The sequence below is a fragment of the Amblyraja radiata genome, chromosome 6 (genome assembly GCF_010909765.2).
Source record: "Amblyraja radiata isolate CabotCenter1 chromosome 6, sAmbRad1.1.pri, whole genome shotgun sequence".
Lineage (NCBI taxonomy): Eukaryota > Metazoa > Chordata > Chondrichthyes > Rajiformes > Rajidae > Amblyraja > Amblyraja radiata.
This window is the reverse complement of record NC_045961.1, coordinates 47,493,040-47,732,045: the sequence shown is the minus strand read 5'-3', so window position 1 is coordinate 47,732,045 and position 239,006 is coordinate 47,493,040. Positions and strand designations below refer to the sequence as shown.

The following is a 239,006-nucleotide window of genomic DNA, read 5'->3' as shown; positions in this document are numbered from 1 at the left end:
CCCATTCCTTCTATCTAGAGATGCTGCCTGTTCCACTGAGTTACTCCATCATTTTGTGCCTATCCTTCGGTATAAACCAGCATCTGCAGTTCCTTCCTACACATCTCTGGAGAACATGGATAGGTGATGTTTCGGGTCGAGACACTTCTTCAGACCATGCCAGAATCTGCAGTAGCATTCGTGCGTGATAGAACAATGGGTGTTCTTAGTTCTGCTCTTATTTTTGACATCGTTACTGTTCATTAATCATGGCTTGCGCAGTCAGAATAGCGCGCAGTGCCTGTTCCCAAACTTGCGACATGTGGCCGGGCGAACTGGGAATAAGTCTGGGCAGCCCAAGTTAGGAACATATGTTCTGATTACTTAAAATTGTTACTGTCGATGGATTTAGTTACATCAAATTGCATGTTTTAAAACAGTAATTAAAATAAAACGCTTTCAATTATGTTCTTGACAATCTTTTCTACTGGGAATGTGGTTATGCAAATATAGGAAGATCTTTTCACATATATATTAGTAAAGCAAAAGGCGAATAAATAATTGGCAAAATCTCCATGAAATGCAAAATAAAACTGCAGGTGCTAGAGTTTGCAGATGCCCGCTTGCAGATCCTACTTTTCACATATGCGGCAGGTAGGTTTGGGGATTCGTTTGATGCCAAGCAAAGGTAAAAAGACGAAATATTGAACATAAATCAATTTGCATCCTTCCCTGGCCTGGGAACGAGTCCGAGCGCCGCAGGTGCTGAAGAAGCAGCCGAACAGATAAGCGGTGTCCGGAACACTGGGTGATCGCTGCGCACTGTCACCGGGTCATTGGCACAGCTTCCATTGCTCCAGGCCAGCTCCCTCGGTCACCTCTGGCATCGCTGCACCGTCTCAGTTTACAGGGAGTAGGGGAGGGGGCGGGCAGGGGGAGGGGGGCGCAGGCAGGCAGCGCCAAGTAGCTGACGGCGGCACAGAGATGTGTCAGAGGCAACCACGCCTTGCACTCGCTGGCGGCCATGTTGCGATCCTCCCGCTGAAAATTGCATCGCTTCATCATCAATAGCAGAGAAATTTGAGAAGGACAATTTGTTTGGGAGTTCTTTTCCTCACGTGACCTCTAGAGAGGTCGGTTTTTACGCCCAGGTAAATTCTGCTTCTATTTTTGCCTTACTTCAAGAGCAAAGCCAGTAACGCGTGTAAGGAATTCCCTGCCCCAATGCTTCTCCCTTGTCTCAGGCCTTGAAGGTATTAATGAAGCCGGGTCTTACCGCTACATTCCTCTGCTCAGAGACAACTTCTTCAAATGACCGTGGAAAAAAAAACAACACATAGACCCGAGGCAGCGATGCTGCTGCACCCGCTGAGTTTCTCCAGCTTTTTGTGTACCTTACCAATAATAACATTGCACTGAACTCTGTTCAGTATTTAATTGGTAACATTGCGTCTGCTTTTTTGTTTCAATGTTGAAACATGGCAACAAACTGGTTGAGTAAGACTGAACTGCAACAGTTGAATGAATGGGTATATTTGGAAACTTCAGGACAAAGAGATCAATCACATTGTGGAATATCTACTTGTGTGTTATTTATGTCGTTTTTTGTCGTGCATTAAAATCAGCACGATTATCAATATTGTTTTCAACCCTTTTAAAACTATTTAAACTGTTTAGTGCGTGTAAGTGTAGAACTAATTATTTCACGTTATTCAAATCCTGGCTTGTGACAATATTGCTTCGTACGAAGTGTAATTATAACATTACATTTGACACGGATACTTAACAAAAAATTGCATTCTCCCGCAAGTAAAGAGGTGTTACTGTGTCAGTCTATTGAATGTACTATGCCAGCATCATTTTCTTTGCCCTTTATGTTATCGGAACAGAAAAATAGATTCGTGCAAAAAATATCTATTTAATGGTGAATCTGTTATTTTTATGATGGCGCCTTTATTTAAATACTTGTTCATCTTAGTTTGGTATATTTCCCTGCGCTGATTTCTGAGTGCCCTTCCCTTGCTTAAACCTGTCCGTAAGCGCCAAATAATAAATTAAAACCCAAGTTTGTGTTCACTCCTGTTAAATCAAATTGGACAATCCCTGGGAACGTGGAGATCCCGCCTTCCGGCAGCTCTGATTGGTTTAGTAAAACCGTTACTGTTGCCAGTTGTGCCACCAGCCAATGGGTGGTGGAGGCCGAGGCGAGCAGCCGGCGAGTGGCGGGGTGGCCTTGGAGGCGTAAGTCGCTCATGCCGCCCCTCTACCGTCCTCAATGGCCGCGCCGACCATCAATCTCATTTAACGTGTTGCCGTTTTCGTTTGCCGACTCGGAGAAAAAAAACGACGCAGCCGCCAATCAGTAAGCGAGAGCTGAGCTAGGTAATTATTTAATGCAACGTACTGTACAGATATCTTGTAATTCAGAGTATAATTAAACAAAGCATGTAATTGATACTTTGCATTTAGCTCTTTTCTATTTGATGTACTCAACAGACAGGGGGGGGGGATTACATTGACTCTATCGTGCTTGTCTGCTGGCGAGGAAGGAGACAAAATGCCGAAGCCGGTAGGTAAACCTTTGGTATTTAGTTGAATTACTTTAACATACAGTTAACTAACGCAATTCTGAGATGCTACGTGTTTGTCGGCTTTTGCCATTATTGGTCGTTGGACGGTGATATTTTGTAGATTGACCTGATGGATTGTGTGGAAGGGGTGATTTTTAAAATCCTCCTGTTTATGCAGGTGATTCATATTAGAACATACGAAATATAAAACGGGAGTTTAAGTTCGGTGTTGGACTAAGTTGTTCGGTATTTTCATATGATTATGGCTGATGTTCTATCTCAGCGTCTCTATGCACCAACCCCGTATTCCACCAGTCTATACATGATTACAATCAAGCCAACTGAATTCCAGCAGCTCTCCTCAGCTCGCATGGCAGATGCAGTTTAATGTGGATAAATGTGAGGTTATCCACTTCGGTGGCAAGAACAGGGGCAGATTATTATCTGAATGGGGTCAAGTTAGGAAAAAGGGAAGTATAACGAGATCTGGGTGTCCTTGTACATCAGTCACTGAAAGTAAGCATGTAGGTACAGCAGGCAGTGAAGAAAGCTAATGGCATGTTGGCCTTCATAACAAGATAAGTTGAGTACAGGAGCAAATAGGTCCTTCGGCAGTTTAACAGGGCCCTGGTGAGACCACCTGGAGTATTGTGTGCCGTTTTAGTCACCAAATTTGATAAATTTGCTAGATTCCTAGAGTGCAGCCTAGGTTCATAGAAACATAGAAACATAGAAATTAGGTGCAGGAGTAGGCCATTCGGCCCTTCGAGCCTGCACCGCCATTCAATATGATCATGGCTGATCATCCAACTCAGTATCCCGTACCTGCCTTCTCTGCCTTCACAAGGTTATTTCCTGGCATGGCTGGACTGTCATATGTTGAAAGAATGGAGCGACTGGGCTTGTCTACACTAGAATTTAGGATGAGAAGGGATCTTATTGAAACATATAAGATTATTAAGGGACTGGACATGCTGGAGACAGGATACTGGGGGAGTACGGAACCAAGGGCCACAGTTTAAGAATAAAGGGTAGGCCATTTAGAACGGAGATGAGGAAAAACTTCTTCACCCAGAGAACTGTGAATCTGGAATTTTCTGCCTCTGAAGCCAGTGGAGGCTGATTCTTTGGATGCTTTCAAGAGAGAGTTAGATAGAGTTAAAGATAGTGGAGTTATAACAGGTACTGATTGTGGATGATCAGCCATGATCACAGTGAATGACGGTGCTGGCTCAAAGGGCCAAATGGCCTACTCCTGCATCTGTTGTCTATTGTAGAAATATCATCTTGTCTGCCCTGAGTGGCTGACTACTCATTTTGAGATCATGACCCCCTCTTTCTAGGTACCCCAATTTGGGGAAATATCATTACTGCATCTGTTCAAAAAGAAACTAGACACAAAATGCTGGAGTAAGTCAGTGGGTCAGGCATCATCTCTGGAGAAAAATGGAGAGGTGACGTTTTGGGTCAACTACAGATGCTGGTTTACAAAAAAAACGGCAGTGCTGAAATAACTCAATGGGTCAGGGTGCATCTCTGGAGAAGTTAGATACAAAATGCTTGAGTAACTCAGCGGGACAGGCAGCATCTCTGGGTAGAAGGAATGGGTGATGTTTCGGGTCAAAACCCTTCTTCAGACTGAGAACCAGAGGAGAGGGAGACACAGAAGCATACAGAGATAACATTTAATCAGGGGAACAGTCAGACTGGTCAGAGAACTAGGAAGGGGAGGGAAGAAGGCAGAGGGAAAGCAAGGATTACTTGAAGTTAGAGAAGTCAATATTCATACTGCTGGGGTGTAAGCTGCCTGATTAAATTTTATCTCTGTATGCTTTGTTGTCACCTTTTCCAAGCTAACAATGATCTATTCTACATTTTCCTTGAGCACCATCTCCTTTGATGTCTCTTTTTCACACCTTACCCTTCCTTATCTGTGCGTCTCCCTCTCCCCTGACTCTCAGTCTGAAGGAGGGACTCGACCTGAAATGTCACCCATTCCTTCTATCAAGTGATGTTATGCTGCCTGTCCCGCTGAGTTACTCCAGCATTTTGTGTCTATCTTCTGTGTAAACCAACATCTGCAGTTCCTTCTGAAGCATCTCTGGAGAAAATGGACAGGTGATGTTTTGGGATGGTTCTCAACCTGAAATGACACCTATCCATGTTCTCCAGAGATGCTGTCTGACCCTTTGCATTATGTCAGCACTGTCATTTTATTAACATATAAAATCTATGTTATCTGGTGATGACAAATCAATTTTCATTATTTATAGTTACACTACATAACTTTGCATGGTTTAAAATGCATCTACTAATGCTTGGCTTTCTCTTGGCCTTCTGCTCCATGGCTTGTGGTCTCAACTCCTCTCGGCCATTCAAGTAATTGTGGAACAAATTTGGTAAATTACTCTGAAATGATGTGCCTTTGCTACAGTGTAGTATCCAAAGTTGAACACTCTTTCATTTGTGCTCTAGCATGATGTTTCATGGAGTCATACTCATGGAGTTGTACAGCATGGAAATGGGCCCTTCAGCCCAACTCTGGTCTGCAGTTTATGCTTCACCTCTTGCTTTCCAAACCCTGGGATCAGAGGGATCAAAGTTCAGATAATGCACTGTTGCATCCATAATCGCAGAGTTTTGTGCATCATCTCTATTCTCCACATTGATTACATTACCCACTTCACTCTCCCTCATACCTTGAATAAAATCAAATTGGTCAATGTTATTTTCCATTTTAAAACAAAAACCTGCATTGTTTTTTCTTTCTATTTGTTTTTGGCCATGTAGCTGTTGGTTTAGTTTCTCATAATTTTTGTATTTTTAAAAACTCTTCCCCATTGACTTGTCAGGGTTCGGCAACCTATGGCCTCTGGGCCGAATGCGGCCCGCAACCTGAAATCATCCGGCCCGCAGGTGTATTTTTTTTTCCCCCCATAATCATCCGGCCCGCAGACTTTCGTCGTCTCCGATACCTCCCGAGGCCGCAGCGCCCAGGCGCGGTGACGCAAGCAGGCCTGTGCTGATGGCCGCAATGGCAGAGCAGACGAGCACTGAGCTCTGGCTGTACCGCATCCTGCGCAAAGCCGCTGGCACAGCCGCGCATCTTCTGTGATCCGGGATGGGGGCGGGATCCATGTGTACATGTGATAGATGTGGCCCGCCATCCGCTCACAGACATGCATACTGGTCCCTATGCAGAACAAGGTTACAGACCCCTGACTTAAGTTGAAATTTCTAGGTTTCCCCGTTTTCTTTCTGGGCAAGGATTTAACTATTTCAATGCACAAACTCTGTCCCAAATCAAAATCGTTTTTTATTACCTGTGGAATTTCTATTGCTTATTTCAACTCAAGATGCACCTGTTGCAACCAAATGACTTGCTGACCTTTCTGCTAACCCTATGGTTTTTATGTCTGTTAGGCATTGGATGAGTTTAAAAATTAGTTCTATCAAAGGTTTTCTTAAAATGCTAGTCACAGGAACCCCTGATGCTGGAAACGCGAGTCAGGCAGCATCTGTGGATGACAAGATTCGGTGGCGTTTCGGATCTGAAATGAGGTCCCAACCCGAAATGTTGACTGTCCATGTTCTCCAGGGATGCTGCCTGACCTACTGTGTTACTCCAGTGCTCTATTTTCTTTTCTTTAAAAGCTTAGGGAAGACTTGAATGTGAATCTGATAAGCACTTTGTTTCAGTGTAAACTGAAGGAGCATTATGTCCACTTTATGTGCCATTGATGCAAGGTTATTTTGTATTAAATGCCAAATAGCCAACTTGTACATCACTATTGGTACTATATCTGTATTGTGATCTAATATTTTGTCCTACCTGTGCTGAAGGTTGTGTATGAAGGAACTGCAGATGCTGGTTTAAACCAGAAGGTCTGAAGAAGGGTCTCGACCTGAAACGTTACCTATTCCTTCTCTCCAGAGATACTGCCTGTCCCACTGAGTTACTCCAGCATTTTGTGTCTATCTTTTGTACTAAAGGCTGGACTGACACTTGTCTGAATCCAGTCTTGTATCTTCATTCCATGCTACAGTCTGCTGTGTTTTGAATTAATTAATTGTTGAGTAAGGAAAGACAGAAATTAACTACCACAAGGATTCTTAATTTTTTTAAGAAAACATTTATTTTCTTGAAAATGCAACATGTTTCACAAAGCAGTAATTGATGTAATTTTTGAGTGTTTAGTGTCTTTTGAAATTAAACCAACAAATCTGACCATTTGGAGTAATTGTCATGGAAACTGCAGTGTCTTCAATGGCTGTAGCAAGAGGAAATTGTCAAAACTCGTAACTAGAATTTTATGAGACGATTAAAATAAATAAGTAAAAATAACACCTGCTTTTATTCCACATATAAGGTGTTTTTTGGAGCATGAAGACTTAATTTAATCCAATGAGTGCCGGTCTAGTGAAATATTACTCTGTACTTAAGTCAAAACTTGAAGTAGCTGCAAATTTGAATTTGATAGAAGGGTTAATAGTTGCTTAAGCAAAATATTTTATAAATCCACATAATTATGTTGCAGCTTCCAAATTGGAAGCTTTTTAAAATGCGCTATTGGGTAGACTGATTTTTATAGGACACTTTCTGAAATGACCTTTAGTTTCCTGTCAGCATCTTCTTGATTGTTGTACATGCTTTGTGCACATAATTTATTCCAGCAATCTTCAGCCAAGCAGAGTGTCAGTCAAGACTTTCTTATGTTTGCCTCGGTGATTTCTCGGTGAACTATCCTGATGTTCTTGGCTCTAGGTTTTCAATTGGAGGTGCCGTGGGTATTGGGGTGATTGGTGTATTGTTGAGGTTTGAATAGCTGCAGTTGCAATACTATTAATATCTTTGAACTGCATGTGCATAAATGTGTACTTAAAATGAATATTACAAATAAAATGAATGTATTAGAAACGTTTAAACTTTTTTTTCCCCAGGATTCTGTCATCCTAGAAATATATATTTATACACGAATACGTAGTTTCTAGAAATGAAGTTATCTTGTGACTTTCTCAGAAAGTTGGGGGAAGGGGTGGCTGAAGGGTAGGAAATCAAGGAGAGTTGTGTTCCAGGTTTGGTAGATATTCTATAAATGACACAATTGGGTACAGAAGGAAATTATCATTAGGGTGCAATGAAAATAACATGTTAATATGAATGATGGTCGTTTTCCTGCTAGTGTAACATTCATGGACACTGCTTTGGTTTTGATTGTTTGTGATATATCACTCTGTGAAATTGTTCTTGGTCTAGAGCTTGTGCATTTTCTTTTAAATGAGGCAACCTTCGTCTGTTCGTAATGATGACAAATATTTGGCATTGACAATCTTTCTCAATCTGACTGATCACAACGTCAGGATTTTGGTGCTGAAATCCTGCTGTCACTGTCAGTGACCATTCACTGCCCCTCCCTCTCTGTGCTGTGTTGTTTTTCTTTGTAATCAATGGAATAGGGAATTCGACACATTTTGGGTGCTTGCAAATGGAAAATACCCTTTTGCCATTTTGAATTTTTAATGCTCTACCAATCTCTATTAACCGCTTAGTAAGCACTCTGGCCCAGAGAGAGTAGACAAAAATGCTGGGGAAACTCAGTGGGCAAGGCAGCATCTATGGAGCGAAACTCAGTGGGTGAGGCAGCATCTCTGGCCCTAGAGAAGTAATTTTGGGTTGATTTTTTTAATTCAAAGTCAAACTTGAAGTTTTTGCTACTTCAATCACCTTTAACTTGAGCATGGTTCAATTTTTATTATGCACCTTCTAAAAATGTTTATTGTTGCATGTACCGAGGTACAGTGAAAGCTTTTGTCGCGTGCTAACCAGTCTTTCAAAGTATTTAATGATGGTGGATGTCAAAGCCCCTGGACGGTAGCCGTTTGGGCTTGAGATCTTGCTTTTCTTCGGCACTGGGATGAATGTGGTTGTCTTGAAGCAGGTCAGAACGGAATAGGGAGAGATTAAAGATGTTTGTGAATACTCCCGCTAGCTGGTCCATGCAACTACTAAGGACACGGCCAGGAACTCCTGGGCCAGTTGCTTTCTGTGGGTTCGCCCTCAGGAAGGCTCATCTAACCTCTGCAACTGTGACCCTGAGAAATGGCACACCCGAGTTTGAAGGGATGGGTGTGATCACCCTTTTGGCCTTCTGCTCAAAGAAAGCATAAAAAGCATTCAGGTCATCAGGTAGGGTCGCACAATCATCAATGATGTTGCCTGACATCTCTTTGCAGCCAGTTATCGTATATCAGATCATAGTTATTGGTTAAGCTGCGCTTTATCCTTCCGGGTTTGTTGTCCAAGCTAGTGGACCACTCGGGTCCACCAGTTTGTGTAGGAACTGCAGATGCTGGTTTAAATCGAAGGTAGGCACAAAATGCTAGAGTAACTCGGTGGGACAGGCAGCATCTCTGGAGAGAAAGAATGGGTGACATTTCAGGTCGAGATCCTTCTTCAGACTGAAGTTCTACTAGTTCTTTTGTGATTGGCCATTCTGTTAGAATGCTGGGATCCCATTGGAATGGTGCTTGGCATCAAATGGCAAGTTCTTACCGTAAACTCTTAAATATTTTTGGGTGGTTCTCTTGAATTTGGTGGCAAACCTGTTTCACTACAGGCATTGATTCTGCTATTTGGTGCGTTGTCACGCACGTATGGGAAGGAATTTGATTTGTGCTCTTCTTTAGCTGGAATTTGTATGTACTGTCTTTGCTTTGAGTAAGCATGAACTTGAGCTATAATGTGCGGCCCTGTCCATGTGGTGTTTGGTGTTTCACTAAACACCTTCGCTCAGTCCGCCTTGGCCTACGTGATCTTCTGGTTGCCAAACACCAACTCTCTTTCCCACTCCTCCACTGCCCTTTCTGTCCTGGGCCTCCTCCATCGTTGGAGGGAGGCCAAATGCAAGTTGGAGAACAGCATCTCTTATTTCGCTTGGGCAGCTTGCAACCCAGTGCTATGAATATTGAGTTTTATAACTTCAAGTAACCCTTGCATCCCCTCTCTCCGTCCCTCCCCCCACCCTAGTCGTCGTACTAGTTTCATTGTCATTCTGTTGAGTTTCACTGTCTGTATAACTTGTTATCACCTACCCCCACAGCCAATAGTGGACCATTTAGGCTCCACCTTTCCTTGAACATCATTACTTTTTGTATATATTTTGTTCTATATCACTGTCTATCTTATTTCCCTTTCCCCAGACTCTGTTTGAAGAAGAAACGTCTCGTATTCCTTTTCTCCAGAGATGCTGTCTCACCCGCTGAGTTACTGCAGCTTTTTGTATCTATCTCTGGTGTTTATTACAACTTGAAGTTAAACATACAACTGGTCTGGGTGACCCAATCAAAAAGATCTGATGGAACTTTTAACAAATTTTGAGATTTACTTGAGGTTATTTGCATTACTTTAGTGTGAAGCAAGTTCCCTCTTACAAGAGTAACTTGGCTAAGATGATTATGTTATATTGAGATGTGGTTAAATTAATTAAAATCTGTTTTGGTGCCTTTTTCAGGGAATAAAATTGAATGTTTCTACAAATTAATCTGCTCGATATTATCCGTCTTTTGCATCCATCTGAGAAAGCTAATTTGAGTTTCTTTGGGATGGACACTAAATGTTGTCAGTATCCAGTAAAGAAATAAAGTTTAAGGTCCCAGCTAAAAAGAAGGGTAGCAGCTGCCATATCCCCAGTCATATGTTCATCGCTGGAACTTCTGGAAAACATGGACACTTGTATCAGTCTCTCCTATTTATTAACTGTAGCTCCGGCTTCCACACCATAATTCAACAAAACTCTTCTCTAAACTTATGGACCTAGGACTCTGCACCCCTCTCTGCAACTGGATCTTCTATTACCCGGCCCATATGCCACAATCGGAAGGATGGGCATCAAAACCACCTCAATGATAATTCTGAGCACTGGTGCCATGCACAGATGCATTATCCGCCCCTTACAGTAATCCCTACACACTCGTGACTGTCCTTGACGTGGGAAGTGGTGTATGTTTTCCAGAATCCTGTATTGAAACTACTTGCTAGAGGGTGGCGTTATACTCTAGGAGTGAAATGGGGGGCCTCTTCTGTTGCTGGTTTTGTGTAATTCCCAACTTCTTGCATGCTTCAGTGACTGAATTGATGGTGGCTTGAAACTCTGCCTCTTGATGTTTCCAGGCGCAAATGTGCTTTTGAATGGGGGGGGGGGGAACCTTGTCTTCAGACCTCAGGCACTGCATGTTGAGCAGTTTTCCATTGGTCTTCTAGATTTGGCTCCGCTCCAGCAGGATGCTTGTTGAAGGTGAGTTTAAGGGCTTGCTTGACTGCAAATTGATCCAAATCCCCTGGAAGGGTGAGCAAACCTGCATCAGCATTCCCTCCCAGACCAATGTTGCCTGTCTTTAGACTCTAATTGGACTCTGTTGGCTCTAATGGTAAGGCTACATATCTTCCATTTCGAGCTCTGTAGTGGAAGATACTAGCAGATTTGGTTTATTTTAGCAATAGAGCGTGGAATTAGGCCCTTTGGCCCACCGAGTTCCCGCCGACCAACAATCACCCTTGCACAAGTTCTATGGTATCCCACTTTCGCATCCTACACACTAGGGGCTATTTGCAGAAGCCAATTAACCTACAAACGTGCACGTCTTTGGAATGTGGGAGGAATGTGGTGGATGTTAATATGTGTTTATTGTTGTTTTTTATTGTATTGTATTGTATGTATGACTGCTGCAATTTCGTTCAGACTTCGGTCTGAATGACAATAAAGGCTATCTAATCTAAACCAGAGCACCTGGAAAAAAACCTATATGGTCACAGAGAACATACAATAAAGACAGCACCTGTAGTCAGGATCGAACCCGGGTCTCTGGCGCTGTGAGTCAGCAACTCTATCACTGCGCCACTGTGCTGTCCCATGAACACAGGAAAAGCTTCCAGGGTATTTGCATGGCAGCCATCAAAATTGGCAATGTTTCTACTGATTTCCGTGACCATTTCAAGTGGGGAAGGAGCATCTGACAGGCATTGGCCGGTCCATGTGTTGAGCCTACAGAACAGCCCAGCTATAAAGGTGGAAGGAGCTGGCCACATCAAAGTGCCCCATGAGGCCTTACTCCATCCATGGAAAATATTGCAGATCACTGATTCAATTGCAATATCCCGACTGGAAGTGAATGCTCCCCAGGCTCTCTAATGTCTAACAGTAAGAATGTTAAAATATCTGCATTGTCCCAAAGCACTTTCTAGTTAAATTTTAATGGAATATCATTTATTTTAATAGTGGAAAAACAACATAATAAGGTCCCAAAAGCAATTTTGGTGTTGAAGTTTCTGTTAATATTGAATGAGGATGTATTGTGCTGCGATAACACTCGCCTCAGTCTTTCAAATGGAGCAATGAGAACTTTACATAAGTCTGGAACGTAAGTTTAGGTTTAGCAAAGACTGCACCATAGATAGTGTAGCACTCTTACTGTTCCACACTGGCACCGAGAAATAGATTTTGGAGCTTTTATCTCAAGTGGAACCTGGGCTCCGAACCTCAAACGCGGGTGAGCTGATACCGTAGAACTCTTGGTCAATATAACTTGGCTAATTGTTGGCGATTTAAAGCACGAAGGTTTAGTAGTTTTTTTTTTTTTAGTTTCTTGTCGCATGTACCTAGGTACAGTGAAAATCTTTTTGTTTTGCACTAACCAGTTAGTGGAAAGTCTATACATGATTACAATCAAGCCATCCATAGTGTATAGATACAAGATAAAGGGAATAATATTTAGTGCAAGATAAAGTGCAAAGGTTTGTTTTCTGCATTTATAACGGTGATTGAGTTTGATGTATTTATTTGTAGCTGTAAAGAGTTTTGGGGCATTTGTTGTTAACTGTGCCAATTAAATGCAATTGCCTATCGAGCAGCAGTTGTATATTAATTCTGTAGGGTTTGTTAATGCTGATTGCCCATGTGGTTGGATGTACTTGTGAAATGTTGTTCTTCCTCAACTGGTAATTGCATACTTTAGCCAAACCTGTGCATAAAGGAACTAAGTTCATGAATCTTTCTGTCACCTGAGAATTTCCACTACGGGCCTCCTGATAACGGATTTCTGTTATTGTGGACGGACCTACTGATGGCTGCTTGGCCACCCCTAGCTCATGCTTACAGCCCTGGCTGCCCACGCCACTCGCAGCTCGCACCGCCTTCTTGACTGGACCCACTGTCGGCCCACACATCTTCCTCGCTGCTTCCAGACCACACCTACTAATGCCTGCATTCGAGCCCCCCTCCGGCCGAGACCATTGACTCCACCGATCGTCGCTGCCTTGACTGTGTATAAAGAAGGGTGTCAACCTGAAGGGTCTCAACCTATCCATGTTCTCCAGAGATGCTGTCTTACCTGCTGTTACTCCAGCATTTTTTGACGTTTTGAGTCGCGACCTCCTGACCTGAAGGGTCTCGACCCGAAACTCCATGTTCTCCACAGATGCTGCCTGCCTACTGAGTTTCTCCAGCTGCTCTCCTTTTTGCTATTATTCAACTGCCTGGCATCAACTTATTTACATACTATTGCCTTTTTTCTAGATATTATGCCAGAGTCCATTGCAATCAGTCTGAAGAACTGTATTCGGTCAAGTGTGGGTAAGGAAACCGGAACACCACCTACCATTTCAGAGTTGATTAGTTAGTGATTTCTCTTGCAGAGCAGTACTGAAAATGACAAGGGCATAAGAATGTACTGTGGGTGGGAATCTTCAATGTCCATCACCAGCAGTGACCAGACAGCGATGCACCACCAGAGACTGGCTGAGCCCTGAAGGACAGGTTGCCAATCTAGGTCTGCAGCTGTTGGTGAGTGAAACAATATGTGGGATCAACACCTGGAACGCTCTGTGACCGTGTGGGTTTAATCTCCCCTGGTGTCTAGATCAGTTGTGGAATGTAGCTGGAGTTGATGGGGGAATAGTGTGAAATACAATGGGACTGGGTGGGAGTATGGTCAGCAAGAGACTTTGAGCAGAAGAGCCTGTTCCTATGCTTTGTCCCTGTAATCTGGCTTGGCACATTGTTCACTCATCCAATACTATTTAGCCAGGTGAACAAACTTGGCTCGATGACGTGTCTGGTGAGGCTTGATGTGAGCAGGCTGCAGTATGTGACTACTTGCCAAAGAACAAAGATAGCACACAATACACAGTCAAGTGATCTCATAACCATCTGGTTATGTCCAATTAAGCAGCCAACAAGAGTAGGGGACTCCAAGAATATCCCGGCTTCAATGGTGTGGAGTAACATAAGAGGGCTGAAAAGAAGGATAAAGTATTTGTAGCCACTTTCAGCTAGAACTATCGTCGAATGGTCCTTCAAGTAAGATCTCCACCATCTTGACACCAATCTCCAAGCAACTTGATTCTCTATGTGATATCCAGAAACCTAGAAGCATAGGTGCAGGAGTAGGCCATTCAGCCCTTCGAGCCAGCACCGCCATTCAATATGATCATAGCTGATCATCTAAAATCAGTACCCCGTTCCTGCTGAAAGTACTGTGTTTGAGTTTAGTTTATTATGATGTGTACTGAGATACAGTGAAAAGCTTTTGTGTGCTAACCAGTCAGCGGAAAGATAATACATGATTACAATCGAGCCATCCGCAGTGTACAGACGCATTATAAAGTGAATAACATATAGTGCAAGATATAGTCGGTAAAATCTAATCGAGATAGGCCGAGGGTCTCCACAATGAGGTAGATAGTAGTTCAGGAATGCTCTTGTTGGTAGGATGGTTCAATTGCCTGATAACAGCTGGGAATAAACTGTCTTTGAATCTGGAGGTGTGCATTTTCATACTTGTATACCTTTTGTCTGATGGGAGAGGGGTGAAGAGGGAGCGGCCAGGGTGAGACTCGCACTTGATTATGCTGGTGGCCTTGAGCATGAGGTGTAAATGGAGTCGATGGAAGGGAGGTTGTGGGATGGTCTGGGTTGCATCCGCCATTCTCTGCAATTTCTTGCAGAGTATAGTAAAGGCTCTAGAACCCAGCCACATCGCAGCTACAGTATGTTGACGTACATCAGAACTAGACATGCATCTCTATCCAAGTTGTTCCAGTATAGTTGAAACACTGGTATTTACCTAATGTAGAAACTTGCCCCGTTATGCCCAGTTCACAAAGAAAGGGCAAATGTAATCTGGCTACTGCCCAATTGGCCAACTCTCCATCAGCAAAATTGTGGAAGCCATCATCAATCTTGCTATCAATGATGAACAAAGGAACTGCAGATTCTGCTTTACAAAAATAGAAACAACATGCTGGAGTAATACAATAGTCTGTAGAGATACTGTGGAAACGGGCCCTTTGTTCTGCCGGGTCTGCCACAACCACTAATCACCCCATACACTAGCATTACTACACACTGAGGGACAATTTTGCTACTTGCCAAAGCCAATTAACCTACAAACCTGTATGTCTTTGGAGTGTGGGAGTAAACCGGAGGACACCCACACAATTGCAGGGAGAACGTACAAACTCTATACAGACAGCATCTGTAGTCAGGATTGAACATGGGTCTCTGGCGCAGTAAGGCAGCAAATCTACTGTTGTGCCACTGTGCCACCTTATCAGGCAGCATGAATGGCCCCTACCAGAAATGTCATCAATCCATGTTCTCCAGAGATGCTGCCTGACCTACAGAGTTACTGCAGCACTTTGTCTTTTTTTACTATCAACGATACTCGCTGCATCTGCTGTTTGACCTGCTCACAGCCATTTTGTGAATATCACCGAGTGAATTGAAGGGACTGAAGACTAAATACTGTGATGGTGGGGATCATGGGTGGCAGCAAAGATGGACCATCTGATTGGTACCTATGGCTGAATATGGTTGCATAAGCTTCAGCCTGGTCTTCAGCCCTTCAGTTGTTGAGGGTGAGGGTGTTCCTTCCATTCCTTCCATTAACTATTTGACCGACCACTATGCTTTGTGATATAGCAGGACTGCAGTATTTTCATCTAGACTTTCTATGGGACTACTTAATAAAACTGGGTACATGTGGTATATTTGAATGCGCTTCAAGCATCAATGGGTATGAGAGAGATTAAGGATGTGGTGTTTGAGAGGGCAGATTTTTTTTTTGCTTTGTGGTGTTTGAGGGTGGCACAGTGGTGCAGCAGTAGAGTTGCTGCTTTGCAGCACCAGAGATGTGTGTTCTAGTCTGAATATGGGTGCTGTCTATATGGAGTTTTTATGTTCTCCCTGGTACTGTGGGTTTTCTCTGGGTGCTCCAGTTTCCACCCGCATTCCAAACACATGCTGATTTGTAGGTTAATTGGCTCCTGTAAATTGTTCCTGGTGTGGAGGATGGAATTAGTTTACAGGTAGTGGTTGGTTGGTTGGTGTGGACTTGAGGGGCCAAAGGGCCTGTTTCATAGAATCATAGAATCATAGAAAGTAGGTGCGAGAGTAGACCATCAGGTCCGTCGAGCCCGCACCGCCATTCACTCATGGCTGAACACTAAACAGACACACTTACCCACAAACAGTAGACACAAGACACAGAACACAAGACACTACCCTCCCCTCTATACCGCTATCACCCCTCTCCACCCCAAGAACCGCGTGATCTCCTGGGGGAGGCAAAAAACCGGATAAAAACCCAGGTCCAATTCGGGAAAAAAATCCGGGAAATTCCTCTCCGACCCCAATCCAGGCGATCGACACTTGTCCAGGAGATCACTCAGGTCTACTATACTAACCATACCTAGGTCCATATCCCTGCCCTCTCCCCGTAGCCCCTTATCCCCTTGGCAGCTAAAAAACCATCTATCTTTGACTTAAATAAATTTAACGTTTCTGCTTCCACTGCTCCCTGGGGCAGTGAACTCCACAAACTAACCACCCTCTGGGTGAAGAAGTTCTTCCCCATCTCAGTTTTAAAAGAGCCCCCCCTCACTCTGCAACTATGTCCCCTAGTTCTAGCCTCCCCGATCATTGGGAACATCCTCGGTGCATCCACCCGATCAAGGCCCCTCACGATCTTATACGTTTCAATGAGATCGCCTCTCATTCTTCTAAACTCCAAAGAGTAGAGTCCCAGCTTACTTAACCTTTCCTCATATGTCAATCCCCTCATTGCAGGAATTAATCTTGTAAACCTTCGCTGCACTGCCTCCAGGGCTAGTACATCCTTTCTTAAGTATGGACCCCAGAACTGTACACAGTATTCCAAATGTGGTCTCACTAATACCGTGTACAGCGCATTTAGATAAAGCACTTTCAGATGATTTTTACTACCCTTCCTTCCGTTTTTGCCCCTTTTACATCTAGAGCTTTATCTTCACACATTCTGGATCCTCCTGTCACATTTTGATTTTCCGCTTCCCTAGCCTCCCTTAGCTCACTGTACCCTTACTAAATCACTGTACCTTTAACCAAAAAGCAGAAATGCTAACCTGAGGTTGCACCCAATCAGCTGCTTCCCCTAGTCTGCTCCCACCAATCAGCGGCTTCCCCAGAAACCCTCCCTATGGAGTGTGGAACGTCACGGGATTTGGTAAGCTCTGACCCTCCACCGCTGTCTCCAACGGTCCTGGGTCTCCGCGAGAACAAGCCCCGTGCCCGATTCAAGCCCTCACCTCTCCGACCCTCCACCGCTGTCTCCAACGGTCCTGGGTCTCCGCGAGAACAAGCCCCGTGCCCGACTCAAGCCCCCACCGCTCTGACCCTCCACCGCTGTCTCCAACGGTCCTGGGTCTCCACGAGAACAAGCCCCGTGCCCGATTCAAGCCCTCACCGCTCTGACCCTCCACCGCTGTCTCCAACGGTCCTGGGTCTCCGCGAGAACAAGCCCCGTGCCCGATTCAAGCCCTCACTGCTCTGACCCTCCACCGCTGTCTCCAACGGTCCTGGGTCTCCGCGAGAACAAGCCCCGTGCCCGACTCAAGCCCTCACCGCTCCGACCCTCCACCGCTGTCTCCAACGGTCCTGGGTCTCCGCGAGAACAAGCCCCGTGCCCGACTCAAGCCCTCACCGCTCCGACCCTCCACCGCTGTCTCCAACGGTCCTGGGTCTCCGCGAGAACAAGCCCCGTGCCCGACTCAAGCCCTCACCGCTCCGACCCTCCACCGCTGTCTCCAACGGTCCTGGGTCTCCACGAGAACAAGCCCCGTGCCCGACTCAAGCCCTCACCGCTCCGACCCTCCACCGCTGTCTCCAACGGTCCTGTTTCCATGTTGTATCTCTAAACTAAACTGAAGGAGCTCAGCCATGATCTGATTGAAAGGTGGAATAGAATGTAAAGGTTTATTTTTCTGTTGGTTTCTTTACTCATTGTCCTAATCCTTTGGCTTGATTGTAAAAATTGAGTTATGACCCCACAAAGCCATTAGGTTATAGGTTGTGGTGGTGTGCATTCCTGGGGCTGATTGTTCCACAGTGGACAAGCCCCCAGGAATGTTCCACAGTGCCTGACGGTAATCAAATCTGAGGCCAAGTCCAATTTATTGTCATATGCACAAGAAAGGCGAGGTCGAGGTACAATGCAAATATATCTGTTCTTGGTCTAGTGCCACAGAGCACAAATTAATGTGTCCCGTGTTTGAAGAGACGACTGTCTTCACAGGGACTGGGTACATCCACAAATGCACATCACGTGCAGATAAATTTGAGTAGATTCTCTTTGCTTCATGCACTGCTTGCCATCGATCGACTCTGGCAGGAGAGTCCCTCCTGGTGTCCGGCTATTTCTAAGCACTTTGTATTGGTGTATTAAGCACTTTGCATCTACTTCATTGGTGGCTCTTGGACTATCATTAATCAGACTTTACTGGACTTTATCTTGCACTCCACATTATACACTCCCTTTATCCTGTATCTGTACACTGTAGCCAGCTCGATTTGTAATTGTGTACATAGTCTTTCAGCTGATTGGTTAGCATGCAACGAAGAGCTGTTCACTGTACCTCGGTACATGTGACATTCAACTAAAGTAACTAATGAAAACTTTGACACTGTCGTCAATTGGTTGGGGGGTGGAGAAGGAAGAAGATTAGTTTGCATGATGGAGTGAGCTGTATCCACAATTTTCTGCAACTTCTTGTGGTCTTAGATTTGTTGCCAGACCATGCTGTGACACATCCTGGTGGGATGCTTTCTATGGTGCATCTGTAGAAGTTTGTCCAGGGCAAATTGTTGGTGATATTTACACCTAGGAACTTTAAATTCTTGACACGCTCCACACTGGCAAGTGATTTTGGTCTTCTGAATATTTGATCGCTGCTTATCCAGAATTGGATGGTGGCATATGAAACTGGTGTTATGGAAATAATTGAGATGCCCACCCCACCCATACCATGGTCATTTGTACACAGAAATAATAGTTCTTCAATGCAAACTGAATGAGGTAATTGGATAATGTGCATTTTTTTGTAAAATGAATTGGACCAGAATAGGAGTTAGCTACATGGATGAAATCTCGCTTAATTATTGCTACACATGCTTTTCCCGGTGCTGTATTTTGTGACTTATTGTAACCTCTAGGATCATAAACCTATTGAGTCTGGTTATTTTGAATCGTGGAAATCCTCGTATTTTCTTGCTTTACTCAAGAAAATGTTTCCTTGAACACTTAGAACTACTTAGAGCTGAAAGCACGGGACACCGCTTTCAGGTCAGGCGATGCCCGAGCCTACAGTTCATCCAGGGCTAACCTGAAGAGGGGCATCAAGAAGGCCAAGCACTGCCATAAGCTCAGGATTGAGGAGCACTTCAACAACAACTCCGACCCCCAACGCACGTGTCAAGGCATCCAGGCCATCACGGACTATAGACCCACCAACACCACCCTCACATCCAGCAACGCCTCCTTCCTTGAGGAGCTTAACCACTGCTATGGCCGCTTTGACAATCTAGAGATGGCCATCAAGGCGGTGCTCCCTGCCGATCACCAGCCCCTCGCACTCACCCCCTACGACGTGTACGTGGCACTGAGTAGGACTAATGCACGTAAGGCTGCTGGCCCTGACGGCATCCCCGGGCGCGTCCTCGGGGCCTGTGCTGCGCAGCTGACAGATGTCTGGACTGACATCTTCAACCTGTCACTTGCCCAAGCAGTTGTGCCCATGTGCCTTAAAACCACCTCCATCGTGCCGGTGCCAAAACCCTCCACTTACTCCCACCATCACCAAGTGCTTCGAGAGGCTGGTCCTGGCACACATCAAAGGCTGCCTACCCCCCACATTGGATCCCTATCAGTTTGCCTACTGCAAGAACAGGAGTACGGAGGATGCCATCTCAACGGCACTTCACTCCGCCCTCTCCCACCTCGACAACAGAGACACTTACGTAAGAATGCTGTTCATCGATTACAGCTCAGTATTCAACACCATCATACTCTCTAAACTGATCACCAAACTCGGTGACCTGGGCATCGACCCATCCCTCTGCAACTGGATACTGGACTTTCTAACCAACAGACCCCAGTCTGTTAGGTTAGACAAGCACACCTCTTCAACCCTCACCCTGAACACCGGCGTTCCACAGGGCTGTGTGCTGAGCCCCCTCCTCTACTCCCTCTTCACCTACGACTGCACACCTGTACATGGTACTAACACCATCATCAAGTATGCAGATGATACAACGGTGATTGGCCTCATCAGCAACAACGATGAGTCGGCCTATAGGGAGGAGGTCCAGCTCCTAGCAGCATGGTGCGCTGACAACAACCTGGCCCTTAACTCCAAGAAGACCAAGGAGCTCATTGTAGACTTCAGGTAGTCTAGGTGCGGCACGCACACCCCCATCCACATTAATGGGGGTCAACATCTCCGATGACCTCTCTTGGACCCACAATACCTCAACTCTGGTCAAGAAGGCTCACCAGCGTCTCTTCTTCCTGAGGAGACTGAAGAAGGTCCATCTGTCTCCTCAGATCCTGGTGAACTTCTACCACTGCACCATCGAGAGCATCCTTACCAACTGTATCACAGTTTGGTATGGCAACTGCTCTGTCTCCGACCGGAAAGCACTGCAGAGGGTGGTGAAAATTGCCCAACGCATCACCGGTACCTCACTCCCCTACATTGAGTCTGTCCAAAGCAAGCGTTGTCTGCGAAGGGTGCTCAGCATCGCCAAGGACTGCTTTCACCCCAACCACAGACTGTTTACCCTCCTACCATCCGGGAGGCGCTACAGGTCTCTCCGTTGCCGGACCAGCAGGTCCAGGAACAGCTTCATCCCTGCGGCTGTTACACTACTCAACACTGTACCTCGGTGATTGCCAATCACCCCCTCCCCCCCCCCCCCCCCGGACACTCCTCCCACCAGGAAAAAAAAATACTATGACTGTTTGAACGTAAATAGCTTTATTTATTGCTCATATTTATGTCGCTCTTCTAGGGAGATGCCAACTGCATTTCGTTGTCTCTGTACTGTACACTGCACAATGACAGTAAAGTTGAATCTGAATCTGAATACAGTCTATCCTCGTTATTATGGACCTCTTTATAACAGATTTTGGATGGAGCCACCCCACAGTAATCTGACACCGCCATCTCTAAGAACACGGGCTGCATTTAGACTTTAGAGATACAGCGGAAACTGACACATCAGGTCTGCACTGACCAGCCATCCCACAGTATCTGACACTAACTATCCTACACACTCGGGCTCTGTACAGACAGCACCCACAGTACGGATCGAACCCGGGTCTCTGGGAGGCTATAGAAATTGACAAGCAATTGCTTTGATCGTTACTTGTGCAATGATACTGTTAAACAATGTAACAAACAGCCTTTAGTATTTTTAGCTAGCAGCAATATAAAGACACTTTTAGCTTTTAAAAAGAACTTTGGAAGGAGAAACAGAGTTACCATTTACCCTGAACTCCTGGCAAGCAATTGGCTGAGGGAGCCTCATTTAAAGCAGGACAGGCTTTCCGTGCCCTACCTTAATGGGCCTGTCCCACTTAGGCGAGATTTCAGGCGACTGAAAAACCGGTGTCTGAGTGAAATTCACACGGTGCATAGCCAATGTGATACAGACACTCACCGCGATGAACAGGAAGGTTGGCGCTGTAATTAAGACGGTGAAAGCACAGTGTACGGGAAAGGTCATGTAAGTCCTTTAAAAGGCGGGGGGGGGGGAGGGAGAGAAGGAGTGGAGACAATTTTTAAGAAGCCAGGAATACACGGCTGTGAAGCTCGGCGGACATTAACATTACCGGTCGGTTATCCTTGGATCTGAAAACTACTGCTTATGTTTTTTTTCCCCCAATGAGCCAATGAAATTCACAGGTCAGCACTGGCTACAACCTTCGACCTCCTGGTGACCCACTACCACTGCACCTACGGCACGAGAATTCGCGCTACTCTCCTTGGCGACTTCATCTTGGTTGCCGCTAATTTTTCAACATGTTATGGGCCTGTGTCACTTACGCAACTGCAGGAGACTATGTGGTGACCACATGGTCCATGAAGGCGACTGCCCGGCAACCACCTGCGAACATGTGGCGGCCATGTGGTGACCGCATAGTCTCCTGCAGTCGCCATAACACACCAGACCTCCCATTTTGGTCTCAATCTCAGAATGCGGGAATGAGGCGTAGGTTATTGCTGTTCCCCAGCTGCGTTGGACAAGGTGGTTCCGGGTGGCCTTCTTGGGCTGCTGCACTCCGTGTGGTGAGGGTCCCACTGGGCTCTCAGTGATGGGGCTCCAGGTTTCTGACCTGACGCCCGGGCACTGATGTCAATGGGGGGAAACTTTTATTCTGTTATAGTGGACAATGGGGAATCATGGACACCACCACCCCCAACCATAGTCTGTTATAACAAGGGTTATCTGTAGTTCCCTTAAAACATTGTGTGCTACTGCAATCTGTGGTGTTCCTATCTAATTATAACAGCTGCCCTGGAGTCCCATTAGCAGATTTTATAATCGTCCGTGATGACCTTGGTAACGCCACCTGCAAGGCTTTGGGACTGGTGTTTTTGTAGCGTGTTTATGAATAGCATCAGAAGTAGCACAGTGCAAGTGTACTGCATATCTCAGCAAGTTCACTTGGTTCTTTTCCAGGGACTGCACTGGAAGGGTACTAAGAATCTGTAGTAATATTGTACATTAGGGCTGGTTATGCAGAAATTGGGCATTATTATTAAAATATACCTAGATAAGAGACACTTTTTTTACATTAGTCTGGGCCGTTTGCTAGATGTTCTGCCTGTTTCATCATCTTGACGCAAAGCCGATTTAGTATCTTTCAAAAAAAAATTGTGGAGGGTTCATAAAAAATCTGGCCCAAAGTGCCTGCTGTAATGGCCTGCTTTGGATTTCCATGTGTGTAGAGTCCCAAAATGGTAGTCCCTGGACAGGAAGAGCAGTGACTTGCTGGAGCGAGGGTTTTGGAGGCTCCTTGCATTGTCAGGAGCTGCCATTTAAAAAACAAAAAACAAATTGGTATCGTAGAGAGGGAAACTCAAAGTTTATTTTACTCTACCTTTTTAATTTTGCTGCTTTGAAATTATTTGTTACTACTTGACTTTGGAGATTCAGTGCAGAAACAGGCCTTTTGACCCACAGAGTCCATGCCGACCAGCCCCGTACACTAACACTATCCTGAACAATAGGGACATTTTTCAATTTTACTGATGCCAATTACCCTACAAATCTGTAGTCTTTGGAGTGTGGGAAGAAACTGGAGCACCTGGAGAAAACCCATGCAGTCACGGAGAACATACAAGCTCCATACAGACAGCAATCGCAGCCAGATTCGTGCACGGATCTTTGGAGCTGTGAGGCAGCAACTCTACTGCTGCACCACTGTGCCACCCCTTTTGTGATGACAATGGGAATCATCAAGGTATTGGTTTGTTATTGTGACATGTACTGAGATACAGTGGAAAGCATTGGTTGTGTGCTATCTAGTCAAATTATACTACACAAATTGAAAGTTACCTAAATCTGTGATGTGTAAGTTTGTATTTACCACTGGAGCCGTACAATATCTTGTGTATAGGCACTCGGATGCAGAGAACTGCTTTTTTCTGCCCCCCACATCAGATAATAAGTCTGGGCAGTGAGTCTTATTGCTCTGGAACCAGTCCAATGTGTTTTGTAGAACTTTGTGTTGTTGATGTTTAGTTTGTAAAATTTAAAGTATGGGGACGTAAAACCTATTCTTTAAAAAGTTAATGAGATGCTGACAAAAAAATCAATTATGATTGCAGCTGTCAAAAATACACGAACTGGAAGACTGTCTACCAGTTTAAAACTCTTAATTGAGTAACCCTTTTAAGTACAATTGTATTATACAGTTTGGAGGTATTTTTCTGGTATTTGATCATCTTTCAATTGCTTTGATACTATATTGATCATTTAAACTAAAAGTGCTTGATTAAACAGAAGACCTCGTAGAGAGGGAGCCCATTTATTGTGTCTTTACCTCCACAGGCAGATAGCTCACCCTCACGGTGTAGAGTGACTGAATGTTTTGCCTCAAACTTCCCAATATATTCACAGTTTAGTTGGTCACACTATATAAATCTTGAATATCAGTCAGCCTTGCAACAAAGATAACTGTCCGGGGGTCTGTTACGTAGTGGGGATTGAACCCGGGTCTCTGGTGCAGTAAGGCAGCAACTACAGCTGCGCCACTGTGGCGCCCTAGTCTTTCTGCCCAAGTCATTCCAAATCAGCTAATCAGACTTGGATGCATTGAATTGGTGTTCATGGTCCTGTCATAGTGTACCTTCTGTGGGGTCCCAGTCACTACACTCCTTTGTCTTTCTGCTTTACTTCAATGAAATAAACACTGGGCACATTTTCCCATTTTGACAAATCTTTAGCTGCCAGAAATTAATTGACTAGTTTTGCTTTGTCTTCACATCCCTAAGGTCCATTACTGATATTGAACACCTCCACATAAAGTGCTTTCTTTTTCTTATTCTTCCGCACTTGGCCTGCAATCTACCTAGAATTTCTGCACAAGCATCAATAAAAAATACAGTAGTAGCGACCGGGACTGCAGTAAAACTCGCCTATATTTGGGATTTGGTGCTGGACTGACAGAGTATTAATCCTATTAATATTCCAATTCATATTAAATTCTTTTTTTAAAGATGGTATGCTGTATTTTGGACATTGCGTGCCATGCCCTCCTGGATTGAATTGCGAAATGTAGCAGTAGCCATTTCTTCACCCACCAGATGAACATTGAATTGTGAAAGAAATTCACTTGGAGAAAAATAGATTTGCCATTCTTGAATTTAGTGCATCATTTTCTAAACCTTCAACATCGCCATTTTAAAACTGCTGTGATGTTGTCATGTAATTGGACCATTTGAGCCAAGAATAGCCACTGTCATTTCTATATAGCCCATAGTCTTGGATGTTCCCCTTGGCTCAGTGGCTGAAATGAATACAATATTGAACGTAATGCCGACCAGAACTTAAACTGCACAACCAATTTTTAATTAGAGCTGGGGAGTTGAATTTTACAATTTTGCAGCACAGATAGAAACATAGAAACTAGGTGCAGGAGTAGGCCATTCGGCCCTTCGAGCCTGCACCGCTATTCAATATGATCATGGCTGATCATCCAACTCAGTATCCCGTACCTGCCTTCTCTCCATACCCTCTGATCCCCCTAGCCACAAGGGCCACATCTAACTCCCTCTTAAATATAGCCAATGAACTGGCCTCGACTACCCTCTGTGGCAGAGAATTCCAGAGATTCACCACTCTCTGTGTGAAAAAAGTTCTCATCTCGGTTTTAAAGGATTTCCCCCTTATCCTTAAGCTGTGACGCCTTGTCCTGGACTTCCCCAACATCGGGAGCAATCTTCCTGCATCTAGCCTGTCCAAATACTTAAGAATTTTATAAGTTTCTATAAGATCCCCTCTCAATCTCCTAAATTCTAGAGAGTATAAACCAAGTCTATCCAGTCTTTCTTCATAAGACAGTCCTGACATCCCTGGAATCAGTCTGGTGAACCTTCTCTGCACTCCCTCTATGGCAATAATGTCCTTCCTCAGATTTGGAGACCAAAACTGTACGCAATACTCCAGGTGTGGTCTCACCAAGACCCTGTACAACTGCAGTAGAACCTCCCTGCTCCTATACTCAAATCCTTTTGCTATGAAAGCTAACATACCATTCGCTTTCTTCACTGCCTGCTGCACCTGCATGCCTACTTTCAATGACTGGTGTACCATGACACCCACGTCTCGCTGCATCTCCCCTTTTCCTAGTCGGCCACCATTTAGATAATAGTCTGCTTTCCTGTTTTTGCCACCAAAATGGATAACCTCACATTTATCCACATTATACTGCATCTGCCAAACATTTGCCCACTCACCCAGCCTATCCAAGTCACCTTGCAGTCTCCTAGCATCCTCCTCACAGCTAACACTGCCCCCCAGCTTAGTGTCATCCGCAAACTTGGAGATATTGCCTTCAATTCCCTCATCCAGATCATTAATATATATTGTAAATAGCTGGGGTCCCAGCACTGAGTCCTTGCAGTACCCCACTAGTCACTGCCTGCCATTGTGAAAAGGACCCGTTTACATCCTACTCTTTGCTTCCTGTTTGCCAGCCAGTTCTCTATCCACATCAATACTGAACCCCCAATGCCGTGTGCTTTAAGTTTGTATACTAATCTCTTATGTGGGACCTTGTCGAAAGCCTTCTGGAAGTCCAGATACACCACATCCACTGGTTCTCCCCTATCCACGCTACTAGTTACATCCTCGAAAAATTCTATAAGATTCGTCAGACATGATTTACCTTTTGTAAATCCATGCTGACTTTGTCCAATGATTTCACCACTTTCCAAATGTGCTGCTATCCCATCTTTAATAACTGACTCTAGCAGTTTCCCCACTACCGATGTTAGACTAACTGGTCTGTAATTCCCCGTTTTCTCTCTCCCTCCCTTCTTAAAAAGTGGGGTTACGTTTGCTACCCGCCAATCCTCAGGAACTACTCCAGAATCTAAAGAGTTTTGAAAGATTATTACTAATGCATCCACTATTTCTGGAGCTACTTCCTTAAGTACTCTGGGATGCAGCCTATCTGGCCCTGGGGATTTATCGGCCTTTAATCCATTCAATTTACCCAACACCACTTCCCGGCTAACCTGGATTTCACTCAATTCCTCCAACTCCGTTGACCCGCGGTCCCCTGCTATTTCCGGCAGATTATTTATGTCTTCCTTAGTGAAGACGGAACCAAAGTAGTTATTCAATTGGTCCGCCATATCCTTGTTCCCCATGATCAACTCACCTGTTTCTGACTGCAAGGGACCTACATTGTTTTAACTAATCTCTTTCTTTTCACATATCTATAAAAACTTTTGCAGTCAGTTTTTATGTTCCCTGCCAGTTTTCTTTCATAATCTATTTTTCCTTTCCTAATTAAGCCCTTTGTCCTCCTCTGCTGGTCTCTGAATTTCTCCCAGTCCTCCGGTATGCTGCTTTTTCTGGCTAATTTGTACGCATCATCCTTCGCTTTGATACTATCCCTGATTTCCCTTGTTATCCACGGATGTACTACCTTCCCTTTTGCCAAACTGGGATGAACAATTTTTGTAGTTCATCCATGCAGTCTTTAAATGTCTTCCATTGCATATCCACCGTCAACCCTTTTAGAATTAATTGCCAGTCAACCTTGGCCAATTCACGTCTCATACCCTCAAAGTTACCTTTCTTTAAGTTCAGAACCATTGTTTCTGAATTAACAATGTCACTCTCCATCCTAATGAAGAACTCAACCATATTATGGTCACTCTTGCCCAAGGGGGCACGTACAACAAGACTGCTGACTAACCCTTCCTCATTACTCAATACCCAGTCTAAAATAGCCTGCTCTCTCGTTGGTTCCTCTACATGTTGATTTAGATAACTATCCCGCATACATTCCAAGAAATCCTCTTCCTCAGCACCCCTGCCAATTTGATTCACCCAATCTATATGTAGATTGAAGTCACCCATTATAACGGTTTTGCCTTTGTCGCACGCATTTCTAATTTCCTGTTTGATACCATCTCCAACTTCACTACTACTGTTAGGTGGCCTGTACACAACACCCACCAGCGTTTTCTGCCCCTTAGTGTTTCGCAGCTCTACCCTATACCGATTCCACATCCTCCAAACTAATGTCCTTCCTTTCCATTGCGTTAATCTCCTCTCTAATCAGCAACGCTACCCCACCTCCTTTTCCTTTCTCTCTATCCCTCCTGAATATTGAATATCCCTGGATGTTCAGCTCCCAGCCTTGGTCACCCTGGAGCCATGTCTCCGTGATCCCAACTATATCATAGTCATTAATAGCTATCTGCACATTCAACTCATCCACCTTATTACGAATGCTCCTTGCATTGAGACACAAAGCCTTCAGGCTTGTTTTTACAACACTCTTACCCCTTATACAATTATGTTGAAAAGTGGCCCTTTTTGATTTTTGCCCTGGTTTTGTCTGCCTGCCACTTTTACTTTTCACCTTGCTACCTATTGCTTCTACCCTAATTTTACACCCCTCTGTCTCTACGCTCACACATTTAAGAAACCCTTTCCCTTTAACACCATCCTCCACTATCCCATTCGACACCCCACCCCCCTTATTCAGCTTAAAACCACCCGTGTAGCAGTGGCAAACCTGCCTGCCAGAATGCTGGTCCCACACCTGTTAAGATGCAATCCGTCCCTTTTGTACAGTTCCCCCTTACCCCAAAACAGATCCCAGTGATCTAAGAATCTAAATCCCTGCCCCGTGCACCAGTTCCTCAGCCACACGTTCAGGTCCCATATCTCCCTGTTCCTGCTCTCGCCAGCACGAGGAACTGGAAGCAAACCGGAGATAACAACCCTGGAGGTCCTGCTTTTCAGCATTTTTCCGAGCTCTCTAAAGTCACGCTGCAGAATATTCATCCCCTTCTTTCCGACATCGTTTGTGCCGACATGCACTACCACTTCCGGATGTTCACCTTCGCCCTTGAGGATTTTCTGCACTCTGTCCGTGACATCCTGGATCCTGGCACCAGGAAGGCAGCACACCATCCTCGCATCCCGTCTGTTGCCGCAGAAACCCCTGTCCGTACCTCTCACAATGGAGTCTCCCACTACAATGGCGTTGCCTGCCTTAGGCCTTTTTAGTTTTGGCTCAACAGCCCTATTCGCATCATAAGCCAGTCCGCCGCCTAGTGTAAACACCTCTTCTGTCCCGACAGCTTCTAAGTGGGTGAACCTGTTCACAAGAGGTACAACACCCGGGGAAGTTGGCATTCCATGCTTCCCTCCCGTTCTCACTGTCTCCCACCTTCTCTCTTCCAGTATGACACTGAGTTATGGCTAAAACACAAAGCTGGGTCAGATAGCATCTGGGGAGGGAAATGGACAGGCAACATCAAGGGTTGGAGCCTGCTTTGGACTGATTCGATCAATCTGGCCACTGGCACTGTACCTACCTGCTTCAAGCATGCGGTGGTCCAGCCACTCCTGAAAAAACCTAACCTCGACCCCACCTTGCCAAGCAACTACAGACCCATTTCTAAACTGCCTTTCCTCTCAAAAGTCCTTGAAAAGGTAATTTTAAGTCAACTTATGCCTCACCTTCACCAAAACACTATCCTGGAAACTTTCCAATCGGGTTTCAGGGCTGACCACAGCACAGAGTCTGCCTTGTTGAAGGTACATAATGACCTACTGCTCACCGTTGACTCTGGCGACTGTGCAATCCTGCTCCTTCTCGACCTCAACGCAGCATTTGATACTGTCCACCACACCATCCTAATTGATCGTCTCCGGTACGGGGTTGGTATTGATGGCACTGCCCTGAGCTGGTTCATCTCCTACCTCAAAGGTAGGAGTTTCTCGACTAACATAGGCAACTCTTTCTCCTCCCCAGCTAATCTCTGCTGCGGGGTTCCACAAGGTTCCACCCTTGGCCCATTCCCTTCTCCCTGTATATGCTCCCCTTAGGCCAAGTCATTGAAAGGCTCGGCATTTCCTTCCATTGCTACGCAGTCGATACACAACTCTATCTCCCCCTGAAGCCCAAAAACCAATCAAATCTGCTTAACCTTACCCGCTGCCTCGAGGATATAAAGTGCTGGATGGCCCAGAACATCCTCCAACTAAACGAGAGTAAGTCTGAGGTCATCCTTCTCGGCCCCTCTGACTCAATCAAAATGATAGCAGGCAGCCTTGGAAGCCTTACCCCACTACTCAAACCTCACGTCAAAAACCTCGGTGTGATATTTGACTCGGCACTGAAATTTGACAAACAAGTCAATGCCGTGGTAAAAGCTAGCTTCTTTCAGCTTCGGACTATAGCTAAAATAAAACAATTCCTCCACTTTGATGACCTCGAAAAGATCATCCACACATTTATCTCCTCCCGCCTAGATTACTGCAACTCTCTTTACACTGGCATCAGCCAATCTTCCCTGTCCCGCCTGCAACTGGTCCAAAACGCCGCAGCGAGACTCCTGACGGGCACCCAAAAAAGGGACCACATCACCCCAATCCTGGCCTCTCTCCACTGGCTCCCTGTGCGGTTCCGTATACATTTCAAGACCCTCCTCTATGTCTACAAAGCCCTCAATGGGCTTGCCCCCTCCTACATTAAAAGTCTTCTCACCCACCACTCCACCTCCAGGTCCCTCAGATCGGCCGACTTGGTGCTGCTGAATATCCCGCGGTCTAGGCATAAGCTTAGGGGCGACCGCGCCTTTACGGTTGCAGCTCCTAGACTGTGGAACAGCACCCCCTTCCCATCAGAACTGCCCCCTCCATCGACTCCTTTAAGTCAAGACTAAAAACTTATCTATACTCCCAAGCCTTTCCTGACGTCCACTGAGCAAGGGATATATGTATGTAGTTTGTTTGTTTATACTATTCTTATAACAAATGTAAAGCACTTTGGCCAATGAGAGTTGTTTATTAAATGTGCTATATAAATAAATGTGACTTGACTTGAATCTGAAGAAGGGTCTTGACCTGAAATGTTATCTGATGCTGTCTGACCTGCTGAGTTCCTTCAGTACTTTGCCTTGTTCAAGGTTCCAGCATCGGCAGTTTCTTGTGTCTCCCGTATTGTTGTTACAGCAATAATACAGCAGGGTAACAGCAATTTGTCCACAACAAATTCAAAAATCCCAACTAAAATTTTAGGATACAGAATTGATATGGGAGGGGGGAGGGAGAGAGGAAGGGGAAAGTTTTTCCTAAAAACTCTGGAATCTGTTTTCTGGAATTCAACCCTGCCGGAACAATACAGGTGTTCAAAAGGGAACTGCAGATGCTGGAATATCGAAGGTACACAAAATTGCTGGGGAAACTCAGCGGGTGCAGCAGCATCTATGGAGCGAAGGAAATAGGCGACGTTTCGGGCCGAAACCCTTCTTCAGATACAGGTGCTGCATATACAAGTTTCTCTTGTCTCGTAAGCTATCAAGACCCATCTTGAGACCAAGTCTGGGGAAAGAGGAACAAGAGATATACAGTGGCTTGCAAAAGTTTTCATACCCCTTGAACTTTTCCACATTTTGTCACGTTACAACCACAAACGTAAATGTATTTTATTGGGATTTTATGTGATAGACCAACCAACACAAAGTGGTGCATAATTGTGAAGTGGAAGGAAAATGATACATGGTTTTCAAATTTTTTTACAAATAAAAAACTGAAAAGTGTGGCGTGCAAAAGTATTCAGCCCCCCTGAGTCAATACTTTGTAGAACCACCTTTCGCTGCAATTACAGCTGCAAGTCTTTTGGGGTATGTCTCTACCAGCTTTGCACATCTAGAGACTGACATTTTTGCCCATACTTCTTTGCAAAATAGCTCAAGCTCAGTCAGATTGGATGGAGAGCATCTGTGAACAGCTTTTCAAGTCTTGCCAGAGATTCTCAATTGGATTTAGGTCTGGACTTTGACTGGGCCATTCTAACACATGAATATGCTTTGATCTAAACCATTCCATGTAGTTCTGGCTGTATGTTTAGGGTCGTTGGCCTGCTGGAAGGTGAACCTCCGCCCCAGTCTCAAGTCTTTTGCAGACTCTTAACAGGTTTTCTTCCAAGATTGCCCTGTATTTGGCTCCATCCATCTTCCCATCAACTCTGACCAGCTTCCCTGTCCCTGCTGAAGAAAAGCATCCCCACAGCATGATGCTGCCACCACCATGTTTCACAGTGGGGATGGTGTGTTCAGGGTGATGTGCAGTGTTAGTTTTCCGTCACACATAGCGTTTTGCATTTAGGCCAAAAACTTCAATTTTGGTCTCATCTGACCAGAGCACCTTCCTCCACATGTTTGCTGTGTCCCCCACATGGCTTGTGGCAAACTACAAACGGGACTTCTTATGGCTTTTTTTTCAACAATGGCTTTCTTCTTGCCACTCTTCCATAAAGGCCCGATTTGTGGAGTGCACGACTAATAGTTGTCCTGTGGACAGATTCTCCCACCGAGCTGTGGATCTCTGCAGCTCCTCCAGAGTTACCATGGGCCTCTTGGCTGCTTCTCTGATCAATGCTCTCCTTGCCCGGCCTGTCAGTTTAGGTGGACGGCCATGTCTTGGTAGGTTTGCAGTTGTGCCATACTCTTTCCATTTTTGGATGATGGATTGAACAGTGCTCCGTGAGATGTTCAAAGCTTGGGATATTTTTTTATAACCTAACCCTGCTTTAAACTTGTCCACAACTTTATCCCTGACCTGTCTGGTGTGTTCCTTGGGCTTCATGATGCTGTTTGTTCACTAATGTTCTCTAACAAACCTCTGAGGCCTTCACAGAACAGCTGCATTTATACTGAGATTAGATTACACACAAGTGGACTCTATTTACTAATTAGGTGACTTCTGAAGGCAATTGGTTGCACTGGATTTTATTTAGGGGTATCAGAGTAAAGGGGGCTGAATACTTTTGCACGCCACACTTTTCAGTTTTTTATTTGTAAAAAAATTTGAAAACCATGTATCATTTTCCTTCCACTTCACAATTATGCACCACTTTGTGTTGGTTTATCACATAAAATCCCAATAAAATACATTTACGTTTGTGGTTGTAACGTGACAAAATGTGGAAAAGTTCAAGGGGTATGAAAACTTTTGCAAGCCACTGTAGATGGCACATAGAGCAAATGATTGAAAGATATGCAAAAAGCAATGATGATCAAGGAAAGGTGGGCCCGCAATGGTCCATTGTTGGTTATGGTGATAACGAGTTATACTGAAACATATACAGAAACTCAACAGGACGTCCGTGTAATGAGTATGACGACTAGGGTGGGTGAGGGATGGAGAGAGGGGATTGAAGGGTTACCCTGATATCAACTTCTGATTGGTATCAGCTTTTGGGTTCTTCCTTGTAAGAATGCTATTATTCTGTTGGTAAACTTTGACATTTATGTGCCTGTTAACTGCTAATGGAATCCAATTACTCTCATTGCCTGATGTATACAGAGTACAACCAGTCATTGAGGATATTGTAGCACATATTCCCCTGAGACCAGCTGATTGAAAGACGAGGGATCAAATTGAGGACTTGCCTTGTTTGGCTACTTGTGTGCTTTGTAACATTGTGGATGAACCAGTTTCATTCAATGTTACTGACTATAGTCAGACTCTGAAACGAAAATTGATCCATATTTGTTTCGCGTATAGTTTCTGTGCAAATTGCAAAATGTGTGTACACATGTAAATATTTAGTCATTTGATACTTTCCTCAAAAGCTGTTCCTAGAATTAGTAGTAGAATTTGTACAACTGTGTTTTACCATTTCCCAACAAGTAACCATTGTGAATTTGGCATTCTATTCAGTATTTGCAAGTTTAACCTCATTCATATACTTTAAGTATTATTCACAGTGCAGGGTAAACTCCTTTGTTAAGCGGCCTTTTCACGGGGCGAGTTGACGCAAGATGTCACCAGAGTGAAGAGGTCGTGGTCCAGCACGAGTCTCGCACGATATAACGGGGGGTATATAAAGAGTTCCCACGGTACTCGGCATTTCTGCTATTTGTGCGAGTGCCTTGTCCGTTTCCCGAGCTTTCCCGTTAAATCTTGAATGAACATCGTGAACTACACGTGACACAAATGATGTAACTTTTTTTTTCACACACTATATATATCCTCCCTTGGTTGAATTGGCTCATTTGGAGACATATTTTACTGTGTATGTGGGAGACACAGATGGACTGAGCACAGTACCTCGGTCTTACTGTGTGTGGGAGAGGGGGAGAAAGAGACGTACACTCACAGAGGCAGAGTCTCTCAGCCTGTGTAAGAGGGAGGGAGAGAGAGAGAGAGGCACACACAAGGTGGATGTGAAATCTCACCTGCCTGTTTCAGTGACAGACACCCGCCGTCAGTAAATGAAGACACCCCCATCTGTCTCCCCCTCCTCTCCCTCGACTCACCCACCTTTCTCTCCCAACTCCAGTCCCGTCCCGACCCCCTGGGAAACTGAATAGAGCAACAGTCAACTGCTGCCTGTGCGCTGATATGACAATAAAGGCTACTTTACTTTACTGAGTTAAAGAGTTCCCACGGTAGACTGTAAAACTGGGACCCTGGTTCTGGACTCCCCCAACACCGGAACCCTTCTTCAGACAGCCTAATCGGAATTGAGTCTGAAGATGTGTCTCGTCCCGAAACATCAGCTTTTTTTCTCCAGAGATGCTGCTTGACTCGCTGAGTTACTCCAGCTTTTTGTGTCTGTCTTCGGTTTAAACCAGCATGTGCAGTTCACTCCTTACACGGGTCTCTGTACAACATTGATTGGTAGCGTTCAGGACCCCTGGACCCGAGGACTCCGACCTGTATCTCTCAAAGAAGTACATGTGAAAAATTTCTCACGGACCATAAAAATGCGTAACCTTTCAGTAAAGTCCCTTTTAAAGTCCCTTTTAAAGATTATAGTTATTTTCTTGAATCTCATTAACATAACTCATGAATAAGTTGATGTCCATATGCGGATGCAAATCTTTATTTTTATTTATTTTTTAAATTCAATCCCACATAAGATAATGTTTACTCACCTTCTGTCCCCTCTGTCCAGCTTCCGGGTTCACCGTTCGCAGGAGTTCCCACAGTACCCGCAAGAGTTATTACGGATATCGCACTGGCCACTACGTTCATATAATGTTGCAATACTCAACCACAAGTGTACAAGTCACTCTTGGAGAAATTCAAACTTTCTTGAATTTTCTCCCGAGTGACCAAGTTACACGATGACCTGCCGTTAGCGCTACGGTGGTCCACGGTGGTCCACGAATGCCGCACTGTTATCGCACGAGGTTCCCACGATGTTAAACTCCGGTTAACTCTTGCGTCAAGTCGCCCCGTGAAAAGGCCACTTTATCCTATCTGCCAATTTCTCAGGAATCTTGGAAAAACAGACTGATTTATTATATTCTCTTGTATTCTCTAATACCATACCATTAAAGTTTTTTTTTTTCTTGCCTGCAGCTTAATCTTTTTTCCATTGATGTTGATTTGAAAGTTCAGTAATTCTTCTTATTAAAGTTAGGGTTTTGATTACAATTCCCAAGTTCCTGGCAACTCAAGGGTGGGCGGCGCGACCGACGTCGCAGCGGCCTCTGCAGTCCGTCTGTCTTTTAAAAATTTTTTTTTTGTCCCGTTGAGGGTATAGTTTGTAGTGGGTTTTTAAATGTGTATGTGTGGGTGGGTGGGGGGAACTTTTAAATCTCTTCCCTGTACGGGGACCCGACCTTTTCCCTGTTGGGTCTCCGTTGTCGTTGGGGCCTAGCACCGTGGAGCAGCCTCCAACCGGAACGACCTGGGGGCTCAAGTCAGGGAGCCGGCGGAGCTGCGGGCCCACCATCGTGGAGCTGGCCAGCTTCGGAGCATGGAGAGCTGTAATGGCGCGCTGCTGCGACCCGACTCCGGTGGATGGTGACACCGGGAGTTCGCGGGTCCCCGGTGGGAGACCGCTTTACGGAGCACCACCGAATTGCAGGGTTGAAAGTGACCTGGAGCGGGGCCTTACATCGCCCTGCGCGACTTAAACAGCCGTGGGACTTGCTAGCGCCCGCCGGTGGCTTTGACTTTGACATCAGGAGAAGAATGGAGAGCAGGAGAGAGACAAGATTTTGCCTTCCATCACAGTGAGGAGGAGATTCACTGTGATGGATGTTTGTTTAAATTGTATTGGAGTGTGTCTTGGTTCTTTTCTTTTGGGGGGTGGTTAATGGGAGCATCACACTCACATTAACCACCCCCCAAACACACAGGTGGGGTGAGGGGGATGAGAAGAGGGGAGGGCGGGGAGAGGAGGAAACGGGACAGATTTGGGAGGGAAAGGAGTGCGGAGTAGGGGGTGAGAGAGGGGGATGGGGAGAGAGATGTGGGGGAGGGGGGGATGGGGAGGAGGGAGGGAGGGGGAGAGAGGTGGGGGGAGAGAGGGGAAAGAGTGCGGAGGGAGAGGGAAGGGGGAGAGGTGGAAGAGTGGGGAGGGAGAGGGGTAGGGGGAGTGATGGAAGAGGGACAGAGGGGTAGGAGGAAGGGGCTGGTGGAGAGAGGGAAGGGGGTGGGGTAGAGAGGGAAGGAGGGTGGGGGAGAGAGGGATGGGTGGGAGAGGGGTGAGGAGAGGGAAACAGAAACATAGAAATTAAGTGCAGGAGTAGGCTATTCGGCCCTTCGAGGCTGCACAACCATTCCATGGCTGATCATGCAACTCAGTATCCTGTACCTGCCTTCTCTCCATACCCCCTGATCCCTTTAGCCACAAGGGCCACATCTAACTCCCTCTTAAATATAGCCAATGAACTGGCCTCAACTACCTTGTGTGCCAGTGAATTCCAGAGATTCACCACTCTCTGTGTGAAAAATGTTTTTCTCATCTCGGTCATAAAAGATTTATCCCTTATCCTTAAACTGTGACCCCTTGTTCTGGACTTCCCCAACATCTGGAACAATCTTCCTGCATCTAGCCTGTCCAACCCGTTAAGAATTTTTGTAAGTTTCTATAAGATACCCCCACAATCTTCTAAAATCTAGTGAGTACAAGCCGAGTCTATCCAGTCTTTCTTCATAAGACAGTCCTGACATACCAGGAATCAGTCTGGTGAACCTTCTCTGTACTCCCTCTATGGCAAGAATGTCTTTGAGCATTGGGCATTGTGACATCACACGATGGAACGTTCACCAGGGGCTGGGGCTCCTGCAAAGGCATATGTAAATGGATCCATTCCGATTGGACTTCTGTGAGCATCGGGCATTGTGACATCACACGATGGAACGTTCACCAGAGGCTGGGGCTGGGGCTGCTTCTATGGGTGAGAAGCCAGTTTTTTTTTTATATGGGGGGGGGGGGGGGGGGGGGGGGGAGGAGGATTTGATTAAAAATGTGTACTTAAACACGACGAAATGTAATCAGGAGTGGATACTTAGAAAGAAAAGTAAAATCTCTACCGAAATGGAAAAGATCTCGGCGATTCTGCGTCTGGTTTCGGCGTAGCAAGGAATCAAAGGAAGAAAGGCAGCCGGACGGACGGACGTCGGCAGGCACACAGTTTTATATAATAATAGATAGATAGATAGATATTCGTAGTAACTTAAATTATCCCAACACCTTCACACAATTGCATGCAATTGAGCACTGTAAATATATAGATATTGGGACAGCATTCTAAAAGAGCTGAGGTCTATAATTTTTAAGAAAGAACTGCAGATGCGGGCAAAATCGAAGGTAGACAAAATATAGACAAATCGAAGGTAGACAAAAGGTAGTCGAAGATATATTATAAATTAGGCACTAAAAGCTGGTGTAACTCAGAGGGTCAGGCAGCATCTCTGGAGAAAAGGAATAGGTGATGTTTCGGGTCAGAACCTTTATTCGGACTGAAAGTAGAGGTTGGTGGAGAAATACAGTATACCGGAGGTGAGAAAAGGCCAGAACAATTCAGAACAAATACTTTTTCTCGCCTCCAGTTTATTTTCCCTGCCCAATCTCTACTTTCAGTCAGAAGAAGGATTCGGATCCGAAACATCACCTATTCGTTTTCTTCAGCGATGCTGTCTGACCCGCTGAGTTACTCTAGCCTTTGGTGTGTATTTCCAGTATAAAGCAGCATCTGCAGTTCCTTCTTACACATCTACTATCCATTTTTCTTGCGGTCATTCTTAATGTAATTGTTCAATGACCGCTTATTAACTTCCCTACTTGAAGGCTGTTTTTTTTTTTAAATTGCGGAAATTGTGAATGGGGTTCTCGTTATTTGTCCTTGGGCTAATTGACATTTGGATCTAAACTGCCTGGTAAGGCAATAATCCGTATTGTACTACAAATCTAATTATGGATCATTTCGGAACAATGTCCACAATATAAACTACTTAAAAAACATAAATCTGTCTCAAATTGTACAATTAGTTGTTTAGACAAACATTGATTTATTTTCTTTGCCCCTCCCCCATTATTTCCTATATCTGAACTCTCTTTAGGATTGCATTTTGGTTAGCTTTAAATTATGCAAATGTATCTGAGAAATTGGGTGTCAGCCATGTTTTTTTTTTCTCTCATTGCTTTGGCCTGCATGCTTATTGATTTTAAAATGTGAGCAATAATAACCTGAATGTAATACACTGAAGTGGAAAATCTGTCCTAATGTGTTTTGACAGAAAATATGTTAACAAATCCCATTTGTGTTGTGCTACTTTTTTCCAGCCTGGTTTCATGAGGAACGTACATCCAAAATGTGAATTTTAAAGGATTAATTGAAGTGCAAGTCACAAAATCTAACTGGGGAAGCAGCAATCAAAATTATTTTCCATATGAAGTAAATGTTACCTTGGAGAGGGGAAGAGAGTTGCAGTTGAACCTGGGCATGAGTTCCTCAAGTAGCCGGAGTTTTTGTTTTGTTCATAAGGTCATAAGTGATAGGAGCAGAATTAGGCCTTTCGGCCCATCAGGTCTACTCTATCATTCAATTGTGGCTGATCTATCTCTCCCTCATAACCCCATTCTCCTGCCTTCTCCCCATAACCCCTGACACCCATACTAATCAAGAATCTATCTCTACCGTAAAAATATCCATTGACTTGACCTCCACAGCCTTTGTTTTCATAGAAACATAGAAAATAGGTGCAGGAGTAGGCCATTCGGCCCTTCGAGCCTGCACCGCCATTCGATATGATCATGGCTGATCATCCAACTCGGTATCCCATCCCTGCCTTCTCTCCATACCCCCTGATCCCTTTAGCCACAAGGGCCACATCTAACTCCCTCTTAAATATAGCCAATGAACTGGCCTCAACTACCTTCTCTGGCAGAGAATTCCACAGATTCACCACTCTCTGTGTGAAAAATGATTTTCAGAGAAACAAAGTGTACGAAAGATCTAGTGTTGAAGCTTGTAAACTACAAAGGAGTAATTGAGCATTCCAAGCATTAAGTTCTTGATGAAATGGTATTCCTAATACTTTGAGTTTACAAAGTCACTGAAGAACTGTTAATTTTCCGTTTGTTCCCCATTTCTCTTGCAGCCATTTAATTTTGGTTTGTACTCCATTTAATTTAAGCAATGCAAAGGTTAGTGTCAACATTCAATTATTTTTCAAAAAAGATGAGCATAATTTGGAACACTTAAATTTCCCAAAAAGAATATATAAATAACAGGCTGCAATGGTTAACGTGATCCCCTAAAATGCTACAAGACTATTTTCCATTTTTTGTCATTTTGGGGATATATCCCTAATTCATTTAAAAATAAGCTTTTACATTTATCTTTGGCTTGCAATTCATGAGCCTTAAGGGCCGTCCCACGTACGCGACTTTTTCAGCAACTGCCGGCACCCGTCATGGGTCGTTACAGGTCGCCGAAAATGTTCAACATGTTGAAAATCCAGCGGCGACCAGAACAAGGTACGACTCTTTGGATGACTACTCACGGCCATACAGGCTTCATCCCGCGGCATGTCTGGTCGTGAGCCGTCTCCTCAGTCACCCAAAGAGGCGTAGCGTCTTCCTGGTCACCGCTGAATTTTCAACATGTTGAACATTTACGCCGACCTGCAACAACCTATGACAGGTTCCGGCAGTTGCCGAAAAAGTCGATTAAGTGGGACCGGAGCTTTAGGTTTTTTTTCTCCAAAATCTTTGGGTGAATTTTTAAAAATTATTTATTCCAGAGTAAATGCTGGTTTTATCTGTAAACACGATAGTTTGTGTTTCGAGGGAGGGGGGGGGGGGGGGGGATTGTTCCCAAAGTCTGCAATGTTACTAAAACAGTTGATGTGGAGTAGACTTTGTGCAGTACTATTAGTGGGATCTAGCTGTCACAGGCTGGGTCCACAAATGGGGGGCATCGGGGAAAGTGGGAGGGGGGGGGGTTGGAAAATGGGGGAGAAGGGGATGTGAGGGGAGGGGAGAAGAGTGGAGCGGGGAGGAGGAAAAGGGGGGAAGGGAGGTGTGGGGGGGGGGTGGAGAAGATGGAGGCAGGAAGGGGGAAGAGTTGGAGGGGAGAGAAGAGTTCAGTCTACATTCACTGAATCCATCCCTGTGAAAAGTTAGAGACGGTGATTTGGATCTGGAAGCGGACCAATACAAAATAAAACTGAACGATTCGGACATCTTTTCATTTGCACAATTGATTTTATTGTATTAATTTTAATATATTAATGTTTAAAATCCATGCATTGAAGGAAGAATATATTACAGCCCATCTGTGGACCCCAAACCTAACTGGGCGTCACCCGCAGGACAGCATACATCAGCGTGTGACAGGGCGCACAACATGATGAGACACCCATGATGAGAACATTCCAAAATCCTGGGGCGACAGGGAGACACCGCAAGTCACTACATGCATCACAACCCGACCACGACGCGACAACCTCTTTTCAGGCTGTCGCCGAAAATGTCGCCCATGTGGGACAGGCCATTAAATCCCTCCAAACCTGATCTATCCATGTACCTGTCTCAGTCCCTGTCTTTCTATCCGTGTCTGTCTCTCTCTGTCTCTGTCTCCATCTGTCTATCTCTGCCTATCTCTGTCTCTGCCTCTGCTCTTTCTGTCGCTCTCTGTCTCTGTGACTCTGTCTCTCACTTACCTGTTCTCCCCCACTTTTTCATCAGAAACCCATCCCGAAATTTGGGAATTGAAGTTTCCTATTGCTCCAGTGTAGTGCCAAGTAACAGCCATGTTGCTGAAAGGGTTGTTGTGACACAGATTGGTGTTCCTGAAGTCCAACACCAGAAGAGCTACCCAACATCTGCACTCTCCTTGAACTCGTTCTTACCATACCGGCAAGTTCAGCTGAGGCTGAGCGACGATTCAGCCGGCTGAAGCAACTGAAGACCACTATCAGAAGCTCCCTCCAGGACGACCAGGTGACGGACCAGCTCCTCATCATGCTGCATGCCAGTAACATCAAGGAACTTGATCCCCGGCCAGCCATCAGCTTGTGGCATGCAGGAGGGAAGAGGGCAAGGCCTGACACTGGAGAAGACCCAGCTGCACCATCTGCCTTGGGACCTCACCATGACAGTGACATGTCTGAGGAGGATGCTTTGCTCAACAGCGACTCAGATGACAATTAAAGTCACTTTTACATATATTTGAACAGCTCTCTTTACTTTGCTTTTCCGGAAATGGTTTAAATATCAAGCGGAAAAGTTACACAAGTTCTTACAAATATAATGTTTCTGTTCGTTTAAAGTTGATATCTCCCCACCTCCCAAAAAATAAAATAAATAAATAACCACTTCAGCCATTTTTATTGTCCTTCTGGGCAATCTAACTTGCCAAGTTCGATGATTGATTCAACATAGTCACCTACTTCCATGACTATTCTTCTTAGTGGGCACAGAGTAAAACCCCTGTCTCACGGTGCGAGTCCACCCACGAGTGATCCTGAGTTAAAAACAAATCAAACTCGTGGTAATCACGTAGAATTAACGTAGCGGGAACGTCGGAACTCATGGATGTAACTTAGCGACTCGTAAAGCTGACGGCAGGTACTCGGGAAACGTGTTAAAAGATGTTGAAAGATTTTCACGAGTCAAATATACTCTTGAAGGAAAATTTTGATACTTTTAAACTCGTGATAATACTTGTTGTAGCCCGTGAGTTTACCATGGTGACTCGTGAGTAACTCGTGGGTTTGGCGGGACGCGTGAAAAGTGACCATACTGAGGGAATTCCCACGTATATGAAGCAGAGAGAAACGTGAGTTCTACACAGCTCTGCCCGACTTTTAAGAATGGATTCGGTGGTTTGTACTCACTCCCCTTCCCTGCCCACCCACCAAGCCAGCCAGCCAGCCGGACCCCTCCTCGTTACAGCGGCGGAAGCGACATTTCCAAGAGAATGGGGCAGAGAGCTGGAGCAGGGCTGGGATGGGAGCAGGGCAGATGAGGCGCACCAAAGGAACAAACAAGTTGATGGCTGCAAGGGGCAGGCGGCAGAGGTCTTGTGCCCCAGCGAGGTAGACCGCTCTTCCCCCTGCTAATGCACACACAGAAAGAGAGAGATGAGAGCAGAGAATGATCCCAGTTTAACCCAAGAGCCTTGTCACCCCAGACAGATTAATGACGCCTACACATTTCCCCCACCCCAACCTCCCTCCACCTCAACACGCCTGGGCACCAAAGCAGCTCAGGAGGCAAACCCTGAGCTCCGTCTCCCAACAATCTGATGTGCAACTGATGTGAAAGAACAGCAGCTGCGGCCGGCAGGCACCCGGCATGGACTTCTCACACCCTCACACACAAGAAGTGTGTGCGAATACACAAAAACAAGGAATAAAACCAAAGCCCGGCTTGAAAGGCAACTAAAAATATATTCCGCTTAGAACGAGCAGGCGCGGAGACATCCATCCACATTCAAAGATTTCATCTCCCGTCTCCCCGCAGTGTGTAGACCTGGCAGTAAATTCAATTAAAATATAGCAAACCTCCGCCCGCTGATCTTCTAACTACGTGATGCGTGTTTCAAACAAATCCTAAGTATAACTGCTCTGGCACTGGACGGTGCACATTTTCCCTTTGTAGGTCATATCAATAGATGCGGCCACGTTGAATTCTATCTTTAACTCAAAGCCGCAGGATGGAGCCGTCTTCTTTAACACTGTTGCTTCGCCGCCACCGCCTCCTTGCTGCACAATGGCAGTGAGTGCGGGGCCGAGATTCTGCCTAGTTTGTTCTGAAATTGAATAACTTTCAATACTGAATCAGAATATACTTACTGTATGAGATGCTGTCCAGCTCCTCTATTTGATACTTAAAACAGGCCTTCATTCACGGTGGTGCAGCGGTATAGTTGCTGCCTGACAGCGATTGCAGCGTTGGAGACCTGGGTTCGATCCCGACTACGGGTGCTGTCTGTACTGAGTTTGTAAGTTCTCCCCGTGACCTGCGTGGGTTTTCTCCGAGATCCTCCCACACTCCAAAGACGTACAGGTTTGTAGGTTAATTGGCTTGGTGAATGTAAAAATGTCCATAGTGGGTGTAGGATCGTGTTAATGTGCGGGGATCGCTGGTCGGCGTGGACTTGGTGGTCCGAAGGACCTGGTTCCACTCTGTATCTCTAAACTAAACTAAACTAAACTAACAGGGGAGAACACTGGGCCTTCACTGGTCAGTTTATTATTTTACACTTATATACATTACACAGATCACGGAGTGTGAAATAAAGCTGGCAAGCCGAGGTCATGCAAGAAACGGAGGAAAACGGGAGATGATTTTATTCAGCAACTCAGTTCCGGCAGAGCATCTATCCTGTGTTAAGAAACCTAACTTTCAGGGGATTTAAATCTTGAGTTCAACTTGTACCTGAATTTAATCGATTTACAAGCTTTGAAGTTCTCCCTGCAGTCCGTTTCTTAAACACCTTTACGTTTTGCGCTTTTTTTGACAGCCAAGTACTTTAAATGCCATTTATTGCATTGTAGTAATGATAGGCAACGATTTGATAAAACCTGTTTTTTTTGTTTGCAAACACACAGCGGTTAATTACATGACAAGACATCACCATGTCACTTACGCACAGCATCGGCCTTGGAAAATATACGAGGTACGTTGCCTGTGGCTGGAGTTTGCAAACAAATGAATGGGTTGTCACAATTCATTCATTTATGTGGGGAACGCATCTGAGCAGAATCTGAGAATCGAGCGGCGTCCCAGAGAAGCATGCAGCTACATTAGAGACACAGAGAAGCTGATCATCGGGGTCATGGGAGGCTTTTTATAGTTTAAAAAAACTGCATGACATTTTTATCCATGTGATGATTTTTCCACACGTCGGTAGTCGTTGTTGGCTCAAGAGTAACTCGGGAGTGGAACTTGGTAACTCGGGAGAGAAACTTGGTAACTCGGGAGAGGAACTTGGTAACTCGGGAGAGGAACTTGGTAACTCGGGATCGGAACTTGGTGCATCACAGAAATGAGAAGTAAACGGCAAACCTAGACATACATGTGGGAACTCGTTTAAACTCGTGAACATAAACTTGGAATCTCGTAGACAACCACGAGTGATTTTTTTATTTTACTCGGGATCACTCGTGGGTGGACTCGCACCGTGAGACAGGGCTATAATAGAGTTACGATGTGCATTCAAAAGTATGGTATAGGTCCGTTCAGGTAATAATAATAATAATAATAATAATACAGTAACAAGTGTGTTACAAGAAAAAGAAAATCAAAGTACACTTCCATTCTCTATTTCTTTTAAATTACAAAATCCATTTAAAGTACTTGGCTGTCAAAAAAAGCGCAAAACGTAAAGGTGTTTAAGAAACGGACTGCAGGGAGAACTTCAAAGCTTGTAAAGCAGAAGGGATATATTATGTATCTATTTTTCCCCTCTTGATGTTGTTACTGTGTCTACCTTCAAAGATGTCGAACAGATCGATTCAATTCTTTATCGACTTACCTTGCTGTGACTGGGCACAACAGAGATTGATGATTGAAGTTTCAAGAGGAAAAGACCCATGCTACGGCCATGTCATGATAATTTTCAGTCCTTCACAGAAAACATGCTTGCATATATGTTACCATGGTCCAGGATTTATTGACACAGGTTGATCATACGCTGAATAATCCAACCACATTTTTGTTTGGAAGTGGAAAGAAATAATAGAAATTGCATTAATTGCAATGTGTAAAAAGAGTTGAGATACTGTATTATAATTTTGCTGCATGTCATTGTGGTATATATAATGTCTTGATTGGTGAATGTTTAATTTGTGACTTTATTTGAAGCAGAAATAATATGCGAATGCTTCATTGCGCATAATTCCGACTGGTAACTACGCACTTCATCCGAGCACATTATCGCACGCGTCATGCAACCCGTCTTATATGACCACCTAAACTGTCATTTGGCAACCTATAAAGCTGCCTAGGTTGCCCGGCTGTCAACAGTGAAAAATAGTTGTGAGAGCCCTGGGTGTTAGGCGACAAACCCATCGGTCCCTGAAATTAGCAGTATAGGTAGAGAAGAAGGCATATTTGATGCACTGTATTAGGCCATGGCATAGAACGAGAATATTGATATTATGTTACAGCTTCATAGAATATTGGTTGGCCACATTTGCGTTAATGTAATCACTTCTGATCACCAGATTATAAGAAGGAAATGATTGTGCTGGTGAGGTGTACAGAACATGTTACCATGCTTACAGCGTTTAAGTTGTAAGCAGAGATTGGATAGATTTGAGTTTGATTTCCTTAGAGCAGTGGAGGCTAAGGGATGACCTGATAGAAGCACCGGTAATGAAAATTGAGGGGGGATTCGAATGGATAGCAAGAAGCTTTTTTTTTTTTCCCCATGGGAGTGTGAAAGGTTTAGAGGGAATCTGAGGGTAATTTTCTCCACAGCACTCAGAACACTGAAGCCTATAACAAGCATTTGGCATATGGCTATGGACCAAATGTGGGTAAAAGGGATTAGTACACATAAGTACAATGATTGGCATTGGCATGGTGGCTGAAGGGTCATTTTATGATGTTTTGACTAGGATCTAATTGCAACTTTCAAACTCTTTGCTGGGCTTGATTGGCTGCATACAGGTGTATGTTCCTCCTGGCTAGGTCATCGAAAACCAGCATCAGCATTTCAGAACAAGTTGTTTAGGACTGAGATAATGCCAAAAAAATCCTTGCTAGGATGGTGGTGATAGTGAATCTTTTGAATTCTCTATCTGTGAGGACTATAGAGCCTCGATCATTGAGTTTGTTTTAATACCTAGAAATCCGTTTCAATACCTAGAAATCCATTTCAAACAATCATGTGATAGATCGGCCACTATTTTTGGCAGCATTTCCAAGAACCCTTCACTACAATACAATAATACCTTATTAGCCAAGTGTGTTTTGCAACATACGAGGAATTTAATTTGCCAAGTCAGTCATACAAATAAAAAGCAACAGAACACCCAAAATATAGTTTAACATAAACATCCACCACAGTGACACCTCCACAGTCCTCGCTGTGATGGAAGACGAAAAAAAAAGTTCAATCTCTCTTTGTTCTCCCACGGTCGGGGACCTCAAGCCTTCCGTTGACGGAACGATCTTGACTCCCGTAGCCAGCGGTCGAGCCCTCTGCATCGGGGCGATCAGCTCCCCCGCGCCGGCGATCAGACCGCGGGTCGGGACTGGTCAAACGGCTTGTGGCCTCCGGAGCTCCCGACTCGATATCTCCCGAGACTACGAGCCCTTGATGGTAAAATCCGCAAGCTGCGGTTGGAGCGATTCCAGGCAAGGAATCAGCCCTGATGGTAAGCCCCGGGGTGGGGCTCAAAGTCAGTCCCGAGGAGGCCTCTAGCTCCATGATGTTAGGCCGCGACCGGAGAGGTGTCCTGAAAATCAATCGCATCTTCGGCAAGTTAAGGGACTGAAAAAAAATCCCCCCCCCCCCCCGCACATAACACAAATCAGAGAACAAAACCACTCTTATCAAAATTTAAAAAAAAAAAAACTTGCTTCTCGCATCGCCTTTAAACTTTCCTCTTCTCACATTAAACCTTTGTCCTCTGGTATTTGATGTTTCCATTTTGGAAAAATATACTCTAGCTATCCCATCTATTCCCCTTCTCATTTTCTATATATCTATCCAGTTGTCTGTCAGTCACTGACGCCACTGAAAAAACAATTCAAGTTTGTCCAATCTCTTCCTTGTTGTTAATGCACTCTAAATCCAGGCAACATCCTGGTGAACCTCTTCTGAGTCCTCTAGAACCTCCTTCCTATAAATAATGCTCGAGATGTGGCCTATCCAAAATTTATCGTATACCTTTTATGCAAGAATATAAAATTTGGTTTAAAAATAACTGCAATTGTTGTAGCCAAATATAAATTTTACCATGTATGATTATCTTCCATTATAAATTCATGACTAATATTTTCATGGAAGCTAAATGATGTAAAATATCATGCTGTGATTATTCCTTTATTGTGCAGGTGCTGTAGCACTCAGACATTATCTACAAGATCCTTGAATTGAAATGTAGAGAAATCTGTTGAATTGTGTTTTGCTAGATAACAGAAATTCCAAGCTCTACTTGGAAACAGGGCGTTGCCTATTTCCTTCGCTCCATAGATGCTGCCTCACCTGCTGAGTTTCTCCAGCATTTTTGTCTACATAGGGCAAAATAAAAGCTGGATTGTCTGTGAACCCACTTTTCTTGTGATCTATGACCCACATGATCTGAGGGCTGCATTAAGTCACCAATGGTTTAAAACTGTGTAGCATTAAAATCACAAAAATAGGCAACTTTGGAGTTGACATGTATGTCAATCAGAGGAGAATGGGAATCAAATTCCAGGATGGATGAAGTGGATGCATGAATAAGTAAGCAGAAAAACTTATGCAGAATCTTTAAACTTGAATTGTTCTGTTTTCTTTGTTTGTGTGTACAAGAGTATTTGGTGAAGGCTCCCAGTCTGAGCATTGAACAAACAGGCCCATAGTTGGAAATTTCTCACTTGGTTATTGGCGGTCGCTTTAATGCTGCCTGAACTGTCAATGGAAATACTTGAAGTGATGGATTTCAAAGGATGTTAACTTCAGTACGTATTGTTTTGCAGAGACCTGTAAAGTGTTTTAATAGCCTAGTCATATGGTATATGATGATAGTGGAAAAAATATAGAATATATCTGCATGATGCTCCCATGAATGTCATTGATTTTCAAAATGCACTGCTAGCAATGACATTGGTCAACAAGCTAGCAGGATAGAGATGGTAAAAGCCAAGGAGTACCCTAATGATGTCCACTGGCATTGCATTGTATGATGCATGTACTTGATTCCGATTCACAATTAATAATGTTCTAAATTGTCTCCATTTTGCAAGGTTGTTTTTCTTTTTGTAACCTAACTAGTAATTGGCATGTCATGTGCTGCTAATTATTTTCATGGATGAATGGAATTCCCTGATGCATCAGTTTGACTTCAAAAATATTTTTCTTCTGGGACTTCCACGATTATACTTGATAGAAGCCATATAACAGATGGCAGTTCTTGGTGCTACAACGTGGGACAGAGTTAAAATGCTGATCACCGCCCCAACTGCGAGATTTGTTCGTATTTTTGTGTCTCTGTGTCTCTGTGATTCTGTGACTCTGTGACTGTGTCTCTGTGTCTCCGTGTCTTAATTTTCTGTTTCTTTAAATAGATCAATGTGCGGGTTACCACCATGGATGCAGAGCTAGAGTTTGCCATCCAGCCAAATACAACCGGCAAGCAGCTCTTTGATCAGGTACGCTCACTTATATACAGTTCATTCGTATTTATGTGAAGCTTATTTTTATTTAATGTGATGGAAAATTATGAAGTAGTTTTGCTTCTAAAGCTGAGCAGTTTAGGACTGCAGTTGCTGTTTGCATTTGTAGAGCATAATGGGTGTGGGGGGGGAGGAGGGGCAAGAACACTGAGAGATGCAATTGTGGATAATGGGTTTGTGAATTCAAATGTTGTGAGAGGACAAGACTATGTTGGCCGTTAAAAGGGAGCTTCAGTCCAGGGTTGGGCTGCCCATGATTAAAGTGCTGGGTTTTGTTCAGTCTCTAGTGTGGAGTTTTTAAGACTTGAGATTTCAGACATACAGTGGAAACTGACCCTTCGGCCCACTGAGTCTGTGCAACTCGCGATCACCTCCTACACTAACCTAATACTAACACACTAAGGACAATTTACAATTTTACCAAAGCTAATTAACCTACAAACCTGCACTTCTTTGGAGTGTGGGAGGAAACCACAGCACCCGGAGGAATCCGCTCACAGAGAGAATGCACAAACTACAGACAGCACCCATGGTCAGGATCGAACCTGGGTCTCTGGCGCTGTAAGGCAGCAGCTCTACCGCATTGCCACTGTGTCACCCAGTTCAAAAGGCTGCTGAGGAGGAAATTTAAGAACTTGAATCTAGAATTAAAAGTTAAGATAAAGGATTGGGAAAAGATGAGCTGCATTGTGAAGCTATCGTGACAAATGCCCTGACGTAACTTTTCACCCCCTATTAGTGAAGAGAGCCAGTGCAGGATGGACTGGTTTGGCATATGGCATGGTAGGTCGTTATGTCTGCAGAATCTTGGTCAAGGAAAAAAATGTGTGAAGGAAGAGGATGTTTAACATAGCCGCCATATGGTTTATGTGGAAGAAATTAATTTAGAGGGAAATTAAAGGAAAATGAAACACGGAGACTTTGCAGGTTTGCTTCAAGAGTCTTTATTGCATGATATCATGAAGAGATGGCGGCTGTTAACTGCTCACCAGTTCTCTGACTTCACAGCAGAATTAGCCGACAGTTATACTGTACAGTGAACAACTTTTGATTTTTGTTAGATACAACTACACGAAAATATACTATCTACTACATGGGTACTAATTATTTCATTAGTCATAACATACATTTTGTTTATGTCAATCTTATTCAACAGCAGATGGTTAATATGTCCTACACAATACAAGGGTATCTTGACATTATTCTATCTCACCTTTTAGGCGGACTGTGCCACCATCCCCCCCCTCCGAGCCAATCATAAGCCCCCATTTACTGCAACGTATCTACGCCACTAGCGGTAGGGGTTGCGGGTGGTCTACTGTAACACACTCCTGAGTAACACAAGCTTCCTTATCTCCGTCTACTAATTTCATGTTTACATTTACCATCCACCCTTCAACACATTCCTAGACAAGTAATACGTCTAATCTTACTTTGCTGATTCCCACAAACCTCTTCCACACCTGGTCAACGAGAGATACAAATTGTCACATCCAAACACCTTTTTGTTACCTTGTTCAATTCCAATCAAAATTAAGTAAGAAAGGATATTAATATTTTCTTCCACAGTTTAAATAGGGCTGTGTGGTGAGGCAATTGCAGTTCAGTAAAAGCAGGAAAATGAACATTGACCATTTACCAATTGAAGGTGAAATTTCATTGGAAGTGAGGAAAGAAAAACAATGGTGAATGATGGCCGATGCGGACATTTGTACCTTGTATATTGCTTTGTCTCTTTCCTGTGTTTTAGACAATAGACAATAGGTGCAGGAGTAGGCCATTTGGCCCATCGAGCCAGCACCGCCATTCAATGTGATCATGGCTGATCATCCCCAATCAGTACCCCGTTCCTGCCTTCTCCCCATATCCCCTGATTCCGCTTTTGAATGGTAGGGTTTACAATTGTCCAGCTGAGTGTTAACAATCCGTATGTGTACATGCTCCTTAGCAGCATGCATGGAGTAAATTAAGAAAATGATTAATTGCAGAGAATTGTGGACGCAGCCCAGAACATCACATAAACCAACCTCCCTTCCATTAACTTCATTTACACCTCTCGCTGGCTCGGCAAGCCCACCAACATAATCAGGGATGAGTCGCACTCCGGCCATTCTCCTCCCCTCTCCAAAACAGGCACTAAACGTTTTTCACATTGTTCTCTTTATCATGTATCTGTACACTGTGGATGGCTCAATTGTAATCATGTATTGTCTTTCCGCTGACTGGTTAGCACGTAACAAAAGCTTTTCACTGTACCTCTGTACGTGTGACAATAAAGTAACTGTTAGTGATCCAGTCAGATATAGGAAATAGCTAAAATTAGCCCGGTTTAGTTCCTTTACTCCTTCAATCATTTGGTACAGCATTTGGGCTAGAACGCAAATACGGAATACTCTTGCAGTGATATTTTCTAATATGAATAGTTATGGGGGGAGGGGAAGGGAAGAAAGGAAAGGTATTGGAAATACTGAGTGAGTCGGGCTGCATCCATTGTTGGGGTTAATGGTTCAGCATTGATTTCTCCTGGGATGCTGCTGGCTCAGTACATTTCCAATATTTTCTATATTTAACTTCAACTTTTAAGCGTGCAGGTACAGCAGGCAGTGATGAAAGCGAATGGCATGTTGGCCTTCATAACAAGAGGAGTTGAGTATAGGAACAAAGAGGTCCTTCTGCAGTTGTACAGGGTCCTAGTGGGACCGCACCTGGAGTATTGTGTGCAGTTTCGGTCCCCTAATTTGAGGAAGGACATTCTTGCTATTGAGGGAGTGCAGCATAGGTTTGCAAGGTTAATTCCCGGGATGGCGGGACTGTCATATGCTGAGAGAATGGAGCGGCTGGGCTGGTATACTGGAATTTAGAAGGATGAGAGGGCATCTTATTGAAACATATAACATTATTAAGGGTTTGGACACGCTAGAGGCAGGAAACGTGTTCTCGATGTTGGGGGAGTCCAGAACTAGGGGCCACAGTTTAAGAATAAGGGGTAAGTCATTTAGAACGGAGATGAGGAAACACTTATTTACTCTAAGTTGTGAGTCTGTGGAATTCTCTGCCTCAGAAGGGGGTGGAGGCCGGTTCTCTGGATACTGTTAAGAGAGAGCTAGATAGGGCTCTTAAAGATAGTGGAGTCAGGGGATATGGGGAGAAGGCAGGAACAGGCTACTGATTGGGGATGATCAGCCATGATCACATTGAATGGCGGTGCTGGTTCGAAGGGCCGAATGGCCTACTCCTGCACCTATTGTCTATTGTCTATTTTCAGCATCTGCAGTTTTTGTTTTTGCTTTTTCAGTGAATATCTGAGATTTGTTTAAGAACTTGGCTTACTGCCTGTACCACGCGACAGTGAGAGTAGGAATGGAGCGAGGTGGAGGATAAATGCGTGGCTGAAAGACTGGTGCAGAGGGCAGGGATTCAAGTTTCTGGATCATTGGGACTTCTTTTGGGGAAGGTGGGACCTGTACAGAAAGGATGGGTTGCACTTGAACCCGAGGGGGACCAATATCCTGGCGGGGAAATTTGCAAAGGTCACTGGGGAGACTTTAAACTAGAATGGTTGGGGCGAGGGACTCAAATAGAGAAAGCTAGTAGACAGAATGGGAGGCAGGAAGCAGAAAAGGGAAGCACTCGGACACAAGAGGAGAAAGAAAAAAAAGGAAATAAACAGAGAAGAAGAGACGGGGGGTTTCTTAAATGTGCATATTTTAATGCTAGGAGCATGGTAAGAAAGGTGGATGAGCTTAGAGTCTGGATAAACACCTGGAAGTATGATGTTGTGGCGATCAGTGAAACATGGTTGCAGGAGGGCTGTGATTGGAAACTAAATATTCCAGGATTTCGTTGCTTCAGGTGTGATAGAATTGGAGGGGCAAGAGGTGGAGGTGTTGCATTGCTAGTCAGGGAAGATATTACAGCAGTGCTTTGGCAGGATAGATTGGAGGGCTCATCTAGGGAGGCTATTTGGGTGGAACTGAGAAGTGGGAAAGGTGTAGCAACACTTATAGGGGTGTATTATAGACCTCCAAATGGGGAACGAGAATTGGAAGAGCAAATATGTAAGGAGATAGCAGATATTATTAGTAAGCACAAGGTAGTGATTGTGGGAGATTTCAACTTTCCACACATAGACTGGGAAACACATTCTGTAAATGGGCTGGATGGTTTGGAGTTTGTAAAATGTGTGCAGGATAGTTTTTTGCAGCAATACATAGAGGTACCTACTAGAGGAGGGGCAGTGCTGGACCTCCTGTTAGGAAATGAGACGGGACAGGTGGCGGAGGTATGCGTTGGGGAGCACTTCGGGTCCAGTGATCACAATACCATTAGTTTCAATATAATTATGGAGAAGGTCAGAACTGGACCTAGGGTTGAGATTTTTGATTGGAGAAAGGCTAACTTTGATGAGATGCGAGATGATTTAAAAGGAGTGGACTGGGACATTTTGTTTTATGGGAAAGATGTAGAAGAGAAATGGTGGACATTTAAAGGGGAAATTTTAAGAGTACAGAATCTTTATGTTCCTGTTCGGTTGAAAGGAAACAGTAAAAATTGGAAAGAGCCCTGGTTTTCAAGGGAAATTGGACATCTTGTTCGGAAAAAGAGGGAGATCTACAATAATTATAGGCAGCATGAAGTAAATGAGGTGCTTGTGGAGTATAAGGAATGTAAAAAGAATCTTAAGAAAGAAATTAGAAAAGCTAAAAGAAGATATGAGGTTGCTTTGGCAAGTAAGGTGAAAGTAAATCCAAAGGGTTTCTACAGCTATATTAATAGCAAAAGGATAACGAGGGATAAAATTGGTCCATTGGAGAAACTGAGTGGGCAGCTATCTGCAGAGCCAAAAGAGATGGGGGAGATATTGAACAATTTCTTTTCTTCAGTATTCACCAAGGAGAAGGATATTGAATTATGTGAGGTAAGGGAAACGAGTAGAGTAGTTATGGATACTATGAGTTTCAAAGTAAAAGACGTACGGACACTTTTGAAAAATATAAAAGTGGATAAGTCTCCAGGACCTGACAGGATATTCCCTAGGACATTGAGGGAAGTTAGTGTAGAAATAGCCGGGGCTATGACAGAAATATTTCAAATGTCATTAGAAACGGGAATAGTCCCCCAGGATTGGCGTACTGCGCATGTTGTTCCATTGTTTAAAAAGGGTTCTAAGAGTAAACCTAGCAATTATAGACCTGTTAGTTTGACTTCAGTGGTGGGCAAATTAATGGAAAAGATACTTAGAGATAATATATATAAGCATCTGGATAAACAGGGTCTGATTAGGAACAGTCAACATGGATTTGTGCCTGGAAGGTCATGTTTGACTAATCTTCTTGAATTTTTTGAAGAGGTTACTAGGGAAATTGACGAGGGTAAAGCAGTGGATGTTGCCTATATGGACTTTAGTAAGGCCTTTGACAAGGTTCCTCATGGAAGGTTGGTTAAGAAGGTTAAACTGTTGGGTATAAATGCAGGAATAGCAAGATGGATTCAGCAGTGGCTGAATGGGAGAAGCCAGAGGGTAATGGTAGATGGCTGTTTGTCGGGTTGGAGGCAGGTGACTAGTGGGGTGCCTCAGGGATCTGTGTTGGGTCCTTTGTTGTTTGTCATGTACATCAATGATCTGGATGAAGGGGTGGTAAATTGGATTAGTAAGTATGCAGATGATACCAAGATAGGGGGTGTTGTGGATAATGAAGAGGATTTCCAAAGTCTACAGAGTGATTAGGCCATTTGGAAAAATGGGCTGAAAGATGGCAGATGGAGTTTAATGCTGATAAATGTGAGGTGTTACACCTTGGCAGGACAAATCAAAATAGGACGTACATGATAAATGGTAGGGAATTGAAGAATACAGTTGAACAGAGGGATCTGGGAATAACCGTGCATAGTTCCTTGAAGGTGGAATCTCATATAGATAGGGTGGTAAAGAAAGCTTTTGGTGTGCTAGCCTTTATAAATCAGAGCATTGAGTATAGAAGCTGGGATGTAATGTTAAAATTGTACAAGGCATTGGTGAGACCAAATCTGGAGTATGGTGTACAATTTTGGTCGCCCAATTATAGGAAGGATGTCAACAAAATAGAGAGAGTACAGAGGAGGTTTACTAGAATGTTGCCTGGGTTTCAACAACTAAGTTACAGAGATAGGTTAAATAAGAGGTCTTTATTCTCTGGAGCGCAGAAGGTTAAGGGGGGACTTGATAGAGGTCTTTAAAATGATGAGAGGGATAGACAGAGTTGATGTGATCAAGCTTTTCCCTTTGAGAATAGGGAAGATTCAAACAAGAGGACATGACTTCAGAATTAAGGGACAGAGGTTTAGGGGTAACATGAGGGGGAACTTCTTTATTCAGAGAGTGGTAGCGGTGTGGAATGAGCTTCCAGTGGAAGTGGTGGCGGCAGGTTCGTTGGTATCATTTAAAAATAAATTGGATAGGCATATGGATGAGAAGGGAATGGAGGGTTATGGTATGAGTGCAGGCAGGTGGGACTAAGGGAAAAAAGTTGTTCGGCACGGACTTGTAGGGCCGAGATGGCCTGTTTCCGTGCTGTAATTGTTATATGTTATATGGTTATAAAAAATCCCGTGCTGTGAAACAAAATGAGTGCTTTCTGGATGTTAGCTAACCTTTTACTTTGTTTTAAAATAAAACGTAACTGTTTAATTAGTAATGCAACTATATTAATGGATTTTCTTCTTTCAGGTTGTAAAGACTGTAGGACTAAGGGAAGTGTGGTTCTTCGGCCTACAGTACGTAGACAGTAAAGGTTATACAACGTGGCTGAAGTTGAACAAAAAGGTATTGTAAAAAATATATATTTTTAATGTGGAAAGAATTGATAAGGCAGATGAGACTTGGTTTTGGCATCCTGTTCAGCACAGACATTGTGGGTCGAAGGACCTGTTCTTCTGCTGTACATGTTCTAATTTGGTCGCACAACTGTTTTTGCAATTGCAGTGCACATTTCAATGTACAGTAAAACTCTGAAGAAGAGTCCTGACCCGAAACAATAGACAATAGGTGCAGGAGGAGGCCATTTGGCCCTTTGAGCCAGCACCACCATTCAATGTGATCATGGCTGATCATCCACAATCAGTACCCTGTTCCTGTCTTCTCCCCATATCCCCTGATGCCGCTATTTTTAAGAGACCTATCTAGCTCTCTCTTGAAATCATCCAGAGAACCTGCCTCCACCGCCCTGTGGGGCAGAGAATTCCACAGACTCACCACTCTCTGTGAGAAAAAGTGTTTCCTTGTCTCCGTTCTAAATGGCTTACTCATTCTTAAACTGTGGCCCCTGGTTCTGGACTCCTCCAACAGCGGGAACATGTTTCCTTCCTCTAATGTGTCCAAACCCTTAACAGTCTTATATGTTTCAATGAGAAACCCTCTCATCCTTCTAAACTCCAGAGTGTACAAGCCCAGCTGCTCCATTCTCTCAGCATATGACAGTCCCGCCATCCCGGGAATTAACCTTGTAAACCTACGCTGCACTCCCTCAATAGCAAGAATGTCCTTCCTCAAATTAGGGAACCAAAACTGGACACAATACTCCAGGTGTGGTCTCACTAGGGCTCTGTACAACTGCAGAAGGAATGGAGCTTCCATCACTTGGCTGATGATTGAAAGTGGATTGATTGGGCATTAACTAGCAAGATTTAATTTGCTAACAATCTTATATGTTTCAATGAGATTGCCTCTCATCCTTCTAAACTCCAGAAACATCCTTCTAAACCCCTTCTAAACGTCTCCTATCCATTTCCTCCAGAGATGCTGCAGACTAAGGGACCGGTACTGACCTTTGAGTTTGTAACCTTGTGCATGTGCCTCCTTATTCCAGAGTCCAATAACAGCGTGGAATGCCAAATTTGCTGAACATCTGTCACTTGGTTTGTCCTGAGCTCAAGTTCAAGAGGTTCGAACATGCGAGTGACAGCATCAGTGGTCATCGACTTACAATCAGATAAATAGTCACTATCACCACCCTCTGCCTCCTATTGCTGAAGCATTATTTGGATCAGCCCCACTCTGCTGTACCTTGTCGAGGTTGATGCAAAGTGCAAGTTCTGAAGTTAAACCTTAAAATTGAAGTGAACTTGAGAATTAACAGCTGTGTTATTTGCTAAATGGCTAGTATTTTGGAACCTGTTGACATATTCTCACAGGACCTTGTTTTTACCATTGGTTAAAATATTCTTCTGAGATGTAGGGTGAATTACTGATATCACAAATGTTGAGGTTGGAAATCTTCTTGTCATTGGACAATAAGCTTTCTCCTTAAATGGAAAACCACCAATTGAGCAACTAAAGTACCTAAACCAGAGTCCAACTACTACTTTGCTAGTATGCCTGCCCTTTTAACTGAAATCAACGCCCCTTCTATATTCCAGCTTCCATTTTGGCACCAAACTAATTTGTTTAAATTTTAGAGGTTTTGTCTGAATTATAAAACTGTTCAATATAAACAATACTGAATAATTTTAATCTTTCTAAATTTAACTTTGCTTGTATGCAATAAGCTGTATATGTTTTAAGTCTTTTAAGACCCTGTTCATTGGTTATATACATACTAAAAACACTTATTGCATCATACTAAAACTTGATTTAGAAAGGTTTCATTGAGTTTATGCTGGAACATTATGCTGCCTTTTTCAAAATGTATTACTATCTTAATTCTATTTTTATTTACTTCTATTCATTATTGTAAATGCTTATATATGTGGCCCTGAGTCAGGGTAGGCTATTTGGTTTTGCCATTGCTCCCCCCCCCCCCCCCCCCCCCCCCCCGGAAAAATAAAAATAATTGAATTGAATTATAGGGCTTCCAGAATGGATTTTAGCTTTGAAATAAATAAAAAAATGCAGAGGTCATTGTAAGAAATGTTGCCAGATCTTCTCTAGATTAAATGAGATGTCAGGACTGCTCTATTCCTGCATGCTTTTATGATAACTCAAACTTTTAAATGTGAATAGAAGTGGCTCAATGAGAGCAAACTTGTAATTTTTGTGCTCCATGGTTATGGGATGGTGGGTGTTTTGTGGTTGGTGTGAAATACTAAATCATGGCATAAACAAATAGTATGTTTATAGGGTGAAGGCTGCTGAAGGAAGCCAAGTAATGGAGAAACCATCTTCAATAAGAAATGTTTAACTTTTCCCAAAATGTTCTCAAAGGAAGGGGTGAAACTTTTCTATTCTAGATATATATTTATCAGTATCCAGAATTCACAACCCAAGTAAAGCTTTCTCTGTGCTACCGCTTAGTGATTGATTGGACAAGACACTTATTGCATCAGTATGACACTATTCTAGTTCCCATTATTAGTAATTCTCAGTAAGTTTATCAAATTAAAGACTGGCTGCTTGCTATGAATTGGATCTAGAATGCCAGAATTAATTTCATAGAAAAAAATAGGTGCAGGAGTAGGCCATTCGACCCTTCGAGCCAGCACCATTCAATATGATCATGGCTGATCATCCAAAATCAGTACCCCGTTCCTGCTTTTTCCCCATATCCCTTGATTCTGTTAGCCCTAAGAGCTACATCTAACTCTCTTTGGTCAAACAATAAAATCTTGTGACGGGCAGAGATCTTAGTGTACAACCTTTTTTAGACTTGTTTCAAAATGAAGTGCCAGATTTGTACCATACTGGGCATCGTGTGTCTTTCGCTAACAGATCGCTCTGTTCCCTACCCTCCAAAGGGCCTCATGGCTTATGGCCCAGACACTGTGGCCTCCTTTGCATGCAAGTGATCAACTTTGCATGCAGCTGAGGAAATTATTTTGGGATTGATTTAACTTCAGAGCCAAGCCTCTGGGTAGGATCACATACTATGATCAAGTAGCTCTGGCTGTTCCTTGCCTTCCTCCATCTATATTTTTCAAGTGAAATGTGAACACATGATGGCACTGTTTTGTATATTTTCTCATGACTATCCTTTTTTTATATAGTCAAACAGCTTGGAAACAGGCCCTTCGGCCCATCCTGACCAACATGCCCCATCTACTAGTCTCACCTGCATGTGTTTCACCCATATCCCTCTAAATCTACCCTATCCGTGTATCTATCCAAATGCTGTTTAAATGTCGCGATAGTAGCTACCTCTATACACCCTTCACCCTTCGCTTAAAAAAAAAAAAAGGATTACCCCTCTCACCTTAACATATATCCTCTGGTTTTCCCTACTCTGAACAAAAGACAGTGCATTTAACTGATCTATTCCTCTTATGAAAAAGGAAAATTCCCCATCTATTGTAGCAAAGTGTGACACAAAATGCTGGAGTAATTCAGCGGGTGAGACAGCATCTCTGGAGAAAAGGAATGGGCGATTTTTCGGGTCGAGACCCTTCTTCAGACTACTGACTACTGAGTTACTCCAGCATTGTGTGTCTACCTTCGATTTAAACCAGCATCTGCAGTTCTTTCTTATAGCAAAGTGTGTTGCTTTTTATCCTAAACTAGAGATTGAACAGCTGTTCATGTCATCCCTGGCCTGATAAGTCAGCTGGGACATCATTGTAGGTTTCATGCGTGAAGTATAAGCATTGGAATAATATACAGGCAAGATTTCTTGAACTTTATGGGGTCCAACAAATGTATTTTGCATAAGCTTCACTAAAGTGTGAAATTGTATTGTTGGTTCTAGCTGTTAAAGCTGAAGAAATCATTTTCTTTTTTCCATCCGCACATATTCTAGGTTACACAGCAGGATGTAAGAAAAGAGAATCCACTACAATTTAAATTTAGGTCAAAGTTTTTTCCAGAAGATGTGTCTGAGGAACTGATCCAAGATATTACACAGCGTCTGTTCTTCTTGCAAGTAAAGGAAGGTATTCTTAATGATGAAATCTACTGTCCACCAGAAACGGCAGTCCTGCTTGCTTCGTATGCTGTGCAGGCCAAATATGCAGATTTCAACAAAGAGGTCCATAAATCGGGTTATTTGGCCAGTGACCGCCTCCTTCCCCAGCGGTAAGTAGCATTGTGGTTCTATGCATGCATTTTGTCTTAAGCAACTGCTATATATAAAAACAATCAACTTTCTAGCTGCACATAGTTTTGTGTTGCACACATTTTCATGTAGCTGGTGGATATCAAAAGATAAATGCAATTAGGGAAGGATTTTTATTTTTAACTGGGTTTTGTCAATTTAAGATGTCTAATCATGCAGTGTGAAAACTGGCCCTTCGGCCCAATTTGCCCACATCAGCCAACCTGTCCCATCTACACTAGTCCCACATGCTTGTGTTTGGCGAATAAAAGGAGGATAGAAGCAAAAGCTAGAAGGGAGATAAGAGAAACAAACCTGAAGGCGTTGTGCCTTAATGCGACGAGCATTCGTAATAAGGTGGATGAATTGAATGTGCAGTTAGTAGTTAAGGAATATGATATAGTTGGAATTACCAAGACATGGTGACCAAGGGTGGGAACTAAACATGCAGGGGGTATCCAATATTCAGGAAGGATAGACAGAAAGGAGGAGGAGGTGTTCAGAGGCTAGTGTCCTGAATTTAAGGAAAGGAGACTTTGCAGGTATGAGACAGGAATTGGCTAGGATAGACTGGCAAAGTATGCTTAAAGGGTTGTTGGTGGAGATGCAATGGCAAAGAATGGAGAAATTTAGAACTCAACAGACAAAGGGGTTAATTAAGGGGGGGGAAAAAATGAAAGAAAGCTAGCGGGGAATATAAAAACTGACTATAAAAGCTTCTTTAGATATATAAAAAGGAAAAGATTAGTGAAGCCAAATGTAGGTCCCTTGCATTCAGAGACGGGTGAATTTATAATGGGAAATAAGGAAATGGCAGAACAGTTAAACGAGTACTTTGGTTCTGTCTTCACTAAGGAAAACTCAAACAATCTCCTAGAAATACTAGTGGACCGAGGATCTAGTGGGAGGGCGGAACTGAAGGGAATCCACATTATTCAGGAAGTGGTGTTAGGACTGTTGGGACTGAAGGCAGATAAATCCCCAGGGCCTGATGATCTGCATCCCAGAGTACTCAAGGAGGTGGCCCTAGAAATTGTGGATGCATTGGTGATCATTTTCCAATGTTCTCTCGACTCTGCCTACCCTCCAGTCCACAGGAACTGATCCAATGTAACTCCACTTTTAAAGGAAGGAGGGAGAGAGAAAGCGAGAAATTATAGACCAGTTAGCCTTATATCGGTCGTGGGGAAGATGCTTGAGTCGATTATTAAAGATGTTATAACAGCGCACTTGGAAACATCGGCCAAAGTCAGCATGGATTCATGAGGGGGAGATCATGCGTGACATCTGGAATTTTTTGAGGATGTAACAAGTAGAATGGATAAGGGAGAGCCAGTGGATGTGGTGTATCTTGACTTTCAAAAAGCCTTTGACAAGAGATTAGTGTGCAAAATTAGAGCACGTGGTATTGGGGGTAGGGTATTGACATGGATAGAGAACTGGTTGGCAGACAGGAACAAAGAGTAGGAATTAATGGGTCCTGGCAGGCAGTGACTAGTGGGGTGCCACAAGGCTCGGTGCTTGGAACCCAGTTATTTACAATATATATTAATGATTTAGGCGAGGGAAGTTTGCAGATGACACAAAGCTGGGTGGCAGTGTGAGCTGCGAGGAGGATGCTATGAGGCTGCAGGGTGACTTGGATAGGTTGGGTGAGTGGGCAGATGCATGGCAGATGCAGTATAATGTGGATAAATGTGAGGTTATTCACTTTGGTGGCACGAATCAGGAAGGCAGATTATTATCTGAATGGTGTCAGATTAGGAAAAAGGGAGATGCAACAAGACCTGGGTGCGCTTATACATCAGTCACTGAAAGTAAGCATGCAGGCACAGAAGGCAGTGAAGAAAGCTAATGGCATGTTGGCCTTCATTGCGATAGGATTTGAGTTTAGGAGCAAGGAGGTCCTACTGCAGTTGTACAGGCCCTTAGTAAGACTACACCTGGAGTATTGTGTGCAATTGTGGTCTCCTAATTTGAGGAAGGACATCATTGCTACTGATGGAGTGCAGCGTAGGTTCACCAGGTTAATTCCTGGGATGGCGGGACTGACATATGATGAAAGAATGGGTTGACTGGACTTGTATTCACTGGAGTTTAGAAGGATGAGAGGTGCTCTTATAGAACAATATATAATTCTTAAAGGATTGGACAGGCTAGATGTAGGAAAAATGTTCCCCATGTTGGGGGACTCCAGAACCAGGGTCACAGTTTAAGAATGAGGGGTGGGCCATTTAGGACTGAGATGAGGAAAAATGTTTTCACCCCGAGAGTTGTGAATCTGGGGAATTCTCTGCCACAGAAGGCAGTGGAGGCCAGTTCACTGGATTTTTTCAAGAGAGAGTTAGGATTAGCTCTTCGAGTTAAAGGAATCAAGGGATATGGGGAAAAAGCTGGAACGGGGTTCTGATTTTAGATGATCAGCCATGATCATATTGAATGGTGTGCTGGCTCGAGTGGCCTACTCCTGCACCTATTTTTCTATAGCCCTCTAAACCTGTCCTATCCATGTACCTTTCTAAATATTTCTTAAACGTTGCGATTATACGTGCTTCTACCTACTCCGGCAGCTCGTTCCATACACCCATTACCCTTTTTGTGAAAAAGTTACACTTCAGGTTCTTGTTAAATCTCTTCTTCCACCTCCACCCATGTCACCTTAAACCTATGACCTCTGGTTCTCTATTCCCCAACTCTAGGCAAGAGACGCTGTGCATCCACCCGATGTATTCCTCTCATGATTTTGTACACCTCTATTGGATCACACCTCCCCTACTTAGTCTAAAGCCGTAGTTTGGTGGCCTTTGGTGCAATAGTCTGGCCATGGCTGCTTCATAAATCTGAGTGCAACCAGTTTGGAAAATTACATCAGTGTGTTGGAGCAGATTGTTTCTCTTTTCCACTCTAACCGCCAAGTTTATTATCATCCAGCTATATCCTGATGTCTCTCAGATTAACTTGGGAAGAAAGGGGCAGATTTTTTTAAATTGTGGAGACTTTTTGGCGTTTCACAGTAATTAGTTTTTTAATAAAGGCATGACAACTTAATTCTCCTACCATTCACAATAATGATAATGGAGGATGTTGTCCAATTACCTAATCAAGATTTGTTTTCTCCTCATAAAAGTTTATTTTAAAAGATGATCCTGTGGAAATGAGGAGACTTGTGGCATTGAGTCGTAATGTAGAAGCGATGGGTTTGTGTTTAATGGAATCCTCTTTCCAAGACCCTGAACACTCTCTTATTCTTAGTCTCTCTATCATTAATGCACATTTAATGTCTTATATGAAGATTTTATTTTTCAAACCAAGTTTCCAAGAAAATCAACTTTGCAATAGTTTCATAATGCAAATTTCAATGTTTGGAAAGTTGGTTTGAAAAATAAAATCTTCATAAGACGTTGCATTTTTGAATTCAGATTATTTTAAGTTTGCCCTGAAGTATACAATAGTTTCTAATTTGTCATAATTCCTAACAAAAGGGTGGGAAGAATCAACTTTTAAATGTGCTTTACATCCTTGGACTCTTTCAGCCAGTTACATTAGTTTAGAGATGCAGCACAGAAACCGGCTCTATGCCCACCGAGTCCTCGCCAACCAGCGATCGCCGTACACTAAAGTTGCATACTATAAGCTAGAGACAATTAACAGAAGCCAAATTAACATACAAACCTGCATGTCCTTGGAATGTAGGAGAATATCGGACCACCCGGGGAAAACCCCATGCAGTCACAGGGAGAACGTACAAGTAGCGCCTGTAGTCAGGATCGAACCCGGGTCTATGGTGCTGTGAGGCAGCATCTTTATCGCTGTGCCTCTCTGCTGTCCAATTAGTACCTTAAGAAATAATCAATCACTTGAGTTATCCTCGCCTTCAGGTCTTTTTTCTTCTTCTTGGGTTCACCCTGAATCCCCACAGCTTGGCTTAGACTTCTGTGCAAACATTTATTGCACGTTTTTGGATCCTGTTACTTTTATTCAGTGCCAGGATCAATATTTTTCAACAGATGCCAATAAACATGTATTTCTTTATTTGTGTCACTACAGGCAGAAGTGTTCTGAGCAATGACTAATGTGCGTCGAATGCAAACGTTGTTTCACTTGTCAGTCAATTGATATTTTTATATTGAATAGATTGTATTTCAAATACACATTGATCTCTTGGTAGCAAAAGATCTTTTTGAAATTCCTTCAAAAGCCTCCTTCTTTTGGCAGGGGTTCACAAGGTCAAAAACAAAGGTTGGCATCTTTTACCATTAACTTTGCAATTAGGACACCAATGTATTGGCAAGAGTAATATTGTGGGACATTGTATGGCAAAAAAAATCTTAAGCATGATTTGTGTCCAACAGTTAACCTTTAGATTTTCCTTTAGTTTATTTTTTCCCCATTTCTCTTTCCCGAGTATCAGCATCTTGGAAGTTTTTATTAACTGGTCTGTTGGAAAGACATATGGTTCACTGCACCACAGATCACCTAACTCTGCTGTGTTGAAACTGCTGGCTATAGTTTGAAATGTCAGTGATTCTTTGCATCGTTCAATCCATTCAGATGTTTTATTATTGCTAAGTCTTGGAGTGGTGCAAAGATTAGACCATAATCTCTAAAGGCATGTGTTGACCTGATGCTGTTTAATAGCTGGAATAGCAGATCATGTGTGCAAAGTATCTTAACTACCATCAGCATTATTTTCAAAAGAAAGTGGTAAAAGCTTTCTGGAGGGATGATGGTAGATTAGATGGAAGATGATCTATATTTGCGGTGGGAAAAATCATCAAACCCAAATATGTATCATTTAAATTTGACTTTTGTTGGGATATATTAATTGATATAAATATGACTTAATATGATATTTCATGTGATGAATACAATTAATGCAATTTAATTGATATGGATGTATTAATTGATATTTAAAATGCACCATAAAAGCAGCAAAACATGTAAAAAGAAACAAACGATCTTCATAATTCTTTGGGTATAATATGTTATCTGGGTCATATGGAATTTGCATAAGTCTCATGGGTATTGGGTAGGATAGTTCTGGAATGGGACAAATCTGCGGTAGTAAGGGGAAACTTCACAAAGTCGCCATTGACTTATTACCCAATTTCACTGGCAAGACTGCAATGTGCTGCCAATGCTTGTTTGCACATGTTCGGAGACAGAGTGGCAACTTGTCATTGACTTGCTCGATGATGACAACAATAGTATGACCATAAGACATAGGATCAGAATTAGGCCATTCGGCCCATTGAGTCTGCTCTGCTATTTGATCATGGCTGATCTATTTTTCCCCTCTCAATCCCTTTCTCCTGCCCTCTTCCCTTGACTTTTGACATTCTTACTAATCAAGAACCCATAAATCTCTACTTTAAAAATACTAAATGACTGTCTCCACAGCCATCTGTGGCAATGAATTCCACAGATTTGCCACACTAGCTAAATAAATTCCTTCTCATCTCCATTTTAAAGGGTCATTCTTTTATTTTGAGGATGTTCCGTCAGGTCCTAGATGCTCCCACTACTGGAAACATCTCCACATCCACTCTGCCCAGGCCATGTGAAAGGGCCCAGCACTTGACATTCACCATGCAAAGGTCTCATGGGATCATAGGGTCCCATGATCAAGCTGCCCTTTGACCAGAAAAGTTCAGGGTGCTAGAAATGATGGGCCACTTGCTACATCTCGGGTGCCATCTCTCAGTAAAGGCAGAAATTGACCATCTTCAGCACAGCTTTGGTCCACCTGCGGAAAAGTATTTGAAGAACTCTTTTGGATGAGAATGCAGGTGTACAATGGAAAAGATTCAAGGAAGTGCTCAAAGACGCCTTGAACAAGTGCAATATTTTCACTGACTCCTGTCAATCCCCAGCCCATGAGTGTTGAAAGTCGAGAAGAAGTGTTCAAGATGGATTGTGATTTGGGTCCCCAGAATATTTGTGCGTTTAATTAGTGCCCTGAGTAAGGGACTTGATTTAGCGTTTAATCTGGCTATTAACCCCTTCTTCCCAGGTACTGCAGTGTGTTTGCTTAAGAAAGGCAAATCAACTTAAGATTCAAGAGAGTTTATTGTCATGTGTCCCAGATACAACAGCACAACAGAATATAGTAGGCATAAATAAATAAATACAGAACAGATCAGTGTGACCATATACTATTGATTTCATTTATATATATATATATATATATATATATACACACACACACACAAATACACACACATAAATAATGGGCTATTAATGTTCAGAGTTTTGATTGAGTTGAGTTTAATAGCCTGATGGCTGTGGGGAAGTGGCTATTCCTGAACCTGGATGTTACAGATTTCAGGCTCCTGTACCTTCTACGTGAAGGCAGTGGGGAGATGAGTGAGTGGCCAGGATGGTGTGAATCCTTGATGATGCTGGCAGCCTTTATGAGGCAGCGACTGTGATAGATCCCCTCGATGGTAGGGAGGTCAGAGCCGATGATGGACTGGGCAGTGTTTACAACTTTTTGCAGTCTTTTCCGCTCCTGGGCGCTCAAGTTGCCGAACCAAGCCAGGATGCAACCAGTAGGCATGCTCTCTACTGTGCACCTGTAGAAGTTCGAGAGAGTCCTCCTTGTCATGCCGACTCTCCGTATCTTCTCAGGAAGTAGAGGCTCTGGTGTGCTTTCTTTATAATTGCATCAGTGTTCTCGGACCAGGAGAGATCTTCAGAGATATGCACGCCCAATTCTCCTACCATCCACAATAGTGATAATGGAGGATTTTGTCCAATTACCTAATCAAGATTCTTCATCATAAGTTTATTTTAAACGATCCTGTTAAAAAGCGGGAACTCGTGGCATTGAGTCATAACACAGTGACAGGTATCGGGAATCATTTTCCCAATACCTTCCAAGACCCAGACTTCTCTCTGCCTTATTCTTGTAGTCTATCTACCATCAATGCACATTCAAACTCATTGTAATTTATAAAGATTTTATTTTTCAAACCAAGTTCTCAAGAAAATCAACTTTCCGATAGGTCAAGTTCTGAAATGCATTGTGAACTCAAAGTTTTTTGACTGGGCTGAAGGTACCATCAGGCTTGAGGCAAACATTTCAGCATTTAAAACTGAACTGAGGAATTATAAAATCCAAATGTTTGCATTTGGTTTGTTTTAGTGGCTTGAATTATAGTGAATGGAAAATGAATTCAGATTTTTGATCTCCCCACAACTTTGTTTATTTTTTACTTTGAATTACCTTCACCAGCTTTCTTTGTACCCCCTCCTGGTCTATAGAGCAATCAACACTTTTTTGTAGAATATTTGCCACTCTACATCCTTTTTGAAATAGTAAAATATGAACTATATTTGAAGGTGTAATGTGAAATAGGAAGTCTTTTTCCTCCTCAAACATTATGCTACTCTGATAAGACTAGTTGAAAATATAAAACAAAACTCATCCTAAGTTATCAGCCTTCAAATTTTCAGACGTTTTGCTTGAAAGTACCATCATGTCTTTGACTGTTTGCATTCTTAATTCCCATTTCTTTCAGGATATTATCACCTTGTTCAACATCGTGGTATTAAATCCTTGGTCTGTTTGTTCTGAAATGTATTTGCTGTTTTTAAGATTGCTCTGAAAGAAATATAAAACCTATAGTTGGATTTAAAAAAAGATTTTGCATTCCAGCAGTTAAACAGATGTTGAAAAGTACTTTAATGGATCAAGCTGACACTTGTTGAGCCTGTTTCAATACATGGAATTAATATTACTTGCTCAGATGCCTGAGATGATGGAAACATTTTTTGATGCAAAATTAATATATTAATGAGAAAAGTTTAATCTTCTTTAAAAGTAGTCTCTGATGCCTTTCATGTTTGTACTGTGTGTTCTTTGTCAGTGTTTTGGAACAACATAAGTTGACAAAAGAACAGTGGGAAGACAGGATACAGACATGGCATGAAGAACATCGAGGAATGCTGAGGTAATGTCCTTTGCATATGTTTTTTGACCAAGCTAAAGCTCTACATTTTTAACAACTTTGGACGTGTCATACAAAACGGCGCCCAAAATATGGCGACTCGTATGCTGTCTCAGTGTAATCTACTATTCTTACACTCATGTACTAGAGTATGATTGTGCCTACAGTGCCCTCCATAATGTTTGGGACAAAGACCTATAATTTTTTTATTTGTCTATTCCACAATTTGAGATTTGTAATAGAAAAAATCACATGGTTAAAGTGCACATTGTCCGGTTTTATTAAAGGGTATTTTTATACATTTTGGTTTCATCACGTAGAAATTATAGCTGTGTTTAGACATAGTCCTGGTGTTTTGGCCTGGGAATGTACGGCTGCTGAAGGTACTGGCTCAATTATCTTAATTGATGATACAACTGCTGATTGTAGTAGCATAATTAATTCTGAAATGTATAGACACATCCTATCTGCTCAAGTTCAAACAAATGTCTCAAAACTCATTGGCTGGTGGTTCATTCTACAGCAAGACAATGATCCCAAACATACTGCTAAAGCAACCAAGGAGTTTTTCAAAGCTAAAAAATGGTCAATTCTTGAGTGGCCGTCAATCACCTGATCTGAACCCAATTGAGCATGCCTTTTATATGTTGAAGAGAAAATTGAAGGGGATTAGCCCCCCAAACAAGCACAAGCTAAAGATGGCTGCCATACAGGCCGGGCAGAGCATCACCAGAGAAGACACCCAGCAACTGGTGATGCCCATGAATCGCAGACTTCAAGCAGTAATTGCATGCAAAGGATATGCAACAAAAAACGAAACATGACTACTTTCATTTACATTACATTGCTGTGTCCCAAACATTATTGTGCCCTGAAATGGGGGGACTGTGTATAAACACAGCTGTAATTTCTACATGGTGAAACCAAAATGTATAAAAATGACAATGTGCACTTTAACCACATGTGATTTTTTCTATTACAAATCTCAAATTGTGGACAGAGACAAATAAATAAATGATGGGTCTTTGTCCTAAACATTATGGAGGGCACTGTATGTATACTAAGAATTTTACTGAACTGTATTCAAAAACGAATTTTTCCTGTACCTAGTTGTTTGCTTTTCATTTGTTTGAATTGGAGTATGGAATATAATCCGTTGATCCATATTATGAAAACCTGACCTATAAGATATGCTTTTTATTTGGAATATGCCATTTATGCATTGAACTCTTTATGTAATGTTTGCATCTTCTGTTATTCTGCAATAGCAACTGCTATCGTACAACACTGAAAGATGAAACTAAATATAGTTGTATCTTCTTTCTCTAATATCTAAATATTAGACTAAATATCTTTCATCATCCCTCAAAAGAGGGATGCTTGCACTATGTTTATAAGATGGCCCATTATATAGGCCTCAAAGAATGATCCAAATATTTAAATAAAAATGAAAAACTTTTAAATTAAGGAATGGAAATTTAAAAAATATGAATATGCTTAAGTGAAATGTTTAAGAGGTATTTTGGGATTCAGAAAAAGGCCAGTAGCAGTAAAAGCCAGAAAATGTGTTATCTGCTGCAGTGAACAAATGCACTGAGCAACACACTACTGAGAAGATGTAGAATGTGGGAGTCGGTAAATTAGTCCGATGGTGAGGTGGAACAAATTATTAAAAAGTAAACAAGGATATTAACTCAGGGTTTGAATTGAGTTTTTTTTTGGAGGACCATGAACAAAAAACATCACCACAGAATGAAGGGTGGGCAATTTAAAATTGAGATGCGTGGACATTTCTTAAGGTAGTAAATCTGGAATTCTCAGTCACGGAGGGCTGAAGAGGCCAGATTATTTCAAATGGATATAGATAATGAAAAAAATGGGGTTTATGGGGAACTGGCACAGAAGAAGAGTTGGTGATCTCGTAAATTAGCCATCATCATATTGAACTGGATTGAGGAACAGGATGGCCTAATCCTGCTCCTATTTTCTTGTGTTCCTTAACACATTCTTCAATAAATACCCACCTGATCTATCCTTTAGCATTCACTTTGAGAACTAAAACAACCCTATCAAGATAGTTAGCAATATTCAGTAAGTTTGTATTCAAAAAATTTGTAAAATAGATTTGAGAAAATGTCCAGTCTGTAGCCAAAATAATAGGAACTATGTCTATCATAAGATCACTTGGACTGGATGAATTAGGATTGCATCAACCCTATTGGTCAATTGATTATATTAATGAGCTATCTGTGCCATGCGTAGTTTCCGGATTGACACTATTATAGAACTATTTTAACTTTACAGGGAAGATTCAATGATGGAATATCTCAAGATTGCTCAAGATCTTGAAATGTATGGTGTGAATTACTTTGAAATCAAGAACAAAAAGGGAACAGAGTTGTGGCTTGGTGTAGATGCTCTTGGACTTAACATCTATGAACATGACGATAAGTAAGACCATAAATTTTTCAATAACGTGACAAAATTGTTGCATCTGGAATAAATACATGCACCCTGCATTTTATGCGCATGAAAAGCTGCACATAATTCAAAAATGTGTAAATTAAATGTACGCGATTACGTTGCGGGCGGTGAATTTAGGCGTGTTATTCTGAAAATTCGAGTGCATAAAATAAGCTTTGGTATTAATGGGATAAGCATGTTATTTGAAAAATGCATAAATCAAACGTGCGAGGTGCCCGTTCATAGTTATATGCATTTTCTTTTACTGAAAATTTGGATGTAGGGTTAATAACTTTTCTAAGTAGTTTGTACTGCACATATAATTTTAGCTGTCTTTTTATTTGATTACCTCTTATCATCTTTTCCGATTAATGAGAATGCTGAGGACAGCTCTTCCCAGTCACCTTAATTCATGGATCCTTTCTATTGCCAAAGATCTATAGATGTTTATTTGTAGAATTATATTATGAAACTTTGAATTGCATTGAAAAATAAATGTAAAACATTTGAAGGAAATGTATATAAGCATTGCTCTTAAATCCAAATGGTAACCTTGTGGAAAAAAATACTAAGGAATAAGAGACCTCTCTTCCACAGAGTAAAAACAAGTCTGAATATGCTTTTCCTTTAATGTAATTTGTAATGTTTTACTCAACAGATTGACACCAAAAATAGGATTTCCTTGGAGTGAAATAAGAAATATATCGTTTAATGACAAAAAGTTTGTCATAAAACCTATTGATAAGAAGGCACCTGTAAGTGTTTATTCTTTTTAATACTCGTTCTCTGAATCAAATATCAGTTAAATTCCTGATTTAATCAACAATGTTTGTATGTTCAACATTTTGGTATCGTTTTATGGCAAAGTAGGTAATATAAGTTGGAATGGCTTCTGTGTTTTCCTCATTTGATCTGACTTGGTTTGAGGATTAATACATCTAAGTAAGTAATTGTTTACGGAGGACAGAAATGAATGAACAAGTATACAGGGTGGCATGGTAGAGTTGCTGCTGCACAGTGAATGGCTCTATTGTAATTGTGCATTGTCTTTCTGCTGACTGGTTAGCACGCACCAAAAGGTTTTCACTGTACCTCAGCACGTGATAATAAAGTAAACTGAACAGAGGCCAGTGATTCAATTTTGTCTGTGCAGTTTGCTCGTACTACCTGTGAATGCGTGGGTTTCCTCTGGGTGCTCTGGTTTCTTCCCACAAACAAAATAAGTTTTCTTTTGTAGGTTAATTGGCTTCTGCTTTTTTTAATTGTCATCCTACACACTGGAGGCAATGAGCATGTGGGGTGACATAAAACAAACATCGGTGGATGATCAGTGGTCAGCATGGACTCGGTCGGCCGATAGGTCTGTTTCCATGCTTATTCTCTAAACTAAATTCTTTACTGCATTGCCTTTAGAAACTTAGTCTGACCAGTTGCACAGAGTAATATATTGTTCAGACAAGAGATTGTGCCATGCTTTGACAACTTATAATGGGGTACAATCATGAAACTTTGCAACACTTTGAAACACATTCAACCCATCATCTCCAAGCTGGTCAAAAAGGGGCTATGTTGGTTAATCCCAACTTCATGTTTTTGGTTTGAACGGTTCTGCAAGTGGTTTTCAACTCAAAAGCACAAATCCAAGATTGGTCAAGGTCTATGCATCAGACCGTCCATTGCATCGTTGGACTTGAGTCCACTGGCAGAGCAGTGATGCAAGTATATGAATTAAATGCAGATCTAGGTTCTGATTCGGGTCTATCCTTAATAAGCTTTTGCCTTTTTTCTTATCAATATCTATCACTGGCATAAACCCATTTTCAAAGACTCTTCCTCAAAGTGATATGGGAAAGGATAGGGGGCGCCGTCCTGTATGGTATGGCTGCCCAGCCTGCAGCTGTCCGTTTTTTCATCTTTTTTTTATTTTTAGTTAGTTAGTATTTTTGTACTGGAGTTCTAGTCTTTTTTATGTGGGGGGGGGGGGGGGGAAGGGAAGAGGGAAAAAACTTTTCAGGGTACCTACCTGGTCGGAGAGGCAGCTTTTCTCCGGGCTGCATCTTCGACCCGTCCTCGCGGCCTACCAACGGGCCTGGAGCGGCGTTTCCTGAGGGGACCGCCCAGAGCCTCGGCTTCGGCAACGGCACAGCGCTGGAGCGCTATAGCGGAGCGGAGCGGGCGATGCCTTGCCCGGGTCGCTGTGCTGGAACTCCGGTGAGCTGAGACGGACGAAAAACATCGCGGAGCTGCGGGTCTGCGGAGCGGCCAGCCGCGGCGCTGACTTTAACATTGGGAGCCTGGGATCTCTCGTCGAGATCGCCAGTTGTGGAGCTCCATCTAGCGCGTCCTGTCGTCTTCGGAAGCCGCGGTCTCGAGTAAGGAGGCGGCCGTTCCAGGTGTCCCATGCCGCTGAGAGGATTCTCCCGACGCCGGAGCTACATCACCCGGCGAGAACGGCCTGGAACATCGGGCCTCCGTAGCAGCGACTGTGGAGGCCTCAATAGGCCCGACTATGGGTGGACATGGGGATGGGACTGGACTTAGTGCCTTCCCTCATAATGGAAACCATTGTGGGGGGATGGTTTTTTTTTAATGTTTAAATTTCTTTCTTATTGTCATGTTTGTATTCTTTTTTTATGTGCTGCATTGGCAACAAGCATTTCACTACACCAATTGGTGTAGGTGACTAATAAATAAACCTTTGAAGACTCGAGACCCTCAATTTCTTTTCACTCTATCTGTCTTAAATAAATTACCTCTGATTTTTAAAGTGGCGCATGTTATAGTTGAACAGCATAGAAACCAGCCCTTCAGCCCTTTATTAAATACCCATCCATACTAATACCATTTACCACACTTGCTCTAGATTCTGAGAGGAAACATACACCTACCCAGACTACTTGTGATCATGTTTCAATCAAGTCTCTTGCTCTTCTGAACTCAAGTAGCTACAAGCCTAGCCTGTTTAATCCTGCCGTGTTAGGGAATACACCTATTTTGGGTATCAGTGCAATATAGAAATGGGTGTAGATACTTTTATTAGGTCACTTTTATTAGGTGGAGAGAAAAACTGAGCCACACTTAGGATTTCTGACTCTCTGGCACTTTGCAGATGCTGGAAATCTGAAATCATTTATTGATCTTCATTTACTTTAGTAAATCTCTGAGTTGCTTCCAGTTCAGCATGTATCCTTAAGCATGCATTTTCATCTGGTACTATTACATCGGGCTGCTGTATCAAAGACTACTCCATTCATTTAGATGATGTTGTTGTTCAAAACTGAGATTCATACATTTCTGATATTTAAAGCATCAAAACATGGTGGTAGCTCTGTATAATGGTGCTGAGGTGGGAGATTGGTCATGATCTTAATGTAAGGTGGAACTACCTTGAAGGGCAGAATGGCCTGTTCCTGTTATAGAGTCATATAGTGTGAAAACAGGCCCTTTGGCCCAATTTGTGTTCTAATAAATTCCTCAGGGCAATGTCCAACCAATTCTGCTACTTTATCAAACCTCCTTTCTGGTGTAAAGTGAGAAGTGGGAATGCTTAATCACCAGCAAACTATGTTCAATTTCATTTCCAGCTTCTCCGGAAACAAAGTAGTCCTGTGCAGGTGTGGGTTGATTAGTGGTGTAAATGTTGTAGCATTGCTACTGCCAAAATGCAGGTGGTAGGGACTTGGCAATTTATCATTGACCAGAAACTCAACTGGATCAGCCATACACTGGCTGCAAAAGCAGGTCAGAGGCTCGGTATCATCTGTTTGACATGTATTTTTCCCCTTGACACTCAAGCCTTTTCACGATTTACAAGGCATGTGCAGTCTGTGAAGGAATACTTGCCTGGATAAGTGCATCTCCACCTCTTAACTTCCAGGACACACCAGCCATCCTCTGTGACTGGCACTGCATACATTTATACCAACAGTAAATTCTTCCTCTGCCAATGCACCAAGTTTGCAGTGGTACATCTATGTAGTGCACTGCATTTCATACATTTGTTGAAGTATTGTCCACTGCTAAATGGAAATATAACTTAAGTATTGTGGATTTTCTGTTTTATGATTTAAGATACTGATTTTTTAAATTACTTTTTTATTTAGGATTTCGTATTTTATGCTCCACGTCTACGGATCAACAAACGAATTCTAGCACTTTGTATGGGGAATCATGAGCTCTACATGCGAAGGAGGAAACCTGACACCATTGAAGTACAACAGATGAAGGCACAAGCCAGAGAGGAGAAACATCAGAAGCAGTTAGAAAGGTAAATGAAATCAGCCAGCTTTACTGCACTGTTTGGACTCTTGTCTAATCTCTCATGTCAAACCTTGAATAAAAACTTAGAAAACTTGGAATCCAAATAGGCACAGGCACCCCGTGTTTTATGCATGTTCGATTTCTGCTTTTTTGAAATAACGCTCTTGTTTAATTAATACCAAAAACTAATTTATGCACTGTATTTTTGAAATGTGCTCAAATTAGCATCCTGTTTAAATATATATGTTCAATTTATGCATTTTTGAATTCCACGCTGCTTTACAGGAATGTAACACCCGCATAAAACGCAAGGTGCCTGTAATTTGACCCAGCATTCAAAATGCAATCAGTCATAATATAGTGGTGATGTTGCTGGATGAGTAATACAGAGAAATATATATATGACCCAGAGGCATAACTTGGGTTCTGTTGATTACAGATTTAATTATGAACCCAATGTCGGATAAGATGACCATTAGACTATCAGATTGTTGTATCTGGTTCACTGCTTTATTTTGGAGAAGAGAGTTTGCTGCAATTACCAGGCCTTTATCATATGTCTGTACACAGTGAATGGCTCGATTGTGATCATGTATTATCTTTCCACTGACTGGTTAGCACGCTTTTCACTGTACATGTGATAATAAACTAAACTAGGTGTAACTCTAGAAGATTCTGGTTGTCTCTGAACTGCTTTACCAAGCCACTGGGATGGATAAACACACAAGAAATTCAAGGTGGCAATTCACAATTCACAGTTGGCAATTAATTTTTAGCCTTGCCACTGACATCCACATCATGAAAACCATTTCACCCCCTATGTTTGTAGTGGCCACTTTGGCACCAAGTTATTATCCAATAGCACTTGTCAAGTACAGTTGTTTGTGCTTGCAAAGGGGATGGCCTGATTGAACTGAATCTGACCATGCAATATGGTGGGAGATCACGGATATGGCTACAGAATTTGCTGCCGGAAGTGATTTTGAGGCCTGGGAATCGTGCCTTTTAAATATTTTCTTGGGAGAAATGTGTAAAAAAGGATACGAGTACTAGAAAGTTAAAATTACAGTGAGTGAAACCTTGAACAGAAAATATTTCCAAAGCAATCAAAACATTGCAGAATTTGGAAAATGAATATCTTGAAGTCAATATTCTTGAGGGCAGGATATTGTGTCTGACTTTTGGCCATTCATTGGCTACAGTACAAAATGTAGATGCAATCCGCTACTTGTTTTGGGCTTCTGCATTAAGTATTTTTTCCACTTCATCTTTTCATTCACTTCTGATGTTTTCAGACAAAAGCATCTTCTCAATACTTCCTCCCTGGTACTGAGGCCCATAAGACGTCCTGACCCAAACTTTGGAATTCTTCAGCTGTTTGTTTGTGTTGGGGATTTCAAAATCTTAAATGTAATGCCTAATTCCTCCCACCCCTCAGCTTTAACTTTGTTTTATTTATTCATAATAAATGACTACATCCTTCATAAGTGAAATACTTGCATAGTTTAGTCCAACACCTCTATACATTATTTCTGGTGAAGGAAACGTCAAATTTCTTTTCTTGTGTAGACACCGAACAACTGGGATGGCACAGTGGTTGCTGCCTTACAGCAGCAGAGATCTGGGTTAAATCCTGACTACAGGTGCTGTTTATATGAAGTTTGTATGTTCTCCCTGTGACTGCGTGGGTTTACTCCAAGTGCTCTGGTTTCTTCCCACATTCCAAAGACCTGCAGGTTTGTAGGTTAATTGGCATCTCGAAATTGGCCCTAGTGTGTAGGATAGTGCTGGTGTATGGGTTGATCACTGGTCTGTGTGGACTCGTGGGACGAAGGGCCTGTTTCCATGCTGTATCTCTATAGTCAAAAATATTTTCTGATGTTCGGCACATGCTACCTTTTTAAAGCCTTTCTTGGATCAATATTTTGAACAGTTCAAACGTAGTGGGTTGAACTTCACTTTAAGTTCCACTTTTCAGCCAAAATTTTATGGTAGTTTCACTGTCTGACTTTGAAACAGTTCTTAGTTTACTGAAACTTCTAATGTCATCACTCTCTACTCCTCCTTTAACACCACCATGCTGTGGTGTTAACAAAATATAAAATTATTTAAATCTCAAGTTGGGATCAATCTGTTTTTCATTGCATCATCCGCACTGCGCGCAGATTTTTTTTTAACCCAATTCATTCACTGTGACCAAATAACTCATCAGCCTTTGATAAATGATCAAAATGTCAAAATATTTTAAATTTATCAATTTTGTTTTTAAAAGGGCACAATTGGAAAATGAGAAAAAGAAGAGAGAACTGGCAGAAAAGGAAAAAGAGAGGATAGAACATGAGAAGGAAGAGCTTATGGAAAGACTTAGACAAATTGAAGAACAGACTTTAAAGGCCCAGAAAGGTAATGGCTTGCAGGATATATATGTGTGTGGTCTTGTACCTCAAACCTTTTTGGGTTTATGTTTTAGACTATCCTGTGATCTTGGGGGTGTGCAATCCTTAGGATGGGGGCAGTGGGACGGGGTGATGATGAAAAGGGTGGGGATAGGAACAATAAAACACTCATCTGTTTAGTGAGAGGTTGATGTGATCCAGGTAGCTGATTAAGGATGTTCTGAGCACTTTCTTTGTTGGTAAAGGTGAGAGCAGCATTCAAAAGTGCTTTTGATTGGGGAATTGGTGTTGATGTTCTGTGTTCTAGAGAATTTCAAGATTCAAGAGAGTTTATTATCACGTGTCCCAGATAGGACAATGAAATTTTTGCTTTGCTTCAACACAACAGAATATAGTAGGCATAAATAAATAAAGAACAGAACAGTGTGACCATATAACAATGAATATATATATATCCAAACATAAATAAACAGATAAAGTGCAATGGGCTATTAATGATCAGAGTTTTGTTTGTATTGAGTTTAATAGCCTGATGGCTGTGGGGAAGTGGCTATTCCTGAACCTAGATGTTGCAGATTTCAGGCTCCTGTACCTTCTACCTCAAGGCAGCGGGGAGATGAGTGAGTGGCCAGTATGGTGTGGATCCTTGATGATGCTGGCAGCCTTTATGAGGCAGCGACTGTGATAGATCCCCTCGATGGTGGGGAGGTCAGAGCCGAAGATGGACCGGGCAGTGTTGACAACTTTTTGCAGTCTTTTCCGCTCCTGGGTGCTCAAGTTGCCGAACCAAGCCACAATGCAACCGGTCAGCATGCTCTCTACTGTGCACCTGCAGAAGTTCGAGAGAGTCCTCCTTGACATACCGACTCTCCGTAATCTCAGGAAGTAGAGGTGCTGATGAGGTTTCTTTTATAATTGCATCAGTGTTCTCGAACCAGGAGGGATCTACATAGATATGCATGCCCAGGAATTTGAAGCTCTTTACCCCCTCCACCATCGACCCGTTGATATAAACGGGACTATGGGTCCCCATTCTACCCCTTCCAAAGTCCACAATCAGTTTCTTGGTTTTGCTGGTGTTGAGAGCCATGTTATTGTGCTGGCACCAATTGGTCAAACGGTCGATCTCCCTTCTATACTCTAACTCATCTCCATCAGTGATACGTCCCACAACAGTGGTGTCACCAGCGAACTTGATGATGGAGTTCGCACTATGACCGGCTAAGCAGGGGGCTGAACACACGTGGTCTGTGAATGAGGAAGTCGAGGATCCAATTGCAGAAAGATGCGCAGAGACCCAGTTATGAGAGTTTGGTAACCAGCTTGGAGGGGATAATTGTGTTAAATGTCGAGCTGTAGTCAATGAATAACAACCTGACATATGAGTTTTTGTTGTCCAAGTGGTCCAGATCGGAGTGGAGAATCAGCGAGATCGCATCCACCGTTGATCTTTTGTGGCGGTAAGCGAACTGCAGTGGGTCCAGGTTTTTGTCGAGGTAGGAGTTGATTTGCGCCATGATCAACCTATCAAAACATTTCATCACCACAGACATTAGCGCCACTGGTTGATAGTCGTTAAGGCACGTCACCTTGCTCTTCTTGGACACCGGTATAATTGACGCCCTTTTGAAGCAGGTGGGAACCTCAGACCTCAGAAATGAGAGGTTGAAAATGTCTGTAAAAACTCCAGCCAGTTGGTCCGCACAGGTATTTAGAACACGACCGGGTATGCCATCAGGACCAGGCGCTTTCCAAGGGTTCACCCCTCTGAAGGATTTCCTGACGTTGACTTCTGTAACCGTGACCGAAATACCATCACAGCGAATGGGAGCTCGAGAAGGCACATCAGTGTTCTCCCTATCAAAGCGTGCGTAAAACGCATTGAGCTCGTCATGGAGTGATGTTTCGCTGACATGTGTGCTGTCTCCTGATTTCGCCTTGTAGGAGGTGATTGCATTCAGGCCCCGCCACAGTTGCCGAACATCAGTCTCATCCTCCAGCTTGGAGCAGAAGTCCCTTTTGGCCTTTTTGATGACCTTACTAAGGTCATATCTGGTCTTCTTGTAGTCCTCAGTATCTTCAGACATGAATGCCCGGTGTCTGGACTTCAGAAGAGTGCGGATCTCATAGTTCATCCAAGGCTTCTGATTGGGAAACACTTGGAAGGTTTTTGTTGGGATGCAATCCTCCACACTTTCTTTATGAAGTCTGTAATGACTGTGGCATATTCATTCAGGTCCATTGCCGAGTCCCTGAACATTGCCCAGTCTACAGACTCCAAACAGTCCTTGAGTTGTTCCTCTGCCCCCCCCCCCCCCCGACCAGCTCTGTACAGTCCTCACCTCCGGGGGTGCGCTCTTTAATTGCTGCCTGTAGGCAGAAAGAAGCAGCACTGCGGTATGGTCGGATTTACCGAAGTGAGGGCGAGGGATAGAGTGATAGGCATCCTTGATGGTGGTGTAGCAGTGGTTGAGGGTGTTTGGTCCTCTGGTGCAGCAGGAGACATGTTGGTGGAAGTTAGGGAGCGATTTCTTGATGTTTGCTTTGTTGAAGTCCCCAGCTATGGTGGTAAATGCCTCTGGGTAAGACGTCTGGTGTTTGTTGACCACGGCGTGCAGCTCCTCCAGTGCCAGATGGTTGTCTGCTTGGGGTGGGATGTAGACAGCGGTCAGGATGATGGAGGTGAATTCCCTCGGAAGGTAGATGGGGCGGCACTTCACCGCCAGATGTTTGAGGTGTAGAGAGCAGGAGTTGGATAGGACTGCCACGTCTGAGCACCACGCAGAGTTGACCATGAGGCAGACGCCCCCTCCTCTCCCTTTCCCAGATGCCTGCGTACGGTCCATACGGTGGATGGAGAACCCTTCAGGCTGGACTGTTGAGTCTGGGGAGCTGGGGATGAGCCAAGTCTCTCTGAAACAGAACACAGAGCATTCCTTCAGCTCCCTTTGATAAAGTAGCCTTGCCCTTAAGTCCTTAAGAATTTTGGAGATGAAGTAATTGACTGTATTGATAAAGTGACATTTGAACTAGAAGGGAATTGAAAGTGTAAGCAGAAAGTGGATCAGCTATGTGGATTGGCCTACAGCTCCTGTTTCTTGTGTTCATGTACCTTTTGATAACTATACAATGAATTCCCATAAAAGGAAATGGGATTTAAATGAAATGTACCAAACACTAAAAGTTTTGTTTTAAATGACACAGCTAAAGTAAAATTCAAATAATTGATTTAACCAATTATCAACAGCTGGGCATTGCAAAAAAAGTCAAAATCCATGCAAAGTATATATAGAATGGAAATCTCCATTTGAAACTCAACTCAACATTAGAGCATTTGGATGCTTTGCCACATTTATTGTTGGAAGCATTAAAATTATGATTTCATTTTTAGAAAGCTACTTCACGTGCATAATTAATTTCTGTTCAGGTCAGATTCCATTGTTTAGCCCTTTTCAATTCAGTGTTGACCTCTTGGATTTTGCGGGTGAAATTGGCAACCAGCTATGTGGGGTGTGATTTTATGTGGTATAACGGGCCCATTTTGTCTTAAAATACTATTTATATGCATGAAAATATGCTCAAGAACTCTTTGGACCTTTTCAAGAATAGAAATGAGAATTGCTTTGTTTCTATAGAACTAGAAGATCAAACTCGGCGAGCTTTAGAACTTGAGCAGGAGAGGAAAAGAGCTAAAGAGGAGGCTGAGAGACTAGAGAAAGAGCGTCATAATGCAGAAGAAGCGAAAGCTGCCTTGGCCAAACAGGCTGAAGATCAGATGAAGAATCAAGAGCAATTGGTAAGAGTCATTCTTCCAATTATAAATTATTTAACTGGACAGCTGCATGATCTGCGACAAGGAAAAAAACATGTCATACAGCTTGGAAAAGGGCTCTTTGGCTCGACTTGTCCATTCAGATCAAGATGTCCTATCTAAGCTAGTCCCACTTGCCCACATTTGCACTGTATCCCTCAACCTTTCCTATCCATGTACCTGTACAAATGTATTTTATTGTACCCGCCTCCACTACTACCTCTGGCAGTTTATTATTCCATATATTCACCATCCTGTGTGGGAAAAAATCGTCCCATGCGTTTACCTTTTGCCTGAAAACTAGTCACAGTCTGCCCAACCTCTTCCCTATAGCACAGACCCTCGACTCTTGGCAACATCCTCCTAAATCCCCTCCCCCCTCCCCCCCCTGTACTCTCTTTCCAGCTTAGTGACATTCATGCAGCTGGATGGCCAAAACTGAGCATGACACGATGGTGGTAGAAAACGATAACATATTTTTGCTGTTGAAAACCGGGTTTCATTGAGTCTTCAGTAGAGTATAATTAGCAAACAGTTGGGAGAAAATCTGTCTCCTCTTAAGTTTCTTGTATCATTTGGACTTCATTTTATAATTTTCTACAAACTTACACACGAGTATCAAATATTCTCGAACTTGAGGCCAAAAATATTCAGAACCTATGTTCTAACCATTTGTGCCAAATTGGCAGCCTGTGTCCAATAGAAAAGGTTCTCCAATCCTTTACCTAATTGGGTAATTCTTTGAATATTTCTTATTCAAGTACTACTTAATTTAACGTCTGATGACATCTATCCTGATCAGTTTATACATTTCTAAATGTTTATTATGGGGGAATAAGTTATGGATGCTACTTAGCGTTCATTTTAATTTGTATATGCCTAGTGGTTGACTTTGAGCCCAGAAAGAATTGCAGAGTTCTGATGGTGTACAAATATCAGCAACTTTGAGTAAGCATATCTTCTTCCTTTTTTAGGCAGCTGAACTTGCTGAATTCACTGCCAAAATTGCACTACTGGAGGATGCCAAGAAGAAGAAGGAAGTAGAGGCCACTGAATGGCAGCACAAAGTAACTACTTCAGCTATTTTAACTATTGAATCCCAAGTATATGGAGATGCATTTTTTTTAATGGGGATGGACGCTGTTAGATTTAAATAATATTGATTTCAAATTAGTTGAATGTTTTTGCTGCATTTTCTACCAAAACAGCTGTAGAAAAATATTAGACATTTATTAGATTGATCTTAGTCATAATTACATTTGCGAAGTGAGTGAGGAATATCTGACTTTTTGTGTTTTTCCTAACTCTAGGCAGTCACAGCTCAGGAAGATTTGGAAAAAACCAAAGAGGAGTTGAAGATTGTGATGACAGCTCCTCCTCCTCCTCCTCCCCCTCCTCCCCCACCTCCTCCATTTGTTATTCCACAAGCTGAGAACGAGCATGATGACGAACAGGATGAGAACAATGCTGAAGCCAGTGCTGAACTCTTATCAGAAGGAGTAACAAACCACTGCAGTGAGGAGGAGCGCATCACTGAAACACAGAAGAATGAACGTGTAAAGAAACAACTGCAGGTGAGCTATACAGGATATTAATTATTCCAAATGTGAAACCTTATTGGAATTTCATATTCACAAGAATGCCCACTATGTCATAAGGTTAACAAAACATTACCAAGTGTTCAATAAATATTTAATTCACCAATTTTAAATGTGTAACGTTGCATTTATAATTTGCTTAACTTCTAATATTCCAATCAAATATATTTTCCTCATATCAAACATCTGACTATTTTTAGATTCTGCTCTTATTTCTTGGCACATTTATACTTGCTTACATCCAGGACACTTTAACTGCAACATAATTTATCTTCAAATATGAGAGGGGAATTTACAGACCTATCAATTCATCCATTAATAAGAATAATAATCGAAGGCTGAAAAGTCAAACAATATTGAGACGTATGAGCTGTGCTTTATTTTCCATTTGCTTGGTTGGCTTGACTGTGGTAATGGAATATTTTCTCCTCCTCAAACTAAAATTAGCTTTGTTGTCATGGGAGGGTTTGATAGCATTAAACATCCTGGGCATTTGTTAACCTCAGTGATGTCTGGATCTCTTGTTTCCTTTGTACTTTTTAATATAAGGGATTTGAATATTTCCTGTTCTAAACTGACTAATTTGGAAGAAAGAGAGTCGCATGTGAGTTTATTTCCTGAACACTTTTTCTTAATATAAAAACATGAAACATTTAATGCATCTGAATCTTCTTAAATTCAAAAATGTACACAGTATGCAAGATATTCTAGATTTAGTTTGTTTGCTTTCGCCTTGGGCTATTAACTTTTATTATCATTTACTTTAAAATAAATCTCATCTACTTACTCCTCCTGCTCTGTACCTAGTCTGTATTTCTAACTTGCTAGCTCCAAAGATCTGAAATACTGTTTTACGCTTTGCAGATATTGCTTGATCTACTGCATTTTCAGTTTTTATTTTTGGGTGTATGTTTTACTTATATCCTTTCTGATGTATCTTAATTTCAAGTGTAACTGTTTGTAACTTTGTGAAGTAGTAAGTGTTCAAACTCTGCAAGTAGCCACTGAGGAATTGTATTCACTTGTTGCAGGATATTTTGCAGATGGGGAAATGTAAAGACAGCTGTTGAAGCTCATATTAGCAGAGAAAATTTGTCGCGTTGGGCATGAGTATGTGCTTTTGTGCTGTTTGACAATAGACAATAGGTGCAGGGGTAGGCTATTCGGCCCTTCGAGCCAGCACCACCATTCACTGTGATCATGGCTGATCATCCACATTCAGTTCCTGCTCTCACCATATCCCAACTCCACTATCTTTAAGAGCTCTATCTAACTCTCTTGAAATCATCCAGAGAATTGACAATTGCAAATGGGAGAGGCAGTCTGACAAGTACAGTGCCATTTGATTGTTCAGTTGGAAGAGTGGCCAGTTATCTAAAATGGTGACCAACGTGTATGTAGACCAATTTGCAGATGAAGCACTGATTTATGCTTTTAATGAGTTACTGCCTATGGAATTGTTCCCTGAAACACTGAAATTTGATCTACTTCAGGTTTAAAATTAGCTTTCTATGTGCTGTTAAAGTTGCAACAAGAAGCGCTTTTGATTTTCTTTAAGGGAGTGATGGAGCTCTTAAGAAATCAGCAAGGGGAAGGAGAGGGGGGAGGGGGGGGGGGGTCCCCCACACATTTAGTTTTTATCAAACTATGAATGCTCCCATGGAGAAATTTGTATCATTTTCATAATCATTTTAGTTAAAAGCTGTACCCAGAAGATGTCTCTATCGAACAATCATGGAACCTAAGTAAATTAACACTTTGGCAAATCCCTGCCATGAATAAGCTATCTATATTTTTATGTTGCTCCATTGATGAAAGTTAAATTATCTACTTTTTAAGTATATTTTAATTTTCTGAATATAATTTGCAAAATGACAAAATACAGGGCTGCCAACTCTCACGCATTGAGCGTGAGAATCACGCATTGAGCGTGAGAATCACGCATTGAGCGTGAGAATCACGCATTTGACGAAATTCTCACGCTGATGACAAGTTCTCACGCTCAAATTTAAAAAAAAACCACATATAAATAAATAAATAAAGGCACACTCACCAATGAGAATAGTTTTCTGTCGGCGGGTTCCCCGTAAAGAACGAGCTTAAGCCCATCGCACACTATTTAAAATGGCAATGCAGGCAAAAACGCTGGAGAAACTCAGTGGGTGAGGCAGCATCTTTGTCTGAATTTGACCCTTCTTCAAACAATGTAGGCAAAAACGCTGGAGAAACTCAGTGGGTGAGGCAGCATCTTTGTCTGAATTTGACCCTTCTTCAAACTCAAGCACTTCTCCAGCATTTTTGTCTACCGCTCTATAGATGCTGCCTCACCCGCATTCACATTCCCGTGCAGATGGTGTGATAGGTGAGACACGGTGGTGGTCCCAGCACCGACCCCCCCCCCCAAGGCACCGCTCACACCTCCCATCCTCACCTAAGGCGGCTCTTTGTCCGTCGGTCGCTCTGTCCACGCCGCATGGAGTTTTAACCCTGGCCCGGAGCGGACCCGTTGGTGCCACCTCTGGAGCCGCCCGACCCCCGGGTCACTGTCCCTCACCTCCCCCAGACGCCCGGGTCACTGACCCTCACCTCCCCCGGACCCCAGCTGGACACAGAGCACCTGGACCGGCCCGCATTCCCGCGGAGGGGGGGGGGGGGGAGAGAGGGAAATGCTCCCCGGACAATGCCAAGTCTCCGCTCACTCCGGGTGTTGTCACCGCTTCACTGACGCACACTCTCACACACAACCTAACACACACCCACACTGGCACACTCAAGTTTTAAAGCAATATGGGTCAAATGCAGATAAATGGAACTAGTTTAGATTGGGCACCTTGATCTGCATGGACAAGTTGGGATGAAGGGCCTGTTTCCATGCTGTAAGACTATGACACATTGTGGAAAGGGTGCAATTGCTCTGGAGAGGATCCAGGGGCGATTTATGAACATATTGGCAGGGCTGGAATTTTTTTTCATTCTGAAGAAAGATTTGATAACTGGGATTGTATTCTCTGCAGCAACGGAAGTGAAGAAAATATTTAGTTGAGGTGAATAATATTATGAGAATAGGACCTGTTTTGCTTAACAAAGAGTGAAGGAAGGAACTGCAGATGGTGGTTTAAACTGAAGATAGACACTAAAAGCTGAAATAACTCAGCAGGACAGGCAGCATCTCTGGAGAGAAAGAGTAGGTGATGTTTCGGGTTGAGATCTTCAGACTGAACAGGTTGAAAACCAGCCATAAAACACAATGAGTGGAGATGTATGTTTTCCATCTAAGGGCAGAAATCAGAATCATGTGTTCATCTTTATTGACATGACACCATAATAAATATATAACAGAAAAAAAGAATTTAATGGGGTGGCACAGCGGTAGAGTTGCTGCCTTGCAGCACCACAGACCCAGATTTGATCCTGACTACGGGTGCTGTCTGTACAGTATTTGTACGTTCTCCTTATGACCACATGGTTTTCTCTGGATATTCCGGTTTCTCCCACATCCGAAAGAAGTGTAGGTTTGTAGGTTAATTGGCTTTTGTAAATTGTTCCTGGCGTGTAGGATACAACTGGTGTATGGTAGATTGCTGGTCGGTGTGGACTTTCATTGAACCATATACGGTTGAATATGTGGCATTATTTTCATCTTGTTTCTAAGGGTAAGGTTGATTGATTTATTTGTGCAGAACAGTGATGAAAGTCTGACTCCTCTTGCCTTGTTTCTATGTTTTTGTTTCTCTATATATATTTATGCATAGCAGCATGAATTATAATCTGATTTCCATACATGAATATACTAAGGTCATTCTTGTGCTGCACCTGTTGATCAGAGCCTGGCTCTTCTGTGGAATGTTATTAGGAATGTAATTTAGCCTAACCTTATTCATACCTAATCCAATTTGAAGCATAAATGTTGCATTCAAGTGTAAGTTTAAAGACTCGCTACAGTATGCACCAGATTGCACAATTTCAATCTGAAAAATGCAAAATCTCCCTACCATGGAAGGGGGGACACCCCCCCTCCAACCCCCCCCCCCCCCTCAGTCGCTACGCTCCCTCACAATTTCTCACTCTCAATTCTCACCGAATGTTGGCAGCTCTGCAAAATACCCTGCACCATTATTTATCTACATAAGGCTGAAACAAATCCAAGAACTTGATTTCCATGGTTTCCATCTCGATCACCAGAGCATCACTCCACATTGAACCAGAGCCTAAGTGCCAGCAACAGGCTTGTACCAAATACAAACTCCTTTTTCTGGATATTGATTTCCTACTATATGTCATCCCAATATAAAACAGAGATCCTGAGTGTGATATAATGGGGCCATGGGACCAATACCTTCCTGCCCACCACTGCTTTAAACTGAAGCTATCGCTGTTTAATATTCCTGACATTTAGAAACTTTCAAGCTAATAAAAAATGATTAAATAAAATATTAAATATTTGCAGTTATTTTAAAACATTGAAGCAAACTCAATCGCAATTGAATGTTTAATATTTTCTCTTGGCCTTTCTCAACTATCTCCTTCCATCCAAATGAATGAAATTTCTATTTCTGCAACAGGTCTAATTTAGCTCGTATTAAGCAAACAGTTACACCTGGGGAAGTCCTGGGTAGTTGGTTCAGTGGCAGCGTGCATATTTTTTGCAGTCTGAGCACATTTGGGGAATTGCCAGTCGAGCTCAACTAACAAATATGGGACTTCACATTTTCATGGGAATCCTGAACTTGGTGGCACACATTGGAAACTACAAGCAGTTCTGTAGAGCTACTACAATTTCTTGGCAAGCATCAACCCAAAGTGCCATAATTAATTTATGTGGATTCCCAGGTTCCCTATCGCATGTCTATTACAAATAACACAGGCTTCCTATCCCTCAGTAATAGAGGTCTTGTCACCTCTGCCTTGCATAGGGGATATGGTGAGAAGGCAGATAACTGAATGTGATGATCAGCCATGATCACAGTAAATGGCTCGAAGGGCCAAATGGCCTACTCCTGCACCTATTGTCTATTGTCAAACAGCTCAAAAGCACATACTCATGCCCAACGTGACAATTTTTCTATACAGGTTCTGGCCATTGGGACCCAAATCATTCCCTATAGAATATCTAACCTTTGACCTACTAGTCTAGTTGATGGTAGGTGGTGATCCACCCTTCTGCACTCCCCAAGGGATCGGTGAAGTTTTAAGTGATTTAGGGCACCACAATCTCTTTGGAGATAGTGCAGTTTGATATGTGTATCTCACTGCAAACTTGCAACCTCATTTGAACTGTGTTGACATGTTTGGCTTTTATCCTTTTCTGAAAAGGAAATTCTGAGCTCTTGTCCATATAATCACACAACAAATTTACAGCTTTACAATTACACTGATTATTTTTTTTAAGGAATTACACAATTGTTCATGCATTGCTTTTATCCCATCGCCCATTTCATGCAAATTTCTATGTAATAATTTTTTTTTAAACCCTCTAATTTTGGGCAGTTTATGTCTACATTCATTATTGTGACAATTCTCCAAAAACAAAGTCCTTTGATATGGATGTTTCTGAGAATAGACAATTTAGAGATTTGGAGTACATTTTCTTCTAACTATTTGGCACATTCTGGATGATGGTACTCCCAGATGCTGATCCTTCAGCAAATAATCCGAAGTAGACATTTGTTTTCTCTACAAGATGAAGCTTCAAAAATATTTGTTTTTGTTCATGTAATTTAATATTAAACAGCATCTAGTTTTTTGAAAAGCCATTTAATTCATTTATATTTAATAGGCATTAAGTTCTGAATTGGCCCATGCACGGGATGAGACGAAGAAGACTGTGAATGATGTCATCCATGCTGAGAATGTTAAGGCAGGTCGTGACAAATACAAGACCCTTCGACAGATACGGCAAGGCAACACAAAACAGCGCATTGATGAGTTTGAAGCTATGTGAGAGTGCAGTTACTTTATAATGTTCTTTAAAACAGCTGAACCACTACCAGAGGAACAAGTGGCATTCTAGAACTATAGCATTAATATGCCTTGCCAAAGTATTGTATCTATTAGACCCGTGGGAGTTGGATGTACATTTTTTTTAAGGTAGTTGGTAACTACCCTTCATGCATTTTGCAGCACAACAATTAACTGCTCTTAACTGGAGTTATTCAGAAAATACTGTTGCTTTTGTTGAACAGGCATGTTTAATTTCAGTAAAATGCATGTGTGAAGTTGGCTTATCAACTGTAGCTTTTCTTAAAGTTGTATAAAGTTAGTATAACTATTTAGCATTTAAGCAATCAGCCTTAAATGGCAAAGCCTGCACAATTCAGGTCTAAATTTCAGTGACCGAAATGTAATATCACCTGCTTACAGTAAAGTATCAAACTGAATATCTTTAAGGTTGGTGTTTCATGTCTTATCATCATAGATGGTTTTCTTTGCCTACCTGTTCACAAAGACTTAAATGATAATAGACTAGCTAGAAACTATTCCATCAAGACGGCAAAGGCTTTGTTTACATAGATCAAATTTCACAGCATCTATTTGTGAACAATTCTCAATGTTGAGCCTTTCTGGCGGGGGAGCATATGAAAACATCAGTCCCAAGATGGGGACAGTATACTACCTCAATTATACACATGATGAATGGCCAGTTAAACACCCTCTCAATATGTGTAAACATGTATACAAGGTACCATTTGTTTTGTAATTGCATATTTGGTAGTTATTATCCAAAAATTCTGAAATGCTGGTAAGGCAACAACATATTGAGTGGCCTAATCAGTACATTATATATACATAAACAAAAAAACTGGAGAAACTCAGCGGGTGAAGCAGCATCTATGGAGTGAAGGAATAGGCGACGTTTCGGGTCGAGGCCTTCAGCTTTTTTGTCTACCTTCGATTTTTCCAGCCAGCATCTGCAGTTCTTTCTTAAACATTATATATACATAAATTGGCATGGAGGTTTTTGTATTAATTCAATTATTCTGTGGTACCCAGGAGGCTTTCTCCTCAAATATGTATGTGCACACATTTCAGGTGAATGATATTTAGGAGATGAGATAACTTGCATGATAAACCCTGTAATGGGTAAATTACATCAGGACATTGAATGGTATTTTGACTTTTGGTCTCAAACTTTCCACATTTCCTGAATAATCAAATTCACTGCAATAAACTGCATACTGATTTGGTGCCCTTGTTTCCTCTGTGGTTGGTTCAGCTAAATTCTTGTTGGTATTATGCATCATAAATCAGCATTCAATATCTGTAATGATGGTTTATTTAAATTGTCATTTATAGTTGAGCATTTAACATGCCTGATAGGCTAAAAATAATGGGCAATTCTGTTGCGCACTTTGTGGTTATAATTGCAGGTAACGTTCAGATTTGCATCATGAGTAAACATCTAGTTTTTTGTAATTGCAGATTTTATTTTGAGGGACAAAAGGCAATTTTTGATTGGATCGTGAATGTTGTGCATGTGCTTAAAATATTGCTTTTTGAGAAGTATTTCTACTTGCAGTGTAATACATACTTTAGTGCAAGTTTCTATGCATTAAAACAGTATGAGCATTAGTATTTTTATACTGAGCAAGAGGTTTGCTAGAGCAAGTTGAAATACTGTGCTTCCAGTGGATTTTTCTTGAAATGTGCGCACTAACATTGATGTATCAATATATTGGCATCATTGTTGGATAATACGAGTTGAATTTTCAGTTTAATTAAGCTAAAAATTTGTTTACAATGTTCTATTTATAATATTGTGCAACTCTTTGATCATAAAAGAAAAGATTTCCAATGTATAGTGACTTAAAGGCTAAAATTGCTCTCACTAGCAATATAAAATACCAGTTGATATAAAATGTGTTTGTTTGTTCTAAAATCAACTTTACAAATGCTTTTCCCTGGCATTGTGTACTGTGTTGTACAACTGAGCATAATTATTTTGAATAACATTCATTGGTTAACAATAAAATTGTAAAATCAGGTTTTGTTCCTGTATTTCTATATCTTAACAATTGTACAGGTTCAGAGATGAAAAGATTCGGAGTAAGTCAATAATCCTTGCTGTGGTGTCACTTTTGACACAGTAAAGGAAATATGCAGGAGGGATGCAAATGACCTTGAAACGCAAATGTGATTTGGACCTTGATTGCCTCTGGGTATGGTGGAAACATAATGAAACGGGGAGAGCACATAGATTTTATACAGTTAAATGGAAAGAGCAGAGAATTGGAGTTGAATAGAAATCTGCAAGAGCTGGTGTGGACTTAATGGCTTGAATTCTTTCCCCGATGCCTTGATAATTCTATACCTACAAAATTGATTTGTTGGGTTGTAGCTGTAAATTATAATCAAGATCATTGGGCACAGCACTCAGTCCACTGTACAATCATCTAGTCAATTTATTATAATGATTCTTTTTAAACATTTTGGAGCAATAAATGCAATTTGATCCTATTGGCACAATTTAAAGGGAGGCATACTAGCTTGAATATCTGCCCACTAAACTCCCCTAATAAATCAAGATTCATTGCGTCAGTTCAAATTCACTCTAGTAAAACACCTCTTGCCCAATGCCCCTTTCATTACTCTAAAGGGCCTGTCCCACTTGGGCGTTATTTGCACGTCATTTACGCGTCATGACGCGTGGTGAGACGTGGTGGCGTAGGCAGTGACGCGTGGTAGCGCGGCAGGATTTTGGGATTCTCAAAATCCTCGCGCGCCACCTGCGTGACGTGCAAATGACGCCCAAGTGGGACAGGCCTTTAAGGATCCCCTGAAGTACTTTGAACTGATATAGGGAGCACCATAGACTTTCAAACAGCAAACTAATTATAATCTAATCTTTTTTTGATGTTGGTTAAAGGATAATTGCCTTAGTGTCAAGTTACAATTACAGATGTTAAAAGGGTTCCATATATACTTGAACGTTTGCTTTATGAAGGATGATATGCTTTAACTGAAACCTGTCCCAGTATCAACTCTTGTGTCCAATTCTTAATTCTGAGTTCTGGGTTCAAATTCCATCGCTTAAACTTAGTACTGAACCATTGCATTATTTCTTTATTTCAAGATGCATACATTTAAGCAGGAACTCAAGAAATGTTGAGCATGTGCTCATTCTGGAGCAGAGATACGTGAAAAAGTGATCTTAAAAATCGAAGGGAGTAGGGAAATTAACATGATGAGCAATTTTGTAGAATTCATTTATTGCATAAAAACAAATCTGCATAAATTATTAAAAGTCATGTATTTGCATGCGAGTAGTTTTGTCTGGATTACATTATATTTTAACAATGCACAAAGCACAACGTAGTACATTTGCAGTGTCCAACTCAAAGCAAGTAAGTAGTTCAAGTTAATTTATTAAGTCTAAAGTTTAATAATTAGAAATTCAAAATTTGTTTTGCAGAAAGGCTTCTTTGCTCAACTTCTAGATTGTAAAAATTTAGAAACTAAAAAAAACGCAATAGCCAAGCATTTGCATGCATAATGCAAACATGCTAGATCAAATAGTATGTCTTTCATTTGTTTTTGAGATTATAACCTTAATATGAGGCCAAGCAAAAGGTGTTTGACAACATGATTTGTGGAACATGATTTCTCATAATTCATTAATGGCTGTTTGCAAATGTTGGATTTGTCCTACCATTCCACTTTATCAAATTACGTCCTTTCATTAGCACATTCCAAATTCAACTTCCAGCCTATCTATTACCTTACATGTAGTCCCCATGGCAGTGGAGATGTAGCAGTGAATAGTTGCTACAAATAAAAATGTAATATCTATTTTCAGAAATGTTGATTTGGTCTGGGCATGAAATGACTCTGAATCTCCTCTCCACCCCCGTCCCCTCTTTCCCCACTATTCGCCTTTAATTGATAGTCAGTGGTGCTAAGAGTTTATATTGGTGTCAGCCCCAACTTGTTTCCCTGGAGGATGAGTTGAACCCAAGGCCTTGGCTGACACGAGTACCAACCTTTAAGTCTTAAATCCAGTCCTAATGTTGCTGTAAATTCCAAAGTTTTATCTTCAAATAAACTTGCATATCCCCAAGTTTTATTTTTTATTTAATCAACACATGTCATTGAAGTCATGAGGTCAAACTCAAAGCATCTTGCATTTGAATATTTGCAGTAAGTAGTAAATTTAGGGCAAGAGAGAACTTATTTATGAAGAATAGGATCATGGACAGTACAGAATGAGTTTAAAATCTGGTCATTTTACCAGCTATAATGAGGCCTAGGTTCAAGGTCTGTATGAATCATTGTATTGTCAATCTGCACAAGGAAAGACTAAATCAATAAGGCCCAACAGGAGCACAATGTTACTACTGCTCATACAGGTATCTTGTAGCTTCAGTGACCTGGGTTCAATTTTAATCCCCCAGTGATGCACATTTTCTTTCTGACCACCGGGTTTCCACAAGCACCAAAGTGTTGGTTGTTTGATAATTTACAATAGCCAATTAATCCATCATTATGATTGCAGCACACATCACAACCGAGGAAGACGTTTGGTTAGTACTGGAGACACTGCAAGCTGTGGTCAATAAACACCAGATGGCGTAACCTCATGCATTCTGAATCGTAGCTAGGGACTTCAACAGATAATTCGAAGTGACTTTGAAACTACCACCAGCACATTTCTGCAGCACGAGGATCAAATGCTCTGTACCACTCCTGCTCCATTAAAGATGCTTATTGCTCCATCCCTCATTCAGTATTTGGAAAATCAGACCACTTGGCTGCGCTAATATTTATTACATATAAACAATGACTTGGCAAATGACCCTAAGGGAGATGCACAGTTGTTACCCATTTCATACGGATTTTTTTTAAAATGTTGTTCCCTAACCAGAAGCTTTGTTTGAACCAGGAGGTCCACAATCTACTAAGGGGCAGATCTTAAGGAATTCACTGCTACTATCATGCGTTCAGTTCATTGACAGGTATCAAATGTACCCTTTTACAGAATCAAACATCTATGAATGGACCTAATTCTGAAAGTAACCTAAACCTAGTTTGATCTGCTTCGCTATATTCAGGGGAACATCAACGGAGGCTCTATTTTCACTTTAAAATGTCAAAAAATGAGTCTGCCAATGAATTATTAAAATTGAGTACTTAATTAGTCTGACTTATCTGACAAAAGGGTGTCAGATAAGGAAAGGAGAAGTTAAAATGTAGCCAAAGGGGAAGATATCGGTGGAGGGGGACCGAAAACGGAAAGAGGGTGAGATAAATGGGAAATAATGGACGGGGATGGGAAAAAAAGAGTACAGAGGAGGGAAAGAACAGCATGAATGGGTTGATGTGAGGAATGTTAATGCACCAGAGTGGGTGGGGCAGAGCAGAGAGAGGGATTACTTGAAATAGGAGAATTCAATGTTCATACTGTTGCAATGTAACCTAACCAAACGTAATATGACATGTTCTTCCAGTTAGCATGTGACCTCGCTGTGGCATTGGAGCAGGCCAAGAACAAAGGTTGATTGCGGGAAGAGTTAGAATGATCGCCAACTGGGTGGGACAACAAGCTTTGGCGGACAGAGAGCAAGTGTTTGGTGAAATAGTCGCTGAGCCTATTCTTGGTCTCACTAATGTAAAGGAAGCCATATTGGGAGCATTAGAATAGATGATGTTGGAAGTTGTGCACATGAACCATGGAAGGGAGGTTGGAATCCCTGGATGAAAGTGGGTGAGGGAATGTAAGGGCAGTGCTACTTATATTGTATCGGGGAAAGTGCAAACCAAGGAATTTTGGAATAGTCTCTAAGGATAGCAGAAAGGGATGGGCAAATATGACTGGTGGTTGTCTCATGTTGAGAATGATGCGTTAGGTGTGAAGGCTGGTGGTGTTAAAGGTGAGGATCAGGGGAACTATCCTTCTTGCATCTGGGGGGAGGAAAAACAAGGTCAGAACTGCGGGACACAGAGAGCCATGTGAGGGCTCCACCCTCAACAGCAGGGGAAAAACTGAAGAAGGACATATCGGATGTACTAGAGTGGAAGGCCTTGCCTTAGGATCGGATGCAGTGGAAATTGAGAGTAATGGATGGTTCCCTCGCAAATAGCAGGTGGGAGGTGGTGTAGTCCCTCCTCCGTATATTCTTCTATCTGAGCCCCTTGTTGCCCTTTTAACCCATCTCTTTCCCCTGCTCCCTCCCTCTGGCTTTACATTTCACTCCTTTTATCTGAAATTCCTATTCACCTTTGTCACCTCCTCCAATCATCAGTCAATCACTCCCTCACCTTTATCCACCTGTCATTTGCCAGGGTTTGCCCCGTCCCCACCTCTTTTTAACTTTCTCTTCCTTACCCCAATCAGTCTGAAGGGTCGCAACCTGAAATATCATCTGTCCAATCCCTACACACATGCTGCGTGGCCTGCTGAGTTCCTCCAGCACTTTTCTTGCCCAAAATTCCTGCATCTGCACTTTGTTATGTCTCTGAATTAACTATCTTGGTTAATTTAACAAGCCAAGCCAATACCAGTCCCACATTTGCTAATTAGTAATAGCTACTTTGGATGTTATCAGCAACTCTATGTACTTCCAGCTGTCCAAGGCAAAGTGCAGTTAATATCAGGATTCAAATACTGCACAGATTTATGATGAATGCTTTTAGAAATCATACTGACTGGGATCATCTAACCACTTTTTTTCAAATTTTTACTAGGGTGACTAAATAGAATGCTAAAGGAATGCATTTTTTGAACTGATTGCTCTGAGGGTAAACACTGTTAAATGGTATCGTCTTGTATATTATCTTGAAGCATCATTTGGTTTTGTAGTATTTTGCAATCCTTGTATAAGAGGTTCACATAAAGCCATTTATCAGACCTGTGACAATGTCATATCTCATTATGCAATAAGACAACCATTCACAGGTAATGGAAACTGACCCAGTATATTCAATGATTATTCAAACTATTAAGTGTGGCTTAACATAGAAACATAGAAAATAGGTGCAGGAGCAGGCAATTCGGCCCTTCGAGCCTGCACCGCCACTCAATATGATCATGGCTGATCATCCAACTCAGTATCCTGTACCTGCCTTCTCTCCATACCCCCTGATCCCTTTAGCCACAAGGGCCACATCTAACTCCCTCTTAAATATAGCCAATGAACTGGCCTCAACTACCTTCTGTGGCAGAGAATTCCAGACATTCACCACTCTCTGTGTGAAAAATGTTTTCCTCATCTCGGTCCTAAAAGATTTCCCCCTTATCCTTAGACTGTGACCCCTTGTTCTGGACTTCCCCAACATCGGGAACAATCTTCCTGCATCTAGCCTGTTAAACCCCTTAAGAATTTTGTAAGTTTCTATAAGATCCCCCCTCAATCTTCTAAATTCTAGCGAGTACACATCAATACTGTGGATAGAGAACTGGCTGGCAGACAGGAAGCAAAGAGTAGGAGTAAACGGGTCCTTTTCACAATGGCAGGCAGTGACTAGTGGGGTACCGCAAGGCTCAGTGCTGGGACCCAAGCTATTTACAATATATATTAATGATTTGGACGAGGGAATTAAGAGTCCCAGTATTGTGTAATTATATAATTGCACACATTTAATGTAATTTTAAAACAGAAAAATTGAAAGGACATTTAATTTTCAATAAGCAAAACAAAAAAATCATAAGAATTGGCAGCACAGTGGTTCAGCGGTAGAGTTGCTGCCTTACAGAGCCAGAGACCCAGGTTTGATCCTGGCTAACGGGTGCTGTCTGTATAAGAGGTTGTACGTTCTCTCTGTGATCAAGTTGGTTTTCTCCGAGTGCTCTGATTTCCTCCCACACTCCAAAGATGCACAGGTTTGTAGGGAAATTGGTTTCAGTAAAATTGTAAATTGTACCTAATGTGTAGGATAGTGCTAGTGTATGGGGCGATTGCTGCTTGGCGTGGATGTGGGGGGCTGAAGGTCCTATTAATGTGCTGTATCTCTAAATCTAAAGAATGTACAGGGACTAGGGAATTATCCTACTTTACTACTTTTCTAATGTTTAGCTGAAGGCAATAGATAATGGAAATATGGTCATGTACTGACTCTAACAGCTTAAACATTGATGTGAGAAGTAACCAACGATTCAGTTTATAGATCTCAAAGCGATGAATGTGTCCAAAGATTTCAGAATTATACATCAGAACAAAGAGAACAATTGCTCTCATGGGGGATTGTAGCAAAGTTAATAACTTTGAGCTTAAAGTTGTGAAAGTTTTCAAAACATTTGCACAAATCAAATCACAAAATGATGAATCATGATTTTGTCTACTTTCTAAGAGGCAGCAAATCATTAACAACATAATTTCCATATCCTGTGTGTGCAAGTTCACCCATTACTTTTCAAATGTTTAAGACGACTAAACTATACACCGATGAACAAACAATATGCACAAGCCTTAATCAGGCTATCATAGTAACTCAGGACAAAAGTTAAGTAACTTAGGGCTAGCGTTAAATAAAAGGTTGGTGATAACAGGAGATAGCCATAGAGGGAGTACAGAGAAGGTTCACCAGACTGATTCCTGGGATGTCAGGACTTTCATATGAAGTAAGACTGGATAGACTCGGCTTGTACTCGCTAGAATTTAAAAGATTGAGGGGGGATCTTATAGAAACTTACAAAATTCTTAAGGGGTTTGACAAGCTAGATGCAGGAAGATTGTTCCCGATGTTGGGGAAGTCCAGAACCAGGGTTCACAGTTTAAGGATAAGGGGGAATTATTTTAGGACCGAGATGAGAAAAACATTTTTCACACAGAGAGTGGTGAATCTCTGGAATTCTCTGCCACAGAAGGTAGTTGAGGCCAGTTCATTGGCTATATTTAAGAGGGTTAGATGTGGCCCTTGTGGCTAAAGGGATCAGGGGGTATGGAGGGAAGGCAGGTACAGGATACTGAGTTGGATGATCAGCCATGATCATATTGAATGGCGGTGCAGGCTCGAAGGGCCGAATGGCCTACTCCTGCACCTAATTTCTATGTTTCTATAAGATTTGGACAGTGCTCAGAGTACGTAGGGTTTTGATTGAATTCTATATATTATTATAGTCTAATGGCAAATATTCCAAGCAAATGCTTGGAGAACAAGATTCATAAATAGGCAATATTTTAAACCACATCAAAAACTTTTTTTTCAGCAAAAGTAAAACTGATACATCATATACTTACAACTTTAGAATTATTAATAGTACATTCAGCTTGCATATTAGATATAACCTATAACGTTACACAATTTCACAAAATGAGCTGCCGATAAGTCAGATTTGCACATCTATTTGAATCAAACATTTATGTATTATGTGATTATTACAATTTATAAAAGTAAGAAACCAGTGCAAATGCCATAGAAAATATCAAAGTAATTATCAAGAATTTTAATATACATTGAGCCTTCCCATTCAAACCATTACTGTTACCAAAGCAAGGTTAATTTTGTACTTTGTATCACGCATTTAGGAATCACAAAACAAATGCATAGAGGTTTCTTATGAATTTCCTATTTCTGCCTACCATTATCATATGCCTATGGTAAAATTACACTAGCAATTTTTCTTGGAAACCAAATCTTATAGGCAATTATGGATTAGTTTGATATGCAATATTAACAAATACAAGATCAAAACTTCCATGGAAAAAAAGATGTCTTACATTCACATTCACGTTAACGCAACGTAATTTGACTAGATTTTTAAACAATCGGACAAATTTATCATTCAAGTTTGAGATCTATTAACACGTTAATCCATTTAAACATTAGCTACAATAGAACAACAAAACTGGCATGGCAATTACAGTAAAATTTTAATTGTTTTTACTTACAGTAACGTGCATTAATGTCAGCTGCACTACACAAGCTGTTCAACAAACTCAAACATATTTAATTTTCAAATGCACAGATCACATATTTGAAATAGTGTTTGTATTTTACTTTTATTATAAACTCAATTTTTAGTTTAAATTTCAAAATAATATAAAACAATACAATTAAATATTACTGATGCATCTCTAAACAGTCTGATAAATTAATTGGCACCAGATGATAAGGCACCGAATGGAAAACAAAAATAATCATATTTCAAAATTCTAATATTGATACAGATATACTGTGAAAAATTCTTATAAACTTTTCAATAGATACACTAGATTTTATAGTACCATTACAAACTTGGAGTTTTACAATAGTACTGGAATGCGTGCAATTCGAAAATCAACAGCATTGTACTGTAGATGAGGAAAATAACATTAACTATTATTGTATACAATGATTTGTTATGGATATGTGCTGAACATGGTTCAGAGTATCTTTTATGGCTATAAGCATAATGCCCTGTTAAAAAGCATTCATACCCAAATCTACTTAATGTCACACATAGTGCCACACAAGTAGTGAAAAGTTTATTCTATTAGGTGTGTTGGACGTGGTTTCAGGATCCATTTTACCATGTTCCCTGAAATTTGGTAATTTATTTGTTTGATCAACTTTTACATACTGTAATATTAAATACCTATTAAAAATGAAAGTTTCATTTGTTTTTGATTAGGCTGCAAGATTGTATACTGCATGGAATGGAATACACAATCCATTTTGAGTATGATGGATGAAAGCAAAAAAGAGAGGTGTGATTTGGTCAACTATCCAATAGTGAAAGAGTATCAATAAGTCTGAAAAAACCTTCACCTAAATCAGAAATTTGGTATCGCACAGAACTGAGTGGCTTCCAACAAATAAAATGCTAATGTTTATTTTTGATATGAAATTCACTCTTACAAGTATCAATATTATGGTAGAGTTTGTTCATTTATATATTTAAATATTTCCCCCCCGTATATTTTGCATGTATTCATTTACTTATTGGATAAAATTGATGCTCAGACATTAGTTTTTGCTGAAAATAAACTAAAATTTATGGTTATCCCCCTGATTACAATTATTTAACAACCGAGAATCCACTAGAGGTGTACAACGATTGAATCTTCACCATTGGTTAAAAGTACTTATGCTCTGGATCCTTTACAAAATTTGCAGCCTGACCAAAAAGAGATGAGATTCAGATCTGCTCAAATTAAAACATGGAAACTACACGTGCAAAATGAAACTGCTAAAATAAATATCAAATGTGAATTTTTACATTACAACTTGAATTACAATTTAAATTTTTTTTAAAGCACTGAACACACCTGTTAAATGTCTGCAATTAGAAACAGAAAAATAAAAATATAGGATTTTGCTGTTTTATTTTCATTATCTTCTAATTTGGACTTTTCCTAATCAGTGAATGTAGTTTAAATAATTTTGTAAACCAATGATTAATTTCAAGGATCTGGTAAAATGCCGCCCAAATGGTGCCTAATGACATTTACACAATTTTGTGTATTTACGATGTCACTAAATTTGAAACTATTGCAGATTTCATATTTTATAAAAGATACAATTTGCATCAACAATGAAAGGTCATTTCTGGTTATTTTGGATTTTGCTTGAAGCTGTAATACACTCAATAGAATTGACAGCTGAAATCTCTTGTAGGATGTCCACAACACTGCAGCAAAAATCCATTAAAAATAGCAGAAACAACTTTTACTGAAACTAAACAGATAATCTGTTTGTTTCCACTTAAAAAAACGTGACAAGACAAATCAGGCCTTCTCATAATACCACAGCCTGAGTGTATTAATTAAAAAAGGTGTACAATATATTTTAAAATGTTTAATCTAAATTTAAAAAGGTTGCTTTTTATTGCTGCATCAAAAATTAGAATTGTACTATGTACATCCTCAAATAATAAAAAAAATCAGCATTTCTGTCTAGCTATTAATGGTCAAAGATATTCTGAATCAATTAGCAGTACTTCAAGAACCTGCATTAATATATCTTTTCATCAATAATTTGTTAAATGCTGAAGGAAAAGTGCCAAAAGCTACTAAATGTATTATTTTTTAGGAAAAAGGGTCAGGTTTCCGACGAATACTGCTATGTAGGATGGTGATAATAAATGCTGTCACCAGTAACTATATATTTATAAGGTGCTTTTACATACACATAATGTTTCCTATAGAAAACCGCAACTTTAAATAATGCTAGATCTAAAAGGTAGTAGCAAAAACACAAACTATTCCCTTTTGAACAGGGCATATGCCATTTCCCTCCATAGAGGCTGCCTGACTTGTTGAGTTCCTCCAGCAGTTTGTTTTTTGCTCAAGATTCCAGCATCTGGAGATGCTTGTGACTCCATGCTATTTTATTTCCCTCTTTTGAATAATCTCACAATGTAAGCTATTTCTGCATTTTAAGTGAAAGATAAAACACCAAATAATGCATTCAATAACCCAGTTTTGACTTTTCTGCTAGAATAGCTGCAGCAAGTTGCTGGGCATCAATCACGTGAGGATTTCTTTTCATTACTACCCGCACAAGATCAGCTGGGAAAATGTTACACAGATTTGTGTAGACCTTGTCACGAGCATCCTGAAATCTTTGTGAATTTGGATGCTCTGTGGGTAGACCACTCCATGGCATCCTCCAGGTCTGTTCTCTTTTCTCAGGTAGACTTTGGAATGTAAACTGATCATAACATGGCTGCGTGGGATTATTCGGCAATGAATATCCTTGTGCATAGTTATAAGCATCCATACCATAACCAAGCCTATTCCAATTGGCAAATGTTTCATGACCTACATAAGGTTTTCTTTGTCTCAATGACTGATTTTCATACACATGTGAGTCTGGAAATCTTTCTACACTTGTAGTTCCTACTGTCAATCCCATAGAAATATTCTGTGGGTGATGGGCATTGTGAGATACTGCATGGCATTCACTAGGACAATTGGAGTGAGCTCCAATTATAGTGTGTGGTAAATGCGATGTCATGCAAGGAATCGAACCTTTGTGCAATGACTTTTGTTCTTCTCGACTATAAGTCTGAATTCTTGTTAAAGTATCATGGTATCCATGATGAAGGGCCTGTTGTCGTTTATGAAACTGGTGACATTTGAGGTTTTCCTCAAGCATTATAACTGGAGAGCTTCGATAGGCTTGCTCATTATACCCAACATATGAATCAGTACCAGAACTAACACTACCTTCACTGCTACATTCAGAACCTACCTGGTTCTGTCTATATTCTTTATCGGCAGAAAACGGGTCAGGGCTGTGTCTACCAGATAAACTAATATTAGGATAAGGAGTCATCACAGAGTAATATCCTCCATCAACAGGAGAGTTACACTTTGGGCGCTGGTTATTATGTGAAATATGTGTTCCATGGGGACAGTCTACCAGAATTGGAGGGTACTGTACTGGCATTCCTTGTTCTTGTGTCACAAAGTGCATGCCAGAACTTGATATAGCAGTACCTGGGGCTATTGCATTTGAAGAATCTGGTGCACTAACACGAGAGGGCACAGACCTAATTTCCAATCTGCTTTTATTGCTAAGTTTCTCTTCAACTGCATTATAAAGAGGGGTTTGAATACTTGGATCGGATTGTCTTTTTGGAGCTGTACATTTGACATCAAATGTACCCTCAGCTTTGTTGTTAGATGGAACACTGTTGCTCTTCACCAATCCCTCATTTGTTTTCATTATTGAATTCTTAGCACTCGCTCGTAGTTCATCTGCCACAGAACGCTGAGGCTGTGTACCTCTTTCTGGGTGATAGTACTTACATTTATGACCGTAAGTGCACTTCTTTCCTGTTGAAAATAGAAGAGTAGGTTTGAAACAACAGTTGTAGAACCAAGATTCTGTAGATGTTAAAACAAATCCCAAAATGTATTACAGAATACCATACTTGAATAAAAAATATTAAAGATTTTAAAAGGTGCATTCAAACAAGCTTAGAAGTACTTGCACTTCAATCCCTCTCATTGATATCTAGCGGAAAGTGGCCAAAAAAACAAGAAATAACTAAATCTAAGTGGCATAGTAAGTCATGACAGTGAATCTTCCATTTATATCAATTATCTGATCAAGGATTAGATAGCTAGTTAATCACACTGTAGAACATTAGAGTTGAGCTAATGATAAAGATCTCGAAGGATAGATGGGAAAAGTATTTGATGAATACACATAACTGTTCTATTAATACAAGACATAATTTAATTCAATTCAAATTATTACATAGACTATATTATTCAAAAACGAGGTTGAATAAATTTTATCCAAACGTCTCTCCCAGATGCGATAAATGTTTGTTTCAAAACGCTAATATAACACATTCATTTGTAGGATGTACAAAGTTGAATACATTTTGGAGTGATATATTTGATATATTTGCAAAGCTCTTCAAGTCAAGAATAGAACCCAAAATGGAATGGATTATATTTGGAATAATAGGAGAAGATACCAATTTAAATAAAGACCAAAATGTTTTTTTTAATTATGGGTTAATAATTGGAAAGAAATTGATACTTAAATTTTGGAAAAATACAACCATACCAACTGTTAAAATGTGGATTAGGAATATGATGGACATAGCACGCCTTGAAGAAATGAGACTCCGACTAATAGATAAATATGACCAATTCTTAAGGAGTTGGTCTTCTTTCATCGACTTTTTGGAATCATGTGATGCAGCGGTACCATAAGGATTGCTGATTTCAGTTCATTTTTTTTTTTTTTTTCAATTCAATTCAATTCAACTTTAATGTCATTGCACAAATACTGAGTATGGGTACAACGAAATGCAGTTTTGCGTCAGTCCGTAGTAGTGCAATATAGAAATTTTTTAAAAGAGGATACAGAACAATAGAAAATGCAAAATAATTAAACAATGGGGACGGAGGGACCGGAGGAATCTATCGGCGGGACTCCGAGTTCAGCAATGCGATGGTATGATTGTAGAAGCTGTTCCTCATCCTACTGGTACGAGACCTGAGGCTCCTGTACCGCCTCCCTGATGGGAGGAGGGCAAACAGTCCATGATTGGGGTGGGAGGGGTCTTTAATGATCTTCCCAGCTCGTTTCAGACACCGTTTTCGGTGGAGGGCATCCATGGCAGGGAGCGGGGCGCCGATGATGTGCTGCGCGGTTTTCACCACCCGTTGTAGTGCCTTCCTGTCCGCAACAGTGCAGCTGCTGTACCATACCGTGAAGCAGGCGGTCAGGATGCTCTCGATGGTACACCTGTAGAAGTTGGTCAGGATCTGGGGGGACAGGTGGGCTTTCTTGAGCCTCCTCAGGAAGTAAAGGCGTTGCTGTGCCTTTTTGACCAGCTTGGAGGTGTTGAGGGACCAGGACAAATCCTCCGAGATGTGTACCCCGAGGAATTTGTAGCTGGAGACGCGCTCCACCTCAGTCCCGTTTATGTGGATGGGGGTATGTCTGCCCCCTCTGACCTTCCTGAAGTCGACAATAAGTTCCTTCGTCTTCTTGGAGTTCATGAGGTGGATAGATCTACATCTCCGACTATAGATTTGAAAAATTCTCTTTTAAGGGGCCTTCTCTTCTATTTCTACTTTCCACCTTTTCTTTTTTATTTTATTTTCTTATTTTTATTTTTTATATCCACACTTCACATTTTTCTACTCTCTACCATCTATTTTTCCACTCTTTCCCCTTTCTATTGTTTTCTTTTTCTTGTCTTGCATACTTCCTTCTCATAACATAAAACTAGAGGTTGTACATAGAATGGATTACGGTATGACATAGTTGGCACCTAAAATTAGGTGCCACTGTATTGTTTTGTATTGTATTAACTTCTAATAAAATAAACAAAAACAAAAAAACAAAACAAAAAAAAGAACATTAGAGTTTTATACATTCTGTAATAATGTCCATTAATGCCCTAACTGAAAAAAAAACAATTTTCAGGATCTTTAGGTTGCCCTAAAGAAGGTGGTGGTGGGGGGAGGGGTAAACCATCTTCTTCAATTGCTGCACTCCTGGTGAACAAACTCCCACAATCTGTTGGGTAGGGAAGCCCAGGACTTAGATGAAGAACTGGTGCTGAGTTTTCAAATCAGGATGGTGTTATTTTTGAAGGAGAACCTACAGGTGATGGTGCTCTCATTCACCTGCTGCTTCTTCTTCTAAGCTCAACCACTATCACAGCGCTGACTTATGTCTTGTAGTTGGTAGAAAAGCCTGAGGGTGCTGGGAGGGAGTCAGAGCTCCCGTGGAGTTTGAAGAAACAGCAGCAAAGAGAAGCAGGAAAAAGCACTGATTGGCTCTAGCCTGAGTGGGAGGAGAGTTAGAAGTGAGTCAGAGGGGGGAAACAGTTTAAAAAGAGAAGCATAGCACCGTCAGACTTAACTCAGAGCTCCCATGGATTTTGAAGAAACAGCAGCAAAGAGAAGCAGGAAAAAGCACTGATTGGCTCTAGCCCGAGTGGGAGGAGAGTTAGAAGTGAGTCAGAGGGGGAAAACAGTTTAAAACTGAGGAATTTGGTTTGTAAATTGGTAAATTAGGCAATTTATCAGTCAATATAAGCAGGACAGCTCTTAGGGAGCGGCAGTGATGGAAATGCCTTGTGAAGGAAGTGCGAGTCTTCGACGAGGAGGCTAAGGGGAGAAGGCTACGCATAAAGCTCGAGAGGATGGAGTGTGGTGAACACATGTCGGGGCAGATGAGACAATGTGAAGCTTGCAGAATGTGGGAGCCCAGGGACACGGATGGAGCCTCTGGCTGCTACAACTGTGGCAAGTGCGTCCAGTTTCATCTCCTAAAGGACCGTGCTGGGGCGCTGGAGAAGCAGCTGGATGACCTCAGGGCCATCCGGGAAAACGAGAGTTTCCTGGACAGGACCTACAGTGAGGTAGTTACGCCGAGGATACGGGAAGAACCAAGGTGTGTGACGGAGAGAAAGGGTGGAAATCGTGGAATGCAGAAGACTCAGGTGGCTGTGCCTAATGAAAACAGGTACGCCCTCTTGGGAACTGTCCAGGGAGACGATGTTTCCAGTCCGAGCGGCGGACACGTCGGTGGCTCCAATCCTAGAGATGGGACTCGACCGGCGAGACCGACGTCGGGCAGAGCTCTAGTGGTGGGTGACTCCATTGTCCAAGGAGCGGACAGGAGATTCTGTGGCGGCAGACAAGATGCGAGTATGGTCTGTTGCCTCCCTGGTGCCAGGGTTCAGGATGTCACTAGCCAAATTCCGAACATCCTCGAGAGAGAAGGTGAACAGCCGGCAGTAGTTGTGCACATAGGCACAAATGACATCGGGAAGAAGAGGAAGGAGGTACTCCAACATGACTTCAGAGAGTTGGGAAGAAGACTGAAATGCCGGACTTCTAGGGTGGTTATCTCTGGATTGCTTCCAGTACCTCGTGCTAGTGAGGACAGGAACAGGGAGATTGTGGATCTGAATGTGTGGCTGAGGGGCTGCAGCAGGGAGCAAGGATTTAGATTTATAGACCTCTGGGACCTCTTCTGGGGTTGGGGTGACCTGTACAAAAGGACCGACATTCTGGGAGGCAGGTTTGCTATGGCTACATGTGTGGGTTTAAACTAAATAGTGGGGGGGAGGGATTGACAAATTGGGAATATAAAGATGGAGTTGAAGGGGAAGTGGCTGCAGGAAAAATTACAAAAGATTCTCGAATTAAATGGAAGGAAAGCTCGAGAATGGACAACAGAGTAAGGTCAGGGCCAATTGCGAGCGGTTCAAGGGGGGAAGTGAATACGGAGGTCAAAGTGCTGTATATGAATGCACAAAGTATAAGGAATAAAGTGGACGAGCTTGAGGCTCAGTTAGAAACTGGCAAGTATGAAGTTGTGGGAATTACTGAGACATGGCTGCAAGCGGGCCAGGTTTGGGAACTGAATATTCAAGGGTATACCTCCTATCGAAAAGAAAGACAGGTGGGCAGAGGGGGTGGGGTTGCCCTGTTGGTGAGGAATGAAATTCAGTCCTTTGCAAGGGGTGACATTGAAACGGGAGATGTGGAGTCCATATGGATAGAACTAAGGAATTGTAAGGGTAAAAAGACCCGAATGGGGCTAATCTACAGGCCCCCAAACAGTAGCCTGGATATAGGGCATAAGTTGAATCAGGAGTTAAAATTGGCATGTGGTAAAAGTAATGCTGTGGTTGTTATTGGAGATTTCAACATGCAGTTACACTGGGAAAATCGGGTTGGTACTGGATCCCAAGAAAGGGACTGTGTAGAGTGCCTTCGTGATGGATTCTTAAAACAGCTTGTATTGGAGCCTACCAGGGAGAAGGCAATTCTGGATTTAGTGTTATGTAATGAACCGGATTTGATAAAGGACCTCGATGTTCTTGAGCCATTAGGAAGCAGTGACCATAACATGGTCAGGTTTAGTCAACAATTGGAGAGGGAGAAGAGTAGATCGGAGGTGTCAGTGTTGCAGTTGAATAAAGGGGACTATGGGGCCATGAGGGAGGAGCTGGCCAAAGTTGACTGGAAAGATACACTAGCAGGGATGACAGTGGAACAAAAATGGCAGGTGTTTCTAGGAATAATACAGAAGGTGCAGGATCAGTTTATTCCTAGGAGGAAGAAAGATTCCAAGGGGAGAAAGGGACGACCATGGCTAACAAGGGACGTCAGGGACAGTATAAAAATTAAAGCGAAGAAGTACAACGTAGCAAAGATGAGCGGGAAGCAAGAGGATTGGGTAATGTTTAAAGAACAGAAGATAACTAAAAATACATGTTCCCGATGTTGGGGGAGTCCAGAACCAAGGGCCACAGTTTAAGAATAAAGAGTAAGCCATTTAGAACAGAGACGAGGAAACACTTTTTCTCACAGAGTGGTGAGTCTGTGGAATTCTCTGCCTCAGAGAGCGGTGGAGGCAGGTTCTCTGGATGCTTTCGTTAGAGAGCTAGATAGGGCTCTTAAAATAGCGGAGTCAGGGGATATGGGGAGAAGGCAGGAACGGGGTACTGATTGGGGATGATCAGCCTTGATCACATTCAATAGCAAGAATCTCCTTCCTCAAATTAGGGAACCAAAACGGGACACAATACTCCAGGTGTGGTCTCACTAGGGCTATGTACAACTGCAGAAGGAATGGAGCTTCCATCACTTGGCTGATGATTGAAAGTGGATTGATTGGGCATTAATTAGCAAGATTTAATTTGTCTTGCTTTTTGTGAGCAGCGTATACCTGGGTAATTTTTCACTTTTTCAGGTAGATGCCACCATAGCTGCACTGAAAACCTTGGCTAGATGTGCAGTTAGCTCTGGAGTTTGGATCTTCAGTACGACAGGTCAGATGTTGGCTGATCCAATTGACAAAGCAGCTTTCAGTGCTCTCATCTCTTCCTTAATATAACATGCAGTGGATTTAATTAGCTGAGCATTGATATTGTAATGGTGAGACAGATGGATTATCCATTCTGCAACTTCTGGCTGAACACAGATGTTTACACTTAAGGCTCTGCATTAGTTCTCATGTATAGGCCCTACATTCATTTTTGGAGCTTCCTTCTCCATTTAGCTGTTTATTTGTCCATCACCGTTCAAAAGTAGACTGCTGAGTCTCCAATGCTATCCATGTCATAAATGAGAAAGACATGTACTGACGTTAAATTACCATATTGAAAGTTTAAAATAATGAACAGCTAAGAACAAGAAAAGCCATTGATATGTATGCAATGAAGTTACAACTACACATTGATCAAAATAATTATTTGACACAAAAACACAAATAGTCAGTGTCAAATGGCTAATTAGCTAATAACAAAAGCTAATTGTGACTGCGAGAGCTTGCATCACCACTGCTCAGCAAGAGAGAGTTTGTACCACGTGAGATCGTGGCCTGGTTTTAATCCTGGAATACCTTGACATTTTTGGACAAAAGCACCAGGTAAATGCAATTATCTGTGAACCCAAAGTGGTCAAAGTATTTTACAGTCAGTTAATGTGATAATTTGTTGTCAGTGAAATAACAGCAGAACGATGATTTTTGAAAATATTGATCTTAAACATTAACTCAGTTTCTTTATCCATAGATGCTGCTTAACCAGCTGATTCCAGCCTTTCAATCATTATTTCATATTTCCACAACTGGAGATTTTTGGTGATGTGATGTTGCCCAAGGTACATGGGAAAGTTTACTTATGTATGTTCAAGAGATGTTTTACTTTCACTTGAGAGATCTGGTGTGACTTTGGAATAAAGTCTCATCTGAAATACACTTCCTCAGTAATGCACCGAAAGTAAGACTTGAACCCTCTCCCCAACTGAGACACAGTTTATACAGTATGTAGTTTATGGTCAGAAAACATTTGATGAAAATACTAAATATTAAAAAACAAGTCACTTGAATTTTTGTGTTGTTGAACTTGTATTGTGAACGAATGACATCTCTCTGCTTGGCAACGTCAATTAAATGTTTTGATGGTGCTGAAACTGAAGTACAAACAAGGATTATACTTTTCAAACTGTAATTACCATATGGACAAGGCTGCTTCTTATGTTCTGGTACAACAGGTCGCCTTCTCAGAAAGTTATCCAAGCTAGGTCCATGGCGACCCAGAGGATCATCTGGTGGCATGAATCTGAAATTAAACAAAAGTAGATTATGATGTACAGTATAACTATTAATTGATATTACACTACAAATATTAATTAAATGTTTTGGACAATTTATGTAGTAAAATCTAAACACTCACTTGTCATTAACAAAAGAATACATAAGTAATCTCTCATCAATGAACTTTTTCCATTCTGGTTTTTCATTCTGCAAATCCCTGTAGTTATCATTTGATACAATTATGCCATCTGCTTCATAAGCCAATTTCACAATGAAGCGATCGTCATAACAAACTACTCTTCGCCCTTGCACACGACGAGATGGCGTGAAGACAAGGATTTTATCCTTTTCCAACTTGCGTAGGATTTCTTGATCTGTGAAAATAAAATAATTTATGTTTAATTGTTCCACCATTTTCCAGATTTTTGAGCATTTTCTAATTTTAAGGTACACTTTCTAATTTTAATTGTCATGAACTTTGACATCCCAGGTTTGAGTTAATAAAGTTCAATATTAATTCAAGCATTATATGGGTGGCATGTTGATGCAGCAGTTAGTGCAGTTGGCTCTGTTTCAGGGATCTCTGATGCAGTGTGGAGTATGCATTTTCTGGATTTCTGCCAAGTGGCCTGGTCTCCTTTAAAAAATTCCAGATGTGCTGGTATGTTAATTGGTCACTAAATTACCTCCAGTGCAAATTTCTTGATAATGTGGCAAAAGGTGTGAAAATGGGAATTGATGGTTATATGAGGCAGAACAGGTTGTAGGGAAAAGGGGATTGATGGGATTGTTCTACTGGGAGTCCAGAACAAGGGGTCACAGTTTAAGGATAAGGGGGAAATCTTTTAGGACCGAGATGAGGAAAACATTTTTCACACAGAGAGTGGTGAATCTCTGGAATTCTCGGCCACAGAAGGTAGTTGAGGCCAGTTCATTGGCTATATTTAAGAGGGAGTTAGATGTGGCCCTTGTGGCTAAAGGGATCAGGGGGTATGGAGAGAAGGCAGGTACAGGATACTGATTGATGGATGATCAGCCATGATCATATTGAATGGCGGTGCAGGCTCGAAGGGCTGAATGGCCTACTCCTGCACCTATTTTCTATGTTTCTATCATGGACCCAATGAACTGAAAGTTCTCTGTATTCTGATGAGTAATTAATCCAGTGTTTATTTTTAGAGGAAATAGCTGGAAGAGACAATAGGAACTTTAGTGAATAAACAATTCTCATCTGTATTTACTGTGAAGGATATGTTCAGGGAAGAAACTAGTGATATCCTGAAGCATATTAGCATTACAAAAATAGTATTGACACACATAAAGGTGGATACCAAGGATATTGTTGGAACCAGAGCAGGGGAATGATGGGGCCTTGGCATAAATTTGTGTATCATCGTTAGCCACAGGTGAGGTAACAGAAGACAGAAAAACAGCTAATGCTTATTTAAGAAGATTGAAAAAAATTACAAGTGGGTGATCCTTACATCAGAGCTGGAAATGCAAAGTACTGATGGTCAATGGAGCTTTATTCCTGAGAGCTCATGTTTCACAATTTGATTGAGCTGTTTAAGGAGAAGTCCATGGAACAGGTGAAAACACTCAAGTACTAAAACATGACAGACAAATATTTCTATTGTGAATTTATGACTCGTGTGGCTAGAGGAGCATGCTAGGAGACTTCAGGTTTGCCGTATTCACAACCATCATGAAGAAAGGAATCAAGTTGAATGAGGAGCCAGTTGTCAATCATAGGGACATTAAGCAAAACAAAGAATCCTTCATAACCGATTTTTCCTCGTGGCCAAAGAGCTCCTCCCAGAGTCGTGATTGAATTCTGCTAAACCAGAGGCACAAATAACATGACCTCCCTCATGTGGCAAACCCATGAAAAATGTAGGGAGTAAACTATCATACATTGCATTATTTGAACTCACAAAAGTCATTGATGCCAATAGAGGATTGTGGAGGTTGAATAATGCCCAATCTGTGGATAGGTAGAAGTAAATTAATGTTTTTCAGATCCAAGAACATTCTCTGAATAGGACATCAGACAGACTGTGTCCAGCAGAGATATGAAAACAAAAAATAACACCAGGGCAGGGATATGGGCAGTTGCAGAAGATTAGTTGAATGACTAGTTTTAAAACTCTTAACCTTGTTTTTAAAGCTCTGTCTCACCCTGTACCACACGCTACTCCCAACCCATAATGATCTTGCCCCTTCTCTATCAGTAATAGCCATGAGCCTTCACGTCACCATGCCTGACCTGTTCACTATTGGCAAGTTTAATTGGTTTGCAACTGGCAAGCATGATTCAATTTTTAAGGGTCATGATCTGGATTTTGTTTCCTGAACCTCTTCAGGTGTTTTCTTCCTTAAAATACTCCTTACAATTTTCATTAAACCTTTGGCCATCAATTTCAAAATCTCTAAAGTTCAGTGTTAAATTTAATTTGATATGTTCAGCTCAAATGTCATAGCCATAGCATAGAAGGAGACTCTATGGCCCATCGCCCACGCCAATCTAGTTGGTATACTGGGCTAGTCCTTTCAAATTATCGTAATTATATCCGATTATATAACTAACCCTCGCAGCTCATTCCAGATATGGACTATCATGAGTAAAAAAAATACACCTCAAATCTCTCTCCTTTCATTCTCTTGAGATGATTTTCATTGTTAAAAGCACAATATTTATCAACTTTATCATATACCTTTAGTTAGGCATTTGATAAAGTCTCCCATAGTAGGCTGATCCAGAAGATTAAGATCCAGAAGGTTAAGATCCAGAAGTGAGCGACATAATGGTAAAGTACCTGCCTAACAGAGCCAAAGACCTGGGTTCGATCCTGACTATGGGTGCTGTCTGTACGGAATTTGTACATTCTCCCTGTGACTGCGAGGGCTTTCTCTGAGTGCTCCGATTTCCTCCCACATTCCAAAGAAGTGTAGGTTTCTAGGTTAATTGGCTTCTGTAACTTGCCCTAGTGTGGAGGATGCAACAATGGTATAACACAGAACTAGTGTACAGGTGATTGCTGTTTGGGGCAGATTCGGTGGGCTCAAGGGCCCATTTCCATGCTGTATCCTTAAACCAAACCAAAAAAAATTAAAATGCATAGGATTATCAATGGCTTGGTCGTATGGATTCAGTACTGGCTGTGAACTGTGAGGAAGGCTGTCAAAAGTAGATCAGTTATAGAATTGCGCAGAGAAATAGCAGATGGAGTGTAATCCGAGCAAGTGTGAGGTGTTGCACTTTGGGAGGTCAAATGTAAGGGGAAATATATAAAATTAATGGCATGACCCTTAACAGTATTGATGTACCGAAGAATCGGGGTTCAAGTCCATAACTTCCTGTGGCAACATAAGTAGATAGGGCGGTAAAAAAGGCAGACACAAAATGCTGGAGTAACTTAGTGGGTGAGGCAGCATCTCTGGAGAGAAGGAATTGGGCGACGTTTCGTGTCGAGACCCTTCTTCAGACTGATGTCAGGGGAGGGGGCGGGACAAAGATAGAATGTAGTCAGAGACAGTAAGACTAGTGGGAGAACTGGGAAGGGGAAGGGGATGGAGAGAGAAAGCAAGGGCAATCTGAAGTTGGAGGTCAACGTTCATACTGCTGGGGTGTAAACTACCTAAGCGAAATATGAGGTGCTGTTCCTCCAATTTGCGCTGGGCGTCACTCTGACAATGGAGGAGGCCCAAGACAGAATGGTCAGATTGGGAATGGGAGGGGAAGTTGAAGTGCTGAGCCACCGGGAGATCAGGTAGGTTAAGACGGACTGAGCGGAGGTGTTCAGGAAACGATCGCCGAGCCTGCGAAGGCATTGGGTCTGCTTGCTTTCATAGAACAGGGCATTGAGTATAAGAATCAGGAAGTCATGACCCAGCTTTATAGGACTTTAGTTAGGGTGCATTAGGAGTATTGGGTGCAGTTCAAGCCGCCCGATTACAGGAAGGATATAGAGGGTTTGGAAAGGTTGCAAAAGTGGTTTAGCAGCATAATAGAAACATAGAAAATAGGTGCAGGAGTAGGCCATTCAGCCCTTCGAGCCTGCACCGTCATTCAATATGATCATGGCTGATCATCCAACTCAGTATCCTGTACCTGCCTTTTCTCCATACCCCCTGATCCCTTTAGCCACAAGGGCCACATCTAACTCCCTCTTAAATATAGCCAATGAACTGGACTCAACTACCTTCTGTGGCAGAGAATTCCACAGATTCACCACTCTCTGTGTGAAAAATGTTTTCCTCATCTCGGTCGTAAAAGATTTCCCCCTTATCCTTAAACTGTGACCCCTTGTTCTGGACTTCCCCAACATCGGGAACAATCTTCCTGCATCTAGCCTGTCCAACCCCTTAAGAATTTTGTAAGTTTCTATAAGATCCCCCCTCAATCTTCTAAATTCTAGCATGTACAAGCCGAGTCTATCCAGTCTTTCTTCATGTGAAAGTCCTGCCATCCCAGGAATCAGTCTGGTGAACCTTCTCTGTACTCCCTCTATGGCAAGAATGTCTTTCCTCAGATTAGGAGACCAAAACTGTACGCAATACTCCAGATGTGGTCTCACCAAGACCCTGTACAACTGCAGTAGAACCTCCCTGCTCCTATACTCAAATCTTTTTGCTATGAATGCTAACATACCATTTGCTTTCTTCACTGCCTGATTTCTGGATTAAGGGGGAATAGCCAAAGGGAAAGGTTGGACAGACTTGGATTATTTCTCTGGGATGCCGGAGGTCACTGGGGAGCCCGATAGAAGTATGTACAATTATGTGAGGTATAGAACCTTTTCCCCCACAATGGAAAGATCAAATACTAGAGGGCATAGCTAAGGTGAGAGCGGCAAGTTTTTTTTTACAGATGGTGGTGGTTGAGGTATATACATAGTGGCATTAAAGGGACTTTTTGGTAGGTATAGATATGAAGGGGTATGAATTATGTGCAGGCAGCTAAGAGTTGGTCTTGGCATAATGTACGTCGCAGACATTGTGCGCTGAGGGCTGGTTCTTGTGTTGTACTGTTCTACGTCCTATGTTAACATGGAAGTTGTTGTTGTGTGTTCGAAGTTCATAATAATTGTTTATGGATTAAAAAAATGATACTTTTTTTGCCTCTTGCATTTCTTTTTGTTAATGCTTTCTAACTTTCTACATTAACCTATCCACCAGACAACTTCATCAGCAGTTTATTAAAGCAATCCCAGCCTTTTCCAATCAGAAATATTCCCTTTGCCTTCTCCATCTCTCCCCATTCTCCACTCTGAAAAATGGTTCCTTGACCTGATATATTAATTCTTATTTTCATTCCAATGATGCTGCCTGACCTGCTGAATGTTTCCTGCATTTTCTATTTTTAATTCTGATTTCCAGTATCTATAGTTTTATTTTTAAGAATTAATTGTCTTTAAATGAGAAGGCCAATATACTAGAATGCAGAAAGGACATAAGATTTCTAGATGTGAAGCATAGGCATTAGCTAATGTATTAAAAAAAAAAATTGGAGCAGATATAATTCAGTTATTCATATTAACTGGGAATCCAATACTATAAACTCCAACAGTTTGAAAGATCTCAAGCCAAGACACGGCCATATCTATAGTAATGCTATGTTCTGCACTGTACCTTAGGTAGAATATATTAACAATGGTGGAGTGCAGCTTAGACGAGAAAGGAAGGTGCATAGAGGCACAGATAGAAGTTCTTTGCCTCACAATGCCAGAGACCCAAGTTCAGTCCTGACCCTCGGGTGCCGAGTCTGTGGAATTTGCACATTTTCCCGTCCACCTTGTGGATTTCCTCTTGGATGCTCTTGTTTCCACCCAGATCCCAAAGGTATGCAGCTGTTAGGTTATTTGGACTTTATAAATACTACGTGTTAAGGAGAGTGGTAGAATATGGGGGGAGATGATGAGAATGGAAAAACAAAATGTGATTAATACGGGATTAGTGCAAATGGATGGTTAGGGTTAGAAACATAGAAAATAGGTGCAGGAGGAGGCCATTCGGCCCTTCGAGCTATTCATTGTGATCATGGCTGATCGTCCCCTATCAATAACCCGTGCCTGCCTTCTCCCCATAACCCTTGACTCCACTAGCCCCTAGAGCTCTATCTAACTCTCTCTTAAATCCATCCAGTGATTTGGCCTCCTTTGTGGCAGGGAATTCCATTAATTCACAACTCTCTGGGTGAAAACGTTTTTCCTCACCTCAGACTTAAATTACCTACCCTTTATTCTAAGACTGTGGCCCCTGGTTCTGGACTCGCCCAACATTGGGAACATTTTTCCTGCATCTAGCTTGTCCAGTCCTTTTATAATTTTATATGTTTCTATAAGATCCCCCCTCATTCTTTTAAACTCCAGTGAATACAAGCCTAGTCTTTTCAATCTTTCCTCATATGACAGTCCCGCCATCCCAGGGATCAATCTCGTGAACCTAGGCTGCACTGCCTCAATCACAAGGATGTCCTTCCTCAAATTAGGAGACCAAAACTGTACACAATACTCCAGATGTGGTCTCACCAGAGCCCTATACAACTGCAGAAGAACCTCTTTACTCCTATACTGAAATCCTCTTGTTATGAAGGCCAACATTCCATTAGCTTTCTTCACTGCCTGCTGTACCTGCACGCAAGCTTTCAGTGACCGGTGTACAAGGACGCCCAGGTCTCGCTGTACCTCGCCCTTACCTAACCTAACCCCATTGAGATAATAATCTGCCCCCTTGTTTTTGCCGCCAAAGTGGATAACCTCACATTTATCAATATTATACTGCATCTGCCACGCATCTGCCCACTCACTCAACCTGTCCAGGTCAACCTGCAACCTCCTAACATCCTCTTCACAGTTCGCACTGCCACCCAGCTTTGTGTCATCCGCAAACTTGCTAGTGTTGCTCCTAATTCCCTCTTCCAAATCATTAATATATATGGTAAACAGTTGCGGCCCCAACACCGAGCCTTGCGGCACTCCACTCGCCACTGCCTGCCATTCTGAAAAGGACCCGTTCACTCCTACTCTTTGCTTCCGGTCTGCCAACCAATTTTGTATCCATGTCAACACCCTACCCCCAATACCATGTGCTCTAATTTTAGTCACCAGTTATTTAGTAACTTGTAAGTTTCTTTGTTGAACTAAATTAAGGCGCATGTTGCAATCAAAAGCGCTTGAACAATTGGTTGGGAAGAAAGCCAAACAGTAAGAAAGACGACTGCGCCTCCTTTTCAAGAACAGCCAGCTCTTGCACGGTCGATGCCAAAGCATCTACATGACCCTGTGTGGGACCTTATCAAAGGCTTTCTGAAAGTCTAGATACACTACATCCACTGGCACCCCTTCATCCATTTTACTTGTCACATCCTCAAAAAATTCCAGAAGATTAGTCAAGCATGATTTCCCTTTCCTCTCCAAGGAATAACAATCTGCTTAATCTTTCCTCGTAATATTATCCTTTCATATTTAGAATTAATCTGATGAACCTTCTCTGTTATCACCATGCCAATTATATCATTTTCCAAGGAAGGAGACCATGAGTTTATGTAGTATTCCTGGCTTTTTTAGTCCTATACAATTTTGTTAAAACTTACCCACCTTTATTCACCATCACCCTTGCAATAAATACAAACATCCAATTTTCCTTCTGTCTGCTTTAATAGATTTCTTACAGAAGGATACAATGATTTAAAATCTGTCCTTGATCTTAAATACATTTTCTCGTAAACAATAGATTAACAATAAAAAATAAACCCTGATTACTCTATTAACGGAGTAATAAAACAAACATTAGGACAGGTGAAGTAACAATATTTTGTTTGAGCATATTTTAAAATGAGAATATGAAACAGTACAGCAATAGAACAGGCCACCTATCCCACAATATCCGTCCCAAGTAAAACAAATCACCTCTGCCTGCATGTGATTCATAACCCTCCATTCCCTGCATTTCCATGCTCCTATCTCAAAGTGTGTAAATGCCACTATCATCAACACCTTTATCAGAGTGGTATAGCGAGCCACGCGTTGTGAATCAAAGTGATCTTTATTGAGGTAATATAGAGAACAGCACACACGCGCCTGGGGAGGGTTTTCCCAGGGCTCTCTTTATATGCCAGGGCACACCCACTAACCACGTGACAACCCCTTCCCAGCAAACACAGTCACGTGACCCTGTCAGTCCAAACGCCGAGGGTTCGCTCAGTAAGTGGCCTAACCACGAGGTGGCTCCACAACACCCCTCCTCCCCCCCCCATATAACCAGAGGCACGAAAACAAAATGGCAGACGAATGAGGCGGCCGGACCTTGTATGCCCATCCCCCTCCCCAGGGGACACAACCGTCACAGGCGAAGATGGGAGCGGCCGGGACTGCGGCTGACCTCCTACGACAAGGCTGGGCCACCTGCACGGGCTGAACAAGGTCCAAATGGCATGGCTTAAGGCAAGCCACCGACACAGTCTCACGCTGGCCCCCCATGTCCAAAACAAAAGTCGTAAGTCCATGCTGCAGTACCCGGAAAGGACCCTCATATGGCCGCTGCATTGGCGTCCGGTGAGCGTCGCGACGCAGGAACACATACAGACAGTCCTGGAGAGCAGGGGGAACGTGGAAACGAACTAACCCATGGTGAGACATCGGGTCAAGAGCGAGCATGCCCACCTTCTCCCACAAACGATCTAACACAGATGGGGCGGCTCCTGCAGACCATATGCTGCCGGAACGAAAGCCCTCAGAACCGTAAGCGGAATGCCATAGACCAATTCCGCAGAAGAAGAAGCCAAGTCCTCCTTCGGGGCAGTACGAATCCCCAACAAAACCCACGGTAATTCATCCATCCACTCCGGGACCGTGAGCCATGCCTTCATGGCGGCCTTAAGATGACGGTGAAACCGCTCCACCAAACCGTTGGACTGCGGGTGATAGGCCGTGGTATGATGAAGCTGAACCCCCAACAGGTGGGCCATAGCCGACCACAACTTAGAGGTGAACTTAGCCCCAAGGTCCGACGAAATGTTGACTGGCACACCAAAACGAGCGAGTTAGTGGGCAGCAAGGGCACATGTCGCAACCGAAGTATCAGCCAACGGGACAGCCTCCGGCCAACGCGTAAAATGATCCACCACCATCAGAAATGAGTGACACCCCTGGACGGGGGCAACGGACCCACGATATCCACATGGATTGATCGAATCGCCAGTGAGGCACGGCAAAATCCTGTACGGGCGCGCGGACGTGACGCTGAACCTTAGATGTCTGGCACAGAGCGCACGCCCGGGCACACTGGCCAACCTGCTTACGCAATCCATGCTGCTTAAACCGGGCCGCCACCAACTCAATCGTCGCCCGGATAGAAGGATGAGCCAACCCGTGGATGACATCGAACACCCAACGGCTCCAGGAAGCAGGAACGATGGGTCGCGGCTGATCGCACAGGACCGAAGTACCAGCAGGACTAAACGGCATGTCCTCCAACACTAGGCCGGAAATCGCAGTGCGGGACAACGCATCGGCGACCCGGTTACTCTTACCCTAGATGTGGCGAATGCTGGTGGTAAACTACGAGACGTACGGCAATTGATGCTGCTGACGAGAGGATTAGAGGTCCAACACCTTCACAAAAGCAAAGGTGAGGGGTTTGCGATCGGTAAAAGCAGTAAAATCCCGGCCCTCCAGGAAATAGCGAAAGTGTCTCACCGCCAAGTACAACGCAAGGAGCTCCCGGTCAAAGGTACTGTACTTCCGTTCCGCCGAACTGAGCTGCCGGCTGAAAAGGGGCTGCTAGCGTCCATCGAACATCTGTTCCAGCACACCACCCACAGCAGAGTCCAAGGCGTCCACCGTCAGGGCATCAGCATCGTCGCCCGTGCTAACGCCTCCTTCGCACCATCATAAGCGGCCATGGCCTCGTCATCCCACTGAACGTCCCGCTGCTTACTGGCCAGGAACAACAGCCGCATGATCCGAGCCGCCGCAGGCACGAACCAATGGTAGAAAGTCACCATATCCACAAACTCCGGGAACTCACGCACCGTGGAAGGCGGCGGGAACCGGCGAATAGCCTCCACCTTGTCCGGGAGTGGGACCGCACCATGCTTGGTGATGTGATGCCCAAGGAAATCGATGGAACTGAGGCTGAACCGACAGTTATCCATATTGATGGCCAGGCCATGCTCGCTGAGCTGCTGACAGGGCAACCAAAGGTGTACACAGTGCTCCTGGTGAGAGCGACGGGCAACGAGGATGTCGTTCAAATAAATGAACAGAAAATCCAGACCGTGACCCACCGTGTGCATCAGGCGCTGGAAAGCCTGCGCGGCGTTCATAAGGCCAAAAGGCTTACGGAGGAACTCGACAAGGTCAAAAGGGGTGATGATGGCCGTCTTAGGCACGTCCTCTGGGCGAACAGGAATCTGATGATAGCCCTGAACCAGGTCGACCTTGGAAAAAAAAAATTGGCGCTGGCCAGATGGGCGGAAAAGTCCTGAATATGTGAAATAGGGTACCGGTCCACCGTTGTGGCGTCGGTAACCGCCACAAGGCCGCCAGCCCCCGGACACCTTGGGAACCATGTGGAGGGGAGAAGCCCACGGGCTGTCGGAGTGTCATACAATTCCCATGGCTTCCATCTGGCGGAACTCCGCCTTAGCAATACAGAGCATGACAGGAGGAAGCGCACGTGCGTGGAGCGGCAGTCCGGAGGTGAGGATATAATGCACCACTCCGTGCTTAGGGCTGACCGAATGAAATTGGAGGGCAGAATGTCAGGAAAGTCCGCCAATATCTGGGCATAGACATTGTCCACTGAAGTCACCGGGTCCCGGCATGGCATAGCGGATGCAGTAGGGTGATCAATTTGTATGTCGCAGCGTGAACGAGGCACTGCCCCCTCACATGCACCAACAGGGATTGAACCTGGCGGAAATCGGCGCCCAGCAACGGCTGAGAGACGTCGGCAACCATAAAAGTCCAGGTAAAATGACAGGGGCCAAACATGAGCAGGACCGTACGAACCACATACGTCCGGATAGAGCTGCATGTGCCGCAGTTAACGAGGGCCCCTGCTGGCTGGAACGAGTGTCCACCCCCGATGGGGGCAAAACGTTAACTTCCGCACCCGTGTCAACGAGGAACCGTCATCCCGAATGTCGGTCCCAAACGTAGAGGAGGAGTTTCTGGCCGACCGCCGCAGCGACTCCTGGCGGCCGGCCCCGGCGTTTCTCGGGTACGAGTAGGGCGGGTGGGACAGACGGGCCGCGGAACCCTAGCGCTGATGGTAGAAACACCACTTCCCTTTACCGGTATTGCCCGGGACCGGTTGCATGGCCGAACTTCCGGTGGATATACGGCCCAGTCACTGGGCCTTCCAAGGCACTGCAGACACCCGATCGATCACAGCGCCGCTCTGCTGTTTGGACTGCCACAGCTCGTTCGCACACTCTGCTAGCTGCAGGGGGTCAGCGAAATTCTCACCGTCCATGAGGGTAAGCATTTCACTCATCAGCACAGACGGCTTGCGATCGCCGAGACCGCCCATGTGCATGATCCTCGCTGCATGGTCACGGCGGCTGAGACAAAGGTGCATTGGAGGAGCACCTTGAGGCTTGCGTATTTGTCCGCAGCCAGCAGCGCTCGTAGATAATGGACCAGGCGACCGGCCGTCTCCTTTTCCAGCGTGCCAACCACGTAATAGTACTTGGTGTCATCGGCCGTGATGCGTTGAATATGGAACTGGGCCTCAGCCTGCTGGAACCACACTTGGGGCTTCGATATCCAGACACGGGCAGCTTAAACGAGACGGCATTCTGCTGGGCCGGATCGACAGCGGGGGTTGATCGTTGGCTGCTTCCATTGTGCAAATCCAAAATAACCGTTTTGGATCGTCAGGGTCACCACTATAGCAAGCCACGCGTTGTGAATCAAAGTGATCTTTATTGAGATAATACGGAGAACAGCACACACACGACTGGGGAGGGTTTTCCCAGGGCTCTCTATATATACCAGGGCACACCCACTAACCACATGACGACTCCTTCCTGCCAAACACAGTCACTTGACCCTGTCAGCCCAAGTGCCGGCCCTGTCGCTCAGTAAGTTGCCTAACCACTAGGCGGCGCCACAGTGGCAAAATTTCCAACATGGGAAATCTTAATGCAACATAGCATGGCCAAGTGGCAGGTTGTCACTTGCTCATAACCAGAAAGCTTTGATGCAAATATCCACCGCAGTAAGGTGATTATAATAAATATTGGGATTTTGAACAAATGCAGGTTACGGACACGAGTAACTGTGGCCTCCTCATCCGCATCATCCATTTGAGCAGATGCGATTGAAATGATTTAATAACTAAAGCTGAGTCAATGATTTACCAAAAGACCTTAACACAAGGTGTACACAGTACATAGTTTTGATCACCTTCAGTTTTCTTTGGCACAAAGGCATGATCACTTACATGCAGTCCATCCACCTATTTCTTCCTCTTACCATCCTTAAATAACTTGCCAATTCACATTGGAGGCTGCAAATTGTGTCACACCCCTGGAAATAATGATCCTATTAGTGTTTAAAATAGTAAGCTACATTTGTACAAAATCATATTGTTGCCGCAAAACAAACCCAAACCAGTAAGATTATTTTTTTATTAAGGATCCTAGACTTTTATCACATCATGTGTATGAAGGAACTGCAGATGCTGGTTTACATCGAAGACCGGCACAAAATGCTGGAGTAACTCAGAGGGACAGGCTGTATCTCTGGAGAGAAGGAATGGGTGACGCTTCAGGTCGAGACCCTTCTTCAGACTATCATGATCACATAATGTTTTGACTCTTATTTCCACTTCTTGTTTCCCATCTAACCTTTCTTGTGTAGCCATACCATGGTACCTCTGGGCATTCTTTTGGCAAAGCTTCCATTGAAAATAACAAAGTTAAAACCATTGATTTCACCTCTACAACAAGCAGGAACTAAAGTGAAGTGTACTTTTACATGCCCTGAAATTCTTAATTGGATAGTTTTGATTGATTGAAGGATACAGCATAGAAACAGGCCCCTCAGCCCACTGAGTCCTTGCCGACCATTGTTCACACTACTTTTATGTCACCTCACTTTCACATCCACTCCTCACACACTAAAGGCAATTTGCAGAGGTCAACTAATGTACAAACATACGTTCTTTATGTATTGGATTTATATTAAAACACTATGAAATCTCTTCTGTGTTTCTGATCTGCCTAAGCTCATTCCAATGATGATGAATAGCCCCTTTCTTTGCATGAGTGTCATACACTAACTGCAAAGCTTAAATGGTCAAGACCATTGGCTACTTGCAGTGCTTTTGCTGGCCAGATTAATAGGTTGGAAAGCAAAGATTGAATGTTGCACCCTTACCTCCATTGATGGATGTTTGAAGAATAGGTATACAAGTATCTTGGCCTTCACTACATTGCGGCCTGTACGGCAGTGTGAGTGGAAGCCAGTATGGCAGCAGGAGGTTTAAGGATCTAAAGCCTGAGGCATTGCGGTGGGTCAAATGAAGCTTAAGGTGATGTTAGGACTTACAGATTGTGAAATTTTACAGATAAACACATTGATGTGGAGGATCTCCCAGCCTGCAATGATTTCCCCCTTCAAAACCTTCCCAGCAAATGAATCTAGCATCAAATTTAAATTAACTTTAACTTTTCTATTCTTCATTATCTTCATATGAGAATTATCTCATATTTCACATTATACTCCATTTGCTGTAATTTTCCCCATTGTTTTAAATTATGTATATCTCTTTGCTGATTCATTGTATCCGTTTACAACTTACTTTCCCTTCATTTTTGTGTCGTCAGTGAACTTTGATGCATCAATTATTTAGGTAAAAGAATAGTTCGCAATGCAGAATGTATTCCATATTAAGGGTAACAGAACAAAGGAATGTACATGGTCACAGAACTGATGATTTCACCAAATGGTAAAGGCAAAATAGTTTCTATTCATAAAAGCTCCTAAATCTTATTATCTCTCAGCAAATAGCATACATTATAATGGAGATCCAATACTTTGAACATATTGAAGCATATTTTAATATATTTATCAAACCTATGCAAATGATATTAATCTGTTTAGCCATCCTAATTTAGAAGTTATGTGAAAAACAACTTATTTTATATGAGAGTAGATCTACTTTATAAGTAGTATTTTTTATATAATTAAGCTTCCTTAGTCTGCAGAAAAAAAGACAGCTTGAGACAAACTATTTTATAGCCTTCTAAAAAGATGACCATATATAGATCCTGTCAACAGAATCATTCATGTTGTATAGTAGTTAAAAGGAACGGATAAACAACCTATTTAAACACAGATGGGCTTTATTTTTTTTATGGAGAGATGTTGTCTATTCCTTAGATTTTACACCATTGACTTAAAATGCTAGAGATTTCAAGATATTGTCTCACCATTACAATACTAAAACCAAAAATAATATTTTATATAAAAGGTTTCTTCAAATTTTAGATTAAATAAGCGAAACTGGCTATGAATAAATCATGCTATTCCATCAACTGTAACAGCGCTCTCAATGTTTAATTCATATACCAATACAAACCAACTGAGTAATTTCTACAGGTTACCCGTGATGAGGGCATCAGGCCTCGATTGTTCCTTCCTCCAGGCAGGCACAAACACAGTAATATCTTTATGTGCTCTTTCCAAAAACCAATCCACTGCTAACTTAATCCCTCGGCAGGAGAACACTTCTTTATTGCCATGACTGCAAGAAACAAAAACAAGTCTTAAATCCATATATTCAATGGGACTAATCTTTCCTAATTAACACTATTAAAAACAGGATTAATACTAGAAAACAGAATTAATTAAAAAAATGTCAAAAGGCATCCTTGTATCCTCAAGTTATAAGCACAATAAGAGATCACTGATAAAACAACAAGCTACATTATGAAATATGGTTTTCAAATATGATGATACACTTAAATAATTGGTGAGAAGTTGATTTTTCAATATAGGTAAAAGTAAATGTTACTGAAAAGGTGAATAATTGGTACATGGCACCTGCGCTAGTCTTGAGTAAACTGGTTTAGTCCCATTTCTCTTCCTTTCTTTTGAGTCAATATTCTAACAATGATTTTCTGAATAAGGATAATGTTCTTTTAGCATTAATAACATTACCCAACATTTGCCTAGTTACTGATTCAACCTGTTGAGACAATTATTATTTATCTGCTCAGATTTTCATATTGTAGTGAAAGATAAACCAATTTCCATGAACCTCATTCATGGCCATCAATAACAGTGCCTTTAATGGTGTAAAGTTTCAGAGCTTGGGGACTTGGCGCCGAGAACATTGGTGCCACAATTAAAATTATGTTTCTCAAGGCAGTGGATTTGTAGGAATACAGTGGAGATAGGATAAGAGTTATATTTATTTGAAGATTCCTGGAGTCTCAATCAAGAGAACCATGGATAATGCAATACTTTGACAGGCTGATGGTATTGGGGTATAGAAGCAATGCACAGGAGATAGCAAAGACTATCAGATATGGAAGGTGATGATACAACAATGCTGTTTATGAGCACAACATTCAAAGTTCTGTATATATAGACCGATAAAAGCCCTTCCATTATCGACTAGCATCGAGAATAATGATGTGATGGGAAAATGTAATTACTGTACTGATCAGAAAAATCCGATTCGCTTTTCCTGATGCCAACACTAATTAGTCAAAATGCATTTTCAAATCTAGATTGGACTTAAAAAGAGATATGAGAACATTAACAAAAGTATGGTGAGCAAAGACATTGTACATATAAAGTTAAATGATAAAAAATAGTTCAGGGTGGATGGTTACTTTGTGAAAACTATAGGTAGACTTTTAAATATTTCTATTTCTATCAAAGAAAGGCAGAAACAAATATCTGGAATTATTTTGTGGTTGTTTTAGTGGCTTATCTCTGCATTCTATAATTGCTACATTAGATATGAACAATAACTACTGTAAAAATGGTGTAGAGTTGAACATTTACAATTGCTCAATCAAATGCAGGTCCCTTGCATATTTATAAATTGATGCATTTAGAGATGAGAAGGGTGGAGAGGGAAGACGAGAGAGGGAAGATGTGAGGGGGATGGGGGTGGGGCGAGTGCGAGACAGAGGGATAGACGGGACGAGAAGATGAGGGAGATCGGGGAGAGAGGGAGAAATAGATAGGGAGACAAGGAGAGAGAGGTAAATTGAGAGAGATAAAGAATGAGAGGGTGAAAGAGCAAAGGAGAATGATTAAGGAGAGGGAAACACAATTTTCCCCACTCACCTCATTGCCACATTACTGCCATCAATGACTACAGGTTTTAGATTATTCCCGTCATCAACTATGTCTTCTAAAGGAGAATCCGACCTTTGGGAATCCATAGAAGTTGTATCTCGCAGATTTATAATTCTAGGATTACTTCTGCCACAAGCGGCATCCGAATCAAGTTTGTTCCCCAGTTTAACAAGTTCACCTAATATATCATTAGGTACGGCATCAGTTCCTAATTTGTTCAAGACCATCTGCAATTGTTCTTCTGAATATCCCAATTTCAGGGCAAACTCCATTTTCGTTTTATAGACTTTATCTTCATCTGTAATCCTTAAATCACCCTTTGGTTTTGTTTTGGTATCAATGTTAAAATCTTGCAGAACCTCACTACATTGGAGTAGATTTGATTCCAATCCAGGTGACTGACAAAACTGTTTCATTATAGGACCTGTCTCTAACATGGAAATTCCTAACTGCTCCAATTCACTATCTGAACCCGAGCTATCTGTGTCCCGCACTTCCCACTCTTCAACTCTCTCAGTATTGGAGTATCCTTTATCCATTGCCATTTTGCCCACTGTTGACCAAGATGTAATTACGTTTAGCGGTTTGTTAGTGTTTTCCGCATTGAGATGTAGAAGTTCAAGAACTGTGTCGTTGTCAGTCGCTGAATGATCTTGCAAGCCCATGAATCTGTTGCATGTATGGAGAGTCACTCCTGGAGCTGTGTGTTTTTGGACGCACAACAGGTTGTATTTCTAAAAAGTGAAAAGAAATCAAATCAATTTTTCACATTGAGAGCAAATTCTTCACACCAATTGTTTAATTTTCTTATTATATTTCAAACTCTGATGCAGAAATTAAAGGAATTGAAATTCTTGGTAACTCATTGGTAATGTGGATATATTCCAGCTAGAGTAGAAAATTAGATGCTTCCCTTGTATCTGGTTTGCATCAGCCATGAGATTTTCAATACCAGTGTGATGAAGCGAATTACAGGAGGATTTTTGATAAATGCAAAGAATAAACTACAAAAATTGAGGATAGATTCAATTTCCTTGATTTCCCCTTGGCACAACACTATTTTCAGGTCACGCCCTAGTCAGATAACCAAATGCAAAGAATTATAGCAGCATACAAAGGAAAACATTTGAAGTAGGGAGATTTTTTCAGAAATAAATATTATCAGTTTGCCATAAATTACAGTTAGTTCCTATAATTAGAAGAAGCCACAGTACATGGTTAGCTGAGATTGTAAGGAATGATGATAAAGCACACTCACCTAATATATGTATGTATGCTATATGTATGTATTTATGTATGTACTTAATCTATGAACCACTGTTGTATAACGTTAGTACCTCCACCAATGTAAAGCACTTTGGTCAACACGAGTTGTTTTTTAAATGTGCTATAAAAGTGACTTGACTTGACTTGCTAATCCATTACAACCACAAGAACCATTTATTAAAAAACGATTCATTTAGATTAATTAATTAATTCTTCATCGTTGAAAACATTAGCGACGCAGTGGTGCTGGTTTCCGACGGGAACGGTGATGGACGCACCACACATCTCTATCCTCCAGTTCCTGGGTACTTCCGCTGCTGGAAGTATAAGATTTAGGTGAGTGTGCTTTATCATCATTCCTTACAACGCTATGTACGACGGTGACCGCAACTTCTATTGAAGTATGGATGGCGGTCGGCCCGATAGAAGCTCATCCGCCCTTTGACAGGTCTTGTTTTTGGTCCTGCTGGTGGTCCACAGCCCCCTCCTCACCGAGCAAACCAGGTGGGGGAGACGGTTTAGTCGCCGACTATCCGACCATGGAGCAGATAGCACGGGATCACATGGTACCCGTGGCGGGGGGAACTCCCCCCGACCTGACCTGAATATATCTTAAATAATATCTTTCGTGTTTTCAGCAGTTCATTGACATGTTTGAATACCCAAGCCTAGAAAATCAACCTTGCATAAGAATATACAACAAAATGGCACTGAGCAAGGAAACCCATGCAAATCAGTCCTGCAGCTGTTTACTATGTGATTTTTCTGCCTGCATTGCATGCAAGGACGAGTACTTAAGAGACATCGAACAATAAATCTGTACAGAACAGTGTTTATATCAAACAATGTTCTGTAGACTTTTATGTCCTCTGTCATAGAGTTGTTATAAAATAAAGGAATACAACATTCATCAGAATGAAACCAGGATTGAAAGCTTTGATTATGTTTAAGCTTACATGCAAATGCTAAAAAAACTAACCACTGTTCCAGTGGAAATTTAATGTTTTCAAAATTATATAAAGTTTTGGCAAGAGTAAAGCTATTCCCTTGATTTATGAACTTGCACTGCAATACCATTCTCCTTAAGGTACTATTTTCAATTTGCAAAGCTATTTTTTGCCATAATGGCAGTCTGTTACAATGTATGCTTGTGCATGGAACGCATCAAAAATACCAAAATGCTATTTTACTCTATCCTTTCAATGGATAAATTCTCCTTAACAAAATGTTTCGCAGAAACACACCCCTTTTGTATATTAAGGAACAGAAAAGGTTACTTCATCTGGAGCATGATAAGAGGTCATCACTATGACATTATTACTGTCACGATTGGTTAGGAGAAACATTTTCAAGTTCACCCTAGACCATAAAATCTAGGCCAGTAGTTCCTTCCACTTCAACAGTAATTCCCATATGTTGGTATTTCAGATGTCTGTGCTCACTTGATTATTTGAAACACTTTAGATTGTGTTGACAAATTACACTTCATTTTATCAAACTAGATATTTCATAAGAGTGACATTCCTGCCAGAAATGTCACCAGATTTCATGTTTGATTCAGTTTATAAAACAGATCAAAATTATATTCGTGTAGACAATAAATCCGCTTTTTCATAGTTCAACAGCAGGTGGTGCTCACTTGAACTAGCCATAAAAAATGGCAGTGACTACGAGATAAACAAGTTTGATTTGGCTTACTAATCAAATAACATACATTCACTTAGTATCTACCACAGAAAAATATCCTAACATGCTTTACAAAATTGCTTCAAAAACAAGATGTTGAAGATAAGACAAGGGGCAAATCCAATCCAAAATTTTGTGTTGAGTCGCCACTGTGAGTGCAATCAGCAATTTCAGCAGAAAATTGTGTGGATTTACCAAAGTCATGGTTAAATAGACCACAAATCGACTTGCATGATCGCCGATATAAAATCTTTCATATACCAGCAGAATTAAACAAAGTAGTAGAATATGATTTTTATTTTATGTTTCCATGCGTTAAATTGAGGTTTTTCTTTAAATACCTGAAAATCAGAATGAGTAATCTAATTATAAAATTACCAACTAACATTTTTTAAATGGGTCTGTCAATAGGATTTTATGTATGTAATTGCAAATTAATTTGTTAATTATTACCAAATTATTTAAGTGCTCTTAACAGGTAAAGTAACTGCATCAGGATTTTCAACAAAATAAACAACTTCAAGTTCACAGGGGTACCAGAGAAACATGGGATCGAAATGAAAAGGGACATATGGTTCTGAGCAAGATATGGCAAAGGTGTAATGTAGAGTGTAATTTAGCCTGGGTCTTTGAAAGCATAGGTTTTATTTGATTCACTATCTGTCCTCTAGCTTTTGCCTTGGGATAAAACTCGATACCCGACCTTCAGATCCTCATTTTTATTCCCCCTGCAAACCTTTCACAGCCAAGTATTGATATCCTAATATTTAACACCAGGATTAAAACTGCATTTAACTCATAATTATAATTAAAACATCTCCAATTAACTGACATTTTAAAACACTTGTGGTATAAATTATGTCCTTGATTATTTCCTTCAATATTAATTAAACAATATTTTAAAATGTTTAAAATGCGTTCAGAAGTATCTTCATGCATTATAAACAATCGTGTTAAGCTCATTATCTCTCTCGGTGACTGACAAATGTTATGCTAGAAATGTATGAGGAACATATTTTAAACCATGAAAGATTGTGGAAACTATATTTACACATAAGTAAACTATACCAGGGCTCTCACAACTTTATTTCCCTGTTGCCAGCCGGGCAACCTTGACAGCTTTTTAGGTTGCCAAATGACAGTTTAAGACGTTTCAGGCCAAAACCCATCAGTCTGAAGAAGGGTTTCGGCCCGAAATGTTGCCTATTTCCTTCGCTCCATAGATGCTGCCGCATCCGCTGAATTTCTCCAGCACTTTTGTCTACATTCACATATTATTTCTGCTTCAAGTAACTCACAAACTAAACATATTCACCAATCAAGACATGATATATACCACAATGACATGCAGCAAAATTATTATACAATATCTCAACTCTTTTTACGCATTGCAATTAATGCAATTTCTATTAGTTCTTTCCACTTCCAAACAAAAATGTGGTTGGATTATTCAGCATATGATCAACCTGTGTCAATAAATCCTGGACTATGGTAACATATATGCTTAACCATGCACACTACAGATTGATGCAAGCATGTTTTCTGTGAAGGACCGAAAATTACCATGACATGGCCATAGCATGGGTCGTTGATGCTCTGGCTTCCCACATAATTTATCCATAACAAAATATACAGGTTGCAAGGAAATTTCTAAAGGCATTTTATGATAATAGCTGTTAAAACCGACTATACCCATCTGACAGGTTAAACATTACACTAACTGACAAGAGATGGCCAAAGGCCATAACTGCAGCAAATGTTCTTTTGGTAATATGTTTAAAGGTGTCAAAATAAATAATAACATTGGGAATTTAGACACATTTGATTGCATTCCGATATCAAACATAGTCAATGTTCGCTCTGAAGACATTACCAGCACAATAGGGCCAGGGGGTGTGTGAATCAGTGTGGGGTGGATAGATGGCGGGGGGGCGGGGGTGTTGAGAAGGCAATCGGTACGGAATGGATAGATTGAGACAGGTGAATTAGTATGTGTTGGTTGGAGTATGTAAAATTGTGAGGGGAGAGCACGGGGGATGTCAGTGGTGTTGAATGGGGGGATCAGTACGGGATGGATGTGGGGGGGGGGATCAGTACAGGATGAATGGGGGGAATCAGTACAGGATAAATGGGGGTAGACAAAAATGCTGGAGAAGTTCAGCGGGTGAGGCAGCATCTATGGAGCGAAGGAAATAGGCAACGTTTTGGGTCGAGATCCTTCTTTAGACTGTTCCCCCCATTCTTCTTTAATGGGGGGATCAGTACAGGATGGATGGGGGGGGGGGATCAGCATAGGATGAATGGGGGGTGGGGGATCAGCACAGGATGAATGGGGGGGATCAGTACAGGATGAATGGGGGGGGGGGGTCAGGACAATGTGGATCGGAGGGTCTGTGCAGGATGAATGTGGGATCACTACAGGATGAATGAAGGGATCAGTATAGGATGAATGGGGGATCAGTACGGGATGAATGAGGGGATCAGTACAGGATACATGAGGGGATCAGTACAGGATGCATGAGGGGATCAGTACAGGATGAATGGAGAATCAGTAAAAGATGAATGGGGAGATCACTACAGGATGGATGGGACGATCGGTGCAGGGTAAATGGAGGGTGGGTCAGTACGGGATGAATGGGAAGATCAGTGCACTATGAATGGGGGGAGAAGTGCAGGATGGATGGGAAGGGGGGTCAGTACAGGATGAATTGGGGGACCAGTGTAGGATGGATGGGGGGGGGGGGCAGGAGAATCAATGCGAGGTGGGTAAGGTGATGAATAGATTAGGGGGAGGGGGAGCACAGGGGATGTCAGTAAGGACTGAATAGAGGAGGAAATGGGGATCAGTGCGGGATGGAGAGGAGGGGTCCCAGTATAAGAGGGGTGGAGGGGGGGGTGTACAAGAGAGAGAGAGAGAGAGAGTGGGGGGGCCGGGGGGGGGGGGGGGGGGGGGGAAGGAAAGGGGCAGAGTAGGTGGGGAGGAAGGAAGGTCAGCGCTCCTCGGACAACATTGCCCGCTGCATTGGCCGTCCCTGTATTCCACGTTCTTGAAAAGCTGCAGCCCTTCTGCCAAAAGTACTCTCTTTGTTTAAGGAATTCAAGAATTTTATCCAGTGAGGAAATAAAAGGCAGTGATTGCAAATTGAGTTGTATGTATCTTGAAAAGTACCCCAAAGTTGGTGAAATTCCCAAAGGCCACGGATTTGGGTGATGATAATGTTGTATAGGAGCAGGGAGTACAGGGGCTTGATGAGACCACACCTGGAGTATTGCATACAGTTTTGGTCTCCTAATCTGAGGAAAGACATTCTTGCCATAGAGGGAGTACAGAGAAGGTTCACCAGACTGATTCCTGGGATGTCAGGACTTTCATATGAAGAAAGACTGGATAGACTCGGCTTGTACTCGCTAGAATTTAGAAGATTGAGGGGGGATCTTATAGAAACTTCCAAAATTCTTAAGGGGTTGGACAGGCTAGATGCAGGAAGATTGTTCCCGATGTTGGGGAAGTCCAGAACAAGGGGTCACAGTTTAAGGATAAGGGGGAAATAATTTAGGACCGAGATGAGAAAACATTTTTCACACAGGTGAATCTCTGGAATTCTCTGCCACAGAAGGTAGTTGAGGCCAGTTCATTGGCTATATTTAAGAGGGAGTTAGATGTGGCCCTTGTGGCTAAAGGTATCAGGGGGTATGGAGAGAAGGCAGGTACAGGATACTGAGTTGGATGATCAGCCATGATCATATTGAATGGCGGTGCAGGCTCGAAGGGCCGTATGGCCTACTCCTGCACCTAATTTCTATGTTTCTATGAAACAGCCAAGGCAAGTTGCTAAAATGCATTTTGTAGATGGTACACACTGCCACATTGGACTCAAAGTAGTGGGAAAATGGTCAATATGGTTGATGGAATGGTTTAGAGAGCATAGAATGGGACAGTGCATCATATGAACAGGACTTTTGGCCTGCAATATATGTGCTTAAATTAATCCCTTCTGCCCGCATGTGCTCCATATATCCATGCATTACTTCCATATTCATGCATTTATATCAAAATCTCTGCTTCTACCACCACCCCTGACAACACATTCCTGACACCCACCATTCTCTTTGTAAAGAAATTTGACCCACATATCTCTTTTAACATCCTCCCTCTGACCTTATACCCTCCAGCACTTGACATTTCCACCCTGGAGAAAAGAAATCTGACTGTCTACTCTATCTGTGCCTTTCATTATTTTATACGCTTCAATCTCTGGCATCCCAGAGAAAACATTGTTTTTTCAACCTCTCCTTTAGTTTTACCCTCTAATCCAAGCTGCACCCTGGCAAAACTCTTCTACACCCTCTCTAAAGACTCCACATCCCTGCTGTAAAGAGGTGACCAGAACTGCACACAATATTCCTAACCAAACTTTTATAAAACTGAAACATGACTTCCTGACGCTTAAACTACATGCCCTGACTGATGAAGGCAAGCGTACCACAAGGCTTCTTTATCATTTTATCTAACTGTGTGGCTGCCTTTAGGGAGCTATGGACTTGGACCCCAACATCCCTCTGTAAATCAACACTGCTAAGGATCCCGTCATTAATTTCCCCTTACATTTAACGTCCCAAAGTGCAACATCTTACGTTTGCCCCGATAAATTTCCATCTGCCATTTCTCTACTCATATCTGTAACTTATCAATATCCTGCTGTACCCTTTCTCAGTCATCTTAACTGTCCACAACTCCACCAATTTTTGTCTCTGTCGGCAAACGTACTAACCAACCCTTCTACATTTTCTTCCAAGTCATTTATACATAACACATGCAACAGGGGTTCCAGCACCGATTCATGCAGGACACCAGAATAATACGTATCCACCACTACTCTCTATCTTCTATGGTAAACTAATCCTGAATCCAAACTACCAAGTTACCATGCATCTTAATCTCAGGATCAGCCTACCATGTGGGACTTACTTAAATGCCTTACTTAAATACACAAAGGCTACTCTAGTATCCCTTGTTATCATCAATCACCTTTGTCACCTACTCATTAAACTCAATCCAGTTTGTAAGACATGATGTTATGCTGAGATCCCCCCGATGCGGAAGCTTGATCTCCCCAACGCGAACGCCTGACCGCCCGCTACGGGAGCCAATATTGTCCGGTCAACGGAAGGCTCCAGTCCCCCGACTGCGGGAGAACAAAGAAGGGAAGAGATTGAACTTTTTTTTCGTCTTCTATCACAGTGAGGAATGTGGAGTAGTCACTGTGGTGGATGTTTATGTAGCGCCCCCAGACATCAGTCTGAAGAAGGGTCTCGACCCGAAACGTCACCCATTCCTTCTCTCCAGAGGTGTTACCTGTCCCGCCGAGTTACTCCAGCATTTTGTGTCTACCTGGCTATTTAAACTAATCCCTACTGCTTGCACGTCTTCCAAATCCCTCCACTCTCCGCCTATTCACGTGTGTATCTAAAATCCTCTTCGATGCCACTGCCCCTACTGTTTCCACCACCAATCCTGGCAGCATATTCCAAGCATCCATCACTCCCGGAGTAAAACAAAAATTACCCCACACATCTCCTTTAAACTTTTTCACTCTGACATTAGAACGATACCCTCTAACATTTGATAATTCTACTGTGGGGAATAAAGTTCTAACTGCCTACCCTACTTATGCCTCTCAAAATGTTATATAATTTAGATTGTTTTCTCTGGAGCTCCTACCTCACCATATAACGTGTACCCTCTAAATCAGGCAGTATCTGCTTGGGTAGTTTACAACACAACAGCATGCACATTGAGTAGAAACAAAGAACTGCAGATGCTGGATTATACCAAAGATAGACACAAAGTGCTGGAGTAACGCAGCATCTCTGGAGGAAGAATATAGGTAATGTTTCGGGTCGGGACCTTTCTTCAGACTCAGAAGTAGGGACCTAACGTGAAACGCCATTACCCTTTTCCTCGAGAGAAGCTGTCTGACCCGCTGAGTTACTCCAGCACTTTGTGTCTATCTTTGGTATGAACATTGAATTCTCCAGTTTTAAGTAACTTCTAACAACCCCCACCCCGCCTTTTTCAATCCCCCCCCCCCCTGTGCCCCACCTAGACTTGCACCCATTTCTGTCCTCCCCCTCCTTCCACATTTCTTCACGTGGATTCACAATTTGCAACTCTTCGATCAGTCTGTCATACCTCCTGCTTTAATCTTTGGCCTTTGTTCCAACCATCTGCCTATCAAAAAAAATCCCTCGCCTGTGTCCACCTTTTTTAAAATACTTTTAGAGATACAGCGTGGAAACAGGTCCTTTGGCCCACTGAGTCCACGCCGACTAGTGTTCATTCCGTAAACTAGCACTATCCTACACACTAGGGACAATGTACGTCTTTGAAACATGAGAGGAAACTGGGGCACCCAGAAGAAACCAATAGGTCATAGGGAGAATGTACAAACTCCTTACAGGCAGCAGCTGTGGTCAGGATCGAATTCGGGTCTCTGACATTGTAAGTCATCAACTTTACCGCTGCGCTACTGTGCCACCTATTACCTGCCACGCTTTGTCCTGCCTCTTCTCTCTCTCAGCTTTCCACCCCTCCCCCCCTTACAATCTGCCTGAAGTGGGGTCCCGACCCGAAACATCACCTATCCATATTCTTCAGGGATGCTGCCTGACCCTCTGAATTACCCCAGCACTTTGGGTCTATTCGTGTAAACCAGCATCTGTAGTTCGTTGTTTCTAACCTCTGCTATATATAATGTTGAAAATACGGAAGTCAGCTTATAAAATGTTGTATAAAATCTTAAATTCACTAACCCATTTACAGCAATTCTAGCAAACCACAAATGAGTTGTGCTTTTCCTGTTTACTGTCGGGCAAACTTTCACTATGGTTCACACTTTTAACAATAAGTTGTTCAGTTGTTTCAAATGCAACAGAACTTGCTGCACATTCAACGGAGGATATCTTTTACAAGAGCTCAAAAATTAAATAAGCTCCTTTAAAAAATATCCAGAATTCTAAAGATGTATTGTACTACGTATTTGAAATATCATCATCTAGGGGGCGCCGTCCTGTGTGGTATGGCTGCCCAGCCTGCAGCTGTCTGTTTTTCATCTTTTTTTAAATTTATTTTAAATTTTTAGTTAGTTGAGTGTCTGTTTTAGTTCGAGCCTTTTTTATGTGGGGGGTGGGGGTAGGGGGGAAGGGGGAAACTACTTTTCAGGGTCCCTACCTGGTCGGAGAGGCAGCTTTTCTCCGGGCTGCACCGTCGACCCGTCCTCGCGGCCTACCCGCGGGCTTGGAGCGGCGTTTCCTGAGGGACCGCCCAGAACCTCGGATAGCAAGAGGATAGACTGATTTATAAATGGAAAGGGATCAAGAGGTATGGGGAAAGAACAGAAATACGTTATGGACAGGGGGGGAATAGGCTATAATCATATTGGATGGTATAGCAGATGGGAAGGGTTTGATGGGGTACTCTTGCCCCTATTTTTATTTCTATGTTTCTAATTGTTAAGTTTGTGGCTAGCTGCACACTTAAAAAAGGCGAATGTGTCCCCAGAATGTAGGCACTGAAACAGGATACCATTTAATTTAAGGCAAATTACTAAAAATTATTTCCCGAATGGCCTTTGACTCAGCCTTCTTAGGACCAGAGACACAAGGAAGAAAGATCCCGACCCGAAAAGTCATCTATCCATGTTCTCCAGAGATGCTGCCTGAATTACTCCAGCACGTTATATCTTTTCTCCTAAGACATGTGCTTTAACTTCTATGTAAAGCAACTACTTTGACATTAACTGTAATGCAGTTATTTAAGTAATTTAAAGTCAAGAGCAGAAATTATGGTTCTACAGGCATTCTTGCAGAAATTGTATGTATTACTAGACTAAGTGGGACCCGTTGGGTCCCATGTTCACACGGGAGGGCTGGTCCCCCGACGCAATATTCCACCTCTCCACCAATTCCAATATTGGTGGCCAGTGGGGGGGGGGCTTTCTGTAGCGCTGGTATAGGTTCTTGGGGTGGCAGCTCAGTCCCTCAAGCCTGATGTGCTGGCAGCTCACTCACGGCTGGTGGGCTGGCAGTTGACTCATGGCTATTCCTTGAAATTCCATTTCAAGCAGGGTGCAAGGCCACCAAATTCAACTGCAGTTTCCTACCACTTCAAGCAGGGTGCAAGGCCACCAAATTCAAGTGCAGTTTCCAACCACTTCAGGCAGGGTGTAAGGCCACCAAATTCAAGTGCAGTTTCATACCACTTCAAGCAGGGTGCAAGGCCACCAAATTCAAGTACATTTTCATACAACTTCAAGCTGGATCCAAGGCCACCAAATTCAAGTGCAGTTTCATACCACATTCAGCAGGGTGCAAGGCCACCAAATTCAAGTGCAGTTTCATACCATTTTAAGCAGGGTGCAAGGCCACCAAATTCAAATGCAGCTTCATACCATTTCATGCAGGGTGCAACGCCACCACATTCAAATGCAGTTTCATATCATTTCATGCATGGTGCAAGGCCACCACATTCAAATGCAGTTTCATACCTTTTCAAGCAGGGTGACTACCATAAAACCACACAAACTCAAAACTCACAGTTCAGTAGACATTCAGTGTGTTCAGTTGATTCACAGCTCAGACAGAGTCGTGACTTCTCCCTCCCCCATCATGCATAGACTGAGCCACACCCACCCTTCTGGGTTTTATAACCCCTCCCCCTCCCATCGGAAAAGGTGTGGCCTTCATGGCGTGATTGACAGGAGAGAGATTCTCAACATTTGTTAAACACTAATAACACTTTTATTTTTCATTGATGCGAAGAATCCTCTGCACCTGCTGAGCGGAGGTGGACTGAGTAAGTTGGCCAAAAATCACAGCCATAAGTGGTAGCGTTTTATCTAAACTCAATATACAGTGCAAACAGGAAGTTACGCAAAGCACCTAAACCACCATTTGCAGTAGTGCCTTTTAACTTCAAGCCAAAGCACCCAAACCACCATTTGCAGGAGTGCCTTTTAACTTCAAGCCAAAGCACCCAAACCACCATTTGCAGGAGTGCCTTTTAACTTCAAGCCAAAGCACCCAAACCACCATTTGCAGGGTGCCTTTTAACTTCAAGCCAAAGCACCCAAACCACCATTTGCAGGAGTGCCCTTTAACTTCAAGCCAAAGCACCCAAACCACCATTTGCAGGAGTGCCTTTTTACTTCAACCAAAACCCCCCAAACAACCATTTGCAGGCAGTGCCTTTTTACTTCAAACCAACCATATTTTCATTTTTAAACCACATTAAGGGGACTCACAGTTGAGTAGACATGTGTTCAGTGTTATTCAGAGCTCAGAGAGACGTGACCCTTTGCCTTCCTCCATCTTGTAGAGACTGAGTGAGGCACACCACTTCCTGGTTTTATAGTCCCTCCCCCTCCCTCCAGCAGGGGCAGCAGAGAGAATGGTGATTTTAAAAAAAACATTAATATCTCTCTGATTTTGCATCGATGGGAAAAATCCTCTAGTCCAGGAAGGCGGACGTGGGCTCTGAGCGAGGTGGCCAAAAATGACGGCCTTAGATGGCGGCGTTCTCTCGGAAATCGCACCACAGTCGGCCAAAAGCGATCAAGATCAGACTTTTAGTAATATAGATTGTCAAAAATGTTAAACCCAAATTAAACACGAAGGCAAAAGACTGAAACCAGACCTCACAAGGCACTTATAAGCTAATACTCAGAATGAATCAGTCAGGTACAATGAGCTAACAAAACCCTTTCCAAATATTATTGAAATAAAGCGGAAAAACTCAGCAAATCAGGCAGCATTTCTGAAGATAAGAGAAAGAGTCACATAGAAACATAGAAATTAGGTGCAGGAGTAGGCTATTCGGCCCTTCGAGCCTGCACCGCCATTCAATATGATCATGGCTGATCATCCAACTCAGTATCCCGTACCTGCCTTCTCTCCATACCCTCTGATCCCCTTAGCCACAAGGGCCACATCTAACTCCCTCTTAAATATAGCCAATGAACTGGCCTCGACTACCCTCTGTGGCAGAGAATTCGAGATTCACCACTCTCCGTGTGAAAAAAGTTCTTCTCATCTCGGTTTTAAAGGATTTCCCCCTTATCCTTAAGCTGTGACCCCTTGTCCTGGACTTCCCCAACATCGGGAGCAATCTTCCTGCATCTAGCCTGTCCAACCCCTTAAGAATTTTATAAGTTTCTATAAGATCCCCTCTCAATCTCCTAAATTCTAGAGAGTATAAACCAAGTCTATCCAGTCTTTCTTCATAAGACAATCCTGACATCCCAGGAATCAGTCTGGTGAACCTTCTCTGCACTCCCTCTATGGCAATAATGTCCTTCCTCAGATTTGTCACTGTTTTAGGTCAATGACATTTCATCAGAACGAAGTGTGAAGGACTTTGGAAAAACTCAATTGTCACACAACTTTCTTAAAGATGTGAATAAAAACACAACTGACCATCAATTCACAGCATAAGATAGGGTTTTGTTTCCTATACCTTCAGGCCAACCAAAATTAAATGTTGAGAATAAATGAATGAGAACAGGTTGTATACACCATACAATGCAGGGGACATTTAAAATGAGTGCATTAGGTTCTCTAATTTATTTGAGAATATTTCCATAAAATCAGGCATATTTAACCGAAATAAATCATTCAACAGAAAGAAAACCATATTCTCTATGTACAGTAGGGAATTGTTGTTAAAGGATGAATCTATTGCAAAAATGTGATGCTGAGCAACTGCTCCATGTTGCTAGGATGCAATCCTTCAACATACCATCACAAATGCACCAATACTGAATGAACAATTTTGAATGAACAAAAGCCAAAAAGTGCAGGGACTCAAGTATGTCTGGCTTGCCCTCTTAGAACAATAAAACTGCCAAACAAATCATGGAACACCGACATCATTGTCTTATAGACTGTGTTCTACCACAAATGGGGAAGTTATTTAATGAGCAATATTCATCGCCTTAATGGTAATGTTATATACAATGTAGCAACTCAAGACTGGAAAGTCATTTAATAAACACTTTAAAAAAATGCTGTACCCACCAAGGTACATTACATCTCAAAACAGGATCGCAGCATGAGGAAAGTAAAGAATTTTGTATCTCACCCCCCAAATATAATTACCACATTTAAATTACCACTACATTTTAAACATTACATTAGTATGCGCTACTAATATAAAACATCTCCCAGGATTATGACCCTTTCAAACTTGTAGAGCGGGTCACAATTCTGAAAGATGTAATGCATCAGCAGTTTATGAAATTGGTCCTTTACCTCCATTGCATCGAAGGTAAAACACTCCTCTTGGTAATCAATTCAGATATACACACAAATAGTTTAAACTCCAGTAATAAGTCTCAGGCTTAGTGAAAATTGTGTCCATCTTGTGCAAATCATATGAACCACCCTTGTGTGAAAATTGTCACTACAGATGCCTTATAAAGATAAAAGATCCAAATTTGCTGGCATATTTTGCTTGTTAGACAATAAATGGTGTAATGCTGCAACATTAACTCAATTTGCATCACACACACACTTGGGGAAATAGGGATTTACTGATCCCAATTCAAATTAATTCATTTTACTGAGTGATCATTCCAGATTAATGCAACATAAAAATAATTAATCATTGGATACTTTGAATGTTATTAGATGTTAACTGTGCATGAAATATTTTCCAATAATCTATTTACGGTGCACTCATGCACGTGTCACATTTTAAAAGTAATACTCAAAATTGATGCTTTTCAATACCTTCCTGTGGGTGCCTTTGACTGTGTTTAGAATTGGGTGCCTTTGAAGTTGTTTAGAATTGTTTAGAAAGATATGGTTAAAATTTTGAACTTAGGGTTTTGGAATGATTAAATCTAAATTATATACCTTTGCCCACAGTTTTGCTCTTTGGTCAGATCATCTATGGTACCACAGTTGTGATGTGATAAAATTGGAAGTTGAAATTGTAACTCGTTTTTTTTTACATGGAACTAAGTTTAACTTTACAATATATCAAAATAACTAAACCTAGTAATCAAATACAAGCGACAATGCAGATATTATAACAAATAATATATACTTTATATGAATTAATAAAGCTGTTCAATTCAACCTTAGTTAAATACATTTTGTTTTATATTCTTTTTGAAAATCAATGCCATTCTTTGCAGTGTTGCATACCAAACACAATTCATAACCACAGCCATATTATTAAATTAAGCTTTTGAGTCTATTATTGGTTACTTAACACTAAGATCTGGTAAGTAGGCACCAGAAAAAAGACGTATAAACTAAACTGGTTAATGCAAAAGGACTACCAGATGTCACTAAGGCAAGCAACTGGTGGTCTGCTCAATGAAGACTTTGCATTAATTGCTGAACGTGCAGATACAATAGCAGTTTTTTAACTCCTTCAAACTACATTATATTTACAAAGAATATATTATAGTCTGAAAATAAATTCTCAACCCAAAATGCACAAGCAAAATTTAATATAATTTCTTGATGCAAGAAATGTTTAAAAATGAAAGCAAACTTGTCACTCTTTAGTTTTGTGGAAATACAAAAAAGCATTCCAAATTGGGAATAAAAACTGGATTTATTCGCCATGTCAGTTAGTATATGTAAAAACAAATTTTGAAAGGTATTCCTCAAAATTAAAACCTTTACTCTCTCTTTTCAGGTGCTGACTGACTACCCCTTCCCATTTTCATTTTTGAAACAACATTTCTCACATCAGCATTCAAACAAAAAAAGTTAAGATGCCAAATAATTTTGGTTGGATCTTTAAACAGGATTTGTGACCGTGAGATTTTGTATTAGTTATATTGATATAGACAAAGACAACAATGGAAATTCGTATAAAACATTTTCTCCCTTTTTTCCTCTTTCAAAGTAGTTCATTCAAAGTATATTCTTTAAAGCTCTAATTCTCCAATTTTAAACTATGTTTGGTATTAAATTGACAAGATACAAGCACAATTACAATTCTAATTGTAAGAGGCAGTGATGTACATTAGTCACAATATACCTAGATATAAGACTGATTCAACTGTAGACCCCACCTTCCAATATTTACTAGCATGAACTTGTAAATAAAGCACAACATCAGGTTTTTAAAAACTTTTTCCAACACTTACGTTAGTTGAAAAGCAGCCAGACATTTGATTCTGTGTTGCAGTTAACAAAAAAAAATCCTCATACACTTTGAGCTGCAGACGTCCAGGCAGTCAGAGAACAATGAATAGCTGAACAGATGGACCAACAATGTCTATGCTTTCCCCCATTACCAAACCACATTTCTAACCAATAAGAGCTCACCCAGCTAACAATTAGTTTCCGAGGCAGATGCAAACCAACTTCTATTCCACGTCAGGTCTTGGGGCCTCTTAAGACAAGTACACTGATGTCAACCAAGGTCTGCCCTGGGCATCATGTGTATTAACAAGGGGTGTGCAGCAACAATGCCCACAACAAAGAGAACTAGCAGGCAGCTGCTGAATGAGGGCATGAGTCATTAGGCAGCAGGCTGTCAGCAAAACACCTGGCTAGCCATGGACCTCACCAAATCCCTGCTACTGTTATAATCAGATGACATGTTGAAAGTGTAAATTTAAACGTTAAGATTTTATCTTACTGTTACAGTTCCACAATTTCCACAAACAGCTGCAGTGTTAAAACATCAGCATATGAAGCCATATTAAAAATAAATGCTTTCTGTATCTGACATGAATTTTGGGTTAGAAACTCTTTTAAAACAACATCATATTTAGTGAAACAAATACATTACATTCACAGCCATTATCAATGAAAAGGTTGCAGATGCTTATGTACTGAGAATTTTTTTTTCCACCATTTCAAGCACTCATTGTCTATAGGATCCCAGTGCAACAAGAATTTTGTAACAAAGGAAATCCAGCAAATACTATTTAAATTAACTTAAATTATTGCTAGCATCCACACTTGGTGAACAAAGTTTGAAATTTAGATATAAGCTTCATCAATTTAATTAAATTCGAGAAAAACAAGCACAAATAAATCCCTCGTTCCTTGATAGGAAATGTGAAAATGAGTGTCTTGCTTAATTTTTTCTCTCAAAATTGTCTATTATTACTCTAACATTGCTTGGTAGATCTCACCCAATCTGCAAAGTTGAATCAATTCTTAAAATGTCACAATACCTAATAAAATGTCTCTAGCAGGAAGCATGTATGTTTTCAGCGACTCCAAATTAATTGTTATTAACCTTAAAATAGAAATTTCAAATGAAAAGTTTAAAATTCCATGAGGACCACATTGCTTCCTTTGTCGGATTCTTTGTGTACATTTTTAATAAATTGAGATTTATTCGTTTTTTTTCTATTTTAAGATCTCTCACCAAGTCTGCTCCTCTGTCCTGATTTTCATTCACTTTAGTGGGATCTGCAGTTTTAAAATATTGGATTTTTAATGGTTGGAAATTGAATTAAGAACTACCTTTTACAACTGGATCAGAAGGATAAAACCTTGCATCAAAAAGATTGAGGCATGATTATATATGTCAGTACCTGTACATTGTCAGCACCTAAATAAAATGAACTAATTTATTGTACTAGAATGGTTGAAACCATACAAATTATTTTTATTGAACTTAACAAAATTCGAACAGTACAATTTCAAGGCCTGTATGAAACTGTGCACCAATTAACTGTCCTTGGCTTTGCCAACATCTTCAACCCCACACCTCAATAGTTTATTATCCTCATTTGCTTCAAGGAAAATGCCATCATTCCAAGAAAAGTAAAGTGACCTAGGCCAGTAGCTCCAATATCGATCATAATGAAGTGCACTGAAAAACTGGTCATGGCCTATATCAGCACCTGTCTTTTGCAAAGATGCAATACCTTTCTCACAGTTTTTCCTGTCTCCACTACATCTGCTAGATAGGGCTCTTGAAGATAGCGGAGTCAGGGGATATGGGGAGAAGGCAAGCATTGTGGCTGATCAGCCATGATCACATTGAATGGCTGATCAATGTGCTGGCTTGAAGGGCCATATGGCCTACTCCTGCACCTATTGTCTATTGCTCTCAAGATGAAGCTTTCCATTCTAGGACATCTGGATGTCCTCCTTCTTCAGCAAACATGGTGTATGGATGCCCCAACCCATATTTCCTCCATTTCCCACAACTCTAATCTTACCCCTCCTTCCTCCAGACAGAGTAGGGATAGAGTTCCCCTTGTCCTTCTCTTTCATCCCATCACCTCCACATTCAACACATCATTCTCTGACATTTCCAAGAGCTTCAACACAATCCCACCAGTAGTCAACCAGAAGAATCAAGAACCAGAGGAAGGTTTCAGGTGAAAGAAGAAACATTTAATAGGAACCTGAGAGGATGGTAGGTACAAGGTATGAACTGCCAGGAGAAGTAATTGAGGCAGGTATTATAACAACATTTAAAAGACATTTGAACAAGTACATGGGTAGGAAAGATTTAGAAGGATACTAGACTAAGTGGTACCCGTTGGGCCCGTCACACGGGAGGCCTGGTCCTCCAACGCAACCCGTTCCCCAACGCAATATTCCATCACTCACGCCTATCCCCTCCCATCAAATCCACCCCTCCCTGTCCCCTCTCCCTCTACTCCCCCCTCTATCCCACCTTGCCCATTACCCCGGACCCCTTCTACCTCCCTCCCTACCCCCCGCACTCCACTACCCCTCTAACCCACTCCCTCCCTCCTTCCCCCCTCCCTCCCTCTCTCTCCCCCTCCCTCCCTCATCCCTCTCCCCCTCCCTCCCTCATCCCTCTCTCCCCTCTCCCTCCCTCCCTCATCCCTCTCTCCCCCCTCCCTCCGTCTCATCCCCCCCCCCGTGCTGTGGGCCGGGCTGCGGCGCTCCCTCTCTCCGTGCGTTAGGGCCCCACCTGGTGTCCGCGCCCGTGGGTAGGGGCCGCTGAGGCGCTGCCCATCCCGGGACCCGCGGTGCCCCTCGCCAGCGGGCAGACAGCGGGGCTCGGCGTTGCCCCCCCCATCTCCCTCTACCACCCCATCTCCCTCCTCCTCATTTCCCTCATCCTCCTCCCCTCACTCCCATTCCCTGCCCCAGCTCCTACCCAGGTCGTAGAGCAGCACCAGGGCCTGGAACGCGGTCTGGTTCTTGTACTCGGCCCGGCACTAGCTGTAGGCGACCGAAGCACTCGCGGACCTGGGCCTCGATGGAGCCGGGTTTGCTGTGCCGGGGCGGGGTGAGGGTGGCAGGTGGCCGAGCCAGAATTTCCCGCAGAGCAGGAAGCAGAGGCTGTGCTGCAGAATTGCGGCGGCCGGGCTGCCCCCGCGGCGCTGGTACACCTTGACCAGGCCCCGGGCTTGGGCACGACTCCAGCCCTCAGCTCGGTCACCACCTGGGCTACAGTCCAGGCCCCAACTTCATTTCCTGGCTCGTACATGACCACTGACCTAGGCTCGTCCTTGGTTCCAGCCCAGGCCCAGTCCCCGGGCTCGGCCTGCGCCTCCAGCCCAGGCTCAAGCCCAGTCCCAGTCCCCGGGCTCGGCCCGCGGCACCATCCTCCCCACCAGGTACTGCGCGGCCGCTGCTCCTCGGGCGGCGGCACCACTCCTTCACCATGGCGACCTCCAGCCGATTGACAGCGGACGCGGTCAATCAGTGCGGCGATGGTGCCAGGAAGGGGCGTCGCCATCACAGTGACGCTCCTTCCTGAGTGACAGGAGAGGAGACCAATCTGTGTGGCGGCGACTGACAGCAATCTGTGCATGCGCGGTTTTTACGATTTTTAAACGTCTATAACGTTTACAATATACCATTGATCGGAACGAAACTTGCTGCAGTCGCAGCACAAGAGAATGGTGATTAAGGGGGCAAAAACTCGCAGCGCTATCACGTACCGATTTTGAGCAAATAGAAAAACCCCGCAAACCGGAAGAGCACAAGATCAGAGTTTTAGTTATGTATAGGTGGGCCAAACATGGGCAGGTGGGACTAATGTAGTTGGGGCATCTTGGTTGGCATGGGATGGATGAGCCAAATTCCCTCTTTCAGTACTGTAAGACTCTCTGATTGATAGCAGGATAACCCCATCACATCCAGAGCCCTTTAAATGAAAGTGGAGAACCAATTTACTAACTCCCAGGACTTATGTGGAATTGAACTTCCAAGTGGCAAGGGCTTGAACAAAACTGTTAATGGGCCAGAAAGTAAGTTTTTTTTCCTACCAACATGGAGGTTTTTATATCTACTCAATAGCTTTCTCATCCTTAGGTTAACCAAAAATGTACATTAATTTTGATGTTATTGCTGTTCCCATGTAAGAAATCAAATCAAGCAATTCACGTATCGTGAGATTCTACACTTAACAAAGCTGTTAATGAGCAATTAAATAGATTTATTAGTGAGTTCAACTGCTAATGTTGGCCTGGATCCTAAAAGATTTTCCTTCCGTTCTTCAAATATTGTCAAAGGATTGTTCATTTCTACCTCATTAAGCAGACCTTAATTTAGTATATCATTTTGAAGAGTGTACAATTAACAATGCAACTGTACTTAACAAAAGATTTTGTTTAAATTACATATGCCACCTTGTGGTGCATCATATGCGGCTTAACTGGTAGCACTCTTAACTATAGGTTAAAATATCATGGGTTTAAGATTTGAAAAGTATCAAGAATAACAATGCAGTAGAAAGAATGCTACATTGTCAGAGATGCTGCCTTTCAATTAGATATCAAACAGACATTTCATATGCTCTCCAATGAAGGAAAAAATATCTAATGCGACTAGTTTGAAGAACAAATGAATAATTCCCAGGTTAATACTAAGACTAGCATTTATTCCTCACGCATCAATACTGACAAATGTCTCATCATCATTACATAGCTGTTTGTGGAAGGTTTCCCTTACCTAAATTAGCTGCCAATTACAAATGACTGAATTACAAAAGTACCTTCTGGGATGCAAAGCATTTCAGGACTTAAAATGAGCAGTATTAAAATACAAATTATGTTTGGTAAAGGTCCCTCATAACATGCAGCGTATTGAGGTAATGATTTGAATCAGTTAGCAAAACTGATCTGAAGCCATCAGAGAAATTTGTGCGGGACAAGCAGCATCTCTGGAGAGAAAGAATGGGTGATGTTGCAGGTCGAGACCCTTCTTCAGACTCGACCCAAAACGTCATTCATTCTCAGCTTGTCCCACTGAGTCACTCCAGCATATTGTGTCTACCTTCGATTTAAACCAGCATCCACAGTTCTTTCCTACACATAGAAATGTGTGCTATGGGTCCTGGTAATTACACAGGTGCTGTTAATTTGGATCAACGTATCCATGTTGTCAGATGAAGATGTTAATGAGGGGTTCTAACTTATGAAATGCAGTATTCCACCAAAAGCTCATTAAGATGCTTTTTCAATGTGAGAGGTTTCTGCAACTTTGCAGGAAGTGTATTCCAGATCCCGACAACCTACAGGATGAAAACAAATATTTTACTTATTGACTAAATATATAAATGGTTACTATTTTGCCATTACATGCTGGGCCTAACGCTGTCCAGCTCCACATAGCTGAATGTTACATTCAATGGCTTGAAGGAATCCGTCATTAATGTTATTTAAAGTACAAAAATACGGAATTATTTTGAGATTTGCTGCAGGATTTATTTTGGTCTTTGTCAGAGTGAGGCCAAATGCAAATTGGAGGAACAGCATCTGATATTTCGCTCGGGCAGCTTACAACCCAGTGGTATGAATATTGATTTTTCTAACTTCAAGTAACCCTTACATCCCCTCTCTCTTCATCCCTCCCCCAACCAAGTTGTACCAACCAAAGTCGTCTTAGACACAAAATTCTGGAGTAACTCAGCGAGACAGCGAGACAGGCAGCATCCCTGGATAGAAGGAATAGGGAGGTTGCACGGCAGTCGAGGTCACGACCGTGACCCATACTGTTGCCACGCAACGCCTTCTGGAGTACATGCGGTCTTCTGTCCCAGCATCCGGACTCTACACTCTACGCTGACTGGTTCCACACTCGCGGACTCCGGGCCGTCTGTCCCCGTGGCCGGGGGAGAGGGGGGGTTGGGGCGGGTTCGGGGTGCCGGGGTGCAGCGCGGTCAGTGACTCTGTGTGGGTGGAGGGACCAGACTGTCCCCAACTCTGCTGCACTGACGGGGACGTTGCCGGGTTTTCGTCCCCGTGTGTCCGCTGCCCGGAGCCGCGGCCCCGCTCCACCCGGCCCCATGTGTGGGCGCTGCCGACTCACAGCCTGTGACAGTGCGGCTCACAGGGGGAGACGGGGCGGAGGGCGGCCGTGGCCGGGCAGCGCTGACCCCGGGGGGAGAGTCGGGGCTGTCCCGAGGCATGCGCTCCTTCTTACACCTTGGTGCTTGGGTTCAGAGAAAAGATACTAGAGCATTTGGTTCAGTGACACAATTATTTACAGCGCCAAAATTGACCATTTCTGCAGTTTTTCAACAGGTAAAAAGGTACGCGTTTCGTGAGTTACTAGTGTATGCGGGAGGCTGCCATATCCTCCAGAAGGATTGAGCTGCACTGTGCGTCACGGCCCTTTGACCCCCCTATGGGTGACGTTTCAGGTCGGGACCCTTCTTCGTCTTGTTGAGTCTCATTGTCTGTACTTGTTCTCACCTAGCACACAGCTAACAAAGACCTGTTTCCTTTATCATCACTACTTGTTTGTATATATTTCATTCATTTGTTCTATATATCTCCACATCACCGTCTATATCTCTCATTTCCCTTTCACCTGACTCTCAGTCTGAAATAGGGTCACGACCCGAAAAGTCACCTATTCCTTTTCTCCAGAGATGCTGCCTGCCTGACCCACTGAGTTACTCCAGCTTTTTGTGTCTATCTTCGGTTTAAACCAGCATCTGCAGTTCTATCCTACACATGACCTAATAGGACTTTAGGATCTAGATTGAATGTGACTGGGAGAGAGAGGTGACTTACTGCAGGACAGGAGGCTATGTCCACAAAAGGCACTCAAAGCATAAAGCTAAATAAAAGCTTAAGGACCAACACCTCATCTTCCATCTTGGCAAGGTGCAGTCTTCCAGATTCATAATCAAATTCTATGTCCGAATTACAAATTGCCATTTGTAAGTCATCCATCTATGATATTGGCTCAAGGCATTCTTTTCTGAATGCCTGATCTGCCGGGCGTATCATATTGCTCTACTATTTGCAATTTGTGACATTCTTGTTTTCATTTTCACTCTCTTACTGCCACTATTTCATAACTTTATTTTCAATCTTTTTAACTAATGCTATTAATAGATGACTCTTTAATCTATCCCCATGGCAAACCTGGTCTCACCATGTGGGAGATCATTAATTATATTTGTCATATAGTTTTAATAAGGTGAAAATAGATAAGTACTTGCAAAAAATTGAGAAATCAAAGGTTATGCGAAACTAGCACAGAAGAATAGATTAGATCAGCAAGGTCTGCCATAGTCATATTGAATGGTGGGGCCAAGTCGGTGGGCGCGCTCGGCGAGTCGGCTGCCCTGTCAGCAGCGTGTCCATTATTTCAATTTTTTTTTGTTTTTTGGTTTGTCTAAGTGTTTGTTTTGGGTGTTTCTCGGTGTGTCTCGTGTAGGGGTGGTGGGGGGCTGGAAGGGGGAAACCGTTCTTCAGTCACCCTCGACGGAGTGGCGACTTTTATCCATGTCGCTTCTCTGCCTCCCCTCTCGCGGCCTTTCCTGGAGTCGGGCCCGGAGCATCAGCAGCAGGTGCAGGCGTGGACATTTTCCATCGCGGAGCGGGCGAACCCTTGCCGGGGGTCGCCAGAGAGGAGTGCTCCGATCGCTGGCCCGCTGACTAGGACATCTTGAAGCTGCGGTCTGCAGAGCTTCTAACCGCGGGCATGGCGTGGACTTTCCATCGCGGAGACTGGGATCCCTTGCCGGGGATCACTGGAGAAGAGCTCCAACCGCCATCCTGCGGCCTATAACATCCTGAAGCCGCGGTCTCCGGTAGGAAAGTGCTGATTCGGGCTCTCCAAGCCGCAGAGTGCGTTCGATCGATCATGGCCCGACCACGGGTGAACAAGGTAGGAGGACTGGCTGAACTTTGTGCCTTCCACCACAGCGAAGAATGCTGTGGTGGATGTTTGTGTTAAATCTTATTGTGTATTGTGTGTTCTTTTTAAGTGTATTGCTGCTGGCAAATTCATTTCACTGCACCTTCGGGTGTATGTGACGAATAAAATTGACTTTGACCCACTCTCTGCAACTTAAAACTTGTTTTCTCTCTTTCCCAGCTTTTATAGTGGGTCTCCAACCCAAATTGTAACTCTGCTTCTCTTTCCACAGATGTTCCCTAATGTACTGAATGTTTCCAGCCTCTGGAGTTTTTTTTTGTTTTTTTACTCATTTAGTACAACTATCTTGCTTCGGCTCCAGTGGTCACAATAAACAAAACGTCTATGGTTGACAAAAGTGGCTGAAAACAGTATCAAGTATGACAACACAATTGCAACCCAAAAGATAACAACGTACCAGTAGCTGTGAATATAGCTCTTACTTTTTATGTCGTGGTTCTTATCAGGCTACTACTGGAAATATAAGCAACACCTCATAGTTTGTAGGTCACGGGTGATCTTGAGAAATACATTTATCTCAGTTATTCTTGCACAATATTTTGTAAATTATTCAAACCTGTAACCCATGCAAGATTTGGAGGTCAGATGTGAGGGGAAGGATCCATATGAACAAAAACATATCGTGAAATGTTGAAGAAAACAGCAATTGCTTAAAAGAATGTCTTAAATTCCAAGCCAATGTTCTTCAATTATTTAAATTAATTCAGGTCAGATTATGCCTCATATCCTGGCCCAACCAGCACATTTTCACTACAGATGCCCAATTATTGTACCTTTAACACAAGGTCACCACTTGGCCCATCTTCCCCTCTTTTTAAGCAACTATTCACTCTACAACTCCTTTGTTTGTATTGGCACCAACACCAACTCCTCTTTTCATGGTACTTTCCCATGCAACCACAGGGCAGCATAGTAGCACTGCTGGTAGAGTTGCTGCTTCAGAACTCCAGCAGTCCAAGCTTGAAGCTCACCTCCAGTGCCATCTGTGTGGTGTTTACTTGTTCCCCCTGTGACCACGCATGTTTCCTCCCACATCCCAAAGATATGCAACCTGATATGCTAATTTGTCATTGTAAATTCCCTTTTATGTGTAGATGAAAGGTAGAATTGGGGTCTGGGAGTTGATGACATTAAAAAGTGGGATTAATATAGGATTAGTGTAAACTAGACTAAGTGGGACCCATTGGGTCCCTGTCACACGGGAGGCCTGGTCCCCCAACGCAACCCGTTCCTCAATGCAATATTCCACCACTCACCCAATCCCCCAATGCAACCCGTCCCCCCAACACAATATTGCACCACTCACGCATAGCTCCCAACTGCGCAGGCACAGCTCATTTCCCTTCATCCCCCAGCACTCCCTCCCCCCTCCCTCTTATTTCCCCTCTTCTTCTCCCCTCCCCCAATCCCTCCCTCACCTCTCCTTTCCCCTACCCTCAGTCACTCCATCCCTCCCTCCCTCCATCGATAAAAAGCAGCATCTGCAGTTCCTTCCTCCACAGGTCATTCATTGTTAGCTGTGGTTTAGATCCCGTTGACTTGACGATTGGACCCGTTTGCATCGTGTGTGTGTTACTCAAACTCCACGTAAACTGCTCGGCCACCCTGCAACCCGACTCTCCCTCCCTCCGCCCAATCCGGCTCAGCCGCTGCTCAGCCCGTCCCCATCCTGTCTGACCGCCCGCTGCTGCCGCTCAGCCTGTCCCCGCCCGCTGCTACCGCTCGGCCCACCCCCACCCTACCCACCCGCCTGCCTGCTCGCTGCTGCCGCCGGGCCGGTGTTCGTCACGGTGGGCACCACGAGTTTCGATGAGCTGGTGGAGAAGATCTCCTCCGAGAAGGCCCTAATGGTGTTACCGCAACAGCCGCGGGCGGGGGATGAGTGATGACGGAGAGTGAGACAGGACCAGGGCCCCAACTGAACCCCCCCATCCCCTGCCGCCGATGGTGGGGGAGACGATAGACAAGTTACTGTGAGGAGGGGAGAGAGGAGTTTGTGAGTGAGGTGGGACAGGCCGCCGCCGGTGGGGCAGGAAGAGGCGTCGCCGTCCCGGCCATGGCATTGACTGACAGAAGAGACCAGTCTGCGCGCCGCTGATTGAAGGAATCTGCGCACAAACGTTTTTTAAGATTTTTAAACCTCGATAACTTGATACCACCTACCCGGAACAAAACTTGTTGCACTCGCAGCGCAGGAGAACGGCGAGTGACATGGCGAAAAATCGTAGCGCTATCGCGTACTGTTTTTGCACAAATAGAAAAACCCGCATACCAGAAGAGCACAAGATCAGAGTTTTAGTTATGTATAGATAGATGGGTGGTACATGGTTGAGAGTAAAGCTGAAAATGTGGTCAGAAGGAAATTCTGTACTTTGGGGGAAGGAGGTGCTGCCATCTAACCTCCAATGCCTGTAGTGATACATAGAATCATAGAATTATAGAAAGTAGGTGCGAGAGTAGACCACCAGGTCCGTCGAGCCCGCACCGCCATTCACTCATGGCTGAACACTAAACAGACACACTTACCCACAAACAGTAGACACAAGACACAGAACACAAGACACTACCCTCCCCTTTATACCGCTATCACCCCTCTCCACCCCAAGAACCGCGTGATCTCCTGGGGGAGGCAAAAAACCGGATAAAAACCCAGGTCCAATTCGGGAAAAAAATCCGGGAAATTCCTCTCTGACCCCAATCCAGGCGATCGACACTTGTCCAGGAGATCACTCAGGTCTACTATACTAACCATACCTAGGTCCATATCCCTGCCCTCTCCCCGTAGCCCCTTATCCCCTTGGCAGCTAAAAAACCATCTATTTTTGACTTAAATATATTTAACGTTTCTGCTTCCACTGCTCCCTGGGGCAGTGAATTCCACAAACTAACCACCCTCTGGGTGAAGAAGTTCTTCCTCATCTCAGTTTTAAAAGAGCCCCCCCTCACTCTGCAACTATGTCCCCTAGTTCTAGCCTCCCCGATCATTGGGAACATCCTCGGTGCATCCACCCGATCAAGGCCCCTCACGATCTTATACGTTTCAATGAGATCGCCTCTCATTCTTCTAAACTCCAAAGAGTAGAGTCCCAGCTTACTTAACCTTTCCTCATATGTCAATTCCCTCATTGCAGGAATTAATCTTGTAAACCTTCGCTGCACTGCCTCCAGTGCTAGTACATCCTTTCTTAAGTATGGACCCCAGAACTGTACACAGTATTCCAAATGTGGTCTCACTAATACCGTGTACAGCTGCAGCAAGACCTCCGTGTTTTTATACTCAATCCCCCTAGCAATAAAGGCCAAAACTCCATTGGCCTTCCTGATTGCTTGCTGCACCTGCATACTGACTTTTAGTGATTCATGTACTAATACCCCTAGATCCCTTTGCGTTGCATTACAACGCAGCTCCTCCTCATTTAGAAAATAACTTGCCCTATCATTTTTTTCCCCAAAGTGAATGACTTCACATTTATTAGTATTAAATTTCATCTGCCAAGTTGTTGCCCACTCACCTAGCTTATCTATATCCTTTTGCAGACTCTTCCTATCCTCCTCATCCCCTACTTTCCCTCCCATTTTCGTATCGTCCGCAAATTTTGATATATTACACTTGGTTCCCTCCTCCAAATCATTTATATAAATTGTGAACAACTGGGGTCCCAGCACCGACCCTTGCGGAACCCCGCTAGTTACCGGTTGCCATCCCGAGTATGAACCATTTATCCCCACTCTCTGCTTCCTATTCGTTAGCCAATCCTCTACCCATGCTAATATATTACCCCCAATCCCATAATTTTTTATTTTTAGCAATAGTCTCTTATGTGGCACCTTGTCAAAAGCCTTTTGGAAGTCCAAGTATACCACATCCACCGGTTCCCCTTTATCCACCCGGGTAAATACATGTAAGCTTTAGAATTCAAAATTTACCTTTTTTAGAGAGTGCATGGCTGTATCGAATTATTAGACTGTAATAGACAAAATCTAAATAATACTTATTGTTAATGAGAGAACAGGCTATGTGTCAGGACTGCAGAATGTCCCCATCTTCTAATCCTGCTCAAATACAGGGCCTTGTCTGAGGATAATAAAATGACAAATGTGACAAACTTGAACATTTGCAGGACATTTTGAGGGCATGGTTAGTAAGTAGTAAAGTTAGTAAAGGATATGGGATTTTGAGCTTCATAAATATAGGTCAGCAGTGCGTACAAAAGAATAGAGAATATTCCATGTTTCATGATTGATTTTTTAAATATACAAAACACTGGTTAGGCCGTAACTCAAGTACTACTTTAAATTTGACCAACATCTTCAGGATGGATGTGAAGGTCCAAGAGAGCGCATAGAAAATATTTAGTAGAATGGCTTCAGTGATTAAGGACTTGAGCCACATGAATACATTGAATAAGATATGGTGGCTCTCCTTGAAGTAAGTGACGCTGAGAAGAGATTCAACAGAGGTGTATGTGACGATGCCTTCATATAAAAATAAGTTGTTTTCATTAACAAATGGATTGAAATTTAGGGAGCTCAGATTTAGAACTAAGGCAAAAAAAAAAACCAGGGAAGAAGTGATAAAAAGTTTTACACAAAGAGAGTGTGATGATCCGGAAATCTTGAATTAACCACTTGAAAGGGTGTTAGAATAAATACAGAATCAATACGGGATTTTAAGAGAACTGCATAAGTAGATGAGGGAACATAATTTACAAGACTATGGGGAAAGAACAGAGGAATGGCAGAGAATGGATTCTATGGCATGCTGGCACAAGCTCTTTGGATAAGAAGCCTCCTGATGTGCCATCGTAATTGTGCGATTAATGTAAGAGTTTGTAAACAGTGATAGTATCTTAAATGAGTATGCCTGTACTGTCTCCATCTTCCTTCTCTGTGGCTCAGAACCAATGAGCTGGTTGGAGATACACTGATACTGAAATAAGGTAATAACATAGAAATTAGGTGCAGGAGTAGGCCATTCGGCCCTTCGAGCCTGCACCGCCATTCAATATGATCATGGCTGATCATCCAACTCAGTATCCCGGACCTGCCTTCTCTCCATACCCTCTGATCCCCTTAGCCACAAGGGCCACATCTAACTCCCTCTTAAATATAGCCAATGAACTGGCCTCAACTACCCTCTGTGGCAGAGAGTTCCAGAGATTCATCACTCTCTGCGTGAAAAAAGTTTTTCTCATCTCGGTTTTAAAGGATTTCCCCCTTATCCTTAAGCTGTGACCCCTTGTCCTGGACTTCCCCAACATCGGGAACAATCTTCCTGCATCTAGCCTGTCCAACCCCTTAAGAATTTTGTAAGTTTCTATAAGATCCCCTCTCAATCTCCTAAATTCTAGAGAGTATAAACCAAGTCTATCCAGTCTTTCTTCATAAGACAGTCCTGACATCCCAGGAATCAGTCTGGTGAACCTTCTCTGCACTCCCTCTATGGCAATAATGTTCTTCCTCAGATTTGGAGACCAAAACTGTACGCAATACTCCAGGTGTGGTCTCACCAAGACCCTGTACAACTGCAGTAGAACCTCCCTGCTCCTATACTCAAATCCTTTTGCTATGAAAGCTAACATACCATTCGCTTTCTTCACTGCCTGCTGCACCTGCATGCCTACTTTCAATGAGTGGTGTACCATGACACCCAGGTCTCGCTGCATCTCCCCTTTTCCTAATCGGCCACCATTTAGATAATAGTCTGCTTTCCTGTTTTTGCCACCAAAATGGATAACCTCACATTTATCCACATTATACTGCATCTGCCAAACATTTGCCCACTCACCCAGCCTATCCAAGTCACCTTGCAGTCTCCTAGCATCCTCCTCACAGCTAACACTTCCCCCCAGCTTAGTGTCATCCGCAAACTTGGAGATATCGCCTTCAATTCCCTCATCCAGATCATTAATATATATTGTAAATAGCTGGGGTCCCAGCACTGAGCCTTGCAGTACCCCACTAGTCACTGCCCGCCATTGTGAAAAGGACCCGTTTACTCCTTTGTCCAAGTTTCTGGACAATTTGCTCAAAACTTTGTTCGTGAAGAGAAAAGTGAGCCCTAAAAACAAAGTCATAAGATCTACAAGAAGGGTCTCGACCTGAAACGTCATCCATTCCTTCTCTCCAGAGATGCTGCCTGTTCCGCTGAGTTGCTCCAGCATTTTGAGTATACCTCACAAGATCTACATATCTGGTCCGTAATCTTCTATATCTTGATGACTTGCAATGCATCCAGATGCTTACATAGAATAAACTGGTAAATAAGGCATAGTGGCACAGAAGACACATGATATGCTTGCTTACATACTGTACGTTGGGGTCTTGAGTACAAGAGCCAGGAAGTCATAATGCAGTTTTATAGGATTTTGGTTACGCCACATTTGGAGTGTTTCTTGCAGTTCTGGTTATCCCATTACAGAAAGGTTGTGTAGGCTTTGGAAGGGTGCAGAGGAGGTTTACCAGAATGATGATGGGATTAGAGGTTATTAGCTAAAGGAAGAAGTTGCACAAACTTGGATTATTTTCTCTGGAATGCCGGAGATAGTTCTGCTGGGAGACCTGATAGAATAATATAAAATTATGAGAGGCATAGATAGGGTAAATGGTTACAACCTTTTTCCCAGGATAGAAAGATTACATACGAGAGGGCACAGCTTTAAGGCAGGAGGGACAAAGTTTAAAGGAAATGTGCAGGGCAAGTGCCTGGAACATAATGTTTGAGGCAAATACAATAGTGTAATTTAATAGACTTTTGGAGAATATGCATATGGATGTGCAGGGAATGGAGGGATATGAAATATGTGTAGGCAGATAAGTGTTGGTCTTTGAATTATGTTCGGCACAAACATTGTGGAATGAAGGCCCTGTTCTTGTGCTGTACTTTTCTATGTTCTCTGTAGTGCAGTACAAGAACAGGCCCTTTAGCCACAACATCTATGCTAATCATGATCCCAAATTAAACTATCCCTCCATTCCCTGCTTGTTCACGTGGTCTTCTACCACCTTCTCTGGCAACATCTTCCAAACACCTGCCACTCTGTGTGAAAAAAAGACTTGCCTCATAAATCTCCTTTAAACTGTTCATCCCTCTCAGTTTAAACCACTGCCCTGGAGTATTTGACATTACCATCCTGGGGAAAAGTGAATATTCTACCCTATCGAAGCCTCTCATAATTAAGAACAAAGTGCAGGAAAGAACACTCTTCCTTTCTTCTGCTTACTACCCTCAGATACAAAGGAATAACTCTAGAATCTAAAGCATTTTGGAAGATAACGACCAGAGCATTCCCAAAGGATGCTGATCAGCTGATCGCTAACCATTTTAACTCCCATTCTCACCTTTCAGTCCACAGCCTCTTCCATTGCCAAAGTGAAGCCATGCACAACAGGAGGAACAGCATCTCATATTCCATTTGGATAGCTTATAACCCATTGGTATAAACATTAAATTCTCCAATGTAAAGTAATGCTTTATAGGACTTTGGTTCGACCACATTTGGAGTGTTTTTTACAATTCTGGTCGTCCCATAACAGAAAGGTTGTGGAAGCTTTGGAAGGGTGCAGAGGAGGCACCCTCTCTTTCCGGTGACCCCCCACTCCAGTATACAACCTTTTCTTTCACTATCCTACTCGTCACCCTGCTGTTTTCCCTTCCTTCATACACTCATCTCCCCCTTTTATCCCCGCTCTTTCCCCTCCCCCATCTATCCCCTTCCCTCTTGCTTTATATTTATTTCACTCCTCTCCTTATCTTACATCCCTGTGTCTCATATCTAGGAGCAGAATTTGGCCATACGGCCATCAAGTCTACTGCGCCATTCAAGCATGGCCGATCTATCTTTCCCTCTCAACTCCATTCTCCTGCCTTCCCCCCATAACTTTTGACAAGAATCTGTCAATTTCCGTTTTAAATCTCCGTCTCCTTTTCATCTCTAGCCGTTGAAACTTACTTCACCCGTTTGTCAATGATCTCCCTTCGACCTGCATTGATTGAATTACTTGCCAGGTCTCGCCCCGTCTTTCTTTCCCAGCTCTCCAATTTAAATTAATGCTCGTCTTTCCCGGTCCCCCCCCCGACCCAACAATCTATTCTCCCACGCAGTCAGACTTAAATCCGGTCCCAATCCGAAATGAATTCTGTACATCCCCCCCCCACACACACAGAAACTACCCGACCCGCAGAACTCCTCCAGTGTTTTTTTTGTTCAAGATTTCAGTATCTGCAATCCCTTGTGCATGTATGTGTAACCCTCGCTGTCAAGATTCTGAACATAAAAAAAAACCGCGGGCTGAAAATCTGAAAAAACGAAACACTGGGAAAACTTTATCAGATCAGGCAGCATCCACGGATAGATAACGTGTTGATGTTTCAGATCGAAGACACTTGATCAGAACTAAGCACATTTTCAAACTGAGCGGCTCCGTGCTATTCATTGACTTTCAAGTTCGCCAACTTCTCTGGGACTAGATCCTCATTCTGGCCGCTGATACATCGCTATTTCAATCAGACTTTGTTTATGTTTTATCTCTCTGCGAAGACAGGCGCAAAGTAGTTTAATTCCTCTGCCATTTTCTGCAGAAGGGCCTGGCTTGAAAGTGCGAGAGAGGTGCTGAGAGCTTTCTATTTCCCCTCTCATTTGCAATGTGCAAACGCCCGAGCCCGAATTCACGGAAGAGACTGCTGCAATAATAAACCAAGCACACGCACTCACCGCTCCGAACGGGAGGCCACTGGCTCACGCCGACGGCCCTGCGGTGAGGGCCGAGGGTGGAAGGCACCGATGTGTTTTTCGGTGAGTGGTCCGCGACCCCGCTTCCTCCTCCTCCATCTTCTCCTCCCCGCCAACACCCAGCGGCAGCCTCTCTCCACCCCCCCCTCCGCGCCGGCTGCAGCCGGTCTGATCCGGAGCTCGCGCTCCAACGGTTCACACTTCAAGCGTCGGCTCGGGGACACATCCCGCGCGCAGGCTGGTCCAACGTTCCGAGGCCCCGCGCTTGGTGCCACCTGCAGCCAAAGCAGAGCCGGTGCACAGCCCAGTCCCTTCAACCATTAACTTCGTCTGCATGTGCTGAGATTGCTCTTTCGGTCATACACGGCTGCGAGCCGTAAGTTCGGATGTTTTCTTTTCGCAAAGCAAATATCTCTTGCATGGGTTGGAGTCCTGTAGCTGTCTTTATTCCTGTCATTGTGTTCAACCCAAGATGGGAGAAGAATGCTAGAACGGCGCGGCGTGTGAAGCACATCAATGTAGTCAGTTACCAATGATGTTGGAGAGTTACATCCCAGCCATTAGCGTGGCTTTTGTCTTTGCATTTAGTGCATGACCAGTTGCAACTTCCCATGTCTGTGCTGTATTAAATCGAATACATTGGTTCAGGTCGGTTAAAGGAAAGGTGCTGAAATAAGTATCATATTGCGAGAGGGAGACGGGAACCGTCGGGACCAAGGTTAGCAAGGACAGGATTGTTGGGCGATTCGAGATCGTGGGAGATATTCTACCCCCAATTCCTACGCTGCCCCTCCAAAACTCCCGATTCCTTTAATTTCCAACAATGTATTATTCTTTGATTTGAATACATTCACTTACTGAGTTGTTCTGTGGTGAGAATTCCAATGATTCAAGAGTCGTCAAAAGTGTTTTATTGTCATATGTCCCGGATGGGACAATTAAATTCTTACTTGCTGCAGCACAACATAATATGTGAATATGTAAACATAGTACATAACGGGGGAAGAGGAAAAAAAATAAAAAGTTCAATAAATAACAAATATAGTGCAATAATAATATAGTCTTTTGCAGTTCAGAGCTCAGAGGCCTAAAGGGCCTGACCCACTATGGCGACCTTATTTGCGAGTTTATGAGAGTTTACCCTCACCACAAGCTCGCAGCATGGTCGACCATAGGTGGTCACTGGTAAGTCTCCTTCATGGTCGAGAGGAGTTCAGCATAGTGGTTACTACTCGAGGCCTCAGTTTGGTCGAGGAAATTTTTTCAGCAAGCAGAAGGTAATCTCCTTTGCTGACCGGGCATTTTAATTGGCTCATTGGGAGAAAAAATAGTAAGCATGAGTTTTCAGAACCAAGGAAAACCGACCGGTAATGTTAAATGCCCGCTAAACAGATGGCGCAATGGGCTAAGTGTTCGGCTGGCGACCGGAAGGTGGCCGGTTCGAATCCCGCTTCGAGTGCATACTGTCGTTGTGTCCTTGGGCAAGACACTTCACCCACCTTTGCCTGTGTGTGAATGTGTGTGAGTGATTGGTGGTGGTCGGAGGGGCCGTAGGCGCAGAATGGCAGCCACGCTTCCGTCAGTCTGCCCCAGGGCAGCTGTGGCTACAGAAGTAGCTTACCACCACCGAGTGTGACTGAGGAGTGAATGAATAATGCGATCTTCTTCTTCTTATCGAGTCCACACACAAGATTAGAAGTTGTTCAGCCAGAGCTGAACACACTTCTCGGCATCTGCACAATGGTGTCTGTCTTGCGCTTCTTGTGCTTCTTGTGCGTGGTGGTGGAAAGATTGGTGGAAACAGGGCCGCGACGTGAACGCTCTTTCCTTGGCCCCAATAATGCGATGTAAAGCGCCTTGAATATTAGAAAGGCGCTATATAAATCCCATCCATTATTATTATTATTATTAAACTTCACAGCTGTGTATCTCTGGCTTATTAAAAGTTGTCTGGCTTCTTAAAAGTGTCTCCACTCCTCCTCACCCCCTTTTCCCCCCTTCTCTCCCCTTCACCCCCCTTCTCCTATCCCCACCCCCCTCTTTTAAAGGACTTACCGTACACCGTGCCAGCCGTCTTTAACCTTCCTGTTCATCGCGGGTATCACCTTGGCTTTGCACCGTGTGAATTTCAGACAGCGCTCCCCCACTTTCCCTGGCCCCCGCCTTTGCGATGTGTTTGAGTGTGTGTGTTCAGTGCTGACGGTCGATCCAGCTCGCGGTTTTTCAGGCGAGTGCCCCCGAGCATGAAGGTTGCAGACAGTTTGCTGAAAAGTCACGTGAGGGACAGGCCCTTGATGGCTGTAGGGAAGAAGCTGTTCCTGAACCTGGATGTTACAGTTTTCAGGCTCCTGTACCTTCTTCCTGATGGCAATGGTGAAATGAGTGTGTGAATATTTTTATTTATTTCAATCCTAAACACCTACCTATTACTTTGAATATTTGACCCGACTATCTTCTTCGGATCTTCTTGTACATACCCCATCTAAGAATATTGGACACTTTACTGAGGTCACCCATTCTTTTTCAGGGGTTGAGCCAACTCAATCTCACAGTAGATTTTACCATCGCAGGAACTGGTGTGGTGAATCTTTGCTCCACTCCCTCACTGGTAGATACATCCTATTTTAGATAAAACCAAAAGAGTACACAATACTCATGATGTGTATCAGCAGGGCCCTATTAAATCCCTTTCAGCAACAAAGAATTATGATGGAAAAATTGGATTGCTTGCCATTTCTCACCATTCCACCTGTTGGCAAAGGTAGGTAGTGATGATGTAATTCTACACTTCTTTCAGTGAGTGCTCAGCTTTCCCATGTGATATCCCCATTGACTACTGTGAACGTCTCGCTCCATAGCCCTATAGTCCACACAACCCTCTACGAAGAACTATTTCTCCTCTCTTTACTAAACTGCCTCTCCCGTTATAATGGTCTGCATTCCTCAACTTGGGGTAACCTGTTGTCAAGTTGGTCAAGGACGAATTAAGGGCAGTTCTCAAGAGCATGAGAAGTTTTAAAGAACGGAGTTCTGGCCAAAGTAACCAATTGTTCTCCAATTGTAGTTTTACCTAAATTAGATAAAACAGTAAGATGGTGTAGCAAAGAAACCTTAAATAAAACCTATAACAATTAATATACCTTGCTGACATATCAAGAGTCTGAAGATGATGTCTCAACCTAAAACGTCACCCATTCCTTCTCTACAGAGGTGCTGCCTGCCCCGCTGAGTTACTCCAGCATTATGTGTCTATGGTGGTAAACCAGTATCCGCAGTTCCTTCCTACACATCTCAAGACCTGTTGTCAGGATCCAAGTTTTCAGTAAATTTAGTTTATTGCACCCAATGTGCAGTTGCTAATGGATTATGACAGTTAAAATAATCCATAATCTATATATGAATTAACCTAAAGATAAATTTGATGTTATCGTGAGAATTGAACATCTAGAGAATAATTTGTTATTTTCTGGAATAACATTCTTATTCCAAATTCTTGTTTGATCTAACAATGGTGCTAATTTTGTTGCATCTTGAGAAGAACGAGAAATTATATTAATGTCCAACTTCTAAGCATTTAATAATTGCAGGCACAATTGAAGTATTAAATATCTGTTGGATCACTGTCCTGTTTCAACTTATTGAATAGACACTATCATCAGCCTCATTGTGGATTTTAGGTAGGAACTTTTATTATTTGCCTATTTAACTGAGCATAATCATGTGCAAAATAAAAAGGAAGCAAATACCTCCCTGTTACAAATATCATTGATTCCTATTGAGAAGTTTCCAGGTGGGGATTTTTATTTTCACAGGGTGCATATATGAGAACATCATTTACAGTATCAAACTGAAATACAATGGGGCTCTGTCCAGATCTGTTGTGGATAGTGAAAGCAAGTCTTTAAAACTGAAACATAGATGATGAATTCCATGGATAGGAACTGCTTAGAAGGATGTGGGGCAAATGGGTCAAGCTTCGATGGGGCATTTTGGTCAGCATGGACAAGTTGGGCCGAAGGGAATATTTGCATGCTATATGACTATTGCCGGTCACTGGTACCAATACTGGTCAGGTGACTCAGTGAGCCTACAAACACAATGGTGGACCAGCGTAGATGTGCCCTAATGAAGACATGAGAGCTATTCTTCAATTGAATACTTGAATTGTCAAACAGACAAGAGTTCTTTGAAATGGGAACATTCAGTAATTATTTCAAATGTTCTTAGGAGAAAAGAATTTGGATAAGCTACATAAAGAACATACTGGCAACATCACATGAAAGCCATTGTCTGAAGTTTCGCATATTGGCCAAATATTGATAAGGATTTGGAGGAAGTAGCATCAATGTGTAAACTGCCTGGAATTTAGAGCAATCATGACAACAATACAATCATGGAAAGAATTAGACGATACAACTATTCCAATGATTCCATGTCAAATTTTATCAGTACATACTTGAAATGGATTGAAATGAGACGTAGACACTTTTACAACATTACTGTTGAATATACTGTTGAAGAGTTCAAGTAGATAATTTCAATGCGTGCAGAACAGGCAACATAAGTGGTTGATAATAAATCACAGTGTACATTTATTTGAGCATATTACGCAATGTCATGGCATCAAACATTTATTGATTTTTCTGTTTTGTTCTCCTACGGAGCCAGCAGAGAATTTACGAACCAGCATTAAATAAAGCCTTAAAGAAGTCCAAGGTTTCTCCAGCTTCCAATGAATCACCAACTGGTAAACTTGTTGTTTAAGTACTGTACAATATGTACTTCAGTAGGAATTTTATCTGCTCGCAAAAACTTTTTTTTCCAGTTGTTGGCAATCTTGTGATCTTGCTGGTCTTGGGTAATGACTGTACTATGATGCACAGTGTGTTGTTGGATAGTCAAATCTTTTTATTTCAAAGTGTAAGTCTTTGGTATTCCCTCCAACCGCAGTGAATGACCACTCTGTCCAAGATGCACATCTCTGTTCTGCTGCAAAACCAGCATTTTGTGTCTATCTTTGGTATAAACAAGCATCTGCGGTCATTGTTATTACATTTTATAATGTTTTCCCTGGCATACGTTTATGTTTATGTTAATATATTTCTTATATTATTTTCAAATAATACAATGAATTATTTCATTTCCAATTAGCCGAGAAGCTTGCTGTCTATTAAAATAGCACCTTAGGAATCACAATCTTGACAAAAAGGGAACCAGCTTTTATTCATGTGCAATAATGCATCTTAAACAGGTTAAAATGTGAAAACCATATACAGTGGCTTGCAAAAGTATTCATACCCCTTGAACTTTTCCACATTTTGTCATGTTACAACCACAAACGTAAATGTATTTTATTGGGATTTTATGTGATAGACCAACACAAAGTGGTGCATAATTGTGAAGTGGAAGGAAAATGATACATGGTTTTCAAATTTTTTTACAAATAAAAAACTGAAAAGTGTGGCGTGCAAAAGTATTCAGCCCCCCTGAGTCAATACTTTGTAGAACCACCTTTCGCTGCAATTACAGCTGCAAGTCTTTTGGGGTATGTCTCTACCAGCTTTGCACATCTAGAGACTGACATTTTTGCCCATACTTCTTTGCAAAATAGCTCAAGCTCAGTCAGATTGGATGGAGAGCGTCTGTGAACAGCAATTTTCAAGTCTTGCCAGAGATTCTCAATTGGATTTCGGTCTGGACTTTGACTGGGCCATTCTAACACATGAATATGCTTTGATCTAAACTATTCCATTGTAGCTCTGGCTGTATGTTTAGGGTCGTTGTCTTGCTGGAAGGTGAACCTCCGCCCCAGTCTCAAGTCTTTTGCAGACTCTAACAGGTTTTCTTCCAAGATTGCCCTGTATTTGGCTCCATCCATCTTCCCATCAACTCTGACCAGCTTCCCTGTCCCTGCTGAAGAAAAGCATCCCCACAGCATGATGCTGCCACCACCATGTTTCACAGTGGGGATGGTGTGTTCAGGGTGATGTGCAGTGTTAGTTTTCCGCCACACATAGAGTTTTGCATTTTGGCCAAAAACTTCAATTTTGGTCTCATCTGACCAGAGCACCTTCCTCCACATGTTTGCTGTGTCCCCCACATGGCTTGTGGCAAACTGCAAACGGGACTTCTAATGGCTTTTTTTCAACAATGGCTTTCTTCTTGCCACTCTTCCATAAAGGCCCGATTTGTGGAGTGCACGACTAATAGTTGTCCTGTGGACAGATTCTCCCACCTGAGCTGTGGATCTCTGCAGCTCCTCCAGAGTTACCATGGGCCTCTTGGCTGCTTCTCTGATCAATGCTCTCCTTGCCCGGCCTGTCAGTTTAGGTGGACGGCCATGTCTTGATAGGTTTGCAGTTGTGCCATACTCTTTCCATTTTCGGATGATGGATTGAACAGTGCTCCGTGAGATGCTCAAAGCTTGGGATATTTTTTTATAACCTAACCCTGCTTTAAACTTCTCCACAACTTTATCCCTGACCTGTCTGGTGTGTTCCTTGGGCTTCATGATGCTGTTTGTTCACTAATGTTCTTTAACAAACCTCTGAGGCCTTCACAGAACAGCTGTATTTATACTGAGATTAGATTACACACAAGTGGACTCTATTTACTAATTAGGTGACTTCTGAAGGCAATTGGTTGCACTGGATTTGATTTAGGGGTATCAGAGTAAAGGGGGCTGAATACTTTTGCACGCCACACTTTTCAGTTTTCTATTTGTAAAAAAATTTGAAAACCATGTATCATTTTCCTTCCACTTCACAATTATGCGCCACTTTGTGTTGGTCTATCACATAAAATCCCAATAAAATACGTTTACGTTTGTGGTTGTAACATGACAAAATGTGGAAAAGTTCAAGGGGTATGGATACTTTTGCAAGCCACTGTAAGTCATCCCATAAACGTTTATTGTGTATGAAGGAAGTTGAGCAGATGGGGAGTAATAAATTGAAAATAGCAGACACAGATGGATCGGCATAGTTATTATGCACTCCTTGCAGATTATCAATAATGACATTGTACAGTGTGACTACAAATAGGCCACATTGACAAAAAAATATCAGTCCTAAAAAGCTACTTTGAACATTTCAGTTAAACTATTGACAATTATGACTCCTCAAAATACCCATGTATCTTATTTCAACCTCATGCCTCAAAGGTAGCAGTTCTTTGATTAAACTATTATCTCACTGATCTTTGGTGGAAGTTAAGCCCCTGTCCCACATTCACGACCTAATTTACGACCACTGCCGAGTTTGCCCTTTACTTATACGCGCAGCATGGTCGCCACGAGGTCGTAGGAGGTCTCATGCTCGTGAGTGGTCTCCGCATACTCGTGGCATCAAGTAGGTTTTTACTAGCCTGATAAAAAATGTCCACAAGTTAAAAAAAAAGGTCGGCATGGAAAAAAGCAAAGCAGCCCTTTCCCCTGTGTCTGGCACAGCATCAGAGGCAGATGCCCCATTGGTGATGAGGGAGGGCTGGAGGAAGGTTATGCCCTACACCTTCACCAGGCAACAGGAGGGGGACCTTGACGAATGGTTCCAACAGAATGCCATCCTGTACGAAAAGGAAAATGAGGGGTACAGGGCTACTGCAAACAGCAGTAAACGTACATGGGCGAAGCCAGTCTTCAACATAGTCGAAGGAGGTCTTCTTCATAGTCGTGGGAGGTCTTCAACATAGTCGTAGGCGGTCGTAGATGTAGTCGTGGAAGGTCGTAGGAGGTCGTACACATAGTCGTGGAAGGTCATAGGTTATCGTGACCTTTAAATTTTTTTAGGTCGTTTAAGGTCGTCAGAGGTCGCGATTTAGGTCGTGAAAGTGAGACAGGGGCATAAATTGCAAAGCCATATCCGTTATTGCAAAACCTCACGACTGCAGCTCAATGCCTCCATCATTTAAGGCAGTATGATTTCCACTCTAATTAAACAGTCAGTATTCATTTCATTTGCATATGTAAGGGAATTAACACTTATTTTAGGCAGCCATTCCTTTGCCCTAAGGCTCAACCTAATATTTGATCGGAGGTATTACACACATCTTTGAGGTCCCAGAAGTTGGCCTTTGTTATATAAACACAGAACTGCAGATGGTGAGTTAGACACAAAGTGCTGGTGTAATTCAGCAGGTCAGGCAGCATCTCTTGAGAAAAAGGATGGGTAATGTATCGGGATCCTTCTTCAGACTGAATGTACGGGGGGAGGGGGTGGCGAAGAGCTGGAGGCAAGAAAAGACCAGGACCAATCAGGGCTTGCCACAAATGGCCTCAGGCAGGGTGGTGCCTGGTCGGTCCATTATTGACTAGGGAAGGTGTCTCAAGAGGGGATCTTTGTTCAGCGCCTGTCCTATTTGGCGATTTTTTTTCAGCGACTGCCGGCGTTATATCCATGTTGCCAAAAGATTTTGAACATTTCAAAATCCAGCAGCGACAAAAAATTGTTGCGACACCTAAAAAAATACAGCGCGTCAAACGTCATCACGCCGGGAATTTTACGGTGACCTGATACATCAGCCAATGATGCCGGCAGTCGGCAAAAAAATTGCCAAGTGGGAAAGGCCCTTTATGCCTCTCTTATACTAATTCTTTCCCTCCCCACCCCTCATCTATCTATGGATAAAGATTTGTGACTCCCAAGAAGCCAGCATTGGGATTATAACCGTAGAATGACCTTCTTCTGATCGCCCAATTTATCCCACTTGGTTCTCAGCGATTAATTTATTTGACAGTGAAGTCTCGTGCTCGTTTGATTAGAGTCATAGAGTGATACAGTGTGGAAATGGACTAGAAATGATAAAACATTTAAAAGGTCATAGAGTCATGCAGCATGGAAACAGGCCCTTCGGCCCAACTTGCCCACACGGGCCCAGCTACACTAGTCTCACGATTCATGTCCCAGCTACACTAGTCTCATGATTTTATACACCTCTATAAGATCACCCCTCATCCTCGTGCGCTCCAAGGAATAGAGTTTCCAGCCGACTCAACTTCTCCCTCAAGCTCAGACCCTCAAGCCCTGGCAACATCCTCTTAAATCTTCTCTGAACTCTTTCAAGCTTGACAATATTTTTTCTTCAACATAGTGCCCAGAACTGAACACAATACTCTAAATGCGGTCTCACCAACGTCTTATACAACTGCAACATGTCCTCCCAACTTCTATACAATACTCTGACTGTTGAAGGCCAATGTGCCAAAAGCCTTTTTGACCACCCTATCTACCTGCAACTCGACCTTCAATGAACCATGCACCTTCATTCCTAGATCCCTGCTCTACAACACTCCCCAGAGCCCTACCATTCACTGTGTAGCCCTACCATAACCCTCCATTCCTTTCCCGTCCATATACCTATCCAATTTATTTTTAAATGATAAAATCGAACCTGCCACCACCACTTCCACTGGAAGCTCATTCCACACAGCTACCACTCTGAGTAAAGAAGTTCCCCCTCATGTTACCCCTAAACTTTTGTCCCTTAATTCTCAAGTCATGTCCTCTTGTTTGAATCTTCCCTACTCTCAATGGAAAAAGCTTATCCACGTCAACTCTGTCTATCCCTCTCATAATTTTAAAGACCTCTATCAAGTCCCCCCTTAACCTTCTGCACACCAAAGAATAAAGACCTATCTTGTTCAACCTTTCTCTCTAACTTAGGTGCTGAAACCTAGACAACATTCTAGTCAATCTCCTCTATACTCTCTCTATTTTGTTGACATCTTTCCTATAATTTGGCGACCAGAATTGTACACCATATTCCAGAATTGGCCTCACCAATGCCCTGTATAATCTTAACATTCCATTCCAACTTCTATACTCAATGCTCTGATTTATAAAGGGCAGCACACCAAAAGCTTTCTTTACCACTCTATCTACATGAGATTCCACCTTCAGGTAACTATGCACAGTTATTCCTAGATCCCTCTGTTCTACTGCATTCCTCAATTCGCTACCATTTACCATGTACGTCCTATTGTGATTTGTCCTACCAAGATGTAGCACCTCACGCTTATCAGCATTAAACCACCATCTCCATCTGGCATCTTTCAGCCCACTCTTCCAAATGGCCTAAATCTCTCTGTATACTTTGAAAATCTACTTCATTATCCACAACACCACCCATCTTAGTATCATCTGCATACTTACTAATCCAATTTGCCACACCATCATCCAGATCATTGATGTATATGAAAAATAACAGTGGACCCAACACAGATCCCTGAGGCACCCCACTAGTCACCGGCCTCCAACCTGACAAACAGTTATCCACCATTACTCTCTGGTATTCAGCCACTGTTGAATCCATCTTGCTACTCCACTATTAATACCCAACAATTGAACCTTCTTAACCAACCTTCCATGTGGAACCTTGTCAAAGGCCTTACTGAAGTCCATATAGACAACATCCACCGCTTTACCCTCATCAATTTCCCTAGTAACCTCTTCAAAAAATTCAAGAAGATTAGTCAAACATAACCTTCCAGGCACAAATCCATGTTGACTGTTCCTAATCCCTGTTTATCCAGATGATTATATATATTAATATCTTAGTATCCTTTCCATTAATTTGCCCACCACTGGCGTCAAACTAACAGGTCTATAATTGCTAGGTTTACTCTTAGAATCCTTTTTAAACAATGGAACAACATGCGCAGTACGCCAATCCTCCAGCACCATTCCCATTTCTAATGACATTTGAAATATTTCTGTCATAGCCCCTGCTTTTTCTACACTAACTTCCCTCAATGTCCTAGGGAATATCCTGTCAGGACCTGGAGACTTTCCCATTTCTCAGTTCCACCCAAATAGCCTCCCTAGACGAGCCCTCTAATCTATCCTGCCAAAGCACTGCTGTAATATCTTCCATGACAAGCAATGCAACACCTCCACCTCTTGCCCCTCCAATTCTATCACACCTGAAGCAACAAAATCCTGGAATATTTAGTTTCCAATCACAGCCATCCTGCAACCATGTTTCACTAATCGCCACAACATCATACTTCCAGGTGTCAATCCAGGCTCTAAGCTCATCCACCTTTCTTACAATGCTCCTAGCATTAAAATATACACATTTAAGAAACCCACCACCTCTTATTCTCTGTTTATTATCTTTTTCTTCTTTCTCCCCTACATGTTCGGTCTGAGTGCTTCCCTTCTCTGCCTCCTGCCTCACACACTGTCTACTAGCTTTCTCTATTTAAATCCCTCCCCCCAACCGTTCTAGTTTAAAGTCTCCCCAGTAGCCTTTGCAAATCTCCCCGCCAGGATATTGGTTCCCCTTGGGTTCAAGTGCAACCCGCCCTTTTTGTGCAGGTTACACCTTCCCCAAAAGAGGTCCCAATGATCCAGAAACTTGAATCCATGCCCTCTGCACCAGTCCCTCAGCCACGCATTTATCCTCCACCTCACTCCATTCCTACTCAGATTGTCACGTGGCACAGGCAGTAATCCTGAGATTATTACATTTGCGGTCCTTCTCCTTAACTCTCTTCCTAACTCCCTAAATTCTCCTTTCAGGACCTCTTCTCTTTTTCTACCTATGTCATTGGTACCTATATGTACCACGTCCTCTGGCTCCTCTCCCTCCCATTTCAGGATATCTTGATATCCTGCTGCAATCTTTCACAACCATCTTCACTATCTGCAAAACCTCCCACTTTTGTATCATCAGCAAACTTGCTAATCTTGCCTTGTATGTTCTCATACAGTTTGTCTCCTTAGTTATTATTGGCATGCTCAAAAAAACTTTTAAGTGCTTTTACCTTCGCAAGCAATTACAGCTCTAAAAGTCTACTGGGAATTAATTTCTGTCATGAGTACTAGGATGCATCTGTCTGCAGCTACTCATACTCCCACTGACTGCTGATGTTTGTGGGATTGGGGACTGGGATACGAGAAGCAGGCTTTAGGTGGTGGAGACGTGCAGGTATTTTCATGAAAATTTCATTGGGAGTTTCTGACTTTTGCAAAATCAAAACAAGACTGTAGCAGGAAATCCGAAATAAAGCAGGAAAGTACTATACAGCATGTCAGTAAGGTTTAGTTTACCCGGAATGGACATAATTATAAGATATAGTTTAATTTTAGAGATACAGCATGGAAACAGGCCCTTTGGCCCACCGCTTATTCACTAGTTCTATCCTATATACTAAGGACAATTTACAGTGGCCAATTAACCTACAAACCTGCACGGCTTTGGATTGTGGGAAGAAACCAAAGTGCTTAGAGAAAACCCATGCAGCCACAGAGAGGATGTACAAACTCCATACCAACAGCACTTGTAGTCAGGATCAAACCAGAATCTCTGGCCACTCTACTACTGCACCACTGTGCTACTCTTTGTATTCTCTTCATCAAGTTTCTGGGGTGCAATTTCAATCCTATGCAGCCCAACAAAATAAACCCTACCTTTGCTGCAAGACCTGGAGCGATTGGGATTCACACTTTGAGAGGAATGTTGATCAAACAACCCATTTAACTTCATGAGTATGAAGGAACTACAGATGCTGGTTTAAACCGAAGATAGACACAAAAAGCTGGAGTAACTCAGCGGGACAGGCAGCACCACTGGAGAGAAGGAATGGGTGACATTTTGGGTCGAGATCCTTCTCCAATGGGTTATTGTCCCAATGCTGGCTCTTTGAATGAATCATTCAAATAGCTGCAGTCTCATTCTCTTTCCCCTTGTCTTATAAATGCTTCTATTCCAAGTATTTACCCAATACAATTTTGCACGATTTATTGCATGTGCTGCTACTATCTATTCAGGCAGTGTAATCGAGGTCATGACAACTTTGTTATATTAAAGTTGGTTCTCCATTTTCCCTTTGGTTCCTTGCCAATTATCTGAAATTCTTGTTACTCTTTATTTTTGATATCAAAGTCTTATGATTTTGAAAGTCTTTATCAAATCACCCCTTTAATTCACAACATATCTCTGGATCTCTACATAATGGTTTTGTTTATCCTTGCGGACTTGTTTCTGTTCAGCCTCACTGTTTTGTTGCCAACAGTTCGTGGGAATCTCCAGGATAACCTTAGTTCTTTAAATGTAGCTGCCCATAATGTTATTAGGTGAATTGCATGCCAGCAGCTGAAGGTGTTAGGTACAGGCTTTGTTTTCTCATTGTTTGTTCATGTCCCCGAAACCCTAGACCAGAGACCATCTAGGAATCAGGAATTATGTTGGATTCCGTAGGGCATTCTGGGCAAAATCCAGGTCAAAGTCCTCCTTTTCAACTCTTTAAACAAATTAAAATATGAAAACCAAACCAGCCATCTCATAAAGTTGATGTTAGGATTGCTGTATAAGCAGGAAGAAGACCAGATGAGAAATAGGGAATTGAAAATAGCAGATTTAGCAGAGTTATTATGTCTTCTTTGTAGATTTTCAATGAAGGCAGTGAGGCTAAAAATAGACAACAATGTAAAAGAAAACAGCAGCCTTAAAGAAACTACTTTTAATACTTCAGTTAAGTTGTTGCCCATTATGCCTTCTCAATATGTCTATGTCGAGAAACAGTGGCGACACCATGGTGCAGCCATAGAGTTGTTGCCTTACAGCGCCAAAGACCCAGTATTGATCCAGACACCAGGTGCTGTCTATACAGAGTTTACACATTGTCCCTGTGACTGCAAGGGTTTCCTCCGCGTGCTCTGGTTTCTTCACACATTCCAAACACGTGCCAGTTTGTAGATTAATTGGCTTCTGTAAATTGTCACCAGTGTGTCAAATAGAATGAGTATACGGGTGATCGCTGGTCGGTGTGAACTCAGTGGGCCGAAGGGCCTGTTTTCATGCTGTATCTCTAAACTAAACAGAATTTTATTTCAGCTTTGTGCTTCAAAAATAGTAGTCCTCCAATAAACTGTTAGCTCACTTAAATTTCTGCTGGCAGTCATTTGCTCAGCTACATCCATTACAGCAAAACCTAAAGACTGCAGCCCAATCCTCTGTCATAATGCATTGGTGATAACATCTATTACTGTAAAGCTGGTGTAAGTATTAGTGGGTTTTAGTCAAGTCAAGTTGAGTTTACTGTCGTATGCACAAGTAAGGTACAAGGAAAATATAATGTTTTATATTTCTATCAAAGCAAGTAACAGTTCAAGTCTATCCAACCTATTCCTGTAGTTGAAACCCTTTAATCCAAGCCATATTCTTCATTTGCTGTGGAATAGCAATAATAAGGTCATAGTGCTAGCCATTCAGCCCATCAAGTCTACTCCGCCATTCAATCATGGATGATCTATCTCTCCCTCATAACCCCATTCTCCTGCCTTCTCCCCATATCTCCTGACACCCGTATTAATCAAGAATCTATCTCTGCCTTAAAAATATCCATTGACTTGGCCTCCACAGTCTTCTGTGGCAAAGAATCCCACAGATTCATCACCCTCTGACTAAAGATATTCCTCCTCATCTCCTTAAAGGAACATCCTTTAATTCTGAGGCTATGACCTCAAGTCCTAGACTCTCCCACTAGTGGAAACTAGTGATAATAATCATATGTCTGGAGAATTCCTAATTGTTTATGGAGCTACATTAATAGTCATACATATGGAACTATCTTTAGTGTTTGTCAATAGACATTCACAGGCTTTACTACAGAGCATCTTTCAGTATCTGTGGAATGATTGCAAGTAATGGCATGTGGTGAGTTGAATGGATGGAGGGTACTTTTTGTTGACTATGTGGCCAACGATACTACATGAAGATTTGGTCCCTTTGGTGGATGGGTGTATTTGTCTTTGAGAATATTTATTGAACCTCCAGTGGAAAGAGTGATGTTAGAAGTGGCTGAATAATGCAAATTGGAGTAATACCCATCAGAAAATGTAAACGACTGAACCTCTGTATTCTGTTATGACTTTTAGCCTTTTGGCTTATAGTGTTGATATTCTGTGACTTTCATTAAAAAAAACAATGCGATGTTAACATCGGAATAAATTAATCATCACTTTAGAATTTTCCGAAATGTCTCTTAATGTGATCATTCAATTAACCTGAATAATTCTAACCTTATTTCCAACGTGACCAAATATCTCTATAAGCACTGCTTCACCAAATTCCCATTGATAAGGCTTGGACATTCTCATTGATCTGATGAGTCTGACACTGTCAGTTTGCCTTGATTGCTTTGCTTTGTTTTTAACCATTTGGCTTTAGCTTTACTTATCTCTTCCCTTCACCTTTTGATCTTCCCCCCCTTCCCCCCCTTCCCCATCTCCCCCAGTCTTGCTCCTGCTCCTTCACGTACACACACACGACTGATTGGACCAACTTCATGTGAGGATAAGAAAACACACGAGTGAGGTGCAGACTCTAGTGGAAATTAGTGCTTTTGTCGCCCTCATGTGGTTGTATCTTAACTGCCTCTTCACCTCAGGAACGGTTGGATAATAAATTCTGCCATTTCCAAATATGCCCATATCCTGGTGATGAATAAATAAAACAGTTTTGTAAGAGGCATGGAATATGAAAGACATTCTAATTATCATCAATTATCCCTTCCCACCCAAAACTCATGCCTTCCCACCCAAACCACCCCCTCCCCAGGTACCTTTCCCTGCAACTGCAGAAGACGCAACACCTGTCCCTATACCTCCTCCCTCGACTCTGTCCAGGGACTCCGACAATCCTTTCAGGTTAGGCAGAGGTTCACTCACACCTCTTCCAACCTCATTTACTGTATCCATTGTTCAAGATGTGGACTCTTATACATCGGCGAGACCAAATGTAAACAGCGCGATCATTTCGCTGAACACCTTCACTCAGTCTTCCTGAGCCCCCATCCCATTCCCACACTGACCTTTCTGTCCGGGGCTTCTCCATTGTCAGAGTTAGGCTAATCGCAAATTGGAGGAACAGCATCTCATATTTTGCCTGGGCAGCTTGCAACCCAGTGGTATGAATATTAATTTCTCTAACTTCAAATAACCCCTGCACTCCCTCTCTCTCCATCCCGCCCCCACTTAAGTCGCACCAAGTTCCCGTTCTCACCTAGCAAACAGCTAACAATGGTCTGTTTCCTTTATCATCGTTACTTTTTTGTATATCTTTCATTCATTTGTTCTATATCTCTCTACACTACTGTCTATATTTCTCATTTCCCTTTCCCTTGACTAGTCTGAAGAAGGATCTCGACCCGAAAAGGTCATCCATTCCTTCTCTCCAGAGATGCTGCCTGTCCCGCTGAGATACTCCAATATTTGTGTCTATCTTTGATTTAAACCAGCATCTGCAGTTCCTTCCTGGCAAAGTCAGTGTAAGGATCCTCCTCAGCTTCATTAAGATTCATGGGCCTAAGAACGCTTGCCAACATTGCAGGGAGCAATCAAGAGATAGTCTAAAATGAATTTCTCTGTATGACAAACCAAAGAAAAACATAGCGAGTTCCACCAACATCGATACTAGGCCTTTAATAACCTCAGAAAAACTGTCGACACTTTCAACACAGAAAGGTTATGTGGTATTCTTCCAAATGCAGTTTTCATTAGTTTATCATTCAACATCTGGCAATAAATGACATATAAGCTAAAGGGCCTGTCCCATCATCATGCGACTGCATGCGGCGAGCGCGACCTAACATGGTCACTTGAGCCGTACGGTCTCGCGGGGCCGGTCCCACTTCGATCGCTGGAGCCGTATGGAGTTGTGCGGGGCTGGTCCGGACATCGCGCAGGGCTCCGAAAAACTGACACTATCCAAAAATCCCGCGCGGCAACGGCCTGTCGGCCCGCAGCCGCATTTAGGCCGTACGCAGCGTCTGGATGCCGTACGCAGCGTCTTAATGGCGTATGCCTGGCGCGTGGCGTTGCGCGACGACGTCACCGCCCGGCGTGCCATTGCCTGATGACGTAACCGCCCGACGCCGTGCAACGTCCAAATTCAGTCGGCCCAGCTGATTGGTGAGTATGATGTCGGGACCAGCTCCATACGGCTCCGTGGTTGGAAGTGGGACCGGCCCCGCAAGGCCCTACGCCTCAAGCCACCATGTTTGGTCGCGCTCGCCGCATGCAGTCGCATGCTGGTGGGACAGGCCCTTAAGATCCTAATAAAAGGCCTAATTCCAGTGGTGATTGGGATAAGCAAGGAAATGTCATCATATCAAGCCTCTTATCAAACTTACTTGCTGTAATATGGCACCTCACTACCAACTAGCTTCCTATTGGAGTGGAGTTATTCCATACAATGATTAGGAAACTGTTCAATCATCATTTTCTCCACTCCATAGCAAAGGCCACTCCAATCTCAGCCATAGGGTTGCAGTATACAGAGAATGCTTGCATTACATAGAAACATAGACATAGAAAATAGGTGCAGGAGTAGCCCTTCGAGCCTGCACCGCCATTCAATATGATCATGGCTGATCATCCAACTCAGTATCCTGTACCTGCCTTCTCTCCATACCCCCTGATCCCTTTAGCCACAAGGGCCACATCTAACTCCCTCTTAAATATAGCCAATGAACTGGCCTCAACTACCTTCTGTGGCAGATAATTCCAGAGATTCACCACTCTCTGTGTGAAAAATGTTTTCCTCATCTCGGTCCTAAAAGATTTCCCCCTTATCCTTAAACTGTGACCCCTTGTTCTGGACTTCCCCAACATCGGGAACAATCTTCCTGCATCTAGCCTGTCCAACCCCTTAAGAATTTTGTAAGTTTCTATAAGATCCCCCCTCAATCTTCTAAATTCTAGCGAGTACAAACCGTGTCTATCCAATCTTTCTTCATATGAAAGTCCTGACATCCCAGGAATCAGTCTGGTGAACCTTCTCTGTACTCCCTCTATGGCAAGAATGTCTTTCCTCAGATTAGGAGACCAAAACTGTACGCAATACTCCAGGTGTGGTCTCACCAAGACCCTGTACAACTGCAGTAGAACCTCCCTGCTCCTATACTCAAATCCTTTTGCTATGAATGCTAACATACCATTCGACTTCTTCACAGCCTGCTGCACCTGCATGCCTACTTTTAATGACTGGTGTATCATGACACCCAGGTCTCGTTGCATCTCCCCCTTTCCTAATCGGCCACCATTCAGATAATAGTCTACTTTCCTGTTTTTGCCACCAAAGTGGATAACCTCACCCAGCCTATCCAAGTCACCTTGCAGCCTCCTAGCGTCCTCCACACAGCTAACACTGCCCCCCAGCTTCGTGTCATCCGCAAACTTGGAGATGTTGCATTCAATTCCCTCGTCCAAATCATTAATATATATCGTAAATAGCTGGAGTCCCAGCACTGAGCCTTGCGGTACCCCACTGGTCACAGCCTGCCATTGAGAAATGGAACCGTTTACTCCTACTATGCTTCCTGTCTGCCAGCCAATTCTCTATCCACATCAATACTGAACCCCCAATACTGTGTGCTTTAAGTTTGTATACTAATCTCTTATGTGGGACCTTGTCGAAAGCCTTCTGAAAGTCCAGATATAACACATCCACTGGTTCTCCCTTATCCACTCTACTAGTTACATTCTCGAAAAATTCTATAAGATTCGTCAGACATGATTTACCTTTCATAAACCCATGCTGACTTTGTCCAATGATTTCACCACTTTCCAAATGTTCTGCTATCCCATCTTTAATAACTGATTCTAGCAGTTTCCCCACATCCGAAGTAAGACTAACTGGTCTGTAATTCCCCGTTTTCTCTCTCTCCCTTTTTAAAAAGTGGGATTACATTAGCTACCCTCCAATCCTCAGGAATTACTCCAGAATATAAAGAGTTTTGAAAAATTATCACTAATGCATCCAGCTGAGCTCAAATTTTCCATTGATTCCTTCATCAACATTTCCATTGATTCCTTCACAAAAGAATGGGCCCTATGCTAAACATTTGAAAGTGAAAGGTCATCTATTAACGCCTCTGCAGCAAAATGCTATCTCATGACATTGAAGGCTCTGGAAAACGTGAATTATTTTTTGTTTCTTGGGAACTGCTCCTCAAAAAAAAGCTAATACAGATGACAAAATTCATCATTTTATTGCATTAGGACAAACTTTGGTCAACAGAGGCAAAGAGAGTTCAAGCTTCCGGATTTCAAACCAGGCACCAAGCTCATGGTCTATTAAGCAGTATTCATTCCCACCCTCATATACGCTTCAAGGACACGGATATGCTACAGTAAGCACCTCAAAGCAGTGGAGAAGTTTTACCAATTCTTGTTTTTTGCAAAAGCTCCAAATGTATTGGCAGGATAGGTGAACCAAGGTCAATGTCCTCTCTGAGACCAACGTCTCCAGCTAAAGTCTCTGATTACGTTCAATAGATAAATCACATTGCTTCCATGCATTTACCACATTCAATAGACAATAGGTGCAGGAGTAGGCCATTCGGCCCTTTGAGCCAGCACCGCCATTCACTGTGATCATGGCTGATCATCCATATTCAGTACCCCATTCCTGCCTTCTCACCATATCCTCTGACTCTGCTATCTTTAAGAGCTCTATCTAACTCTCTCTTGAAAGCATCCATAGAATTGGCCTCCACTGCCTTCTGAGGCAGAGAATTCCACAGATTCATAATGCCCCTGTCCCACTTAGGAAACTTGAACGGAAACCTCTGGAGACTTTGCGCCCCACCCAAGGTTTCCATGCGGTTCCCGGAGGTTCCCGGAAGTTTTTGTCAGTCTCCCTAATGGTCGAAAGTGGTTTCCGCTTCTTCTATGTTCCGGCGATTATTTCAAAAACTTCAAAACCGGCCGAGGCTAAAAATAGGTTGCCATTTTAAAAATCGGTAATTTTTTAGTCGAAGCCGGTTGCGATGCTAGTTGAAAGTGGTTGCCGGAGGTTGCAGGTAGTGGAAGATCTTACCTTCCACTACCTGCAACCTACGGCAACCACCTGCAACCTCCGGCAACCATCTTCAACTAGCATCACAACCGGCTTCGACTAAAAAATTACCGATTTTTAAAACGGCAACCTATTTTTAGTCGCGGCCGGTTTAGAATTTTTTGAAATAATCGCCGGAACATAGAAGAAGCGGAAACCACTTTCGACCATTAGGGAGACTGACAAAAATCTCCGGGAACCGCACGGAAACCTTGGGTGGGGCACAAAGCCTCCAGATGTTTCCGTTCAGGTTTCCTAAGTGGAACAGGGGCATAACTCTCTGGGTGAAAAAGATTTTCCTGAAAGAAGCAGCCTGCTCCAGTCCTTGTCATACAAGAAGTGTCCAGAAGAACCAAAAAAATACTAAGTATGTTCTCAAAGTTTCCTTTCAAAAAGAACTCGTAGGAATTTCTGGCCTATGCTTGGTGAAACTGGAGGAGGAGCTGCAGCAAGAGCACTGAGCATCTCAACACTCCGAGGAAGGAGCAGGCAGAGGTAATCATCAACTGTGGAATGAGCACAAAGCATTCAAAACAATCCACTGTTCCTGTCAAGCACCATCTGCCTCACCATTGCGAGAGCTTGCAAATTCTAGTAAGATTTCATCCTTCTCAGATCCCTCAGAGTTCGAGAGTAAATATCAGGGCTGCTGACAGTGGGTGAGAGTTGAGAGTGAGAAATTGCGAGGGAGCGTGTGCTGCACCTGTTGATCAGAGCCTGGCTCTACTGTGTAATGTAATTAGGAATTGAGGAGGGGAGGGTGTGGGAGGGGGGGTGTCCCCTGTACCACGGTAGGGAGCTTTTGCATTTTTCAGCTTGAAATTGTGCAATCTGGTGCATACTGTAGCGAGTCTTTTAACTTACACTTGAATGCAACATTTATGCTTTAAATTGGATTACGTATGAATACGGTTAGGCTAAATTACATTCCTAATTACATTACACAGTAGAGCCAGGCTCTGATCAACAGGTGCAGCACACGAGAAACAGTGAGATAGGTACAGGTTTAGAGGAATATGGGCCAAATGCAGGCAGGTGGAACTAGTGTAGATGAGACATGTTGGCCGGTGTGGGCAAGTTGGGCTGAAGGGCCTGTTTCCATTGTAAAACTCTATGACTCTATGACATACAAACTTACTGACCAAAAAGAAAGAGAAGAACAAAGAGAAGGTATTCACAAAAGGAAACAAATTTCTGGAATAACTTAGTGGGTCAGGCAGCACTATGCCTCACTGCACTGGTGACTTTACCTTGGAGTTAAGACGGGAACAAAAGATGTACAGCATGTAGAAACCTGGAACTGCAGATCTAGTTTACACGAAAGCACACAAAGCTCTGGAGTAACTCAGTGTGTCAGGCAGTATCCCTGGAGAACATGGATAGATGACATTTCAGGAGTGGTCCCTTGTTCAGACTGATGAAGGGTCCCGACCTGAGACATGACATATCCATTTTCTCCAGGGACGCTGCCTGACCCATTGAGTTACTCCAGAACTTTGTGTGCTATAAGATAAGACTTTTGGTCAGAGCAGAGTGAAAAGAACAACGAGAGAGGCTGGGTGTAGAAGATGGGAGAGAAATACCCCGTACACTAACACTATACTACACACTGGGGACAATGTACAATTTTTACCAAACCAATTAATCTACAACTGCACGTCTTTGGAGTGTGGGAGAAAACCAACATGGTCACAGGGAGAACGTGCAGTATCCACAGTCAGGATGGAATCCAGGTCTCTGGCACCGTAAGGCAGCAACTCTGCCGCTGCACCACCATGGCGCCCCGTTTTTTTTTTTTTCTTCTTTTCAGGAGAGAGGAAGAGTATTCCTCTGTGTTCTATGTTCTATCAGGACAACAGCAATACTAAATGCAACACACTTAGCCTCTGATGCTGCTTAAGTCTGGTATTAATTGAACAATTACTGAAGTTACATCATTTAAGGCAGCTTTTACATCACCAAATAAGTTCTGCTGCTGCCACACGTCTGGGAATTAATAAACGGAAAGATTTATTCCATCTGATCCACATCCTCGCAGAGAAAATATTGGCGACACTTTGGCTCAATATTTACTCATGGTATGTGACATCCTCCAGCACAGTAAGAAGTAAATCTTGAAAAATGTAACCACTGGACTAATGACCAATGTCTTTTGATGCACTGGAGCTGATCGCTGAATGTGTCAAGGTTAATGTCCCTCTCAATCTGAGCAAACTTCCATTGAATTCTGCCAGAAGTTTGCATAAGTTATGGCTGCAAATTTAGAGAAGTCAAAATGTGGAAACAAGGAACTGATTAATACACAAAAGGACACAGATTCTGCCGTGACTCAGCCCAATTGAGCCCAGACTAGGTTATGAATTACATTTCCACTGCACGCAAAAATGAGCATGGTCCTTATGTATCTCCACACGTGATGTGGCCAGTGATATCAGGAATATATTTATATCTTACTTTTCTCGTGGAATGGAAGCAAAACCGTTTAAGTTGCAAGCTGTAAAGCAGCATCCTCATCATGTTCCTGTGGAAGGTCAAGCTTATGCATATTAATAATGCGCGATGGGCTTAAGCCAATCAAATTGCTCGTTCTTTACGGTAAACCCGCCGACAGAAAACTATTCTCATTGGTGAGTGTGGAGGAGATCTGGAAGCCTCGGGCGAATTGAATTGTTCGTGACTTTCTTTATTTTTTAAAATCATTTTTTTTAGCGTGAAAAATTCTGTGATCAGCGTGAGAGCGTGAGAATTGTGCGAAATGCATGAGTCTCATGTTCAATGCCTGAGAGTTGGCAGCCCTGAAATATTATCCTCATAAACAAGATAAAGCAGATTGTGGCACTGCAGAAAGAATTTCAGTTGCTGGAATCTTGAGCAAAAAACAAATTGCTGGAGTAACTCAGTGGGTCAGACAGCATTTGTCGAGTGAATATATAAGCAAAGTGCCTTTCTAGCTGAGTTACTCTAGCATTTTATGTTTACTCAAGATAAGGCAGATATTGTTCTCCCAGCTGTGGTTCAATTTGTAATTGTCCAGCTTCTGAGTCAAAGGACTATGTGTTCACTGTCTCCCACATAGTCCTAAACAATCACTTCTGAGGAGGGTACCTCAATTATCTTTTATATGATGTTCTAGAGCAGTGGTTCCCAACGTGGGGCGTACGCCCCACAGGGGGGCAATTTGATTTTTAAGGGGGGCATCAGGTAAACATATGTGGTTTATGTTTCAGATGTTATTTTGAGTAAATTCCATTTTCTGAGAATTATTTCTTTGTCTGCTCGTGCTAAAATATGTGGGGGGGGGGGGGGGGGGACATCAGGATTTTAGAGGTGATTAGGTGGGGCATGGCCAAAAAAAGGTTGGGAACCACTGTTCTAGAGTATGGTATGGAAGACCCAGAATCAGGAACAATAATCTTTTCCCCATGTATAGTCTAATTCAGTAGATTCACACTTCCGCATAGGATAGAAAAAGAGTCTGATGCTTCTGAAATTATGGGGTTTTTTGGAACTATTTCAGCATTTTGTAGTACTTGCTCATATTTGGCCTGATCAATGCTAATGATCATTGTTGTATCATCGTAACAAGAAAACTTTAACACGTTAACAAGAGTTATGGAAGAGAAATATAAATTTGAGATGTTTTAATTATATTAACCGGTTAAGTACAATATTGTTGACAGTTGCATTACTCTGTGTCAAATTTACATTTGGTAAATATGATGTTTCTAGAATTACAATGCTAAATAATTATAAACTCATTTTGAACATTATTTATGAGTTACCCATTGTCTGAAGTTTTTATGTGCTGTAAGAATGTAATATTAAGAAATTACTTTAATTGATTGACTTGCATTTATGTATTATTATTGAATATATTTGATATAAAGTAGATTGGAGGGATACAAAATAAATGTTAATGATGTAAAACTTTCCAGTTAGCTGTATAAAATGTCTAAAGGATCTGAATCAATCATGTACAGGTGTGTGAAATTTATCACTTAGTAAATTTAGTAAACATTAATCAAAGTAATAAATGTTACCATAAACAAATGAGTTTTTATTTGGCATTTTTGTACGGTACTTTAATCACTAAAAACATTTCAAGTATAATATTCAATGACTTATTGTTCATTCATTATATCAAGGATAAAATGGCTAGAGGAGAAAGTCATAAAATAACTCCCTATCAGTATAAAATCTCAAAGCATAAGGCTATTTATCAAATTTATTTAGATGCTGTTACTTCTCAAATAAATCAGAGCATGCTCTAGGAAGTAGTTTTGCAATTGTTTGATTTTGCTGGTATCTTGCCTGCTGACATTGCCCTTTATTTTACATGTATTGGCTTTACCTAATGGAAAATTGTGGGCAATTGGATATAGTTCTGAAATGTGCTATCAGCAGGCTAACCTGGCCTGTTATCATTCTTGCTCGGCGTTTTCATTCATTTTTTATGTCTATAGTCTGGCCTGCTGGGTATGTCCCACAACCTTATATTAGCAACAGATCAAACTTAACTGTTACATTTACAGCACTTCATATTCCGCTTGGGTAGTTTACAATCCAACAGTATTAACATCGATTTATCCAATTTTTGGTAACTAACCAACAAACATGCCCCCACCATGCCCCCACCAGCTCTCTTTCTCCCCCTCTTTTCCCTGTGCCCCACCTAGATGCACTCTAATTTCTCCCACAATCTCGCCACACTTTTCCCTCTCCTAACCCCCCCCCCCACCACCAACCCCCTCACCACCCATCTCCTTCCACCTACATCCCTTCCTCTGGCTTCACATTACATGCCTTACAGGCTATTAAACTCAACTTAAACAAAACTCTGAACATTAATAGCCCATTGCACTTTACACAATAGACAATAGGTGCAGGAGTAGGCATTTTGGCCCTTCGAGCCAGCACCGCCATTCAATGTGATCATGGCTGATCATCCCCAATCAATACCCCGTTCATGCCTTCTCCCCATATCCCCTGACTCTGCTTTTTTAAGAGCACTATCTAGCTCTCTCTTGAAAGCATCCAGAGAACCTACTTCCACCGCCCTCTGAGGCAGAGAATTCCACAGACTCACCACTCTCTGTGAGAAAAAGTGTTTCCTCGTCTCCGTTCTAAATGGCTTACTCCTTATTCTTAAACTGTGGCCCCTGGTTCTGGACTCCCCCAACATCGGGAACATGTTTCCTGCCTCTAGCATGTCCAAGGCCTTAAAAATCTTATATGTTTCAATGAGATCCCCTCGCATCCTTCTAAACTCCAGAGTGTACAAGCCCAGCTGCTCCATTCTCTCAGCATATGACAGTCCCGCCATCCCGGGAATTAACATTGTAAACCTACGCTGCACTCCGTCAATGGCATCAATGTCCTTCCTCAAATTAGGGGACCAAAATTGCACACAATACTCCAGGTGTGGTCTCACTAGGGCTCTGTACAACTGCAGAAGGACCTCTTTGCTCCTATATTCGATTCCTCTTTTATAAAGGCCAACATGCCATTCGCTTTCTTCACTGCCGACTGTACCTGCATGCTTACTTTCATAGACTGATGCACAAGGACCCCCAGATCCCATTGTACTTCCCCTTTTCCCTTGACACCATTTAGATAGTAATCTACCTCCCTGTTTTTGCTACCAAAGTGGATAACCTCACATTTATCCGCATTAAACTTCATCTACCTTGCATCTGCCCACTCCCCCAACCTGTCCAAGTCACCCTGCATTCTCATAGCATCCTCCTCACAGTTCACACTGCCACCCAGCTTTGTGTCATCTGCAAATTTGCTAATGTTACTTTGAATCTCTTCATCCAAATCATTGATGTATATTGTAAATAGCTGCGGTCCCAGCACCGAGCCTTGCGCTACCCCACTAGTCACTGCCTGCCATTCTGAAAGGGACCCGTTAATCCCTACTCTTTGTTTCCTGTCTGCCAACCACTTCTCTATCCATGTCAGCACCAATACCATGTGCCCTAATTTTGCCCATTAATCTCCTATGGGGGACCTTATCAAATGCTTTGTGAAAGTCCAGGTACACTACACCCACTGGCTCTTCTTTGTCCATTTTCCTAGTTACATCTTCAAAAAATTCCAGAAGATTAGTCAAGCATGATTTCCCCTTCATAAATCCATGCTGACTCGGACCGATCCTGTTACTGCTATCCAAATGTGCGGCTATCTCATCTTTTATAATTGGCTCCAGCATCTTCTCCACCACCGACGTCAGGCTAACTGGTCTATAATTCCCCGTTTTCTCACTCCCGCCTTTCTTAAAAAGTGGGATAGCATTAGCTCCCCTCCAATCCACAGGAACTGATCCTAAGTCTATAGAACATTGGAAAATTATCATCAATGCATCCACGATTTCTAGAGCCACTTCCTTAAGTACCCTGGGATGCAGACCATCAGGCCCTGGGGATTTATCAGCCTTCAGTCCCATCAGTCTATCCAACACCATTTCCTGCCTAATGTGGATTTTCTCCAGTTCCTCTGTCACCCCAGATCCTCTGGCCACTACACAATCATGAAGATTGTTTGTGTCCTCCTTAGTGAAGACAGATCCAAAGTACCTGTTCAACTCACCTGCCATTTCCTTGTTCCCCATGATAAATTCACCTTTTTCGGTCTTCAAGGGTCCAACTTTGGTCTTAACTAATTTTTTCCACTTCACATACCTAAAGAAGCTTCTACTATCCTGCTTTATATTCCTGGCTAGCTTACCTTCGTACCTCATCTTTTCTCCCCATATTGTCTTTTTGGTTATCTTCTGTTCTTTAAACATTACCCAATCCTCTTGCTTCCCGCTCATCTTTGCTACGTTGTACTTCTTCGCTTTAATTTTTATACTGTCCCTGACGTCCCTTGTCAGCCATGGCCGTCCCTTTCTCCCCTTGGAATCTTTCTTCCTCCTAGGAATGAACTGATCCTGCACCTTCTGTATTATTCCTAGAAACACCTGCCATTGTTGTTCCACTGTCATCCCTGCTAGTGTATCTTTCTAGTAAACTTTGGCCAGCTCCTCCCTCATGGCCCCATAACCCCCTTTATTCAACTGCAACACTGACACCTTCGATCTACTCTTCTCCCTCTCCAATTGTAGATTAAACCTGACCATGTTATGGTCACTGCCTCTTAATGGCTCATTAACCTCGAGGTCCTTTATCAAATCCGGTTCATTACATAACACTAAATCCAGAATTACCTTCTCCTTGGTAGGCTCCAATACAAGCTGTTCAAAGAATCCATCACAAATGCACTCTACAAAGTCCCTTTCTTGGGTCCAGTACCAACCTGATTTTCCCAGTCTACCTGCATGTTGAAATCTCCCATAACAACCACAGCATTATTTTTGCTACATGCCAATTTTAACTCCAGATTCAACTTGTGCCCTATATCCAGGCTACTGTTTGGGGACCTGTAGATTAGTCCCATTAGGGTCTTTTTACCCTTACAATTCCTTAGTTCTATCCATACTGACTCCACATCTCCTGTTTCAATGTCACCCCTTGCAAGGGACTGAATTTAATTCCTCACCAACAGGGCAACCCCACCCCCTCTGCTCACCTGTCTGTCTTTTCGATAGGAGGTATACACTTGAATATTCAGTAGTTCCCAACCCTGGCCCTCTTGCAGCCATGTCTCAGTAATTCCCACAAAATCATACTTGCCAGTTTCTAACTGAGCTTCAAGCTCGTCCACTTTATTCCTTATACTTCGCGCATTCATATACACTACTTTGACCTCCGTATTCACTTCCCCCCTCGCACCGCTCGTAATTGGCCCTGACTTTACTCTGTTGTCCATTTTCAAGCTTTCCTTCCCATTAATTCGAGAATCTTTTGTAATTTTCCCTGCAACCACTTCCCCTTCAACTCCATCTTTATACTCCCAATTTGTCAATCCCTCCCCCCCACTATTTAGTTTAAACCCACACGTGTAGCCCTAGCAAACCTGCCTGCCAGAATGCCAGAATGTCAGTCCCCCGACATTTATTTGCTTATTTATGTGTGTATATATATATATATTCATTGGTATATGGTCACACTGATCTGTATTTATTTATGCCTACTATATTTTGTTGTGCTGAAGCAAAGCAAGAATTTCATTGTCCTATATGGGACACATGACAATAAACTCTCTTGAATCTTGAATCTTGAATCTTCTCTCCTTATCTCACATCCTTTTGTCTTTTCATCTGGCTTTTCATCTGGCTTTTGGCCAACCATCTACCAATACCCCCCCACCCACTGCCCCCATTACAATGTCCGAAGAAGGGTCCTGACCTGAAATGTTGCCTGTTCATGTCTTCCGGAGATACTGCCAGTGTTTTTTCACATTTATTAATTTGGTTTCCCCTCAATTAGAAATATTCTCTTTGTTCTATTGATCTCTCCCTCATGTTCTCCACTACTGTGAACTAGCTAGTTTTTGCTCTTTCCCAGTTCTGATGAAGGGTTCAAACCAAAAGTATTTACTGTCTCTCTTTACACAGATGCTGCCTGACCTGCAGGTTGTTTTTATTGCAATCATACTTATTTTTGTTACCATTTCTTCTTATGACTACTTGGAAAAAATACTGAGAGGTTGAGAATTAATTATGTTTCTTCATACACACAGAAACAGCCTGGAAACATGGCCCTGCCATCAGCCAGCAGCTGGCATTGTCTATAGACATATGTAGCAAATTCATATTTCTCTTTAGCAGTTACTTCTATAATGTGCTGGCCCATTTCTCAATGGAATGGTCAGGCATGATGGTAGGGCTTTGCATGTGGAAAAACAGTCACGTGGGAGGAGGTGGGGATGCCTGGATTGGACTGAAGAAGTTTTAGCTGCAAAACAGCCAAGGACTTAGACGGTTAGCTAATTTATATCCAGACTTAGGCAGCCCAAACCCATCAAAGCTAAAAATATTTCTGAATTCAAAAGGATTTTAAAGCTTATCAAATCTATTAAATGTTAAACAAAGTACAATTTTGAATAATTAAATAAGGAACTAAGTACTAAAACAATTAAACTATTTAAAATAAATTCAGTTAACTCAAAAAATGATTAATATTCCTTCACACCTATCTATCAGCTTCTTTCTGCTGACGCGACAAAAGCTTTTCACTGTACCCGGTTACATGTGACAATAGATTAAGCTAAACTAAAATCAATGGCAAAACATAACTTATACCCCCACAATGGTAGTAGCGATCCCCTCACACAACCTTCTGCTCGTGCTATTACCCCTCCCATTTTGTCACAACAATCATGTATCAGACCAAAGAAAGAACCCCCCTCCCCCACCGCAACACTCACCACCCACAACTAAACAAACCATCTGTGCCAATAAGCGAGTTCTGTATTTCGATAAACGCAAGGAATCATGGGATTAGTCAAAGGTCATTCGGGAAAAAAAAGCGAACACAGCGCTGTATAAACTGTGTATAAATTGTTAACTATTCTACCAAGGAATTAAACTAGAATTCCGTCAACTCAATAGCTTCCTTTCTTGTTCTGCTGTTCACACACTACTTACACAGTCCCAGTTCTAGTTCAGTTCATTAATCTGCAATTATGAGATATTCAAATATAATTTATTATTTTCATTTAATCCTTAATGTGATTGCTACTGGAATAAGAAAATATTACTTGTGTTTGAAACATTTTCTTATCTTTATTCATCATTTATGTGTAATAATATATTTAATTTGAGGCAGGCAGCGACTGTATCAGTGTGATGTGGGCTGATGCTTTACCTACAGGCGGTGTGAATGTACCATTAAGGCACAGTTCGCCAGCCCTTGTTAGCAGAGGCTTTTTATGCAGGTGTTACCCGAAGCCCAAAGATTTTGTGGAGGTTTTGTGTTAGGATCGGGCACGCAGCGAGCTAGCGAGTGGGCTGTCAGATCAGATCAGCCCGGGTTGCTGAGTGGCCGAAGGGCGGATTTCAATGGGTCGTTATTAAACTGTTCTGTCTGTGCTGCATCGCCAGCTCCCTCTCTCCCAGATCCCCCACCCCAACTGTCGATAAAGTCTGACTGAGAAAATGCTCCCATTCATATTACGGGTTGGCTCCGCATTTGCCCACTCTCTGGGGCGGGCGGCGCCTCCTTCAAAGAGACCGAGAACAGGCATCCGTTCTCTCTCCCAAATGGTCTCACTAAGATGTTCTGTCACAGTTTACTCCCATTAAATTTAATCTGCCATGTTTTCTCTGAACCCTTTCATTCATTCTCCCCCGCAAAACAAAAACAATAAAAAATGTGTGTTATTCATCGTCACGATCTCGTTCACTCACCGAAACATAAAGCAATCTATATAATTAAAAGTCTAAACTTGACCACTTCCTGTTTGCACTGTATATTGATTTTAGAAAGAACGCTACCACTTACGGCTGTGATTTTTGGCCATCTTACCCAGAGACCCCCTCTGCTCATCAGGTGCAGAGGATTTTTCCCATCGATGAAAAATAAAAGACTTATCAATGTTTTAAAAAGGTTGAGATTCTCTCTCCTGCCAATCACACCACGAAGGCCACGCCCCTTCTGGTGGGAGTGGGGAGGGACTATAAAACCCAGACGTATGGACGTGGCTCAGTTGCTGCAAGATGGGGGAGGGAGAGGCCACAACTCTCAGTCTGAACTGTGAATAACACTGAACACATGTCTACTCAACTGTGAGTGTGGTTTTGTGTGGTTTATTTGGAACTGTGTTTGGAAGGAATAAATGTTTTTCTGTGCCACTAAACTGTGCCACAAAACTGTGCTTCTAAACTGTGCCTCTAAACTGTGCGGCTATTGGAAATGTGCTGCTATTGGAAATGTGTGGCTAACTGAAAAGTGCGGCTAACTGAAATGTGCGGCTAACTGAAAAGTGCGGCTAATTGAAAAGTGCGGCTAATTGGAAAAGTGTGGCTAATTGGAAATGTGTGGCTAATTGAAAAGCGGTGTGGCTATTGAAAAGCGGTGTGGCTATTGAAAAGCGGTGTGGCTATTGAAAAGCGGAGTGGCTATTGAAAAGCGGAGTGGCTATTGAAAAGCGGAGTGGCTATTGAAAAGCGGAGTGGCTATTGAAAAGCGGTGTGCCTATTGAAAAGTGTGCAACAGTTTTTGGAAGGAAAAACCATGAATAAACGTTTTATTAGATCAGGACTGTTTAATGCAAAATCGGCGCTTATTCCTTGACTTACGCTTAGTGGAGAGGTGGCGCTGATTGCGTCATTTCCGGTGAGTTCAGAGGTGGCGCTGATTGCGTCATTTCCGGTGAGTTCAGAGGTGGCGCTGATTGCGTCATTTCCAGTGAGTGCAGAGGAGGCGCTGGTTGTGTCATTTCCGGTGAGTTCAGAGGTCGCGCTGAGTGCGGAAGGCCCAAAGTGGAGACGCCGCGCTGAGCATTTGAGTAATTCAAGAGAGCTTACTGCCATATATATGGTGAGTGTGTGTGTTCGTTGAAAGTTATTTAAATCACGTTTTTGCAGTAGCAGCAGCTCTAGATTAATGTTTCAGAATAAAAAAGGTTTTAAACATTTGAATAATTTGGTTTAGACACACCTGTGTTCTTATTTTCAAACTACAACATAGTGTATATGGTCAGTAACAAGATTCAGTATGCTTGACCACGTTCTGAAGTTACTTGGCATTTTAGTATTGATGCTGTGTGTGTGTGTGTGTCTGTGTGTGTGTCTTTGTGAGAGTCTGTGTGTGAGAATCTGTGTGTTTGGGTGTGTGTGAGGTGGAGGGTGTGTGTGAGGTGGAGAGTGTGTGTGAGGTGGAGGGTTTGTGTGAGGTGGAAGGTGCGCGTGATCAACAAATAACAAATAGTACAAATAATATAATATTTTATAGTTCAGAACTTATTTGCTATGATTAATAGCTTAATGGCTGCCAGGAAGAAGCTGTTCCTGAATGAGTGTGTGACTGTATGTGTGTCTTTTGACTCTATGTGTATGTGTGAGTGCATGTGTGTGAGTGAGTGTGTGAGTGAGTCTTTGAGTATGTGTATGTGTGCGTGTGAGTGTGGGTGTGTGAGTGTATGGGTGTGTACTCTGCTAGAATTGCTGTGAAATTGGATTTGCCAGCCTGCACTCCACTTGAACTGCTGTGAGATTGGACTTGCTGCCTGCACTCTGCTTGGAGTGCTGTGAGGTTGGAGTTGCTGCAGCACTCTGCCTGCTGTGAAGATGGACTTGCTGCCTGCACTCTTCTTGGAGTGCTATGAGGTTGGACTTGCTGCCTGCTCTCTGCTTGGAGTGCTGTGAGTTTGTACTTGCTGCCTGCATTCCGCTTGCTGTGAGGTTGGATTTGCTGCCTGCACTCTGCTTGGAGTGCTGTGAGGATGGATCTGCTACCTGCACTATGCTTGGAGCGCTGTGAGATTGGATTTGCTGCCTGCACTCCGCTTGGAGTGCTGTGAGATTGGATTTGCGGCCTGCACTCCGCTTCAAGTGCTGTGAGATTGGATTTGCTGCCCTGCACTGAATTATGACTTTTGAGGTTATATTTTAAGAGTCATTCACATTTTAAACTGTAATAAATCCTTTTCCACTTGCCATGTTTGCGTGTTCTTCATCACAATGGCAAACTAATAGGCAGGAATGGCTGTGCTGTCGGAGAGGCACTAAGAGTGCAAGGGGGGGGGGGGGGGGAGGTTGAGGGGAGATGGAATAAATGCGTGGGGGGGAGGGGGATGGCAAGGAGCAGAGTGGGGGGTGAAGGGAGGAGGGGTGACTGAGTGAACTGCCACCACACCAGCCTTGAGTGACTGGAATGCCAGCCCACCAGTCATAAGTAAGTGAACTGCCAGCCCACCAGCTATAACTGACTGAAGTGCCAGCCCACAAGCCATGACTTAGTGAATTGCCAGCCCACCAGCCATGACTCACTGAACTGCAAGTCCAAGAATCCATTCAGTCCACAATGTCCATACTAGCTCTCTGGAAACCAGTCCCTTCAGCGCACAACACCCTTACTAGTGCTCCAGAGATCCACGTAAGGATAGACTTTCCTCCTTCATTGCTGTGATCTGTAAAAAACAATGAAATTGTCTAAAATTGATTGTTCACCCCTGTTTTCGGCAGAATTTCTGGCAGTTTCTCAGCTGCCAGCCCGCCAGTCCCCTCAGTCCACAACACCCATGCTAGCTCTCCAGAACCCCCCCCCCCCCCCCCCCCCCCCACTGGCCAACAATATTGGAATTGGTGGAGAGGTGGAATATTGCTTTGGGGGACCAGCCCTCCTGTGTGAAGCTGGGACCCAACGGGTCCCACTTAGTCTAGTAAAGCAATAAAACCAACAAAATCATTGTAGTTTTGTACAAAAGAACCATAAATACACCTAGTTATTGTTTTTAAAGCAGTATTTTCTTACCCTGAAGCAAAACTGGAAATTATGGATGAAACGCTGGTCTGTATACACGCAGCAGCTCAGCTTGCGAGAATGTTTATCGCGAATGACCAATGACCTGGGCATGCGAAATTGAAATACCAAACTCGCTTATACTACTTTGTTCCCAAAATAACAGTCAATGCCACACCCCCTTGCAGACCACCAGTCAGCGGTGGAACTTCCCCATACAGACAATCCATCAGAAATGAAGATTGTGAAACCACATTGAGGCTGCTGTGAATGTCATTTGTCTCCTTAGGAAGGTTGTAAATGTGTTGGAAGCGGTTCAGCGAAGATTTATTTGACAGCCATTTGGAATAGATAGGTTGACATTTGAGGAAGGATTGAGGCAGCTCTGCTAATGTAATTTGGAACTTTTCTCATTGGTACAATATTTTCTGAAAAAGGAATATTTTGGAAAAAAAGACTTGATTATAGTGCTGCAATAGGACTGTGATTGGAAATATTAAGGACAGAAATAATAACTTGACAATGCCGCATAGTTGGTGCCTTAGGGGAACTGAGAGACCTAAGAGTTTAGCAAGATTTAAAAATATTGCTTGCCTGTTTTAACATTCACATTTGGGAGCTAAGAAATTTCAAGAGTAAATCATACCCCAACAGTGTCTTCTGGAATAAGTTTTTGTTCAAGGCCCGTGCTGTCAATAAGGGGTCTCTAAGCAGCAGAATGGTCTATGAATAGTTTCCAAGAATTGCAGTCTTATAGTTCAGTCACCATCAAAAGGAGATGCTAGAGGGCAGACTTTCCATACCGAATAGCATGATGCATGAATTCATAAAAAAGTTATATCCTTTAAACGTGTTGTCACTGGAGAGTTGCAGGGTGTGTTCTTGCAGTGTTTTGAGAGTCACAGAGAGGACACTTCATCTGCAGGTCCGGCAGTGCCACTTTTGGGTGTATTTTAAATACTCATCTGCTCTGTACAACCTGAAAATAAGACACTTGCTCATCATCATCTCCCTTTAGCTTTCTGTGTCTTGAGGATGAGCTTTTTCAAAAGATCTGCATCCATTCATTTTCCAGCTATTTTTGTTATCCCAGCAGGTTTTGGAAAATTTACGATATACAGTGAAAAGATTTACAGAATTTTAAAAGTGTTTTATGTTGGCAACTTAAAATTGGATGATGTCATCTCTAAAATTGGTATTGGATTATCATTATCATGTGTATCGAGGTACAGCCAAAAACGTTTGTCTTGTGTGCCATCAAGGCAAATCATGCTATACATGAGTACATCAGGTAGTGCGGTAGAGAAAATAAACAGTGTGAAATATATAATGTTACAGCTACAGAGGAAGTATAGATAAAATAAAATTGCAAGGACCACAGCAAAGTAGATTAGAAGATAGAAATTCATCCTTAGCAGCTGAGAGGTCCAGTTAAGAATATGATAACAGGAGGGAAGAGGTTCTTGAATTTAGTGGGATGTGCTTGTAAAGGGCCTGTCCCACCAGCATGCGATTGCGCGGGGCCGGTCCCACTTCGAACTGCGGAGGCGTATGGAGTTGTGTGGGGCTGGTCCCGACATCGCGCGGGGCTCCGAAAATCCTGCACTGTCAGAAAATTCCGCGTGCCAACGGCCTGTCGACCCGTAACGCCTTGACGGCGTACGCAGCGTCTTGACATCGTTCGCAGCGTCTTGACTCCGTACACACACCACCCATGGTCAGGATCAGAGCCGAGTCTCTGGCATTGTAAAGCAGCAACTCTATCGTTTCGTCACTATGTCACCTCTAAATGGTCCTAATTACTGTATGTTGGGTGCTTTCCTGAAGCAGCGTCAAGTATAAGTAGAGTCGTTGGTGAGGCAGGCTAGCGTACCATTTCCAAATCCATCCTACTACTAACCGTCAGGCTTAATGTGAGCCAGAAATATGTAGGTGGAATGAGCCTCATGAAATCCTGGGAGAGTATCCTTGCTAGAAACTGGAGAACAGTATGTGAGTGTTTCACTGGATTAATTGCTTCTCAAAATCTACCATTGCAAGTCTAAGTGTTACTGCTATTCTCATGATGCCAAAATATTCGTGAATGATGTCACTGGAAATCTATGTGATGGAATCTTCAAGGCCTATTGAGTTCAATTCAAAGTTATTTCAATGAAAGCTACTTGACCCATTATAAGTTTTCTAATGATATCAATATTAGACATGCATTGCATTTTAGTATCTGTCAATGCTTGAGCTTTATATTCACATGCAAGTTAATTAATTATTGGAGTCATTGCACTTTGAATTATTGGTAATATAATTTTTTGGAGAAATGTTATAGTGTAATGCATGGCTATTACAATTCAGTAGGATATAAGAAGAATTGTTGACCTCAGTTTTAGAGATACAGCATGTGAACAGCCCCTTCGGTCCACCAAGTCCATGCTGAACATCGATCACCTATACACATTTGTTCTCCGTTATCCCATTTCCTGATTCACCCTAGGGGCAATATTTCATTTAATTAAGTGAACCCGTCTACAAACCTGCAAGACTTTGGGATGTGGGAGGAAACAAGAGCACCTGGAAGTAACCCACAAAGTCATGGGGAGAATGTACAAACTTCACACAGACAGAACCTGAGGTCAGGATTGAACCCGGTTCTCTGTTGCTGTGAAGCAGCAGCTCTGCCAGCTGCGCCACTGTGCCACCTGAATTCTGAAATAATATGAAAGAATTGTCATAGTCGTACAGCATGGGAACAGGCCCTTTGGCCTAACTTGCCCGTAACAACCAAAGATCTTATAACGGAGCAAGATAGGCTACTCCTGCTAAATACAATGGGCTGACGTGTAGTACGCTACGGAGGGGATCCTGGGCATTTTTCCCCGCCCATTTTAGTAACCGGAGCCTACCTGACCCGACCCGACTCGCAGTGTAATCAATGAACAGTTTGTGTGTGTGATATAGGGTTAGATTCATCATTCTGTCAGTTCATACTTCTTGTCAAGAATAAAATTTGACTCTGGTAATTGTCTTTTTTAATATATTTTAAATAATTTCTTTTTAAATGGCTCACAAGCAGTGTTTGAGTTGATTTTGTAGTAACCGGAACCGACCCGACTCGCAGGGTAATTGACATTGCGGGGGAAGATTTTGTGTGTGATATAGGGTTAGATTCATAATTCTGTTAGTTCATAATTCTGTTAATTCTTGTTAAAGAATAAAATGTTTATAAACACACATACATGAATGTGATATAAATGTATATAATCATATAACACACACAATTATATTTCTTCTGATCCAATGATGAACTTTATTTCAGACTAGACAAGGGACATTAAATAAGAAACACTGTAAACCTCCCCGCAACTTCACACACACTAGGCCTTATCCCCGGGCCCCACACTCCCTCTCCCCGGGCCCCACACTCCCTCTCCCCGGGCCCTACACTCCCTCTCCCCGGGCCCCACACTCCCTCTCCCCGGGCCCCACACTCTCTCTCCCCGGGCCCCACACTCCCTCTCCCCGGGCCCCACACTCCCTCTCCCCGCTGCGGAAACAAAGATCCGATCTTTGACCGGAAGCAAGATGGCGGAACAAGATGGCGGGGGCTGGTTGCTAAAATGGGTCCTATAATCACCCATGAATCCGCCCATGAGCGGACTACACATTTGCGTGAGAGTAACCCATCTTGCTCCACTATAAGATCTTTGGTAACAACTAAGGTGCCCTATCTACACTAATTCTACCTACCACTAGATGGCGTGTCATCAAACCTGACCACACGTTTGCCACACCGTTTGGCAGATTTAAATTTCTCAGGATGCCATTCGGCATCAACTCGGCCAGCGAAGTCTTTCAAAGAAACATGGAACAGCAGTTCCAAGGACTCCCGTGTGCCATCATCGTGGATGACATCCTGGTATGTGGCAAAGACACAGCGGAGCATGACAACAACCCAGGGCTGACAACTCTCACGCTTTGAGCGTGAGACTCACTCAATTCAGCAAATTCTCACGCCCACACGCTGAAGACAGAATTCTCACGTTGTCTTCAGTCCCTGCACAGCAAGGATCCTATAGCGGAGCTATACGACCTTTGCTGCACAGTTTGCCTCTTTGCGCCATGACAGCAATCTGTGCGGTCTGGGGAAGCGCGTCGGTTGATGGCTGTGAGTGACATTGCGTCTTCTCTCTTGGTTGGATGTGCAGCCGCCGGGTGTCAGCGCATCTGCGCTGGCTGAGAGCGCTACGCTGCTGGCCGCCGCTGCAGCCTCGCTCCCTCCCTCCCTCCCTCCCTCCTGCCCTTCAACTCACACTGCAGCGCCAGCCCCATCAATCCACGCTACACCGTGCCCGCCAGACTCCCAATTGGGCGGCCGGGGAGAGAGAGGGAGGGGAAAGAGAGAGAGAGAGAAAGAAAAAAAGGGAGGGATGGAGGCAAAGAGAGACAAGGGGAGGGAATGTAGAAAGGGGATGAAGGAAGGAAAGGAGAAAGAGGGAGGGTGAGGAAAGAGGGTGGGAGGGGGAGAAAGAGGGGGGATGGGGGCAGGAGGGAGGAAGGGGAGGATGGAGGGAGGGAGGGGAAAGGAAAGGTGTGTGTGTGTGTGTGTGTGTGTGTGTGTGTGTGTGTGTGTGTGTGTGTGTGTGTGTGCGCTTGTGTGTCTGTCTCCCTGTGTGTGTCTCCTTGTTTGTGTATGTGTGCCTCCCTGTGTGTGTCTCCTTGTGTGTGTCTCCCTGTGTGTGTGTGTGTGTCTCCCTGTGTGTGTGTGTGTGTGTCTCCCCGTGTGTGTGTGTGTGTGTGTGTCTCCCCGTGTGTGTGTCTGTCTCCCTCCCTGTGTGTGTGTGTCTTCCTGTGTGTATGTGTCTCCCTGTGTGTCTGGTGTCACATCCTGGCCTTAGACAGGGCTGCCAACTCTCCCGCTTTGAGAGATAGGGGAACCGGGAGATGAAAGCCCAGGTTGTTCGGATGATGTCCACCTCCGGTCATCACCGGCTGGCCGTTGTCGTTGGCAATGCCGACTCTCCCCGGTCCTACCTGGTTAATTACGAGGGCACCGTGTACCGTCGGACACGCCAGCACCTGCTGCTAGTCAACGAACCTGCTCCGCCTCCCGCGGACCCGTTTTCGCCGCCTGTTCATTCCCCGCCACCTGTCCAGCCCCCGCCGCCAGTCCATTCACCGCCGCCTTCGACTAGTCCTGCCCCTGTCACTCCTCGCATGCCACGGACCCTTCCCTCTCAGCTCATGGTGCCCAGCCCGCACGGTCCCCCTTCTCCTCCTTCACCTGCTGTGGATCCCGTTCCGTCGCCTTGCTCTCCTCCTCCACCTGGGCTTTCATCTCCCGGTTCCCCTATCTCTGTCCCTGCACCCGTTCCTGTTGCTCCTGCGGAGGAAGGGGAAGGCGGGTTGCGCACCCGCTCTGGGCGTTTGGTCAAGCCGCCTGTCCGGTACGGAGTGGGCGAGTAGTCTGCTTCATTATGTTTTCCAACTGTTCCTGGTTTGCCTCTAGCGTATGAGCCGTGGTCGCTTTGTTTCCAAGAGAAAGGATGTAGATCAGTGCATGCTCCTTTAACATAGTGACCTCACCACTACTAACCACGCCCCATTGTCTCCTGTATAATTGTAGCTTCCCCGCCTCTAGCTCTCTCTCTAGTCCCAGTGATGACCACGGACAAGAGTCACGCATTTCAGCCAATTCTCACGCTGATGACAGAATTCCCACGCTGTCTTCAGTCCCTGCACAGTTTGTCTCTTTTGCGCGACATCAGAGCGATCTGTGCGGTCTGTGGAAGAGCGTCAGTTGACGGCTGTGAGTGACGTCGCATCTCTTCTCTTCTTTCTTGGTTGGATGTGCAGCCGCTGACAACATGAAGCAGCCGGAGATAAAGCTAACCAGGTGAATTGGTTGTAAAACATGGGGGGGGGTCACAATGAGGCCAAGCATCTAGGACAGGGTTCAGCAACCTACGGCACACGGGCCGAATTCGGCCCGTAACCCGAAAAACCCGAATCCCCCTCCCCCCCGGTCGCTACGCTCACCCGCAATTTCTCACTCTCAACTCTCACACAATGTTGGCAGCCCTGACAACCTGAAGCGTATTATGGACCGGGCACATGAGATCAACCTGAAATTCAACCCTAACAAATGCAAGTTCAGGGTTCCAGAGGTCACATATGTTGGACACATTTTAACTTCTGATGGCCTTAAGCCCAGCCCGAAGAAAACTGCTGCCATCACAGAAATGCCAGCCCCCACTGACGTGTTAAGCCTACAACGCTTTCTGGGTATGGTGAACTATCTGGGAAAGTTCATACTGAACCTCAGCGAACTAAGTTCGCCTCTGAGACAACTCACTCGGAAGGACACTGCCTGGACCTGGTTCCAGCAACATCAACAAACATTTGAGCTTTAAAATCCAAGCTGGCCAGCGCTCCCACCTTGACATTCTTCGACCTGAAGCGTCTGCAAACTGACAACGGAAGACAATTTACCAGCCACGCATTAAAACGCTTTGCCAACTGATGGAACTTCCACCATGTCACTAGCAGCCCCGAATACCCTCAAAGTAAAGGGCTCGCTGAACAGGCTGTTAGGAGCGCAAAACAACTGATGGAACGCACCCACCTGGCCAAGTCGGATGTGTACCTCGACCTATTAAACCTCAGAACCTATTAAACCTCAGAAACATCGCTAGAGATGGGATCCTGGGCTCACCAGCCCATCGCCTGATGTCCAGAACAACGCGGCCTCCGATACCAAGTGCCCAGCAGAAGCTGGTGCCACAGGTGCTGAAGCCAGCCGCGGTCCAGAAGTGCATCCAAGAGAAACACAACATCCAGAAACGATACACAACATCCAAACTCGATACCGGTGCCCGCGTGAATGTAATGTCTGTGAATGTCTGGAGAGAAGAAATGGGTGATGTTTCAGGGCAAGACCTTTCTTCAGTCTGACTCTGAAGAAGGGTCTCAACCCCAAACGTCACCTATTCCTTCTCTCCAGAAATGCTGCCTTTCCCACTGATTTATTCCAACAATTTGTGTCTATCTTCAGTTCCTTCTTACACAATTTACCTGGATAATGTTTTTTTCATATCATTTCTAATTACTAATTCACATTATTTTCTCACACTCAGAGGCCAGTTGTGATGAACTGCACTGTTGATTAATCAAATCTGCATATTTCATGCTTAAAGCAAAGTGTATGATGTAATAACTGAGATCTCTTCAACTGCGAAACAGAACATGGAATTCTTTTGCTGGCTGTATAACCTTTATGAAGATGATGTGAATTTGATATTTTTGCTGAGGACAGCATCTCCTTGAAGTTAATATTAATAAAGAAGTATTGATTAGTAAACGGTTTAGTCTTAATGGAAAAGATTAATTATATTTCTTGGAGGTGGAAAAAGGCACGCAGTAAGTCAACTTACAGCAGTTACTCAAATAAAATGTATTTTCTTCCTGAAATATTCAGTGCATGAAACAATGCAACATTTTCAAATAGCTTTCATTCTTGAGAGGAAGTGAATGCAACAGACAGGGTGGTAAGTATATGGAATGAGCTGCGAGGGGCGGTAGTTGAGACCGATACTATAACCACACTTAACAGGTATTTGGACAGGTACATGGATAGGAAAGGTTTAGAGATTTATGAGGCAAATTTGGGCAGGTGGGACTAGTGTAGGTGGGGCCTATTGGTCGGTATGGGCAGTTGGGCCGAAGGGCCTGTTTCCATGCTGCTTGACTCGATGACCTTTTAAATGTTTTGTCATTTCTAGTCCATTTCTACATTTATATGAAGTCATCAGACTTATCAAAAAGTATCTGCTGATTAGTGACATCCTGAAGCTCTTCGGGATGGGTGAAATACCATCAAGGAGCAGATCACATCCTCATTGCTCTCAGTAGAAACAGTGACGCCACCCATGAGCATCTCATGGTTCTTCAAGAGCAAAGGGATACATGTCAACAAATTTCTCTTCTACCAAGTAGAGATAGAGTACATGCACACTTTTTTCTTCATAAGAGCAAACATATGTACTTTATGTGATAGGAGCAGAATTAGACCATTCGGCCCATCAAGTCTACTCCACCATTCAATCATGGCTGATCTATCTTTCCCTCTTAACCCCATTTCCCTGCTTTTGCCCCACCTGACACCCGTACTAATCAAAGTATTTCCAGCATTTGATCAGAAAAGATTTTCTGCTTAGTCAATAAATAAAGCTGTGAAATGCATTTATTTGCCAGGACTGACACTCGCATTGTGGATTAGCACAAAATCCACACAATTTAAAAAAATGAAGACCAAATGCAACCCAAATTCTATCCTCCATGGTAGGACAGAGATCCCCGAGGGCAGAGCCATGTACAACATAATGAGTGCATTACAGGACATTTTATTCCATAAGGCAATCACTGTGGGGGTAATGGAATAAAAACATTATCAGCCCCTCCTGACCATTCTTTTTCTTTCCAACAGTGGAATCGATGTAGAAAGGACAAAATAGTTTAGCCATACAAACACTCTTGCAAAAAATGTTACTGCAAAAGTAACACTCGACAACTGGAATCAAGCTGACGGCCTGTGACTCAGTCACGACTGGTGCTCGGAATATCAAGCTGACAACGCAGCGATCAATTCTGGAATGTGCAGAGATAAGCCGCAGTGTTCGCATTTTCTTCAGCTGTGCATTTCATTACTTCCCCCTTAGTCAGGTCCACAACTCAACATCTCAAACCTCCAAATTTCATTTGTGTAAACTGCAAACATTCCATGCGGGGGGGGGGGGGGGGCAGAGGGGACATGTCCCCCCCATGTTTTGAGAGGTGGGGGACATCCCCCCCAAGTTTTTGTGATCCGTATTTTAAAATCTCCGCTTTCCGCGAGACAGTGGGGGTGGGACTGATGATCGAGGGCGCGATGATTGGAGGAGGGAGGAGTGGGGGGGGGGGGGTGACTGTGGATAGAGCGCGGTGATTGGTGGAGGGAGACGTGGCACAGACCTGCGCTTCATCCGCAGCCAGGATCGATCCCGGCCGGGTCTCCGGCGCTGTCCTGAGTGCCCCCCCCCCATGGGTGGCCAGAGAGGTCGGCAGTCAGACGCGAGCTGTGCCCCCAGGCCCCCAGGCCCACAGCCAGCGCAGAGAAACAGCACTAAACCCAGCTCAACTCTGCCTGTCCCGCCAAGTTAACCTGCCTGGACTTGCTGGAAATATGGCCAGCGCTGGTATCCCGTCAGTCCAGATAGGGATGTAATTAGCCCGGTGAGACAGGCAGAGTTGTGCTGCATTTAGCGCTGGATTGAGCCTCCGAAGCCTCGCGCGCGTGTGTGTGTGTGTGAGTGTGCGCATGCGCGCGCGGCCGCCAAAAAATTGTGTCCCCCGTCCCCTCCATGTTTTGACAGCGAGTTCCGCTCTTACGTAGGAAGGAACTGCAGATGCTGGTTTAAGCCGAAGATATAGACACAAAAAGCTGGAGTAACTCAGCGGGTTATGGGCCTGTCCCACTTAGGTGACTTTTTGGCGACTGCAGGAGACTATGCAGTTGTCATATGGTCGCCACATGTTCGCGGGTGGTTGCTGGTGTGGTCGTGGGGAGTTCCCACATTCTGGGAACTAATGGTCGGCGTGAATTTTTCAACATGTTGAAAAATTAGCGGCGACTAGAATGAAGCCGCCATGGAGAGTAGCGAGAATTCTCGAGCCGTAGGTGAGTCGCCAGGAGGTCCTAATGGGTTGCCAGGAGGTCGGAGGTTCTAGTAGGTTGTAGCCGGTGCTGACCGGTGAATTTCATTGGCTCATTGAGGGAAAAAAAGGTAAGCAGTCGTTTTCAGAACCAAGGATAACCGACTGGTAATGTTAAATGGCCGCCGAGCTTCACAGCCGTGTATCTCTGGCTTCTTAAAAGTTGTCTCCACTTCTTCTCCCCCCTCTCCCCTCCACTTTTAAAGGACTTACCGTGCTTTAGCTGTATTTTTACAGCGCAAACCTTCCTGTTCATCGCTGTGTGTGTCTGTTTCACCTTGGCTTTGTACCGTGTGAATTTTTAGACATCGCTCCCCCCGCTTGGCCTGCCCCCCACCTGCATAACGGGCTGTTGAAGGAAGCGATGTGTTTGTATGTGTGTGTGTGTTCCACTCTGACAGTCGCCGTTCCAGTTGCCGGTTTTTCAGGCGACTGCCGGAAACTTGACAATCGCCTAAGTGGGACAGGCCCATAAGGCAGCATCTCTGGAGAAAAGGAATAGGTGACGCTTCGGGTCGGAACTCTTCCCCAGACCGAGAGTCAGTGGACTCGCAGTCTGAAGAAGGACCCCGACCCAAAACGTCACCCACTCCCTTTAACCCTAGAGATGCTGCCTGACCTGCTACGGTTACTCCAGTTATTTGTGCAGACATTTATTGACAGAATTATACATTTTTTGTGCAGACATTTCTTGACAGATCATGCATCTAAAACAAAACTAACAGAACAATTTTTTATCTGGATTGGACACAGTTTTAAAAGAATATTTGATACTATTACATGCAAGATTTAGCGTAATTATTCAATTATTGATTATATTTTAACATGCATTTACACAAGGAAATGGAGTGTTTGCTGGGTCCTGTGCCTCTGCTCAACGCATCAAGAACCACTCATTCACCATGCACGTGGTTCCTCAAGCGACGTCTGGTAACGTGCTCATTTTAAAAGTTCTTATTCTTGTGTATCCGGCCCTCAATGGTCTTAGTAGTTGTACCTCCTCCATTTCCAGAGGGAATTTGGTCACACACGGGAAAATTGAACTAACGTATATGGGCATCTGGCTCAGCGTGGACGAGTTGGACCGTGCAGTATGATTCTATTATACTCCAAGAACATGGTATGCCACCAATTCTAATCTCTTGAACACTTCAGATCTCAAGGTTCTGAGGGCTAAAATACCCACTCCAAATCTCTCTCTCCATCAATGCCGAAGATTGCCTCACCATTGCTCTATCACTCAATCCCTGCCCACATTAGGCTCATATCCCTCTAAACATTTCCCATCTATTTATCTATCCAAATGCCTTTTAAATGGTGCTATAGTACCTGGCTTAATCACCACCTCTGGCAACACGTTCCATATACTTTTTCTGTGAAAAAGTTACCCCTCAGGTACCAATTAAATCTTTCCCCTCTGATCTTATGATTTATAAGGGTTTGGCATTCCTTCATTGGTTTTGCTTTCTATTTATCTGTGAATTGTGTTATTAGATTTTACTTTTTTAATGTGGTTCTCAAGATACTTGCAGCATTCAAAGATGCTCTCATTTAGGGCTTACAACATCTATCACTGTGCAGAGAAATCATGCTGGTGTTGTCAGGTCCTGGAATTGCTGCATACTCTGCATAGCAGTGCCACTGCCACCCACGCATTAGAGACCATTCTGCTCAGCTAACACCTTGTCTGCCCCAAGGCAATGAGAGATGCTTATCTATTAAAAATGATTGTCTCAATTTGACTGGTGCAAAACCTGTCATGTTATTGAATCATAGAGTAATTCAGCATGGAAACAGGCCCCTCGGCCCAACTTGCCCATGCCAACCAAAATGACCCAATTACACTAATCCCATCTGCCTGCGCTTAGTCCATAACCTTATAAACCCTCTAACCCTATCCAACCACCTGTCCAAATGTTTTTTCAGCATTAAATAATACCTGTCTCAACTACCTCCTCTGGCAGCTCATTCCCTATATCTACTGCCCTTTCTGTAAAAAAAAGCTGCCCCACAAGTTCCTATTAAATCTTTCTCCCCTCACTTTAAACCTATGTCCTCTGGTTCTTGATACGATACGATACATTTTATTTATCCCAGGAGGGAAATTGGTTTGCTAACATCATAAAACACAAGATACATGAAACATGAAATTAAATTGATGAGTGAAAAGTCCAGGATTGGGGATGTGCAGAGGTGAGGGGGGGGGGGGGGGGGGAGACAGTCTACCCCATGACGAAGGGGAGAATTCCTCAGGTTGACCAGTGTATCACGGAGGGGGTATGTCCAATGATGTCAACATTTGGCAACATTTAAGGGTGTGACTCCAAGAGATACTGAGAAAAACAAGCAATGTCATATATAGAGGCAAAAGAGCTCCCATTTATGAATAAGGCTGAAAGTGACAGATATATGTGAAAGAATGTTACACAAAAACAATTGTGAATGCATGAGAGCTTGAGGCCATGTCGATCACATTGAATTGTTGTGAACTGCAAGAAAGTTGATAATTCTTCAACAAAGACTCCAACAGCTCTTCCAACTAGGTGTCTAAAAACAATAATTTGACGCAATTGGTTGAAATTATGCTCTCTTGGGGTTCCATGAGCGATTTCTTATCTCTGAATGAATGTGAACTTTATTTAATTAAGGTGTCAGCCCACTCGTGCATCTCCATGTGCTTTGCATTCCAATCTGATTAAAATATTTGATGTGCATTACTTTCAACTGCTGTAAATACAATAGTGAATAGCCACCATGAAAGTTAAATAGTGTTCCAAACTATTCAAACTCTATTCAAATTTACTGTTTACATGTACAAAGTATAGATTATTTACAGAAAATGTATTTTATGCACAGGTCAGAGTTCATTGAGTGAGGTGTCTCTCTTCAGCAAACAGTTCTGATAAGCATTTAAACAGAATGATATATGTCATTCATTGATGCATGATGGTCAGTGCAGATGGATAATCATATTCAGATCCAAGAGATTTTTGTGCATAATTTGGGCTCTCGTGGTTGATTATTGGTATTTGGTGTTGGTGAAAATCATTAGAGTGCAGAAAAGGTCACTTGATTTGGATTAAGGACTATTACTTTGCAGACTGCTTAGGTAGTGTCTCTATCAGATCCTTCATTGTCCATTTGAACAATGTCTCTATCCTCCATTCAACTGGAAGATGAAGCCACTAATGTTGGGCAGAGATGTCTCCAGACAGCTTTTATTCTGGCTCCTGTTGGTCTTTAGAATCTGCCTCCTGGTCCTGAAGCTCTGGGTCTATTTGATGGTCTTTCTGGCTGTGGTCTGCAGTTCGATAGGTTGTTGGGCATGCAGCACACAATGTTAATGACATCTCTACACTGGAAGGGCTGATGAAGGTAATGGAATCTCATCATGAGGTGAGCAATAGCATTCTGCACTACTATCTTGGTTCTTGTGTGGCTGTAGCTATGCCTCTACTTAGATGGTGCAGCTGGGTTAGGATCAGCCATGGAAGTAGTGAGTTGAACTTGTCTCCCAGCATCCATCCCTCAGTGCTGTGTCTGACCACTGCAAATCTCCTACAGTTTCTCAAAGCAAACACAGCATTTGCTTTGATAATTGTTCCTGATTCAACAAACAGCTGGATGATTAGAGAGTCAAAATCCTTTCTGTTGATGAGAAGATCATGTTCATTAGTTGGAGCCTTTGTGAACACAAGTATGTTCTCAATGATATGATTTACTTTGTATAAAATCAATGTTGGATTATGCAGCACTACAAAAAAAAAATCCAGATTCTAGGCTAAATGGGGACACCAGAGACAATAGATGCTGTCATCTGGAGCAACAAACCATTTTCTGGAGGAACTCAGTGGGGTGAACAGCATGGACTCTGCAATACTGTTTCCAAAATGAAAGAGAGTTTGAAGCAGTAATGCAGAGGGATGTGTACATATATTAGTGCAATGTCATGGACATGTACAGGAAATAATCAAAAAGATGTGCGGGTTTTTATAACAGAATAAAACTAGGAAACTGAAGTACAAGTTGAACTCGTATGATATGATATAGTTACACAAAACTCTGGCTATATTCCATTTATCACTGTGAAATGTTGGGCCAGAGATCAGCCACAAATCACATTGAATGGTGAAGGGCTGATGATCTCAGGTCTGTACATTGATAACTTGATTAGTACCAGGATGCCTTCTCTAGAATGAGTGGGCATTATATGGGGTCATTAGAGCCTCGGAGAGATACTTTACTGACCCCTCAACTGTGTTTTGAGCCTGTGGTGAATTCTTGTCTCCCCACTGCTGAACGCTGCTGTGCCTGAAGCTGGAAAGAATTGACCAATGAATCACCCATAGTTTGATGTGATGAGATTGCCTGTGAGGGCTGGTGTTGGTGGGCCAGTGCAAGTGATGTGACCGCTCAGTGCAGAGGTGTGTGGCCCAGCGCTGTACTCAGGCCAGTATGATGAATACCAGCCATTGCTGAGCGCTGGCAATACTTTTAACAGATGTTTTAACAGATCACCTAGATCCTTGGGTGTTTTCCATTATCTCCTGATAGATTTCTCAATGGTAACCTGCTCACTGGATGAGAGAAGTCTGTGACGGTTCCATCAAATATAACAGGAGGCGATGAGAGAACTGTACAGTCTGCCAGACTCCAGCAGTGCATTGAACTCATTGAAACTTGTAACATTCAGAAAGGTCACAGGAGTCTGACTGAGGATAGTTCCAGGGACAAAGAAGTCTAAATGAAGAGACTAGAACCGTACAGAATGAGTGGTAGGTTGTTTTGGACTAAGATGGAAATTTCATCACTTAGAAGATGGCGAACTCTTGAAATGCATTACTCCAGGAAGCTACAAAGGCTTGGTCATCGTGTACAATGTAAAGGGAGATCAGTAGATTTATAGACATTAGTTTAGTTAGTTTAGTTTAAAGGTACAGCGCAGAAACAGGCCCTTCGGCTCACCAAGTCAGCACCGACCAGTGATCCCTGAACACTAACACTATCCTACACACGCTATGGACAATTTATAATTTTACCAAGCCAATTAGCCTACAAACCTGAAGTGTAGGAGGAAACTGGAGCACCCAGAGAAAACGCACGCAGGTCATGGGGAGAATGTACAAACTCCAAGCAGACGTAACTATATTCAGGATTGAACGTGGGTCTCTGGCGCTGTAAGGCAACAACTCTACTGCTGTGCCACTGTGCCACCCTTGAAGGCATCAATGATATTGGGATAGTGTGAGGTAAACATTTGACCATGATTTTGGTTGAAGGATTGTATAACTCACTCATGTGCTTATTGCTTCAAGTCTTGTGTTATGAAACAGAGGGAATCAGAGGAAGATGCCAGATGGAGAAGGCTATTATTAGCTTCCAGCCCAAGTGCATCATTCACTATCTACAGATCCAGCCAGTCTGAACCCTCATAAAACAAAATCTCATAAGGGAGACTTCAATTGATTAAGATTTGTGAACATGAGTCGCGTCAGCATCTGTCCCCTGAGGCAACATAATCAACTCAGCTGCTAGCTGAGATAGAACTCCACTACTTCCAAGATTGCCATTTGGGGCTCATTCAGTTAGACTTTCACTCTGATTTACTCCATATTGTCCTGTACCCATTCCTGTCTGCATAATAGTAATTTCACTGACAATAAACCTGGCAGCTTCTCATTTTACACTGCCTAAAGATCGCCCTTAGCATGCCAATAGCTTATTAAGATCGCCCTTAGCATGCCAATAGCCTTTTCATAATGTGACTCTCAGCATATTACGCCAGAACTATTTGGACAGTTACATGGATAGGATAGGTTTAGAGGGATACGGACTAAATGCAGGCAGGTGGAACTAGCATAGCTGGGGCATCTTGGTCGGCAAGGACAAGTTGGTCTGAAGGGCCTGTTTCCATGCTGTATGACTAACCTTATTTCTGGATTACCTTACATGTCATGATCTAGATTTAAGGTCACTTTCAACAATCAATCCATACATCTGTTTACAGGAAATAAGTTACCAGGACTATAGGACTACTCCTTGATGAAATTATTTTGATATCAACCAAGAAATTCAGCACAAACTGAATATTTTCATGCAAATTGATTTAACAAGAGTGGACTGGAAACACCATATCAGTAAGGCAATGTCAGCACAGTGGATGGCATTCAGGCAGAACATTCAAGGGTCCAGAGGAAACATGTTCCTACGGAAACCCTGTTCCTGCCTTCATTACCAGATGGAACTGAGATAGCAACCTCAACAGGTGAGCAAGTTTTTATTCAGATGTCAAACTTAAACATCAACCTGAACTGATGTCCAAACTCATAACTCATGAAATCAAAGCTATGCAACATATTTATTCATTGATGATGTCAGCAAAGTACTGTCACCATAGAACAAGTAACAACATTTTTAAGGTACTGTTAGAATTAATAGACGTTTAGTTTAGTATTGTCATGTGTACCGAAGTATAGTGAAAAGCTTTTGTTTGCATGCTATCCAGTCAAAGAAAAGACTGTACATTAATACAATCAAGTTGTCCACAGTGCAAAGATAAAGGATCAAGGATACAACAATCAGTGCAAGATTTAACATTGAAAGATATAACATAAAACACTTCCAATATTTCAGTCTATTTGGCTCATGAAGCCACATTTTGCTCTTCCAGTCAAAAGCCATTAATGCAATTAAGCTGATCGAGGTTGGCTTAATCCATATTTATGATATTTAAGAAATGTAGCCAAAGTAATTATCATTCCCAGAAGAATTGCATTACAAGAGTATCATGCATTGAAAGCAATATCCAATATAGTTGAATAAAAGCCCCATTTGTCCTGAAAGCTAATGTAAAAGATCTCTGGCATTGTTAAGGGCCGGTCCCACTTTCCCGAGTTATTCACGAATTCTCCCGAGTTTTCAAACTCGCAGAATGTTCGTAACGAGTCCGTAGGAAGCCGTAGGAGTCCGTGGATATATCGTAGCAGCTCGTTATGCCAGCCATAGGTACTCGGGGCATCAGGTAAGTCGGGATGTTTTTTCCGCATGATGAAAAATGTCCACGAGTAAAAAAATAGCCCCGAGTACCTACGGCTGGCATAACGAGCCGCTACGATATATCCACGGACTCCTACGGACTCGTTATGAACATTCTGCGAGTTTGAAAACTCGGGAGAATTCGTGAATAACTCGGGAAAGTGGGACAGGCCCTTTATGAGGAGAAAGGTAATTATTATGGTATCTTGAATCAGAGACTGGACATACAGTTACATTTTTCACTCTGGTTAGTTCCTGCCAGCTTTTGTTAAGCTCCACATTTTGCAAGCAAGAGAGAAATGTGTCAGTTAGTGTCATGCAAACTGTTTGAGTGATGTGTCTTTCATGATGGAGTGGTTGCTGTTTGCAAGATGTGGGATGTGGCCATAAGTGTGCAACGGTGAAGTGGAGCATACTGCACAAAGTGATATAGGAGTTTTGAGTGTTAGAGACTGCCAGTAAGTTAGTGTTGGGGTGTGTTTGTGTGCAGTGAGGTGGGTAATGCAGCAACAGCATTTAACAGTATATCACTGACCTTGAGTTATCATCTAAGGTCAGTGAACATGTGGTAGAACTTCAAATATACCCTCTGGCCTGACCTCTGGCATTGATCTTGGATCTAAAGAGCCTCCTTGCTGCCTGTAGATATAGGTCCTCACACCTATTTTTCTTCACCACTTTGAAGGCTGTCAAATGAATGCTCAGAAAACTTGGGTTAATCCCTCTGGCATGCGCCGTAGCTTGCCTGGCCAGTTCCCTTGTAAAACATCTACTCACACGTGCTCCAGCCATAGCATACCACTCCTTCTAAGAGATCCAAGCTAGCTTTAGTTTGAGTTTAGTTTAGTTTATTGTCATGTATACCAAGGTACAATGAAAAGCTTTTGTTACATGCTAACCAGTAAGCGAAAAAACAGTATGCGATTACAATCGAGCCATCTACAGTGTACATATACATTGTAAAGGGAATAATGTGAATAAGGTTTATTGCAAGATAAAGCCAGTAAAGTCCGATTAAAGATAGTTTGAGGGTCTCCAGTGAGGTTGATAGTAGTTCAGGACTGCTCTCTAGTTGTTGGTAGGATGGTTCAGTTGCTTGATAACAGCTGGGAAAAAACTGTTCCTAAATCTAGAGATGTGCGTTTTCACACCTACACCTTTTGCCCGATGGGAGAGTAGGGAGTGGCCAGGGTGCAACTCGTCCTTGATTATGCTGGTGGCCTTGCCGAGGCAGCGTGAGGTATAAATGTAGTCAATGGAAGGGAGACACAAAATGCCAGAGTAACTCAGCGGGACAGGTAGCATCTCTGGAGAGAAGGAATGGATGATGTTTCGAGTCGAGACCCTTCTTCAGACCCTTCTTCAATGGAAGGGAGGTTAGTTTGTGTGATGGTCTGGGCTGCATCCACAATTCTTTTCAATTTCCTGCAGTCTTGGGTGGAGCTGTTTTCAAACCATGTTGTGATGCATCCTGATAAATCACTGCATGCTAAAGCTGAACAGTGGCCAGCACGATATAGTGTTTTCCCCAGCTGATACAATCGGCCAAACAGCACTGTGGAAACTGGTATCTTCAAATGAGCGGCTGACCTGCTGGCTGCATCCTAGTCAAAGGGAACAGCATAATAATATCGTGCTGTGCAACCATTAACTATCCCACAGGGGCTTTCAAAGTTAGGCTCCATGCATATAGTGACGTGAAGTAAAATAAAAATCATGTATTTCTGTTGGCTGTAAAACTTACTCAAGGGTTAAGAGACATCCAACTCACAACTTAATTGTATCTCAAGAGCAGATCAAAAGTTACAATAATTTTTTACTGAAAACTTTCTTTGTCATCTGTCCACTGACAGATATTCAATCCACAAGATTGGGCATTGTTGCCTTTCACAAATCTGTGTCATGCCCACAAATTAACCACTATGATAACTAGAAAAAAAACAGAAGAGACTTTAGATGTTAATTCTCTCCATTTTGACTGCGGCCTAGTGAGCAGTTATTGGATGCACAGAATATGCCAACAGTATTGACATTTATTCAGGGATCTCTGGCCAGCCTTTTCCGCAACAGTAGAAATAATAGCGGTTCAGGTTGAGAGATTGTTCACTGAGACTGGGATTCTCAAGTAACAAAAGAGCCTTGTCCACGAGGCTCTGCAATGCAGCTGAGTAATCCAGCAATTTTTTTTGTGTCTCTGCAATAAATTAAAGGCTGGATGTTATCCTTAACTCCTCGCTGAAATAAACAAGCAATAGTTCTGGACTCCAGTGTTTTTTATGTGAAAGGATATATCAAATAAGATAAGTACAGCAGAATTATAACACATTTATATTTAACAACATTTGTAGTCCACGCTCTCTAAGCTAAAATGGTTCACAAAACATGATTCAAATGTGTCATTCCTCAAAGTACTCAAAACACTTATATTAGTAGAAGAAACAGAGCAACATCAATGTACTGTACCTGTATCTTCATAGCTAAACTAATCACAGCTTTGCTTCATCCACCTTGTAGTCACTTTGTGAAACAATTAATTGGGTCCACAACAAATTGGTCCCACTAAAACCAAATTCCATTCTAAAGAGGTCTGTTAAAATGAAGGTTTATGTTAAAAAAATTTAAAAATATTTTTTAAATGTTTAGCGGTACTATTATTCACCATGCTGGCCAAATAATGATGGCAGGAATCAAGAGAATCAATACCTGAACTCAGCCTTCGCTATCTATCTGGATCAGTGAGGACTATGGAGGAACATTACAGGAAAATACTTTTTCTGAGTAGGAAGGAAATGCAGAACTGAAGATGGAGACAAATTGCTGGAGTAACTCAGCGGGACAGGCAACATCTCTGGAAAGAAGGAATGGATGACGTTTCGGGTCCAGACCCTTCTCACTACATGCCATTCAGCCCACCAAGTCTACATCAGCTCACAGTACATTCCCATTAATCCTAATCACCCCACCTATTTTCCTGTAACCATTTTATTTATTTTCAGATAAAAATGTAAACAGCTCTCAAACCCCAGTACGGCTCCATGTCCCATGCAACTATTAATCTGCAGGATCAGCCATGCATATACCAGAACCCTGGAGTAGGTGTGATGTTGGGAATTCTGTGATCACTGATTAATCTCTTGACTTTCCAAAGACTTTCTAATATCTATGACACTTAAGTCAGAAGAGCGATGGAATTCTATCAACTTGGCTGGATGGATGTAGTTGCAATATTTATTTAAAAAACTTGCCAACACTCAGGGAAATCCAGCTGAATAATACCTTATGCACTAACTCAAACACCGATTCCCACCACTTCTTCTTTAGTACTCTTTAATTTATGAATGTTACTACAGAAGTCCAAACATTACATTTACATGAGAATAGGAATTCCTCTGCATTTCTCTTCAAGTCATATGTTATCCCTGAGTCAGACAAATATTGCTATTCCTTCTTCAGTGGAGACTGGACCTTCTTACATAGCAGCATATTGGAGTAACCGATCTGAATGAAGTCCTTGCACTGGAATATGCAAACTGCTGTGCACAGATAATAAAACAATAAAATCTTATAAATTATACTTATAATTAGACAGGAAGAGAAATAAAAATTGTAACATAAAATTGAAATTGTGAGAAGGACATAAAGAAGAAAATGAAAAAAAATTAAATCCACATTAATTTTCTTCTGAGTTTCCACATCCATAACATTTTTTTCAGGATCAGAGCAGTTGTTCATTAGTAATGTTGATGATTATACCATTTAAAAAAAAATTCAGTTTTACCTCCTTGCACACAGCCTAACTATTTCCCTCTGACTTTCAAATAACCATCAGGGGCGCCGTACGATTGGCAGCCCCGCCAACAGTCTATTTTTTTGTCTTTTTTATTTTTAGTGTGTGTTAAAGTTTGTGTAAATGTTCTCTGGTTTGTTTTATGTGGGGGGAGGGGGAGGGGTCGGGGGGATCTTTTTTTCTTCAGTTTCTTACCTTGCCAGAGATGCAATTAATTTTCATATCGCATTCTCCGGTCGCTCTGCGACTGACCATCGATGGAGCTGGAGGGCTCCTCGGACTGACCTTGGGCCCCACTGCAGGGCGTGGACTTACATCAGAGTTGACCGCTCCAACCGCGGCCTGCAGTCTTTACATCGGGAGCTCGCAGTCTCGGGAGAGGCCGTGGATGTCGGGAGCTCCAATGTCGGGGAAGGTTCGACCAGCCCCGACGCGAGGTTTGATCGTCCAGCGCAGCGGAGCTGACATCCCCCCGATGTAGGAGCAGATCGTCTCGACGTGGAGAGCCTGCCGCCGGCTACGGGAGTTAAGAACATCCTGTCAACGGAGGGCTCGAGGCCCCCGACCGCAGAGAGCAAAGGATGAGATTGAACTTTTTTTCACCTTCCATCACAGAAAGAAATGTGGAGGAGTCTCTGTGATGGATGTTTATGTTCAAATGTGTTTTGTGTGTTCCGTTGCTTTTTATTTGTACGACTGACTTAGCAAATGAAATTCCTCATATGTTGCAAAGCATTCAGATTCAGATTCAGATTCAGATTCAACTTTAATTGTCATTGTCAGTGTACAGTACAGAGACAACGAAATGCAGTTAGCATCTCCCTGGAAGAGCGACATAGAATATGATTTCAATAAATCAATCTTTTTACATGTATACAGACATAGTGTTTTTCCTGTGGGAGGAGTGTCGGGGGGGGGGGGGTGATTGGCAGTCACCGAGGTACATTGTTGAGTAGAGTGACAGCCGCAGGGAAGAAGCTGTTCCTGGACCTACTGGTCCGGCAACGGAGAGACCTGTAGCGCCTCCCGGATGGTAGGAGGGTAAACAGTCCATGGTTGGGGTGAGAGCAGTCCTTGGCGATGCTGAGCGCCCTCCGCAGACAACGCTTGCTTTGGACAGACTCAATGGAGGGGAGCGAGGAACCGGTGATGCGTTGGGCAATTTTCACCACCCTCTGCAGTGCTTTCCGGTTGGAGACAGAGCAGTTGCCATACCATACTGTGATACAGTTGGTAAGGATGCTTGGCTAATAAAGTATGATTGTGATTGTGATTGTGATTGAAGTTAAGAATTGTAGGGAAAATGTCTAAGTTCACACTATCACTGTAACCGGCACAATTTCTGTAATCGGACTTGTTCTCATCGTATTAACATTTGGACATTTGTTATGTACTCTTTTTCTCTGCACTACTTTACTCTCTTTTCGGTCATCATTCATACATCTACGCAGCCCTGGCAACCATCAGCCTGAAGAAGGGTCCCAACCCAAAACCTCGTCTGTCCATTCCCTCCACAGATGCTGCCTAGCCTGCTGAGATCTTCCAGCACTTTGTGTTTTGCTCAAGATGCCAGCATCTGTCTTCAGACCAGGCAATCAATTGGTAGATTGTGAACAAATGGCAACAATGCTAAGTTCCCATCATGAATTACCATTACATTAAAAACAAATAAATCTCAGTAACCTAACACCTTCTGGCGAATTACCTTAGTTGCTTGATGTCTTGGAATTTTGTGAATACAAGTATTAGGAGCATTGGGATGAAAGTAAATAAAATAATATAGCGTCATGTAACACAAAATGGATTATACAAAATGTGGTTTAATTGATTTCTTCTCTGTATACTTAGGATTCACTATATTCAGCATCACTTTTTATATTACATTGAGAAGATTATTTTCCAATGGTATATAATTTCTGCAATATTTATGAAAACAGTAAAAGATTAAAAAAACATGCTAGTATAATAGAGCATTAGGAAAACGGGAAATAAAGGTAGTTTAAACTGGGAGATATTTATTAGAAAAGTCAAAGTGGCTTCATTTAATTCAATTTCACAGAAAATGAGATGTACCTAATTTCAAGAATATGCATTTTTTTCATTTAAGCATGGGCTATCAAAAGCAATCGTTAACAAAAAAAATGACAAATGGCAAAGTCATAATCAGATGTGCTAATACAAGTGGTTTAACTTTCAGTAATTTGCACTAATTAATCTCTGTGAATGGTGCTGATGGACAAAAATTAAGCAGCAAGATAACTATCAATCCTTTGTATTAACAAGGCAACTATAAAGTGAAGCATAATTGGAATTCTTTATCTGTTGCTGACAAGTCTTAAATAGCGGATAAAGCAGATTGCCAATTAGCAATAAATACCTTGGATTAAAGACAATAGTGACATACAGTACCATGACGATTTATTCATCCTTTAAATTATGTCCTTCTGTTGGTTACATCGATAAAAAATATCAGACATACTACCTGCAGATCTATATAATGTGTTACAAAAAGAAATCTGAATATTTAGGGTTCCAGTATTATGCTTCAGACCGAGACTTATAGTGAGTGTATTGTGGTGATTTATTTCACCTTAGCAGCAGGGGGAGAAATTCAGCCCAGGGCAGACATGACAATTGTTTCAAATAGCTGTTGCAGGGTGTGAAAGTTCAAAAGGAAAAGGATTACCATTATATAAATCCCATTCTTCGTGGAATGATAGCACAGAGAATGACACTAATTGACACAAAAATGTGGTAATCCCTCTCTAATTAGAACATGCCACATGCTTAGAGTGAAAATGCCACAGTGAAAATTTAAGGAAACCCCTACCTAAGTTCTAAACAGGAGGTGTGCAGGATGAATGATCTGCTCCATCAAAGCTGTGACAGCCTGCTCATATTGATCCTCAAAATAGAAGTGAAAACTGTTCTACTCTCCTTCACTATAATTCCTCCTAACCTTGAAGAGCAGTCATGACCTAAACAATTCAACTCCAAAGCACAAAGTATTCCAAATAGCATTATGTTTATATAGTACATTAGATAGTACAGTAATCTTAAAAAAAACATCACTTTAATGGATTTACAAATCTCAAGTATCAGTTAAAAACAATTCAAAATTAATGGGTTGATTAGGTTTTCCTGATCTGGTAGTATATTTTATTTTTACCCATCGATTGAATTTGCTCAATATGTTTTGCCGCAATCAGCAATGGCTATGGTTTTACTGCTGGCAATAAATCGGATATGGCAAAGCAGTCCGATAAACACAAGATGAAACGACAACTTTGCAAGACAAAACTTCACTTATTTTGATTTGTATGTGGACATTTTGTCTCATGGATATGTATTACAGTTTTTGCCAAATGAAAAATGATGTATTCTATGACAGATTGTAATTTAATAGCATGGGGACAGGAGAGGGAGGGAGAGTGGAATCACTGCAAAATCACATTTAAGACTAAACTGTTCCCAGAGTAGTAGTATATAGTTATAAATTTATTATACACAAAATAAAAGTTGGGATTTTTCCCCAAATTAGTTATTAGTCCACAGCTCCATAGTCCTTTTCTGAAATTCCGTTTATTTTGGGAACTAAGCTTTGTCTGCTCTCGCTGACAGTGTCCCTGCCATCACTGACAATATTGACAGGCTGTTGCACCAGACAACATCCCGACTGCAGACTTCCAAAGACATTAGCATGGCAATATTGCCCACATATGTACTGTGTAAAAATAATCCTACAAGTCTACTTGTTGTCCAGTCAATAGTCTCTCACTTATCAGCAAATTGATGAGAGGTGTCATTGACAGTGGTATCAATTGGCATTTAACCAGCTTAATCCATCCATCAAAGTACATTCTGAGCTCTGGCAGGACCACTTGAATCCACACCTCGTTACAACTGGTAAAACTGACAAAAGCGCTAAATTTCAGAGGTGAGGTGACATCAATGTACAAGTTGATTGATTGGCAAAATGAAGCCCCAATATTGCTGACAACAAGAATTAACCACTCCTGAAGTCCTCCATTTCGCAAACAAAGAGGGCTTTTGGGATCCATCATCTGCAGATGTTCTAGACCCAGCCATCTTCAACCGTTTCATCAGACTTTCCCTCCATTATGAGATCAGAAATGGAGATGTTCGATGAAGATTGCCCAATGTGCCAATAATGTATTTTCAACTCATAAAATGAAGCAGTCTTCATGTAGCAAAATTAAACAACAGTCAGGCATGGGTTGAGAAATGGCAAGTAATACTTACCAGGCAATACCAAGAGAGTTTAACCGCTACCCTTAAAATTTAACAGCATTATCACTGGTGTGATATTGTACCCATTACACCTACCTTCCCCATCAGCATCCATTGACCAGAAACCTAACTAGACATACCATGTATGGCTACAAGAGGTAGCTGGATATCTTGCTGACTTTCTATCATGTCCAAGATTCAAACCAGGAATGAACTGAAATGCTTCCCACTTGCCTGGATGAGTGCAGCTCTAACAATACTCAGGAAGCTCAACGCCACCCAGGACAGTGAATTAAGCCTATATGAAGAACTGCAGTGGATGTCATCTATAAAGGCCATTGCAGTTTCTCACCAGGCTCCATTGACAACACCTCTCTGGTCCATAACTACTGCTACCATAACTACATGCACATGGAAACAACAGCACCTGAGATTTTCTCCTACAACGGCACACCCTACTGAGTTGAAAACATTGATGTTCTTTCATTGTCGCTGTGCCTAAGCCTTCAAACTTCTGACCAACTGAGCAGAGGGAGTACATTCACCAGAAGAACTGCAGCATTTAATGAAAGTAGCCCATCACCACCTTCTCATATGGTATTAGGAATGAACAAGAAATACTTCCCCTTGTCAGTGGTACCCTCATTCTATAAATGAATAGAAGAATGATTCCTGGCTGGAGGAAAACTTTTTTCCATAAAAATAATTATGCAGAATAAAAAATATATGCAAAGCCAGAAAGTTCCAAAACTTCCAACATTCTCAGCGTCTATACATTCATTAGTGTTACGTTGTGTTCACAAACTATCCATATAACCAACACCAGTGCCACTCAATGTGGCCACTGGGGTGATATTTATTCCCTTGTTTGAGGGGTGTCTCCACCAGACCCTGCCCCTCAATGTCCAGCAGCAGAGGGACTCTAGACTGTGGTCCTCCCCCACAGAGCCTTGGCATTTGCTGCACCAAGCACGAACTCCTGCAGTCTAGAATGTGTCAGTTGACAATATTCCGGAACAGACATCTCGCTCTGCTATCTCTAGTGGAAATATTTATAGAGGCAAAGCTGGTGGCAGTATCCCAAATCAGGTCCCTGCCCAACACTGTCACACCACTTCCCGGTTACACAGAAATAACCAAACTCCTCTCGCTAAACCTCAGCTCAATGCTGGCTGGAAAACTTATGCCTCTATCCCCAAAAATGCTGCTTCTGCATCTCTAATATTAATGGACTCTGATTATCACGTTAAATGGGACTACAGCCAGATTGCGGCGGGGGGGGGGGGGGGGGTTAGATAGGTGAAGTGGTGAGAGTTGACCCAAACTCCAAGCAGTTGAATGCATCACTGCAGCCACATTGGAAGTTTCTATCTGTGCCCTTACCTGCCTTATATGTCTCATTAAAACAATTGAGGCCCTAGGATTGAATAAATTACTATTGCCACTGTATGGCATCTTGGTGGAACGGATCCGATGCTATCGGGTAGTTATTCTTGTTTGCGTTAGGTGAGTGAATGTAAATTCCTTCAGACTGCTGCTTGTCAGAAACCAAGGAACTTGAGATTTCCTCTAATGCAATGCCAGCCTATTGAGTTTGCAACAGGAAATAGCGTTCACTTTGCGGCCCTGTTTCCACCAAACGTTCCACCACTACGCACAAGAAGCGCAAGACGCCATTGTTTGCAGATGCCGAGAAGTGTGGTCAGCTTTGACTGAACAATTTCTAATCTTGTGATGTGGACTCGATAAGAAGAAGAATGGCAATAAGTCTAAGTCGTACCTTGAAGTTCCTATTACAGCATCGCCTGGTGCTGCTGTTACTTTGCCTTCAGATGATTAAAAATGCAAGTTTTTCTTCAGCTGCTATTTTACATGTATGCCATTTTGATTGAGGGTATAATGTATGAGAATATTGCTGCCTTTCACATTACAACAAAACCTACAAAGATTTAGCATGATGTGATCTTTTGAGCATCTGTGCATAAAAATGAAGTTTGACATCCATGATTTTTCTTGTTTTTATTCACCCTAAATAGACGGCTTGGAATAGCAATCTCAAAATAGAAGCTACACCATGAATACATCATTGTTTTGATACCAAATGCTGCCCTCCTAATGTACTGATTAAATCAGGCATGACAAAAAAAGCTGCTGATTTCAAACAAGAATATATAAATTAAGTTAAAAGTCCACTGAACTAAGTTTGTTTTGGAACATGTGAAATGAATAGTGTGTGTAGCAGTTGTAACAGAAGTGCCAATTGATGTATCTTATCAAACCTCTCGAGTGGTGCCCTACATGGTTTTGCACTTACATCTGTTAAATATAGCAGCATTGTACAACTGACTTTCAAAATAAGTGCACATTCTTCAACATATTACCAAATATCAGACTACTTTGCATGTAAAATTCAGATAATCCTGTGTTGCATGAAGATAGGCGCAATTCTTTTCTTTCCTGCATATAAAATCCACATGAGGATTGTGTTTTACTTTTATTGTGATGATAACTTGGCAACTTGCTTTCCAAATCGGCCCGTGATTTGATTTAAAACTTGAACTTGCCTGACTGTACTTTTCTTTAAGCCCTTGAGAAGTATTTTCAGAGTTTAGGTTTCATGACAGAATGTTCAAAGTTGTCCTTGCATTACTTGTTTCAAGGCACAATTGCAATTATTTAGTTTAATTTAGCGATACAGCGTGGAAACAGGCGCTTCGGCCCACCAAGTCCGCGCCGACCATCGATCACCCGTGCACTAGTTCTATCCTGCACACTAGGGATAATTTACAGAAGCCAATAAACCTGCGCAACTTTGGAATGTAGGAAGAAACCGGAGCACCCGGAGAAAACCCAAGCAGTCACAGGGAGTATGTACAAACTCCATACAGACAACACCCGTAGTCAGGATCGAACTCTGGTCTCTGTGCTGCAAGGCAGCAACTCTACTGCTGCGCTATTGCGCTACCCTAAAGATTTTTTTTTTTGCCAGTTCAGCTCAAATAACATGCATCTACTGAAATTATATGACATGCAATGGAATTCTATCACCAATGGACTTAGCAATAAGGGTTGTTTCTCTGACACAATATAATGTTCCATATAGAAATACTAACTTGACATTCCTAGTACAGTACTGAAGTGAAGAATTAACTGTCAAAAAAATCTGTGGAAGGAAGTTGGTATCATGACAAGCACATTATTTTATTTATTATGTACAATATTTATAAATATTTTATTTATTAGTATTTCATCTCAAAGAAGCCATGGGGCACAAGTAATGAGTTATTACAAATTATATTGTACATTGATCATAATTTATCCAGATAGCTTTTTTTATTGGAGACACAAGGAACTGCAAATGCTGGAATCTTGAGTCAAATACAAAATGCTGGAGTAACTCAGCAGGTTAGACAGCTTCTGTGGAGGGAATGGATCAGTGACGTTTTTGGGTTGGGACCCTTCTTCAGACTGATTATAAAGAATGAGAAAGCTGAAAAAGACAGGGAAAGATGGGACAAAACTTGGCAAATGATATGTTGATACTGGTGAGGCGGGATTGATTGACTCCCGGATGGAGTAAGCGACAAAGACTAAATATGAAAAGAAGACAAAAGGGTATTGGGTAAAGAGAGAAGACAAGTGAAATGTAAAGAAAGCAGGAGGGACTGTGAGAGAAATGGGTATGCACTGAAGTGGGAGAGGGCACAATAAGAAAGAAAGTCTCATATAAAATTGGAGAATTCAATGTCCATACTGTTGGGCGGTAAGCTACCCAAGCGGAATATGAAGTGCTGTTGGCTTTGTTAGTCAACAGGTAGAAATCGTTTGACAATCGGTTAAATCCAAATAATATACAACTAACAATTGACAAACATACTAGTTCTACTATTTTCCATTCAGCATGACATAAGTAAAAAGATTAACCAATGTTGGAAAATAGTGGCTTTCATCCCTTCTGCAAAGATTAAACGGAACCAGGTGACACTACAGTGTCATGATGTTTCCAAATACACAGGACAAGATGTTAAAAAATCCAAAGTGCCAAATGTCAACTTGCCCCCGGTGGTGATGGGAGCCTTATGCACTCACCTATGCTCCTCCGATGTTGAGAAAGGCTAGGCAGACACGTCATTGTGGTTATCAAGTGGGCACCTACTTTCATCGACGTTACGCTGATTGGACCCACGACGTCTCCAGTAGGCTCAGCGGTGCATTCTGGCATCCCAGAACCACCCCCCTCTGCATCTGTCTAGTCGGTTATTTGGGAGACCAAATGGGGTATTTCCTCTTCAGCCAGAGCCACTGGCTACTCCGCTCTGCCACCCGTGATGTTTCTTTGATGGCCTGGCGTAGGGCTTGTCCGCTGATCCTCAGGTCCTTCATCAGTCTTACGGTTGATGTTGCCATGAATCATCGACATCCAACTTCTACCGGGCAGATCTTAGCTCTCCACTGTTCTGCCTCCACTGCAAGCTCTGTATATCGCAGTTTCTTTCTTTCGAAGGCTTCCTGCACAGCATTCTCCCAAGGGATTGTGAGCTCCTCAAGATACACCATGTGCTGAGAGTTCGACCAGAGCACAAGATCAGGCCTATCTCTGATGGGACTGTAAGCCGTTGGTCCCCATCCACCAGCATCTGCCAATCCTGGGCTGCCTCCAGCTGTCCAAACCTGGTCCTTGGTGAAATTTCCCATTGCCCTTGCTCCCCCTCCCGAATAAAGGCAATTGGCTTAACTGGGTTGGTTGTCCTGGGCGGCAGGGTTGTTCTCCTGTTTTCCGGAGTCGCCGCCAGGCATTTGAGCACTTGATTATGTCTCCAGGTGTACCGTCCTTGGGAGAGGCTTACTTTACACCTAGTGAGGATGTGCCTAAGTGTGGCTGGTGTTGAACACAGGGGGCATGATGGATCTTCACCCAGCCATTGGTTGAGATTTTTTGGGCTAGGAAGGACATCATAGGTTGCCCGAATGAGGAAACTTACCCTGCTCGCCTCCATCTCCCACATGTCCTTCCAGCTGATCTTCCTCTTTTCCACACTATCCCATCTCATCCACTGGCCCTGTTTAGCTTGCGACACAGCCTTGGCACACCTACTCAACTCCTCCTGCGGGTGGACTTCGGCCGCGACCAACTTCCGGCGCTCCAGTGATGATGCCTTGTTCCAGCAAGGTCGATTTCCGCCAAGCCCCAAGCCACTTCTTCCGTGTTGGATTTGCCCTATCATGTCGCATTGGTGGAGAGCAGATTTCGACTGCTGTGTCGCATTCTTAGCCGTCCACTTCTTTCCTGTTGCCAGGTTTGGAGCAGCAGCTCGGATGACAGTGTCCCTTGATTCTGCCAGGGTCATCTCTAGTCTGACTTTAGTGCACTTGAACTCCTCTGTGAGGCTAGAGTGAGGCAGCTGGAGTATCCCCTGACCATACAGGCCTACGCTGCTCAGGCACTGAGGAACACCTAACTACTTTCTCACAAAAGAGCTGATTGTTCTTTCCATCTTCTCGACTCTTGTGAGGGTGATGTCATACATGGTTAGTGGCCACATAAGGTGAGGTAGTAACCCAAACTGCAGGCACCAGATTTACAGCTTTCCAGGCAGCATGGATCGGTCGATGTTCGCCAGATCTTTGATCAAAGGTCAAAGGTTATTTATTAGTCACATACACCTAGGTGTAGTGAAATGCTTCTTGCCAGTGCAGCACATAAAGAAAGAATACAGACATAACATTAATAAGAGATTAAACATAAGAACATCCCCCCACAATGGCTCCCACCATGAGGGAAGGCACAAAGTCCAGTCCCCAACCCCAGTTCACCCATAGTCGGGTCCATTGAGGCCTCCACAGTTGCCTCTACGGAGGCCCGATGTTCCTGGCCGTTCTCGCCGGATGATGTTGCTCCGGCGTCGGGAGAATCCTCGCAGCGGATTGGGACACCTGGAACGGCCGCTTCCGTACTGGAGGCCGCGGCTTCCGAAGCCAACAAGGCCGCGCCGGTTGGAGCTCCACAACTGGCGATCTCGTCGCGAGATCCCAGGCTCCCGGTGTACAGTTCGGCGCCGCCGCCCGCAGCTGGCCACTCCTCAAACCCGCAGCTCCGTGATGTTTCAGCTCACCGGAGCTCCAGCGCGGCGACCCAGGCAAGGCATCGCCCGCTCCACGATAGCGCTCCAGCGCTGTGCCGCTGCCGAAGCCGTGGTTCTGGGCAGTGCCCGACAGGAAACGCCGCTCCAGGCCCGCTGGTAGGCCGCGAGGACGGGTCGAAGCTGCAGCCCGGAGAAAAGCTGCCTCTCCGACCAGGTAGGGACCCTGAAAGGTAGTTTCCCCCTTCCCCCCCCCCCACCCCCCACATAAAAAAGTCTAGAACTCCAGAAACGAAAACACTTTAACTAACTAAAAATAAAAAAAAGATGAAAAGACAGACAGCTGCAGGCTGGGCAGCCGCGCACAGGTCAGCGCCCCCTGCTGGTCATCCCCCTGATGACTTCTTGCCTAAACTTGTTAGCCTGATCAGTGTCCTTCAGTTTAGTGTTATACCATCTTCCCAGACTGTTGATTGGCTTCTGTGACACAGTGGGAATAGGTTATTGATCAATGAAGAACCTTTGATCTGTCAGTTTGCCTTTGATTATAGAAATGCTTCTTGATTTGGATGGCTTGAATTTCATTCTGACTCCAGTGATGTTCTCTTGAAGCTTCCCTAAAAGGCGCCTGGTGCAAGGTGCTGTTGTTGTTATGATTGTCATATCATCCATGTAGGTGGTAGACGAACTCTAGACTTCAGCCGCTCGCCGCCCACTACCCACTTGGAGGCCCTTATGATGACTTCCATCGCCATTGGAAAAATCAATGGGGAGATGGTACACCCCGCCTTAATGCCAATCTCCATGCAGTGCCATGTGGTCGTGAAGTCAGGCGTGGTGAAACAGAGCTGCAGATCTTGAAAATAAGCCTTGACAAGGCTTGCGATAGTCTCTGGTATCCTGAAGAAGTCAAAGGATGCCCAGAGAAAACTGTGAGGGACAGTTCTGAACGCGCTGGCAAGGTCAAGGAAAATGACATGCAGATCTCTCTTCTCTTTTCTTGCAGTCTGGATTTGGTGCCAAATCAAGTTATTAAGAATTAAGTATCGACCTTGGAGAGTGGAATAGCCAGCGACCAACGAGGCACTCCTGATTGCAAAGGAGATAGCCATCTTTAATGAACACAGCTCAAATCTGGTAGATCTCATTGCAGTCATTTCTATTTGGTGTTCGGTGGCAAACCCATTTCTACTCAATGACACATATCTTGATCAATTGCTGACATCACATACTGTACGTGTTCAGAACATGGAAGTCCCAGGTTTCTGTCCATACAGTCTCTCCATAAGTCATTGAGAGGATCTACAGCATCAACCTGTTGGCTTCACTACTTTGCCCAATGAGGTTATGGTCATGGTCACAGCTTACACACCACAATACCATTCCAGGCTGTTGCTGCTCCTACTGATATCTGCCACATGTCACACTACAACCAAAAAATACTGTTCTGAAAATCTTGCAATTGAAGTTCTTATACTCTTTGTAACTTTCACAAAGAGTTTTTTCTTGATAATCCACAATACTCTTTTAATGTCCTAAAAGGAACAATAAACCGTTTTCAGGTCTGTTATTGAACAACTAAGCTAAGGGTTCAGATTTGGACCTTTTACTCATTTTTCCTTGGATGTTGGAAAACAATCCACATTTACTTTGGTTAGTCATTATAGAAAATCTAATAATGTAAGAACGGGCCATAATATTATGAACACTACCTATCCAGTTGGAAGGAACAAGTTCAATAGGTTAAGCAACCCTGTGGATATTGCTTTAAAATAAACAATTGCAACTCTGGATTGTAATTTCTGTTCATCCTTTGGCTAATTTAGAATGGGCATTAAATGTGTGTGACTGCTCCATTTTTAAACAGCTATGACATAAAGTTATAATAAATGTAGGTCTGGTTTAGAGTATAAAAATGCAATCTTAAAGATATTTTGCTGGATGTGGTTGAAACTATTTCTGACTGCAGTTTTATTTTAATACATTGCTGCTTTACACCAGAGAAGCTGAATTTTGCAATTTTGGATTTAAACAGTGCCATCATCTCCATATTCATGAGATTCTGCAGTAGTAATTACAATAAGTCGCAACTGTAAGTGGCGGCGCTGCCCTGGCAGCAGCGGCTCACCTGCAGTCCGTTTGTTTTTACTTTTTTGTGTTAATTTTTTCGTTTTGTCTAGTTAAGTTTTTGGTTTTTAGGTTGTGTTTATGTGGGGGGTGGGGGGTTGAAACAGGGATTGCTGTCTCACCCTTCGGGGGAATGCGACTTTTTTGTCGTATCCCCCTTCTCTGCCTCCGTCTGCGCTGAGGCCTAATGGCGGAGCTGGCGACCTCGAGACTCCGGAGGCAGAGCCAGTCAGGACTTGCCCTGGGCTCGTTCCCGTGAGGGCGGTCCGGCTCGGGGCTGGAACGGCGCTCCCGTGAGGGGCTGTGACGCTCCCGTGAGGGCGGCCTGGCGCGGGGCTGAGACTCTCCCGTGAGGGGCTGTGGCGCTCCCGTCGGGGTGGCCCAGCCCGAGGGTGGAATGGCGCTCCCGTCGGAGCGGCCCAGCTCGAGGGTGGAATGGTGCTCCCGTCGGGGCGGCCCAGCTCGAGGGTGGTATGGCGCTCCCGTCGGAGCGGCCCAGCTCGAGGGAGGAACGGCACTCACGTGAGGGCGATCCGGCTAGGGGCTGGAACGGTGCTCCAGTGGCTGGGACGGCGTTCTGGCGGCGGTGACCTGAGTCCAGGGTTCAGCCACGGGCCAGCGGCTGCGTCCGCTGGACTGGAGGGCGGCAGCTTCGACCACCCCGGGCCGCGGTGTTTGAGCCGGCCCGTTTGCGGGGTTCGGTGAGCCGCGAGACTGTTGGTACCATCGCCCGGTGGGGTATCGCCTCAGCGCAGAGGGAGAAGAGGAGGGAAGAGACTGCAGCCCTAAGATTTTTGCCTCCACCACAGTGAGGAGGTGCTTGGAGGACTCACTGTGGTGGATGTTAATTTGTGTTTATTGTTGTTTATTATTGTATTATTGTATGTATGACTGCAGACATGAAATTTCGTTCAGACCGTAAGGTCTGAATGACAATAAAGGTAATTCTAATTCTAATTCTAATTCTAATTCTAATTCTAATTCAGCCTTAATTAAGACAATTCCAAAAAAATGGGATTTGCAGATGAATAGGCCGCACAGATGCCTTAAAGCTGATTGTGCTTCAGCTAGCCTCACCAATCTTGCATTTGCTTCAATGATATTTTAATGTTAATGAATCATTTCCATAGGGTTGCCCATTGCGGTAATTGGATTGTCAAACAGTACACAACACCATTTAAGATCATGCACCAGTTACCCTCATTCTCCAAATTATTCCATTTAAATTTGTAGGATGCAGATTTTTTTAACAATGACTCAATTTATTCTTAATCTAGTCTCGCATGAATTTGGGGGCTAAAGGATCTGTATCTCTAAACTAAACTGATAAGGCTGAGTCATACGTATCCAAGTTTGCCAGTGAATGGTAAAAGATGGAAGGGCAATACTTTGTTGAGAAAATTGCGATTCTGCAATTGTACATGGAGTGAATGGGTGAATCCCTGCCAAATGGGGAATAATGAGAGAAAATATGAGGTCATGCACTGGTATGAAGAATCAAAAGGCAGACTATTATCTAAATGGAAAGAAACTTCAAATGAACAAAGTCAAGGTTTCAAGGTCAGATTATTGTCACGTGCCAATTAAGGTACAGTGAAATTTGAGTTACCATACAGCCATACTAAGTGAAAAGCAACAAGACACACAACCACATAAAAGTTAACATAAACATCCATCACACTGGATTCCATATTCTTCACTGCGACGGAAGGCAATAAAGTTCAATCTTCTCCTTTTTCTTCTCCCGCAGTTGGGACAGTCAAACCATCCACAGTCGGGGCGATCAAAGCCCCCGCAGCCATCGGTCTCCAGGAAAGGTCTGGTAGATGTGCATTCAGATGAATTTGTTGATGTGTCACATACAATAACATAAGGCGAATTTTTAATAATATCTACCGTAACACCGAATCATCAGGAAATGCTTTGATACACATAAAAAGCATAAGTTAGGATGGTATCCAATGTTTTCATCTTTCCTCAATCTTTTGTTTTTGAGAAATCAGTTATTTTTTCCGTATGTTACGTGGCTTGTACTGAATAATCCTCCATCTCACTGTTCCAGCTGGATATTTAATCAGCTCTCCACCGAGACCTTCCCCTCGGTAGATCTTCAGCAGTGCTTGAAAATGGTAATCCAGACATTTACAAGGATACAAAGGACATTTATACAAAGGTTTATTATCACATACACCATTGGTGCAGTGAAATTTGACTTGCCATTTGCAGCACACCAATAAAAATAAGACACAACGTTTAAGAATTTGACAATAAACATAAAAACATCCCCCCACAATGGTTCCCACTGTGAGGGAAGGCAGCAAAGTCCAGTCCTATCCCCTGTTCACCCATAGTTGGGCCTATTGAGGCCTCCGCAGTCGCCGCTACCGCAGCCCGATGCTTCAGGCCCTCTCGCCGGAAGATGGAACTCCGGCGTCGGCAGAACCCTCTCAGCGGCTTGGAGTGCCTGGAACGGCCGCTTCCTCCCCGGAGACCGCGGCTCCCGAAGTCCACGGGCCGCGCTGGTCGGAGCTCCAACACTGGCGATCTCGGCGAGAGATCCCAGGCTCCGCGGTGTTTAAAGTTCAGCGCCGCCCCGCAGCTGGACGCTCCACAGACCGCAGCTCCGCGATGTTGGAGTCAGTGGTCTCAGCACTCCGGAGTCCACAGCACAGCGACCTGGGTAAGGCATCGCCCACTCCATGATGGTGCTTCAGCGCTGAGCCGCCACCGAAGCTGGCCGGTCCCAGCAGGAAACGCCGCTCCAGTCCTGTTGGTAGGCCGCGAGGAAGGGGCGAAGATACGGCTCGGAGAAAAGCAACATCTCCAACCAGGTAGGGACTGAGAAGACCAGTTTTCCCCTTCCCCCCCCTCCCCCCACCCCCAACCCCACATAAAAAGACTAGACCTCCAAAACAAACACTTTATAACTCATTAAAAAATTTAAGAAAGGGTGAAAGGACTAACAGCTTCTGGCAGAGCAGCCATACTCGACGGCTTCAAGATAGATGTCAACAGTCTTCTAGTTGTAAATACGGCGTTACCTCATCTAATGATTGAAAGCCAATAAATAATCTCTCAGGTTATAATACTTGATGTCCATCAATTCATAAAAATGTCATTCATCAGTTGTTGAAGCCAAAACCTTCCAGTCAGCATTATTGTAGCACTGTTGTTATGGCATTAATCTGAGGATGATAATAGTGGTTGGAAAGGGAAAACAATATAGGTATCAATAACTAATAGACCAGTGTAGATAAATATCGGCTAAAAAATAAATTTTGTGCCATTTTTTCAGCCACTGTTAGCCTCAGACATTTTCACAATGCACCACAACCCTATCACTCAACCATCAACGTTCAATATAAATCAAATATAAGGGCAGCACAGAGGCGCAGCGGTGGAGTAGCTTTACAGCACAGAGACTCTGTTCTGACCTTGGGTCGGGTGCCGTCAGTACGGAGTCTGCCGAAGGTCCTGTTTCTGCGATGTATCTCTAAAGAAATGTTAAAGGAAATGTGGAGAGAACAGAAGAGTGTGATTAGGCCATGCTCTCTGTGGAGAGGAAATGCAGCCGGGCCTTGAAAGGATGAATGGTCTTTTTCAGTGCTAGAACACTACATGGTTCTATAAAACAAAGTGAATGCTATTTTGAAGGCAAGCACAGGTAATGAATATCATAATATTTGCAAATCTGTCTCACTGCTTCCTTTGGTCTCTGATATTGCCACGTTGTTTGTTTGATACTATAACTCGGGTTTTCACGGAGCATGATCAGATTACAAAAAATCACAATGCTGTCAAACCCAAGTCAAATTTATAGTGGAGCTTACCCTGCAAAGCATCTTAAAAGTTCAAGGTGATAACTGAGATTGGCAACACAAATGACAGATATATAGCAGGGAGAAAAAGTGCTTGTGTTGGAGGAACTAACCAAAGGCTTGAATAACCAGCGTCTATAAAATATATCACGACCTACCTACTTCACAATTTTACTCACTGATTCATTCTTGGTTTATAAAATGAATTGTTTAAAAAAGATTTGTCTTATTTCAACTATCCATCTGAACATTATACATTAGAGGGTGGATTAATAACTCAACTGATCATTCATTTAGATCCAGGCAGTTTAAATAGATGAGAAGTCAACATTTAAACTATTTGTATGCATGAAATAATTTAAGTGAGCAGAGGTATAATTCATCAGAAGAGTGTCAGCATACCAAGTTACAAGGGAAATCTGTTGTCAGCATATATTCATTACTAACTGTACACAAATCTTGAGAGGTGTTCAGTAGGGGGATTGAATGAAAAACTGCAAAACCTCTGCAGTTTACCAAGTGTGATGTGACAGTTCGATCTATTTTATTTCAAAGTCATGTGAGTGACTACGTGAAGAGCCCGCCAGCCCGCATGCGCGTCAATACGTCTAACGCATGGCGCGCGAGTTGGAGCAGTTCGAAACTGCTCTGGCAGGTAAGTCAATTTTACTTCCAGCGGGCCGCTCCGATAGCGGGCCCAGAGTAGCTATGGAGGCGGCCACGGTTTGAGCCGCCGTGGAAGCTCCATAAGGAGCGAGAGAAAAATTTTGCGACTGCCGCCGTTCGAGCTCCGCACGGGAGCAGGCGGCCGAAATTGGAGGCCGCTGTCAGGCTCCATAGGAGCTGGGATGACGGCTGCCGGCATCAGAGCTCCGAACGGGAGCAGGCGGACAGATTTGGAGGCAGCCGTGGGGCTCCGTAAGGAGCTAGGATTTCATAAATTGCGGCAGGAGGTTTAGCAGCCGGTGAGTTAAAAATAGCCGCTCAGATAAGCTCAGCTGCCGTAGCGCCGACCAATTTTAAACATAGTTGCTGCTAGCTGAGGGGCTCAGCTATGCTGCAGCAGCATATGGTGTATGCTTTATTTTTGGGCAGCTATAAATAGAGTTGTCATTAATAGCGGTTGCCACTCGGTCACGTTTGTGACTATCGTAGTAGATAGCATTCAAAGGTCATATTTAATTCTTTGGCAATATAACGATATATCATATGATGCCAATAAAGTTTATATTAAAAATGATAATTACAAAGGACATTTATTATCACATACACCAATGGTGTAGTGAAATTGGACTTGCCATTGCAGTCCAGAGCTCCTGGCTTAGGAAGCCTTTTTTGAGCAGCTTTGCACAGTGGCAGTATCGTAGCCGATGAGGTTTACCCGAGGCACGATTATTGCTTATTCAAAACTTTTCCCAACACCCCGCTATGACGACTTGAAATATAGTCAGCAATGGCAATTTTTGACAGTCTCTGCGGAGACTTAGAACAAAAATAAAAATGTACCTATCAGACTCCTGTGGGAGCTACACCTGGTGGCTTCATAGTAATTTCCGCTCACTAGAGGGGACTGTTGGAGATTCTTTTATAAGAGATTCCAACTGTGGATATCGATAGAGCAGTTGAATCTCTGATTTAATGGGGATATGCTTCTTTTAATCATATTTTCCTGTGACGACACCTGGCAGGGTTGCAGCATTTAAAAAAAAAAATTTAAAGTATTTCTCCCACTCTGTCTAGCGGACTATCGGGAAGAGGTGACTCAGATTATAATGCTGGCTCATCCGAGTCATATGGGGGCCAGAGGTGCTCCAGTCCTTCCCTGTAATACTCCGTTGGGGCTCCAGAAGGGAGCAAGGACTCGGAGTCACTAGCAGGAGCAACCTGTATGGTAAGTATAATGATGATACCAACAGAGCACCGATCTGCACAGCTAGTCCCGATTCGACTGCTGAAGGGAGCAGCCTGACAACCCTGAGTCGGGGCAAAGTCAAAGCCAAGTCTGTGGGACAGGTCTTGTTGGATGATTTGGGAGATCTAAGGCAGATGTGATTGGGCGTTTGGCTCAATTACAACTGATGAATCACATGGTGGCACAAGAAATGCTCCGTGTTATGAAGGCATGTCAGGCAGCAGCTCCTGGTTCAGGGTTGCAATATTCCTCCAACTCGGATGAATGAAGTGATGGAGATGGTGCCAAAGTATATGCACACATGCCTGAGGCAGCTCCTGGTTCAGGGTTGCTTAAGTCCTCCCACTCGGATGAAAGAAGTGATGGAGATGGTGCCTAATATTATGCTCCGTATTCTGGAAGCATGCACAGGCAGTTCAAGTCATATGCCTGTTCAGGGTAGACCATCATGGAACTGGCTGGCCATAGGGGTCATAGTGACCAGGGAAGCACTGCCTCATCATCTGTGAATGAGTTTATCAGACTGCTCAGTAGAATGAAGTAGTTGAAGTCTTCCTCAACATATGGTTTATTTCTCCTCAGTTAGTAGAATTGCTGGTTCATTGGAATCATCATTGTCATCCTCTCTGGGAAAGGTAGTTATCAGCAGGAAGCTGGTCTGGCATATAATATAATTTTTATCTGACCTGCAGGTTCATGTTGTGAATCAACAATGTATTTATAATAATCCATAGGCTCTCAATACCAGTATTCCTGATTGAGTGGCGGGTCGAAGAGATTGTGTTATACACTCTGGCGACTTAATTCCTGATTCAGGACTGCAAGGTAATTCCTGATTCAGCCTTGCATTATACTAATTTCCACTCTGAGGGAAAACGCTGAGTATTCGTGGTGACTCTTAGTCAAGAGTTGACAGGGAACTCATAATCCCACATCAAAAGGACTGTGGTTTCAGCTCTAGTCATTAGGTTCTGATTATATGTTATCAGCGAAATGTATGAACAACTAGATAATGCATCTTCAGTGGGTAGAAAAGCCAAAAATCTTCTGTCCGTATGGTCAATAGATGAACAGGGGTTCCGAGTGCAATCAGTGACAGCTCATCCGAGGATGAGTGGTCTGGCCAAGGACTAGAGGGGTATATGTCTGATACATTATATGTCAAAATTACAGAAACATGGTGCAGACTTCCGTTTACCTGCATGCATATCATCCCTACCAAACGAGTGGCAGATACCACTACACAGGGGCTGGTTGGAGCACCAGGCCTACCCAATTAAAACCAAGCCTGAGGGCTTTTTATTCGCAGGTTTTCAGCGCTTACCATGGAAGCAGCGCACTCCACATACTCAGTATCGTTCCCCAGCTGGCCACGATGCCTGAGCCAAGGGGACAGAGCAAAGTCTTGGGTCAGTTGACTCTATTGATCATCCGCCTAAGGCCATTTTTGGTGGTGTCAGTCTCAGGGGTTGCTGGATATTGGTGGCGGGGGGTGATAATCACCTTTTGTCGATTATTTTATTGGCAGCCTTGGTGGTTTTTATAGCAAGTGCTTTCTTAGAAACTGCCTTGATCACATCTACAGCCACCGTCTGTCTCGTCATAGCAAAGCGACAATGAGGTGGAGGCCGTCGAGGTATGCAAATATTATTCCATCAGTCGCATGAGATTTGCTGACGATATTCAAGTCAGAGATAGGTTGAGACGGTTCAACAACAGGTGGGGACAGATAACCTCCGATCTTTCCATTTTACAAATCATAAACGGTTATAGATTCAGTTTCTGGCTGATTAATTTCCTCCGCAGCAAGAGAAGCCTAGAATTCCGTACATACGGTCTAAAGAGGAAACTATGGCTATCCAAGTTGAAACAGAGAAATTTCACAAAAGGATGAGCAGTCTGCACATGAACAAGAGGGATATATTTCTAATATCTTCTCAAGGTTGAAGAAAATTGGAGGATGCCAAATCATTCTAGGATTTGGCTAGTCTGAACATGTGCTTGGAATAACCATTTTAAGATGGATAATTTTCATTCAGCAAAATAGCTGAGTACGGCCTCAATCGATCTCGAAGGCACACGAGAGTCACAGGATATATCTGAGGTTTATCTGGCAAGTCCAGTTGTGGAAATTTTAGGCTCTACCTAACGGGTTGACTTCAGCCCTAGGCTATTTACAAAGATCCCAAAGTCAATGCTGCCCTACTCAGTTCTAAAGGGCAATTTGTCATGGAGTTTAGAGAGAACATGCTTATTGTAGGGTAGAGATCAAGTGTCACAGAGTTAGCCGTTTCACCAACCAAGGCGCTCCTAGAGCATCTAGGGTTTGCTATTCATCCAGGAAAATCCATACTGGAACCGGCATTATCTATTACATATTTAGATTTTGTCATAAACTCTGCAGATATGTCTCAGACCCTACCCACAGATAAGACTCGGGGTATTTATCAGTAGATGCCTCCTAAGATAATTCAAGACGAGGCAACATGAAATATAGTAGAGCCAAATTGGCCTACTCAACCATGGCTTCCATTGTAAATAAGTCCACAGAAAGAAGATCCTATATTTGCTCGAAGACATGAGCGGTGGCTAGTTCAACCTATTTCTCGTGCATCTATCACTGCAAGGGTGTATGGAAAGTTTTGTGAAGAGACACATGTGAGCTACTTTCAAACAGAAGTAGCAGAGGTTTGTGGTTTTCTTTCAGTTTGGGTTTAAGAGAAGCAACTATATTATAGCATAATTAACACTGCTTGTACTGCTTTGTTGTTGTATCTAGTACTATAAGTGGAACAATAAATGATTGGCTCTCACTCACTGTTGACTAAGGTTATGGAAGGTGTCTTTTATATGAACATTCTAAAGCCTAGATACAAAGTAGTGTGGAATGTGTAATCAGTATAGATTTTTATGAAAATTATCATCAGCTGTATCCCAAATGTTGGAGCAGTTACTCTTAAGTTAGTCATGCTTATGGCACTGATTTCAGCACGAAGAGCTCAGTCTTTACACAATCTCCATCTGGATCTCTCGGTCATATCTGACAAGAGGGTAGAATTTTATGTGAATGAACTCATAAAGCAAAACAGCCACAGTTGGGTACAAGTTGGAGTTGACAGCATACCCACCAGATCGGAGATTGGGGGGTGTTTATTATGTAAAAAGATACACTGAGGTTACTCTTCTTCTTCTTTCGTGTGGCATGCACAGCTTAAAGTTGTAGGACAACTTGTTCTATTTGATCTTCTGTTTGTGCACGTCTAGTTGATTGCATTAGTCGAAACAGGGCGGACCACGTGAAGGTTGCAATCTTCCACCCCACTGAGGTTACTAAGAACCTGTGAGATGAAAGAAAAGTTTCTTCATAGTTATATAATAGTTTCACAAGAGATTGTTGGTGCAGACTATTTCAAGATGGATAGAGTGTAAGCAGCTGAAAGCAGGAGTGAATACAAATAATTTCAAGTCTCTACCAGGGCGGCTGGTTCGTCAGCAGCCAATAGAATGGATATTCCCCTTTGATCACTTTCTTGCAACAGCAGGAGGCTCACATAAGCGCACTTTCAGAAGTTATAACATTTTGTTGAACATGTCTGGACGGTTGCAGATAGAGTGTTGCATGAGCAATTGTCTAACCCAAACGCAATTGGGACTGTGGTTCAATTAAGGGCGATGTACATGTATGTAAAGTTAGCTTCATGTTGTTAATGGCCCATGTCTTTTCTACCATTTATGGTTTATCTGTTTAGTGTTTTCACATACAGAATGGTTTACTGCATGAAACCACAGAGCTTCGAAGGCTTCACGCAGTGGGAGAGGGGGGGAAGAGAGAGAGGGGTGAGAGGGAAGAAAGAGGGAAGAGAGAGGGAGGAGAGGGTAGGAGAGAATGGGAGAGAGAGGGGGAAGAGAGAGGGGTGGTAAAAGAGAGAGGGAGAGAGGGGGAAAGAGAGCGATTGGGGGGGGGGGGGAAAGAGAAAGAGGAGAGAGGACAGAGGAGAAAGAGATGAGGGGAGAGAGAGCCAGGGGGAGAGTGAGGTGGGAGGGAGAAATGGGGGAGAGAGGGAGAGAGAGATGAGAGAGAGAGGGGGGGAAGAGAGAGAGGTGAGAGAGAGAGAGGGGAGAGTGTGTAGAGAGGGAGAGAGAGGGAGAGATAGAGAGGGAAGGAGAAAGAGAGAGAGGGGGAAGAGGGGGTAGAGAGGGAGAGAGAGAGAGAAGAGGGGGAGAGAGAGAAGAAAGAGAGGGGGGAGAGAGAGAGGGGGGGAGAGAATTAGGGGAAAGAGAGGGGAGAGATAGTTAGGGGAAAGAGAGGGGATAGAGAGTTAGGGGAAAGAGAAGGGAGAGAGAGGGGAGAGGGGGGCGAGAGAGGAGAGGGGACGAGAGAGAGGGTGAGAGTGCGGTGGTAGGGATAGAGGGGGAAGAGAGAGGGAGAGAGAGAGGGAGAGAGAGAGAGAGAGGGGGGAGAGAGGGGGAGAGAGAGTTAGGGGAAAGAGAGGGGAGAGAGAGTTAGGGGAAAGAGAGGGGAGAGGGGGGAGAGAGAGGAGAGAGGGGCGAGTGAGGGGGAGAGTGAGGTGGGAAGGAGAGAGGGGGAAGAGAGAAAGAGGGAGAGAGAGAGGGGGGAGATAAAGGGGAGAGAGAGGGGAGAGAGAGGGAGAGAGAGAGAGAGGGGAGAGAGAAGAGAGAGGTGAGAGAGTGAGAGGGGTGAGAGAGGAGAGAGGAGAGAGAGGGGGAGGGGAGAGAGAGGGGGGTTGAGAGGAGAGAGAGAGGGGAGAGAGAGAGGGATGAGAGTGAGGTGGGAGGGAGAGAGAGAGGGGAGAGAAAGAGAGGTGGAGAGAGAGAGGGAGAGAGAGGGGGAGAGGGAGAGGGGGATAGAGAGGGAGGGCTGCCAACACCCATGCATTGAGCGTGAGAATCACGCATTTCACCAAATTCTCACGCTGATCACACATTTCTCTTGCTCTGTTGTGAGAAATTCTGTGATCAACGAAAATGTCAAAACTCATATCAACTGCATGAGCCGCGGGTGTTAGAAGCGGAAGCAGCGGCGGGGACAGATGCGGACGGGGAGCGGGGCTGGAGAGTGTTTTCCGGGCTGGCGAGTCGCTCACTGCAGCTCCGGCCATGGAGCAGCCTCAGTGCAAGTCCCTGGCCGTCGGAGGCGTCGAAGCGTTGCGCCGCTGCCGTGAGAGTCTCTGTGCCGAATTCGCCCAGGTGACCGGCATGGATCAGGCTGCGGCTCGGTGCATCCTGGAGGACATCCAGTGGCTGCTGGAAGTAAGTACCAAGCACTGGGTAGATACGGTGGAAGATAGTGGACTTCAAATGGGGGTGGTTGGTGAAAGCATCCTGCTTGCCTGCTAGATTTTCACTTACTGTAACTGCAGGAAAAATGTTCCCGATGTTGGGGGCGCTCAGAACCATAGGTCACAGTTTAAGAATAAAGGGGGGCCAGTTAGGACTGAGATGAGAACAAACTTTCTTCACGCAGAGAGTTGTGAATCTGTGGAATTCTCTGCCACAGAAGGCAGTGCAGGCCAATTCACTGGATGTTTTCAAGAGAGAGTTACATTTAGTTCTTGGGGCTAACGACATCAAGGGATCTGGGGAAAAAACAGGAAAGAGGTACTGATTTTAGATGAATAGCCATGATCATATTGAATGGCAGTGCTGGCTCGAAGGGCCGATGGCCTATTCCTGCATCTATTTTCGGTTTCTATGCTTGAGTGTATGGCAATAAAACTCGATCACTTGATTTTGAAGCATTCATGCATGGTGGAGGTATAATGTAGTCATAGAGTGATACAGTGTGAAAACAGGCCCTTCGGTGCAACTTGCCCACACCCGACAACATGTCCCAGCTACGCCACCTGCTTTTGGTCCATACCTCCAAACCTGTCCTATCCATGTATCAGTCTAACTTTTTCTTAAATCATACTTCTACAGTGCACTAAAACATGATTTTAATACATCAAATTTCAAAAAGTTCCTGCCCTGGGAGGGGGGACACCCTTCTTCCACACCCTCTCCCCACTCGGTTGCTCCACTCTCTCACCGGGTACCCCCAATGCCAGTGATCAGTGATCGCACAGCCTCTCTCCTTTCAAAAACGCTCCAATCCAATTTAAAGCATATATATTGCATTCAAGTGTAAGTTAAAAGACTCGCTACAGTATGCACCATATTGCACAATTTCAAGCTGAAAAATGCAAATATTCCGTACCAATGGGAGGGGGACACTCTCCTCACCCCCCCCCCCCCCCGGTTGCTATACTCCCTCGGGCTTGGTCTCTCGCAATTTCTCACTCCCAACTCTCACCCAATGTTGGCAGCCCTGTAAATAAATGTAGTGGTGAGTTTCTTCAAAATGCATATGCCCTCCTAATTCACAAATATGAAGGCTAATCGGAAGAATGGGACTAAAGGATTTACCCTTAATGTGGTAAACAAATTTAGCGTGAGCCAGCTCATTGCAAACTTTAACCACGATGTACCCATTTTATGCCCAGCACGGGGGCTCCGTGACATCGAATGCATTGATCTCTCTTGAAAATCACAGTAAAATGCTTGTCGACAGTTTTACAGCTGGCAGCAGTCCCTTGATACAGGAGCCTGTTGAGCCCTGCCAAGTAGAAAATATCTGCTCCGACCTGCATTTCATTGCAAATTTAAGAGTAAATTAACACGATAGAAACTAAGTGCTGAAGTGCTGTTTTAATTACAGATTTATTATAAAATGCATAAGATTAAACGTTATCACTAATGACAGGAAATGGGAATGGGGGAATGGGGGTTATTTGATTTTCTTAAAAACACATCCTGCAACTATTTTTAAATATTACTTTCATTTCCATAAAATGCGGTTTTAGGAATCTGTGCCACAAATTCTAACAGGCAAAACTCGTATTATACGAGAGATTTGTGCAGAATCGGCTAAGTCATTACTTGGATACCTGATTTGTGTGGATGAAGGAAACATATTTGCCATAATGTCACATTTCATTAAAATAAGCAGGTTTCTGGCATTAGCCAAAGTGTTCATTGGCAGCACACCTCAGTGCAGATGAGAGAGTGGGGGAGTGGAGCCTTGAGTGATCAGATGCAGAGGAGAATAATATAGTATGTCCCTTCCCCCTCTCCATGTAGACATCAGCCATAGAGCCCAGTAGTGTATTTAGATTTCCAAAAGGCTTTTGACGAGGTGCCACATAAAAGGCTGGTGTACAAGGTAAGAGTTAAATGTATTGGTAGGTGTATGTTCGCACAAACTGAAGACTGGTTATCATATAGAAAATAGCGAGTCAGAGAAAATGAGGCTTTTTCCGGCTGGAAGGTTGAAAGTAGTGGAGTGTACCAGGGATTACTTCTAAGTTGTCATTTTTGTACTATTTATATTAATGACCAGGAGGATAGCACAGATATGAGGTATCCATATGGGCCAGGCTGCATCTCTGGAGAAAAGGGATGGGTGACATTTCGGGTCGGAACCCTTCTTCATACTGGAGAATAGGTTCCAACCCGAAACATCACCCATCCTTTTTCTCCAGAGATGCTGCCTGACCTGCTGAGTTACTTAACAGGGAAAGTACTTAATTGGAAACAAGGAACTGTAGGTGCTGGTTTATAAAAAACAGACACAAAGTGCTGGACTAACTCAGAGGATCAGATAAAGTATAATCTATCCATTGGAGACATTTGGGGAGAATGTAGTAGAGATAAGGAAGTCCTCCAAAGTTGGCAAGTTCAGTCAATAACCGTTAAATTAAACTAAATTCCACCACATGTTGTCAAGCTGGGATCAGTTTGGGTTTCATAATTTTAAATAATTGAATTAATGGAAATAAAAATCAGGTAGGATGTATAATTGGCAGCAAAACCAGTACACATGATTTACACCAATTCCCCTCTCAAAGAGAAAGAAAGACTATTTTAATATTTTCTGTCCCCTAACAAATCTTTCCTGAGGCACCAAACACACATTTCCTTTCATAAACCTGTGCACTGTGTATCATTAGTTGAAGCTATGTTCCTTATTTCAGAATTACTTCAAATTAGATCCCAGAGTGGCACTTGTGACTCAGATGATAACATGCCCGCTGGTTGTGGGGACCAGCCGTACTCCAGAGACTTCAATTAAAAGCAGAGGAAATCCTACATTGTCAAAGATTATGACTTCTGAATACCACATAAAACATAGCACGGCACTTGGCAGGAACAGGACCTGCAGCCTACTAGGTCCACGCCATACATGATGCCAAGTTAAACTAATCTTCTCTGCCAGCAAGTGAGCCATACCTCTCCATTCTTCCACAACTTTAAACTAAACTTAAACAAAATAATTTTGAAACTGAGGAGTTATCCCAAGTGTTCAGATCAATATGCATCACTCTATCTTTACAAATGATTTGGACATTATCACATTGCTGCTTGTGAGAGCTTGCTGTGCATAGATTCAACGGTTCAATGGCATCTATTCTTTTTCTCCAGGGATGCTGCCTGGACCTGCCTAGTTACTCCAGCATGTTGTGTCTATCTTCCTTTTTTTGCACACAGTTCAGTACATTTCTTACTATACATGGACACAATTATACTTAAATAGAAGAGTAGTAATACATGATTAATAGATTACTAAGACAGTATACAAGAGTCGGCACGTTTCAGGGCCAAATGTAGTCTTAACTTGATCATAGAGACTAGAATAGACTAATCTATTCTACAGACTAGTCTATTCTAGACTGCTCTATAAGTAGATGATATAGATACTCCACTTTACTATAGCATTTCGTACATTACATTTCAACTAATGCTTTAAAAGTACTTTATTGGGTGTAATGACTTTGGAACTTCCTCAAGAAATGAAAGGTGTTACATAATTGCAAACCATATTTTCTATGTTCCCATCCAAATATTCCTGAGTATATAATGAGCTATAATAAAATCTTACACAAGTTCTTTGAAAATCTCTTCACTTTAATAATCTGGAGTCTTGTTCAAATGTTTATTGGATATGAATAATAATGCTTGATTTAATTATTGTAATTTGTAATTTATTTATTTAGGGGACAGTGCATATTAATAAACATTTACATGTAATACGCAAGATTGTAGCCAGTAGCTAATTTCCATCTTTAGTCCCTCTGGTAAACAAGGTAAACACATCACAACACAATCATTCAATAAGAAAAAAGACAAAACAAAAGACAAAAACAAAACAAAACAAACAATAAAGTAAAAAAGTAGCAATAAAAGAGTACCATAGGATAATTTTAAGGTAGATTATGATTGCAATTTTGATTTTGCAGTAACCATGTTTTTAGATGTTTGGTAAATGAGGTAAGGGTTGGCAGATCCCGTATGACGCATGGTATCGCGTTCCTGGTCTGCGACGCTCGATATGAAAATACTGACTGCCCAAAGACACTTTTCCTAAACGGGACTATACAATCACCCCTGGAGGCTGCTCTTGTCGACCTATTTGTGTTTTTCTTTATGAAGTCCTTTAACGGAGGTGGGGCTAGTCCACGGAAGATTTTGTAAACCAAAATCGAGTCCGAATATTTTATTACGTTTTCCCAGCTCAGCAGATCAAATTTCTTCAGGATGCTACAGTGATGGTACATTCTGAGCTTTTTGTCAAGAGTTTTTAGGGCTTGTTTATAAGCAATTTCAACAGGCTTTAGTGTTGAAATTTTAATACATTTTAATCAT

General features: G+C 42.9%; 2 protein-coding genes, 1 long non-coding RNA gene and 1 other non-coding gene across 6 annotated transcripts; 3 read left to right on the top strand and 1 right to left on the bottom strand.

Moving 5' to 3' along the window:
* The first annotated feature begins 926 nt into the window (after positions 1-926).
* On the top strand, positions 927-89,730 carry rdx (radixin). 2 transcript variants are annotated; one of them, XM_033022714.1, is made up of 14 exons: positions 927-1,130; positions 2,476-2,548; positions 48,165-48,248; positions 54,979-55,074; positions 58,976-59,250; positions 67,141-67,224; positions 69,526-69,672; positions 70,343-70,439; positions 73,788-73,951; positions 76,217-76,347; positions 79,976-80,136; positions 81,126-81,218; positions 81,462-81,725; positions 87,526-89,730. In XM_033022714.1, exons 2-14 carry the CDS (start codon positions 2,537-2,539, stop codon positions 87,688-87,690), a joined length of 1,773 nt encoding a protein of 590 aa, XP_032878605.1. In that variant the 5' UTR covers positions 927-1,130; positions 2,476-2,536; the 3' UTR covers positions 87,691-89,730. The 2 variants fall into 2 exon arrangements, with proteins under 2 accessions (XP_032878605.1, XP_032878604.1); XM_033022713.1 differs by lacking the exon at positions 927-1,130 and adding an exon at positions 2,199-2,361 and having other exon boundaries at positions 87,526-87,690.
* A 1,442-nt stretch (positions 89,731-91,172) lies between these two features.
* LOC116974354 lies at positions 91,173-96,974 on the top strand. Its single transcript, XR_004412341.1, has 3 exons — positions 91,173-91,379; positions 93,687-93,692; positions 96,961-96,974. It is a non-coding gene; the product is annotated as an uncharacterized LOC116974354 (long non-coding RNA).
* A 128-nt stretch (positions 96,975-97,102) lies between these two features.
* zc3h12c (zinc finger CCCH-type containing 12C) lies at positions 97,103-157,527 on the bottom strand. 2 transcript variants are annotated; one of them, XM_033022711.1, is made up of 6 exons: positions 157,345-157,527; positions 124,517-125,262; positions 122,818-122,957; positions 108,337-108,571; positions 108,116-108,222; positions 97,103-101,443 (listed from the first exon to the last, which is right to left on the bottom strand). In XM_033022711.1, exons 2-6 carry the CDS (start codon positions 125,191-125,193, stop codon positions 100,071-100,073), a joined length of 2,532 nt encoding a protein of 843 aa, XP_032878602.1. In that variant the 5' UTR covers positions 125,194-125,262; positions 157,345-157,527; the 3' UTR covers positions 97,103-100,070. The 2 variants fall into 2 exon arrangements, with proteins under 2 accessions (XP_032878602.1, XP_032878601.1); XM_033022710.1 differs by lacking the exon at positions 157,345-157,527 and adding an exon at positions 140,647-140,922.
* A 71,206-nt stretch (positions 157,528-228,733) lies between these two features.
* LOC116974767 lies at positions 228,734-228,874 on the top strand. Its single transcript, XR_004412429.1, has one exon. It is a non-coding gene; the product is annotated as a U4 spliceosomal RNA (small nuclear RNA).
* The last annotated feature ends 10,132 nt before the right edge of the window (positions 228,875-239,006 follow it).

Excerpts from the sequence above, each read along its gene's own strand:
- rdx (XM_033022714.1), top strand. Across the intron at positions 81,219-81,461 it reads CCACTGAATGGCAGCACAAA|GCAGTCACAGCTCAGGAAGA; the intron begins GTAACTACTTCA and ends TCCTAACTCTAG. Across the intron at positions 81,726-87,525 it reads GTGTAAAGAAACAACTGCAG|GCATTAAGTTCTGAATTGGC; the intron begins GTGAGCTATACA and ends TATATTTAATAG.
- zc3h12c (XM_033022710.1), bottom strand. The coding sequence starts at position 140,670 with ATGTCTGGCTGCTTTTCAACTAAC. Across the intron at positions 122,958-124,516 it reads GGCAGTAATGTGGCAATGAG|TCATGGCAATAAAGAAGTGT; the intron begins GTGAGTGGGGAA and ends TGTTTCTTGCAG. Across the intron at positions 101,444-108,115 it reads GAAGCAGCCTTGTCCATATG|GAAAGAAGTGCACTTACGGT; the intron begins GTAATTACAGTT and ends TATTTTCAACAG.